At 41.6% G+C, this 288,358-nt stretch overlaps 6 protein-coding genes across 24 annotated transcripts; 2 read left to right on the top strand and 4 right to left on the bottom strand.

The window, feature by feature from the left end:
* The first annotated feature begins 100,708 nt into the window (after window positions 1-100,708).
* Window positions 100,709-121,173, top strand: Akirin2 (akirin 2). The gene is made up of 5 exons (XM_045138068.1): window positions 100,709-100,977; window positions 114,713-114,856; window positions 118,034-118,183; window positions 119,967-120,038; window positions 120,440-121,173. The coding sequence occupies exons 1-5, from the start codon at window positions 100,746-100,748 to the stop codon at window positions 120,448-120,450; spliced, it is 609 nt and encodes a 202-aa protein (XP_044994003.1). The 5' UTR covers window positions 100,709-100,745; the 3' UTR covers window positions 120,451-121,173.
* Orc3 (origin recognition complex subunit 3) lies at window positions 118,529-175,119 on the bottom strand. Of its 6 annotated transcripts, none has more exons than XM_045138067.1 (20): window positions 175,019-175,119; window positions 173,033-173,087; window positions 168,120-168,217; window positions 164,354-164,498; window positions 163,040-163,144; window positions 159,420-159,571; window positions 157,303-157,433; window positions 154,508-154,667; window positions 151,525-151,638; window positions 149,759-149,892; window positions 149,080-149,143; window positions 142,259-142,375; window positions 141,346-141,425; window positions 138,906-139,039; window positions 136,041-136,120; window positions 134,830-134,927; window positions 132,228-132,369; window positions 128,886-129,002; window positions 127,778-127,857; window positions 118,529-118,553 (listed from the first exon to the last, which is right to left on the bottom strand). In XM_045138067.1, the coding sequence occupies exons 1-20, from the start codon at window positions 175,040-175,042 to the stop codon at window positions 118,544-118,546; spliced, it is 2,040 nt and encodes a 679-aa protein (XP_044994002.1). In that variant the 5' UTR covers window positions 175,043-175,119; the 3' UTR covers window positions 118,529-118,543. The 6 variants fall into 6 exon arrangements, with proteins under 6 accessions (XP_044994002.1, XP_044993999.1, XP_044994000.1 ...); XM_045138064.1 differs by lacking the exon at window positions 118,529-118,553 and adding an exon at window positions 124,424-124,741; XM_045138065.1 differs by lacking the exon at window positions 118,529-118,553 and adding an exon at window positions 124,424-124,741 and having other exon boundaries at window positions 136,041-136,117.
* An 80-nt stretch (window positions 175,120-175,199) lies between these two features.
* On the top strand, window positions 175,200-211,274 carry Rars2 (arginyl-tRNA synthetase 2, mitochondrial). 7 transcript variants are annotated; one of them, XM_045138861.1, is made up of 20 exons: window positions 175,213-175,277; window positions 176,467-176,540; window positions 178,638-178,740; window positions 180,933-181,016; window positions 183,167-183,264; window positions 187,162-187,217; window positions 190,356-190,439; window positions 192,998-193,074; window positions 196,949-197,107; window positions 198,373-198,479; window positions 201,921-202,016; window positions 205,228-205,288; window positions 206,212-206,288; window positions 207,075-207,199; window positions 207,621-207,688; window positions 207,771-207,880; window positions 208,305-208,400; window positions 209,431-209,505; window positions 210,567-210,630; window positions 211,160-211,274. In XM_045138861.1, exons 1-20 carry the CDS (start codon window positions 175,242-175,244, stop codon window positions 211,244-211,246), a joined length of 1,737 nt encoding a protein of 578 aa, XP_044994796.1. In that variant the 5' UTR covers window positions 175,213-175,241; the 3' UTR covers window positions 211,247-211,274. The 7 variants fall into 7 exon arrangements, with proteins under 7 accessions (XP_044994799.1, XP_044994796.1, XP_044994795.1 ...); XM_045138860.1 differs by having other exon boundaries at window positions 210,567-210,640; XM_045138859.1 differs by having other exon boundaries at window positions 198,373-198,506.
* A 2,712-nt stretch (window positions 211,275-213,986) lies between these two features.
* On the bottom strand, window positions 213,987-241,173 carry Slc35a1 (solute carrier family 35 member A1). Of its 4 annotated transcripts, XM_045138601.1 has the most exons (9): window positions 241,057-241,173; window positions 239,981-240,142; window positions 235,723-235,900; window positions 226,382-226,541; window positions 226,065-226,217; window positions 224,445-224,511; window positions 218,126-218,302; window positions 217,569-217,703; window positions 213,987-214,905 (listed from the first exon to the last, which is right to left on the bottom strand). In XM_045138601.1, the coding sequence occupies exons 3-9, from the start codon at window positions 235,857-235,859 to the stop codon at window positions 214,778-214,780; spliced, it is 957 nt and encodes a 318-aa protein (XP_044994536.1). In that variant the 5' UTR covers window positions 235,860-235,900; window positions 239,981-240,142; window positions 241,057-241,173; the 3' UTR covers window positions 213,987-214,777. The 4 variants fall into 4 exon arrangements, with proteins under 4 accessions (XP_044994536.1, XP_004667355.1, XP_004667356.1 ...); XM_004667298.2 differs by lacking the exon at window positions 239,981-240,142 and having other exon boundaries at window positions 241,057-241,167; XM_004667299.2 differs by lacking the exons at window positions 218,126-218,302; window positions 239,981-240,142 and having other exon boundaries at window positions 241,057-241,167.
* A 4,624-nt stretch (window positions 241,174-245,797) lies between these two features.
* Cfap206 (cilia and flagella associated protein 206) lies at window positions 245,798-281,493 on the bottom strand. 5 transcript variants are annotated; one of them, XM_004667297.2, is made up of 13 exons: window positions 281,361-281,493; window positions 280,562-280,674; window positions 279,904-279,987; window positions 277,332-277,422; window positions 275,135-275,323; window positions 272,603-272,761; window positions 270,500-270,708; window positions 266,730-266,849; window positions 264,027-264,225; window positions 260,660-260,800; window positions 257,461-257,654; window positions 247,969-248,112; window positions 245,798-246,170 (listed from the first exon to the last, which is right to left on the bottom strand). In XM_004667297.2, exons 2-13 carry the CDS (start codon window positions 280,667-280,669, stop codon window positions 245,940-245,942), a joined length of 1,869 nt encoding a protein of 622 aa, XP_004667354.1. In that variant the 5' UTR covers window positions 280,670-280,674; window positions 281,361-281,493; the 3' UTR covers window positions 245,798-245,939. The 5 variants fall into 5 exon arrangements, with proteins under 5 accessions (XP_004667354.1, XP_044994569.1, XP_044994570.1 ...); XM_045138634.1 differs by having other exon boundaries at window positions 281,390-281,486; XM_045138635.1 differs by lacking the exon at window positions 275,135-275,323.
* Window positions 262,157-262,438, bottom strand: LOC123456046 (anaphase-promoting complex subunit CDC26-like). Its single transcript, XM_045138638.1, has one exon. It carries the CDS (start codon window positions 262,412-262,414, stop codon window positions 262,157-262,159), a length of 258 nt encoding a protein of 85 aa, XP_044994573.1. The 5' UTR covers window positions 262,415-262,438.
* Window positions 281,494-288,358: the final 6,865 nt, after the last annotated feature.

The raw sequence follows: 288,358 nt of genomic DNA, 5'->3' as shown, positions 1-288,358 counted from the left end.
CAAAATGGCCTGGATATTCATGACCTCACAGTGCCTGACACTACCTACACAAGACCATCATAATAGGAGGAAAAGATGATGACATCAAAATAAAAGAGAGACTGATTGAGAGGTGGAAGGGATATGATGGACAGTGGAGTTTCAAAGGGCAAAGTGGGGGGAGGGAGGGAATTACCATGGGATATTGTTTACAATCATGGAAGTTGTCAATAAAAAATAAAATAAATAAATAAATAAATAAATAACAAAAAAAGAGTATATACCCAGCCTCTACAAAAATTTTAGCTTTATGGCAATTGTGTGTCTTGTTTAACAACCTTATAATAGAAATCAATTTGATCTAGCTGGACCGAAAGGGTAAAATGATATTAATCAAATTACAAGGGTAATTCACAAAACCCATGATCATGAAGGCAGCCAAACTTCATAAAACTCTAGAACTGGGCTGGGGAGGGCTCAGCAGTTAAAGGCTCTTGCTGGCAAAGCCTGTAGCCTGGGTTCAATTCCCCCATGCCCACGTAAAGCTGGCACATGTGTCTGGAGTCTCACAAATAAATAATATTTTTGGAAGAAAAGAGAGAGAAAGAAAAAAATAACTAGAACCATTACCAGAAAAGCTGTTGGGAATGCAGAAAGTATTTCTTCTCCACTCCACTTGGTTCTCTCAGTTTGCTTCTTTCTTTCTCCCCTTCAAAACATACTTGAGTTCTTGTCACCTCACTTCCACAGAGTTACCACTCTGTGACATTGCACCCAGCACTAAATTCCTAAGAGTAGAATGAAATTGGTTCACCTGTGTTTGTCCTGCCCCAGTGAATCAGCAGCAGGGAGTTGGTGTCCATTATACAGCCATGGCAGCAGAAGCTTGCTGCTTTGAGCAACAGGAAAAGCTGACAAGATCATTCATAATCAGGTAAATAATTCAGGAAAATGTGTGTGGCAGTGCACACAACTGGTGCTAATGAACAGATCCATCAAGGCACTAGAAATTATGGGCTCCTCTGCTAGGAAGCAATAGAAAGAAAGGGAAGAATAATACATTTAACAGTCATGCCCCAAGGTCTGAGAAAACTAGAGCATCAACTCTCAGACAGTTTTGGTCTCAAGGCTTCTTTGCACTGAAAGAAAAATTTCACCCCAGGGAGCTTTTGTTTATATGAGTTACATGGATTGATTTTTACAATAAACATTAAAACTGAGAAATTTTTTTCCAAAAAAAACAATCTTTTTTAAAATTTTATTTATGTATTTGAAAGCAGAGAGAGAGAGAATATGAATGGGTATACCAGGGCCTTCAGCCACTGCAAATGAACTCCTGATACATGGGCCACCTTGTGCATCTGGCTTACATGGGGCCTGGTGAATTGACTTGGGTCCTTTGGCTTCACAGGCAAGCACCTTAACTGCTAAGCCATATCTCCAGCCCAAAACTGAGAAATATTTTAAGTGTTTACTAATTGGTCTTAAACTAAATGTAACAAACCCATTGAATAATATTTTTTAAATCAATACATGTTCCAAAACAAAATATTTTGTGGAAGAAATGACATTATTTTAGATTTTTATAAATCTATTTTACTATCTGTTTATAGGCTTTACATATAGTTTCTTTTGCTCCCAAGCTCAAAATGAGGGGAAAGGAGCAAATAATGTCTTGGTCTTTTTCTGATCACAGGGCCCTTGAACAAGCCCCTCCTGCAACTCCACTGTGAGGGGCTTACTGTACTGAAGATACCTGCCACCTTGAGGCAAGTAGATAACAAGTGAGTTACATAAAGCAGCTCAGCTTAGCTATGGGAGTCTCTTATACATGAGTTCATGAAGATGAAAACTGACTTAACGAGGGTGGCTTGTTGTGTTAACTACATTTTGATAAATTTTGTTAATCTAGTAATCTTGATTTTAATAACTTTAATGGATACATAGGATATGGCCGTTACTAAAATAAAATAAAGAATTAAAAAATCTCAAGTTGGAGAGATGGCTTAGTGGTTAAGGTGTTTGCCTGCAAAGCCAAAGGACCCCAGTTTGATTCCCCAGGACCCACGTAAGGCAGGTGCAAAAGGGGCACATGTGTCTGGAGTTCGTTTGCAATGGCTAGAGGCCCTGGCGTGCCCGTTCTTTCTCTGTCTCTCTTCTATCTCTATCTCTCTCTCTGCTTGCAAATTTAAAAAAAAAAAAAAAAAGTCTCAGAAAGGCAGATCTGGAATTAAGACCTGGTTTCCCTGCAAATGAACTTTGCGATCTCAGACAAGGCCAGAACCATAATAATGAAGATTACTTGTGTGTGTTATAAGCACTGAATGAGAATGTAATAAAACGCCTAGTGTAATGCCAGGCATGTGGCGGATGCCCAGTTTTAGCTGCTTTGGTTATTGGTCCTTACTTGGCATGTCCGTGCTCACAGCCATTAAGGGGGCAATCTTTAAGCCTGGAAAGTTACCCTGCCAAGTGGAGAGGGTGGCGTGTATGTGTCCTAAGTGTCCCCACCCCACAGGTAAACATGTCAAGGAACTTCACCAACAAGACACCTGTTGGGCACACAGCGTCCTGAGGTCTGCTCAGGAGAAAATATGAGGTCCCCTTCTGTTAGAGTGTTGGGAGAACAGGGACATAGAGAGGGCTGCAGGGGTTAATATATAAGAGGAGGCTGTGGCCACTGGAGACCTAGAGCCCTCCTAATGTTGGCCTCACCTTACAACTGAGCATGGGCAGAAAAACCCATGATACACAAATGTGAGAGCAGCTGTTGCTATGTAAATGACCAATAAAGGGCCATGTAGCTCGTGTCCCAGTGCTTTTGGATATAAATCTTCTCTAGCTCACTAGTCCACTCTATTCTTGGTAGCGCCTTTCCCTCTCTCTCTCTCTCTCTCTCTCTCTCTCTCTCTCTCTCTTTCTCCCTCTAACATATTTTATTTATTTATTTGAGAGAGAGAAAGAATGGGTGCACCAGACCTCCAGCCACCACAAGCGAACTCCAGATGCATGCGCCCCCTTGTGCATCTGGCTTATATAGGTCCTGAAAAGTTGAACCAGGATCCTTCTGCTTTGCAGGCAAACGCCTTAACCACTAAACCAACTCTCCAGCCCTCTTTTTTTTTTTATTTTTAACAGTCTTTCTTTTAAAAAAAATTAAATAAATTTTATTTATTTATTTGCAAGCAGAGAGAAAAGAGAGACAGACAAAGAATGGGCATGCCAGGGCCTCTAGCCACTGCAGACAAACACCAGACAAAACTGCCCTTTGTGTATATGGTTTTCATGGGTTCTGGGGAATTGTACCTGGGTCCTTTGGTTCATAGACAAATGTTTTAACCACTAAGCCATCTCTCCAGCTTGCCTTTCTCTTTCTTAATAAGCTGGCTGTATTTCTATTGCCTTATTATGTATCTCTGTTCCAATTCCTTCTTGGGACAAAAATAAACCTAGAACTCTGGCAGGCAGTGAGTGGAGGCCTCCAAACCTGGCCCCAGTCTGACACAATGGCCTATTCAGCAGGTGAGTCACCCTCCTGAGATGTTCTTACGGACACCTTCAAGGAGGCTGTCTGGAAAAAGTAGCATGTACTTGAATTTGGTAATAGCAGTGTCTTGATCAAAAGATTTGTATCTTGGAAACTTGAGTAGCATTTTCCTTCTAACTTAGCACACAAAACAAACAATAAAACCTTTCCAAGTTTTTACTAATAAATCCAATTTTCTGCTATCTAAATTCATCATTTTTTTCACTCAGCTCCAAATCAACAGGAAAAGAGAAAAAGGAAGCTGAGATTTCTTGTGTAGTATGTGAGTTTCCCATCAAATGTCACATAGAATAAGAAGAAATGGTTAAAGATGCTTGTTGCAAAGCCCGAGTCCCTGGTTTGATTTTGTAGCACCCACATAAAGCCAAATGCACAAAGTGGTACATGTGTGTGCTCATCCTCTCTCTCTTTTAAATGATTAAATAAATAAAACATTAAAATAAAAAATATGAAGCAATTACCAGTTCTTGGCCATACCTACAGACTTTTTTTTGAGTGAATATATAAATTCTTTAATTTTCATTATCCAATGCCAATATTTTCTTGCAAAATGAAACAGAAAAGTATTTCCTTGAAGTACATGCTGGATGGCCACAGGCAACAAAAGCAGTAGGTTTGCCTGAGAAAAGAAGCAGATGTGTAACCCTCTAAACTCACTAATGAAGTCCGCCTAGGACCCACACCCACCATAGCCCACCAAACCTCAGCCCAGGTCCAGGAGCTCACAGACATGGCAAAAAGCCAGAAAATAATTCAGTAACTGAACAACCTATGATCAGTCAATTTGAATATCCTTTCCTTCAGTTGTTTGCTGTTCTAAAATTCCTTTCTATAAATTTTATCAGAAAATGCTGCTCTCATTCTTAGGGTGTCTTTTTCTTTTTCTTTCTATTACCCCTTGATTTCTTGATCCTGGTCCAATGTATTGCTCTGGGACACAAGAACCTGGATTTTCCCATGCACTCCAGGTTCTGATCCCCTCCTAGAACAAAAGACACACTGATAAATCACATAAAGAATCATATTGAGGGCTGGAGGGATGGCTTAGCGGTTAAGGTGTTTGCTTGCAAAGCCAAAGGACCCAGGTTTAATTCCCCAGGACCCACGTTAGCATGCATCCAGAGATCATTTGCAGTGGCTGGAGGCCCTTATGTGCCCATTTTCTCTCTCCCTCTTTCTCTGTCAAATAAGTGAAATTAAAAAACAAAAAAGAGCACAGATAATTAGAAGTGTATTTATAATTTTATATCCTTCAAAATGCCAAAAGACTGACACTGTTGTTAGGTATCTCAGCAGTTTGGCAGATAGGATAAAATAAGATCTTTCTTTCTTTTTTTTTAATTTTTTTTATTAGTTTTCTATTCAGCAAATACAGGCAGTTTGGTACCCCCTCCCCAATAGCCCCTCCTTGTTGTTGTATATGGTTCGTGCATTGTGGAGTTAGCCCACAGTTATTGGTACGATAAATGTCTCTACATATCAGGACCCAACATGTGGCTCTGACATACTTTCCGCCCCCTCTTCCGCAAAATTTCCCTGAGCTATGTTGGGTTCAGTTTTGGTCTGCTTCAGTGATGAGGTGTTGGGGGCCTCTGAGGCTCTGGCTCTCTGATTTGGTAGGAGTTGATTTTTCTCTGTGTTGGTCTCCTTCCCCCTTGTGCTGGTATCTGGTTCATCAGGAAAACAGCACCTTTGCTTGTTTTGCCAATTTTCCTTAGTTTCAGTCGGAACCTTTTTGAGGTATGATGGAGTGGCTCTCTCCTTAGAATCTGCATCTATCTGAAAAAGAGAAGCAGACTCTCCAACAGAGAGTAAGTTAGCAACAGGACAAATGAGATAACCCTTACTCTTTTAATACAGAGTTTAATAGGTGTAGGCCCTCTTGTACCCCATGATTGATAGTAGCTTGATATTGGAGATTATTGGGCTTATGTTTGGGTATGGTTCTGACTTGTTTCCCAGCTCCAGCTATGGGTCCTGCACCACTGAGGGGATCAGTTAGCCAAATCAAGAGCAGTTGGTTCCCCACCATGGCTGTGTGCCAGATCTTTCTTTTTTAAACAAATGTTCTGCCTCTTGTAAAAGGCATTTGTGGTCTTTGGTCACCCAGAATCTACTTCAAGGAAGACATTGTCATTTCATTTTGATTTTTTTTATTGTTTTTATTTATCTATTTGAGAGAAAAAGGGAGACAGAAAGATAGAGAGAATGGGTGTATCAGGGCCTCCAGATGCATGCACCACTTTGTGCATCAGGCTTTACATGAGCACTGGGGAATTGAACCTGGACCTTCAGGCTTTGCAAGCAAGAGCCTTTAGCCACTGAGCCATCGTCCCAGCCCCTGTTTCATTTTAATTTCAAGAAAAAAAAGCTGTTATTGGTGAATAAAATTAAGTAACATAAGCTTGAGTCCTCAAAGACATATTATACATTTTTAATTCATAACTTTTTATTTATTGTATATTACATGTGATAATATTTATTGGGTTACATTTATTGCTAATCATCCAAAAAGGTTTTGGAATTAATATTCAAGCTTTTACAAAATGGAATATGACTAGGTCTCATATTCATAGAGAATATGTTGGAAGGGAAGGTTATCATAAAGTGGAAACCCTACCGCAAGGCATCTAAGAACTGCCCACAAATCTTTGTCGCAAGGGCAAGTTTAACCACAGTTAAATTACTAGGCTATTTTATGTCTTAAAAAAACTAGAGCCGGGCGTGGTGGCGCACGCCTTTAATCCCAGCACTCGGGAGGCAGAGGTAGGAGGATCACCAAGAGTTCGAGGCCACCCTGAGATTACATAGTAAATTCCAGGTCAGCCTGAGCCAGAGTGAGACCCTACCTCGAAAAACCAAAAAAAAAAAAAAAAAAATCTAGAAAGGCCAGGTGTAGTGGTGCATGACTTTAATCCCAGCACTTGGGAGTCAGAGGTAGGAGGATCACCATGAGTTCGAGCCCACCCTGAGACTCAATAGTGAATTCCAGGTCAACCTGGCTAGAGTGAGACCCTACTTCAAAAACCTAAAACCAAAATCAAAAACAAAACAAAAAATCCAGAAAGAAGCCAGACATGGTGGCACACGCCTTTAATCCTAGCACTTGGGACGCAGAGATAGGAGGATTGTCATGAGTTGGAGGCCACCCTGAGACTACATAGTGAATTCCAGGTCAGCCTGGGCCAGAGTGAGACCCTACCACGAAAAACAAAAAACAAAAAAAAAAATCCAGAAAGATGGACTGGAGAGATGGCTTATCGGTTAAGGCACTTGCCAGCAAAGCCAAAGGACCCAGGTTCAACTCCCTAGAACCCACATAAGCCAGATGCACATGGCACATGTGTCTGGATTTCATTTACAGTGGCTAGAGGCTCTGGCATGCCCATTCTCTCCCTCCCTCTCTCTTTCTCTTTCTCTCTCTAATAAATAAAATAAAATACATTTTAAAAATAAAAATAGAGAAAGAGTTAGAGAGCTTTATACTTCAGGATTCAGTACTGAGCTGGGTCATGAGGCATTCTGGCATATTTTCTCCCCATGAACTAATAATAGTTCTTATCCTAGTGACCCACAAAAACCCCAGTGCTCATCAGGCCAAAGTAACAACAAACTGACCAAAGGAGATTTTGCAGGCTTTAAAGGATGATGTTAGATAATGGGAAGAAAGCTATGGATTTTCAAAAAATCCATAAACACTTATTTCTAGTCTGTACCAAAAATAGAGACATGGAGAATCCTTCCAAGATCGTGTCATGAAGTAATGAAAATTCTCTATTTTTTTCCACCCAGCTCTACTCTTTTGCCACAGTTTTCTACACACTTTAAAATCTATTTCAATCCCACACTTTGGACAATTAATATAAAAATATTCTAGAGGATGAAGTTTAGAAGTGAGCAAAACGATAACTATAAAAAGGAAGAAATTTCCACTTTCTGTAGAAATGGAAAAAAGTCTAGGTACTTTTCAGTGATTCTAAGCACATCTGTAGGAACTCTCCAATGTCCTAAAATATTTGTAACTAGACTACACTTATTTAATCTGGATTTTCTTTTCTTTTTTTTTCTATTAGTTATGGATATACTCAGAAGTAGGCAAACAGCACTTATTGGCACCATCCTTACCCTCATCCCTGCCTCCCCCCTCCAAAGGGACCTCCTCGTTGACGCCAGTTATCCCCATGGGGATTGTGCATTATGGGGGCTGTCATCAGCTGTGTGGAAGAGGCAGTGTCTCTGCATAATATACCAACCTGAATCTCTAACAATCTCTCCACCCCCTCTTCCGCGAAATTAATCTGGATTGTTTTTAATTTCTGTGCTTTTATTGTTCCTGTTAACTATTTTTTTGAACATATAGTTACATTTCTGATGTATTTTGTTTTTCCCCAGTCCTGGAAACTGAATGTAGAACCTCATACATGGTAGGCAAGTGCTCTAACACTGAGCTATATTCCCAGCCCAAAGATGTAGCCCAGGCTGTCTTCAGAGTCACAATCCTCCTGCCTCATCCTCTTCAACATTTGCCTACCTGTATGGGTTACCAACATGACAAGCTTTTATCTTTTTTTGCTTGTTTGTTTGTTTTTGGTTTTTCTAGGTAGAGTCTCACTCTAGCTCAGACTGACCTGGGATCCACTATGTAGTCTCAGGGTGGCCTCAAACTCATGGTAATCCTCCTACCTCTGCCACTTGGGGGCTGGGATTATGCCCCATCAAGCTTTTATCTTTTTGAACAGGGTTTCTTATAGCTCCTGGCCTTAAACTCATTTTATACACAAGGATGACCTTGAACTCCTGATCCTCTTATCTCTCCCTCCCTACTGCTGGAATTACAGATGCACATCACCACACCCAGTCTAGCATTTCTGCTGTTGAATTAATTATTTCTTACCCATCAGTGCAACATATTATACTAACAAAACAATAAAAGAAGTCAAGACATAGTCTCATTAAATAAGATTAGATGACAAGTGTTTATTTCTAATAATGGCAGAGTAGTACATACTAGGGCTGTCCTACTCAAAGTAAATATATAAATTCGAGACAAAACACACATAAACATAGAAATAAGACAATGGTTAGCCAGGTGTGGTGGTGCACACCTTTAATCCCAGCACTTGGGAGGCAAAGGTAGGAGGATCGCTGTGAGTTCAAGGCCATCCTGAGAATACAGAGTGAACTCCAGGTCAGCCTAGACTAGAGTGAAACCCTACCTGGAAAAACCAAAAATAAATAAATATATAAGACAATGGTGAGCAGCACACAAACCTGGAAGTGGCCAAGTGTTTAGGGAGGTCACGCACCCAGGGGCATCACACCAGATGGCATCCACCTTACTGAATGCATTATGCCCACAAAACTGACCTCTGAGTACTTTTTCATGTTTATACCTACATATTGATGCTACTATCACTTTTGGCTCTAGAAGCTTCTCTTTTAAAATGCAGAGACCACTGGAGTGACTCACAAGTCACCAGAGTGCAGAGAAGTGAGTAGATTTTTCAGCACTGAGACATCTCTATCATACCTTCCAAGATTCAGGGTCCATTGTAGAAGAGGTGGCAGAAAAAAAAATGTAAGAGCCAAAGAAAGGGTAGAACTGCTTACAATGTTCTGTCATCCAGACACAAAATGGCCTTGATATTCATGACCTTGCAGTGCCTGACACTATCTACATAAGACCTTAATAATAGGAGGAAAAGATAATGACATCAATGTAGAAGAGACTAACTGGAAAGAAAAAGGGACTCAAGAGCCAGGCATGGTGGTGCATGCCTTTAATCTCAGCACTCAGGAGGCAAAGGTAGGAGGATCACTGTGAGTTTGAAGCCACCCTGAGATTACATAGTGAATTCCAGGTGAGCCTGAGCTAGAGTGAGACCCTACCTCAAAAAACCAAAAACAGAAAAACAGGGATTCAATGGAGGGTGGGTTTGAGAGGGGGAGAATGGAGGTGGGGGTGGGAATTATCACAGATTGTTGTCTATACTTATGGAAGCTGTCAATAAAAAAATTGGGGGGGCCGGGCGTGGTGGCGCACACCTTTAATCCCAGCACTCGGGAGGCAGAGGTAGGAGGATCTCCGAGAGTTCGAGGCCACCCTGAGACTACATAGTGAATTCCAGGTCAGCCTGAGCCAGAGTGAGACCCTACCTCGAAAAACCAAAAAAAAAAAAAAAAAAAAAAAAAAAAATTGGGGGCTGGAGAGATGGCTTAGCAGTTAAGCACTTGCCTGTGAAGCCTAAGGACCCTGTCTCAAAAAACAAACTGGGGGCTGGAAAGATAACTTAGGGGTTAAGGCACTTGCCTACAAAGCCTGAGGACCCATGTTCAATTCTCCAGATCCCAGATAAGACAGATGCATAAAGGTGGGGCAAGTGCAAGGTCGCACATGTCCACTAGGTAGCGCAAGCATCTGTCATTTGACTGCATGGCAAGCCAATTTTCTCTTTCTCTCTCTCCCTCTCTCTCTCTCTCCAAAATTAAAACAACAAACTGGAACCAGCCATGGTAGCACATGCCTTGAATCCCAGTACTTGGGAGGCAGAGGTAGGAGGACTGCCATGAGTTTGAGGCCACCCTGAGACTACACAGAAAATTTCAGGTCAGCTTGAGCTAGAGTAAAACCCTACCTTGAAAAAACAAGAAAAAAAAAAAAAAAAAAACGGAAAGTGATTGAAGACACTCAAAGTTGACTTCTGCCTTCCACATGCACACACATATGAATACATACACACACATGACACACACATACACTAGTAAGAGAGACAGAAAGAAACTGTGCCTAAGTCTTTGGCTAGCCTCTAAACTAAGCATATGTTTTATAGATAACAAGAAGTTTAATTAAAAGAACTAGGGGGCTGGAGAGATGGCTTAGCGGTTAAGCGCTTGCCTGTGAAGCCTAAGGACCCCGGTTCGAGGCTCGGTTCTCCAGGTCCCACGTTAGCCAGATGCACAAGGGGGTGCACGCGTCTGGAGGTCATTTGCAGAGGCTGGAAGCCCTGGCGCGCCCATTCTCTCTCTCTCCCTCTATCTGTCTTTCTCTCTGTGTCTGTCGCTCTCAAATAAATAAATAAATAAATTAAATTTAAAAAAAAAAAGAACTAGGGACCTTTCAGAGCACAAAGAACGCAGACTCTACAGTGTATTGTTTACATCTGCATGGCATAATCAAAATTACGGGCCGTAAGAAAATTCAGGACAATCACATGCAAAGAACATGCATTGCTTACCAACTAGTTTTCATGGAATGAAGCCTGTATCACTTACTTTCCACTACAATTCATTTTCAGGGCTGCAGCAGTGGCTCAGTCACCTGTACAAGCATGAAGCCCTAACTTTAGAAAACGCCAGGCATGGTGGGGCCGGCCTGTAATCACAGTGCTTGGGAAACAAAGAACGTGTAGCCCTGGGACAAGCTACCTCTCCAGCCAAGTTTGTGAGATCTGGGCTCGGTGAGTGAGCATGACACAACAACACAGTGGAAAGCAATCAGAGACATTTCCCTCTGTCTTCCACATGCGCGCACACGCACATGCGCCTATGCACATACAAACACACACACACACCAAAAGAAATCCACTTTCTGCAACAAGCCTATAGGCAAACCCAGAGACCACAGATGGTGTCTCAGAGGGCGTCCAGTTCTAACTTTCTCTAGCTTTATAGGCTTGTATGTGGGCTTCAAAGCCCTTCCCCAGGGCTTTCCCAGCAGCTGAAAAACCCCTCACTGGGCCCCAGAGCTTGTGAGCTTGTCAATGATGGTGGTGTTGGCTTGTGTGAAGCGTTACTGATTAGAGGTGGTGGGTGGGGAGACGGGCACGACGTGGAGCCGGTTAATGAATCGCTGCAGGCTCGTGGTTACCGACTATCAAAGCCAAGAGCAGGAAGGACGCTTTGATCCCCAGGGTAGTGCCCTTTCAAGTTGTTCCCTTTGGCCTGCCCAGAAAGTTCTTGCTTCCTTTCCACCTTTATTCTCAGGGAGAGTTCGAATATGAGTGGCCTCAGGGGGCCCCCACCCCTGATGCAGCGATGAGCAGAAAGCCACCCGAGGTCACCCTCAGTGAATTAGCTCCTGCATCTGAGCATCAAAGGCTCAATGATCCAGCTACGATACGTGCACCACAGCTCCTTTTAGAAAGGCTGCTATGCTACAGAATCTGTACAGGAATGTTCTCGCAGCACTGTGAGCAAAAGTCAAACCTAGAAACAGCTCGTGTGTTCTACAACAATGGAATAACAGACTGCCACATTGCTGGGTGTCAGGACCATGGAATACTATGTCCACCAAATGAGCAATCTACAGCCCCATGTAACAGCATAACGCATCTACAGGCATAATGGAAAAACAGTAGCAACGTAATATTTGATTATGATACCACTTATTTACATGTTCCTAGGCAGGTATGTGGAAAAATAAAACCATAAAGACAAGGCAGGAAATGATCACTGTGAATGAAGGGAAAGAGACCCTCGACCAGGACCTGCAGAGGTGCCTGCGAGGTGTCTGCGGGAGGCCCCTGCCCCTCTCTGGCAATGGTGACTAGTCTGTTCTCGTGGCCTTGGGCATTGCCCCTGAGGTTTTCACTGTACCATAGTTATCATCTTAAAAAAAAAAAAAATACAGTGCTGAAGAAAAGCCCAAAGATTTTTTTAACACTAGGTAGGGAAGGCTGGAGTTTCCAAAAATAATAAAGAAAAAGGAAACGAAGAGAGTGCTCAGTGGTGGCAATGCCTGGTAAAGCTGCAAACCCACCCCAGCCCACAGCTGTCAGACTGACAAGTGTGAACGCGACGTGGGCAGCAGGGATGACATGCTTCACAGAAAAAGAAGCCTGTCTCCTGTCCTGGCAGCCCACCTTTCCCTACCCAGCACCCTACAGAGGCTTGTGTGCTGTCACCAGGAGATGCCACAACACATGAGGGACATGTGGCTGCTCTCACCCCTTTTCACCTCCGAGACTGCTGGAAATCCTGGCAGGAACAACCATGTCCCTGGTGCCAGCAGAGGACAGCCTGCACACAAGTCTGCACTGGATATGTGGGTCACGCCAGGAGGAGGCTTGCCGTCAGGGCAGAAGGGCCAGCGAGGGCAGGGTGCCTGCCCGAAGTCCCTGATTGCGACAGCAGGCTGGGGCTGTGGTTTACACTTTCTCTCACAACCTCCAGCTGAGCTCAGTCGCCCTGCAAAGGAAGCAAATTAGATTAACATCATTAATCCAAAAAGCTGGGCTCTGTTAGTAGCTACAGAAGCCTGAGGTCTCTGGAGACAGAGCCATTTTAACACCCCTTCGAAAGTGCCCTTTTCTTTTGGCCACAATAAAAGCCTGAAAACTGTTGTGTGGGGGATTCAGGCAGGCTGGAAGTAAACAGAACAGCTCCTCCTATCTGATGTTTATACTGAGGCAAGGCCGGTCATGAGGAACCAAGGAAGCTAGGGGAGGAGTCTGGGGAGAAGGGGTTAGCCTGGACTGGCCTCCTAGTGGGGAAAGGATTTTCTTGCCCTCTCCTAGCCCTCTGGCTGTCCTGTCTGTCTGTGCTGTGCTGTGCTTTCTCTCCTGGCCACTAGCACAGACTGATGATGATGTAGGCAAGAAGTGACCAGTGAGTTCTGCCCCAACATGGGACATGGCTATGGGCCAGGTGCACTAGAGACTCTTCCATCACTTTTACAACACAGACAAACATTTTTAAAGGATTCCTTCCCACCACCTCTTCTTTTTGATCTATGACCTTCAGTGAGTGTGTTCAGTGGTATCTTTCCTGAATTGAGCATGCTCAGGGATGTGTCTGCCTGCCCTGCAATATGCTCCCTTATTTGAATATGTGTATCTCACAAGTCAAGTTCTCTCCCTTCTTTGCTCAGGAAGAGCATACCTTCCTTGGAATTCTGCTTACAAGCAGTATTCAAAGTCATCCTGCGCATGCTGCCCGTCCCTGGCATGGTTACTGGAGAAGTGTGTGGTTACACTGTGTCCAGTCACAGTCGTTCCTTTTGGTGCTACTGTTCTTCCGTCTTCAGCAAGAGAGGCGACAGACACAAAAGGGCCAAGAAGGTAAGGGGGCACCTTACTGGGGATTTGATTCATGGCTCCTGTATGGTCACTATGGTCGTGAAACTTAACACGTATGTGTTCGGAGACTTTTTTCAGAAGTTTCCTCAATTGGTGACCAGTGTTGGATCCTGAAGTTAATTAAGTTTGATAGCAGAGTAGAGCAGGACCAGTAGATGGGGAAATACACAGAGGGTCAGTCGTAGGCTTGAAGTTCTATCTCAGTTTTGGAGGTTTGGAGGTTGGGTGACAGCTGAGGTCTGGGAGACTAACAGGGGCTCATTTCTGGTTGGAGGCTGGTGGCTTGTCTTAGCTGCTGGCAGGTTATACTTGGGAGATTAAGGACACATTCATCTATCAAATCTGCATTAACACAGAGGAGCTCCAGAGGGAGGTGTCATCATGTGGCTGTGTCTATGAATTTTTTCATTTGTTTTTAATCTTCCAGGAAATCCAGATGTGTGATTTCATGGCTCCAAAATTCTAAATATCTATTTGAAATTTATACCTATGTAGAGAATTGCATAACTTATACCTTGCTTAATACCTCCTCTACCTAGCCCTTCTCTCCCTTCTTCCTTCTCTCCCTCCTTCTCTCAACTTTTCTATTTTACAACCATTAGATCACTAAAATGGACAATAAAAAATAAGATGTCCACACAGGAGGCTAGGAAGATGTCTGAGAGGTTAAGGTGCTTGCTTGCAAAGAATAAATGCCAGGTTTTGATTCTCTATTATTCATGTAAAGCCAGATGCACAAAGTGGTGCATACATCTGGAGTTTGCAGTGGCTGGAGGCCCTAGCATGCCAATTCTCTCTATCTGTCTCTCCTCTCTCTATCTCTCTCTCTGCTTGAAAATAAATAATTGTTTTAAATTCAAGGATAACAGTATTATTGATTGTATTCATGGTTTATATCATAATCACATGTTCCGTAAAGTGTTGCAGAGAAACTATTACCAAAGGAACTTGAGCTATGATATTACAGACTGCCTCCAGCAGTCCCAGGAATTATTTTACTCTGGCTTCAAGAGAATTTTACTTACCTAACCGTGGAGACACAGTGCTGCTCCCCCCCACCCCACAGCCCACACACAGCTTTGACCTCCACCCATAAGTCCCCTCAAGAATGAGGAGTGAGGACTCCAAGTAAGATGGTAGTATAAGCCATGGCTGATGAGTTTGTGGAACATAAATGCTGAAACACATGGTCCAGGGCCACTCCACCACCTAGCAAAACTACCAGCCCAACTAGCCAATGCACAACTGGCTTATGTGGGTACTGGGGAATTGAACCTGGTCAGGCAGACTTTGCAAGCAAGTGTCTTAACTACTCAGCCATCTCCCCAGAGTTCTAACTTTCTAACTTTGTTTTTGAATTTGTCCTTTTTGTTTCTTTGTTGTTTCATATTTTGGGGTTTTTTGTTTGTTGGTTGGTTGGTTTGTTGGTTTGTTTGTTTATATTAATTTCTTAGTACTTTGGGCTCTCTAATTGATTATTTTTATTAATAGTTAAAACTTCATATATTAGTTGTTAAGCTACTTTACTTAAAATATCTACTTCAAGCCAGGCATGGTAGAACACGCCTTTAATCCCAGCACTCAGGAGGCAGAGGTAGGAGGATCTCCAAGAGTTCAAGGCTAACCTGAGACTACATAGTGAAATCCAGGTCAGCCTGAGTTCAAGTGAGACCCTACCTCAAAAAAAAAAAAAAAAAAAAAAAAACCTAGCTCAATATGGAGAGATGGCTTAGCAATAAGGCACTTGCCAGCAAAGCCAAAGGACCCAGGTTCAATTCCCCAGTACCCACATAAGCCAGATGCACAAAATGGTGCATGCATGCATCTGGAGTTCATTTGCAATGGCTGGAGGCCCTGGTGCACCCATTCTCTCTCTCTCTCTCTCTCATAAATAAATAATAAATATTTTTTAAAAAATCTAGTTCACCAGTAGAACTTAATGATTGTCCTTCATGTTTCTGTACCCACAAAATCTACTTGACATTCTGATATCTACAGGAGTCTCCATCCCCCCCGTACATTCCTCCAACCCATGTACTTACTTCCTCATCCAAATTTTACCTCTCTATTCCTACTCCCTCCATGCCTTCCTCACTTCTCACTTTACCACTCAAATACTGACATCCTTTGCTTTAAAATATATATATATACATACATATATATATGAAATGGACCTTCTCCAGCCAGCACTGAAACACGGCAGTCTCCACAGCCTAAAGGGAACACACCTGTAATGCAAAGGTATCTGCCACAGCTTGGCCAAAGAAGAACTGCTAACAAATCAGTGGATCAGCAGCGGATCTCAATTCCCCACTACCCATCCTTGTGCATCTGGCCTTACATGGGTGTGGGGAATCGAACCTGGGTCTGTAGGTTTTGCAAGTAAGGACCTTAACCGCTGAGCCATCTCTCCAGCCTTGCTGTCTATAATTATGGAAGTTGTCAATACATCACTCTGAGTTCGAGGCCACCCTGAGACTACATAGTGAATTCCAGGTCAGCCTGGGCTACAGTGAGACCCTACCAAAAAAAAAATAATAAAAATAAAAATAAACCAGGCATGGTGATGCATGCCTTTAATTCCAGCACTTGGGTGGCAGAGATAGGAGGATCATTGTGAGTTTGAGACCACCCTAAGACTACATAGTGAATTCCAGGTCAGCCTGAGCTATAATGAGACCCTACCTCAAAAAAAAACAAAGATTTTAAAAAAAATAGAAGAGAGGCTAGTTGGAAACCAGAAGGGACTCAGTGGAGAGGAAGGTTTAAGAGTGTGGTAGGAGGGGATTATTACTTCATGTACAGAGGTTGTCAATAAAAAGCTAACATATTAAATTATTACAACAGACCCCAAGGAAATCTATAAGATCATTAAAGAATATAAAGTGGGTAAATTTTTGAATGCACATAGCCTACCAAATTTAAAACTGGAAAATATAAATAGCTTAACCAGACCCATTACCAGTAATGAGATTAAAATTCTACCCATAAAATCAGGTGTGGTGGCACATGCCTTTAATCCCAGCACTCAGGAGGCTGAGACAAGAGGATCACTGTGAGTTTGAGGCCAGCCTGGAACTACAGATGAGTTCCAGGACAGCCTGAGCTACAATGAGATCCTACCTTGAAAAAGAAAAAGGCTGCACACAGTAAGAAGCCCAGGGCCAGATAGACTTACTGATGATTCCTATCAAACGTTCAAGGAGAATCTAATATTAATTCTTCTCAAACTGTTCCACAAAATAGAATGGGAAGAAACACTACTAACTTCATTCTATGAAGGCTTATTATCTAGATCCCAAAACTGAATGAAGACACAAAAACAAAAAATTAAAACTACAGGCCAATTTCCCTGAGGAACACAGATTGAAAAATTCTCAACAAAATATTTGCAAATGGACTTCAAAAATATATTAGGGGGCTGGAGAGGGCTCAGCAGTTAAGGCGTTTGCCTTCAGATCCTAATGACCCAAATTCAATTCCCTAATACCCACATAAAGACAGATGCACAAGTGTCAAATGCATCTGGAGTCCATTTGCAGTGGCTGGAGGCCCTGGTATGTCCATCCATTTTCTCTGTCTGTCCTTCTTCTATCTTTCTCTGCTTGCCTATAAATAAATGGATAAATAATTCTTTTAAAAATATATGTGTAGCTGGGTGTGGTGGCACACGCCTTTAATCCCAGCACTCGGGAGACAGTGATAGGTGGGATCACCATGAGTTCTAGGCCACCCTGAGACTACACAGTGAATTCCAGGTCAGCCTGAGCTAGAGTGAGACCCTATCTCAAAAAACGGAAAACAAAAACAAAGAAAATATATATATGTATATATTAAGAAGATCATCCATCATCACTGTGTGGGCTTCATTGAGACAGAAGGCTGGCTCAACATGCACACATCAATAAATGTAATGTACCATATAAATAAACTCAAGGACAGAAAACACATGATCATCTCAATGGATCTGGAAAAGGCATTTGACAAACATTCAATACGCCTCATGACAAAAGTCACTGAGAGGGCCTGGAGAGATGGCTTAGCAGTTAAGCGCTTGCCTGTGAAGCCTGAGGACCTCAGTTCAAGGCTCGATTCCCAGGACCCACATAAGCCAGATGCACAAGGTGGGGCATGCATCTGGAGTTCGTTTGCAGTGGCTGGAGGCCCTGGTGCGCCCATTCTCTCTCTCTCTCTGCCTCTTTCTCTGTCTGTCACTCTCAAATAAATAAAAATAAACAAAAAAATTAAAAAATAAATAAATAAAAAGTCACTGAGAAATCAGAAACAGTCAAAACATAACCTCAAACAAGGTAGGCCAGATATGAAAAATATATACTAACATTATACAAAACAGAAAAACTAAAAAAAGTCCTCTAAAATTAGGAATGATACAAGGAAGCCCACACTCACCACTTCTGTTCAATCTAGACCAGAAAGTGAAGAAAGAAAGAGAAAAAAAAAACATAAAAGAGATAAAAATAGAAAAGGAAGAAGACAAACTATCCGTATTTACAAATGACATAATTCTATGCTTAAGAGATAATATAGAATCTACTAGAAAACTCCTTGATCTCAAGAAAAAAAAAGGAGGAAAGGAATGGAGGCATAACAAGACAAGAGTAGTCTAAAACCAGACTGAAACCCAGCAGTGCAAACACCAAATCCTGCAGCTTCATATCTGGTATCTGGGACTTGTAATGAGATTTTCTGGACTCCAAAAGAATAGGATACCTTTGCCCTCTTGGTGTTTCCTATAACCTCTCTCCTGAGCCAGATCCATCAAGAGCCTGAAGCTTTCCTTGGTGGATATCCCATGTTCCTGGTATCTCCAAAATTCTAGGGTCTCCACTGTAACCTATGATTCACCTTCACAGCTCATGCAGTGACAGCTCAGGGTTTCCATGCAGGGACTCTGACCTGCCCCCAGTTGCTTAGCATCAGCAGATTTCTGGGCTATGGTGAAATACTCCATTCCCACCCCCACCACCATCTTACATTTTTCATGCCTCAAAAGCCAGTACCACATGTGAAATGCTGTCAGGATTTGCTGTCAGATTTGGTGGAAGTCTAGTCCCTCCCTTCAGGTCTTTGCCTCTCAAAAGAATTTGCATTCTTACAATCTTGAACCTTCAATGGATTGGAACTGTTCCTATAGTCCCAGTGCAGACCAATAGATTTCCCCTTAATTGTGGTAATCAACTTAGCAATGGCAGCAACAGTGGCTGCATTCTCTATGCCTGGGACTTTAAACTTGCTCATGTTTCTTTCTGTGCCAAATTTCACATTTTTCATATCTTTCTGCTCTACATTTTGCTCTTTTTCACTATAGTTACAAATAAAAGCAGTGAAGAAAAACCGTGGAATGTCACTGAGGTAGAATCAATGGAAGTGAGGCTCCAGAAACAAAACAGCTGAAATGACTACTTCAATAAATACATGTGGTGATGGATTAAGGGGGAAACATTTGCTTCTTTTAAATTGAAACTATAGGGCTGGGGAGATGGCTCAGCAGTTAAAGGCTCTTGCTTACAAAGCCAGCTGGCCCAGGTTCAATTCTCCAGCACCCACATAAAGCCAGATGACAAAGTGATGCATGCATCTGCACTTTGTAGTGTCAGAAGGTCCTGGCATTATCATGGCCATTCTCTCTCTGTCTCTCTCTCTCTCTCTGTCTCTCTCTCTCTCTCTCTCACACACACACACACACACACACAAATAAAAAGTGTTTTAATGTAACTATAGAAGTGACGTAGAGGGAACTGTTATAAGTAGATTTTTGTTTGTTTGTTTGTTTTTCGAGGTAGAGCTTCACTCTAGCCCAGGCTGACCTGGAATTCACTATGTAGTCTCAGGGTGGCCTTGAACTCACAGTGATCCTCCTACCTCTGCCTCCCAAATGCTGGGATTAAAGGAGTGCACCACCACACCTGGCATAAATAGATATTTTGAGAACAATTAAAGAAAAACAAACATGAACCAGATATCACAGGACATTAGAGAATTACTGTTAATTTTGTTAAGTATAATAATACTTTTGCAGTTTTAAAAAATATGTTATTCACCGGTGTGAGTGAGACTACCTTGAAAAGCATATATATAGTTTGTTTGTAAGCAGAGACAGGGGCAGGGAGAGAGAATGAATATGGGCACACCAGGGATCTCTCACCACTGCAAGCAAACTTCAGATGCATCTGGCTTTACATGGGTATTAGGGAACCAACCCAGGTCATTAGGCTTTGCAGGCATGTGCCTTAACTACTGAGTCATCTCTCTAGTCCAGTTTTATAGGTTTTTAAAAGACCCTTACTTGTTATAGAGCCTAAAGTATTAATGAACAAAATGACCTGGAAATTACCTTAAACTTCCCCTCTAGGAAAAACTGGGGGGATAGATAAAACCAGAATGGCAAAATGTTGATCATGATTAAACTGATGGGGGATCTTATGTTGGAAATTCTCCATGATAATGTATTAAATTAAAAATGCAGATTGAATGCAAAGTATTCAAATGGAAAAAACAGAGGGGACTTGGGGACAGGAAGGATGTTTTTAACTAGCCTAAGTTTCAGGACACTGAACAGGAGAGAGAGACGGTCCTTCAATCATGAGGTATCCCATACTTTCCGTGCAGCACTATGATCAGCACGTAAGGGGGAAGCTGATTTGTCTTAAGGACCCTCCCTGCTGCACACACACATACACACACCCAGCAAATATTAGGCAACATAGGTGCTAGGGAAGGTTGCTGACTAAATTGTAAGAATTTCAGAATTCCTTCCTCCCATCTCTCATTCTTCCCCTCCCAACCAGCCAGGTTCTATCTAGGCCTGAGGCTCTGAAAATAGCTCCTGTGATGGTAATTGGGACCTCAAAAGAGCTGACTTTTTCCTCTCACAGTCTGCTCAGACTAGGTCTAAAGATGTTAGAATCTCTGTCCACTATTATGGTAATTTCACTAGGCTTCTCTACACCTGAGCTGAGAGGAAAAAGCAGCTTCACCCCTGCCTGAGGCTGGGCCTCTCACTTTCCCATGCTCCACAGAAGGTCCAACCAGCTTGGCTATTGCAGTCTCTAGTATGTGCCTCCCTCCCTCCCCCCCCACCCCCCACCTCATGCACCACTCTCCCCTCTTGTACCTTTTTCCCCAAAGGGCTTAAACACCACCCCACCCCCCACTCATGGTGCTCTCTTCCCTCTCTCTCCTCAGCTCTATGGTGTATGCAATCCAATACCTCCTCTCCCCTCCCCTCCTTTCCCTTTAGGTTCAGAGTTTCCTCTTCCATCTTCCTTCCCCTTCCCTTCCCTTCCCTTCCCTCCAACTGCAAACCATGCCACTCTCTCAATAGCATTGTAAGGGTCCGAGAAGCACTGAATTAAGACCCTGGGCCTCAAATAGTATGTAAAAACAAGGAGTGTTTATTCTGCAGAATCAGGCAGCATGCAGGGGTCAAGCATCCATACAAAATAGGTTAGGTAATCTTCTGACATGATTGGCTAGGCAAGCAGCAGTTACAGTTGTACATCTCTGATTGGTTGGGGCAAAAGCGTGAAAGGGGCATGTTTGGGCATGTTTAGACTTGTCTCCAGGAACTGACTCAGCCCCAGAGCACAAAATAGCAGCTATCTTTCAAGGGCTCAGCCCCCAGGGCACAAAATGGTGGCTGCTTTCCCTGGCCACTTGTCATGGTCACTGTCAATTAACAGCCTGCCCTTTGTTCATGGTTTTTCCCAGAAGTCTTGCCTACCTCTCCTGGAAACTGAAACTTTGGCCTAGTTAGTACGGCACCTTACTGAAGCCTGTCATGGCGTCAGTTTGTTCCCTTCATTGTGTAAATAAAGCCTCAAGCCCAAGAAAACTGGGGTCTCCTATTCTGAACCTGACATAAAATCGCCTGTCACCACTCAAAAAAGGTTTTCGGTGCTCCCATTAAAGTAGCAGCAGCAAGCTGGGCATGGTGGCTCATGCCTTTCATCCCAGCACTTGGGAGGCAGAGGTAGGAGGATTGCCATGAGTTCGAGGCTACCCTGAGACTCCATAGTAAAATCCAGGTCAGCCTGGGCCACAGTGAGACCCTACCTCAAAAAAACAAAAACAAACAAACAAACAAAAAAAAAAAAACAAAGATAAAGTAGCAGCATCAGCAAACACTGTGTCTTGCTGGATGTGGAATAGAAAAAGTCTCTCAAGAAAAAAAAGAAAAAGAAAAACACTATTTGCATAGATTGTTTTTGAAAAGAATAAAATGTGCTATTTACTGAATGGAATGCATGATGAACATGGTGTCTCTGGAAGAGCTCCTGAGGATTTGTGCAAAGAAGCACACATGAGGTAAGCAGACCAGCTGGACCCAGGTATGTAGAGATGAGAAAAGGCCTTGGGAAATGTTATGAACATGTAAGGACTAGCATATGGTCCAGGGCCAGTTTAGGATAAACAAGTTTTTTTTTTGTGAGAGTAAAAAATGCAAAGTCAAAGCTTGTAAGCTAAACTCTGTGTGCAGTGACATAGTAGAGATTAGCAGATGTGTGTGTGAGACTATTAGATAAGCATTGAAAGGTATAAAAACCCCAGCTGCTCAGCAACCATTGTCTCAGTCTTCCCGACACTATGACTGACTGAAAGGCTACTCAGCAGTCCTGACTGAGACCCCCGCGAGTACATCACCGATCCGAATTCATCAGCCCGACACTCTGTCCGAACACTGTCCGAACTCTGTCCCAACGCTGTCCGAATGATCATCCGTAAGCTAAAGCACTAGCTTACGCCAGCGGACCAAGACTTGGCTGGAAGCGCAGCGAACCGAAAAACGTCGCAGCTCGAACCTCACGTTGTCAGGCCATAAAACGTCGTAAAGCGTCGCAGCTCAAATCTCGCGTTGTAAGGTCGTATACATGTTAGACTCGTTAGAAATATTCTTGTGTTAGTAATGTAGCAATGAATATTATATTAGCTATAATCTTATTTGTGATAGTTTGGACGTGCTTGTGTGTGACTTTCATCCCAGTAAACTCCTTTGCAAGTATACCAGTGTCTGAGTATCATTGACCTTCGCCAGCGGAATCCTCTCAACCAATCATCTTTGAGAGTGCTCGCAACAGGAAATAAGGGTGACTATGGAAATACAAAGGAAGGGGGGATTGGTCATGTTAGGATGCATCACAACATAAGTGTGTCAGACAAAACAGTACCCTCAACCTTCCTTGAGGCATCAAAACTCAGCTGAATTCTTTGTTGCCACTCTGGGAAGAATGGAATATGGAGTGGGGCACATGTTCACAGGAAGCCCTGCAAAAACATTTGATGTTGCAAATGAAAGAACAGAATTGGAGGAGTTCAAACACATCACTGTCCACTCTAGCTACTATAGGGTCAGAATCCTAAAATTCCCAGCCCATCTATCAATGTCTCCAGAGTCCCAAATGGAAAGCTTTGATCAGAGTATGCAGTAATCCTCCCTCACACCCAATGCAGTGTAATAAGATCTGCCTCCCTGTTTTCCTGTCGCTCAAAGGACTTAAAATCCTCTTTCCTACTAGGTGGTTTGGAGTCCCCTTTCACCTTGCCCTGCCAACTTCTTCTTTGAACCTACATCGGAGCTTCCTTCCCTCTCACTCTGAACCCCACCACTCTCTCACTAGCATTAAGTAAAACCCTGGGCCCATGAGACTGTCTCGGAATCCTCCGTCATGAACCCCAAACCTTACATAAATGGTGCCATGACTTGGATGGATATAGAGTACTTCTGAGGCTGACTGCCTTCTTGGGCCTTCTTCATCCCCTCATCTCCCCTTTTCCTCCTTTTGCCTTTACTGATGAATCATCACATACAACACAAGCCTCCATTTGTGGAGACTCACCAGGCCACCTGCCATACCACTGATCTTCCCCTTCCAATGAGCCATGCTCTACTTAGTCCTGGTATTCTGAAGCTACTCCTGTTATGGAGATTGAGAATTCAAAGAGAGCTGTCTTCCCTCCCTCCTTGTGTTCTCAGACTAGCTCTAAGGTCTTAGAACCTGAGAGAAAAGACAATGTCTTCCCAGACATCACTTATTGACTCAAAATTTCACTTCCCCAGGAGTTCAGTTGTGGGGGGGGGGTGTAGGGAAGATTAAAGGGTGTTCACCCAGCCTGGCTCTAGTAAATCCTCCTCCCCCACACCTCATGCAGTGTAATACAGCTCTTCCCCTTTTCTTCCTTTCCCACGGGCTTAAAAATCAATCTCTATCTCTCCTCTCTCTCTCCTTCAGATGTCAGATGCAGTTTGGCGTCCCCATCTACCTTGCTCTGCTCCTGTTCTTTGCTCCACATTCAGGTCAGAGACATCTTCCACCTTCCCCTTTGCATCTGCTTTGGAGTTCCCTCTCCATCTGAAACTCGCCACTCTCCTGGTGATAAGAAATAACATTGTGGGTCCAAGAAGCTGTCTTAGAATCCTCCGTTGTGAGCTCAGCACTGACAGTGTGGTGCTGTCCACCATCTTCTCAGTGCTTGTCTCCCCGGGAAAGTGCTCTGACAAGTTCTTTCCGGGGAATAAGTTTCCTTCTGATTAACACAAGGCTTTGGCCTTTCCTGTTCCACAGCACAAGGTTCCTGGGAGAAATTCTAATTTCTTGAGGTTCATTGTTTCAACAGTCTATAACCAAAAGAAAGTATTCTTTTAGACAGTCTTCCTCCTTCCCAGGCTAGTTACACTGCTAACCCTGCCACATGCAGTGATTCCTCATCTTTGGAATTAATTTAATTATTTCGTGTGTGCATATATGTTAGGGTGGGCACACACATTCCACAATGCCAAGTGTGGAAGTCAAAGGACAACTTCCAGGTAGATTCTCTCCTTCATTAATTTTGAGGCAAAGTCTCTTGTTCTCTTGTTCATCACTACAATTGTGAGCTTCCAAGAAATCCTCCTGTCTCCACCTTGCTTCTCACCATAGGCACACAGAGACTACAGGATTTCTTTTTTAATATTTATTTTTGTTCATTTTTTTAAATTTTATTTATTTCAGAGTGACAGACAGAGAGAGAAAGACAGATAGAGGCAGAGAGAGAGAATGGGCGCGCCAGGGCTTCCAGCCACTGTAAATGAACTCCAGATGCGTGCGCCCCTTGTGTATCTGGCTAACGTGGGACCTGGGGAACCGAGCCTCGAACTGGGGTCCTTAGGCTTCATAGGCAAGCGCTTAACTGCTAAGCCATCTCTCCAGCCCCAGGATTTTTTTTTTTTAACATGGAGACTAGGTATCCAAACTCTGGTACTTAGATCTGTACAGCAGGCACTTTCCCACTAAGCCATCTCCCCAGCCTTCATTAACTCTTCATTTACATTCTACATGGCATCACTATCCCTTAGTTCTTTCTGTGTTCTAATGATTAATTTTTTTTTTTTTTTTTGCAAGGCAATTCAAGCCAGGAGTGGTGGCACATGCTTTTAATCCCAACATTTGGGAGGCAGAAGTTGGAGGATCGTGGTGAGTTCGAGGTCATCCTGAGACTACATAGTGAATTCCAGGTCAACCTGGACTACAGTGAGACCCTACCTCAAACAACCAAAAGAAAAAGAAGAAAGAAAGAAAGAGAGGGAGAGGGAGAGGGAGAGGGAGAGAGAGAGTGAGAGAGAGAGAGAGAGAGAGAGAGAGAGAGAGAGAGAGAGAGAGAGAAAGAAGAAAAGAAAGAAGAAAAGAAAGAAGAAAAGAAAGAAAGAAAGAAAGAAAGAAAGAAAGAAAGAAAGAAAGAAAGAAAGAAAGAAAGAAAGAAAGAAAGAAAGAAGAAGGGAGGGAGGAAGGAAGGGAAGGAGGGAGGCAATTCACTCAATTTTATTGGGCAAGTTGTGAGGATAGAAAATGTAAGAAGGGAATGTGACCAAAGCTTGTGCTAGAGATGGATGCACAGTATTATGGGGTGCTAGGTGGGGCAGACAGCAGTCAGAATGAAAGTGACCTTAGAGTAGCCCTTGGAGGACACAATGGGGAATCCACTCATTGTTGATATCCTATACACACATTCACAAGGACCTAACCTGAGCTGCTATGGTACCTTGTCAGATGAACCTGTTGCTGTTTTATCTGTCCTAGCCCAGCAAGCAGCTAGGTTAACCTCTGATGCCACTGACATTCCTGGGGTATGTCTAGACTCAGATAATGGGAACACTGTGTTCCACAAACATGATAGGTTTAGTCTAGCTCAGGCTGACCTGGAATTGACCATGTAGTCTCGGGATGGCCTTGAGCTCATGGTGATCCTCCTACCTCTGCCTCTAGAGTGCTGATATTAAAGGCGTGTGTCACACGTCTGGCTAAAAACGGGCTCTTAACATCTGATGTCAGTTCTCCAGCAACCTGTCACAGGGACTCAATCCTGCCTATGCTAAGTATCTTGTAAAACTATTGAAGTTCTAGAAGTGAGGCCATTTGTTACACGTGCAGTGTGCACTTCATTTAGATGATGATCAACTTATCAAGACATTAATAAGAAAGGGTCATAGTTTTGAGGCAGTTTAGGGTTGACAAGACCTCAAAGTGAATAGCTTTCTCTTAGCTAAATGCAAAAATGGTCTTTGGGCCTATATGGGAAAATGTAAGTCATTACACTTTACTACTGGTGAGAAACACCAGAAGGGCCTGGCCTTTCCTTATCTCTCCCCCTTGAGGAGTCCTTCCACTCCCTTATGAGAAGGACCTTCCTAAATAATTATAATTTCTGGGAAGATTGCCCTCTTCCAGAAATCTTGACCCCAGATGTCAGGACTAGACTGGCTAAACCAGCAACTCATCCATCGCTCATAAAAATACCCAACCTGAGTCTTGAGGTGTGCTTTTCAAACCTCTTATTACTTCCCTAGACATGTGTTCTACCTTGCTTATTTCTCTAAAGTTCAGGGCTTTTCAAACCCCACCTTGCCTGCTAGGGTAAGAGCTATGTGTTCCTTCTTTCCCTTAAGCCTCCCTTCTCCTAAGGCCCTCACTCCTTAAAGCTCCAAGCTATAATAAAATCTTTATGACCCTTATCCTCTAGTCTGTGGATTTCATTCTTAAAATTCATAAGACAAGAAATACAAAAATTTCTGTATCAGTTTTGTCATTTGTTTGGACTTTATTAAAATAAGGAGTAGTTTATTATTGGCTCTGAACAGAACAGCAGGATTAAGAGGTGTAAGGAGGAAAAGAAAGGTTGTTCTGCTTTTTTGAGACAGTTTCACTGTGCCATACAGCATTGCCTGGAACTTATTTTACAGTCCAGGCTGATCTCAGATGTTGGACCTCCAGCCTCAACGTCATGAATTCTGGAATTTCATAGCCAAGCCTGGCTGAAAAATTATTTTGAAGTACCTGGTTGAGATCACAGTATATTTGAGTTTTATTATGTCCAACAAATCTGTTTGGAGGGGGTGAAAATAAGAAAGTAGAAAAAGATGACTATTAAGACTTAAATAAAAATGACTGTAGAAAAATTATTATTGAGACTATAAACAAAAAAAGAAAACCAAAAACCTGCTCATCTATCTCTCTGTCTTGATAGAGTGATAGATGGACTTATATATCAAATTGAAAGACACTCCTAGAGAAAAATAAAGAATATAATAGTGACAGATTAATTTCTGCTTGACATTCACTTAAAAAATAGTCTGTAAGCCGGGCATGGTGGCGCACACTTTTAATTCCAGCACTTGGGAGGCAGAGGTAGGAGAATTGCCGTGAGTTCAAGGCCACCCTGAGACTCCATAGTGAATTCCAGGTCAGCCTGGACTAGAGTGAGACCCTACCTTGAAAAACAAAACAAGAAAAAAGTCTCCCATCATATACTAGCAGGTGATCAAAATGGAATAAAAGAGGTGTAGGGAAGGTTGATGGTAGGGAATGTAATAAAGGTAGTGGAAGTGTCAGGTATTTGGGTCTGAGATACAGGCTTTGAGACCACTGTGGATTAAAATAAGTTGACTGTGAGCGGAGTAGCAGGTCTAAGAGGTCGAGGGAGGAAGGTGTCTGTGGCTGGAAGGAACTGCCAGTATGGATGGAGAGAGAGGTGGAAGAAGGGCATGCATCCAGGGGAAGAAAGAAGCTACAGGCTGAGGGAGAGTTGGAGGAGAGAGTGGGAGAGAGAGAGAGAGAGAGAGAGAGAAAGAAAGCCTGGGTAGGCCCAGCCAGGCTAAGCCAGGGGAGAGCCCTTATGCCTTACTTTCTACATGGGGTCTTTATCCCCTCTGGCTCCCCACAGTGCAGGACCACTTTGAACTTTCTTTTCTCTCTTTTCTTTCCACAGTTTTCCCAGGCCCTCCATGTGAGATTTCTAGCCATGTGGGTATCTTTTCTTGGCTTTGTATGTCTCTAAATAAATATAATAATTATCCTTCTCAGTCTTTTTTTTTGTACCCAATTCTTTGATTAAAATTAGAAACGAACCTAGAGTTGGGGGTTCAAGGACTTTCCTAAACCCGGGACACCCTGTTACAAAGTCCTGAAACTTGACCAGTTACCCCTTGTATTTTGTCTGTGTTAAGGATCAAGCCCAGGGCCTCACATATGCTAGACAACACTCTGCTAGTTAGTTACATCCCCAGTTCATTCTTTGCCTCTTCTGATAAACCTTCAACTCAACCAGCTACACAGCAGATTTGAAAATTAGAAGATAAGCTAATATTTTGGTGACATTAACTAGAAATCACAGCAAGACAACAGAAAAACACAACAGGAAACAAAGGCTTGGGGTGGGTGAGGTGAACTTGCTGAGATTCTCAGCAGGATGAGGATATTGCATTTCCCATGTTCCCCACTGTCACAAAGATGACTTGCCACAGCTCCCAGGAGTGATTCATTGCCTTCCACTCAGCCTTGCTACACTAATCAAAGGCTTGTTAAACAAGTCATAAGGAAGCCTGCAGGTAGCCCATCAAACCCAGCAGCCAGGTGTGACTTCTCCCACCTCCACTTCTCTTCCTATTGATTTGTGCTCCTAGCTCAATTATTGAAATACTTATGTCATTGACTAAGCAGTACCTGGGTGGCAAAACAGTAACCCAGGCAGGGATACAAATGTTTACCGACTACCCCTCCCAGCCTTGCCTCGCCCCTCCCATGTCTGCTGTCCTCTCATCCTTTGTCCTGTGCTGGAGGGGCACTTCCTCTGTCATTCTTTCCCTTGCCTGCTGGATTTGCTCAAGCCTTGTGAATGGCTGTGCTGTTTTCCCACTCCACCTATCTTTGGTAGCCGCCAGTTGTCATTGCCCAGTGCCATGGCCTTTCTTGGCCTGTGTCTGCATTACCCTCCCAGATGCCTGAGAATGACCTCACTTTACAAGTTACCACATATGAATGAGCTGTAGTTCTGCTGGGAAGTTCTGAGATGATGAAAGTCTCCCAAGGAGACTGACTCAATGGAGATCATTTACAAATGTCCCACATTTTACACTTCTTGGAAAGTGAAATTAGGGTTGAGATTATTTTCAAGATACCACTTTTCAATATTATGCAACTGGTTCTGAAATATTTTGGAGAGGCCATGAAAAATAAAAATAAAAAATACTCTTTCAACTGAAATATGCACATGGTACAGAAATACTAAAATCTGTGTTTAGCACCTTCAATGTATGCTAGAAAATGTATATAATTAATTTAAACCCATGCACAGACAAGGAAGTCAATATTAACAATCCTCCTACATTTTTAAATAGAGAAATTTTGTCACAGTGAAGTTTTACAAATTATTCAAAGACACAGAGAAGCAACATGTATTACCTCATATTACTTACCAAGGACTGACATCACTGTAAGAATTTAGGAAGTCTCTTCTTCCACTTCTCTCTCCCCTCTTCCCACTTGGCACTACTCCAACTTGGCCAAGAAGCTATCTTCTGTTATAGAAATTGAGATTTCAAAGAGGGGTTCTATCTCTCTCCTTCTTAATAGGCAGCATCAGCATAGGTCTGAGATCTTAGAATCCATGCCTTCTGTTCTGATCATTCCTGGGCCCTTCTGTATTTGAGCTAAGAGGAAAAACAACCCTTCCCACCCAGTCACCACCCACTGACTCAGAGCTAGGATGAAAGCACCCCTTCCCCAGGGTAATGCAACAAGAGCTCCAGGTCTCCCCCTAGAATAAACCTGAGAGGGAGAGAGCTTTGTTAGGTAGTGTAGGGTGACTGGGTCCCTGAAAGTACAAAGCAGGAATGTCTTTGGGCCTATCCTTGCTGTCTCTACTTTGCTAGAGATCAAAGTATGCTCTGACATCTTACCTCTTCCCTAGATCTGTTTTTCCACAAACAACCTGATCCCCTCCTGGGAGGGAGGTCCCCTTTCCTAGAATTTAAATCTAATTCTGACATTGTGGTTGGTCAAGTTCAACCCTCAGAACTTAGTGTCATGGCTAGCCTCTTCTTGAGCCAGTCTCTAGCTCAGACCAATCAGCTGTCTCTTTGACTCACCTGAGCCAGAAGGTAGAGCCCACCATCATAAGGTCACCAGGAGAGGGCAAACTTTCTTGGCCAGCTCCTGAACTTCAAGGTTCTGGTAAGCTTTCCTTGTCTTGACTCAGTGAGGTGAGGCCACCCTTACTCCAACATGGGCTCTTTACCCCCACCTATCCTCCACATGGCAGGAGCTCTTTGTGCTTTCTTTCTCAGGGTGGCCTTGAATTCACAGTGATCCTCCTACTTCAGCCGCCCAAGTGTTGGGATTAAAGGCGTGCACTACCATCCCTGGCTCTCTAACTCTTTTTCTATATCTCTTCCAGGCCCACTACATGAGCTCTCAGACCACATGGGCCTATCTATTTTTCTTCTCTTGACTTTATACATTCCTAAATAAATATAATAATTTAATAACTATCCTAAGTTCATTTTATCCAATTCTTTGGTTAAAAGCAGACATGGAAAGGAAGGGAGGAGGATACTTAATAGGTTGATATTGTATATATGTAATTATAATGATTGTAATGGGGAGGTAATATGATGGAGAATGGAATTTCAAATGGGAAAGTGTGGGGGTGGGGAGGGAGAGAATTACCATGGGATATATTTTATAATCATGGAAAATGTTAATAAAAATTTAAAAAAAAAAAAGCAGACATGAACTAAGAGTTTGGGGTTTGCCAGGCATGGTGACGCACGCCTTTAATCCCAGCATTTGGGAGGTAGAGGTAGGAGGATTGCCATGAGTTCGAGGCAACCCTGAGACTACATAGTGAATTCCAGGTCAGCCTGGACTAGATAGAGTAAAACCCTACCTCAAAAAAACAAAAGAGTTTGGGATTCAAGAACTTTCTTGAACTCCCCACAAATCCTGAGTCAAGCCAGCCACCTCATAATCTCAGTGTGAAATCCTCCCCTTCCTCCTTCTCCCTAAGAAAGACTTCAAACAGCTTCTTTTTCTGGTCAAGTGGTTCAGAGCGTCCTTTCCTTCTCTTCACTCTGAACCCAGCCAGGCTCTGGCTGGCCTTAAAAAAACTTGGGACCTGAGCACTTTAACCACTGCTTCATCTCTGCAGCCCTTAAATACTTCTTAACATGAATGTTCCCAGCAAAGAGTAGTGATGACTATGATTCTATTTTGAAACAAGAAATTTCAATGTTACGGTCTGGGTGTGCTTAATAATGTCCGTCTAAAGGTTCATGTGTTCACAGTTTGGAACTTCTAATGGTTAGGTTGAGAGGTGGTAAAATCTTTTTTTTTTTTTGGTTTTTTGAGGTAGGGTCACACTCTAGCTCAAGCTGACCTGGAATTCACTATGTAGTCTCAGGGTGGCCTTGAACTCTTTGCTATCCTACTACCTCTGCCTCCCAAGTGCTGGGATTAAAAGCGTGAGCCACCATACCCGGCTACTTGTTTGGTTTTTGTTTTTCTGCTTTTTTTTTTTTTTTTTTTGTAAAAACTTTAAAAAATGGGGCTAGCAGAAAGCCAAGCGCCACATGTTCTCTCTCATATGTGGATCCTAGCTACAGATAATTGGGCTTCTGCATGAGAAGGAAAATACTTTGCTAAGTTAAAAAGGAGATATAAAGAGAAGAGAAAGGAAGGGAGGAAGGTACTTAATAGGTTGATATTGTATATATGTAAGTACAATGATTGAGATGGGGAGGTAATATGATGGAGAATGGAATTTCAAAGGGGAAAGTGTGGGGGGGGGGAATTACCATGGGATATTTTTTTATAATCATGGAAAATGTTAATAAAAATTAAAAAAAAAAACGAAAAAAAGTGGGGCTAGGTGGGCATGGTGGCACACGCCTTTAATCTCAGCACTCAGGAAGGAGGCAAGGATTGGATTTCTGTGAGTTCAAGGAGGCCATACTGAGACTATATAGTGAATTCCAGGTCAGCCTGGGCTAGAGTAAGACCCTACTTTGAAAAACTAAAAAAATAAAATAAAAAAGTGGGGCTAGGTAATTAGGTTATTGAAGATACTGCTCTTAGTGTAGATGAATCCAATCCTCATAGCTTACAGTTTCCATGGGAAGCTTCATGGTGGAAGAAGTTGGCTGACTTCATCATATATCCACAGCAGAAAGAACAACCCAGGCTGGCTCTGAACACACAGTAGGCTGGACTCAAGATCGACCCACATGATCCACCTCCTCCAGCAGGGCTGTTCCTGGTGAATACTAAGTAAAAAGCTTAATCAAAAATATCTGACGTGTCAGGTGTGTTGATGCGCACCTGTAATTCCTGCACCTGGGAGGCAGAGGCAGGAAACTTGCCATGAGTTCAAGGCCAGCCTGAGACTACATAGTGCAATTCTAGGTCAGCCTGGGCTACAGTGAGACTCTATCTCTAAAAACCAAAACCAAAACAAAACAAAAAAAACCTGAGGTGGGATAGAGAGATGCCTCAGCAGTTAAGGTCCCAGTGCCCATATAAAGCCAGATGCACAAAGTGGTATGTGTCTGGGGTTTGTTAGCACTGCAGGAAACCCTGGTGCACCCACCCCCTCCAAATAAATAAATACATACTTTAAAATATTTTATTTTTATTTATTTATTTGAGAGAGAGAGATAGATACAGAAATAAGCAGGTAGAGAGAGAGAATGGGCACACTAGGGCCTCCAGCCACTGCAAACAAACTCCAGGTGCATGTGCCCCCTTGTGCATTCAGCTTACATTGGTCCTGGGGAGTCGAACCTAGGTCCTTTGGCTTTGCAGGCAGGTGCCTTAACCACTAAGCCATCTCTCCAGCCCTAAATAACTAAAAAAAAAAAAAACTAAAATTAGGGGCCAGAGAGATGGCATAGCGGTTAAGGGCTTGTCTGTGAAGCCTAAGGACCCCAGTTTGAGGCTCGGTTCCCCAGGACCCACATTAGCCAGATGCACAAGGGGGCACATGTGTCTGGAGTTCGTTTGCAATGGCTGGAGGCCCTAGTGCGCCCATCTTCTCTCTCTATCTGCCTCTTTCTCTCTCTGTCTGTCACTCTCAAATAAATAAATAAAAATGAAAAAAAAACCCACTAAAATTAGAAATGTTTAGTGCTTTAAAGAATAAAATCGTTTATTTTGGATACTTAATCTATATTTCTTTGTATGCAATTTATCGAGTAAATATGCAACTGATTTCTTTCCTGGCATTTGCAAATGCAAATGGTGCAGAGGTTGACAAGTAATAAACATATAAAATAGCCTAACTTAACACTCAACAAATATTTAAACTATAAACTGTTGTAGCCAAGCATGGTGGTACACGTATTTAATCCTAGCACTCAGGAGGCAGAGGTAGGAGGATCACCATGAGTTTGAGGCCAGTCTGGGACTACATAGTGAGTTGCAGGTCAGCCTGGGCTAGTGTGAGACTCTACCTCATAAAAGCTTAAACAGACAAACAAAAAAGCCTGTTTTTAAATTGCATAAGTCAAAGTTGTGACCCTCATCTTAGCCAGTGTTTAGTGGGAAAAAAGATCCCCTCTGAACTCAATAGTGAGCTAACCCTATGGTTTGACATAGCAAGTATCAGTGCATAATGGATGAGATGAACTGCAATGGCCTGTCACTGGCTTGCAAATGCATGGCTGAGGAGGGTCTCTAGTTGTAGTCAGGTTACTTCAGGGAAAGTATCATGCATACAGGACTGATTAGAGTGAAGAAAACAGGAAGAGTCATTGCTGGGTTACCTTTCCAACAGCGCTTCCATCCTCTTCCTCACTGTTGTCAGAACCTACCTGTGGACAGACCAAACACTGCCTTGTCCAGCTTCTCTCACAGCTAAGAGAAAAGATGACACCGTTCTGGCAAGAAGACTTAACAGCATATCTGCTAAGAGACTTCTGGAAAAATGCTTCTCTGTGATACTATTAGTAATGCGATGCTGGCCAGAAGAATGAAGTTTCTTCGTCCCCCAAACACAGACACTGAAGGAGAAAATAAAGGCGCTCTAAAACAAGTGCAGGCACAGGCCAGTGCAATTTCAACTTCAAAAAAGTTAACGGCCCAGGTCTGTTTTCACTCTTCAGAAAATGCCTGCATTTTCTGCATTTTCTAAGGTTGTGTCTAACACTACAGAGACTATCCAAATCAAATCAAATATCACAGGAAATAAGAAATCATGAGACCATGTTTGTGAAACAAAAATTTGGAGAGAAAACTGCCACATTCGCTCGGAAAAGAGTTGGCCATGAACTTTGCTCTGAGATACTGAAGTTCCTGAGGAGACAGAGTTAGATAGTCTATTTACAGCAAGTAGCATGATGGATGTCACAATTGCAGTATGTGATCTCTGTCAAAGAAATGATTAGAGAAAAACAAAATATAATAAGATCTAACCACATCTTTGCTTCCTCCACATAAAAAGGAACACCATGAGGCCATGCTGACCATCAGCCACTTAATGCCCCACTTCAGACTCCCTCGGGACTGCTCTTCCTGTGGTCTCTGGCCAATGTGGCAGCCAGCTTCACTTAAGCATGCATACCAATAATACCTCACTGCATGAGCTCACCTCACCTGCTGCCCAGTGGATCTCCTGTGGATGCCGAGGAGCAAGACCCCCACCCAAGACACATAGGAGGTTCAGGGAATTAACACCCAAAGGGAAGAACCTTCGACAAAAGCTACAATTCATTATCCCTTTTTCAGAAGAGCTGTCCCTAGAAGCCACCATTATATGTCTCTCAAAAAACAGTACTCCAAAAAAACTGTTGTCCTTAATAAACTCCCTCACTTACATTACATCCCACCCTGTATGCCTCACTCCACTTTTCCTTTATTCTGTTCCACTACAACATCACCACATCCTAATAAAGATCACAAGCTTTGGTGCCAGGCTCTGCTTTTTAAGCAACACAAGCTCAGAATGTATTTTCTATTGCTATGCTATAAATTACAACAAACTTCTCAGCTTAAAACAATATTAGGGGCTGGAGGGCTGGCTTAGCAGTTAAGGCACTTGCTGCAAAGCCAAAGGATCCAGGTTTGATTCCCCAGGACCCACATAAGCCAGATACACAGGTGGCGCATGCATCTGTAGTCTGTTTGCCCAGGAAGCGCAGGCGCTCCAATTCTCACAGTCTCGCTCGCTCGCTTGCTTGCTCTCTCTCTCTCTTTCTCTCTCTCTCTCTCTGTGACTCTGTCTCTCTCAAATAAATAAATAAATATAAAAATAATTTTAAGGGCTGGCGGGATGGCTTAGCTGTTAAGTTGTTTGCCTGCAAATTCAAAGGACCCAGGTTCAATTCCCCAGGACCCAGGTTAGTCAGATGCACAAGAGGGCACATGTCAGAGACCATGACCTGACCGCCCTAGGACAAAAGAAGAACTAACAGCCTTCATATGGCCCCTCACTGCCCTGAGGACAAAAGAGAACTAGCAGCCCTCATGCAGCCCCTCCCCCGAGAACAAACAGCTGCTCTGGGAGCCGTCACAAGAGAGATTTCGAGAAGATGCTCCAGAAGATTACGGCCAGGTGGCCCTACTTCCTTGTACCCCCTCCCCCTTTCCCCCCTTATTGCCCTACCTGCTGGTTGATTATAAAAGAGCTAAAAAATCCAACATTAAAGGGGACCTTGACAAAACCTCCACTTGGTCTCCTTCTTCTTTCCCGCCCGTTCTTTCAGGTTGCAGCCCTCCTCGACCACCCCGCATAACATTGGCCCCGCAGGTCAGGGGCAGGCACACACATCTGGAGTTCCTTTGCAGTGGCTGGAGGCCCTGGCACACCCTCTCTCTCCCCCACCTTCTCTGTCAAATAAATAAATAAAGTAAAGTAAAATATTTTTTAAAAAATAATAATTTTAAGCCGGGAATGGTGGCACACGCCTTTAATCCCATCATTCAGGAGGCAGAGGTAGGAGGAGCTCTGTGAGTTCAAGGCTACAGAGACTACAGAGGGAATTCCAGGTCAACCTGAACTAGAGTGAGACACTGCCTCCAACCGCCCCTCCCACCGCCGGAAGAAAAAAAAATTTAAAAAAAAAACACAGTATTAGGGCTGGAGAGATAACTCAGCAATTAAAGAAGCTTGCTTACTAAGCCTAGTGGTTCTAGTTCTATTCCCTGGTACCCACATAAAGCCAGATGCACAAAGTGGTGCATGTATCTAGAGTTTGTTTCCAATGGCAAGAGGCCCTGGTATGGCTGTACTCACTCTCTGTCAGCTTCTTTCTCTCATTCTCTCTCCCTCAAATAAATAAATATTTTTTAAAAAACAATGTCTTAGCAGTTAAGATGCTTGCCTGAAAAGCCTAAGAACCCACATAAGCCAGATACACATGATGGCACATACATCTGGAGTTTATTTGCAGTGGCTAGAGGCCCTGACGTGCCCATTCTCTCTCTCTCTCTCTCTCTCTCTCTCTCTCTCTCTCTCTCTCTCATATATTAATAATAAAAATTAGTAATAAAAAACAATATTACTTTCTCAATTCCTAATTTTGTAGCTCAGAAATCTACCCTGCCATGGTTAGATTTTCTGCTCAGGTTTTCACAAGACTTAAATCAAGGAACAGGCTGAGTTGTGTTATCAGGAGATTGGAATTCTCTGACAAGCCCACTTGATCATGTCAGTACTCTGTTCCTTGTAAAGATGGGCCATGTCCTGGCTGGATACCAGCTATGGCCTATATCCAGTCCTGGACTCCAGCTGCAGGATTCCCCACTTAGCCTACTCCATCTTCACCACCAGCAACAGCTCATGGATCATCGTTTGTATTGCAAGCCCTTCTGACCTCTCTGTTTGTGACCTCTTGGAACCAGCTTCAAAAGACTTACAGAATTAGCAAAGTCTACCTAGGTAATCCTAAAGGTTGACTGATGTAAAATCTTAATTTGACTTGGAAAAACATTTAGGCTTTTTTAAAAAACATTTTATTTATTTATTTGAGAGAGAGAGAGAGAGAGAGGCAAGCAGATAGAGAGAGAGAGAATGGGTGCACCAGGACCTTTAGCCACTGCAAACGAACTCCAGATAACTGGGGTGCCCCATTCCCTTGTGCATCTGGCTTACATGGGTCCTGGGGAATTGAACCAGGGTCCTTAGGCTTCGTAGGCAAACACCTTAACCACTAAGCCATTCCACCAGCCCCATTAAGGCTTTTTTAAGTAACCTATTCTCAAAGTCATACCTGCTCTTAAATAGAGGTGCCTCATAGAGAGGCAAGAGACATTGCAGTTTGTAATTCACTGAAGAATTCCACCTGTTACTCAGCCAGTTGGCACCAATGGTGGCCCTGGAGAGCAGATCCTTCAGATAAGATTTTCAGTTCACTGAAGAATTCCGCCTGTTACTCAGACAGTTGGTACCAACGGTGGCCCTGGGGAACAGACCCTTCAGATAAGATTTTCAATTCATTAAAGAATTCTGCCTGTTACTCAGACAGTTGGCACCAATGGTGACCCTGGAGAGCAGACCCTTCAGATAAGATTTTCAGTTCACTGAAGAATTCCGCCTGCTACTCAGACAGTTGGCACCAATGGTGACCCTGGAGAGCAGACCCTTCAGATAAGATTTTCAGCTCACTGAAGAATTCCTCCTGTTACTCAGACAGTTGGTACCAACGGTGGCCCTGGAGAGCAGACCCTTCAGATAAGATTTTCAGTTCACTGAAGAATTCCTCCTGTTACTTAGACAGTTGGCACCAATGGCGGCCCTGGAGAGCAGACCCTTCAGATAAGATTTTCAGTTCACTGAAGAATTCCTCCTGTTACTCAGACAGTTGGTACCAACGGTGGCCCTGGAGAGCAGACCCTTCAGATAAGATTTTCAGCTCACTGAAGAATTCCGCCTGTTACTCAGACAGTTGGTACCAACGGTGGCCCTGGAGAGCAGACCCTTCAGATAAGATTTTGGTGCTAGGTTATTTCTTACTTAGGTGAAAACAGTGCGTTCCTTCATATTGATGTAAGTGTAGTAGAAATTCTTTGCATGCAATGGTATCACGCCTACAAACCTTTCACCTGATTTTAGTATTCTATGGACCTAGAGTGTGAGGCAATAGGATAGCTCAAAGAGAGAGAAATTATGACTAAAACTTGTGAGTGTGATGGTTAACCTCAGTTGTCAACATGACAGGAGTTAGAATCACCATGGAAACTAATCTTTAGGTTTGACTGAGAGGGATTTTTCTAGATTAGATTAACTGAGGAGGAAAGACCTATCCTAACTGGGGTGCCCCATTTCACTGGCTGGAGTCCTGGTGTATGAAAAGGAGAGAGCTTACTGAGCATCCGCACTTCACCTCTTGCCTTCCAGAATGTGGGTGCGATGTCACTGAGCTGTTCCAAGTTTCTGCCACCATGGCTCCCCTCATGATGGGCTGTACCCTCAAACTGTCAGCCAAAGTAAATCCCTCCCTCTACCCCTCCCTCCCTCCCTCCTTTCCTTCCTTCCAAGTTGCTTTTGTCAGGTATTTTGTCACAGTAATGAGAAAAATACACAATACACAGTCTTTCTGCTATAAATGGAATTGTAAGTCTTAAAAAAGAAAAGTTCAGACTCAGGACAACCAATGTCCAATTCAAAGTCTACTTTGAAAGCCCTCTTCTAATTGTAGACCTTAACCCTATTTCTTTTCTTTATTTTTTTAAATGTTTTTATTTATTCACATGCAAGAAGAGTGATACAGAAGAGACATAGAGAGAATGGACACACCAGGGCTTCTAGCCTCTGCAAATGAACTCTAGATGTATGCACTTTGTGCATCTGGCTTTACATGGTTTCTGAGGAATTGAACCCAGGTCATTAGGCTTTGCAGGTACCATAACCACAGATCCATTTCCCTAGCCCCACTTTTTTTTTTTTTTGAAGCAAGGTCTCACTCTAACCCAGGATGATCTGGAACTCATTCTGTAGCCCAGATTGGCCTTGAACTCACAGTAATCCTTCTACCTCAGCCTCCTGAGTGTGGGATTAAAGGTGTGTACCCTACATTCAGCATTCTTAATCATTTTTCTATATTAATAAATTGAACAGAATACTGACCTACATAAAAGGTGGGTATAGATGTGTATGCCTATTTATGCTGGGTGTGGTGGCATATACCTTTAATCCCAACACTAAGGCTGAGGTAGGAAGATCACTATGAGTTTGAGAACAGCCTGGACTACAGAGTTCCAGGTTAGCCTGGGCTACAGTGAGACAGTGCTTAAAAAAAAAAAAAAAGCCAGGTGTGGTGGTACACGCCTTTAAGCCCAGAACTTGGGAGGTATAGGTAAGAGGATCACTGTGAATTTGAATTCAGGAACACCCTGAAACTACATAGTGAAGTTCATGTCTACCTGGACTAGAATAAGACTACCTTGAAAAGAACAAAAGAAAGAAAGAATAGCAGAACTGTCTAACTCTAACCCCAGTGCTGGGGAGGTAGGAATTAGAGAGCTTACTGGCTAGTCTAGCCTGACTGGTGGGCTTCAGGTTCAGTGAGAGATCTTGCCACAAAAATGAAGGCAGAGAGCAATTGAGGAAGATACCAGACATTGACCTTTGGTCTTCACATGCACACACATGCTCACATACATACAAGCATGCCTAAACACATACATGTACACCACACACGTATACATGCACATACAACTATTTTTTCTTTTTTTAACAGTGCTTTTATTTATTTATTTGAGAGAGAGAAATAAAGATGCAGAGAGAAAGAGAAAAAAATGGGTGCACCAGGGCCCTGAGATGCTGCAAAAAGAACTCCAGACGTGTGAGAAGTGTGCCTATATGACATTACACACTTATGTCACAATGTGTCTGGCTTATGTGGAACCTGGAGATTCAAACATGAGTTGTTAGGCTTTGCAGGCAAGTGCCTTAACCACTAAGTCACCTCTCCAGCCCACACACAACTTTTTGAAAAACTATGTACATGTTAGTTACTTTTTTAAAATATATATTTATTGTTTTTTATTTGCAAGGAGAGAGGAGGAAGAGTGAATGGGTGCTCCAGTACCTCTTACTGCTGCAAACAAACTCTAGACACATCTGGCTTTACATGGGTACTAGGAAATCAAACCCAGGCAGTCAGCCTTTGCAAGCAAGTAACAGCCACTGAACAATCTCTCCAGCCCCTTTTTGGGGCTTTTCTTTCTTTCTTTTTTTTTTTTTTTTTTTTTCTTGAGGTAGGGCCTCACTCTGGCCCAGGCTGACATGGAATTCACTATGTAGTCCAGGGTGGCCTCAAACTCATGGCGGTCCTCCTACCTCTGCCTCACAAGTGCTGGGATTAAAGACATGCACCACCATGCCCAGCTGTATTTTTTTTAATATATTTTATTTATTTGAGAGAGGGAAAGAGGGAGAGAGAGAATGGGCATGCCAGGGCCTCCAGCCACTGCAAACGCACTCCAGATGCATGTGCCCCTTGTGCATCTGGCTTACATGGGTCTTGGAGAGCGAACCAGGATCCTTTGGCTTTGCAAATGCCTTAAGAGCTAAACCATCTCTCCAGCCCTGTTTTTTTGTTTTTATTAATGCTTTGTGTTACTGACTTTTTAAAAATATTTATTCATTTGCAAGCAAATAGAGAAGAGAGAGAGAATGAAAAAGAAAGAGAAAGAATGGATGCTCCAGGGTCTCCTGCCATTGCAAATGAACTCCAGGTGCATATTCTGTATTGGTATACCTGTAGGTACTGGGGAATTGAACAACCTGGGTCATCAGGCTTTCCAAGCAAGTGCCTTTAACTGTAGGCCATCTTTCCAGCCTTATTATTTACTTTAAAAATAAAATAAAATAAAAGTTTCATTGTAAATGGGTTCTGAGTAGCCAAAATGGAAAAAGAGAGAGAGAGAGAGAGAGAGAGAGAGAGAGAGAGAGAGAGAGAGAGAGAGAAAGGAAGGAAGGAAGGAAGGAAGGAAGGAAGGAAGGAAGGAAAGGAAGGAAGGAAAAGAAAGAAGAGGAAGAAAGGAAGGGAAGAAAGAAAGGGAGAGAAAAAGAAAAGGAAGAAGAAAGAGAGAAGAAAAGAAAGAAAAGTGGAAGAAAGGAAGGAAAGGAATGTCAATAGTCAATACTGAATTCCCTGTTTTGATCAAAAGAAGCAAGCAAACTGCCTAGATAACTCTAGCCTACTGAGACTTGGAAATAGGGCCCACCTGTCATGGCTCCCACTCCAGGATTAGGCACACAACCTTACCAACTGTGCTGGGCTAGCTGAGCTCAGCATGGAATTCCAGTCAGCTCCAAATGTGTGCTCCTGTCTGAGAGATCCTGGCACATGTGAAAAGAAATCCACAAGGAAATCTCTTTCCTCAAATATAAAGTACTATATAAAAAGAATATTTTAAACTGCCACATTGCAATTTAGCTTAGGGCAATTATCCCCATGTTTAAAGAAAAGTAAATAGTAATTTAACCTAATGACTGAAGCTATTAAGGAAAAATTAGCCCATAAATATAAAGCTGCTCTCAGTTATTTCAAGACAATATGTCTGTATAGCTGCTCTCTAGGTAGTCAGTCAAACTTTTGAACATAAAGTTTTATCTTATCTTAGATTACAGTCAAATGGTGGAACATACAAAGAAAAGTACACAAGAAAACCACTTGTGATGATCCCTTAGGAACAACTCATGTTAGAGTCCATTATTCATTGTCCATAAATTCTGCAGAGATGGGTTTAGCCCCATTGTTGGAACAGATTATTGTCTCTTGAGTTGAGAACCAAATAGAGTAACAGGCATTCACTTAGGGTTGTAAAAATTGAGTGCTATATGATACAAAAACACTATCAAGAGGCTGGAGAAGTGGCTTAGCAGTTAAGGTACTTGCCTGTGAGCCTAAGAACTCATGTTCGAATCTCTAAGTCCCACATAGCCAGACACAGTGACATGAATGTGCAATGTTGCACATGTGCACAAGAGGGTGTATATATCTGGAGTTTATTTGCAGCAGCTGAAGGCCCTGACAAACACATTTTTTCTCTCTTTCTAAAAAAAAATAATAATAATAATAACACTAACAAGGTAGAGGGATGGGACAAGGACAGGAGCCAGGGAGTAACAGAGGTAAATGCAGGCAGGTGATTATGATCAAAGTATATTATATGCAGGAAAACATCACACCAAAACCCATTATTTTTAACAACACATGCAAATAAAAGATGGATAAAATTAGATGTCTTCAACAACAGAAGTGTGGTGGTTTGAATGTAAAATTTCCCCCACAGCCTCATGTGTTTGTGATTAAACTTTCTACTTGGTCCCCAGTTGGCGGAACTTTGGGGAGGTGGACACGTGCTGGAAGAGGTGTGTTGCCAAAGGCAGATCTACAGTGTGCTCAGAGCCACCTTGCTCTTGCTGTTCTCTCTGCTGCAGATGTGTGGCCTTGTGAACTGGCTGCCATGCTTTTCTCCACCATGATGAAGCTTCCCCTTGCAACTCTAAGCCTCCCTACTGCATCATAGCCACTACTGAGTTTTCCCAGAAGCAAAAAGGAAAAAAAGCACCTTTGAAATCAAAGTCCTTCCACTAGTCACATTAGGTTCTGTCTCCTCATGTAGTCTGTCCGAAAGCTTCATAACAAAATCTAAGGCCATTAAAAGTGCTTATTTTAGAATGTGCACATGTACATGAATATGAAATTGCTAAGAATGCTTTGGCAATGTATTTAAAACAATAACTCATCTCTGTGCTTTGGGCTTTAAAGAGAAAGATGCTTTTCCATGCTTACTGCATTGGTAGGCAGGTGTTGCAAGGGTTAACATAAATGGTAACCCTTAATCCTGCCTTTTAAATTACTTTACACACTCAAATGAGAAGTATATTTTTAAAAGACATTCATGCTTATTATAAGACTTAAACACTTAATAGGTAATTTGAGTTTGTTAAACACCAAAATTATTGAAAAACAGGGCTATTGATATGCTTTGTCTTTATTCATAACTGTTAAGGTACAATATGCATGCATTCTGGCTTTCAGATACAGCTTCCTAGGTTTTCATTTAAAAGTGTCTTCTATGCAGAAAAATGGGTGGACCTGGAAAGGATTAAGTGAGGTAACCCAGGCCCAGAAAACCAAGCGCCACATGTTCTCTCTCATATGTGGATCCTAGTTACAGATGATTGGGCTTCTGCGTGGGAATGAAAATACTTAGTAGCAGAGGCCAGTAAGTTAAAAAGGAGACATAAAGGGAAGAGAAAGGAAGGGAGGAGGGTACTTAATAGGTTGATATTGTATATATGTAAGTACAATGATTGAGATGGGGAGGTAATATGATAGAGAATGGAATTTCAAAGGGGAAAGTGTGGGGGGGAGAGGGAGGGAATTTCCGTGGGATTTTTTTTATAATCATGGAAAATGCTAATAAAAATAAAAAATAAAAGTGTCTTCTAGCCAGGCATGGTAGCTCATGCTTTTTTTTTTTTTTTTTTTTTTTGGTTTTTCGAGGTAGGGTCTCACTCTGGTCCAGGCTGACCTGGAATTAACTCTGTAGTCTCAGGGTGGCCTTGAACTCATGGCAATCCTCCTACCTCTGCCTCCCGAGTGCTGGGATTAAAGGCCGGCTACCTCATGCTTTTAATTCCAGCATTTGGGAAGCAGAGGTAGGAGGATCACCCTAAGTTCAAGGCCACCCTGATAATATGCAGTGAATTTAAGGTCAGCCTGGGCTAAAGCAAGACCTTACCTCAAAAAAAAAGTAAATAGAAAAGTGTCTTCTAATTTTTGCAGTAATAAGAAGAGGAAGAATGGGCTGAGGATATATCTAGATTTTGACTTAAAGTATTTTTATTAACATACAAAGAATTTGGGGCTAGGAAGATGGTTTAGCCATTGAAAGCTCCTGGTGACAAAGAATTAGGTTTAATTATGGCATTTTCCAAACAAAATTTGTTTGTGTTTCCATTCCTCTGCTTCTCCACATCCCCTTCTCCCTTTTGCCCTCCCCCCACGACAGCCCCCATTCTACTTTCATGTCCTTTTGCCTCATTTTCTCAGAATCTCTTACTCCCCTCTCATCTATCTAGTTTCCTAGCCTATATCTACTCCCATATCCCCTTATTTGCATATAAATGTATGTACCCATTAAAAATTACGATCTGCATATGAGAAAGAACATATGATTTTTGTCTTTCTGGGCATGGCTTACTTTACTTTGTATATTTTCCAGTTCTGTCAGTTTTCCTGCAAATTCAGTCATATTTTCCTTTGTAGTTGAATAAAATTCCATTGTGCATGTGTACCACATTTTCTTTATCCACTCATCAGTTGATTGACATCTAGGTTGATTTAATTTCCTAGTTATTGTGAGTAGAGCATCAATAAACATGGATGTGCAAGTATCTTTGTCATAGAATACAGAGCCCTTTGTGCTTATGCTCAGGAGTGATAGATCTGAGTCATATGGCAATTCCATAATTCAGCTTTTTGAGAAATTTACATACTGATTTCCATAGTGGCTCTATCAGTTTACACTCTTACTAACAGTAAAAAAAGGCTTTCCTTTCCCCCAAATCCTCTTCATCATTTTTTCGTTTGTTGTCATTTGTTTTCTCTCTCCATATATATATGTGTATATATATATATTCAACTAGCATACAGAGTTTTAAGTATTAATTTATTTTAGTTTATTCTCCTCTGCATCTTCCCCACCCAATTCCCCTTGTACCCTTATCCCCTCCTCCATCCCATTCCCTATCATCCCTTTTAACCCTCTCAGTCATGTTTCTAAAGTGAACAAATTAAATGAATTGACTACATGACTTCAGCAAATAGAGAGAGGGAGAAAATGGGTGTGCCAGGGCCTCCAGACGCATGTACCACCTTGCGCATCTGGCTTATGTGGGTCCTGGAGAGTCAAACCTGAGTCCTTTGGCTTTGCAGGCTAAAGCCATCTCTCCAGCCCGAGACTAATAATCTTAAACACCAAAAGAATTTATCTCAGTTCCTCTATCTTGACCCTCAAATTTTAACATCTTCCCTTCCTTTTCCTCCTCTTTCCCTTCCTCCTTCTCTTACTCCTACCATACATAAGACAACTGATTCTGGGTGCTAGAGGCAGCCAAAGCTGAAGTGATATTAGAAATTTCACATGGCCTGTTATAGCTGTCAGAAATAGTCCAGAAGTTTTTCTCCAGCATCCAGCCAGAAGGCCTACCCTAAGCCAAAGCCTGAGGGACAATTGGAAACAAATATGTCAAGCCCCTGTTACCTCACTCTATGCTATGTTATTTTGTGTTTTTAATTTTTCCAGTGACTTTTTTCTATTTAAAAATATATTTTTTAGGGAGGGAATTACCATGGGATTTTTTTTTATAATCATGGAAAATGTTAATAAAAATTTAAAAATTAAAAAAAATACCTAAGATTAAAAAAAAACAAAAGTAAATAAATAAATGAATGAATAAACAAAAAAATAAAATAAAAATAAAAATATATTTTTTATTGACAACTTCCATAATCGTAAACAATATCCCATGGTAATTCCCTCCCTCCCCCCACTTTTCCCTTTGAAACTCCACTCTCCATCATATCCCCTCCCCCTCTCAATCAGTCTCTCTTTTATGTTGAGGTCATGATCTTTTCGTATTATGATGAGCTTATGTAGGTAGTGTCAGGCTCCAGTGGCATTTTTAATTTCAATTTTATTTGTTTATTTATTTGCAAGCAGAGAGAGGGAGAGAGGGGGTGGGGGAGATAGACAGAGAGAGAATGGGTGCACCAGGGCCTCTAGCCACTGCAAACAAACTCCAGATGCATGTACTGGGGAATTGAACATGGGTCCTTTGGCTTTGCAGCAAGTGCCTTAACTGCTAAGCCATCTCTCCAGCCCCCTCCAGTGGCATTTTTTACTTGTGTCTGGTTGACAAAAACATGTCTTCCTGCTGTTCCAGGTTCAAAGATAAGGGCACTGAAGGGAGCCACCATCTGCAGGGGTCAGGTGATACTGTGCAAAACATCTCTTTTCCATGTGTGTGTAATGAGGATTTTTTATTTTAATTTTTTGTTTTGATGATTTCATACATGTAGATAGCACATCTTTTTCTGTTTATTTTTCGATATAGGGTCTCACTCTAGCCCGAACTGACCTGGAACTCATTCTGCAGTCCCAGGCTGGCCTCAAACTCACAGCAATCCTCCTACCCTTGCCTCACAAGTGTTGGAATTAAAAGTGTGCACCACAACACTCAGCTACTAATACATTTTTGTTATATTCTTTCCTCATTGCCATCTCATTTCGCTACTTTCATTGTTTGCTTGTTCTCTTTCTTCTTTCCTGTCTTTCTTTCTCTTTCCCTTTTATTTTCTTTTCCTCACTCTTTTTGTGGCCCAGTGAGTTAAATGAGGTTGTTCTTGAGCATATGGAAGTTATTTACCAGCATATGGGCAACTTACCAGTGGCAATACCACTGAAGAAAATCTCTCCCTTTTCCTCTGCAGTCATTAACTGCCAATAGCTCCTCAGGGAAGGGTGGGGTCCCATGAACACCTCCCCATCCATGATTGAAAGTTGACCTGTCCAGTCTTGTGCAGGTAGCCACGACTGCTGTGAGTTTACAAGTGCAATATCAGTGTCATGTTGGGAAGACAGTATCCCACAATGCTCCTGCCTTTCCTCCAGCTCTGACATGGTTTCTGCCCCAATTCTGTGATTTTTCTTGAACCTGGGAAGGGGTGATATTGATGTCCCATTTACAAATGAGGATTTTTCAGGTACATGGAATAATCTTTTTATTTATTTATTTATTGTTTTGAGAGTGACAGATAGAGAGAGAAAATGGCAGGTAGAGAGAAAGAGAGAGGGAGAATGGGTGTGCCAGGGCCTCCAGCCACTGCAAACGAACTCCAGACGCGTGAGCCCCCCCTGTGCATCTGGCTAACGTGGGTACTGGGGAATGGAGCCTCGAACCGGGGTCCTTAGGTTTCACAGGCAAGCGCTTAACGGCCAAGCCATCTCTCCAGCCCAGAATAATCATTTTTAGTGAGCAATCTAGCTTGATATGTTCTGCTAATGCTCACTTTACTATGCTCACTTTACTATGCTCTTGGCAGTACAAAGAGGCTAGCCTTTGTAGCAAGGAATCCCATGTCTTTAACTGGACTTCTACTCTTCCTCTTAAAAGCTAAAACATATCTATATCTTTCACACCTAGAAACTACTCATCTTCTCTCAGATAACGTTTATGATGAAAATAACTCTTCAAACAAATTAATCATTAGACTTAGCAGTTGGACAATAACAATGTTGGCTCATAAACATTTCACATTGTCTGATCTTCCCATCATTTGATTTTTGAATCATTTTTCCATTTCAATACAAACTGCCAGGCACATAGGAACCACACACACATACACAGGCACCATAGTGGGTAGTTTCACATTATTCTGTGTGAAATTCATGGCATGAGTTGAATGAAGACAAACCGAAATGGCTAACATCAGCACCGTGGGCTTATAGTCATCCCTGGACTCCTGGGAGCACTTGCACGTTCCTTGTTGATAAACATTCCTTGGCTACCTCCACTGGTTAATCAGCCTCTACAACCTCCCTCCGTGAATGAGGATTATTAACCCAAGGGCAGACCAAAGATGGAGCTTCCGTGCCGCACCGAAGTCACCAGGAAACCAATAAAGGGTCTGAGGCTGGGGTTCATGGGCTTTTGTTTTTGCATGGCTGTACAGGGAAGCTATGCCCAGTCCCCCGAGCAGTCCTACATGCCAGGCCACATCGTCGCCCTGGGTGCTGGGTCAGGACTGAAGACACCCAAACCAAGTTTCCCATCCCCTCAGAAGGGAAAAAAACTTCAGACATGGCTAACTTTCAGCTTCTTATTTCTAAGGTGTCCTTCTCAGAAGGTACATTAATGATAAGCAATTTAAGGAGCCTGAATCTAAAGAGAAAAGGGGGGGACTAGAGAGATTTCTTAGCTGTTAAAGCACTTACCTGCAAAGCCTACGGATCCAGGTTCAAGTCCCAGTACCCACGTAAAGCCAGATGCACAAAGTGGTGAATACATCTAGAGTTTGTTCGCAGTGGCTGGATGTTCTGCCATGACCATCCATCTCTCTCTCTCTCTCTCTCTCTCTCTCTGCTTGTAAGTAAATATATTTGAAAAGAAAACTTTTTTTTTAATTGGAGACTTTCTTTCTAAATTGAGTATGGGCCGGGCGTGGTGGCGCACGCCTTTAATCCCAGCACTCGGGAGGCAGAGGTAGGAGGATCGCCATGAGTACAAGGCCACCCTGAGACTACAGAGTTAATTCCAGGTCAGCCTGGACCAGAGTGAGACCCTACCTCTATAAAACCAAAAAAAAAATAAATAAATAAATAAATTGAGTATGGGGCTGGAGAGATGGCTTAGTGGTTAAGCGCTTGCCTGTGAAGCCTAAGGACTGAGATTCGGGGCTCGATTCCCCAGGACCCCCATTAGCCAGATGCACAAGGGGGTGCAGGTGACTGGAATTCGTTTGCAGTGGCTGGAGGCCCTGGTGCACCCTTTCTCTCTGTCTGCCTCTTTCTCTCTCTGTCTGTCACTCTCAAATTAATAAATAAAAATAAACAAAAAAAATCTAAATTGAGTATGTAGCATTTTCCCCCCAAATCCTTCTTTTTTTCTTTTTTCTTTTTTTTTTTTCATTTCATTTATTTATTTAATTTTCTTGTTGGTTTTGTTGCTATTGTTTTTAGTTTTTCTTTTTTTTTCTTTCTTTTTTTTTAATTTTTATTAACATTTTCCATGATTATAAAATATATCCCATGGTAATTCCCTCCCTCCCCACCCCCACACTTTCCCATTTGAAATTCCATAAGTCTTGTCCATTTGGCTTTCTCATTTTCTGAGGAGTCGAATAATCTTCTGGCACCTTAGTGCGTTTCCAGGCACCTTGGACCCTGCCCTGCGGTGTGGAGTCTGGGGGAGGGGGCGGGGTGGAAGAGCAATTGCTGACTGAATCCCCAGCGGTGTAGAATGGTAAGAAGTGTGAGAAAAGGATTTTGAAAAGCATTCAAAATATTCTTGTTTCACTTTTGTTCCCCATTTTCTAACATCTAATTAAAATACCCATGTCCACTTGTGAAGTGTCAAGAAAAGTTGAGTGTCATCTATTAGCATCTTTATTTTATGATCAATTTAATCTCTCAAAGGCTCTCTGTTACATAAAGCAGAGCCACTTTTTTGAGATAACTCTGCCTAAAAAATAAGGTTCTCGGACCATGATTTTTTTGTTTTGTTTTGGTTTTGTTTGTTTGTTTGTTTGTTTTTCAAGGTAGGCTCTCAGTGGACCCCAGGTTGAACTGGAACTCATTCTGTAGTCCCAAACTGGTCTCAAACTCACAGTGATCCTCCTACCCCTGCCTCCCAAATGCTGGGATTAAAGATGTGTGCCACCACGTTAAAGGTTTAGCTCTGCCTTGCCTTTCTCTAGCCTTCCTCAGCAGATCAATCCCATTTCACATGTGTATTTCTGGGCACTTACACCAGCCAAAGTGCTATTTCAGGCTTCAGATCAATCTGATGCAAAATGCAACATGAAGTAGGAATCAGACCTGTCCCTGTCCAAGAAGTCCAGCAAGACTGCATCACCCTTTAATAACACAGAACTGCCTGGTCAAAAAAAAAAAAAAAAAATCTCTAAAACATAACTTGGAAACAACCAAGAAAAGAAATATAAATATGTACCCAGTATTACTAGTTAGGAAATAATTGTTCATTGTGTTAGGAGTAATATTGATGTTTGGTTATACAAGAGAAGGTCTTTAATTTTTACAAACAAGCACTTTTAATAGCTGAGCCATCTCTCCAGTACAGTCTTTAAATTTTACACATGTGTACAGAACTATTTCAGTATAAAATATGACATCTATAACTTTCTTTAAGGTGATTTTAGATAGCTATACACATATACTTAGATTAAATCACATGTATGATACAACAGAAATGTGTTACTAATTTTCAAATATAAATGGCAGGTATATGTATTAGTCAGCTTTCATGGACAAATATTGGAGATAATCAACTTGCAAAGAGAAAGGGTAATTTTGGCTCAAAACTGTGGAAGTTCTAGTCCAAAATTTCTTGTCCCTGTTGTTTTGGGTTTGTGGTAAGGTAGCTCTCTTGGTGGGGAGGCATAGAAGAACAACATGGCTCACCTCATGGCGGAGGAGCAACCAGATGTGCTAGGATCACACCACCTCCTTCAGGGGCACCCCAGTGACCTAAAGACCTCCGTCTTTCAAGGTTCTGTCACCTCTCAATGGCACCATCTTGGGAACATAGCTTTTAACACATGGGCCTTCAGGAGCATTCAACATTGAAACTATAGCAATCTGAGTGTTCCTCTTGGGATGGTTGGTCTTTTGTATTGTGGCATTGAATCCCCTTACCTTCTTTCTCATCAGCCTACTTTTAGAAAAGACTTGGAAACCAAGCATGGTGTCCCATGTCTATAACCCCAACACTTGAGGAGATGAGATCAGAGAATCTCTAGGAATTCAGAGCCTGCTCATGAAAGACCCCACCCCTCCAGTGAATTTACTGGTTGCTGGGAGAGGGGAAGTCCTGTTCCCCAGTGTTCTTTGATGGTAAGTTGCTCATGTCAACAACCAGATGAAACTACATGTGTTAGACACATCAAAATGACATGAGAAGAGGAGGGGCTGCTTGGGAAGAAAGAGATCAGCAGCAGTGGTGGAGGACAAGGGAGGGTAATTGCAGTGAATAGGATCACAGACATCATCTCTTTGTACAAAACTATCAAAAATAAAATAAAACAGCCGGGTGTGGTGGCGCACGCCTTTAATCCCAGCACTCGGGAGGCAGTGGTAGGAGGATCGCTGAGAGTTCGAGCCCACTCTGAGACTACAGAGTGAATTCCAGGTCAGCCTGGGCTAGAGTGAGACCCTACCTTGAAAAACCAAAAAAAAAATAAAAATAAAAATAAAATAAAACAAGATGATGGGGAAAGTGCTCAGTGGTTTAAAAGCACTGATATGCAAAGTCTGCTGAACTGAGCTCAATTCCCCAGTCACCTACGTAAAGCCAGATGCACGAAGTAGTGGTGCATGCATCTTGTTTGTTTTTAGCAGCAAGATGCCCTAGTGTGCCCATTCTCTCCTTTAAAGTAAATAAATAAAATACTTTTTGAGAAGCTAACATAAGGAATACTTTATTAGCCGGGCATGGTGGCACACACCTTTAATCCCAGCACTTGGGAGGCAGAGGTAGGAGGATTGCTGTGGGTTCGAGGCCAACCTAAGACTACATCGTGAATTCCAGGTCAGCCTGGGCCAGAGTGAGAGTTTACCTCAAAAAAAAAAAAAAAAAAGAGAGAGAGAATACTTTATTAAAATGTTTTTAAAAGACCTTGGCATGATCTTGGCAAGATCATGGCTCCCCAAGACCCATGTTAGCCAGGTGCACAAGGGGGCACATGCGTCTGGAGTTTGTTTGCAGTGGCTAGAGGCCTTGGTACGCCCATTCTCTCTCTCTCCCTCCTTCTCTGTCAAATATATATATATATATATATATATATTTTTTTTTTTTTAAAGATCTTGGTGTAGTGGTGCATGCCTTTAATCCCAGCACTTAAGAGGCAGAGGTAGGAAGACTGCCATGAGTTCAAGGCCACCCTAAGGCTACATAGTGAATTCTAGGTCAGCCTAGGCTAGAATGAAACCCTACCTCAAAACACCAATAAATAAATAAAATATTTTTTAAATAAAATGGCATTTTTTTTTTTAAATCTGAGCTAGGAATGGAAGGAAATAACAAGACTTGATTCCTAAAAGGTGTGTGGTTATCAAAATAGCCTGAGGAGGGTGAGCAAGACAGTTCAAGGCCAGCCTGAGCTACACAGTGAGGTCCAGCCTAAACTGAGTGAAACTCTGTCTCAAGAAAAAAAAAAAAAAAAAAAACAGATATTTTGGAAGATAACCAGTATCTTTCTAATTTTTTATTTTTTCTCAATTTTTATTAACATCTTCCATGATTATAAAAAATATCCCATGGTAATATCCTCCCTCCCCCCACTTTCCCCTTTGAAATTCCATTCTCCATCATATTCCTTCCCCCTCTCAGTCAGTCTCTCTTTTATTTTGATGTCATCATCTTTTCCTCCTCTTATGATGGTCTTGTGTAGGTAGTGTCAGGCACTGTGAGGTCATGGATAGCCAGGCCATTTTGTGTCTGGAGGGAGCACACTGTAAGGAGTACTACCCTTCCTTTGGCTCTTACATTGTTTCCGCCACCTCTTCCACATTAGACCCTGAGCCTTGGAAGGTGTGATCAAGATATTACTCAGAGCCAGGCGTGGTGGTGCACGCCTTTAATCCCAGCACTCGGGAGGCAGAGGTAGGAGGATCGCAGTGAGTTCAAGGCCACCCTGAGACTACAGAGTTAATTCCAGGTCAGCCTGGGCTAGAGTGAGACCCTACCTCGAAAATCAAAAAAAAAGATATTACTCAGTACTCCAATCACTTCTTTTTAGCACCATGATACCTCCTGAGTCATCCCAAAGTCACTGCCATCTGAAAAGAGAAGATTCTTTACCAAAAGTGAGAGTAGCATTTATTTTTATTTATGAGAGAGAGAGGAGAAAAGGGGAAAGAATGGGCACACCAAGGCCTCTAGCTTGTGCATCTGGCTTATATGGGTTCTGGAGAGTCAAATCTAGGTCCTTAGGCTTCACAGGCAAATGCCTTAACTGCTAAGCCATCTCCCCAGCTCCCTGCACCTGCTTTAAAAACTGAGCAGTAAGCATCCTCCAGAGACACCTCTATAACCAGTGTATGTAATGCATGTTCCTTCCTTCCTTCTTTTTCCCAGCAGACAGAGGGCATGTCCAGCAGAGCTCACCCACCACGTTGGCTTTTGTTCTTCCCCTGTAATGCCCAGGCACACACAACCACACACAAAGATCCTTCTTGCCACTCAGACCTACTCCACTTGTCACCTGCTGACTCCGCCAGGTGGTTAACTGATTCTCTGAGCTCCTGTATTTTGTTTATGCTCACGTAAGGACAATGACCGCTTTGGTAACTTACATATCTACCCATTTGTCTTCCTCAGAGACTCTGGGCTTCAAAAGAAGGAGGGTCCGTGTCTTCTTCATCATCTACTGTGACTAATGCATGCAAAGGTCAAGAAAATCCTGTGTGTGAAGAAAGAACTAATGTATGAATAAATCACTTTGGCCTGGGGTTTAAGCAAGACTAAGTCATTTTCAGTGTTTCTAATACCTTCAGATCCTGATAGTTAAGTCCCAGTTTCTGGTACCTAATGCCACATAGAGGCATTAAACAACTACTACACATGATAGTCAACCCAAGGACATTAGGGGTATTTAATGCTTAGGGCTTTTTTTTTCCTAACAAATTTCACTTTTTTACAGCTTGAAAATTAGAGTTCTAATAGCTTTGCAGGATATCTTATCATCCACTTGTTAGGACTTTAATTAAAGGCACATGATGAAACACCATTCAGTTGATTCAACAGAAGAGAAGTAAGTACTTCCAGGGGATGATAAAAAATCCCAATATAGTCACAGGATGTATAAGGACACTCTAGACAATATAGCCACAGGCTGTATAAGGACTCTCTAGGTTTGTTTTTGGTTTTTCGAGGTAGGGTCTTACTCTAGCCCAGGCTGACCTGGATTCACTATGGAGTCTCAGGGTGGCCTCGAACTCACAGGGATCCTCCTACCTCTGCCTCCCGAGTGCTGGGATTAAAGGCGTGCGCCACCACACCTGGCCACACTCCTGGTTTTTGCTTCTTGGGCCTTGTTGGTAAGTTTCCTTCCTTCCCAGATTCTGGGAAGGGGGAGGATGTCTTATTTGCCTGGGCATCTTCCTGCTTTTTTTCTACATGCGTTTTTGCTCTTTTTAAATATTTTATTTGTTTACTTATTTGAGAGAGAGAGAAAAGAGAAAATAGAGAGTTTTAAAAAACAAAGGACGGGCATGGTGGTGCACGCCTTTAATCCTAGCACTCAGAAGAAAGCAGAGGTAGGAGGATCACCATGAGTTCAAGGCCACCCTGAAACTACATAGTGTACATAGTAAATTCAAGTTCAGCCTGAGCTACAGTGAGACCCTACCTTGAAAAACCAAAAACCAAAAAACAACAACAACAACAAAAAAAAAAGCTGGGCTCCCAGGGACTCTAGCCCTTGCAAGCAAATTCCAGACTCCTGGAGTTAAGCATCTACTTATATTGGACATCCTGCTTGAAGTCATGTGTCTCCTCCTCCAAAATGTCAATCTGATGATGTCATCTACTTGAGCTCCAGTGCTTTCCAGTTGCCCTGAGCTGGGCATTCCAGATGGCTGGCAAGACCCTGCAGAAATCAACCCCAACACCTCTACTGGATTTAGTATCCAAAAACCATCTGCAGAGACCTCAGGGGATATTCCCCCTGAGACCTGGCTAACTCCTTGTACATGCCTCATCCTTGACTGGCATCTTCCAATAAAATACTCTACAAGATTGCAAATTGACCTTTCACAGCGTGGATCCCACATCTGAGGATTCTTTTGATGATGGATATTTGAATAAAGAATATTTGAGTGAAAAATATTTGAACAAAGGCTGGAGTTAAGGGGCTTGCCTGCAAAGCCAAAGGACCAAGGTTGGATTCCCCAGGACTCCCATAAGCCAGATGCACAAGGTGTAGAATGTGTCTGGAATTTGTTTGCTGGAGGCCCTGGCATGCCCATTCTTTCTCTCTCTTAAATAAATAAAGAAACAAATAAAAATAAAATATTAAAAATACTCTTAAAAAGGTGGAAAAAATGGGTGCTGGGCATGGTGGTGCACACCTCTAATCCCAGCACTTGGGAGGCAAAGGTAGGAGGATCACTGTGAATTCAAGGCCACCCCGAGAGCACATAGTGAATTCCAGATCAGCCTGGACTACAGTGAAACCCTACCTTGAAAAAAAAAAAAAAAGAATTGAAATTTTAAGAATAGTATCACCGAGGGAATACATCCCTGATACTGAAAAATTAAAACAGGGGTAGTCATGAACCCTAGGGGTGTAACATCTGCTGCTCTCTGGCTAAATGTATATACTATGCTTATCAAACTGCCCAGTAAGCGCTTCTCTTAATGTTCATACCCTTATATTAATGCTACTCTCACTTTTGGTAGAGAATCTTCTCTTTTCAGATGGCAATGACCTTGGGATGACTCAGAAGGTATCATGGTGCTGGAAAGAAGTGACTGGAGTGCTCGGCACTGCAATATCTCTGTCACACCTTCCAAGGCTCAGGGTCTAATGCGGAAGAGGTGGTGGAAAGAATGTAAGAGCCAAAGGAAGGGTAGGACTCCTTACAACGTGCTCCCTCCAGACACAAAATGGCCTGGATATCCATGACCTCACAGTGCCTGACACTACCTACACAAGACCTTCATAACAGGAGGAAAAGATCATGACATCAAAATAAAAGAGACTGAGAAGGGGAGGGGATATAGAGGAGAATGGAGTTTCAAAGGGGAAAGTGGGGAGAGGGAGGGTATTAGCATGGGATTTTTTTATAATCATGGAAGATGTTAACAAAAATTGGAAAAAAGGAAAAGAATTGTTCAAGAAATAAAGACAAATCCACAGTTCAAGGTCAAAAAAAAAAGGACGCTCTAGACAATATAGCCACAGGCTGTATAAGGACACTCTAGACAATAGGTGGTGAGCAGGACAAAATGTTAAACTCAGAAAAATCCATCTGGAAGAAAAATACTCTTTTTAAATCAAATGCCAGTCCACATTTATGCCAGGATCCATTTTAAGGGCCTTAGTTATACTAACTAACATAGACCTCACAGAAGCCCTATAATGTACATTCTATGTATCCCCACTTTATTGACATGATGGCTGAGAAATGAGGCAATGAACTAGCTTGTTCACCTTAGCATTGCTGTGACCTGAGACGGCCTTGCTCTTGCCTGCGTCCTCATCACGCTGAACAACTGCAAACCCAGTCAACTCTCTGACGTACGTTGTGAGCCATGCACACCAAGTAAAAAGAGAAGCAAGTCCCAAAGACAAGGGTAGCCACATCTACATGTACAGATCACTCTCAGCTGATCCTGGCCAGAACTGAAAGCCTTGGTAGCCAGCCCTGCAGCCTGCCTCCCCTCAATGAGAGCCTCTCCTGTCCTTGGCTCATGATGCACCATCTGAGAAAGCACACCATGCTCATCATATGCTGTGTCCAGGCACAGAATGTAGCCAGTGCCAGGCGTGGAGATGCATGCCTGGAATCTCCCACTTGGAAGGCAGAGATTGGAGGATCATGAGGTTAGGTTTAGAGTGGACTACATAGTGAGACTCTCTCAAAAATAAACAAACAAACAAACAAACAAACAAGGGCTGGAGAGATGGCTTAGCAGTTAATGCACTTGCCTACAAAGCCTAAGGACTCTAGTTCAGTTCCCCAGTACCCACGTAAGCCAGATGCACAAGGTAGTGCATGAATCTGGAGTTCGTTTGCAGTGGCTGAAGGCCCTGGTGTGCCCATTCTCATTCTCTCTCCCTGTACCTCCCTCTTTCTCTCTCTCAAAAATAAATAAACAAGAAATTGGTCAATGTTTAGCAAGGGGATGTATTTGTCCCTCCTAGTCAATTACATTTAAATTTTTTTATTTTTTTTTATTTACTTGAGAGAGAGAGAGACAGAGAGAATGGGTGTTCCAGGGTCTCCAGCCAATGCAAACAAACTCTAGGCACATGGGCCACCTTGTGCACCTGGCTTATATGTGGGTCCTAAGGAATCAAACCTGGGTTCTTTGGCTTTGCAGGCAAGCACCTCAACTGCTAAGCCATCCCTCCAGCCCTCTTGTCAGTTACTTTTAATATGCTCCAGTTAGGATATTGTACCAGTAAAAATTACAGTGAATGAGATGAAAACTGAAAAAGGAGAAACAAAAACAAATAGGAGAAATGTTTATGGCTATTTCCAACTCATCTTGGTTCAGTTCTTTCTCAATCTGAAACAAAATGGGTGTTTCTATGGAAATGTGTTACTGGATGTCCACTTTGCAGCAATAGAAGTACTGGATGTTCTTGCCTATGAAACAAATTGTGCCTTCTTATCCTCCACTTGTCAGGGCTTTAATTAAAGGCACATGATAAAATATCAGTTTATTTAAGAAGAGAACCACAGAAAAGGGAATAGGTTAACTGAAATGATTTTCTTTTTAACCTCTTGATCTTTCTCAGTTTATTTTCAATTTCACTTATCATTTACACCTTTGTCACTGTATCTCAGACTTTATAGATTCAGGATTAAATTTGAAATTAAAATTAACTAGAGCATCGGCATGAATTCCAAATGTGTCAAGCCAGGCAGAGCTGGTGACCAGCAAGTTTCTGCTCCATGACCCATGACCTGCCTTCCTCTCTTCCAGGCACCTGACAGGCAGGGCACTGGCATGCTGCAGAAATATGTTTAGCCAAAAAAGCTGATGTGCTCTGCCAACTTCTCTGGGACAAAATCCTTTGTTTCCCACTCTTTCCTGCAGAGGTGGACCTAACATCCATCCTGCCCTAGAGCCTGATGCATGCTCTCCATGGATAAGCAGTTTCCCAGGATGCAGTACTTTCAAGGATACTTTTAAAATAATTTTTAAATTTTTGTTTATTTTTATTTAGTTATTTGAGAGAAAGAGAGAGAGAGAATGGGTGCACCTGGGCCTCCAGCCACTGCAAACGAACTCCAAATGCATGTGCCACCTTGTGCATCTGGTTCACATGGGTCCTGGGGAATCAAGCCTCAAACTGGGGTCCTTAGGCTTCACAGGCAAGCACTTAACTGCTAAGCCATCTCTCCAGCCCCAAAATAATTTTTATTATTTATTTATTAGAAAGAGAAAGAGAATGGGCACTCCAGGACCTCTAGCCACTGAAAATGAGCTCCAGATGCATGTGCCACCTTTTGCATCTGGTTTACATGGGTACTGGGGAATCGAACCTGGGTCCTTAGGCTTCACAGGCAAATGTCTTAACTGCCAAGCTATCTCTCCAGCCTCCAAGGATCTTTAAAAGCCCAGTTTTTCAAGTTTTTGGGGCTATTAAATGAGACATGAAAAAATTGAATGTGTTCAAGCCAAATAAGGGCCCCCTGGTATGATCCAAATTCTTTGTCTCTTCTTTCTGAATCCATTTGCTCTTCTGCAGGAAACACCAACCAACAAGGATTTATCACTGTTTGGTTGTTGTGGTACCAGATACCTCCAAAATTAGTATTGTGACCATCAGAGCAGCAACAACCATCATCCTTGGAGGGGATCTGGGCTGACCATGTCACCTGATTTAGCATGAATAGATTGCCCACTTAGGAACAGGATTGGCCAGCCCAATCGGGCATTTTTGTCTGATCAAGATGTTCCAGTGGCAGGGGTGTGCTGGAGAGATGGCTTACTGGTTAAGGCGCTTGTCTGTAAAGCCTGAGCACCCAGGTTCAATTCCCCAATACCCACGTAAGCCAGATGCACATGGTGGTGCTTGTGTCTGGAGTTCATGTACAGTGGCTACAGACACTGGCACACCCATTTCCTCTCTCACTCTCGAATAAATAAATAAAAATAAGGGCTCGAGAGATGGTTTAGTGGTTAAGCACTTGCCTGTGAAGCCTAAGGACCCAGGTTCAATTCCCCAGTACCCAAGTAAAGATGCTCAAGGTGGCACATGCATCTGGAATTTGTTTGCTGTGGTTGAAGGCCCTGATGTGCCCTGTCTCTCTCTCTCTCTGCATCTTTCTCACTCTCTGTCTGTCTGTCACTCTCAAATAAATATAAATAAACAAAAACAATTTTTTTAACTTTAATAAAAAATATTTTTAAAAAGAGGCTTCTCGGGGTGGGGGGGGGCGCTGAAGAGATGGCTTAGCAGTTAAGGTGTTTGCCTGTGAAGCCTAAGGACCCAGGTTTGATTCTCCAGGTCCCACGTAAGCCAGATGCACATGGTTAGCTGCGTGTGGTGGTTCACACCTTCAATCCCAGCATTTGGGAGGCAGAGTGAATTCCAGGTCAGCCTGGGCCAGAGAAAAACTACCTCAAAAAACTAAAAAAAAGAAGATGTACATGGTGACACATGCACCTGGAGTTCGTTTGCAGTGGCTAGAGGCCCTGGAGAGCCCTTTCTCACTGACTTTCTATCTTTCCCTCCCTCTCTCTGTCTCTAATAAATAAATAAATAAAGATGCTTCTAGGGGCTGGAGAGATTGCTCAGTGGTTTAGGCACTTGCTTGCAAAGCCTAAAGGCCTAGGTTTGATTGCCTAGTACCCACATAAAGCCAGATGAACAGAATGGCATATGTGTCTGGAGTTCATTTGCAGTGGCAGGAGGCTCTGGTGCACCCCTTTTCTTTTCCTCTCTCCTTTGCAAAGAAGCAAATAAAGAATTTTTTTTTAAAAGATGTCTCAAGAAGTGACAGAGGAGTGCTCAGTACTGCAATGTCTCTATCATACTTTCCAAGGCTCAGGGTCCATTATGGAAGAGGTGGCGGAAAGAATGTAAGAGCCAAAGGAAGGGTAGGACTCCTTACAATGTGCTCCTCCAGACAAAAAATGGCCTGGATGTCCATGACCTCACAGTGCCTGACACTACCTACACCATTGTAATAGGAGGAAAAGATCATGACATCAAAATATAAGAGAGACTGATTGAGAGGGGGAGGGGATTCATATATGGAGAATGGAGTTTCAAAGGGGAAAGCGGGGGAAGGGAGGGCATTACCATGGGATATTGTTTACAATCATGGGAGTTGTTAATAAAATAAATAAATAAATATATTTAAAAAACAAAATTAATTTTTTAAAGATGTTTCTTTATGCAAATACTTTTCCTTCAGGAAGAGAATGGACCACTTACATGCTACATAGGCTATTTTGTGTTTGTTTGTTTGTTTTTGAGGAAGGGTCCCTCTCTATTCCAGGCTGACCAATAATTTACTATGTAGTCTCAGGCTGGCCTCAAACTCAGTGGTCCTCTTGCCTCTGCCTCCCGTGTGCTGGAATTAAAGGCATGTGCCACTACAAATGGTTATTTTGTTTGAAATCTTTTTGTTTTATTATTGTAATATTGTAGTTTGAATTCTTTATGAGAGGTCATCAGTAACAAGTTCCTTAGAAAGGCGAAGGGTGCAGAAAGGAAGGTTACGTTCCAGCTTCCATTCACTCCCATATGGGGAATTTGGGGTCTTTGAGAGTGGTAAATCTTTCTTGGTTCTTGGTTGGGCTGAAACTCAGGAGTTAGAGCGCCTGGTGCCACCACACTTCTATTGAGATAGAGACCTCCAGGTTCTTGTCTTATTCTTCCTATTTGAGGAGTGAAGACCCACGTCATAGGGGTGACATTTAGAAAGATTTTATTATAAAGCTAAAGAGGAGGAAAAGCTGAGCTCCTGCTATAAGGCAGGAGGGGTTCTAACAATGGGGAAGCCCACCTGGTAGCTCTGATTGGGGTCTTTTATGGGAATTTTCTGGGTGAGGCCGAGCTAGTCAGTCCAGCCCCCAATGCCAGGTGTCCAGGGGCATCTTGGAAGGGGATGATCTTCTAGAAATCTCCCAGGATCAAAAGTAAACCCATCTTGGAAGCAGGTAATCTCCTCTGATATTTCTGGCCTCCAGCAAGGTGAGAGTACATGGACTCCTCTAGAGAGGAAGAGATCAGAAAAAACCACATTCCTCTTACAGGCTCAGGGGCATTGCTCTCAGTTTCTTTTGAGGGGCTCTGTTAACCTGCCTCACTGTCAAAGGTCAGGGCTGGCCAAACCATTTATCTCCAACCCATACAAATCTGCACACTTCTCAGACTATCCCAAGATTCCTGAGTCAGCAGAACAAAGACTTCCTAATGTCTGCACTGCGTCTGGATAAATCTACCTGAAATGAGAGCACATAGAAAGGAAGAACCGGCTGGAGAGATGGCTTAGTGGTTAAGTGCTTGCTTGTGAAGCCTAAGGACCCCTGTTCGAGGCTCAATTCCCCAGGACCCATGTAAGCCAGATGCACAAGGGGGCACACACATCTGGAGTTCATTTGCAGTGGCTGGAAGCTCTGGCACACCCATTCTCTCTCTCTCTCTCTCTCTCTCTCTCTCTCTCTCTCTCTCTCTCTCTCTCCCTCCCTCCCTCTCTCCCTCCCTCCCTCCCTCCTGTCACTCTCAAATAAATAAATAAAAATAAACAAACAAAAAAAGAAACTAAGACCTAGAAGAGGGCAGTTCCATTGAGAGAGAACACGCTTCTTTCTTTTTTTATTTAATTATTTATTTATTTGAGAGCGACAGACAGAGAGGCAAAGAGGCAGAGAGAGAGAATGGGCACAGCAGGGCCTCCAGCCACTGCAAACGAGCTCCAGATGCATGTGCTCCCTTGTGCATCTGGCTAACGTGGGTCCTGGGGAATCGAGCCTTGAATCGGGGTCCTTAGGCAAGCGTTTAACCACTAAGCCATCTCTCCAGCCCATGCTTCTCTTTTTTTAAAGGAAAAATAAGGTGCTAGGGATGTAGGTCAGTTGATAGAGCACCTGTCTAGCATGTATGAAGCCTTGGGTTCTGAAATGGGAATTGTGGGGTTCCTCGCCAGCACACTAATAAATTTGAGGTATCCCTGGATTCTTGTCTTAAAACTTAAAGAATTGACATTCACAGTCCAGAGAGTAAGATTTAAAGAGACTTCATTAGATTAAGAGAAGGAAAGAGGAGGAAGTACAGAGAGCTCCTGTTATGTGGAAACTAGGAAGGGTGAAGCCCAGACTGTGACCCAGATTGGGCTCATTTATAGATCTGAATGTGGGCTGAGCTAAGCTAACCAGTCATGAGTTGGGGCTGAGTTTAACCAACCAGGATGCCAGGATCAGATTTAAACCTTCCAGGAATGCTCTTTCCCAGGGAGGGGCTCAGGTTGTTTATGGAAAAACAGATTTAGGGAGAGGTCAGTCCTGCTTTATATGTAGCAAATTAGAAACTGCAGGGGCAGGTTCAAGGACATTCCTGCTCTTCTAAAAAAATGTTTTGTTTATTATTTCATTTTTTGGTGGGGGGGAGAAAGAAGATAGAGAGAAAACGGGCATGCCAGGGCCTCTAGCCACTGCAAACAAAACTCCAGATGGGTGTGCCACCTTGTGCATCAGGTTTATGTGGGTACTGGGGAATGGAACCTGGGTCCATAGGGTTTGCAAGCAATTACCTTAACTGCTAAGACATCTTTCCAGCCTCCTGCTTTTTACTCTTAGGGCCCAGTCTGCATGATGACAGAATGGCTTCTCTGATCCCTCCCTAGCTCAGTGTCTCGGGTGCATGGGGTGTGGAGGGGAGAGGAGGCCATCACTCATGGAGGGCATACCCTGCTGTCCCAGCTTCCTCTTAGGTGAACCCAGCAGAAGGATGCCCCTTCCTCCACCTCCCCAACACCCAGATGCCCTACCTTGCAGCCCTCCACCTGCATGCGGCCCAAGCCTGCCTAGGTCCTGCTGGGTGGCCCTCCAACTCCAGGCCCCAGGGCCACAGCAGGGTGCCAGGGCTGAGCTCGTGCATGCCAGCTGACTCTTCATGGTCTGAGGGTGGCTGGATGCGGATCTCCTGATGCAGACTGGGCAGAAACACAGCCAGACAAAGGGAAAAAGCTCTGACAGAAAGAACTGGATCCTTCATTAGCATAAGGGGTGGGAAGAGGGAGAGTGGGTGACCCTAAAATCATGAAACCATCCCAGAGCCTGCTCAGCTCTGGGACTCCTCCCATCCCGATGGAACCAGTCACCTTCATTTTGTCCACAGCTCTTGAGTTTCTGTCTGTCCTGGGGCCTTCAATCCTTAATTCCCTTAAGGAATGAACTTGAGCCCCTAGACAACACCAGAGAGCACCGACATCACTTTGACCTACATCACATGCCCTGGCATCACGTACACACACACACACACACACACACACACACACACACACATCATACATACACACCAAAGAATTACCGACAGATAAGAGACATGGTCTTGGCCTGAAGGAGCTATGGCCGGACACAAACCGAGGACAGCCGACAACAACGGAGCTGCAGGAGAGGAAGTGAAATGCTGCCAAAGCCGAGGAGAGGATGACGGCCCTTGCTCGGAAATCAAAGAAGCCTGCACTTGAGCTGGGCTACAAAAGTGTCAGCTTCCTCCAGCCACCTTGTGCTACAGCCCTCCTCGGAGGACACTTCACCCAAGTCCAACTACTTTTCCTCAGTCCCTTCTTCTCCCCTTAGGTTTCAGAGTAGTTTCATTGGCGTGGGCGCTCTTCTCTTTGCCCTTCCTCCAGCCAACTCCTTCACTCCCAGGAGGTCCTCTACTGACCACAGCACCTGGGTTTTGACTTTAGGCTGTTGTTTTGTTTTTTCAGCTCTTTTTTGTTTCCAAAGCTATTTGTCTGAATGTTTGTCTGTCTTCCCTTCCAGAGAGAACATTCTGTTGTGCCAGGAGTCAGGTTGGCTGTAGTAACTTCAAGTCTTGCCCTGATGCTAGGCATACAGTAGGTGTCCAATAAATACTTGTTATGGCTCTCTGCTCTTTCCTCTGGAGTAGTCAATATGTTTATCAGGTATTACCATTCTAAGATTAGCTGGATTTATCATCATCTCAGAGAAGTAAATGATGAAAATTTTAAAAATATTTTATTTTTACTTATTTATCTATTTGACAGAGAGAGAGAGAGAGAGAGAATGGGTGTGCCAGGGCCTCCAGCCACTGCAAATGAACTCCAGACACGTGTGCCCCTTGTGCATTTGGCTAACATGGGTCCTGGGGAATTGAACCTGGGTCCTTTGGCTTTGCAGGCAAATGCCTTAACTGCTAAGCCATCCCTCCAGCCCAAATGATGAAATTTTATGACAAGCATTGAAAATAGAATCTGCTCAGGATTCTGAAAATTTATTTTTATTTATTTTTATTTTTTTTAATTTTTATTAACATTTTCCATGATTATAAAATATATCCCATGGTAATTCCCTCCCTCCCCACCCCCACACTTTCCCATTTGTGAAAATTTATTTTTATATTATTTGATTATCTCATCTTTCATGTCTTGAACACTAAATTTATTTTATTTTATTTTATTTGGTTTTTCGAGGAAGGGTTTCACTCTAGCCCAGGCTGACCTGAAATTCACTATGTAGTCTCAGGGTGGCCTCGAGGTCACAGCGATCCTCCTACCTCTGCCTCCCAAGTGCTGGGATTAAAGGCATGAAGCCCACCACACCCAGCTTAGTAAATTTATTTATTATGGTAGTGAAAATAAAGCACCCCATTCTGTTCCTGTGAAAATATCTTCCTACTCTTCCTCCACTGTCTTCCCAAAAAACTTTTAAAATGACGAAATATTTTAAATATAGTGATTGGGCACACCCAAGAGACAGAAGTCTGTATAGTCAGGAGTGCAGAGAAACAGGCTGCTTGCATGACGTTTCCTGGCAAGACTCTCAGAAGTGCCTACTCATCCCAGACAGGGCATCAGTAACAGACCAAAGGCAGGATTCCATCCAAGACCAGCTTGGAGAACCAGTGAATTTAGTAGGGCTGCTTATAGGAACATTGGTGACTCACAGGCATCTGCAATACCAAAAAGTCACACATGCCAACATATGAGACAACTGGTGTAAGCTGGATCACCGGAAGTCCCTGCAGAACTTGGAGGTAGCCATTCCCCTTACAAGTCCACTCTTCCCCAACAGTCCTCAGCTGCTTACATAACCAGGGAGGGGCCTGGTGAGTCTTGTAACTTTTGCTTAAAATACATTGTATTTATTTATTTGAGAGAGAGGAAAGAGGCACAGAGAGAGCAAGAGAGAGAGCAAGAGAGAGAATGGGCGCGCCAGGGCCTCCAGCCACTGCAAATGAGCTCCAGATGCTTGTGCCCCTTGTGCACCTAGCTAACGTGGGTCCTGGAGAGTCGAACCAGGATCTTTTGGCTTTGCAGGCATGTGCCTTAATTGCTAAGCCATCTCTCCAGCCCCACTTTATTTTTTTGAGGCAAGTCCAACAGACTGCCCCCCCCTTTTTTGTACATGACAGAGAGAAAAAAAAAAAAACAGAAAATTAACATGCCAGGGTCTCTAGCCACTGTAATCAGATTCCAGAAGCATGCACCACCTTGTGCACATGTGTGACCTTGTGCTTCATATCATGCATCTGGCTTATGTGGGATCTGGTGAGTCAAACATGGGTCCTTGGGCTTCGCAGGCAAGCACATTAATGGATAAGCCATCTCTTCAGAACATCTTGTAACTTTTCTGTATTTGGTGAGACCCCTCTTTCCCTCCACAAGGGAATGCTTCAACCCAGAGGAAATAATCGTACAACACAGGCACTGATCATTTTGATCAGGTGCTGGCCTTTTTCCAGACTGTAATGTAATAATATGTGTTTGTCATTTGAATTTTGAAAGTGCAGAAAACCCACAAAATGCAAATATAAATTACCCTTTTTCTTATTATCCTCTCCTGGCGATAACCACCATTGTCACTTGTACTTATCTTAATGAACTTCTTGTCACACACTCGCTGCCCAGCTGTCACATGGAATCTCCCTGTGGCTAAAGATGGAAACAAAATTTGACTCAAACCTATTTCCTGGCTGTGAAAAGTCCTATAACCTCCTAAACTTCTCAGCAATTTCCTCCCGACTTGATGGCAAGTGGGAGGGAGGGGAATTTGGAGAGGACGGTCATATGGCACTTCTCTCTGTTTTTACCTCTAACTAATTCTTCCCTCTAAGGCAGCCCCTTGTGACCATGTTAAACACACATGAAATGAGGGGTCAGACTTGGCTGAGGGGTTACAAAGACAGAGAATGATAAACTATGAAAGAAGTCTCTGCCAGAGCAATATAAAGGATTTGCAATTAGATGCTTACCATCCTGGTTCTTAAACTGGACTCGTGTTGGTGTAGCTGTGTTTTGTTTTGACAGTTTGTCACATAGCCAGCTGTAGCCTCCTCCTGTTTTTCTGGATACTTTTGGGGTCTCCATTAATCTATCCCAAACCCATTCTATAGCTCCATCCCCTTCACACCCCCCACAAATAAACACAATTGTTTCCATTTTACAAGATGAAGTCAATTCAGCTTTGTATAACTTCTAAGAGGCCTAGGGCAGAGGACCTAGATTTAACCCAAAGACGTGCTCTAGGGCAAATAGACTCTAATCTCAGCTTTCTCCTGTGTAATGATGCTGATAGGAATCGCTTTGATAGGCAAAGTCCTTAGCTTATTACCAGGCACATTTAGCAAACATGAGCTGCTGCTACAACTCCTTGAGCTGATTTCATCCAAGCTGTGTGCAGACCTGTGTTGAGTGTTGTGGTTTTGTAAGGGCTGTGCTCAGGAAACTGACGTAGTGGGAGAATGAGACTTCAGATCCTGTGCTGGAATGGCCATTATCAGAAATGTTGTCACAGGCCTTGAGGTGGGAAGATGGGTCTCTGATATTTCAATACCTTTGAGGGATTTTTCTTTTTCTTTTTTCTTTCTTTTTAAAAAAATACTTTATTTATCCAGGCATGATGGCACATGCCTTTAATCCCAGCACTCGGGAGCCAGAGGTAGGAGGATTGCTGTGAGTTCGAGGCCACCTTGAAACCACATAGTGAATTCCAGGTCAGCCAGGACTAAAGTGAGACCTTACCTCGAAAAATTTTTAAAAAAAAATTTTTTTTTAATTTTTATTATTTATTTATTTATTTGAGAGTGAGAAAGAGAATGAGCATGACAGTGTCTGTAGCCACTGCAAACAAAATCCAGATGCATTTACCACCTTGTACATCTGGCTTACCTGGGTACTGGGGAATCTAACCTGGGTCCTTAGGCTTCACAGGCAAGCACTTTAGCCACTAAACCATCTTCCCAGCCCAGCTTTTATTTCTTCATTTGTGTTTGTGTGTATGTGTGTGTACAGCTGTGCTTGCAAATGGACATCCAGCTTTACATTGTTGCTGGGAAATTGAACCTGGCCAGGCTGGCTTTACAGTTAAGTGCCTTTAACTGCTCACCCACCTCTCTAGCCCTCTTTTGTCCCCCTATTCTATTGTTTATTATGCACAAACTCTACAGAATGAGAGGTACAGACACGTGTGGGTAAGAAGGGTCCCGGAGAGAAGTTCATGGGACAGATAGTGTACTGGGGCCAAGAGAGGCACAGACTTGGATCTATGGAGGGGGCAGGACAAAGAGGGGTTAAAAACAAGCTCCAAGCCAGCCAGATCCAAGACGGTGCAAGGGGTGTCTTCCCCATTTTCATCTGCCCCTAAGGTCACATTGTATGCAATAATACATAATACATGAGCTGGGTCCTTCCTCCGTGGGAGCCCGAGGGCCCAGAGCATCCTTCAACTTGGAACGGAGCCAGTGGCGCCCCCTGGCGGCCAGCCAGGAGCGGCGCCTGGGCTGCGGGTCTGTGGCCGCCGTCTGCTCTCGGTCCAGCCTGAGGAGGGAAGGAAGCCCGCTAGGGCTGAAACCAGTCGTTTGCGGCTGTTTCGTACGGTTCAAAAAGATTTTACTATACTATAGACACAGAAGTCGGAGAAGGAAGGAAGACAGAGCTCAAGTGGGGAACTGAGCTGGGTTTGCGGGAATGGGGAAGCCCAGAACATGCGGAAGAGAAGCCGAGCTCTTGCCCAAAGAGGCAAGGGGGGTGTGGAGAGCCCCACGAACGAGTCATCTTACAAAGGAGGGTTTCCTGTGGCAGGAAATGTTCAGTGCTAAAATCCGTAGTCCTGGATTAATAAATTGGTACAGTGCTCAGCCCAGCTGGGGCATGGGTGACATGTGAGGCAGGCTCATTACACCTTCCGCTCACCAGGCAGGGAGCCTGCGTGTGACTCCTCAAAAACTGTCTCACATTGGGCAGAGGTGACTGGGGTATTATACTTTGCTGTTGTCACTGTCATTCATAGGAAGACAGAGGCTCCAGGCCAAAAAGGTGAGGCAAAGCCTAAAGGACCTAACAGGTGAAGGGGTGGACGGGTGGAGGCAGCTGGACAGAAAGTCCCTTGTAGAAAAGCCTGGAAAGTGCGCCTTATGGGTCTATTACGAGCTTGTTTGCTCATCTGAAAAATGAGGATAATATTGGTATATTGGTGTATGGCTAGTAGCATTGTTTTGCCTCTTAAATGGGTTAACTTGTGTAAGATTAGAGCAATAGGCACACCGTGAGCTCCTCTTAGCTCTCTCACCATTCAAACATCACACCTTTTAGTGTTTACTGACAGGTCATGAAATTGCTGATCACTATCTCCATCTGGTTGTATTTAGAGCTCAGGCCCCATCTACCGCCCTCCTTGTTTAATTTGACTGAACTTGGCCACATGTTGGCTTGCTTTCTTTTTCTTTTTGTGGTGCTAGGACGGCGCCTAGAGCCCCGCACATGCTAGGAAAGTGCTCAGCCACTGAGTCCCACACGTTGGTTTCTCCAAGAGGGTAGAGGGTCTTTTCCATTTCTTTTCTTACTATCTGGTTTTTCACAGAATGAGAGTATCCTTGTCTTCTTCTGCCCTTGTTTGTACTAATAGACAATGAGAAGGATTAAGGGAAAAGTGACACAAAAGAGTCGAAGGAAGAAGTTTTAAGTTAAAAATAGCTTACACACACACACACACACACACACACACACACACACACACACACACAGAATTCAAGCATGAGAATTTGGAAGCAGAGAAGCTTCCAAATGGCAGCGTGACTAAGGACCATTTTTAGCCTGAGTAACTGCAGTGCTTAGGGAGCTGATGAAGTAAATGACCCTCACCCTGACTTCCCCTTCCTCCAAAATAAACTATGACGTGTGGTTCCACCGGGTGACAACTGGCTGGCTTGTTCCTCCATTCCAATGAAGCAAAATTGACTGGCATCACATGTCTTGTTATTAACAAGAACAGGAAAGAGCACTAAGTAAAAATCTGAAGTTTGACTCACTCAGTACAGAAATATTTCCCTGCCTAAAGAGATGAACACACTTTCTTTTTCTTTTTCTTTTCTTTTTTTTTTAAGTAGCTCTTGGCTTTCATTTGCCCAGGAGGGAAGTATGAGGTAGCAATTTCCACACCCACTTTACCTGGATGATGTTCCTCTGTGTCATTTAAACAGATGCCCCTACAACGCACAGGTGGCTTGCTTGCTCCCTTATCTCATCACCAGAGCAAAAGCAAGCACGCAATGTCAGTCAAAAGACAACCAGAGATGCCATGTTAGAATGCCTAATCTTTTCCAGCTTGTTATTCTGTTGAATTCTAGGCATTATCTGTCTAGGCTTCCTTGCTCAAATGGTTGGCACAAAAGGTGCAATTTTTCTCCTGAAAGCAGGGTGTTCCTCAGGCATGGAGCCAATGCAGTTGGCTCATTCACTTCCTTCATTGCTGTGTCTCTTCAAGCTCTTGTGCGTGTCAGAAGCCAATTACACAACCATTCAGGAGGTAGATGTAAGTATAGTCCTGCTTTGATGTGGCTGCTCACTTCTTTCTGACCAAAACTGGTTTACTTCACCAAGGAAGCCAGAGTTGCCTTCATTTCAGTACATTTCTAATTTTGTAATTATCATGGTGGAAGTTTAAACTAAAAGAAAGAAGGATTTCCTAGTCCCTAGCCATGCCTCTGTGGGAGTGACTGGGATCTTTTTGTTGGCATTATTCATTTTTTGGGGGGGGTGCAAGGCAGGGTCTCTCCCTAGCCCAGGTTGGCCTGGAATTCACTATGTAGTCTCACAGTGGCCTCGAACTCAGAGAGATCCTCCTACCTCAGCCTCTTCAGTGCTAGGATTAAAGGTGTATGCCACATGCTCGGCTGTTGTCATTATTTTGAAATAGGGTTTCATGAAACTCAGGCTAGCCTTAAACTCGCCATGTAGACAAGGATCACCTTCCCTCCTACCCCACATCCAAAGTCCTGGGATTACAAGTATAAACTATACCTGGTTTACACGATTTGGGGATCAAATCCAAGGCTTGATGTGTGTCAGACAAGTATTCTGCGAACAGGCCCACATATCCAGCCCAGGGCCTCATGCGTGTCAGACACATGCCAATTGAGTGGCATACCCAGCCCAGGGCCTCATGCATGTCAGACACATGCCAATTGAGTGGCATATCCAGCCCAGGGCCTCATGCATGTCAGACATATGCCAATTGAGTGGCATACCCAGCCCAGGGTGCTTCTGCCTCCCCAGGAGAATTTGGCTGGCCCACCTCGCTGCACCCCCATGTCCAAGCTCGGCTTTCCAGGTCAGCTGAGTGTTTCCTCCTGGAAGTGCCAGTGTGCATCAGTCACTGTACCTTTGTCACCTGCCCCATGCTTCTCAAGAACCACAGGACACATTTCCTGTTCTAAAAAGTTATTAACTGAGGACATCATCTAGGCTAAAGAAGCCCACTCTGTATCTTCTTCCAGGAATCATGTAGGTGACTTTGATCTTGGGTCCCAAGCAACAGTATAAACCACTGCTAGGCCTCCTAAAGGCCACCTTCCTTTATGCCATAAGAAGACACTGTTAGGGCCTGGAGAGATGGCTCAGGGATCAAAATTTTTTTCTTGTAAAGCCTAATGGTTCTGGCTTGATTTCCCATTACCCACATAAAGCCAGGTACACAAAGTGGCATGTGCATCTGGAGTTTGTTTGCAATAGCAATAAGCCTTGCTATTCCCATTCCACCCTCATCCTTCTCTCCCCTTAAAAATAAATAAATAAAATATTTTATTTTTAAAATATGGGGCTGGAGTGATGGCTTAGCATTTAAGGCACTTGCTTGTGAAGCCTAAGGACCCAGGTTCGACTCCCTAGAATCCACATAAGCCACAAGGTGGCAAATGCAACTGGAGTTTGTTTACAGTAGCTAAAGACCCATGGTGTGCCCATCTCCCGTCTCATAAATAAATGAAAATAATTTTTTAAAAAGACAGTTAGCCAGGCATGGTGGCGTACACCTTTAATCCCAGCACTCAGGAGGCAGAGGTAGGAGGATCTCATGAGTTCAAGGCCACCCTGAGATGACATAGTGAAATTCAGGTCAGCCTGGGCTAGAGCGAGACCCTGACTCAAAAAAAAAATTTAAAAATAAAATAAAAAAGACACTTAGACTGACATGTCTCTCCTTACAAACATCTCCACAGGGGCTCAGGGTTCTGAGTCAATAGTAATGGACCATATTGGGTCACAGAGCACTTGGAAACATCCTGTCTTTATCTCTTCCTCTTCAGATTTGGCAGAGAACCAACAGGCGGCTACAAGCAGGGCTCCCAACCCTCTCCCCTCCCATGAGCACAGTGGGAGAACAGCCTTCTAGCCTTGAAGACCAGAGACTTTCTTTCTCTCTCTCTCTTTCCCTCGCTCTCTGTTATTTCTCTCCTAGCCTATGCCCCAACACACCTCTTCCCCCCACTAAGATACCTCTAAGGTTTCCTTGGGACTGAAGGCTCTCTTTCCCCTCCCCTCTTTCCTTCTCTCTCCCCACCCTTCTCTCCTTTCAGAATCCCATCATGCTGCCTGTAGCATAATGCTAATAACCCTCCTAATAAAGTTCCCACCTGAAGGAAAAGTGGTCTCAGCACCTTCCATTTGAACCTACTACCTACCAAATATTGTGAAAATTTCTTACAGACCAAAGGATGACAGTAATGGTACATTATGTGGTAGAAAAGAAGCTAAAAGTTGAACTGGTTCACTGAGTTAGTGTAAGAATTAATTGCTGAGGAGCTAAAATGTCTTTGTTAGCAGATGGAAAAGTCCCAAAGAAGGAACTTTCCAGAAAGGGCACAAAGGGATGATAAGAAGGGAAGACAGTTTAGGCTAAAACAAAGTAAAATGGAGTTCATTGTTAGGGTGGCCTGACTACAGAAATGACTGATAAGCAAGTTGCCACATCTTGTTTGTTCACTTACCCCTCCCCTTGGCTATGAAAAACTATAAAATGGAAATAAAATCTCAGCTTGGGGTCAGACCTTCTCTGGAGGACGACCTCAAGCTCTTTGGCCCCCAGGTAATAAGCTCCTCTACTTTCACTCATACTGGCTTTGGAGTGATCTTTCCAGAGAATTTCTACAATAATTACATGAAGAATTATGATACAGAGTGGTCTTCTTGCAGAAAGTTTGTCAGAAACTTGAACGAAGAGAATCAGAGGGCCACTGGTACCGTCCTCCCCTTCCCATCATGAAAAGTGAGCGAAGAGAATCAGAGGGCCACTGGTACCGTCCTCCCCTTCCCATCATGAAAAGTGAGCGAAGAGAATCAGAGGGCCACTGGTACCGTCCTCCCCTTCCCATCATGAAAAGTGAGAGAAGAGAATCAGAGGGCCACTGGTACTGTCCTCCCCTTCCCATCATGAGACTTAGAGATCTTTTTACCAACTGGAGGGCGGCATGGGACAAACTTCTTGTTCAAGGATGCAGGAGATAAAATTACTGAGCTGGTATTTAAGCAAATGATTCACTTGCCTTTTTATAGTCAGAAGGACTCAAAAAACTGTTGGTCTTGGGCACGGGGCCTAGCAGCAGGCATCAGTGTTCTCGGGGGTAGGTCCAACCATGCCTGGTGCCAGGGAGGCTGGCAGCAACCATATTTTTAAAAAAAGAAAGGAAGAAATAGGTCTTCCCATACATTCTGAACTCTAACCTTCTACTCTGCTGATAAAAATATGAAAATAAAATTGAAAGAAAACACAAGATTAGAGAAAATGCTTCTATGTACCTAGATTCAAATTGTATTTTGTACATTTTACCCCAAATCATATATTATCTCAGCACTACTTGAACTTTGTAATTAATGCATGTTTAAAGTTTCAGGTTGATCATACTTGTGCTGTGAGACTTTTCATATTCCATAAATTAATTGGAAAGCTTTAGTCTTCTCCCCTCAGTATCTTACATTTATTACTTTCTATTTTCAGTTACAGTGGTCTGATAATCTATTCCATGTGCATGATGGGTTGCTCCACTCATGCATAGGCATTTTAAATTGGAATCTGTATATATCCTTCATGATGCTTTGTGATCTTTTATGAATCATAAGATAGAATTCTTAAAAATATAGGTGGACTGAATCCAAATGGCAAAGCAGATGGGAAAGCAATGGTAAAGGAGGATATTTTTTAAACATTTTACTGACCACTTCTACAAATATAGACAACATACCATGTCCATAATTCTCTTCCACCATCCTCTTTTCCCCCCATCCTTCCTTTACCGAATCTCTTCTTATTTCCAACTAGTCTCTCTTCTATTTTGATGACACCATTTTTCCCTCCTATTATGAGGGTCTTGTGTAGGTAGCGTCAGACACTGAAAGGTCATGAATGTCAAGAGCATTTGTGTCTGCAAAAGTATTATTAGCACACCTCCCCTTCCTTTGGTTCCTACATTCTTTCTGCCGCCTCTTCCACAATGGTCTCTGGCACTGAAGAGTGTGATAAGATGTCTCACTTAGTGCCGAACACTCCACAGTTACCTCTCAGTACTTTGGTGGATTTTGAGTCATCATATTGATCAACACCATCTCAAAAGAGAAGCTTCTCTAGCCAAAACTGAGAGTAAAACTAATATATGGGCATAAACATAAGTATTTAGAGGGCAGTTTGGTGGGCATAATGTATCCATTTAGCTAGACAACAGGAGTAGTTTCCCCTGGGACACATGACCTCCCAAGTCATGTTTTTGATTTGGTTTTCAGTGCTAAGCAGGAATTTCCTCCCATGGAGCAGGCCTTAAATCCAATCAAACAGCAGCTTCTTTCCCCCATAACAGACATGCCACCCTTGCACCAGTTGGCACATTTGGCCTGGCTGGCCAGCCATAAAGCTTGTAGGATCCACTGCTGGTTAAGACCATTGATGATTTTTCTCTCCCAACATTCTACATTACTCTTTCCAGCATCCCAATAGCTAGACAACAGAGAGGAGGCTTCCAGCTCAGCTCCAGCTTGATTTCTTAGTGTCCTGCAGCCCAAGCATGTGAAGTCTTTAGCAATAGGTCCTACCATCTAGTTCTGGTGGGCAACCAAGAGCGTTGGCCTGTAATATTTTGGCATCAGGGGCTTCCCTGGCCAACAACTCACCGGTCTCTTAACCCTGGCACTGAGAAATTTCCCAATGATTCTATTTTCCTAAGATTCAGTGCCTGTGCTGATATTTTGAATCTACTTGCCAAAGAAGCTGCCTGTACTGTGTTAACAGGCAAACACTCTTGGGTATTTGGGGGGAAAAGTAATTTTTAAGGAGATATTCCTGCCAGAATTGACTGCATCAGCATAAGTTTCACAGGAAAAACTAACCGTTTCAGGCCATGCTTTTCTACTTGTGGGAAAATAGCATTATAACAACAGTGAAATGGTGAATAAAAATAATGTTTCAGGGGCTGGAGAGATGGTTCAGTGGTTAAGGAGCTTGTCTGCAAAGCCTAAGGCCCTGGGACTGATTCCCCAGGACCCACTTAAAGCCATGTGGCAGATGTGTTGGAGCTCATCTATAGTGGTCTGGTGTGCCCATTCTGTCTGTATGTCTCTCTCTCCCTTTCTCTTCACTTGCAAATAAAAATTAAATAAATCTTCAAGTAGAAAAGTGTTGAGCATCTTTAGCCATTAAAACTTCTTTGGGGGGGGGATGGAGAGATGGTTTAGCGGTTAAGCGCTTGCCTGTGAAGCCTAAGGACCCCGGTTCAAGGCTCAGTTCCCCAGGTCCCACGTTAGCCAGATGCACAAGGGGGCGCACGTGTCTGGAGTTCGTTTGCAGAGGCTGGAAGCCCTGGCGCGCCCATTCTCTCTCTCTCCCTCTCTCTGTCTTTCTCTCTGTGTCTGTCGCTCATAAAAATAAAAAATAAAAAACTTCTTTGGGGGACTGGGAGCTGGGAGACAGCTCAGTGATTAAAGGTTCTTGCTCACAAAGCCTGCTGGCCTGAGTTCAAGTTCCCAGCCACCATGTAAAGTCAGACACAAAAAAAATGGTGGAAGTCTGGTATTTATTGTCAGTGACAAGAGACCTAGGCATGCCCATATAGCCACACACATATGTGCAAATAAAGAAAAGTTTTGAAAACAATTACTATGAGATCCCATCTCACTTTGGTCCAAATGGCTATCATCAAGAAATCAAATGACAACAAATGCTGGTGAGGATGTACAGAAAGCGGAGCATTTATTTGTTCTTGGTGGGAGTACAAAGTAGGACAGCCATTATTGAAACCATGGGGACATTTCTCAAACAGGTAAAAATGGAACTGTCCTATGACCTAGCTATACCACCCCGGGTATATAATGTAGAAATACTAGCTTATCCATGTTTATGTCCACTCTATTCACAATAGCTAGGAAATGGGATCAACCCAGATGACTATCAACTGGTGAATGGATAATGAAGATGTGGTACATATACAAAATGAAGTTTTAGGGAGCTGTGAAGAAAAATGAAATTATGACATTCACAGGAAAATGGATATATCTGGAAAATATTATACCAAGTGAATTAACCCAGGCTCAGAAAGGCAAACTCCACATGCTCTTTCTGATATGCAGATTTTAGCTTAGAATATTTAGATGTGTGTGTAAGTTTGTATAAGAGTAGTTAGGAGAGAAGTCATGGGGCTCAGGGGCAGGGCTTTAGGGGAGGGGATAGTATATATATAAGTAGAGGATAAGAATTGTGGGGGTAGGAAGATTTAAGTGGGGTCAGGGAAGGGGGATGGAGGAGAGGAGGGAGATGAAGGAAAAAGTAAACAAATCTAAAGATGTATGAAGCCAGATGTGGTGGCATACACCTTTAATTCCAGCACTTGGGATACAGAAGTACAAGGATCACCATGAGTTCAAGGCCACCTGAAACTACATAGTGAATTCCAGGTCAGCCTGGGCTAGAGTGAGATTCTACCTTGGAAAATTAAAAAAAAAAAAAAAGAAAGAAACAAAGAAAGAAAGAAAAAAACTAAAGATACATGAAATGTCCATATGGAAACCCACTTCTTTGTTAGTTAACTAAAAAATTATAAAGCCAGGCCTGGTGGCACGTGCCTTTAATCCCAGCACTCGGGAAGCAGAGAAAGGAGGATGGCTGTGAGTTCAAGGCCACCCTGAGACTACATAGTTAATTCCAGGTCAGCCTGGGCCAGAGTGAGACCCTACCTCGAAAAACAGCAACAATAAAAAAAAAAAAATCGTAGATCCATGTGTGGTGGCGCACACCTTTAATCCCAGCACATAGGAAGCAGAGGTGGTAGGATCACCATGAGTTCGAGGCCACTCTGAGACTACATAGTGAATTTTAGGTCAGCCTGGGCTAGAGTGAAACCTTACCTCAAAAAAAAAAAAAAAAAATTGTAAAGACAGAGTGTTTGGGCAGAAGTACATTGTGGGGTTGGTGAATGCTATTCCCAGAAGCTACAGTTTGTTGCAGAAAAATCTCAGCGTCAGAGGTGGGAAACCTGCCAATGAGTCATTAGTATGAGGTGCCAAGGTCCCCAAAACAATACAGGCTACTGACAAGGCTCTTGGCTGCACACTGGAAGTAGATGATAAGACCCTATTGCTGAAGACTCCACATGCTTCAGTTGCAGGACACTGAGATCACACTGCAACTGGCCTGGGAGCCTCCTCCTTGCTAGCTAGCTGTTGAAGTTCTAGAAAGTGCTAAACACACTGTGCCCTATGAACTACACAACCAACCAGCCAGGCAAGGGGTGCTCACCGATGCAATAGTGGCATGACTGTTATGGGGATAACCAACTGCTCTCTGCCTATATTTGATGTCTGTTCCCCAGGAGAGAATCCGTGCCTGGCATTGTAACCTAGCCAAAAGCCTATGACGGGGAAGGTCAGCCATGCTAGAGCAAAGCCCTACTATTCTCTCCGACTCACTGCTCCAGCCCCTGCTACCTTATTCCGTCCCTCCTCTCTCAGCTCCCTTCCACTAGTGTGGTTTGGCTAAGTGGATATGTTGTGCCCCTCCAAATATTTATGTGTATGCCAACAGATTATGCTGCTCTCACTTTTGGTCAGAGAAGCTTCTTTTTGCTTCTTTGGTGACTACTGGAGAGACTCAAAAGTCATCTACAAGCTGAGAATAAGTGACTGTTGAGAACTTAGTGCTAAATGAAATATCTCTACCATGCCCTCCAAGACTGGGGGAATGTTGTGGAAGAGGGGTCAGAAATAATGGACGAGCCAGAGGGTGGGGAGGCACGCTGTGGAACGCTGTCCTTCAGACGCGAAGCGGCAGCTGCATTCTTGTCCTGACAGCAGCTGCCATTACCTGCACAAGTCGGACACAATATCTGGCCCATCAATATTTTGTCATGGATGATGAAGGAGAAGAAAACAAAGACATCAAACTAGAAGAGGGTCTACTTGGAAAGAAGAAGGGGTTCAGTGGAAGGGGAATAGATTAGTGGAGACAAAAGAAGGTATGGGAGGGGATTTTGATCAAAATTTATTATGCACATATATGAAAATATAAATAAAGTGTCATTGAAATGTTTACAGTGATTATAAAGGTACTGATAATGCACCATTGCTCTCATTGTAAAGTTAGTGTTTTAAATGATTGTGATATAAAACTTGCCAACACACTAGGGTTAGAATTGTTCATTCCTCACATTATAAGATGCTTAAGAGAAAAATGGCAAGTATAGGCCCTATGAGCTGGGAGATTATTTCTTTTCCTTTTTCTCATATCATATGACGAAACGTATCCTTGAAAGATTAAGTATAGTATTTATAGCTTTACAACTAAGAAATAGGACTTTTTTCCTCTAAAACCTGTGCTTTTTTTTTTTTTTTTTTCAATTATACCTTGCCAAGCCTCTTTCAACCCTTTATCTTTCACAGCGATGCCAGTTTCTCCTTCCTAGCCATATTCTGCCCTGGAGACCCTACCCTACTCAGCCGGGAGAGTGGCAGTACTTCATACCATGTGACTGTGCCTCACCAATCTCAGTGTCCGCCTGTCAACACAAAAAGCATAGCTCAAATAAAAATGAACAAAAAAAATTAATTAAAAGGGCTGGAGAGATGGCTTAGCAGTTAAACGCTTGCCTGTGAAGCCTAAGGACCCCGGTTCAAGGCTCGATTCCCCAGGACCCACGTAGCCAGATGCACAAGGGGGCGCAAGCATCTGGAGTTCATTTGCAGTGGCTGGAGGCCCTGGCGTGCCCATTCTCTCTCTCTCTCTCTCTCTCTCTCTCTCTCTCTCTCTCTCTCTCTCTCTCTCTCTCTGTCACTCTCAAATAAATAAATAAAAATGAACAACAACAAAAAAAAAAAAAAAAAAAAAAAAGCATAGCTCTTCCCTTAAAGGAAGTAAAAGATGGTTTGGAGCTGGGCATGTGGCGCACGCCTTTAATCCCAGAACTTGGGAGGCAGAGGCAAGAGGATCACTGTGAGTATGAGGTCACCCTGAGACAACATAGTGAATAGGTCAGCCTGGGCTTGAGCGAGACCCTACCTCCAAAAAGAGAGAGAGAGAGAAAGAGTGCGACGGTTTGTTTTGGAGCCAAACTTGAGTGACTATGTTCTGGTGACACAGACTCAGGTGGCCTCTAATTCCATGTTCCATTGTGATAACAATTTCAAGAAGGTTATATAGTAATAGAACAAAGAAAGTAATAAATCAAGACACTTTTCAGGTATATTGGTGGGAATGCCAGGTAGGCAGGTTACAGCAAGGTGATGAGAACTGTTTTCAGGTAGGTTTTTGATACTGACTACATTCATGGAATTCACAGAATTGGTGGAAGCTAGTAGTTTGCTAAGAACATATTTTATTTTATTTATTTATTTATTGGTATTTTTGAGGTAGGGTCTCACTCTAGCTCAGTCTGACCTGGAATTCATTATGTAGCCTCAGGGTGACCACAAACTCAAGGTGATCCTCCTACCTCTGCATCCTGAGTGTTGGGATTAAAGGTGTGCACCACCACACCCAGTTCAAAATTTTTTCCAAATGCATTTTAGGGAGATGGAGAGATTCTCAGTGATTAAGGTGCTTTCCTGCAAAGCCTAAGGGCCCAGGTTCAATTCCCCAATACCCACATAAGGCCAGATGCACAAAATGGTACATGCATCCAGAGTTCATTTGTAGTGGCTAGAGGCCATAGTGTGCTCATTCTCAAATAAATAAAGGAAAACAAAAATTTTTTTTTTTTGGTTTTTCGAGGTAGGGTCTCACTCTAGCTCAGGCTGACCTGGAGTTCACTAGGTAGTCTCAGGGTGGCCTTGAACTCATTGAGATCCTCTTTCCTCTGCCTCCCAAGTGCTGGCATTAAAGGTGTGCGCCACTACGTCCCGCTAAAGGAAATATTTTTAAAATGCATTTTAGGGCTGCAGAGATGGCCCAGCATTTAAAGCACTTGTCTGCAAAGCCTAACAACCTGGGCTCGATTTTCCAGTACCCACAAAAAGCCAGATGCGCAAAGAGGCACATAAATCTGGAGTTTGTTTGCAGTGGCTGGCAGCCCTGGAGTACCCATTCTCTCTGTGTGTCTCTTCTCCCTTTCCTCTCTCTCTCTTTATTTGTAAATAAATAAATACATTTAAAAGTACATTTTGAAGGTTTGGAGAGACACAAAGATGTTAAGTAAAACATAGAGGGGGGTGATGAATGACTTTTAAGGGGACTGAAAGTAGCCCAAGATAATCTGGCTCTAATATGTACATGTTAACTATAATGAAGAAATCCAGTCATTTGGCATTGAAGATTTTTTTTTTAATTTTTTTATTAACAACTTCCATGATTATAAAAAATACCCCATGGTTGAAGATTCTTTTGTTGTTGTTGTTGCCCTTTCTATTTTATTTTTCTTCTGGAAACGTCAATTAGCAATTCCCCCTTTGGCCAAGTATCATGTTTTGTGCATGTAGAAGTCAAATATTGTTTAGTGTCCAATATTTTCAGAAAGGCTCATTTCTAAGACCTAATATAGATGAGGCTGACTAATCAGAGAGCAGTCTTCAGGAGAAAAAAAATAGTTGATAAAGTCATTTAGAAGAAATCCTGAGTCATAACAAATCTATTAGCCATCATGATCTGAGTCAGTTTTTCTTATTTTCTCCACCTGTATCTGACATGACATTGCATGTTCATAATAAGAGTGTTATATAGCTAATGTTAAATTAATCAAGCAACAGTATGTCCTAAATAAGTAAAGGCAGAGATGAGGAAACCGGGAAGTTTAACCAAACAAAAAAGTCACATGTTTTAAAAACTAGATTAATTATGTTTCCTTCTTTATTTGCAGTTAGCTATACTCTACAAAATATTTTACTTTATGTTTGGAGCATTTTTTAAAAATTTTATTTATTTGAGAGAAAGAGGCAGAGAGAGGAGGGGGGAGAGAGAGAGAATGGGTACACCAGGGCATCCTACCACTGCAAACAAACTCCAGACACATGTGCCACCTCGTGTAGCTGGCTTACATGGGTCCTGGGGAGTTGAACCTAGGTCCTTTGGCATTGCAGGAAGGCACCTTAACCATTATGCCATCTCTCCAGTCCATGTTTGAAGCACTTAAACTAAGTTTTTATCTTTGTTGTTTGCAGTTAGGTATATTCTATAAAATATTTTACTTTATGTTTGGAGCATTTAAATTAAGTTTTTATCTTTGTTGTTTTGTTGTAGTTGTTGAGAAAGAGTCTTAACTATAGCCCTTGATGGCTTTGAATTTATGGTAGTCTTCCTACTTCAGCCTCCTGAGTACTGGGATTACAGGTGTGAACCACTATACTCAGCTTTAAGTTTGTAATCTTTTTTTTTTTAATTTTTTATTTACTTATTTGAGAGTGACAGACACAGAGAGAAAGACAGATAGAGGGAGAGAGAGAGAATGGGCGCGCCAGGGTTTCCAGCCTCTGCAAACGAACTCCAGATGCGTGCGCCCCCTTGTGCATCTGGCTAACGTGGGACCTGGGGAACCGAGCCTCGAACCGGGGTCCTTAGGCATCACAGGCAAGCGCTTAACAGCTACGCCATCTCTCCAGCCCTGTAATCTTTTTTTAAATTTATTATTTATTTGTAAGGAAAGAATGAATGAGTGTGCCAGGGCCTCTTTCCACTGCAAATGAACTCTAGAAACATGCACCACTTTGTGCATCTGGCTTTACATGGGTACTGGAGAATTGAACTGGGGCTGTCAGAATTTGTAAGCAAGTGTCTTTAACCACTGAGCAATCTCTCTAGCCCAGTTTGTAATATTTTAATTCTAGTTTCTTTTGGGTAGTTTGATTTTATAGCCATAATTTCATATGGAATGAATGCTTCTAATTCTAGCAAACATTGGCCTTTAAATATATAAATATATTTAAATATATATTATTAAACATATTAAATATGTTAAATAAATATATTATACATTAAGTATATAATACATTTAAATATATTAAATACATATATTAAACATATATTGAAAGAATGAGTATTGGCACACCAGGACCTTCTGTTACTACGAATGAACTCCAGACATATGAGCCACAAGTCATTAGACTTGAAAAAAAACACTTTTAACCACTGAGCCAGCTATCCAGCCCCAAGATTGGCCTCTTAATATATAAATTATTTTGACTCTTTTTTTTGTTTTTCGAGGTAAGGTCTCACTCTAGCTCAGGCTGACCTGGAATTCACTATGTAGTCTCAGTGTGGCCTCAAACTCTCAGCAATCCTCCTACCTCTGCCTCCCAAGTGCTGGGATTAAAGGCATGTGCCATATTTTGACTCTTATTTGTGTATAATAATTTGACTTGTTCTATTATCTTATTATTGTGCCAGACTTTAGTTTGAGAAAGTAAATGGAAAGACATATTATTGAAAAATTAGATGAGCGGGCATGGTGGCGCATGCCTTTAATCCCGGCACTTGGCAGGCAGAGGTAGGAGGATTGCTGAGAGTTGGAGGCCACCCTGAGACTACATAGTGAATTCCAGGTCAGCTTGGACTAGAGCAAGACCCTACTTTGAAAAACCAAAAAAAAAAAAAAAAAAGAAGAAGAAAGAAAAGTTAGATGACAATAGTGTATTACTTTAAATTCTCTCTCTCTCTTTTTGTTTTTTGTTTTGTTTTGTTTTGTTTTGTTTTGTTTTGTTTTTTTGAGGTAGGGTCTTACTCTGGCTCAGGCTGACCTGGAATTCACTATGTAGTCTCAGGATGGCTTCGAACTCTTGGGGTTCCTCCTACCTCTGCCTTCCTACTGCTAGGATTAAAGGCACACCACACCCGTCTTAAATTCTCTTTTAATAAATTGTCTTTTCTAATGCACCAAGTTATTTTTAGTGGCAGGAACAGAAATAAGAGACCAGACTTTTTACAAATCAGTATTTCTAGGTTTGTCTGAGTGTAACCAAATAGTATTGACTTCATGATCAGAAAAAGAAATGGAACGCCAATAGCAGTCACTTTGTAATATTGTACATTTATTTTTATTGACAAAACCTTAATATTGTTAACCTAACTGTGCTATAGGATTACAGGATACCTTAAATACTTATTGAATCAAGAAATATTAGCTCCTAATATATAAAAAAAACTATAAATGTTATTATTGGAAAGTAACTTTTTGTTTTAATTTGGATAAAAAGAGTTAAATCTTTTGGTATCTTTTAAATTTAATTTTTATCTATTTATTTGCATATGTGTGTGTTTGTCGGGGGTGGGGGGTAAGCATGTCAGGGACTCTTGCTGCCGCAAACAAACCAGGATGCTTGCACCACTTTTTGCATCCAGTTTATGTGGATGGCTTGGGAAATAAACCTGGGTTGGTCTTGAACGCACAGTGATCCCCCTACCTCTGCCTCCCAAGTACTGTGATTAAAGGTGTGCACCACCGTGCCCGGCTGGTGTCTGCCCTAAGTAAAAATAGTTCATATATTTTAACTTAGTTTTTATAGAACTTCAGGCATTTATTTTATAAGGAGATAGCAGATATTTTCCAAAAGAGTGGAATTTCAGATGAATTAAGAGGAGTGTCTTGGACTAGAAGCAAAAACTTTAGTTGATTTTGATAATTAGCAAGTGTAAAGTTCTCCAGATGCTTAGACAAAAGAATTGTGGGGAGTTCAAGGTCAGCCTGAAGCTACTGAGTGAGTTCTAGAGTGAGACTGCCTCCCTCAAAGAAAAAGAAAAGAACAGAGGGGCATGGTGGTGCATATCTTTAATCCCCGCATTTGGGGGGCAGTGGCAGAATTCACGGCCAGCTTGGAACTACAGAGTGAGTTCCATGCTGGCCTGCGCTAGAGTGAGACCCTACCTTGAAAAACAGAAAAGAAAAAATTAACAATTAGTAACATTTGTTTACTTAAGTACCAATCAAGAAGAGGGAAGACCACAGGTCCCATGAAATTTTTGTATAATAGGCCAGATTTTATGAGTAGATTTAAATATTTGTCCACTATGTAATTTAGTAGGAATGTCCCAAATGGGAATATTTTTTTGAGTGTCCATAGAAGCTTTATTTATAATATCATGCACTGGAAATAGCTAAAATTCTCTAAATTGTGAACAGTTAAACAAATTGTAGTATATCCACTTCATAAACCTCCACTCATCAACTGAAATGAATGAAAAGGAATAATTTTTTAAAGATTTTTCCCAACTACTAAGGTGGTGGCTGTCCAGTAAGTAAAGGCTTTCCTCAATGAGAAAGCATATAAATTTAGCATTTGAATAAAATTTAATGACCATGACTTACAGGGCTCATTCAGTAAAAGGACAAGACATAAAATCCTCTTTTCTAAGCCAGTTTTTTGTTTTTTGTTTTTTGTTTTTTTTTGAAATAAATGTTCCTTAGGCACCAGTTCTATCTCAGGATACTGAATCTTGATCTTAGCAATTTTTTGTAATATATAGATTTTTTCTTGACAACTTCTATACTTACAGACAACAAACCATGATGGTTATCTCCCCTCCCCCAGTTTCTCCATAATTCCATGAGCATGGGACATCTTTCCATTTCCTAATGTCTTCTTCAATTTCTATGCTAAGTATTTTAAAGTTTTCATTGTAGAGGTCTTTCACATCTTTGATTACGCTTATTCCAAGTATTTTTTTTTTCTTTCTTTTTTTTTTGAGGTAGGGTTTCACTCTAGCTCAGGCTGACCTGGAATTCACTATGCAGTCTCAGGGTGGCCTCAAACTCATGGCGATCCTCCTACCTCTGCCTACCGAGTGCTGGGATTAGAGACATGCGCCACCACACCAGGCCAAGTATTTTATCTTACTTGAGCATTGTAAATGAGATTATTTCCCTGATTTCATCCTCAGCAATTTTGTTATTGGTATATAGGAAATCTACGGGTTTCTCTATTAATTTTGTATCCTTCTACTTTGCTGAAAAGTGTTTATCAGCTTTAAAAGTTTCCTTGTGGTATCTTTAGGGTCTCTTATGTATAGAATCATATCTACAAATAAAGATAATTTGACTTCTTTTTATATTTGTATCCATCTTTTAAAAATTTTTTTGTTTATTTTTATTTATTTATTTGAGAGAGAGAGAGAAAGGCAGGCAAGCAGAGAGAGAGAGAGAGAGAATGGGCGCTCCAGGGCTTCCAGCCACTGCAAACGAATTCCAGACGCATGCGCCCCCTTGTGCATCTGGTTAATGTGGGTCCTGGGGAATCGAGCCTCGAACTGGGGTCCACAGGCTTCACCGGCAAGCACTTAACTGCTAAGCCATCTCTCCAGCCCTATTTGTATCCCTTTTTAAAATATTTGTTATTTATTTGCAAGGAGAAAGAGGGAAAACAGACAAGAAGGGGGGGGGCAAGAGAGAGAGAGAGAAAGAGAGAGCATATAAGTACACCAGAGCCTCTTACTGCTACAGACAAACTCCAAATGCATGTACCACTTTATACATCTAACTACAGTTGGATATAGATTTGTCATATGTAGCTTTTTTTGTTTTTTGTTTATCGAGGTAGGGTCTCACTCTAGCCCACGCTGACCTGGAATTTAGTATGTAGTCTCAGGGTGGCCTCGAACTCATGGCGATCCTTCTAGCTCTGCCTCCTGAGTACTGGGATTAAAGGCATGCACCACCATAGAAGGCTATATGTAGCCTTTTTTATGCTGAGATATGTTTCTTCTATTCTCAGATTCTTCAGGATTTTTATCATGAAGGCATATTGGAGTTTGTCAGATGTCTCTTCTACATCTATTGCGATAATTGTATAATTTTTGTCCTTGAGTCCATTTATATGGTTTATGACATTTATCAGTTTGCATGTGTTGGACCATACCTGAATCTATATATATATTAAAAAAAAACAGGATGACATGTATGATCTTTTTGATGTGTTCCTACATTGTTTGAAATTTGTTAAAAATCTTTGAATCTATGTTTAGGAGGGATACTGGTCTGTAATTTTCATCTTCTGTTGTTTCTCTGGGTTTGGTATAGGGTGATACTGGTTTCATAAAAGGAATTTGGTAGTGTTCTTTCCTACCTTAAGGTGTAATTGAGAATCATTGCTGTTATTCTCTGAAGGTCTGGTAAAATTCACCAATGAATCTACCTGTGCCTGTATTTATTTTTATTTTTATTTTTTAGCTGTCCCAATTCCTCCTCCTTGTGTTCCAGCTTAGATATTCTGTCCTCTCCTCAGTCCATTTCATTGATGAGGCTTTCTACAGAGATTTTCATTTGATTTATTTTGTTTTTCATTTCCATATGTCAGACTACTTTTTCTTCCATATTTATTTTTCCTTATTCATATCATCTATTGATCTCTTTATTTTGTTCAGCTAATTTTCTATATCTCTTATGACTTCTTCTGGAGTTTGTTTTCTCCTTTGACATTTTGTACTATGCTTACAATCATTTTTTTTTTAATTCCCCATCTTATATTTCATCTAATTCCCTCTTCACTGGAGGCCATTATTGTGGGACTCATAATTTTTGGAAGAGTTATTTTGCCTTAATATTTTTCTTATATTAATGAACTGTAATTTCCACATCTTGGATAATTTCATTCCTAGGATTTTTTTTTAATTTTATCAGCTGTATTCTTAGGTTGTAGCTAAGAAGTTGTATCCTCAGTCTAGGTGCTCATGGTAGGTGGATGTGGCCTCTACCTTACTCCAAGATTAGAACACTAACAGTAGGACAAAAGCTGCAAGATGTGCCTGTTCTGCAAAGGACATAGCAGCAAATTGATAATTTTTCCTTTTTTTGTTTTTGTTTTGTTTTGTTTTGTTTGTTTCTTTGAGGTGGTATCTTTCTCTAGCCTGGGCTGACCTGGAATTCACTATGTAGTTTCAGGGTGGCCTTGAACTCACAGTAATCCTCCTACTTCTGCTTCCCAAGTGCTGGGATTAAAGGCATGTGCCACCATGCCTGGCTAACAATTGTTACTTTGACTTCAATAATTGATGGTGGATAAATAAGTAAAGCTTATATGGAATCTGTTAAGATTTTAATTACTTAGAATGGGAGGAATTTAGGGTAAGTTAGGATGAAAACTAGTGTTAACTTTGAAAATGATGGCGGTAGCAAATATATCTGGGAAAGGAATGTTGAGATACTGGTAGGTTCTATAGGTTTTAGAGATTGATAGAGTTATTGAAAGTTGTTTACTAAAAAAATATGGGGAGGGCTGGAGAGATGGCTTAGCTGTTAAGTGCTTGCCTGTGAAGCCTAAGGACCCTGGTTCAAGGCTCGAGTCCCCAGGACCCATGTTAGCCAGATGCACAAGGTGGTACACATGTCTGGAGTTCATTTGCAGTGGCTGGAAGCCCTGGTATGCCCATTCTCTCTCTCTCTCTCTCTCTCTCTGTCTATCTGTCTTCCTCTTTATTTGTCGCTCTCAAATAAATAAAATAAAATAAAGGCCAGTCTGTTGGGCTTGTCTCAAAAAAAATAATAAGGGGAATTGGTAAGGAGGAGAGAATATGCAAAAGAGGTTAGAAAGACAGGGAAATTATATGAGGTGTGTGTGTGTATGTGTGTGTGTGTGTGTGTGTGTGTGTAGAATAGTAGAGGGTTACAACAGTAGACTTAGTGGAAAAAAGCACAGAACAATCTTAAACTCTAACTGAGCAATGTGTAAGCACGAATATTACCATCATGTAATACAAACGCATGAATGGAGGCTTCAGTAAAAGGCAGTAACTTTTTTTTAAAAATTATCAAAAATGACAAAAGTAAACCATACAAATAATTTAAAAAGGAAATTCATGCTAAGTGTACATCCAATATAAAAGATCAACATTTCTACCTTTCTGGGATGGGTTTTGAATTTTTTCCTTCCCTGTGATTTTTTTTTTTAAGCAATCTGTCCAATTGTGGGAGATGTAATTAGCACTTTCAATTAAAACCTACATAACCACATATTTGAAGTCTGTACTGCCCCAGTTACTTTTTGAGATGAGTTCCTATCCCACCTATGCTGGCTGAGTTGTGAAGATGATTCAGTCCTTGGTCCACTCTGGGCCTGTTGGGCAGGGCTGGTCTCAGTAATGTGGGAGTAAGTACCAGACCCTCTACAGTAAACATTTTTGGAAGGTTGATACATGAGCTATCAATGCTGAATGCCAGACATTCAGTAAATCCTTCAAGCTTAGGAGAGGAATTCCAAAAGAGGAAAACAGACCTTGCACTCAGAGTTTGCCTATCCTGGTATTAGAGTTATGAAAAAGTAGTGTGGTCAATAAATGCTCCCTTTCGAACAGAAAATCCCTCAATTCTTATACTTATGTGAGTCTTATGGTGAGCAATGCTTTTCCTTATTGTTGAACTGCCTGTTGCAAGGGAAGACAAAAGACTGTTTATTGAAATGGAGCTATCCTGCAGTGTGTGAAAGTGAGGCATTCCTATAACACTGCCTAAACAGCAAAACTAATTTCCCCTCTTTGAAATCCACATCCCTATTAAGAAAGGAAGGACTCAGGGCTGGAGAGATGGCTTAGTGGTTAAGCACTTGCCTGTGAAGCCTAAGGACCCCGGTTCGAGGCTCAATTCCCCAGGACCCACATTAGCCAGATGCACAAGGGGGCGCACTCGTCTGGAGTTCGTTTGCAGTGGCTGGAGGCCCTGGTGCGCCCATTCTCTCCCTCTCTCTCTCTCTATCTGCCTCTTTCTCTGTCTGTTACTCTCAAATAAATAATAAATAAATAAATGAATAAAAAATTTTAAAAAAAAAAGAAAGGAAGGACTCAAAGGGAAACATTTAAAAAATAATAATTTTAGTGAGAATTTTGGTTTGTTACACTACTCAAGTTCATTCTAAAAAGTCTCCAAGCATTTACTCAGACCTATGATTAATAGAAAATGAGTGGGTTTCTAAAAGTAAGGCCATCTCCAACTTTAAGTTACCTTCCAGGTCTTCTCAGAACCAAAATTTCATTTTATTGAGAACCTAAATACATGAACATATGATAATTCGATGGCATTACCTCCTTCCTGCTGCTCTCTCTTTTTTTGTAATTTTTTTTGAGGGTCTCACTCTAGGGCTGACCTGGAATTCACTATGTAGTCTCAGGGTGGCCTTGAACTCACGGCAATCCTCCCACCTCTGCCTCCTGAGTGCTGGGATTGAAGGCGTGCGTCACCACGCCCAGCTTACTGCTCTCTCTTGTCTCCTCCTTCTCTATTCCACTGAGCCCCCTCTTTCCAAGTAGTCCTCTTTTGATGTCTCATTCTTTTTTTTTTTCTAAATTATTTTTATTTATTTATTTGAGAGCGACAGACAGAGAGAGAAAGAGGGAGATAGAGAGAATAGGCGCGCCAGGGCTTCCAGCCACTGCAAACGAACTCCAGACGCGTGCACTCCCTTGTGCATCTGGCTTACATGGGTCCTGGGGAATCGAACCTTGAACCAGGGTCCTTAGGCTTCATAGGCAAGCACTTAACCACTAAGCCATCTCTCCAACCCTGACGTCTTATTCTTTTTGTCCTCCTCTGTCCTATACATCCAATTGACAGGTTCAATATTGTGCAGATCTGGAAAATCTGGGGCTGGAGAGACGGCTCAGTGGTTAAGGTACTTGCCTACAAAACCTAAGTCCTGGGTTCAATTTCTTAGTTCAATTCCCTGGGACACATATAAGCCAGGTGCACAAGGTGGCGCATGTGTCTGGAGTTCGTTTGCAGTGGCTAGAGGCCCTGATATGCTCATTCTCTCTCTCAAATGAATTAACTAATTAAATATTGTGCAAATCTGGGGGTAGTGACTTCTAGGATGGATCATGAATGTACTGGTCAGTTCATGTCTGGAGGACAGTGCCTCAAAGCACTCCTTCCAATCCTGTGAATCTTACATTCTTTCCACTCCCTCTTCCAGAATGTTCCCTGAGTCTTGGAGGGCATGAAGGAGATGTCTCATTTAGAGCTGAGCTTTCAACAGCCTCTTTTTGATGAGTTTTATACTTTTTTTGTTTGTTTTGATTTTCAAGGTAGGGTCTCATTGTAGCTAAGGCTGACCTGGAATTCACTATGTAATCTCAGGGTGGCCTTGAACTCACAACAGTCCTCCTACCTCTGCCTCCCAAGTGCTGGGATTAGAGGTGTGCACCATGCCCGGCTTTGCACTAGTATTCTCCTGCAACTACTTCCCCGTGTTCCCTGAGCCCTGGGGGGTGCGACAGCCTCTTCTTCTTATCACTTCATGTGTCTTAGGTCTCCCTGGGTTTCACCAGCATCTGTGAAAAGAAATTTTTCTAACTAAAAGTGAGAAGCTCTGATCTATGATATACACGTAACCATACAGAGGGCAATTTGATGGGCACACTATATCCATTTGGTCAAAGAACAGTGGCAGTTTCCTCATTATGGCCTATGACCTTCCAAGCCATGAGCTTTTGTCTCATAGGCCAATGCACAGGGAGATGCATGCATATGGAGTTTGTTTGCAGCGGCTAAAGGTCCTGGCACACCCATTCTCTCTCTATGTGCCTCTTTCTTCTGTCAAACAAATAAGAATAAAATACATTTTTTAATAAATGTTGATAATAAATAATGCCCAGTAACACACCATAAAAACCATATCATTTTCCACACTCTTGTTTCATACAATACCTTTACTTTTTATTTCCAGTTTGATGATCCAAAAAGTGTTAGATCTTGAAATGTTACACCAACTTGCAGTTATTTGAACCTTAGTGAAGATGAGTATCTTTTTTGTTGTTGTTGTGTTGTTTTCAAGGTAGAGTCTTGCTCTAGCCCAGACTGACCTGGAATTCACTATGTAGTCTCAGGGTAGTGTGGTGATCCTCCTACCTCCTGAGTGATGGGATTGAAGGCATGTACCACCATGCCTAGCAAGATGAGTATATTTGTAGGCATTCAATGGACATTTCATTCCCTGCTTTAACTGTCTGAACCTATGTATCTGTACCACACTACTCTGTTTCATGTCCCTACCCCACATATATACACCTTTAGTCGAGACCACCAGAGCATGTGGCAGGAAGTGGGGCAATCAACTCACTTTCCTGGGCACCTCTATTCTACTTTGTTTTTGGAAATAGTGATGCAGTAGGTTGGCCTCAAACTCACTATGTTGTCCAAGCCTGCCTTGAGAGCCTCCTGTCATAGCCTTCTAAGTGCTGGTGCTACAAGTGCATACCACCACCTCCTGTTAGTTTTGTGTATTTAGATAAGATTTCCTTCTTGCTTTCTCTGTTTGTTTCTTTCTCTCCTCTTTAAAAAAAAATTACATTCAGGTGTTTGGAGATCATACTTCTGCCCTAAGACCAATGTTGCCTTAGTTCTGGACTCTAGCGGCCAACTAGGATCACCCAGAGAACAGGAGGTATGGTCAAGACAGTTGCTGAGTTTACAGATGAGGACACCAAAGAAGGTTTAGTGGCATGCTCAAGGTGGCACAGCTAGTGGGCAGCAACCCAGAGCCCAGTTCAGGTGTCAATGACCCTTCGAGTGGCTAATGACTTACCTGTCCCAACAATGTTTATGCTCATGATTTGTTATATTTTCTGGGTTTCATCCTAGGTTGCCCTGCAATACAGGCACTTTTATAGAAGGGTTCAGAAATCTTGGGTGTTTTCTGAGGGGGAAGGGAACAGACTAGAGGCAGGGAAAAGGGAGAAAAGGAAGGGTATGGAGATAATACAGTCAAAATACATGAGATAATTGAAAGAAAGTGTCTTTATGAAACCCAACACTGTACAAGGAATATACATCAATGAAAATTAAAAATTTGGGATGAGAGAGATGGCTCAGCAGTTAAGGCACTTGCTCATAAAGCCTAATGACTGCAGTTTGGTTCCCCAGTACCCATGTAAAGCCAGATGCACAAAGTGGTACATGCACCTGAAGTTCATTTGCAGCAGGTGGAGGCCCTGATGTGCCTATTCTGCTGTCTGTCTGTCTGTCTGTCTCTCTCTCCAAGGCACAGTGGTGGTGGCACACACCTTTAGTTCCAGTACTCAGGATACTCAGGTAGGAGGGTCACCATGAGTTCGAGGTTAGCCTAAGAGTACATAGTGAATTCCAGGTCAGCTAAGCGTGCATTATTTGTGACAAAGTATGAATAAATTTTTCCTTGTTTACCTGAAGTTCAAAATTTTTTTATAGTTTATTTTTTATTTTTTATTTTTAAGGTAGAGTCCCACACTAGCCCAGGCTGACCTGGAATTCACTATGTAGTCTCAGGGTGGCCTAGAACTCATGGTGATCCTTCTACCTCTGCCTCCCAAGTGCTAGGATTAAAGGCGTGTGCCACCATGCCAGTCTAAAGTTCAACTTTGTGTGTGTGTGTGTGTGTGTGTGTGTGTGTGTGTGTGTGTGTTTGAGTCAGGGTCTCAGCTCAGGCTGACCTGTAATTCATTATGTAGCCTCAGGGTGGCCTTGGACTCATGGGGACCTTCCTACCTTAGCTTCCAAAGTGCTGGGATTAAAGGCATGCACCACCATACCCTGCTTGAAGTTCAAATTTAACTGGACATCCCATTTTTGTTAAATATAGCAACTTGGGGCCAGTATATATGTGTGTGTGTGTGTGTGTGTGCGCGCACACACACACACACACACACACACACACACACACACACATATATATATATATATATATATATATATATATATATATACTCAACTGTTGTACAGCACTAAGCAAGAACACCATGATTCCTCAGTTACAACTGCATTATGGTAGGCAGGGAGAAGTCTCAAGGATGATGGGCTTTTTGAATTCTGGTTTTTAATTTTTTTGCTGGGCATGGTGATACACACCTTTATAAGAGAGAGAGAGAATGAAGAGAAAGAGAGAGACTTGGTACGCCAGGGTCTGCAGCCACTGAAATCAAACTCCAGACGTATTTGCCATCTTGGTTGCATGTACGACCTTGCTTGCTTGTGTCACCTTCTGCATCTGGCTTATGTGGCTTTGTGGGACCTGGAGAGTCAAACGTGGATCCCTAGCCTTTGCAGGCAAGCGCTTTAACTGCTAAGCCATCTCTCCATCCCTGTTTGTTGTTGTTTTAACAGTTTCTTCCTTTGGTATTCAATGATTGTATTGCTTAGTGTAGCCAGAGTATTGCATTTCCAACTCTCATTTTTCTCTCCTATTTGATTCTGCAAATTGGTTTGGGCCTGCAAACAAAGATCCCCAAACACTTTTAGTGTTTTATCAAGTCAGAGTAAATAGTTTCTGAGCACAAGCATAGTTGCTAGAGAATACATACTTGACCAAATTATGCAAAGTTTAAAAATGTGACTTCGTAAGATCCTACTTTTACTGTCCAGACGTCAAACAGTGGCTTAGAGTCCCTTAGGCTAAGTGAATTAGGATGATTTCCTGGAGTGTGTCTGTCGTTTTAGGATGCTGTGCCAAAGGAAATCAGCCTCTGATGGAGAAGAGATTAAAGCTAGATGTAGAGGTTGCAGTTGTGTTTTAACACTAGATTCTGGATGTTGTTACTGGAAACTTTTAGGAAAACTCAAGCAGATACTGATCTGGCTGGATTATAGGTCATTGTACTTCAAGACTTGATACTACAATATTGAAATTATTGGCAGAAACAGATGCTTCAAGTTGTGAGTTTTCAACTCTTTTCAAAGTGTTATGTATTCACCTGAAACTGTCTTGAGCACTCCCAGTCAGCCCCACAGTCAGGAGGGGACACATGACTAGTGCACTGTGCTGCTAGCCTAATAAGCTAGGTGTATTCAGTACATCCTTGACTTACAGTTTCAATTTATAAGCTTACTGGGATACAGTCCTAGTGTAAGTAAAGGAATAGTTCACTTGGTTCTAGTGTCTTTATGATCTATCCAATCAACTCAAAATAATGACTACATTCAGAAGGATGAAAATATTAATTAGCCAGCATGTCTACATCACAAAAATCTATGCATTCCAAATACAAAATTTAAGAGGGGTTTGGGGCAGCCTGCAAAATCTAAAGAAAAAAATAATGACGCTGGTCATCCCCAACTGCTTCACTTACATGATGATTAGGCAATTTAATGGTTGTCCCATGTCAGGTACTGCTTGCTCTGATGTATATCTGAACAGGATCCTGGATGGGTGCTGTGGTCCCAACCGCTGAGCCTAAAATTACTCAAGCTCAGCAAGAAAAGTCAGCAAGCACTTCTCCACACCTTATATGTTGGCAGGTTTTGTTTTCTTAATTTGATGCCAGAAAATTGTTTGTTTGGAAATGACTTATGATATGAAGAGGATCTGGAGGCCAGGATGGTTGGGTTCGGGCCTGTTTACCTATCTATGTTTGTTTTTACTGGCTTTAGTCAAAGAATGACTCATCAAAATCTGAATGTTTCAGGAGGTGTTAGAAAACTTGAATACCCACTGTGATGGTTAATTTCTGGTTGTCAGCTGGACAGGATTTACAATCACCATGGAAACAAATCTTTGAAACCTTATGGAAGATTAACCTACATTAGGTTAATTGAGATGGGAGGACCCAGAATAATCATGGACAGGACCATTTCATGGGCTGGGGCCCAGCAGTGAATAAAACTCAAAAAAGTCAATTTAGCAGCAGTCTTTATCTCTCTCTCCCTCCCTCCCTCCCGCTCTCTCCCTCCTTGCTTCCTGTCAATGCCATGTGACTGAGCAGCAGACCTTCTGATCCGCAGTCAGGCCTTCCCCACCATGATGGATTGTATCCCTGGATCTGTAAACTGAAATAAACCTTTTCCTTCCTGAAGCTGTGACTTGTCAGGTATTTGATTACAGCAATGAGTAAGGTAACCATTACATCAGGAGAAGAGCAGAATCTTGGAAAAGACTTTGTTCTGGGAGTTCTGAGATTGTGCATACCATATACTCACTAGATGGTGAGCAAACAGTCCTAAAAGCCTCATGCTTTTTACATGAACAATTCTGGCCTATATAGCTCATAGGAATAATTGACTCCCGCATATTTAGAATCATGTGACCTGATTTAACTTATTAATGTGTAAAATATATTTTTTCTTTTTTTTGTTAATGCACAAACTAAAAATTCACTTCTAAAAGCTATGTTAAAACTTAATGGGGGGGGGGCTAGAGAGATGGCTTAGTAGTTAAGGCGCATGCCTGTGAAGCCTAAGGACCTAGGTTCGATTCTCCAGGTCCCGTGTAAGCCAGATGTATAAGGCAGTGCATCCATCTGGAGTTTGTTTGCAGTGGTTAGAGGCCCTGATGTGTCCATTCTCATTATTTCTGTCTCTTTCCCTCCCTCTCTCTGTAGTTAATAAACAAATAAAAATAAACCTTCAAAACAAATGGGGCCCTGCAGAGGCAGGTGAGTAGTAAAGGCATTTGGTTACAAACCCTGACAGCCTGGGTTCAGTTTCTCAGCACTCACACACAGCCGCCAGATGCACAAGGTGGAGCATGCATCTGGAGTTCATTTGTAGTGGCAGGAGCCATGGCACACCTATACAAACACACATACACACACTCTCTCTCTGCCTCAAATAAATAAAAATATTGAAAAAAGTCAGGTGTGGTGGTGCACACTTTTAATCCCAGCACTCGGAAAGCAGAGGTAGGAGGTTCACTGTGACTTCGAGGTCACCCTGAGACTTCATAGTGAATTCTAGTTCAGCCTGGGCTAGAGTGAAACCCTACCTTGAAAAACCAAAAAAAGGGGGAAAAAAACTTAATGAGGGGGTGGAGAGATGGCTCAGCAGCTGGGGTATTTGACTGCAGGGCCTAATGACCTGAGTTCAATTCCCCAGAGCCCCATAAAACCAGATGCACAGTGGTGCATACATCTAGAGTTTGATTGCAGCAGCTAGAAACACTGGCATGCCCATTCTCTCTATCTCTGTCTCTTTTATCTCTCTCTGCTTGCAAATGAACAAAACTGTTTTTTAAAAAAACTTAATGGGCGGGGTGGAAAGATAGTTCAGTGGTTAAAGGTGTTTCCTTGCAAACCCTGATGACCTGAGTTCAATTCCCTAGTATCCATGTAAAGCCAGGTGCACAAAATGGTATATACATCTGCAGTTAGTTTGCAGTGGCAAGAGACCTTAGCATGCCCATTCTCTCCCTTCACATCTCTCTCTCTCTCTCAAATCAATCAATCAATAAATATCTTAAAGAAAATTGAAAAATACTAAATGGTCTCCAAAAGTTGGATTTAACTTCAATTTTAAGCTTAAGAATTATTTTTGTAGGTTTTTCTTTAACAGTTTTCTTCTACCATGAAAGGGTTGTTGTAGCATTTTAGAAGACATATCTATCTTAAAGGGATGATGTGGGATATGGATAGGACAGAGTGGTAAAATGTGAAGAAATAAACAATGGGCATCTATTGGAGGATGTGAGGATAATAATAATGTCTTATGGCCGTTCTGGAAGTACTTGGAAAGGGCTCATAGGGAAGCTAATGCCCAGATGTAGTCTTAAAGGATAAGCAATCAGGGTAAAAGTGCTGAGCAGAGTTTGAGCAAGGACACTGGGGTAAAGGAAGTACCTTCTTGTCCTTTTAGGTTTTTGTTGTTGGTGGTGTTGGTTTTTTTGGTTGTTGTTGTTTTTTTTTTTTTTTGATAATAGGGTATTGCACTATCCCAGCATGACCTGGAATTCACTCTGTAATCTCAGGGTGGCCTTGAACTCACAGTGATCCTCCTACTTCTGCCTCCCCAGTGCTGGGAATAAAGGTATCCACCACCATACCCAGCTCTTCCCTTTTTTATAAGGATAGCAGTCTTACTGGATTAGGAGGCTGGCCAGCTTCCAGGATACTCTCATCTTTTTTTATTTTAGTTATTTAGATTTCATATAGTCTAGGCAGGTCTTGAGCTTGCTATGGAGCAGAGAATGAACTTGAGCTCCTGATTCTCCTACCTCTACCTTATAAGTTCTGGGATGACAAGCATGAGCCAGCAGGCCTGGCTGAATTACACTTATAATGTAACCTTACAGAAGCAGACATATAGAAAGATTCAATGGCCTATTGAAAAAAGAACTGTAGTTACTGCCAAAATTCCCAACTGAAACCCCTTCAGGTATATTTCAATTTAAAGTCAGGGAGAACAAAGAATTAAGGGAAGCCCATGCTCTTGCTTAAATACACCACTAAGAAATATATAAAAGGGTCGGACATGATGGTGCCCTTTAATCCCAGCAGAGGTAGGAGGTTAAGGTGTGTCTGAGGCCAGCCTGAGACTATATAGTGAATTGTAGGTTTCCAGGTCAGCCTACCTTGAAAACTAGAAAAATAGCTGGGCTAGAGTAAGACCCTACATCGGGGAAAAAAAAAAAAAAAAAAAAAAAAGGAAACAGAAAAACCTAATGTGTTATCTTATAAGATGCATGTCAAAAATGAAATATATCCCTGTAGCAAATCCTGGTACCAGGAGACAGAAATTCCAACTGGAGAACAGGACATAGGAGAACATCACAATTAAAAATTCAATCAAAAGGAGACATAAAGGGAAGAGAAAGGAAGGGAGGAGGGTCCTTAATAGGTTGATATTGTATATATGTAAGTACAATGATTGTGATGGGGAGGTAATATGATGGAGGGTGGAATTTCAAAGGGGAAAGTGTGGGGGGGAGGGAGGGAATTAACATGGGATTTTTTTTATAATCATGGAGAATGCTAATAAAAATTTAAAAAAATTCAATCAATCAATCAGCAATCTCAACCCACATACCTAGGAGCACAATGAGCTACCCCATCTTGGTCCTATGGACATTCACACTGCAGGGTAACAGCGGTGGCAATGTCAAACCTGCACAGAACCCCACAGAAAGGCTAACTCCTGCACTTTTTTGTATTTTTCTTTCCTTTCCTTTCCTTTTAATTTTATTTATTTGCAAGTACAGAGAGATAGAGAGAAGAGAGACAGACAGGTAGAATGAGCATGCCAGGGCCTCCAGCGAACTCTATATGCATGCACCACTTTGTACGTCTGGTTTTATGTGGGTAGTAAGGAATTGAAGCTGGGTTGTTAGGCATTGCAGGCAAGTGCCTTAACCACTGAACCATCTCTCCAGCTCTGTATTTTTCTTGTTTAAAGATTTCTATATTATTATTATTATTACTATTGGTTTTTCGAGGTATGGTCTCACTTGAGTCCAGCCTGACCTGGAATTCACTATGTAGTCTCAGGGTGGCTTCGAACTCACTGTGATCCTCCTACCTCTGCCTCCCAGGCGCTGGGATTAAAGGCATGCACCACCCCTCCTGGCTTCTATGCAATTATTTTTATCCTGTTGAATTATTTTGTTTTTTAAAATAGCATACAAAATCATAGGCTTTATTAGGACATTTTCATACATAATTTGTTTTTGTAGTCCTCCTCTCTTCTCATTTCCATCTTCCTGTCCCACCTTGTACCCATCCATTCTCAGTAGTCTCCTTTTAATTTTCATGTCATATTTGTTCTATTGCCTTCTCCCTTTCTTCAAAACCTGTTTCCCCTCTCACATTCAGTCCTCTTTTTAGTTTAATAACACTTAAAGTCAAATCTTAATTTCAAAAATATTTGTCAAAGGTGGGGTGTGGTAGCTCATGCCTTTAATCCCAGTACTGGGGAGGCTGAGGTAGGAGGGTCAGTATAAGTTTGAGGCTAGCCTAAGACTACATAGTAAATTCCAAGTCAGCCTGGGCTACGGTGAGATCCTATCTCAGAAAAAAAAAATGTTGAGTCATTAATGTAAAATGTGAATTTTTGGTTAATTTCATAGTAATTATGGATTTCAAGAAATGTTTAGAATTTAGTAAATGTCTTAGTTAAGCTGTTGTTTCATTAAATACTGGTCTTTTAAAAAAAATCTTTTTTGGTTTATTTTTACTTATTTATTTGAGAGTGACAGACAGAGAAAGAGGCAGAGAGAGAGAATGGGCGTGCCAGGGCTTCCAGCCACTGCAGATGATTTCCAGATGCATGCGCCCCCTTGTGCATCTGGCTAACGTGGGTCTTGGGGAATTGAGCCTCGAACCGGGGTCCTTAGGCTTCACAGTCAAGCACTTAACCACTAAGCCATCTCTTCAGCCTAATACTGGTCTTTTTGAAGAAGACATTTTCCAAGAAGTATTATATTCTCAATTAAAACAAGCACTAAGGCTGGAGAGATGGCTTGCTGGTTAAGGCCTGCGAAGCCTAAGGACTCAGGTTAAATTCCCAATACCCACATAAGCCTGATCCACAAGGTGTTACATGCATCTGGAGTTTGTTTGCAGTGGCTGGAGGCCCTGGCATGCCCATTCTCTCTCTCTCTCTTTAAAATAAACAAATAAAATAAAAATTAAAAAATATTTAATAAAAAAAAGTGGGGGCTGAAGAGATGGCTTAGCTGTTAAGGCACATGCCTACGAAACTTAAGGACCCAGGTCTGATTCTCCAGGTCCCACATAAGCCAGATGCCATAGTGGCACATGTGTCTGGAGTTCATTTGCATTGGCTAGAAGCCCTGGCACGCCCATTCTCTCTCTCTCTCTGACTGTAATAAATAAATAAAAAATAAAAATAAATAAATAAAGCACACTTAGTTATTGACAGAGTGATCAAGTCTGCTGATCTTTGAGGTGTTGAACAATTCTATAAAACAAGTATATATTGAATTACTAACCAAAACAGTATACAGAATAATAATTGGGGATTGTGCACATGTGGCAAGGCAGTGAGAACTGAGAAAATACTCCCATCCCCAACCCGCAGCACATCAGCCAGGGCCCAGGTGAAACCGCAGAAGAATTGGCAAGATGAGCAAGAGTGCTTCCCTGGTGGGCCTGACGACCATCCCCAGGGTAATGGAGATAGACACTGAGGATACTCAAAACATATACCAAAGCAGAAATCCAAAAGCTGCTGAGTGGACAATACTAACAGCCAAAGTGGAAAGGAACGTCCAGAGGCATTGCCTCCCACCTGCCCTAAGAATGACTGATGGCTGCTCTCATGTCTTATAACCTACAACCCCACGGTAAATACCAGCAATCCCAGTGGAATAGGGGCAGGAAGGAGGGAAATGATGATACCAACACATGATGTGTCCATACAAAGTTTCTACTTAATAAAATGAACAAATAAAGAATAATAAAGAGTCTATATCTGTTGATTTCTGAATAAACATAAATAAATGAGTACTGGAAGTCAGCATTTGATATTTATCATGTGATAACATAGTATTCACATAGATGTTTTACAGATAGCACATAGGCAGGTATAAATGGCGTCTACATAAATGACTTTATTAATGCCACATTTAAACCTTGTGATACTTGATTAGAAATGTAACATACATACATGTTCCCCTTTGCTTATAAAATGGGACTGATATCTGCTACCCAGACTCTTCCTTGTTTCTCGCCTCTCCTTCTCCACCCCCACTCCTCCCAACTCAATAGAGATAATCCAGTTTCTGGTGCCACTCTTTTTTTTTTTTGTCCAGAGTAAGACAGTCGGCTATATGCAAAGCTCTACCAAGGGCATGCAAGCAGCTACCTAGGAGACGAAGTTCAATCAGGGACCCTGTAATTTGATATCTCTGTTGTTCTGCATGGCAGTGCCCAATTGGTGTCTTTTCACTATTTTCTATCCCCTCGATGTGACAGATTTTTGTCTTTGGCCTTCTGGATCCCGAAATTCATCTTTGTCGGGTTATTAGATAGGCCGTTTGCTACTTCCTGGTCATGAAATCACTGTAAGGACAAATATGCCCTGGGTCTTAACAGGTCCTCTCAGCTGCTAAACTCGCTTTTCCTACGAGTTGCCTGGTTTTCCCTCGGCTCAGTTCCTTCAGTTTTGCTGTGTGGGGGGATTTAAATTCCAGCCTGAGACGCAAGAGGTCAGCCGTGGCTGACGGGAGTCGTAGTTTTGTCGACCCTTGCCTAACCGCCTTCCAGGCCCATTCCTGCTTGGGGAGAAAAACCACAACCCCCAGAATGCACTTCGAGCGAGCCCGCCCCTGTGCGCAGGCGTCTCGAGGCCCCGGGATTTGAATCGGCGGCGTTGTTATTGACGCCGCCATATTGGGGCCGGCGGCTGGCCGAAGAATAGTACGGCGGCGGCGGCGGCGGCTGCAAGGCGAGGCGAGGCGAGGCGAGAGGAAGGACCGGCCTCGTTTTTCCGAGCTCCTGCGGCCTCAGTTAGCCGGCCCATGCTGACGCGGCGTCCGCCGCCCGCCAACTTCTGACCGCGTCACCCCCGGCTCCACTTCGAAGGCGGCGGGTCACGGCTTCGGAGCGCCTCGGGCGCGGCGCAAGCTCGAGCGGACGGCGGGGGCAGCCGGAGCGGAGCCTCTCCCGGGAGCCGCGCCTGCGGAGGCGGAAGAGCCCCCTCCCCTCCGCTCCACCACCCGCCGGACGAGGCCTCGGCGCCGGCTCCCTCGGGCGCACGTCCGAGACGCGCCCGGCTCGCCCCGCGGCGGACGGTTGGGCGGCCCCGTTCCCGACCGCGCCCCGGGCCCGCCGCCATGGCGTGCGGAGCCACTCTGAAAAGGACTCTGGATTTCGACCCGCTGCTGAGCCCGGCGTCCCCGAAGCGCAGGCGATGTACGCCATTGTCGGCGCCCGCCTCGGCCGCCGCCTCCCCGTCCGCCGCCGCCGCGGCCACCGCCTCCGCCGCGGCCGCCGCCGCCTCGCCGCAGAAGTACCTCCGCATGGAGCCGTCCCCCTTCGGAGACGTGTCCTCCCGCCTTAGCGCAGGTGTGCGGGGGCCCGGGGGTCGGGGACGCCCGGCGCCTCGGACACAATGGAAGGCCGGGGGCCCTTGGCACCCGGGTGGGGCGGGCGTGGAGTCTCCCAGGTCTCGGGGGAAGGGGAAGGCCAGCCTCGGGCACTGCCCCGGAGGATTGTTGTCCTGAGGAGTGAAGATCCAGAACGGGGCAGAAAAGACAGCCGTGTTCCTAACTCGGGCGGGGAGCCGGGGTCACACTGCGCCGAGCCCCTGCGTCGCTCGGCCCAGGAGCGGTGGCTGAGGCTGTTAACTCGGCGACCGAGCGTGCGGTGGGGTGCGGCGAAGAGCAGCCCCTCCTCCACCCCAGGCTTGGCCTTCGTATCTGAGCGGGTGAGGGGTGGCGAGAGATGTCACCGGGGCGAGCTCTAGGCCTGTCATTAATCACCCACGAGAACGCCACTTGGGCTGAGTCGAGACCTGTTTCCCTGGCAGGGTCAACAACAAAGAAAATGCTCTCTCCCCGAGTGCTGTAACCCGATCTCCTGCCTGTAGACCTTGGGAAATCTTGAACTTTTATAGAAAAGGAATTTGTACTTCAAATTGGGACCAAGTACCTTCATTTTTAAATGCGTTAGTCATGCCAATATGTTGGGGGAAAATAACCCATCCTTGAAAATAATGAAATGAACCAGACATCCTAAGGAACTTCAGACTTGTCTTGGAACATTTCCCCGAAGTGACCGGGAAATGCCTTTTGGCTGCTTCATACTGCTTGTGTATGCCTAGGTGTCATGCCCTCCACTTCGACGGCCTTGCGTACTGCCCCTGGCACCGGCAAGGGCATGCGTTTGTGAACTTGAGTGTGAGTCCTTTTTCTTTGTGCATAGCATGCAGAGGTTTTTGTGTGAGCTTTTGGTGTCATCACACCTTTGATTAGCTTGATTTTAAATGTATTTTTTCTCATTAACTTTTTTTTTAAGATAGGAACTATGTACTACTACATTTACTAACGTCCATGTGAAATGTGAATTGTCAAGTGGTTTTTTTTCATTAATGTTTATTTAAAAACGTCCTTTCCCAAATCCATGGGGAGACCCTCAGTTATCCATTCTTGATCTTAAATAATGTCTCTAACTTAAGGAGCTACTGTGTTAAATTCGTAGCCAGTATTCATAAGAATTTTCAGAATTTTAGTACTTAGACTCATCATCTACATAAAAGCATTCATGATTCGTTGTTAGACACTACGTAAAAACGAGATGTGTCAAGAATATATTCCTTGTAGTAGGCATTTTAATCTCACCTTGTAAGTGAAGTGACATCTTTGCAAATATAAATGTTGTCTTGGACTCTACTAACTAATGAGGCCACATCATAATAGCTGTAACCAATGCATTTAATTGGAAGCAATGAATAGAGTTAAGTTTGTGAGTTAAAGTATATCTCTGAGGTATTAATAGTTTTTAACATACGTAGAACAGGGAGTTATTGTATGTCCCTTCATTTGAACTTGTTCCTTCTGGAAACATATCTGAAAGTGAGTGGGAATGTGTTCTGGCTACTGCTACAGCTTGTGTGTGCCTGGGTTTTCTGAAACAGATTCTTTTGTGACTTTCTAGTGTCCCTGATAAATTTGTAGCATTAGTTAATAGAGTTGGCTTTTCATCTCAGATTTCAATTAGGTGGACTACAGTTATAATAGTAAAACGATGAAATTAATTGCCATTCATTGAGACAGCTGATTCAAATTCATATTTATTTTCCACAATAGTGCTGTTCTGTTTTTCAGAGTGGATTTTTGATTTTTTTTGCGCGGTAGCATCTCACTCTAGCCTAGGGAGATCTGGAATTCACTAGTCTTGGTCTGGCCTTGAACTCAGCATTCTGCCTACCTCAGCCTTCCAAGTGCTGGCACTAAAGGTGTTGGAAACACCCAGCTCCTCAGGGTGTTTTTGGAAATTTGATCATATCTTGAAACCTAAAGTCACATCTGCTAAAAATTATGTTGCTTTTTTTTACCCAATTTAAATACTAATGTAAAAGTTGACTTGAGAAACCAGTAGATTGTTAAGTTTAAATTTGCTGATATGTACATTTTTCATTGCAACTTTGACTGGTTGGTGACTCTGTTTGTGACAGTTGGTATGCTCCTGTGAGGTTTTGTAATGATGATGTCATAATGGCAGCTGCAGTGTAGTGAAGACACAGAACTTCCTAGTTTTCTTCTTACTAGACTTGGACATAACTTTTCCAGGCACCTTTACAATTCCTGTATTAATCATTGTAATTCTTAAACCTTGCAGGAAAGAACTTCTATCTGTAGCTGAAATAAATCACTAGGGTTGGAAGTGGACAGTGGCTTACTACACTGGGATTGTCTGGAATTCTGTGAGTTCAAATAAAAGTTGAGTATTAGGAATTAGAACTAGGGAACTGTCTAGTTGGTCCTTCTCTGCTGGCCCCTTTCTGGTTTCTTCTGGTAGTGTGGCTGAAGTTTTAATGAGGCTCATTTGTGGCTACGGGAACTTGGACATCTGTTTTAAACACCAACTTTTTCTTTAGACATTCCAGGAAGGTGATTCTAAAATTTGACTTAATGACTGCTCAATACTTTTTAAAATATTTTATTTTTATTTATCAGAAAGAGAGAGGGAGGGAGGGCCAGAGAATGGGCACACTAGGGCCTCTAGCCACTGCAAATAAATCAGATGCATGCACCACCATGTGCTTGTGGCTTACATGGGATCTGGGGAATTGAACCTGGGTCCTTAGGCTTCATGGGCAAGTGCCTTAACTGCTAAGCCATCTCTCCATCCTTCAGTACTTTTTAAACTGGCAATTTAGTTCTGGGGAAAAGGGCTAGTTGAGTTGAAGGAAGTCTAGTTTGCTTTCTCACTCTTGAACCTGGACCTTTTATCATGCTAGCTCACATTGGCTGGTTTAGCGTCTGTCCCATTTCAACATCATGCCCCAAATGTGGTTTTTGGGGGTACCCAAGTTACTATTCAGAAGTGTAGTCCAGGGCAGGGCTGTCAGATCCAGCCCATTATTCTCATACTTACAATGTGACTTAATTGTCTGGAGAAGATGTCAGCCTTCTGTGGATGTCAGTCTGTCAGTTTGCTGGTCAACACTGATATACATTGTGGTGGCTTGGTACCATTGTCCTAGTTTGCCTTGGAAACTGAGTTGGATGAAGAGTTAAATTCCTTTGTAAGAACTCTTTGTACTGCCTGGAAACTTGCCATTAAAAATGGAAACTACAGCTTGTGAATGAGGAAGAGTTACATAGATTGTTCAGTAGACATTGGCACATGCCTGCAAACATGACACCAGCTGGTGTAAATGAAATAGACATGGTTCTAGGCAAACAAATGTGATGGCTATTAGAGCAGGTACTGTTTCTTTTCCGATGTCACTTTATTGAGCCAGATGTATTTTTAAATGTTTTTGTGGTTATTTAAGCAGCTGTTAAGTTACTTTAGTTTCTGAATGGATTTGGCAAATTAAAAGCTTCTTCTGGTCTTTGTACTGTGGATTTAAAATCCAACATTTAGGATGTATATGTCCTGTAGTTTTAGTGCTATGCATCCTGTAAGCTGGGATGTTGGGTGTTTGTTGGTTCAGTGGTGTAGTGCTTGCCTAGTGTGAATGTGCCCTGAGTTCAAAAAAAAGAAAAAAAAAAAAACAGCAAGTTTATGGCCATTGAAGAACAGCGCAGTGTAGTTGTATTCAGTGTTTGAGTTCTTGGGTTTGTTTTGGAAACGTAGGAAATTAGTACAGAAGTGAGCTTATCATAGCTAGCCAGCCCCTTCTCTTCTGGGATGGATGTAACTAGCAGCCATGGTTACTGTGAAGACATAATGTGAGATGTAAAGGTGAATAAATTTCTTCTGTTTCTGGAGATCTTTATAGGAAAAAAAAAAAACAATTATACCATATGCTACTTGATAAGTTTTTTTCCTACCTAAGTGTTGATAGACCCAAGAAGACAGAAGTAGAAATAACCTTTAAAAGATTGGAAATAAGATTCATTAGTTTTGGTTTTTGTTTTCCCCCAAGGTAGGGTCTCACTCTAGCCCAGGCTAACCTGAAATTCACTACGTAGTCTCAGGGTGGCCTCAAACTAACAGGAATCCTCCTACCTCTGCCTCCAATAGCTGGATTAAAGACATGAGCTACCATGCCTGGCATTTTTTTTTTTTTTTGATAACGTGCCTAGTTTTAATAAAAACTATGTATTTTCATGGAAGGAGGGAATGAATATGAGTGCCACACATGAACTCCAGATGCGTGGACCACTTTGTGCATCTGGCTTTTATGTGGATACTGAGGAATCAAAACTGGGTTGTTAGGCAAGTGCCTTAACCACTGAACCATCTATTCAGCCCCAAAGTGCCTAGTTTTGAGGTGTTTGTTTTTTGTTTGTTCTTTTACCATTTGAAAGTAAACTTAAAGAAGACTGAAAAGTGATGATGAAGAGTATTGAATTTGGACCACTTGAATAGTTGGTCCATGAAACTAGATAATGGCATTGTGGGGTGGATATCATCAAGTACCTGCAACTGAGTGAATCAGCATTTTGTGATCCTGTGTTTAAACAGTGCTCAGTCTGTTGACCCTAACTAACACTGTCCAGTACTGTGGATCTACAACATGTTCTCTGTGTATATGTGAAACCTGCCTTTAGTAAGACTACCAATTTCAGAGAGTTATAAATTAAGATCTGGCACCTGCTATATATGTGACTTGTAGACTTCCGCAAACTCAGCATAGTTCAACTTTGCATACACTTGAGAGCTGATGCTTGACGTCTTGCAGCAGTGACTGTTACGCTGGAGACCCCTGGATTTTGAGGGCAGATCACAGGAGACAGGTAAAGCTTGAAAGTAGCCTCAGTCAGACTTACTTTATTTGCCATACTTCTTACTCATGTAAAGGTTTCAAAATGTTGAATTTATTTGTTATTCAAGTCTTGGCATTTCCCAAGTTTGTTAGAGGTGCTGAAGGTGGAAAAATGTAATTTCAGTTTTCTCCCTTAGTTCTGTAACAGTTTTCCTTCTTAGAGAACATAGTTATAAAAACATTTTATGGGCTGGAGAGATGACTTAGTGACAAAGGTGCTTGCCAGCAAAGCGAAAGAACCCAGGTTCAATTCCCCAGTATTCACATAAAGCCAGATAGATGCACAATATGGCACATGCATGTGTAGTTTGCTGTGGTTGGAGGCCCTAGCACACACACCCATTCTCTCTCTGAAATAAATACTAATTTAAAAAACATTATTAATATAATTTAGGACTATAATCAGTTAAAAAGATGGTGAACAATGTAACCTCTTGATGATAAATGTGGATTACCTGTACTTTAAGTTTTGATTATAAAGTGTTTGAAAAACATCTCTGATCTATTGTCATCTGCCTAATCTGTCTGAGAGAGTATAGGTGTGCCAGGGCCTCTTGTTGCTGTTACTGCTTCGGAGGAACTTCATATGCGTACTGCCACTTTGTGTACCGCTGTACATGGGTGCTAGGAAATTGAACCTTAGGTAGGCAGGCTTTGCAAGCAAGCACCTTTAACCGCTGAGCCATCTTCCCAGCCCCCACCTTAATATTTTTATTTATTTTTGGTTTTTCGAGGCAGGGTCTCTAGCTTAGGCTGACCTGGAATTCACTGTAGTCTCAGGGTGGCCTTGAACTCATAGTGATCCTCCTACCTCTGCCTCTGAGTGCTGGGATTAATGGCGTGTGCCACCATGCCTGGCTTTTAATATTTTAAATAGTCTCATTACCTGTGATTTGCTCATTTGAAGAAACACTCATGTTAAAGAATTTGGAGATGTATTTTGTAATATGAAGTTCTGATCTTTAATTTCTAAAAGGACTGAAAGATTCAGCCTGTAGCACTTTCTTGTGCAAAGTGATACTACAGCTGCACTGGGTAGGGAATCTTTGCAGATAATTTGGAACTCTGACGTATGTTCCCTTGTCAGCTTTGATTAGAATTTTACAGTGAGATTCTGTAATCTTTTGTGAAGACTTTCTTTCACTATGTAGTCTCAGGGTAACCTTGAACTCATGGTGATCCTCCTACTTCTGCCTGGGATTAAAGGCATGCGCCAAACAGAGTAATTAGGGTATTTAACCAAGCACTAGAAAAGTAGCACACAGGGCTGGAGAGATGGCTCAGCGGTTAAAGAGCTTGCTTGCAAAGCCTGAAGGCCTGGGTTTAATTCCCCAGGACCAAGTGGCACATGTGTCTGGAGTTCATTTGCAGTGGCAGAAGGTCCTGGCCTGTGTGTTCCTGCTATATTTCCTTGCAAATAAATAAATAAATAAAAATAGCTCACAACGGACTTTGTTTTGGCATATGTATCTTTTTTCCCTTTAAAATTAAGACATTAGTTTTTGTCAGAAATGGATAGACTGATCATCTCAAGATGAATTAATCACTTGCTAATTAAATCACACTTTCACTACCTTAGAGAACCCTTAGAGAAAAAGTGATTTTTTTTAAAAAGGTGTTAATTTAAGAAGCTTGTTTACTGGCTAAGATGATGAAATTACCTTGGTATATGTGTGCGTATTGACTTGACCATCCATTTTATTTTTGTTTCCATATAAGAGCTCTCAAAATTAAACTGAAGAGAAAGGTTTTAATCTATGAAGAGTAGACACAGCATTATCTGTGTGTGGTTGAGTAACATACTGGTGTGTTCTTCATCCAGAACAGTGTTTTAATTTTCAGTCTTACTTGCTGGTAAAAATAATTTATTTTATTATGTACAGGTTTCCATATCATCTGTGTTTATATCTAGAAATGGTGAACTTTCAAGATTTCTTTTTTGTTACTGTGTTTTGGTATTTTTGTTGTTGTTTTTCAATGTAGGGTCTCGCTCTGGCCCAGGCTGACCTGGAATTCACTATGTAGTCTCAGGCTGGCCTCAAACTCACAGCAATCCTCCTACCTCTGCCTCCCAAGTGCTGGGATTAAAGGTGTGCGCCACCACAACCGGCTGTCAAGATTTCTTTTTTAATCTCAAATTTATCTAGGTATATGTCTATGTGTTCAGAGCCTCTAGAGAAATAAATGGAATATAATACGACTTTAAACATTTGTGCTTTACAATCTACGCACAGACCACAGTATTTGATCTTACAGGAAAATTAAAACTTCAGTGAAGATTATTTCACAAATTAGACCCTAGGAAGTATTTTGACATTTCTTTTATCCAGTGTGGGGTTCTTTTCCTTGCTCAGTCCTGCCTTGGTGCTGTGACACTTTCTCTCAATTGTCCTTTTTAAAAAAATTTTTTTAATTGTTATTTATTTGCAGGGGAGATACGAAGGGGCGCACTAGGGTGTCTAGCCACTGCAAACCAACTCCATTTGCATGCACCACTTTGTGCATCTGGCTGGATGAATCAAATCCTTTTTAAAATCCTGTAACTGTTCTCCATTTATGACCCATTTATTGTGCCCAGAATTTATCATGGAAACTAAAAAAATGAGGTCTTTTCACATTTACCTAATCTAGCTTTAGAATGGGTGTAAGTTGATTGATAATTTCTCACCTGGTCAGATAAGATTATCAAATCTTATCATTTGAGAGTGAACATGCTGAGAGTCAAATTTTGATACATTCACTTAGCAGTATTTTATGGTAAGACTAATCAGTTTTTAGGATTTACAAATAGCAGTCATTGTGAAACAGCTTGTTAGGAAGATAATATTTTGTTCTGAAACTTTCAAAGTCAGTCTAAGTTTCATGACAGCTGCACAGTTAAATCTGAAATATGCCAGGGATAATGCAAATGAAGCTTTGTGTTTTTTAAATGCTCTGTAAATTATGTTGGCATCAATGTGGATAATACATATTTTGAAAAAAAAAACTTGAAATACGTAACTGTACATTGACTTGCTACTTTGAAGAAAGGTGCCCAGATAGAAGTAGCCTCTCTGTCGAGATGGACCGCTGCCCTGGAGGCCTCTGTGGTTGAGGGGTTTCAGTCAGTCAGCTCACCTGGGTTTGATTTACCAGTGTGCACCGCCAGAACTTGGGGATAATGTTGGGTTATCTGCTTCTCAACTGAAGTCTGTTGAACTTTATGGCTTGTTAGGTTAGTGGTTGGTTTGTGACCTGTGCTGCTGAGACTTCCTAATTTAGGCTATTCACTGATCACGTGTTAACAGTATTGAGCAGTTGAGGACACAGTGTGGCTAGATGACATAGTTGCATCATATTAGATTTGGAAAGCATTAAATGTTCCTGAGCTCTTTAACTGACAGTATCAAGTGTTGTTGGCAAAGGTCTGGAGTAGGTGGAACTGTAATACAGTTGTGTCTATGGGAATGTAAAGGAGGAAAATCACTCTTGGGTTTTTACAGAGTGAAATTGTTCACTGGCTATGTGATCAGGCAGTCTGATCACACACCTAGGTATTACTCAAGACAGGTGAAACTATGTCCTCCCAAACACTAGTACCTGGATATCAGTAATAGTCCCAAACTGGAACCAGCCCAAATGTCTGTTCACAGGAGAATGGATGATGGATTGTGTATTACTAGTCACTAACAGGATGGAAGGGCTGCTGTTTGCAGCACACATGGATCTTGAGCACGTTTTGTACAGCATGTTGTAACAAACATACCTGCAGAGTACAGGTACAGTGTGTAAAATAAATTCTTGCTCTGTGTGGTTGGTTGAATCCATAGTGTTCAGAGGGCCAAATAGAGTAACAACATGAATTGGTTAATGGAGGGTGATTGTGTGTGTATAAACGTATAAGCAACGGAAAAGAACACAAGAACTTGTTGAAATGATGTTGTGATTCCAAGATTGTCCTTGTTTGAATTCACAGAATTTATACATTTTTTTTTTATTTTTTTGTTCGTTTTTATTTATTATTGGAGAGTGACAGAGAGAGAAGGAGGCAGATAGATAGATAGAAAGAGACAGAGAGAGAGAGAAAGAGGCAGATAGAGAGAATGGGCACGCCAGGGCTTCCAGCCACTGTAAATGAACTCCAGATGCGTGTGCCCCCTTGTGCATCTGGCTAACGTGGGTGCTGGAGAATTGAGCCTCGAACCGGGGTCCTTAGGCTTCACAGGCAAGCGCTTAACCGCTAAGCCATCTCTCCAGCCCCACAGAATTTATACATTTATAAATTATACCTTAAAATTCTTTAGCTTGTTAATGATGTCTGTTACCAGTTATCAGGGTTTAGCCAAACTAAGTTGAAGAAAAAAGTATTGCTTCATTTAAACCATTCATTCATTACAAGCATTCTTTAAACTTAAAAAAAAAAATACTATCTACATGCAAAAGAGAATGTGCACATTTGAGCCTGTTGCCCCTGCAAATTAACTTCAGACAAATGTGCCACTTTGTGCATCTGCCTAGAACTGGGTCTGTCAGGCAAGCAAGTGCCTTTAACTGCTGAGCCATTTCTCCAAACCCCATTCTGAAGTTTCTGATTGTGAGTAAATTTTTCCATGCTTGGAATGACACTTTTAAAATATATTGGTAGTTTTGAACACAATATCATGACACTGAGATCAGAATACTATTAACTTGAAACTTAAAATATTGTTATTGGGCTAGAGAGATGGCTTAGCGGTTAAGGAACATGCTTGTGAAGCCTAAGGACCCTGGTTCAGTTATCCAGGTCCCAAGTAAGACATGGTGGCGCATGCATCTGGAGTTCATTTGCAGTGACTAGAGGCCCTGGCATGCCAATCTATCTCTCTCTCTCTTTTTTCCTCTCTGTCTCTAGTAAATAAAAATTTTAAAAAAATAAAATACTGTTATTGAAAATAACTATTTAAAAGATGTAGATTATTGTGCTTTTTCTGGTTACAGAATATTGCATAGTTTCTTTGAATATCTCTGGCAAATACTAGGAAACCCATTTATATCAAGCAGTATTAATCAGGGTTCTCTAAAGGAATAGAATCATAGAATGAACACACAAAAATACATATTATTTATATATACATATACATATGTATATTTTAATTTGGGTTTTTCGAGGTAGGGTCTCTAGCTCACCTCACTATGCTGACCTGGAATTCACTATGTAGTCTCAGGGTGGTCTCAACTCTTGGAGATTGTCCTCCCTCTGCCTCCCAAGTACTGGATTAAAGGCATGCGCCACCACACCTGGCAGAATGAACATATATTAAATATATATTACAAGGGGATTTATTACATTAGCTTTCATGATGTGAGCTGTCTTAACAATGTCTGCTGCAGAAGCTTGAATCTGGTAGCTTCTCAGTTCGCAAGGCTTTAATAGTCCCAATCTGACATTGAAGGCCTGTTTCCTGGAGAGTCACTGGTCTTAATCCATGGAAGGCCAAAGAAACTGGATTCCAGGCAAACAGGGAGTAGACAGGGCAGCCAGGCAAAAAGGACTGTTTTTTCCTGGAACCTCTTTAGATATATAGGCTACCTTTGGAAGGACTACCCACTCTGGGGGAGGGTGGTCCCCTTCTCCCCCCAGATAATCCTCCACAGAAATACCTTTGCAGACCCTAAATTCTTGATCCAGTTAGTTGACCAGTAGAGATGAGCCATCACATAGGTAAACTTGCTATGGCTGTAATTTTATTCTGTACTGGTGACACATTTTAAAATAATGAACTAGCCAGGCATGATGGTTTATGCTTGTAATCCCAGCACTCAGGAGACTGTTAGCAGGATTGCAATAAATTTGAGGCTAGGCTGGGTTAGAGTGAGACCCTACTTCAATAAACAAAAACATAGTGAAATATTTCAAATTAATAGATTTGAAATTGGCTATAATCTGTAATAAAGACATGTTACCTTTCTTTAAAAAAAGTTAAAGCTAGATGGCATGGTGGCACCTTAAAATAAGGCCAGGTGACCTTTAATCCCAACACTCCGGAGGCTGAGGTAGAAGGACTGTCCTACCTCAAAAAACCATTAAAAAAAAAAAGAACCAGTTACAACTAAAGCTGATATGGCAGTCCTGTTAATCATTCCAATATGGGATTTTGTATTTAAACCTTTACCCACATGTATGTATTTGTGTGTTTAAACAACAAAATAAAATTAATGGTATTGTGACCAGGTTTATTGCTTTGAACTTTTTCCAGTTAAAATGATGGAAGTATCTACATTTGAGGGAGCCTAATTTTGTCCCCTCAGAGTCTCAGTGTTTTCCCAGGGAAGTGAGAAAGGAGACAAGTGAAGATAAAGTGTGGAAGCTACCAGAATTAACTTTGCAAAAAGGTTGTTTTATGAAAGTCTTGATGTGATTGTCCCACTACAGTGTGTGAACTGTAGATATGTTTTTTATTGCCTGTTTCCTTTTCATTTTTGCTTTATTTTGTTTTTGATTAGGATTAGTAAACTTGAGGCGTTTCACATGGATAACCTAATTTTGGAACTAAAGACGTAATGAGAAAGTTTGGAGGGGTGAATAGAAACCTCACACAGGCAATTTCTTTTTTTTTTTTTATATATATATTTTATTTATTTATTTGAGAGTGACAGACACAGAGAGAAAGACAGATAGAGGGAGAGAGAGAATGGGCGCGCCAGGGCTTCCAGCCTCTGCAAACGAACTCCAGACGCATGCGCCCCCTTGTGCATCTGGCTAACGTGGGACCTGGGGAACCGAGCCTCGAACCGGGGTCCTTAGGCTTCACAGGCAAGCGCTTAACCGCTAAGCCATCTCTCCAGCCCTTTTTTTTTTTAATTTAATTTTTATTAACATTTTCCATGATTATAAAAAAAATCCCACGGTAATACCCTCCCGCCCCCCCACACTTTCCCCTTTGAAATTCCATTCTCCATCATATTACCTCCCCATCACAATCATTGTACTTACATATATACAATACCAACCTATTAAATACCCTCCTCCCTTCCTTTCTCTTCCCTTTATATCTCCTTTTTAACTTACTGGCCTCTGCTACTAAGTATTTTCCTTCTCAAGCAGAAGCCCGATCATCTGTAGCTAGGATCCACATATGAGGGAGAACATGTGGTGCTTGGCTTTCTGGGCCTGGGTTACCTCACTTAGTATAATCCTTTCCAGATCCATCCATTTTTCTGCAAATTTCGTAACTTCATTTTTCTTTACCGCTGAGTAGAACTCCATAAATGTGCCACATCTTCATTATCCACTCATCAGTTGAGGGACATCTAGGCTGGTTCCATTTCCCAGCTATTATAAATTGAGCAGCAATAAACATGGTTGAGCACGTACTTCTAAGGAAATGAGATGATTCCTTCTAATATATGCCTAGGAGTGCTATAGCTGGGTCATATGATAGATCAATCTTTAGTTGTTTTAGGAACCTCCACACTGATTTCCACAATGGCTGTACCAGATTGCATTCCCACCAGCAGTGTAGAAGGGTTCCTCTTTTTCCACATCCCCGCCAACATTTATGATCATTTGTTTTTATGATGGTGGCCAATCTGACAGGAGTGAGATGGAATCTCAATGTACTTTTAATCTGCATTTCCCTGATAACTAGTGACATAGAACATTTTTTAGATGCTTATATGCCATTCGTATTTCTTCCTTTGAGAATGCTCTATTTAGCTCCATAGCCCTTTTTTTTTAATTTTTATTTATTTGAGAGCGACAGACACAGAGAGAAAGACAGAGGGAGAGAGAGGGAATGTGCGCGCCAGGGCTTCCAGCCTCTGCAAACGAACTCCAGATGTGTGCGCCCCCTTGTGCATCTGGCTAACGTGGGACCTGGGGAACCGAGCCTCGAACTGGGGTCCTTAGGCTTCACAGGCAAGCGCTTAACCGCTAAGCCATCTCTCCAGCCCATAGCCCATTTTTTGATTGGTTTGTTTGATTCCTTATTATTTAACTTTGTGAGTTCTTTGTATATCCTAGATATTAATCCTCTATCAGATACATAGATGGCAAAGATTTTTTCCCATTCTGTAGGTTGCCTCTTTGCTTTTTTCACTGTGTCCTTTACAGTGCAAAATCTTTGTAATTTCATGAGGTCCCAGTGATTAATCTTACACAGGCAATTTCTGATGAGAGATCAAATGTTTCCTATTTAAAGTTGGAAGTCTTTTCTACAGAGAATTGTATTGGCTTAAGAGATAATGCTAGATACTAGTTTCATGCTTGTTTCAGTGGCCGTGGTTACAGGGCAGTGTGCACTATGGTCTAGTAGTTCTTATTTATTGAGAAGACTTGTTACTGTACCAATCACTTCTCATGGGTTTTCTCCCTGAGATTCAGAATGCATTACTGTTACTCTTGGAATATTCTCAGGTTCTGTTAGTTCCCTGACCATTTAATGACATTTAGTTCTTACCTTTGTCATTGTAGACCTGTGAGAAATTTTCACTGACATGTGCTTGAATCTCTATAATTCTCTTCAAGAGTTTGAAATATCTGTTAGTTAATAGTTCTCTATGAACTAGTTTGATGCAAGATAGTTCACTGTTCCCTGAACATTATTTTGAGTAGGAAACTTAAGATTTCTGTGAGTTAATGATCAACAAGAAGTGTTGAACAGCCGAATTCCAGGGGGTCTGTATATGCTCTTTCTAGGTCAGGTCCAGGCAGTCCAGGTGAGTTCACCTATTTGTGCTGATGGGAGTTTCTCACAGACATCAGTTTGGTTTGTTACTTAAAAGGAGTATTTTGAATAAATAGGCCCTTCTAAATAATGTTGGAAGGCCAACTTGTTTTTTTTTTTTTTCTTTTTAACTTGAAAGATTCTATCTTACCATACTTGAACTTTTTTCTTTTAGAACAAATTCTGTACAACATAAAGCAGGAGTATAAACGCATACAGAAGAGAAGACATTTAGAAGCTACTTTTCAGCAGACAGATCCAGGTTGTAGTTCTGACGCACAGCCACCTGCATTTCTCCTCGGTGGACCAGTGTCACCAGGTAATGATGAATGATAAGTGAAAAGAACTGTTACAGTGAGAAAGATGTTATCCTAATGCCTTCAGTCACTTAAGATCTTCTTAACCAAGATTTTCAAAATACTCATGGAAAAGCCTGACTCGGGAGGCAGAAGTAGGAGGATCACTGAGAGTTCAAGGCTACCCTGAGACTACATTGTTAATTCCAAGTCAGCCTGAGACCCTACCTCAAAAAACAAAACAAAACCTCATGGTAAGTAATGCATAGTGTCTTACTTGTGTGAGAGGAGAGAGCAGGTGAGCATGAGCATACTAGGCAGGGCCTCCTGTTGCTGCAAACAAACTCTAGACACATGTACCACTTTGTGCATTGGGCTTTATGTGAGTGCTGGGGAACCAAACCCAGGCTATCCGGCTTTACAAGCAAGCTCCTTTAACTGCTGAGCCGTCTCTCCAGCTCACCTTATATGATTCTTGAAGAGAAATGCATTTCTAAGCAAATCTTTATAAATACGTGAAGTATTTCATTGCTGATAATACCAGGGGGCTGTAATCTTTTTTTTTTTTTTTTTATTTTCGGTTTTTTGAGGTAGGGTCTCACTCTATACCAGGCTGACCTGGAATTCACTATGTAGTCTCAGGGTGGCCTCGAACTTACGGTGATCCTCCTACTTCTGCCTCCCAAGTGCTGGGATTAAAGGCGTGCGCCACCACGCCCGGCTTGCGTTTCTGTAATCTTTAAGGATTTGGAACCATGTAAGCTAAGCCAGGTCCTCTAGTCAATGAAATCCAACTCCAGATGCATGTGCCATCTTGTGCATGTGCTTCAGTTTTACATCTGGCTTATGTGGGATCTGGGAAGTTGAACATGGGTCCTTAGGCTTCATAGGCAAGTGCCTTAACCGCTAAGCCATCTCTTCAGCCCTACATTTACTGTTTTTGTAATTATAACTTTGCTATTCTTTCTCCTCACCCCCCACCCCCACCCCAGGTAGGGTTTCACTCTAGCCCAGGCTGACCTGGAATTAACTGTAGTCTCGGGATGGCCTTGAACACACAGTGATCCTCCTTCCTCTGCCTCCCATGTGCTGGGATTAAAGGTATATGCTCCCTCACCCAGCTTATCATTTTTTAAAAAAATGCTTTTTTATTTGGGCTGGAGAAATGGCTTAGAGTTAATTAAGGCTCTTGCCTGCAAAGCCAAAGGACCCACATAAGCCAGATGCACAAGGTGGTGCATCTGTCTGGAGTTCATCTGCAGTGGCTGGAGTCCCTGGTGCATCCATTCTGTCCTCTCAAAAAACAAACAAAAATATATACATATATGTAATTTATATGTATGTGTATATATAGTTATATTTATTTTGAGGTAGGGTCTTACTCAAGCCCAGGCTGACCTGGAATTTACTATGTAGTGTCAGAGTGGCCTTCAACTCACAGTAATCCTTCTACTTTTGCTTCCCAAGTACTGGGATTAAAAGCGTCTGTACCAGTCCTAGTTTACTAATTTATTTGAGAGAGAGAAAGAGGCAGATAAGGAAAAAGAAAGGGCTTACCACTGCAAAGGAACTCCACGTGAATGCACTACTTTGTGCATCTGGCTTTACATGGGTTCTGGGGTATTGAACCTGGGTCTTTTGGCTTTGCTGGAAAGAGCCTTAACCACTGTTTTGTGTGTGTGTTTTTTTCAATTTTTGTTTATATTTATTTGAAAGCAACAGAGAGATAAAGAGGCAGTGAGAGAGAATGGTCACACCAGGGCCCCCAGCCATTGCAAACGAACTCCAGATGCATGTGCCCACTTGTGCATCTGGCTTACGTGGGTCCTGGGGAATTGAGCCTCGAACTGGAGTCCTTAGGCTTCACAGGCAAGCGCTTAACTGCTAAGCCGTCTCTCCAGCCCTTAACCACTGTTTTTGTTTTGGTGAGATAAGAGTCTCCCTGTAGCCAAGGCTGACCTCGAACTCACAACGATCCTCCTACCTCTGCTTCCTGAGTGTTGGAATTGCACGCCCAGTGTATTTATTTATTTGGAGACAGGTTTCATGTATGCCTGGCTGGCTCTGAACTTACTTTGTATGAGCTTGAGCTCCTGATCCTCTATTCTCCTTTTAAAAATACCTATATACTTAGCCAGGCATTGGTGGGGACTGAAGAGATTGCTTAGCAGTTAAGGTGCTTGCCTATGAAGCCTAAGAATTCCAAGTTCAAATCTCCAGGTCCCCTGTAGCCAGAAGCAAGCATGCAATGTTGCACATGCGCCACAAGGAGCATGTACATCTGGAGTTGGTTGGCAGTGGCTGTAGGCCCTGGGCTCAAGAGAGCCTCCTAATGTTTCCGCCACTTCGTGCATCTGGCTTGATGTGAGTACTGGGGAATTGAACTTGGGCCTTCAGGCTTTGCAAGCAAGCACCTAACTGCTGAGCCATCATCTCTCAACAGTTGTATATTCTCTCACACACTCTCTTGGTTTTTCCAGGTTGGGTCTCACTCTAGCCCAGGTTGACCTGGAATTCCCTATGTAGTCTCAGACTGGCCTTGAACTCAGTGATCCTCCTACCTCTAGGTGTTAGGATTAAAGGTGTGTGTTGCCGTGCCTAGCTGTTTTTCTCTTCTAATGAGAGAACCAACTTAAACTTGGAGTAGAAAATGAGTATTAAAGTGAAATGCTAGAACAATCTGATTTGCTGTCAAGCAAGAGAATTACCATATAGCTTTGAAAGTGTAACAGTGTCTTTATATCATAATCATGTTACTCTGGAGCTAAATGAAGCTCTTCACTACACACTTTATGGCTAGGCATTTGCTAGACTTTGACATCAAGTTTTGTAATGGGAGCCGTAACTTTTTTTTTTTTTTTTTTTTTTGAGGTAGGTAGAGTCTGACCTGGAACTCACTCTAGTCCCAGGCTGGTCTCAAACTCAAAGCAATCTGGAATGCTGGGATTAAAGGTGTGCACCACCATGCCCAGGCTTTTATTTAAATCATGGTTTTGTTATTGAAGATTTCTTCATTCATCTTTAGTCTATCTGTCTTCCTTACACTTGGTAATAGTTTTTTTGTCAGGCTGATAGACTTATTACTTGTTTGTTTTAATATTGTTGGAAAAATCCCATGTTAATTTTGTTTTTAAAATGATTTTTACATTGAGAAGTTGCTTTCTACTGTTCTAAGTTGGGTGCTTTGTTCATGTAACCAGGGACTCCATCTGTGGCCTCTTCACCATTGAAAAAAGAACAGCCCTTATTTACTCTACGGCAGGTTGGGATGATCTGTGAACGCTTGCTCAAAGAACGCGAAGAGAAAGTTCGAGAAGAATACGAAGAAATCCTGAACACAAAACTTGCAGGTAAAAAAGCTTGCTTTAGAATCTCCCAGGGACCCATTGTAAGAAATGCAGCCTGTAGGCACTTCATGCCAGTGAAGTTGTTCTGTTACTGATATGTTTTCTAAGAGCCAGAGGATTTCAGCTTAATAACAGAAATTTTCTTGAAGCCCATGGCCAGGAGAGAGCTAGCCATATAAATCAGCAGCAGTATTAGCGCATCCCAGCTTTGGTGCTGTGTCTGGTGCTAAAAACCCATTTCAGAAGCACTTACTTCAACGAGGTTGTGGAGTTTTGCACTTTACTTTTTATGATTATCATCACTGAAGACATTTGAAATCTCTTCATTGTGTGTGCAACATTCTAGAGTATGAAGCTGTGGGCTTAAAAACAACTGTGAAAATAGGTCAAAGTATGATAACTTTAAGTTCACTAAGTAAAAATTGTGATGTGTGATAGTTAATTTTGTTTCTAATTTTATTACATTATTTTAAGGTGTTTTTTTTTTTTTTTTTTTTTTTTTTTTTTTTTTTTTGAGGTAGGGTCTTGCACTTGCCTAGGCTGACCTGGAATTCACTATGTAGTCTCAGGTTGGCTTCAAACTCATAGCATTCTTCCTACCTTGGCTCTTAAGTGCTGGGATTAAAGGCATGCACCACCACACCTGGCCCTTTAAAAAATACGCTTAATTTATATATTTGTAAGCAGAGAGAATGGGTGCATTAGGGCCTCCAGATGTTGCAAACGAACTCCAGATGTGGCAGCTTTTTGTGGGTATTAGGGAACCAAACCTGGGTCATTAACCCCCCTCCCTTTTGTTTTTCATTCATTTGTTGGTTTAGGCAAGATGTCTCATTTTATAGCCCAGGCTAGCCCAGAACTCAGAGCAGTTCTTAAAAAATTACTTTTGAGGCAGGGTCTTATCTAGCCCAGGGTGACTTCTGGAACTCACTCTAGCCCAGGCTATCCTTCCTAACTCACTGATCCTCCCTACCTCAGCATCCTGGGTTTTGGGATTAAATGTGTGCATCAGCATACCTGGCTTCATTGTAAGTTTTTTGTTTTGTTTTATAACTGCTTTTATTTGGGAGCAGAGAGACAGTATGCCACTGCAAGTAAACTCCAGACACATAAGCCACTTTGTACATGTGGTTTTATGTGGGTGCTGGGGAACTGAACCCCAAACCAGCAGACCTCACATGCAAGCACCTCTGACCAATGAACCATCTCTCCAACCCTTTTCTAGTGTTTTTAATTTTTTTTTAAATTTTAATTTATTTATTTGAGAGCGACAGACACAGAGAGAAAGACAGATGGAGAGAGAGAGAGAATGGACACGCCAGGGCATCCAGCCTCTGCAAACGAACTCCAGATGCATGCACCCCCTTGTGCATCTGGCTAACGTGGGACCTGGGGAACCGAGCCTCAAACCGGGGTCCTTAGGCTTCACAGGCAAGCGCTTAACCGCTAAGCCATCTCTCCAGCCCTCTAGTGTTTTTAATTAATAAGTTAAAGTGTTAACATAGGCAAGAGTTTTTGCTTATGTCATTCAATCGGGACATAGCTGGTTTTTGTTAAGCTTTTGTTGGACTGTTCATAATCCATAGCCAGCCTATGTATGAGGTCTTGTCAGGTGGAGTAAACCCTGGGCTGTGTCTCACAAAGTACCGAGCTTCTTCTATTTGATTACTGTTGAGGTGATGTGAATATGAACAGTGTGGCTAATGTACATCTGTTTCACTGTACAATGGCTATATTAGATGGGATATTCTTTAGTCATTTAACTGGTTTGTTTCTTTACTTGTAGAACAGTATGATGCATTTGTGAAGTTTACGCATGATCAAATAATGCGGCGATATGGAGAACAGCCTGCTAGCTGTAAGTATTTGACCTTTAAGTTACAAGCCCAAAAGACCATCTTTTAAGGAAAAAACAATGTTTTCATATTCAAGAGGATAGTTCAACAGAAATTTACGGAGAAAAGGCCAGTTTTTAAGAAATCAGCAAAACATGACAAGGTTGTTTTGGTTAATTCAAGATCTAGGGAAAATACTGGGAATGGTCAGGCATGGTGATGCATGCCTTTAATCCCAGCAGTCAGGTGGCAGAGGTATGAGGATTGCCATGAGTGAGGCCACCCTGAGACTCCATAGTGAATTCCAGGTTAGCCTGGGCCAGAGCAAAGCCTTACCTCAAGACAAACATACTAGGAATGAGCCTTTTCATAAGCATTTGGATTTTGACCTAGGACCTGCATTAACACTCTTCTCTTCCTTCAGATGTCTCCTGAGTCACTCTTTGCGTCTGTGGGCTGCCTGTCCTTGTCGAGCTGTACCAGAGGTCCTAGCTATGACTGCAGTGATGCCAGCTCCTTCTTGAACACAGGTTATCTAAGCTGTCACCAGTGGCAACCACTTAGGCAGCAGCAGTTGGTTTTGGAAATTTCCCAGATTGTTATTACCACCTGGATGTGGACCTTTGCTACCTGTATTAATACCAGTGGCTTCACATTGCTATGTCATTACAATTTGGCTTCTTATGTTATGTTTGGAAAGAATTAAAGCTGGTATTCTAGAACATGCCCTTCACTGGTTATGTAAATAAAACTGTAGATTGAATGACACTTCAGGTGAAGTTAGTGTGATTTTAATTGTGCACTACAACCAAGCTGTAACCAGTTAATAATTTAGAGTGTAATCCCAGGCAATTAGTCTACCATTCTTCCTGTGAAATAGTGAGGGAGGAGGGCATTTCTGTATTCCAGGACTTCTTGGGGCTTCAGAATGGGTTTATATGATTTCCTTTTTTTGGTAGTTTTATTTATTCTATCAGTCTTTTTAACAAATGTTTTATTGCTGCATTCCCTTCCCCCTTCCTGTGTATCTTTTTTTTTTTTTTTACTGCCCTTGTAGTACTGGAGTTTAGTTGGAATAATAAATATTTACTTCTGTTCTGCTTGTTTTTTAAATGTACACATGGGTAGTATTTGAATAAAGCAATGTTTCAAACACAAGCATTTCCTAGAAATCAATGGAGTTAATTTCAAAAATTAAGTTCTGCCAGGCATGGCAGTGCTTCCTTTAATCAGGAGGCAGAGGTAGGATGATTGCAGGGAGTTCAAGGCCACTCTGAGACTACATAGTGAATTCCAGGTCAACCTTGGGCTAGAGTAAGACCCTATCAAGAAACCAAGAAAGTTGTGATTTCAAATTGCTTCATCTGTAACTTCCTGCACGATAGCATGTTACATAGTAAGATTTAACAGCTGTATAAGCTTTATCTCAGGGCATCAGTCCAGTTTAAAACATATGAAACCATGATTTAGCAAATGTACAATTCTCCATATTGGTTTCTGTCTATGCTTTACTACAAGGAAGTTAAACTGGCATGGCAAATACCTGTAATCACAGTACTTGGGAAGCAGAGGCAAGAGTTTGAGATGAGCCTGGACTACTTGAGACCCTGCCTCAAAAAAATTGACTTAAGAAATGGCTCTGCAATTAAAGGCACTTTCTTTTTTATAAATTTTATTTTATTTTTTTTATTAAATATTTTTTTTAATTTTTTTTTATTTGTTTATTTGAGAGCGACAGACACAGAGAGAAAGACAGAGGAAGAGAGAGAGAATGGGTGTGCCAGGGCTTCCAGCCTCTGCAAACGAACTCCAGACGCGTGCGCCCCCTTGTGCATCTGGCTAACATGGGACCTGGGGAACCGAGCCTCGAACCGGGGTCCTTAGGCTTCACAGGCAAGCGCTTAACCGCTAAGCCATCTCTCCAGCCCTAAAGGCACTTTCTTGCAAAGCCTGGCAGCTAGGTAGCATTCAGTTTCTCAGCCACCAGCATAAAACCAGATGGACATTCATTTACAGTGGCAAGAGAACCTAGCATGCAGGTGTGCACACACACATAAATTAATTCTTCGGAGATGTGAATGAACATACAATGGCCCTCGCGATGGATCACCCTCAAAGAATGGGTTAGTAACTTTTGTTGGGAATATAGTCACACCACAGCTGAAAGAACAGTACAGTGATCTACTTGATATTTTTTCACAGGAAGTTATACCAGCCCTAAGAATAATGTGCTTACTATAACCTTAACAGTACTGCCTCATTTAAGATACTTACATAATATAACATCAGACCCACATTCAGATTTTCCCATTTGTTGTCAAGTGTTTTTAGCCTCCCCACCCATCCTTCCAGAATGCAACCAAGATTTTAACTTTGTAACTGTTGCTTGACTTACGTGTGTTATCATTAATGTATTGAGTTATTAATGTAACCCCTCCTATCCTTTTGAACTTGTACACTAGGATGTTTTCATTGGTAGGTGAAACTTGAGTTTGAGTGCAATGTGATGATATGGTTACATGCAGCTGGGGCAATGTCTTCAGTAATCCATGAGATACCCAAGACTTCTACATTGTTAAATCCATTTGACCTTCAAATTCCTTATTGGGCAATCTTGTCTTTATTGCTGGCCCATCTTCATTTCCTTAGCATTGATTATGTGTAGGCATACCCCAAAACCTGCCCTTGAGCCTCTTACCACTTTTTATATTCATTTGGTGATCTCCTATTTGTTGTAACATGTGTGGTATCTAATAAGGCTACGATCTCATCACCTAAGAACCTCACTAACACCCCCAGGTTGCATTACTACCCTGGGGATCAAGCTTTCACAATGGGCCTGTGGGGGAAACTTAAACCACAGCAAGCCCCAGTAAGAAAAATGTCTTAGGCATCTCATGTCCTAATAATATTGGTCCACCCTATATTGAGATACTGATCATGTGGATTATTTATCTGCAGGCGGAGGGAAGGAAGGTAGTCACTCCAGGGCCTCCTGCCACTGCAAAGGAACTTCAGATGCAGGTGCCACTTTGTGCATCTGGCACATTTCGGATTACTTCAGTGGTCACACCTAAGTGTTTTGCTTCACCTGTACTGTATCTTCCTGTATTGCCACAGTAGCCAGTGCCACTTAAGGGTCCGAGATTTTTTCGGAACTGACCTGCACACCTCATTCACTTCCTATTGCTGCCTAACCTCTGGCATTGCTCTGTGGCTAGCATATTCCTGCCCTGAAGGCTTCTGTTGGCAGCTGTTACCTCCCTAGTGTGTCACTGTACACTTTTGTGGGTAATTCTTTCACCACTTCTGAGGTTTGGCCTGAGTCATTTCAGTGAGCTTATTATGACCACTGTGTACAATTGCAATGCAACATACTTTTTACCCTATAATTTAACTGTTCTACTTTACACATGTGCACATATCTAAGAAGTACCTAAAACATGGTATATATTCACCATTTGAATAAACAGCAAATTCAGTTCAGGTTTCAGATTGGTATTTCATTAAACGAAGGAAAAAATGAAACTGAAGACCCCAAAAATAGGCAATTCTGGTTGAAACTTTGCAACTGGATTAAGAGCATTGAATTGGCATTTTATAGGGTCCACTAGTAGTTACCACTAACTTCATGCCTTGAATATCCCAGGCTTTTGGCTATTTAGTATGACTAGTTCTGGCACCTTGGGGCTTCACCATCTGCTTTATCTCTGGTGGCACTTTTGACAATGTCTTTTTGGGATATTTCATTTCCATTGTGCCACGTTTACCTGATCTTCAGAAATTGAGGAGATCACTGTAGTTTTGAGCATATGCACTGAGACTGCATGAATACAGCTAGGTGCCAGGAAAATGAAGAAATGGGAAGCCAGTGCTGAACACAAATGAATATTTGCCCTTCTTCAGAACACGAGGACCACTGTACTTTATGTGCCTGAGGTGCTATGCTGTCAATGAAGCATCTAATCTGGGCCTGGTAATACATGCATATAATCCCAACACTTGGGGAGCACAGACAGGAGTATCATGAGCTTGAGGTCAGCCTGGGCTACATGGCAAGTACAATGCCAACCTGGGGAGAAGAGTTTTATTTGGTGTTTATATCATCTCAAAGCTTTAGGAAAGCCTATACATAGTGGTGATGTCCTTATGAACTCAACATTCGAACACTAACAACAAAGTAGTGGAAAATTTTCCCACTGGTCAACTGCCTGAAAGATGAAAACGGGCTGGAAAGATCCCCAGCACTGGAGGCAAAGTGAATTCTAAGCTCACCAGTGAACTAGGATATATTAAGCTAGAAAGCCTGTCTGAATAAGGTAGAATGCCCCTGAGGAACACATGCCTCCACATGCTCTCACACACAGACACATGAAAACACCCCAACAAACAAGGCAACAGGTTGAAATCCTTAAAACGTCTACACATTGTTAACCAAGACTTAATAACCATTGTGAAACATGGGTGAAGACATTATTCAACGGGAGAACAGCTAGAAGGCCGAAGAATATGGTGGTAATCTGCTGTGAAACTCAAGGAATCGCACTGTGTTGTCTTGCCAGATGGCCTTTCAGGGATCCCTGGAATTGGCTGTGCTTTGACAAAGAGATCTGAGCTTGTACTTGTCCAGCTACCTGTCGTCATCAGTTCCTTAGCTTTCAAGCTGAGTGTTCTATGTGCATATGTACAGGTATTCACTTCTGTTGAGTCAGATGTTTTGGCATCTCTTAGATGAAGATGTTAAGATTTAAATCATTAATGCTACTGTGGCCGTTTTTTAAAAGAGCTGATCCGGCACCTTGGAGTTTCCCCTTCTTGTAGCCATGGCAACATTTTTGATGCTTTGCTTTTGTGATACGTCTCATTTAGTGTTTTTATGTATTTAAAGTTAAGATTATGCCACCTAAGCCTGTCATGTTGCCAGAGCTTTAAGCCGTGTTAAATCTTACTCGATCTCCTTTCCTGTTTCAGAGGGAGGTGCATACACACGTGCGAGTGCCCCCTGCAATCTCCACTCACTAAGCTGTGCTGACAAGGTTTTCTGTTTAGCTCTTTCTCTCATCCACATCTGTATGGCAACTGTGGTGAGTTAGAAATCCTACACTTCTTGTTGGCATGCAACATAAAATAATGAGCTTTCAGTGTCCTGCGAAGTTCTTGTCATGAAGAGATCTTGATGTCATTTCACCCACAAGCCTTTCTTTTGAGTTTTTAAAGCTTGGGGTATGACTTATAAAGGCCTTCTTAGCTTTAAGTCTCCATTACTCATCTAGAAGTTGGGTATTTACTGCCATTAAGTGTAATGCAAGCTTGTGGCCTTGTAAGTTGCAAGACTAAAGAAAATGGGGAAGAACAGAGTGTGGCGGTGCACACCTTTAATCTCGGCACTAGAGGCAGAGGTAGGAGGATCGCTGTGAGTTTGAGGCCAGCATGGGACTACATACAGAAGGGAGTTCCAAATCAGCCTGGGCTACCATGAGACCCTACGTAAAAAAAAAAAAAAAAGTTCATGAGGGCTGTAGAGATGACTCAGCAAGTTGGTGCATTTGCCTGTAGAGTCTGACAACCAGGGTTCAATTCCCCAGTCTCCATGTGTAACTGGATGCACAAGAGTGATGCATACTTCTGGACTTGGTCTGCAGCAGCTAGAGGCCCTGGTGCACCCATTTCTCTCACTCTGCTTGCACATAAATAAAATAATTTATTTGAAAAAGAAAATGAGGGCTGGAGAGATGGTTAATGGTTAAGGCACTTGCCTATGAAGCCTTAGGACCCAGGCTGGATTCTCCAGAACCCATATAAGACATGCTCACAGTGGCACATGCATCTGGAGTTCATTTGCAGTGGCTAGGGGACCTGGCACACTTGCTCGCTCTCTCGCTCATAAATAAAATAAGCAAATGAGGCAGAGAAAGTTTAGAACCTTTACAGCAGTGGAAAGAAACAAATCTGCAAGCATTCATGTTACATTAAGACACTAAGGTGAAGTATGTTAGTGCAAGAAATTGGGAAAAGAGAAATAAATGTTGCTATAGCAATGACAGGTCACTCTGAATAAAGAAATTTAATTCAGTTATATACTAATACATGTACTTTTTCAAGAATTAATTACTCATAACTTAGTAATGACATTGTGAAAACCACAATGATAATGTGTAAAAGGATTTAGTCACTCAAGGTGCCTGTTTGGGGTCAGCGGCGAACTTGTGGTTAAGCATTCAAGAGGATCACATGCTCACCACAGGTCTCCTGTGGCAGAAGCTAGATGCAGTTCTACTTTCATTCACTGGCTCTTTAGCAGCCTCCCCAAGTCAGCCTTGCCACATGGTCAGTCTTCTGTTTGGTGGGTTTTATAAAGCCCAGGAGTTCTAGTTCAGAAACAGCTCGGATAAAGCGAGCACTGGAAACGCTAGCTAAAGAAAATTTTGACAGAAAGGCTAAAACTTCAGTGTTGAAATAACAGCTGGTAAACTGAAGAGTGGCTGGAATACATAGTATTCAATTAGATGTAATAATATACTGTTAATATGACACAAATGGAGGGTGGAAAGATGGCTCAGCAGTTAAAGGTACTTGCCTGCAAAGCATGATGGCCCAAGTTTGATTCCCCAGTAAAAAAGCCAAGTGCAAAGTGGTGCATGTGTCTAGAGTTTGCCTGTAGTGGCAGGAGACGCTGGTACACCCATACTCTGTCTCTGCCTGTTTCTCTCTCTCCCTCTCTCTTAAATAGATAAAATATTTTTATTTATTTATTTATTTTGGTTTTTTGAGGCAGGGTCCCGCTCTAGCTCAGACTGACCTTGAACTCACAGTGATCCTTCTACCTCTGCCTCCCCCCCCCCCCAGTGCTGGGATTAAAGGTATGCGCCACCACGCCTGGTTTAAAATTTTTTTTTTAGAGACACAAAAGTAGTTGAGCTTATATACCATATGCTTACAATCTCAGAACTGGGAGGCAGAGGTAGGACACTAGGTGTTCAAAGCTATCTTCAGCTACACACAGAGTTTGAGGCTAACCCATGTTACATGAGATCCTGTCCCAAAAATGAAAAATAAGGAGGGCATGGTGACACACATCTTTTTTTCCAGCACTGATGGTGGAAGTAAAAGGATCATTGAGTTCAAGGGCAGCCTGAGCTACAGTGAGACCCTACTTTGAAAAACCAGGAAAAAAACAAAGTACAGAACACTTGACTACATCTTCATTTTCATATAGTGAAACAACTCTGCCCCTCTCTAGCTTCTCAAAGTACATTAGAAGAGTTCAGAATCCAATAATAACAACTTCATTATTGGATAACTTTGGAATACAAATTTGTAACAAATTAGGTTTGATTTCATTTTAGATTAAATTCAGAATATCTTTAGGTTGCTCTGGAATGATACAGGTAATATTAGTATGTAACACAACTTTAACTCTCTAAATGTAGATTTAGATAGATAAAATATTTTTTAAAATTCACTTATTTGGAGTAGAGATAGAAGAGAGAGAGAATGTGCACGCCAGGGCCTCAGCCGTTGCAAATGTACTCCAGATGCATGGGCCACTGTGCTACTGGCCTTATGTGGGTACTTGGGAATTGAACTCAGGCCGTTAGGCTTGGCATGTAAGCACCTTAGCCACTAAGCAATCTCTCCAGCCCATAGATTAAGTATTGTTTGGTACTAAGGACTGAACACAAAGGTTCACATGCTACACTCCAGCTCAAACTGTGAACTTGTATTCTCTACTTAGACAATGTACAACTGGGTTAAAGGATACTGGATGATTTCATTCATCTCTTCTGAGGTGGCAGAGTTTACATCTGTTTTTTCTGCAGCTGTCACAACTGTTGCGAATGCCTTTTGTGCACAGAAGACAGGAAAATAAGCATTTTTAGTTGCAAATACCTTTTGTTATCCTTGGGATTCTGAAATTAAGCAGGGTTTAAACCTGCTGCTACAGGAAGCTGACACAATTCAAATTCTCAAAATTACAGATTGTTTTAATCAGTCACCCATTAAAAGACGATGCAATTGCTCCTGAGTATGTTGCTTCAGAGAAGTAAGAAACAAACAAACATACAAAAAAAATCACAAGGTCAAAATTGAAATAGCACGGGCTGGAGGGATGGCTTAAGAACCGCAGTTCGAGGCTTGATTCCCCAGGGCCCATGTAAGCCAGATGCACAAGGTGCATGCATCTGGAGTTCATTTGGAATGGCTGGAGGCCCTGGCACTCCGCTCCCATTCTGTATCTATCTATCCCCCCACCCCGTTGCTCTTAAATAAAAAAATATATATATATTAAAAAACCATTGAAACAGCAAAGAAAGTCCTGCCTCCTTTACTGTCAAGTCTTTCTCCCTCCAAGAAAAAGCAGACTTTTCTTGGAAGCAGCCAATTAGATATGTTTTGAGTGGGCCTATCAGTCAAATTCGGCCTTCAACAGAGTTAATGGAAGTCTCTGTAGCCTTTTCAATGACTTTGTTTAGGACTAGCACTGGGTTATCCACTGCCTTGCCATTCCTTGTTCTTGACTGATAAATGTGCCGTTACTCCAGTTTGTGCTTTCCTGCAAGGAAGGAAGTGTCAGTGAGCACTGTGTTCATTTTGCAGCATGCCATGAGAACTGGCCTTCAATGGCTTAGTGCTAGTAGGTCAGCTCACAGGCCCCGTTGACGTCACGGACACAGGGCTGACTGGCCGAGCAGTGCACGAGTAGAGCAAAGGTGGGAGTGAAGACCGCTGAGCTGCTGCTTCCCGAGGAACATCTGAAGTACAAGCAGCTTCTGCTTTCCAAACAAAACTCTGTTCAGAAGTGCCAGATCTATTAAGGCCACTACAGGTAGTTAAACAATGCCCCGCTTGCTGTTCTGTCCCTGACCTACCTCTGACCAGTCCACCAGGTTGATCAGCCGGCCACACTCCAGGTGCAGCTTATAGGCAATGCAGATGTCAGGAGCAGTGTGCGGGATGCAGCCTTCCTCACCTTCCAGTGCTTCATTCTGAAAGGGCAGCAAGCCAAGTGCTTAGGGCCCTCCTCACCAGGTTTAGTAAGCAGACTCTTAGCTTCCTTCATTTAGTCACACACAGCTCTTATTTAGGCTTAGGACTTGGTCATAATCCTAACCACTAGAAAACTGTTTCCAGAAGAGAACACAAGTATTTTCACTTAAATTATAAATTACTTCCTGAGATCACAATAGACTTCTTTTTTTCCCCTGGCAGGGTTTTTATGAAGCTCAGGCTACCCTTGAACTCATTATGCAGCCAAGGATGGCTTAGAACTTCTGATCATTCTCTCACTACCCAAGTATGGTAATTACAGGCAAGCACCAACCACCACACCTGCTTTTTATGCAGTACTGGGGATCAAACTTGGCCTTTTGTATGCTAGGCAGGCACTCTGACAATAAGTTACATTTCCAGGCCCACCATAATGCATTTCTAATTACATAACAAGTTTATAGAATTCTTAGGGAATATTTGATTGCAAAAAAACCTACTTCCAACATTTGTCACTAGCAGCTACGATAATGTATTATTAACTATGCACATACCACCACTAGGAGTGTAAGTTCTCTTTTGGAGAAAAAACTTTGTTGCCAATATTGCAGGTCTCATATATTAGCCCATGATGGCTTCAAATTCCCTATATAGTCCACATCTGCCTAGCGTTACAGATCTTTTTTTTTCTCCCTAAATATGGCACAGAAGGGCTTCCAGTTGCTGCAAATGAACTCAGGATGCATGCGCCACTTTGTGCATCTGGCTTTATGTGGGGTATTGAACCCTGGTTGTTAGGTTTTGCATGCAAGCACTTACCCACTGAGCATCTCTCCAGTTCACACTACGGATTTAAAAACCTATAGCAGCTACAGTATTTTTTCAACCTATTTGAAACCCATGGTTCCTATTAAATGCAAAATCACATAAACAAAATGCACAGTACTTTCCCCCAATGACTAAAAAAAAAAAATCACACCTAAGATGTTAGAATCTATATGAGTTTTAATTTGCAGTTTGTATATTAAAACTATTTTTCAATCTCTGAACATGAAATTATCAAGTTCCTAATCACCACTATTATGACCAATGACTGACTTTTAACTTCCTACCCAGCATTCTTTTGCCTTCACTACTTTCCAACAGAAAACTAGTACTTCAGGATACTTCTCATGGGTTTATAATGAAGTCATTGTGAGCTCTGTATGGTTTTTCTTTTTCTTTTGTTTTTCAAGGTAAGGTTTCATTCTAACCCAAGCTGACCTGAAATTCATTATGTAGTCTCAGGGTGGCCTTGAACTCACAGTGATCCTCCTACCTCTACCTCCCAAGTGCTGGGATTAAACATGTGCACCATCATGCCTGGCTTTAAAAAATTGTTTTTAAATTTTATTTCTTTTTATTTTTCCTTTTCCTTTTTTTTTTTTTTTTTTTTGAGGTAGGGTCTCACTCTAGCTCAGGCTGACCTGGAATTCACTATGTAATCTCAGGGTGGCCTCAAACTCACAGTGATCCTTTTACCTCTGCCTCCCATGTGATGGGATTAAAGGCATGCACCACCACACTGGCCTTAAAAAGATTTTTATTATAGAAAGAATGGGCACGACAGGTCCTCTTGCCACTGCATACAAACTCCAGATGCATGTGCTACCTTTCATGGGTACTAGGAAATTGAACCTAGGCAGTCAGGCTTTGCATACAATTACCTACAACCTCACTGAGCATTCTCCCCACCCTTAGCACTGTGCTTTTGCTTCTTTTTTCAAAACAGGTCTAACAAGTTCATGGTGGCCTTGAACTCAGTGATCTTTTTGCCTCAGGCCCATTAGGGCTGGAATTATATGCATGTGCCACACCATTCTCAGCTTGGAATCTCTTCCAGTGTGTCTTGTGAAAGGTTTTCTCTAATTTAAGTGAGTTGATAATTCACAACTCTTCCAAATTATTTCACATATGTTTGGGTAAAGAAGTTCTGCCTGCCTGTCTGCCTACTTCCATACCTACCTTCAGCTTCCTGAATGCTCAATGTACTCACCCTACTGTCTCAAGGGTGTTTAAGAGGCTGGGGAGATGGCTCAGTGGATAGAGCACTTGATGTGAACTTTGGGCATCTAAGTTCAGATCCCCAGACTCACACACAAGTCAGTAATCCCAGGGCACCCACAGAAAGAAAGGGATGCAGATAATATTGAGAGACCCTGGAAAATGAGAAGCACCCAAGAAAGTTGCCTTCTGACCTCCACATGCACAAAGCAACAGGGGTATGCCTGTGCCCCACATAAGCATGACCCAAATAAATCAAATTTGAAAGGACTGACTGGGAAGAAGGGTACTGATGGGAGGGGCAGGAAGACAAGAGGGTAAGTGGAGGAGAGTAAGATCAACATATATTATACACATGTATAAAAAAAAATTTTTAAAAGGGCATTTTAAAGATTCTAAATTGTCTTCACCTTGTAGAAATTAGTGACAGCAGGTCCAGGTAGGTGGCTCTGCCTAGTGCACTGCCTCAGAAGTTATGTAGCAGACTGCTAGATAACCAACCCCACACTTAGCTCTGCAGGCACTTTGAGGATAAATTATTTTGTTACTTAAAATGCAGGATGAAATCTCAAATCACTTTTTTTTTCCCATGAGAAACCACCATTTGGATCAGTAAGTACTTTCATTAGGACACATCACCTGACCATTGACCATCTTATTATATCTGTAGGAAACACTGATTTTCCTTGAGTTAGTAGCATTATATTCTCAAGTTTGTGCTCATGATGTTTTTTTAAAATTTAATTTAATTTTTTTTTTTCTCTTTTGAGAGAGAGAAAGAATGGGTGTGCCAGGGTTTTTAGTTGCTGCAAACTGACTCCAGATGCATGTGCCACCTTATACATATATCTTATGTGGGTCCTCAGGAATCAAACCTGGGTTCTTTGACTTTTGCAGGCAAGCACCTTAACCACTAAGCAATGTCTCCAGCCCATCATGATCTATTTATCCCATGAAAAGTAAGCAGTTTTATATATGTGAAAATATGTACCCTCAGTTGACTACTGATTGGTATTTTCACTGCAGCAGAATATTCCTGTATAATCTAAATTGTTCTTCCGGTGCTGCCAACTTTCTGCTCAAAAAAAAAAAAAAAGCCAAAAAACATGAAAATAGAACTTTAAGTAACAGTGAAGTCCAGGCCAGAGTTTAGCCATCAGAGGGCTGGGTCTGCTTCTCACCTTCAGATAGTAATGAGGGTTGTGGAGAGCAGCGTGGAGGGCCATGCGTGGGGCAGCATTTAAATGCTCACGAAGCATGCGGGCACCGCAGAAGTACACTACCTCATGCAGGGGCTGCGTCTCAGGAGGCAGGAGATGGTCTCTGGAACGAACAGCCAAAGCCCACTGTCAACTCGCACATGTGTGCAGGCTTATACTCAACACAGAATTTTGTCCATCCTTTATAGACAACTCAACAATGCTTACTTGAAACAACCAATACACTGGTTCTTACAGTTCATTTCATCCATGTAATCTGTTAAATACTTCATCTGTACAAGAAACATTTCAGTTCTCAGTTAACCCTTTAGAAACAAGTGTATGCATATTACATCTATACACAACATCTCTGCAGCAGAACTTGGGAAAGTGCTGCTGGGCGCCTAACTCAGAAAGCAGAGCTCTCTGCATTCCCTACTACAACAAACACTGTGCTCTGAAACAGAGCTTATAAAATTTTTTTGTGGCCGGGCATGGTGCCGCACATCTTTAATCCCAGCACTCTGGAGGCAGAGGTAGAATTGCCATGAGTTCAAGGCCACTCTGAGACTAAATAGTTAATTCCAGGTCAGCCGGGACCAGAGTGAGACCTTACCTTGAAAAAAAGAAAATTTCTGTGGATCACAAAAATGTGTCTTAGTTCGTATCTTTCATGGAAGTTCTTTATACACCAGAATTGTTATTTACTTCAGAGAAAAACACAAGCTAGCCCAATAGATAGGTGCTTAGTAGACACAGTGTTGTGTGCATGCATGAGGACCTGCGTTTGGACCAACAAGGGTGTGGCAAGGCCTACCTGTAATCTGATACTAGGATGGAAGAGACAGGAGGATTCATAGGACTCTTGGCTAATTACTCTAGACAAATTAATGAGCTCTAGGTTCAGTGTGAGAACCTGTCCTCCGCTCCCCCCAAAAAATGGTGTAGGCTGGGTGTGGTGGTGTACACCTTTAATCCCAGCACTCAGGAGGCAGAGGCAGGAGGATTCCTGTGAGTTCGAGGCCAGCCTGGGAGTACAGAATGAATTCTAGGTCAGCCTGGGCTAGAGTGAGACCCTACCTTGGGGGGAAAAAAAAAAAAAGGTGAGGCTAGAGAGATGGCTCAGTGGTTAAGGCGCTTGAAGCCTAAGAACTCGTTTAAATCTCTATGTCTCACATAAGCCAGGCACATAGTGACACAAGTGCACGTTGTCACACATGTGCAAAAGGGGGCGCACACATCTGGAGTTCGAATGCAGTGGTTAGAGGCCCTGGCATGCCAATTCTCTCCCTCTGAACCCCCCAACCTTGCATTAAAAAAAAATAAGGTGGAAGCCAGGCATGATGGCATATGCCTTTAATCCCAGCACTTAGGAGGCAGAGGCAGGAGGATCACTATGAGTTTGAGGCCAGCCTGGGCTACAGTGAGACCCTACTTCAAAAAACAAAAGCCAACTGAGGAAAACCTGATAACACATTTGACAGAGTGTCAATCAAAAAATTCAGATTATTGCCTCACATTTGCAATCCTGTCCTATCCTTTTCTTTAATGTCTTTACATTTAATATTTAGAATTCCAGGCACATCCAAAGGCAAAGACACTTCAGATATCTTCATAGAATATCCCTCAGAGACAAAACACATCCTAATGGAGGCCTGTACTTACATTCCACTGACATATATCAGCTGACCAACAAAAAAGTATCATAAATCACAAATTCTGTCCAAATGCAGGCCTCAACCTCCCAAGTGCCAAAAGTATAGGCATGATCCACCATACTCTTGACTCTTAATTATAAATTATAATTTTCTTTTGCATACTTTCCATTTTTATCTGTAGCACAGGTCCATGTTCCTGAAAGGTAGCTTAGATAGGTGATTTTATATAGTCACATGAAGCTGGCTTTTGGGAAGTCCACAGAATGATCTTAGCTTCCTCAAAATGAGATCATCCAAAACTGCAGGCTGGAGGTTATGCTTATTGAACAGACACCTCACCATGGATTGATGCTGGTAATTAGTTACACTGAAATCTTCAGAAGCTGAGCAGCACAGCTAGAGCACCATGTGCTTCTAGGCTTCCCTCCTCACAAGGCAGGGCAGTCAGAGTGTGACCAAACACCTCGTCATCATGAACGGGAAAAATACTTTCTAACTCCCTACATTTCTTTACCTGGCCAAGTGAACTAAGGTAACATTTGCAAGCAAGTGCCTTTAGCCACTAAACCATCTCTCCAGCCCTGAACCAAGATAAAATTTAAATATGAATTCTTGTGCAAGGGCCATGATTATCTTTTATGTCATTCCAATTTGAGTATATGTGCTGCCCAAGCAAGCACTAAACATGCATTCTTGAACTGACAGTAAAAGAATGAACTAAGTCATTTATTTAGACACCTTAATTAGAACAGAAAATGAATAAAAACTTTAACATGTACAGAAGAATATGAATGGCCCCGTGTGATCTGGCGATGTGGACTAGCTGTGGACAGCAGTTACAGCCATATAATTTGAAAAAACAGAATTACATTGACCTCTTAAAAACAAAAGCCTCAAATATGAAACTGTTCAACCACAAGACTCACCTCACCAGACAGTCAATGAAGTTCACCACCGCTTCTCGAAGTACTTCAAACCTGCTCTGCTTCTTGGTTCTCCTTAACTCCTTTGTTTCCATTAACGACTAGAGATGAAAGAACATGTGTTTTGGTGATTTCAAGTTAGAAAGACTTTCAAAGTGATATGTTATTCAGGTTGAGAGACAGCTGATGTTTTCCGTACACAGAAAACATATATAGAACTATACCAAAATGAGTTTTGTTTTAAACCTAAGTGAATTTTCAGGGAGGACAAGGACAGTTACATTACTGCTCATTCTGTGCAGAACCCACCAATTCATTCATGACAGAGGACACAAAAAGGAAGGAGGAGCAACAATGATGAGAACACCGACATGCTTTGTCACACTGACAGAACATACTTCATGTGCTTCATTCAAACTAAAATCTCAAATCTCAAAAACTAAAATAATTTGCTACTATGAAACAAAGAAGGTTCTTTATTTTGACAAAGGCCTAAAGTAAGAACTGTCTGGAAAAGAACCCTGGATATCCTGTGGCTCAACTCTGCTCTGCTATGCAGAAAAGGTTAGGTAGGGTGCTAAGGTAATGTAGGAGAAACCCCAGGTCTGGTCCTCTGCCCAAGACAAACAAAAATCCAAGAAAGTGTTTAAAAGCAATGATTGAAGCACTTCTGAATCTGAGTCTGACAAACTGAGGAACTAGGACATGACACACATCATCAGACTCTTCTGCAATCACATTTACACTTCCCTCCATGCCAGTTAAATAATAGCATATTTAGGTGTAAGCAGAGAGTGACAGACAGACAGATACTCTTGAGAATGGGCACACCGAGGCCTCCTGCTACAGCAAAAGAACTCCATATGCATGTGCCAATTTGTGCATCTGGCTTTAACTGAACCCAGAGTTGTTAGGCTTTGCAGGCAAACATCTTAACAGTTAAAGCCACCTCTCCTATTCCTTCCATACTAGTTATTTTTGTCTTGCTCTTTGAAGGTATAGAAACAGTTTCTACACAAATATCTAGTAAACTGCACATTGTATGTGTACAACTGAGGATGACAGTGGGATAAACAATTCATAATGTGAAATGTGAGTTAAATCTGCTGCTGTTCTTGGCTGAAAACAGAAACCTCAGGGCAAAGCTCATCTAGAGTACTGACTGAACAAAAGGAAGCACCATTCAAGGCAGTGGGGAGCAAAGGAGACCTGACCTTCTGGAGGTGGTAGAGGTCAGTCCTCGGCAGCACCCTCGGCTGGGATCCAGAGGCATCCTCTTCCTCTTTGGCATCTGCTTTAACACAAACCCAACACACATTGATGGGGTCACGCAGGCCCACAGAACACACAGGAATGGGGTAAATCAGGTCCACAGAACACACAAAACAAATATTTGCATTAGTCCAAAGAAAGTCAGTTTCACTTTTTTTTTTAAAAAAATGTGGCAAGGGATCCAGGGTCCATCAGACAGACGTTGTGTCTTCCAGAAGCTGAGGGTCAGCAGATGTTACAATTTACTGTAGTGGGTCTTTAAAGACCAGCTACTAAACTTGAGTGTTACCACCATAGAAGCAAAACATAATCAAACAAAATTCACTTAAACCAACAGCAAAAAAAAACAGGGCTGGAGAGATGGCTTAGCAGTTAAGGCACATGCCTCTGAAGCCTAAGGACCTCGGTTTCATTCTCCAGGTCCCAAGTAAGACAGATGCACATGGTGGCGCATGCGTCTGGAGTTCATTTGCAGTGGTTGGAGGTCCTGGCATGTCATTCTCACTCTTTCTCTTCCCTCTTCTCTCAGTCTCTAATAAATAAAAATAAAATCTTATAAAAAAAATTAAAACAAAACAAAAATCCTCAAATATCTGTGCTACTATAAGTAGCTAGAAAATAAAAAAATAATCATACTAACTTGAAAGTATTTTCCTTTGACCATGCCAAGACTGTGCAAAGTTTCATGGCAAAAATGGTCTCGGCCTTCTAATTGGCTATTTTTGACACAAAGCATTTTAGTATGAAGAGGGTAGCATGTAACAGCTGTAAAGCAAAACAGGGAAGAGAAAACTGATAAAATAGACAGCTGTGCTTCTGGGCAGCACAGTGCTACAATACATTCTTTGATGTTCAGACTGCAGTTCAGAAACCAGACATTCACTGGCATGTTTGGCCCAAGTCTAAAACAGAAATATGTAGCTGGAGAATATGTATTATTCTCAAATAATATTTTTTTCTTCTTTTAGCTATAGAGAATTAATAGCTCAAGAAAGATATAACCTAAGGTTAGTCTCAGTGCTAGCTAAATGACTTATTCCATTTCATTAACCTGTAGCCAAGCCTTAAAAAAATAATTCTGATACTATTGTACTTAATCCTCCCCAACTAGAACTTTAAGCCCAAACTGTGATATGCAATGTTACTTGATATCTGCTTCCATATGCAATAGTGTAATAGAAAAAAGGTATCAAATAGCAAATATTTCTACAGTGAGAAGTATTAATTATACTTTGATATTAATAATTTTTAAAAACTTGAAAAAATGCAGACATTTTGAGTGTTTTGCTTGAATTCATATACTTCCTTATGCTGCTAATAATTTTCAACTTTAAATTTCCCATGTGAAAAACTGGACTCCTTTATTTAGTGCTAGTATACCAAAAAACTTATTCACTAGCTCACATTATATGATCTCTAATTATTACATCTGTACTTTCTTTTTACAGAAATTCAAAAGATTGAAATTTACCCAATTTACCTTATTTTAAAATTGGACCCTATTTATGTCCTTGAGGGTGGCCCCTCACTGGTCAACTGTAAAGCAAAACCAAAATCAATGAACTGTTAGCCAACAGAGATGGGCTACAGTCTGGGTGCTACCACTAGCTAATAGCATTCCCAAACAAGTTACTCTTACTGGGCTTCAGTTTCTGGTTGTAGCTGGAATGATAGCAACTTCCAGTCCTTTAACAATTCTACTTTTCTGAAAAGTGATTTAGGTCATGCTTTGAAAAACTCCTCCACATACTCCACACTGCACTTCTCCACCTGGCCCATTCATGTCACTCCTGTCAGGCCAATGTTAACTTTCATCTTCCGTAACTGAGCCCTCACATGATAGATATCTTGCACTGACTAACATGAGAAATAAGAAGCAATTTCTACAAAAGCCGTTACCCAAAACCAAAGAAATTTTAAGATAAAGGAACACTTACCAAACACGAAAAGATTCAAATGAACATTCTAAATAAGGTATTTTTACCATGCCATGTCTAATCTGTTTGCTTATGTACCAAGCTTACTTGTTCCCAAACCCAACTCAACGATTCCTTAAATAAGTAGAGGATGAGTCCAGAAGTCACTGTTAGTACCAGTGTGACCTGTGTGCTTACCAAACAGAACTCAACTATCTACAAACAGCTGGGTATCCTAAGCACACTCACAGGGAGTCATGCAACACAAAGGAAATTATAACCTCCCACACTGAGGAATGTCAGGCTCCTTAGTCTGTACACTACTGAAAGATTCAAGCTCTTGTAAATCTGATTAAAGCAAGCGTCTTGCATATTTTGGCAGTCAGTTTACAAGGATCATAGCTACTAATTTTTCATGTTTACAAATGATTTATGCAGTGTTCTTGAAATCTATAAAGAACTTGTTACAATGCTTAAGAAAATATCTAAAGAGGAATCCTTAATTATACTGCCTCCCTGTTTTCCCAAATCTTTGATTTTTATTGCCTGTTTTCTTAGGTAAATCCTCCAAACTGTAAAATTTGGTTTTCATCATTTAAACCAAATCTAGAAGAGAAGATCTGCCAACTGGTAATTAGGATGTAATGTTAGGACATATTAGGATGTTTAGAATGTTAGGATGTGATATAAGAATGTCAGGATATGGCCAGGCATGGTAGCATGCGCCTTTAATCACAGCACTTGGGACTGGGACTGAAGGACTGATGTAAGTTCAAGGCCACCCCTACTTTGAAAAACCAAAAAAAAAAGTTAGGATGTGATTTTTTGAGTCAGCATACCAAGAGTTTTCTATTTTGGTTAACAGAATGTCACAGCCAGTAGAACACTCACCATCAAGGCTCTGAAACTGGGCCAGGAAGTCCTCTATTTTCTTTGCTGAACTGCCAAGCTGCTTTCCAGAAGACGAATTAAAAACCTCAGAACATTTTTGAAGTATAGTCATCAGTTCATCCTTTGCCAACATCCTAAAGAAGAAGCAGTGACAAGAGATGTAATGGAAAGATCAATATACCTAAAAGCAAATTTTTTGTTGTTGTTGGTTTTTGTTTTTGTTTTTTTTTCCCAAGATAGAGTCTCCCTCTAGCCCAGGCTAACCTGAAATCACTATGTAGTCTCAGGGTGGCCTCAAACTCAGTGATCCTCCTACCTCTACTTCCTGAGTGCTGGGATTAAAGGCACACACCACCACACCCGGCCTCACTTTTCTGTTTTTAAAAATTATTTTATGGGGCTGGAGAGATGGCTTAGCGGTTAAGGCACTTGCGTGAAAAGCCAGGTTCAACTCCCCAGGATCCACATAAGCCAGATGCACAAGAGGACACACACGTCTGGAGTTCATTTGCAGTGGCTGGAAGCTCTGGCATGTTCATTCTCTTTCTCCCTCTCAAATAAATAAATGAAAATAAAATAAATTATTTTATTTATTTATTCATTTGAGAGAGAGGCAGATAAAGAGAGAGAAGGGATGCACCAGGGCCTCTAGCCATTGCAAACTCCAGATGCATGTGCCACTTTGTGCATTTGGCTTTATGTAGGTGCTGAGGAGTTGAACCTGGGTCCTTAGGCCTTGGCAGACAAGTTCTTAACCACCAAGCCATTTATTCAGCCCAAGTATCATTTCACTTTTACAATTATTACCACTTAAATTCTACCTCACATCACCCAAGGTCTTTAGAAACACTGCTGAGTAAAGCTGAACTTCAAACAAGGTAAGAAGTTATGCATGCTATTTATAAGTACAGGCAGAGCTTGAGTGACTAATTCAAGGCCACAGAGAAAAATCACTGATAAGAATGTGTCAAGTATAAAAATAGACACATCCTATTCTCAGAATAATTACCTACAAGATCTCTTCACTGAAATCTTATTCAATAACAGCATCAAATGACATCAGAGTCAACTGATATGATTAAGTTTATACAGATGTATACATTATTTAAGACTAATAAGGATATTAGTCATTTGTATATGATGCGACTATAAAATCAGAAAACCAAAGAACTTTAGTAATGTTGAAGAGGTATGGGAATATGATATGTGAGTTGAACACTTCCATATATACGTGCTCAATACCTTATTAAGGTATATAATTAAAAAAAAAAAGGTCTGGAGAGATGGCTCAATGGTTAACGTGCTTGCCTGCAAAGCCTAACAACCTGGGTTCTTATGCATAAAGTGGTGCATGTATCTAGAATTTGTTTGCAATAGCCCTGGTACGTCCATTCTCTCCCTTTGCAAACAAATTAATCAAAATAATTTAAAAATAAGAACATGTTCAAAGCCAGGCATGGTGGTACATGCCTTTAATCCTAACACATGGGAGGCAGAGGTAGGAGAATCACAGTAAGTTCAAGGCCACCCTGAGACTAACAGACTGAATTCCAGGTCAGCCTGAGCTAGAGTGAGACCCTACCCTAAAAAAACAAAACAAACTAAAAAAAAAAAAGAACGTGTTCAAAACCATACCCACAGGCTGGAGAGATGGCTTAGAGGTTAAGCACTTGCCTGTGAAGCCTAAGGATTCCGGTTCGAGGTTCAATTCCCCAGGACCCACGTTAGACAGACACACAGGGGGCGCACGTGTCTGGAGTTCGTTTGCAGTGGCTGGAGGCCCTGGCGCGCCCATTCTCTCTCTCTCTATCTGCCTCTTTGTCTATCTGTCGCTCTCAAATAAATAAATAAATAAATAAATAAATAAATAAATAAATAAAAAGCCATAACCACATAAAACCAGATGCACAAAGTGGTACATGCATCTGTAGCTTGTTTGTAGTGGCAGGACGCCCGGGCATGCCCATTCTCTCTCCCCTCCATCCTCTCAAACACTGATAGCAGATTAAAGGAAATAAAAAGACAGAATTAACCATTAGGTTTAGGTAACTTGATACAACTAGTTTTGATGATTAGGTTAAAAACCTTATTTTTACTAATTTCAGAGCGTGTGAGGAGGGAAACCATAGACAGACATTTTCCAATTCTGGTGTTTTCCAATTAGCATTTTGTTTTCTCCCTTTCTTTCTCTCTCTCTCTCTCTCTCTCTCAAAAAAAAAAAAGGTTCAAAACTGAAGAAGTCCAACGCAGAAATGGATGGTTACCACATTTGTAATGCTTTAATACCATAAACTAGAAGCATAAATTCAGGATGTATTCACGTATTCTCAGACACAACAGGCTACTTTAAGAACCTATTTGGCAGACACAGTTCTGGAAGAAGGTGGTGCTGGCAGACTTGGAGCACACACAGAAGAAAGAACAAAGACTAAACAGTTACCTTAGCAGCTGCAACGCCGACGCATACTCCTCTGAATCCCACACGTTCTTCTCTAAACACATGCAGTATAGCTCCCGGATCTTTACATGAACAATGTAATAAGGAACCAACTCGTTAAGTCACGTATTTGGCAAAATCATACATAGCTAACACACATGAAAAACTGCTGTTATTAAAGAACATTTCTGTTTAGGTAGCAGCAGACATATGTTCTCAGCACGTGTTACATAAGACAGTGATAACAATGAGGAGAAAAGGCTCATGGAAAGTTCAATAGCAGAATCACCTCTCACATAAGTTGTTCTTTAGAAGTCTGAGTTAAAGATATTAAAATCAGGAATTCTTCCATGAACATCTATTCTACAAATGTTTCTTAGATTCAGGGTATGATGAAAAGGATAGGTGAGCATGATCTTAAAAGGAGCAGAAATACTTTCTTTTAATTTTGACACAATATGCATTAACAAGCATTCTCAAGTAGACTTCATTTTCCAGGTCCTTAAAGAGTAGAGAACTAAGCCGGGTGTGGTGGCGCACGCTTTTAATCCCAGCACTTGGGAGGCAGAGGTAGGAGGATTGCTGTGAGTTCAAGGCCACCCTGAGACTACATGGTGAATTCCAGGTCAGCCTGAGCTAGAGTGAGGCCCTACTTCCAAACAAAAAAAAAGTAGGGAACTAGCTTTCTTTGTATAGGTGAAGAAAAAAGTGTTGACCAGGAAGGTTTACATGCTGTAACACAAATATACTGTAGAGGAAATCTCATGGGATTCACTAGTGTTTTAGCTATGTGTCAGTAATGTGAACAGCTGGAACAGACTGTTGTGAAGAATTGTATCCATTTCAAATGCGGATGCCTGAGAAAGCACTAGTATTTCCTACCCTAGTCAATTACAAATGAGGAAGCCCTATTTACCTGTCGCCCGAGTGGGTACTTGGGAAGAGAAGCGGTAAAATGATGAAGACATCTCAAAGCCAGGAAGTAATTCACGTGATAAACATGCAAGCTTTCTAATAACGATTGAGCTTCCTCCTGAAAATCACAGAATACAATCCGTAAGGCAGGAAAATAACACACAGTGTTACTGCGGAGGACCATGGGAAGGTTAGGTTACAGTTCTCACAGCTGCTGTGTCAGGGTGGACACTAAGTGTCTGCTCAGTGCTGATGAGGACCATGGGAAGGTTAGGTTACAGTTCACACAGCTGCTGTGTCAGGGATGGACATTAGGTATCTGCTCAGAGCTGATGAGGACCATGGGAAGGTTAGATAGACTACAGTTCACACTGTGGAGCAGCCTCAGTAGGTCATCTGCAGAGAATACATACAGGTGAATGGAAATAGCAGCCATATTTGCTAGTGCTGGTGAATTCATGGGAAAACTTTTTTTTAAGACACTCAACAGTGAGCCCAAGCTGCCTCACTTGTAGGAGTGACTGAAAATATATTACGTTCCAATATTATATTTTCTAAGTATTATTCGGTCACAAGAGTATACTAGGAATAAAAAAGCTCTACATTATGATGGGAGTATGTACAGACTGAAGATTTTAACTTCAATGATTTATTTCATTTTACTGGTGTGTGCTGTGATGTGTGTAGTGTGTCTGTCTACAGGGTGTGCACTGTATACATGTGTGGGGAAGACAGAGGAAAAGGATGGGTTTCTTCTTTGTGCTCATCTGCCAGTTTCCTTGAGTTGAAGTCTCTCACTCAACTAGAGCTGCCATTTTTGTCTTACTTATTTGGAGATTCTCCAATTTCCACCTCCCATAGGACTACGGTTACACCCAGGTATTTAAGAGGAACTGAACTCCCCAGAAGTCTCAGATACTCCCTAATGAGCCATTTCACCAGCTCAACTACCCTTTTTTTTTTTTTTTTTTTTGAGGTAGGGTCTTGCTGTAACCCAGGCTGATGTGGAATTCACTATGTAGTCTCAGGCAGACCTCAAATTCACAGTAATTCTCCTACCTCTGCCTCCCGAGTTCTAGGATTAAAGGTGTATGCCACTATGCCTGGCTTCCAAAGATTTTTATTAATGAAAAAATGCTTCTGCAAACCAGGTGTGATGGCTCATGCCTATCAATCACAGCACTCAAGACTCTTGAGCTAGATGAATCACCATGAATTCAAGACCAGCCTGCACTACAGAGTGAGTTTCATGCCAGCCTGGGCTAGAGTGAGACCCTGCCTCAAGAAACTGGGGGTAAAAGAGAGAAAAAAAAATTCCCCTGCAGAGATAAAATTTTATTCTTCTTAATCTCAAATTTCTCCTTTGAAGCAGCAATATAATTCCTTTTCATGTAATTGCATTTATTCATTTGCAAGGAGAAAGAGATGGAGAAAAGAGAGAGAATGGGCACATCAGGGCCTCTAACCACTGCAAATGAACTCCAAATGTATGTGCCACCTTGTACATCTGCTTTTTGAGGGTACTGGGGAACTGAACTTGGGTTATTAGATGTTACAGGTTAAGTACCTTACTGCTAAGCCATCTCTCCAGCCCCCTTGCTCCTTATTTATTTATTTATTTTAATGTAATGTCTCACTCTAGCCCAGGCTGACCTGGAATTCACTATGTAGTCTCAGGGTACCTTTGAACTCACAGTGATCCTCTTACCTCTGCCTCCTGAATGCTGGGATTAAAGGTATGCATCACCACACCTGGCTTGGTTACATTTTCATTAAGTTTTTATTTATTTTTGATGGAGGGTCTCACTATAGCCCAGGCTGACCTGCATCTCACTCTGTAATCTAGTCTGGCTTTGAGCTCAGTGACACTCATACCCCAGTATCAACCACTACATCCACTTGTTTTTTTAAATTATTTATTTATTTATTTGAGAGTGACAGACACAAAGAGGAAGACAGATAGAGGCAGAGAGAGAGAATGGGCGCGCCAGGGCTTCCAGCCTCTGCAAACGAACTCCAGACACGTGCGCCCCTTGTGCATCTGGCTAACGTGGGACCTGAGGAACCGAGCCTTGAACCGGGGTCCTTAGGCTTCACAGGCAAGCGCTTAACCGCTACGCCATCTCTCCAGCCCTACATCCACTTCTTTATCATAGGGTTTGAAAGCTATAGTTAATAGCAGTTTGAATTAACAGGAGCTTGTCAAACTAAACAAATATGATTACCCCCGGCAGAGTATATTCTGTTTGACTCTTGAATTCACATACAGTGTGCACCTTTGAGGGGGTAGACTAATCAGAAATGCAAAACTGCACAGAACCTTTAGCATTTCATCATCTATATAGTCCCATGTCCCATTCTCATGTGGAATTTCTAGTGATTACAGATGTGCTTGGATTAGTCAGCATAATCTTTTAATATAAAGATATACTTTAAAAAGTCTTATTTAAACAGTGGCACAGGCCTGCAATCCCAGCATTGAGGAGGCTGAGATAGAAGGATTTAGAGTTCAAAATCAGCCCAGGCTATAAAGTTGGGTGCAAATGAGCCTGTGCTACACTGTCTCAATAACAGATCAGTTCTACACATAAGAATATGTGGCACATACTTGGGCTGCAAGGCCACTGAGAAATCCTGCCGGAACAGGGCTGATAACCTCCTCCATGTAGACCAGCTAATAGAAAGCTGGAAAAAGCTATGCTGCATGCAGTTCAAAGGGAGAGAGAGAAATCACCAGTGAAGATACTAAAAACTGGACACTGTAAGCCTTATAAATTTGGCCAACCAGGCCAAATGAGCCAATGGGTGCAATAGTGGCATGTCTATTATAGGGGAATCAACTGCCCTCTAATTGGACTAGAGGCCCACTCCATGGAAAGGAATACATCCCTGATACTGAAAACTTAAAACAGAAGTAGTCATGAGCCCTAGGGGTGTAACATCTGTGGCTGTCTGGCTAAATGTATATACTATGCTTATCAAATTTCCCAGTAAGCGCTTCTCTTAATGTTCATAGCTTTATATTAACACTACTCTCACTTTTGGTAGATAATCTTCTCTTTTCAGATGGCAGTGAGCTTGGGATGACACAGAAGGCATCATGGTGCTGGAAAAAAGGGACTCAGTACTGCAGTATCTCTATCACACCTTCCAAGGCTTAGGGTCTATTGCAAGAGGTGGCAGAAAGAATGTAAAAGCCAAAGTAAGGGGCTGGAGAGATGGCTTAGCGGTTAAGCGCTTGCCTGTGAAGCCTAAGGACCCCGGTTCAAGGCTCGGTTCCCCAGGTCCCACGTTAGCCAGATGCACAAGGGGGCGCACGCGTCTGGAGTTCGTTTGCAGAGGCTGGAAGCCCTGGCGCGCCCATTCTCTGTCTCTCTCTCTCTCTCTCCCTCTACCTCCTTCTCTGTCTGTCACTCTCAAATAAAGAAAAAAAATTTTTTAAAAAGGCATGAGGAATATGAAAATGAGACATTACATGTTTCTAACTGTCTATGAGCAAGAGACTTAATAAAATGAAGCTATATTCACACACCAGAATACTACGCCACTCTTCTGTATCAATATGGAATGGTTTCCAGAATAGTGTCTTTTATACTTAGCTTTCCCCCCATAATATTTTATTTATTTCCAAGCAGAGGGGGAGAAAATGGGTATGCCAGCGCCTCTTGCCACTGCAAACAAACTACAGATTTATGTGCCACTTTGTGCATCTGGCTTACATGAGTACTAAGGAATCAAACCCAGGCCATCAGGTTTTGCAAACAATTGCCTTTAACCACTGAATCATTTCTCTAGCCCTATACTTAGCTTTTATAACAATTAAAAGTGGCTGGGCGTGGGGGTATACACCTTTAATCCCAGCACATGAGAGGCAGAGGTAGGAGGATCACACTACCTCAAACATACAAACAAAAAAATCTAAGAATTAGAAGTGCCCAGCGTAGCATTACTGTTACGGAGCCTACTGTAGAGTGTGTAGCCAGAAGATAAATGGAGAAGGTTCACCTATCTTTTGGAAGAATGAGTAATGCCCAGCACTCCATTACTGTTATATATGGAGCCTACTCTACGGTGATGGGTAAGCACAAGAAACCAGACTTTTCCCTAAATATTACAGTCTTTTAAATTATGTAATATGTCTAAATATTATTTATTTAAAGGAAATTTCCTTTTGTTAGTTCCTATGTTGTATGGCTAGCAATTAACTTTGTTTCTTTATTAATAAATATTAACTGAAACAAAATCATGGGTTTTATGATATTTTCATACATATGTGTCATGCACTTTAATTGTAGAACTGTCCCTACTCCACCCCTGTCATCTTCCTCATCCTAAACTCTTCAGCATACATGCACATTTTAAAAACAATTTTATTTATTTGAAAGAGAGAGAGAAAGAGAATGGGCACACCAGGGCCTTCGGCCACTGCGAATGAACACCAAATGCATTTGTCCCCTTGTGGTACATGTGTGCCATTGTATGCTTGTGTCTGTGCAACCATGGGATCTGGAGATCTGAACATGAGTTCTTAGGCTTCATAGGCAAGTGCCTTAACTGCTAAGCCATCTCTCCAACCCATGTACTTTTTTTTATTTATTGGGGGGGGGTGGGTGCCAGGGCCTTCAGCTACTGCAAAGAAACTCCACATGTACTCCCTTGTGCACCTGGCTTATGTGGGTTCTGGGGAATCAAACCTGGATCCTTAGGCTTTATAGGCAAGTTCCTTAAACATTAAGCCATCCCTCTAGCCCTGTACATGCACTTTAATCATAGTCCTCACCACCTCCCACCCGGTTCTCTTCCTCTTCCCAAACAGACTCTTCACTCGTGCTTCTTTCAAGTCTTTTTTGTTTTGTTTGTTTTTTTTTGTTTTTCGAGGTAGGGTTTCACTCTAGCCCAAGCTGACCTGGAATTCACTATGGAGTCTCAGGGTGGCCTCAAACTCATAGAAATCCTCTTACCTCTGCCTCCCAAGTGCTGGGATTAAAGGCATGCACTACCACGCCCAGCTTTCATCAAGTCTTGATTCTGCACATGACAAAGATGTCACATACATCTTCCGGTGACTCATAATTTTCTAAGCTCATTATATCTTTACTAGCATTTCATGATCAATATCCATGTAGCAGTAAGTCCTAAGCTGTCTGCGTTTACATGTTTTCATTTACAACAATCTTCAAAATAACATTAGAATAAATGGCCATGAAATATCCTCTAAATATTTATATTATATTTAACTCCATAGGTTAGTGATGACTGCACCTTTGATTAGAGAACCTTCTTTCAGCACCTAGTGGTAACAATTGGGGAACTCAAAACTCATCCACATGCTGCAAGTAAGTGAAGGTGAACTCTTCAGTGCTATATGAGGCATCTCTATCCAGTTCTTCAAGGTTCAGGGAACACTTACAGTACACAGGGAGGACAGAATGTAAGAGCCAGAGACAGAATGAAGGACTTTGGTACACTATCTTCTGGACACAAAGCCATCACTACATCATGACCTTGTTGCGGCTGTCCATACCTACACAAGACCTCCACATAATTGAGTTCATCAACATTTTAAAGTGGATGACAGAGGAGGACCAAAAAAAAGTAGCTGGGTGTGGTGATGCATGCCTTTAATCCCAGCACTCGGGTGGCAGAGGTAGGACTGCCGTGAGTTCAAGGCCACCCTCAAATACATAGTGAATTCCAGGTCAACCTAGGCTAGAGTGAGACCCTTCCTCAAAAAAACAAAAACAAACAAACAAACAAAAAAAAAGTTATCAAACTAGAAGTGTAGGGTTTAGTTGGAAGGGAGAGGTGATGACAAAATTCATTGGGAGGGGATTACAATCAAATTATATGTATATATGTGATTATCAATTAAAAAAAATAGGCCTGCAAGGTGCAATGACGCATGGCTTTAATCCCAGCACTTGGGAGGCAGAGGTAGGAGGAACACCATGAGTCTGAGGTCATCCTGAGATTACATAGTGAATTCCAAGTCTGCCTAGGCTAGAGAGAGACCCTACCTTGAAACACCAAAAACAATAATATAAAATAAAAGTAACAATAATAACAAAGACCAGGCGTGGTTGTGCACACCTTTCTTTAAATCTCAGCACTAGGGAAGCAGAGGTAGAAGGATCACTGTGAGTTTGAGGCCACCCTGAGACTAGAGTGGATTCCAGATCAGCCTGGGCTATAGTGAGGCTCTACCTTAGACAACAAACAACAACAAAAAGTTACAGTAAGATAATCTACAGATTCCAAAACTACTATGTGAAAAAAAAAAAAATCTATGAACAGATTTCTATAGACCTAAAAGTGTTTTCAAATAGACTTTAAGAAAAATGCAGTGTCCTTTCTATTTTTTTCTTGATAAGAAAAGCTTTATCTAGGGCTGGAGAGATGGCTTGGAGGTTAAGCACTTGCCTGTGAAGCCTAAGGACCCCAGTTCGAGGCTCGATTCTCCAGGACACACGTAAGCCAGATGCACAAGGGGGCGCACACATCTGGAGTTTGTTTGCAGTGGCTGGAAGCCCTGGCATTCCCATTCTCTCTCTCTCTCTCTCTATCTTTCTGTCTGTTGCTCGCAAATAAATAAATAAAAATAAAAACAAAAATTTTTTTTTAAAAAAGAAAAGCTTTCTCTTTTTGACTTAAGCTTTTGTTTTATCTTTAAGAGTCACATTCTGGTTGGCTGAGTACTTCACCATGTAAGCATGACAGCACACAAGTACATTTTTTAAGTTCATCAGCGTGTCTGTAGATAACCTTTTTCTTCATGGAGAGCTAGGAAAACAAAACATTAAACATGTATGCTCACAGTCCTACCTTGAGCAATTTCTCACAGGTCAGGAGTGCAACTTGCTTTTCTGAAGCTTGCTTTTCCACATACCTAAAATTTTTACCATTTCATGTAGAAAAAGGAAAAAGTCAATATTTTACAGGCTTGAATTATATGTTGGGAAGAATAACTACCGGAAACCACATCTTTCTCATTTCTATTCAAAATGACAGTTCTTGATTAGTGTAATAATAACTCCTGACTTTAAATGAGCTACCCACAAACAAAGGCCATACACTACAGAAATATGAAATGCCATTTCTAGAAAATAACTGGGGCCAGAGATGGCTCCATGGTTGAAAGCACTTGCTTGGAAAGCCTGTTTGGCCCAGGTTTGATTCCCTAGTATGCATGTAAAGCCAGGTATACAAACTGGTGCATGCATCTGATGTTCATCTGCAGTTATGTGCAAAAGGCCCTGGCATGCCCATTCTCTCTAGTAAATAAAATAAAAAAAATTTAATAACTCTGGAAAACTTGCAAATTATATTCCTTGGCAAAAATATTTTTATGGCAAATTTTCACACAGAACAAAGAAACCCCAATCATTAACACCAATGGCTTCGTGCTACAAAGGGCAAAGTTTTCTCTATTCCCTACTTCACAATTAATACAGTCTGTCTCAGGCTCTGGTCCAAGATGTTTCACACACACACTTCTTTTTACCTCCGAAATGATGGCAGGCGTCGAATGTTTTCACACTGACTAGCTGAGAAACAACTGATTCTTCTCTTGGCTTCGGGGAGACTGCAGCACAGAACACTCAGGGGCTGGGAATGAAAATGCTCCAACAGAGAAAGCTGAAAGAAATGAAGCTATTATGTTTTGGCATCAAATCTTTCACCCTATATTTAAGATGTTTTTTATTTTTTGGTTTTTCAAGGTAGGGTCTCACTCTACCTCAGACTGACCTGGAATTCACTATGTAGTCTGAGGGTAGCCTCGAACTCATGGTGATCCTCCTACCTCTGACTCCCCAGTGCTGGGTTTAACGGCGTGTGCCACCATGTCCGGCTTATATTTAAGATTTTTTTAAGATTGGGCTTCTGCATGAGAATGAAAATACTTAGTAGCAGAGGCCAGTAAGTTAAAAAGGAGACATAAAGAAAAGAGAAAGGAAGGGAGGAAGGTACTGAATAGATTGATATTGTATATATGTAAGTACAATGATTGTGATGGGGAGGTAATATGATGGAGAATGGAATTTCAAAGGGGAAAGTGTGGGGGGGGGAAATTACCATGGGATATTTTTTTATAATCAGTGAAAATGCTAATAAAAATTTTTAAGAGCAAAAGTATTTATATACTTGAATACAGGCTAATATATTTAATAATTCCATGGTAACAGTGTAAACATCTAAGTGGCTATATACTTCTTTTAGTTTTAAGGCTATAATTCTGTGGACAAGATAAAAACTAATATACATGGATAGATTAACAGCTTGCAAAAACAACTTGAGATGAATGTACAAGTAGTATGGATGGACTAAGGTGTGATCTAAAGGACTAACAGACTCCCCATTACTCATAACAAGTTGCCAGTTTATGAGCTGGGTATGCGTGGTGGTGCACACTTTTAATCTCACCACTCAGGAGGCAGAGGTAGGAAGATCACCATGAGTTCAAGGCCACCCTCAGACTACATAGTGAATTCCAGGTCAGCATGGGCAAGAATAAGATTCTACCTTAAAAAGCAATTAACACTCCCCTACAAAAAAAGAAGTTACCACACTATAGTGAGCAGGAACTCCTATTTGTTACAATAAATAAAAACACTGCAATGGTAGGAGCTGTGTATACTGATAAAAAAAGACCCAGCCTCAAACAAGGCAGAGGGCAAGGACTGACACTGGGTAGCCTCCATGTGCGCCATGGTACCATTGTTCCATTGGCATGCACACATCTGCACTCATATATACATATACACATGGCATGTAAAGTTGAAAATGTTTGTTGTTGACTCATTAAAGAAATTTACAGACCCAAATTATGCAACATTTCTTAGGTTAAGTTCTCAAGTCCTAAACAAACAAATCCTTTCTTACCCAACCCTTACTGGTTAAGAGTAAATGGAATAGAGTGAGCTCTTTTTCCATTAGTTAATTATTTGTATTATCAAAAGAATGGTAGGCACGCCCTTAATCCCAGCATTGGGGAGGCAGAGGTAGGAAGATCACCATGAGTTCTAGGCCACCCTGAGACTACATAGTGAATTCCAGGTCAGCCTGAGCTAGAGTGAGACCTTACCTCAAAAATTAAAAAAAAAAAAAAAAAAAAAGAATGTTAGAATATAGGCAAAAAAAATAACTTGAATTTACTTATTTTAGACCTTGTCACTTAAAATGCCTTATATACCATACTAGACACTCTGAAATAACCTGCAAATTATTAGAATCATATTGTGAATTTTCAAACAATTGGGATTTTCTTACCTTAAGTCCTTTTATAAAATTTTGAATTGAGAAATCATGATACAAAAATATGTTGGTCAGAACCTGTAACACTTTTTCACTTATTTTAAAGGGAAACTGAGTTGTAAGAAGCAGCTGAAAAACACAGGTGAGAAAAACTCTTTAGTGTTCGCTCTTCATAAGTAGAATAAACAATGAGACAATGACATTATAAGAGTCAATATGAAAACTATATGCCTTTAGGGTCAAATACCAATGAAACTATAAACTGAATTTATACAAAAGTGATAACAAAAAGAAGCAATTCATACCACACCCTCTATCTCCTGATCTATAAAGAAGTGCCTATAAACTACAATGCTCTTTCTCCCATCAGGAGCCATTGAAGCAATAGCATCAGGCTTCTCATGTTACCTAACATGACTGCTTTTGCCTCCCCACTGGATCAAGTTAGTGAAGAGTAACAAGACTGTACATGACTAAATAAGAAATGCAAAATTAAGTTTTCATTTTGAAATATAGAACTTGTAATTTATTTATTATCACTATTAGTTTTTATATTTACTTATTTAGTTATGAGAGAGAGAATACATGTCAAAAACCACTGCAAATTAAATCCAGACACATGAGTCACTCTGTGCATCTGGCTTTACATGGCAACTGAGGAATTAAAACAAGACTTACAGGCTTTGCAATCAAGTGTGTTTAACCACTGACCCACCACCCCAGGCCAGCGTTTTGATTTTTAGAAGCTGGGTCTTACTCTAGCCCAGACTCACAGTGATTCTCCTATTTCTCTGCCTCCTTGAGAGCAGGGATTAAAGGTATATGCCATAACACCTGGCTATTTTTATAATTTTATGGCCTACAGTAGACATTTAACATGTGAAAATGAAAAGTTACAGTAGGATTTTTTTTTTTTTTTTTTTGAGGTAGGGTCTTGCTCTAGCCCAGGCTGACCTGGAACTCACTATGTAGTCTCAGAGCAGCCTTGAGCTCATGGCAGTCCTCCTGCCTCTGCCTCCCAAGTGCTGGGATTAAAGGCATAAGCTGCCAAGCCCAGCTGTGTATAAAGTAGGATTTCTAGGAGTCCAATACACTATCCACCGTGTCACAAAGCCAGAATCAAATAGGATTCTTAAATAAACAACATCAAAAAAAGCATAGCTAAGCCGGGTGTGGTGGCACATGCCTTTAATCCCAGTGCTGAGGAGGCAGAGGCAGGAGGAGCACTGTGAGTTCAAGGCCACCCTGAGACTACGTAGTAAGTTCCAGGTCAGCCTGGGCTAGAGTGATATCTACCTCGAAAAACCAAATAAATAAATAAATAAAAATTAAAAAGAATAGCTGTACAAGACCAACTGAATTTTGTTACAGCCAATCAATTTCAATTATTTTAGTTGAATAAAAAATGTCCCTACTGTGTTACTAGAGCGGATGGGTATCTGGTGTGGAAAGGAGTCTGGCAGTGGTCAGTAGACAGATGGGCAAACAGGCTGTCACTGTTTACCTTACACAAGAAGTGTGAAACACATTTTTCCTAAGGGGGTGTAGGAAAAACCCAAGGAACGACAGGATTAAAGAATTATTATTCTTTTTTTTTTAAGTATTTTTTTAATTAATTAATTTATTTATTTGAGAGCAACAGACACAGAGAGAATGACAGATAGAGGGAGAGAGAGAGAATGGGCGCGCCAGGGCTTCCAGCCTCTGCAAACGAACTCCAGACGCGTGCGCCCCCTTGTGCATCTGGCTAACGTGGGACCTGGGGAACCAAGCCTCGAACCGGGGTCCTTAGGCTTCACAGGCAAGCGCTTAACCGCTAAGCCATCTCTCCACCCCAAGAATTATTATTCTTATTTACACAGAAACATTATAGCAAAGTCTAAGAACTTTTTAGTATTTGTTATGAAGAACAGCATGATAGCTATCAGAGTCCACTAAAAATTTCACATCACTTTTATATAAAATATGCTAAACACTTTGGTAAAGCTTCTAAGAAGTTTATAAATTCTGTAACCTTTATTTATTTGCTTGCAGTGCTAAGGATTGAGATCAGGGTCTTGTATACATTAAACACATGTTCTAACTACTGAGTTATATCCCCAGACCCAAAAAGTTCATTTTTAAATCTTAGAATTTTCCACTGAGTAGTGATTTATACACAGATACAGAAATATAATCACTCTTTACATAAAGCTTATCTTTTGTCAATTCTATACAAAATTACTATAAACTGTAAGTATCATTAAATAAAACACTAAATGCGTTTTCTCAAGGTGTATGTGTAGTAGTTGTTGCACCTGACAATGTACACATCCTGCGTGGCTCCTGTGAGGCCAGAGGAGGATGTTGGGTGTCCTCCTTTTTTTTTCTTTCTTTTTTTTTTTTTTTTTGGTTTTAGAGATAGGGTCTCACTCTTAGCTCTGGCTGACCTGGAATTCACTGTGTAGTATCTAAGTGGCCTTGATCCTCCTACCTCTGCCTCCTGAGTGCTGGGATTAAAAGCATGTGTCACCACACCTGGCACCTTTTCTTTTTTTTTAAGGCAGGGTATTATTCTAGCCTAGACCTGGAACTCACAGTCCTTCTCCCATCTCAGCCTACAGAGCGCTGGGATTAAGGGCACGTGCCACCACACCCGGCCTCTGGGGGTCCTCCCCTTACTCATCCACTGTATTTTCCTGAGACAGAGTCTCTAACTAAGACTGAGCTGACTTTCTTCTGGTTCGAGTAGCTGCCCCAACGGCCCTCCTGTCCCCGCTCCTCTCAGTGCCAGGTGACAATAACGTGTGTCCACACCTGGCATTCTACGTGTGTGCTGGGGTCAAACTTCAGTCCTCATGTTTCTGCAGCAAGTGCTTTTACCCACTAAGCCATCTTCTTAGCTGAATTTTTTTTAAAGTGGTCTGAGAGGTATAGAGATTTATCAGTAATCTGTGAGGATAATCTATGCCTAACAGTTTTCCTTTCACTCTACCACTGCAAAACATTTTATTTTTACCTTATCAAGTATGGTAGTCAGGTGGTTCTTGCAAGACAAAGATTGGAACAGTTCTATACACAGTAGAGAGGACACTGCATGAGGAAGCAATCGATGGATGATAATAGGAGATGTGGCGATTCCAAAAATGAGAATTAGTGGAAATTCATGCAGATGTTGACTAGTTTTTGAAAGATACAAAAGTGAAGTTTCTTTAGCAAATATATTTCAATACATCACATTTCAAAATGATTAGCTTTGCTTTAATGGCTATAAGATACTGCTGACAGGTATCATTCCATGTATTTTGTAGGTCATTCATTTTCTTGGCAAGGTAATAAAAAGTAGCTATTCCTCTCTTTTAAAAATATCAATTCATTACTGGAGTTTTTCATTTTATAAATAAGAACACAGAAGCCTAGAAAGATCAAGTTCCTTTCCTTTAGGTTGGACAAGCTCAACTGTTCACAAGTTGTTAAGACAGCATTCAGTTCAACATACAGTTTGAGCCTAAGCCAGTCTTCCTTGTGGTTGGTCATCTAGTTCAGTGTTCAAAAAAAAAAAAAGTTACACAGTGTTCATGACTTATCCTTATTACCAGGGCAAAAATAAATGACTTCTTCAGAGAAAACAGCACTATTTTTGAGGGCTTCTATAAGTTAAGAGTCCTCTGTATTTTGGCTAATGATTCTGTCTGCTCTCTCCATCACATTTTCTGTCCTGCCTTCACTGGAATAGTGTTCTACTCATCTCACTACATGTTAAGTTGTACATAAACAGGGGGCAAACATGGGGAAAACCAAAAAGGATAGAAAGGCGACCAACAGAGGATAATAAGAAATGACAGGAAGAGGGGTAGGGAAATGTCAAAGGAACACATGTGACATGTAAACAGAAAGAAGGGGAGACGATTTAAGGGGTGGATAAGGCAACAGAGGAGGGGAGAGGCAAATTACAGCCTAACAAATATATAGCCAGGTTTGGTGGCACATGCCTTTAATTCCAGCACTCAAGACACAGAGGTTGGAGGATCGCCATGAGTTTGAGGCCACCCTGGGATTACACAGTGAATTCCAGCCCAGCCTGAGCTACAGTGAGATCCCATCTCAAAAAAACCATACACATATACACACATGTATATATCACATACACATAATGGGAAGTGCATGCCACGAGATTTCAAAATAGTGTTATTTCCATTCTGACTCTTATAGAATTGCTAAGGAATTCATGACAACCCAAACGTAGTTTCTACCTAGAAATATAAACCAATATAATATCATTTAGAAAATATTATTGGCTAATAAAGCTATATGTAATTCAGAGCCTCTAAAGCATCAGAAAATGAGGCTTCATTCATTTCTCAGAAGCTGCTAGCAGTTACAGGTTGCTGGGGAGGGGAGTACTGTTCTTCAGTGCTATAGCCAATGTTAAGCTGCCCATGCGCCAATCAAAGCAACCCTAATTAAAGTCAGAGGGTCAATCAACAAGACATGAAAACGGGGCTGGAGAGATGGCTTAGTGGTTAAGGCGATTGCCTGCAAGACCAAAGGACTCAGGTTCAATTGCCCAGAACCCACATAGTGAGATGCACAAGGTAGTGCACGCATCTGGAGTTTGTAGTGGTTGCAGGCCCTCGTGCGCCCATTCTTTCTCTCTATCTGTCTCTTTCTGTCTCTCTAATAAATAAATAAATAAAAAATTTTTAAAAGACATGACGCTGGGCATGGGGACACACCTTTAATCCTAGCACTCGGGAGGCAGAGGTAGGAAGACCGACACAGGTTCGAGGCCACCCTGAGACTAAATAGTACATAGTGAAATCCAGGTCAGCTTGAGCTAGAGTGAGACCCTACCTCAAAAAAACCAAAAAAAGAAGAAAAAGACATGAAAATAGAAAGGTGACTAGCTGGAAAGAAGGGTTTACCAGGAGTGGAAAGGCAACAGAGGGTTGTGGGGAGAGATGAATTTGATCAGAACACATTACATACATATATGAAGTTGTCAAAAAATAAAATAAAAAAGTTTGATACAAATATCTCAACCTAGAATAATCTATTTAACTAGTAAGGAAGAGACAGACAATCCCAGTCAGATATGATATTTCATGCTTCCTTACCTAAAAACAGGCTGTATGTCTTGGATTCTCATTCTTAGATTAACAAGCAAGAAAAAAATTTGAGGTCCATAAACATGCAATTATAAAAGACCAGAAATCATTCTGAATTCTATTAAGTTGGTCTTAAAATGAAGATTATGCCTCGTAAGTTAAAAGTAATATTTTGGGTGGCAAGACTGAAGAGATGGCTCAGTAGTTAAAGGTACTTGTTTCACAATCCTGATGACCAAAGTTTGAATCCTAGCAACCATTTGTAAAGCTGGACTGAAGTGGGATATATGGGTAATCCCAACTGTGCCTACGGTAATGGTAGGCAGAATCAAGAGCATCCCAAAGCCTGTGGGCCACCTATTCTGGCCTTCCCAGCAGCAAAACAAGAGACCCTATCTCAATAAAAGGTGGAAGGAAAGCCAGACATGGAGGCACAGCCTTTACTCTCAGCACTCAGGAGGCAGAGGTAGGAGGATCACCATTAGTTCAAAGCCACCCTGATGTTACATAGTGAATTCCAGGTCAGCCTGGGCAAGAGTGAGACAGAACCTTAAAAACCTAAAAACAAAACAAAACAAAAAAGGTGGAAGGAGAAGACCAACACCCTAAGGATGTCCTCTGATCTCCATACACGGGCATCTCTATACATACACACACAGTATTTTCTAGAAGCAATGGTTTTCTCAACAGAGAGAACACCATCTACCTGCTGCTGGTTATGAAGTCTTGTAGGACTTTTGTGTTGAAGCTCTCCATGTCCTTCAGGATGAGCACAACAGCAGGAGGATGCCATCGGCCAGGGGTCCTCTTTTTGCTTGGCATTCTGGGGCCTGTCTTCTTTAAGTCATCGAGGAAAGAAGATTTAAAATGAGCCTTTCCACCAACAATGCTCTAATGCCACACATTACTGTGTTCCTTCACATCTCACAGAGACAATGCTCTTCCACTTTCCCAGGTCATCAACAGAAACTCATCCCAACAGTGACTAGCAGAATCACTTTGTGTCTGACACGGGAATAATAATAACCACTAAGGAGCTTCAGTAAAATCTTCTACTTATACAAAATGTATTTTCTGCTCAAAAATACTAGAAGAAAATTTTTCTATACAATTTATTTTTTTGTTGATACAAAGTTCTAATTTTCTTACCTGTACTATATAAAATATATATATATAATATATAAAAGAGTATTTTAAATGAAAAGTGTAATGAATGCACTATTACTGTTATGCTATGTTAACATTTCAGCCTAAAAAGGGCCTTAAATATTTTCTGGTAGAATCCCAATTTTAAGGATACTAAACATAAATTGCAATAGTGCAGGGCTTCAAAAATAAACCTAAAATTGCAGAACAAATTAAGTATGGTAAGCATTAGATCTAGGTTAGTCAAACCTCCTATAAACCAAAACTGAAACTTCATGTATGGTGACTTCAGCAAAAACTTTGATTGGAAGGCTTAAGAGATGGCTTAGCAGTTAAGTGCTTGCCTGCTAACCCCAAGGGCCCAGGCTCAGTTCCCCAGTACCCACAAGCCCTATGCACACGGTGGCACATGCGCTGGGGGTTGTCTGTGACAGCTGGAGGCCCTCACATGCCCAATGTCTTTCTCTTTGTATCTGCCTTTTTCTCTAACAAATAAATTAAAATAAAATATTTTGAAAAATGTTGGAAAACGTCAGAGTTTTTTTGAGTTTTTCTTTTCTTTTTTTTTTTAACCCATACCATCTGGTTATTTAGCATTATCAACTGGTGTTATGGTTATACCATAGGTATCAAAGAATTACCAGACACTAATAGTAAAACGGAATTTACTTCGAGGTTTTTTTTTTTTTTTTGGTACAAATATGCTTTATAGAGTAATGACTGATTGGCCCCAGAATTCTGAGCATGGGACAAATTAAATTTGTTTGTCTGCCTTTCCATGAGAAAGGGCCTCTCACTGACTTGTGAGCCTTCTTTTTATTGGCTAGATTGGCTTACCAGGGAGTTTGAGCAATTTTATCTCTGCCCATTTCAACAATGGAGTTAAAACCTTTTATTTTTGAGGCAAGCCCAGCAGAATGGACTTTTTCTTTATGCAAGAAAATTAATACACCAGGGTCTCCAGCCACCACAATCAAACTCCAGATTCATGTACCACCTTACATGCGTGCGACCGAACATGCCCTCCTTAGGCTTTGCAGGCAAGTGCCTTAACTGCTAAGCCATCTCTCCAGCCCACACATTGCTTTTTAATTGGGTGCAGGAGATCGAAAGCAAAAACTGAGGACACTAAGATACAAGTTACTGAAGTTACAGCCATTGTTACAGAAATCTGCAACAGAACCAACTTTTTTGTTGTTGTTGTTTTATTTATTTATTTGAGTGCAACAGAGAGAGAGAGGCAGAGAGAGAGAGAGAGAATGGGCACACCAGGGCTTCCAGCTACTGCAAACGAACTCCAGACACGAGCACCCCCTTGTGCATCTGGCTAACATGGGTCCTGGGGAATTGAGCCTTGAACTGGGGTCCTTAGGCTTCACAGGCAAGCACTTAACTGCTAAGCTCTCTCTCCAGCCCAGAATCAACTTCTTATTGATGCTGTCTGATATTAGATGACACTGTCCCCCAAGTACAGTATCTTTGAAAGAACTTATGTATTTACTAGGAGCTAGGTTTCATACTAATAAAATATTTTAACTTTAGACAAAAGAGCTACCACTGAAGTGACACCTAGTACTACATAAAACACATTTATTAGAAAAAGATTAATATGCCTAATATAATTCCAAGTCCCATCAATCTTATAACAATATTCTGGAACAGCCTGTTTATGTTTACCTGTGTTATAGTCATATACCAGCTAGAAAGTGAGTCCACTGAATAATGAGTCTTTTTCTGGGTGACATTAACACTTTCCTCCTTTTGGGGTTTTGTATTTACACAGCAGCTCATCAACTGTGAAATGACCTTCTGCAAAAAATGTTTCATATCTGCAATATGAAAAGAAAATTAATTTCCTCTGAAAACAAAATTAGAGCCTTTGAAACTTATTCATCATAATATTACTTGAGTAAAATGCTTCTATCCTATGCTTACAATCAATATAAATTAAAATACCTTTAATAATCAATTAATACTCGTAAGTACGTTATGCTTAATGTTTAAATTTCATTACCTGCCCGTCCCCCTTTTTTTGTTTCTTCAAGGTAAGGTGTCACTCGAGCTCAGGCTGATCTGAAATTCACTGTGGTCTCAGGGTGGTTTTGAATTCACAGCAATCCTCATTCCTCTGTCTCCTAAGTGCTAGGATTTTTTTTTTTTTTTTTTGTAGATAGGATCTCACTCTAGCGCAGGCTGACCTGGAATTCACTATGTAGTACCAGACTGGCCTCAAACTCATAGCGACCTTCCTATGTCAGCCTCCTCAGTGCTGGGGTTAAAGGCATGCGTCACCACACCCAGGTGATTTTTTAAATTTTACATTTCTCATGAGAATGCGGCCTGCGTGGAAGAGTGCTTAATTAACACACAAGGAGCCCAGAGTTCAATTCCTAGTACCATGTAAAAAAGGGTGTGGTAGCACATACCTAGAATCCCAGGAATCAAATAGGAAAGATAGGAAGATCAGAAATTCAAGGTCATTATTGGCTACATAGTTAATTTTGAGGCCAGCCTGGGCTACAAGAAAACTTCTCTCGGGCTGGAGAGATGGCTTAGCGGTTAAGCGCTTGCTTGTGAAGCCTAAGGACCCCGGTTCGAGGCTCGGTTCACCAGGTCCTACGTTAGCCAGATGCACAAAGGGGCGCACGCGTCTGGAGTTTGTTTGCAGAGGCTGGAAGCCCTGGCGCGCCCATTCTCTCTCTCTCCCTCTATCTGTCTTTCTCTCTGTGTCTGTCACTCTCAAATAAATAAACAAAAAAAAATTTAAAAAAAAAAAAAAGAAAACTTCTCTCAAAAAGTTGATTAACGGGCTGGAGAGATGGCTTAGCGGTTAAGCGCTTGCCTGTGAAGCCTAAGGATCCCGGTTCAAGGCTCGGTTCCCCAGGTCCCACGTTAGCCAGATGCACAAGGGGGCGCACACGTCTGGAGTTCGTTTGCAGAGGCTGGAAGCCCTGGCGCACCCATTCTCTCTCTCTCCCTCTATCTGTCTTTATCTCTGTGTCTGTCGCTCTCAAATTAAAAAAAAAAAAAAAAAAAGTTGATTAACTAATTTCGTTAGTCCATACTAAAACCAGATCAAAATGTATACGTACCACGTATGCTGCCAAAGCAAGTGTATAATTGTATGTATGAACTATAGATGATTTTAGGAATAATATTTATATTATAGCAAACAAGGAAAATATTTTAAGGTTCTTAACAAAATTAAAATCAGAAAGCCAAGCGCCACATGTTTTCTCTCATATGTGGATCCTAGCTACAGATGATTGGGCTTCTGCGTGAGAAGGAAAATACTTAGTAGCAGAGGCCAGTAAGTTAAAAAGGAGACATAAAGGGAAGAGAAAGGAAGGGAGGAGGATACTTAATCGGTTGATATTATATATATGTAAGTATAATGATTGAGATGGGGAGGTAATATGATGGAGAATGGAATTTCAAAGGGGAAAGTGTCGGCGGGGAGGGAGGGAATTTCCGTGGGATTTTTTTTTTTTTTTTTTTTTTTTGGTTTTTCGAGGTAGGGTCTCACCCTGGTCCAGGCTGACCTGGAATTAACTATGTAGTCTCAGGGTGGCCTCGAACTCACGGTGATCCTCCTACCTCTGCCTCCCAAGTGCTGGGATTAAAGACGTGCGCCACCACGCCCGGCTTTTTTTTTTTTTTTTGGGGGGGGGGGATTTTTTTTATAATCATGGAAAATGTTAATAAAAATTAAAAAAAAAAGAAAAAGACGATACACAGAAAATAAAAAATAAAATAAAATAAAATAAAATCACAAGTGTAGCTGGAAGGATGGTTCAACAGTTAAGGTGCTTGCCCGTAATGTCTAACAACCCAGATTCTGTTCCCCAGTGCCCTCCTAAAGGCAGATGCACAAGGTGGCACATGCATATAGACTTCTGAAGTGGCTAGAGGCTCTGGCACACCCATTATCTCTCTCTCTCCTTACAAATAAATAATTTAAAAACCACAAGTATTATTTAAATGAATTATCTTACTGATTAAAAATCTTCCTTTATAATCATTTAAAAATATTTTATTTGTTTGTTTATTTATTTGAGGGGGGAAGAAAAAAGAGGCAGAAGGAGAGAGAATGGGCATGCCAGGACCTCTAGCCACTGCAAACAAATTCCAGATGCATGCCCCACCTTGTGCATTTGGCTTTATGTAGGTACTAAGGAATCAAACCTGTGTCCTTTGGCTTTGCAAGCAAGTACCTTAACCACTAAGCCATCTCGCCAGCCCATATAATCATTAATTTTTTTTTGCCAGGCATGGTGGCACTTGCCTTTAATCCCAGCACCTGGAAGGCAGAGGTAAGAGGATCATCCTGGGTTTGAGGCCAGCCTGAGACTACATATTGAATTCCAGGTCATCCTTGGCTAAGTGAGACTCTCCCTCAAAAACCTAAAAAAAAATAAAATAAAAACAGATTTATTTTATTTTATTTTAAAGGAATCATAGACAGAGAGAGAGAGAGGGAGGGAGGGAGAGAAGGAGGGAGGGCTCTTGCTGCTATAAACAATGTCCAGATGTATGTGTCACTTTCTGCATCTGGCTTTATGTGAGTACTGAGGAACTGAACCCAGGGTATTAGGCAAGCAAGTTTCTTTAACTGCTGAGTCATTTCTCTAGGCCCTTTTATAATCATTTTAAAAGAAATTTCTTACTGGGGTGGTGGTGCATGCCTTTAATCCCAGCCCTTGAGAGGCAGAAGTAGAAAGATCACTGTGAGTTCAAGGCCACCCTGAGACTAGAGTGAATTCCAGGTCAGCCTGAGCTAGAGTGAGACACTACCTCGGAAAACCAAAATAAAATTCTTGAGGCTTTATGATGATACAAGTACTACCAGAACATGAAGTGTTTTATTAGTTCAAATACCAGCAAATTTCAGCATATTTATTGACACACCCTTTATGATTTGATAACTTTAAACACTCTAGTCTAGCCAATGGACTATCATCTACAGTGTTTTAAAATGTGAAAATAAGATGATTTATGATTGTAAATATGTGTGTATGTGTGTGTGTGAAAGAGAAAAACACTAAGAAAAAGAAGCAATAAGCTGGGTGTGGTGGCACACACCTTTAATCCCAGCACCAGGGAGGCAAGGGTAGGAAGATCACAGTGAATTCAAGTCCGCCCTGGGACTACAGAGTGAGTTCCAGGTCAGCATGGGCTACAATGAAACCCCACCTTGAAAACAAACAAACAAAAAACAACACAAGAATGAAGCAAGAAGAACAGAACAGAAAACTTCTGAAATATCTCATTAAGAAGCTATGGTATTTATGTTTTACCTGGACAATCCTTGGCTTGCAATGAAACTACATATGGTGTGACATTATTCTGTATGGCCTCTGTTAGGCTTCTGAATATTAAATCATGATCTGTGACATTTACACCTGTGAGATAATACATCAACATTATATCATTTGTATTAATAATTTAACAAGAGGTATTTTAAAAGCTCAAAGCACCAAGTGAAAACATTTTAAAAACATTATTTGAAGCAGAAATGAAGAAAATTTACCACATGATGAAGAGACATCCATTAATAGGTGGTTTAAAGGAACATGGGATATTGAGGCTACCGTTTTGATTCCTGAATGTACATGAGAGGCTCATGCATTGAAGGCTCAGTTCTCAACCTGTGGTGCTTACTGGGAGGTGGAGCGAAAAGCAAGTTAGATTGTTGTGTGTCCTTGAAAGTGAGATGGAGGTTCCAGCCCTTCCTGTCTATTTTGCTGACTGGCTGCTGCGTCATGCTGTACCATGATGCGCAGCCCTGGCCCAGGCCCAGAAGTAAGGAGCCAGCTGGACATAGACTGAAACCTTTGAAACCATGAGACAAGGTAAACCTTTTTTTCTATAAACTAACTATCTTGAGTATTTTGTCATACTGTCAGAAAGCAAATTAACACAAATGATTTGTCCACAAAGAACCTGAGCACAATTGCCCTCTTGAAAAAAAAAAAAAAATACTGAGCATATATAACTAGTCTTTGAAAATAGCTTAAGAATAAATTCATTACTTTATCAAATTCATAAAGAGCTCATTATCAAATCTCCTGAGACACTAATGGTTTCTTTATCACTGAGTCCAAACTTCATATACCCTAATAAACCTAATACCCTAACAAGGTAGAAAACATGAAACAAATATACGTCCTCTTCTGATAAAAAATTAAGAAGAGTATTAGCTGGGGGCTGGTGAGATGGCTTAGCGGTTAAGGCGCTTGGCTGCAAAGCCAAGGGACCCTCAGTTAGATTCCCCAGGACCCATGTAAAGCCAGATGGACAAGGTGGCACATGTATCTAGAGTTTGTGTGCAGTGGCTGGAAGTCCTGGCACACCCATTCTCTCTCTCTCTCTCTGACTCATTTCCTCTCTCAAATAAATAAATAAAAATAAAATATTAAAAAAAGAGTACTAGCTGCATCAATTTTGTTTAATGTGCATATGTATGAACAGTATGAGGAACAAAGCAAAGCTGGTTTAATTCTGTAAGAGGTTTATCAGAATAAGTTATATGTCACTATTCTCAACGATGCATGAGCCCATTCATAGACATGCACAAACACAAGCAGGACTGAACACAAACACAGACTCACCAAGAACCAGAGCAGCAGTTGGAATTTCTCTGAGTTTTATTTGAAAGCCCCAGTTTCTTGAATTGTTCTGGAATTCAGAATGAGACTTTTGCAAAAATTCAATTAGACTGTCAAACAGATTTTTATTTAATTCTTCCTGGAATCGCTATAAAGAAAACATAAACTTAATTACTACTATTAGTAACAGTAATCGTATGTATAATTCCTAATATACAAAAATTTCAAATTCTCTTTTCCCCTTGAATATTAGTAATTTTAGTCTATAAAACAAATTGACTGTTTATTAATGGAGAAAAGCATACAAACGTATCAACACAAAACTGTAGCACACAAAGCACTGAGACAATACAAGGCACGACGGCTGAAGCGAGAAGCTGCACCGGGAGCTACTGAAAGAAACAAGAGACGACATGGCTAGAGTTCAGAAGGCAGGTTTGAGGTTAGGAGGGATGGAAAGTATGAGAGGAAAATGTACCAAATGAAGGCTGTTTCATTATACAAATGAAGTCTGACAGGTACCAGTCATCAGAAGGCCAACTGTGGGGACACCTGCCTGGTCCAGTGTTAAGACTCTCAACCTCTTCTTCCTAAGAAATGATCTTTCTGCAGATGGGATTATGATCTTAAGAAGCCTCCACCTGCATCTACTGCTTAGTAATGTAGATGAATATCAACAGTTCATTTCACACAATGATAGCCTCTCAAAGCCATTCCTGTGTGTACAACCTCTTGAAACAGCCATCTGGAAATCTTTAAAGAAGTACATTTTGGAGTGTTCCTTTTTTCATTTCCCTCACTGGTTTTAGAAAGAAAAGTCTCATGGATTCAGTACAAAGTTTATATTTAAAGTGACTAAAAGATGGGCTAAATGAAAGGTTTTTTTTAAATATCTACACATAGAGTGCTTTGGATCCCCCAATTTAAAAATCACTCATTTCTGGGGTATGGTGGCACACCCCTTTAAATCCTAACACTTGGAAGGCTGAGGTAGCAGGATCACTGTGATTCTGAGGCCAGCCTGGAACTACATAGTGAGTTGCAGGTTAGCCTGGGCTACAGTGAGATCCTATCTCAAAAATAAATAAATAAATAAATAAAAGGGCTGGAGAAATGGCTTAGCGGTTTAACACTTGCCTATGAAGCCTAAGGACCTCGGTTCAAGGCTTGATTCCCCAGTACCCACAGAAGCCAGATGCACAAGGTGGCACATGCATCTGGAATTTGTCTGCAGTGGCTGGAGGCCCTGGTACACCTGTTCTCCCTCTCCCTCTTTCTGTCTGTCGCTCTCAAATAAATAAATAAATAAAAATAAACAACAAATAAAAAAACAACAAAAAAATAAGAAGTAAAAAGGCTGGAGAGATGGCTTAACGGTTAAGGCACTTGCTTGCAAAGTATGATGGCCTGGGTTTGATTCCCAAGTACCCACATTAAGCCAGATGAACAATGTGGCACATGCTTCTGGACTTTGTCTGCAGTAGCAAGAGGCTCTGGTGTGCCCATTCTCTCTCTTGTACTTTCTCTCTCCTTACAAACAAATAAACAAACAAACAAACAAAGACCCAGGTATTGGAGAATATGCCTTTGATCCCAACACTTGGGAGGCAGAGGTAGGATTGCTGTGAGTACCCAGCCAGCTTGGGACTACAGTCCAGGTCAGCCTGGACTAGAGTAAGAATCTACCAGGGAAAAACAAAAACAAAAAAGATCACTCATTTACTCACTCAAAATCCATTTATTAACCATTTTATGAATGTGAATCATAATCTTTCCCCTAAAAAGTGAAAAAAATCGACCAGAAAACTTATAATTAGGGGTTGGAAAGATGGCCCAGCAATTAAGGTGCTTGCCTGCAAAGCCTAGCAAACTATGTTTAACTCCCCAGTATCCTATAAAGCCAGATACATAAGGAGGCTCATACATCTGGAGTTCATTTGAAGCAGCCAGAGGCCCTGTCACACTCATTCTCTCTCTCCTATCTCTCCCTGTATACTAATAAATAAATACAAATATATTTTAAAAAACTGTAATTAAAATAATAATATAGCCAGCTGTGGTGGCATAGTTGGGAGGCTGAGGTAGGAAGACTGCTGTGAGTTTAAGGCCAAGCTGAAACTAGACAGTGAATTCTAGGTCAGCCTAGGCTAGAGTGAGACACCCCCACCTCAAAAAACAAAAATACATAAAGTTTATATGACATAAGCAGAACAATCTAAGCTAAGGTGATAATATATCTGAACCACAGCATGAGTAGGTCGTGATGGAGGTGAAAGATAGCAAAGGTAAATTAGAAGGAATGACAAGATGCAAAGACACTGAGAAGAAAACATCAAACATTTACAGAACCACTGTTAGAGCAAAACAAGAAAACACGACATGATAGGAAATAAGACTGTCCAAACAGGCAGAAGTCTGGAACATGGTGGGGTTAGGAAATCTACCATGTGAATGGGTTTGGACTTGATACTGTGGGAAGATCCCTAAAGGGATATAAAGGAGACAGGATGAAATCAGGGTCAAGACAAGCTAATCTGGCAGTAGTGGGAAGAACACCAGAGGAAAAGGGAGCTGACACTGGTAAGGAGGTTGGACACCATTACCTCTGCCAGCCTGTGACAGAGCTGATACTGCTAAACTGTACGACCCACCCCTCATCCCGATCGCCAGGGATGGAGCTGACACCGGTAAGGAGGCTATACAGCCCCTACCCTCCTGTCTGGACAGGCTGCATTTGCCAGAAAGGGAGAGTCTTTTCTAATGACTAGGGCACCAGCAGAGCTAGTAGAGATCCAAAGAGTTTGCAGGAACATGGGCTGGGAAGATAATACGATAATCCAAGTTAAGAAATGAAGGCCCACCAGGCATGGTGGCATACACCTTTAATCCTAGCACTTGGGAGTCAGAGGTGGGAAGATCATTATGAGTTTGAGGACACATTGGAACTACAGCATGAGTGCCAGATCAGCATGGCCTGGAGTGACACCCTAACCTTCAAAAACAAAAGAAAACAAAATACCAATGCTATCCAAAAAGAAAAAACGTGGTAACTAGGCATGCAGACATAGGACTTGAAGCTCAGAAACAGCTTGACCTTATACTTCTGTGATTTTTTTTTCTCCTGGTTCTGAGGACCAAACCCAGAGCCCTGTGCTTGCTAGGCAAGCCCTCATCTATTTAGCTAAATCCTCAACCCCAACCTCATACTTTAATAACTTGCTAACTGAATGGATAATTTGAGTGCCACCATGCTTCTTGCCTCAGAAACCATCATGGTTAGTACCTGAAGTTATGCTTAATACTTGGACCATGAGGCTTCCCCTTCAGGACTGTGCTGGTTTCAATGTAAAATGTGCCCTATGGCCCCTGTGTCTAAACCTCCTGCTTAATCCCTGGCTGAGAACTGAAGCCTTGCTGGAGGAAGTGTATTACTGGGGGTGGACTTTCATGGTCTAGCCCCAATGGGTGTTCAGAGCTCACTCTTGCTACATCACCTACAAATGTGATCCCCACCTGTCTGGCTTCCTATGTTTAACCCCACCATGATGAAATTTCCCCTTGAAACTGCAACCAGGAATAAACTCTTGTCTCCCAAAAGCTCTTTCCTGTGGTCAGGTGGTTGTCTCAGCGATGATAAGGTCACTGCTAAAGGGACATACAGATTATGCTTCCTACTTTCCAGGAATATTCTCATTAATTACGGGACAGGAAGCAACAAATATAACAGTTACAGTACTACTATTAGAGAAAGGTTAAAGACAGTATTCACCTCAGTTTCAGACTTCATCTGCTGCCACATCAAGTGATATGTTTCAAATCGAAGCTTACTGTCCTCAGATTCATTTTTCCCATTATTAAAATAGTCCTCTAAAAAAAGAAAGTGAGTCATTTTCCTTTTTGCACACCGAAAGAAACCATGTGCAAAGCTGTGTGGGGGGGTGTCTGACATTTTTTCTATACATTAAAAAAAAAAGCCAAATAACCATGTGGGTATACATACAAATGCTTGGAGATAATATATTATATCCTTTGTACTTACTTTCTCTTATTTTTATACTGTGTCTTTAAGATAAAAGTATTTAAAGTTTAGATTTTTTTCATTTAACTTTTTATCTTGATTGATTTAATATTAATATTTTCATTATTTATTCATAGCCTATGTACTCATCTACTTTATATATTTGCATCTGAATAATTTTTTTTTCCTTTGGTTTTTCGAGGTAGGGTCTTATTCTAGCTCAGGCTGACCTGGAAGTCACTATGTAGTTGCAGGATGGCCTTGAACTTACGGTGATCCTCCTCTCTCTGCTACCCAAGTGCTGGGATTAAAGGTGTGTGCCACCATGCCTGGCTTTGCATTTAAATAATTTTTACTGTATTTCTGTTTGATTGATACAATTTTTTTTAAATGGATGTGCCAGGGCCTCTAACAACTAACCAGCTTCAATTCTATTACCATTCAATCCACCTCCATTTGCATCAGTGTTAACTTTTACAAATAGGCATTTTGGGCTGGAGAGATGGCTTAGCAGTTAAGCACTTGCCTGTGAAGCCTAAGGACCCCAGTACAAGGCTCAATTCCCCAGGACCCACGCAAGCAAGATGCACAGGGGGTGCACGCATCTGGAGTTTGTTTGCAGTCACTGGAGGCCCTGGCACATCCATTCTCTCTCTCGCTCTCTCTGTTGCTCTCAAACAATAAAACTTAAAAAAAAAAAAAAGACTCGAAGCCTAACCAGGCAGCATGGTGGCGCATATCTTTAATCCCAGCATTCAGGAGGCAGAGGTAGGAGGATCACCATGAGTTCAATGCCACCTTGAAACTCTACATAGTGAATTCCAGGTAGGCCTGGGCTAGACTAGAGTAAAACCTTGCCTCATTAAAAAAAAAAAAAAAAAAAAAAAAAAGAATTGATGCCAGTAAAGGCAACTGCTCAAAAGTAGATCTATAGTCCTCAACTTATCAGTCTTATAGTTAAGGTCAATTCCTTGAAAATTTTCCTCTAACCAATGCAAATGAATTCCAGATGCATGTGCCATATGTGCATCTGGCTAACATGGGTTCTGGGAAATTAAACCTGGGTCCTTAGGCTTCACAGGCAAGTGCCTTAACCTTTAAGCCATCTCTCCAGCCCAAATTTTCTTATTTTAACAGTTATAAACAAATACTTGCCTCATATTATAAAATGGTATTAAGCAATAGTTAGACCATGGGCCCTGGAATCAATTAAAATTGGGTTCAAAGTCCAGCTCTACCACTTGTTTTAGCATTGTAACAATGACAAAGTTCTATTTCCTCATATATTTTAATGAAGGTAATTATTTCCCAGAGTTTGCTGAGGAGATTAAACTAAAATGCTTAGAATAGTTCAGCACATAACAAATGTTTAAAAATGCTAGCAAATGTATTTGCTACAGTTACATTATTGGTGAAACCACGTTACTGCAGAGTATGTATCCCTCTTATATCATAAACCATGTTCGTGCATAGCGTATATCCCTCATATATATTAGGGATAACTCTTGAAGCTTCTTGCCACTATTTCTAGTAATTTAGACTCACTATTTCCCACTGAGGAAATAAATTCCAAGTCAATCACATGAAATTAAGTCTGGGAGTTACTCTGCCAGTTATTCTCTGTCCACTATTTCCAAATCGATCACTGTAATCTTACACTTTTTCAGGAAGGACTTAGAATTCAATACCAGGTCGGGCTACATAGGGAGTATAGGCCAAAAGAGCACAGCGTGAGGCTCTAGATCAGGATTACTCTTTCTGAGAAACTCGTAGGCTGGGGTGTAGCTCTCACGTGGCTCATATACAAAAAGCTTTGAGTCTATCCCCAGTGCAGGATAGAGGGGAACGAATTATTCTTACTATGCCCATTCTACCCTCTACTTCCCGAAATTATACTACTGCTTCATCATTTTCTCCTTAAGACAGGCCTTTTGTCTACTAATCACAGAGTAAAGGATTAAAATAACATATGAGGACTTACAATTTCTACTCCTAGTATTTAGTTTATTTTCTCAGTGGTATTTACACCTACATTTTGGGTACGCTTACTTGCATATAATTTTCCACAGGAATTGCCACAGTGATTACTAGTAAGTGTAAACACTAAGTATGCAAGAAGGAACTTTTGAAAAACTCTTAACACCTGGGTCCTACTCCTAGAAATCCTAATTGAGGTGGGCTGGGTTAGGGCCTAGCATTCATATTTGTAAAAATGCCTCAAACTGGAATGTGAATACGGTTGGGGGATCAAATTCATGTCCATTTTCTGGTTGCTGAGGTACACTGATACATGATATTCCCACTAGGGTTAACTGGGAAAAGGGTAGAGAGTTCTCTAAATCACTTCTTACAACTGCATGGGAATCTATAATTATATCAAAGTACCTTCTTTTTTTGCGGGGGGGGGGGGAGTGAGGTAGAGTCTCAGTCTAGCCCCAGTTGACCTAGAATTCACTCTATAGTCCCAAGCTAGCCCTGAACTCACAGCAATATACTACCTTGGCCTCCGGAATGCTAGGATTAAAGGGGTGCACTACCGTGACCAGAAGTGGGGGGAGAGAGAATGGGCATACCAGGGCCTCCAGCTGCTGCAAACAAACTAGACACATCACCGCCTTGTGCAGCTGGCTTTACATGGGTACTGGGCAGTCAAATTCAGGTTGTTAGGCTTTGTAAAGCATGCACCTTAACTCCTGAGCCATCTCTCCAGCACCCAAAGTACTAAAGAAGTTTTAAAAGAACCTTGTTTAATCATGGAAAATGCTAATAAAAATTAAAATTAAAAAAAGAATCTTGTGGATGTGAGGGCGATCTGGCTGTGACAACTGTCCCCATTGAGTGCCAGGGTTGATTCAGCTGATCTGGACGGCTAGGTGGGTGCTCCCTTTCTCCCTCACCGCTCCATGTATGTCCCTCCCAAGCTGCATGCTCAAAGATGACAACCTTCCCCAAAGAGAGAAGGACTAGTCTTCAGTCAAGGGTATACAAGTTGCTGTGCTCCCCTGCTAGAACCTCCAAACAAGTTTGCAACTCTGGTAACTAGAGCTGCAACTGACAAGTGCAATCTACACTTTCTAGTAGTAATACTGTGATTTGTATGAAGAAGAGTCAACTTGCTTGTTAAACAGATGGCTAGAGATAAATAAAAAAGTGAAGGTATCTGCTAATAATTAAATTTTACTGTGGTAAAATTTGCATATAAACTTGCATAAAAGACTCCACTTTAGTAGCTTTAACTGTCCTGACACAATATATACTCATATAACCTCATGTTAGAGATGAGACAAAGGACAAGTCCATCATTTCAAAGTTTCCTTTTGTCTTTGTGCCTCTACTAAGAATTTTAAGAAAATCCAAGATTTTTCTCAAACAGCCAAAGCAATTCTGAGCAACAAAAAACAAGGGTACCAGTATCACCATACCTGATTTTAAGACATATTACAGAGCCTCAGTAACAAAAACAACATGGTACTGGCACAAAGACAGACATGTAGCAGCTAGAAACCCTGGCATACCCATATTCACCCTCTCTCTGACTGCAAATAAATAAAAACATTTTTAAAAACCACTCTACAAAGATGATTTAGAGGAGGAAAGAGTTCATTTCAGTTTCTGAGCTTTCAGACACAGGCCACTGGGCCAGCTACTTTGGGCCTACAATGGGTGCAAAAGCACACCTGAGGAAGCAGACAGTCTCAGTTAAAGTGGCAAAAGCAAGATACAGCCTTCACATCTCCTTTACAGGCACATCAGCAATGCACTTCCTTCAGCTAGGCCCCACTTTCCAGTTTCTACCACTAAATAGTCCATTCAAATTCTGAATGCATCACCTGATTGAATCATTGATTAGACCTGAGTCTGAAACATCTAAAAACCTCTAGAAATGCCCTATGTGCACACTCAGAAATGCGCCTCACTAACTAACTCACTAACATCTTGTCCTGCAATCATGTTTAACCATCAGAGTTGATTCATAAACTGAAATGCCACATGAAGACTTTTAACATGTCCCAACCACCCCATAATTACACCTACTTTACTCAGGAATAATTTTTACTCAATTTTCACTAGAAAATAGAAGCAAATTTGAAAGCTGAATTTTTTTTGTCTGTCTGTTTTTCTTACGGCAGGGTCTCACTCTAGCCTAGGCTAACCTGAAACTCACTGTTGCCCACTGACCTGGAACTCATGGTAATCCTCCTGCCACAGCCTCCCCAGTTTTGGGACTAAAGACATGAGCCATCATATGCAGCTCTAGATGTAAATCTGTGATCTTTTCCTTTGGAGTTTCTCCATGTGTTATGAAATATTGCTAGGTATCTGTTCCTACTCAGTGTTTATAAATTGTTGTGACTATTTGATCAAAGCCATTTCCTAACACAAAATACATTCATTTTCATTTCTAAAGTTGTAAATAATGGCAGGAAAATCAAATAATGTGTTCATAACCTCGCATTTTGAAGAAACATTTATATTTCCCTTTTAGATTACAAGCCTGGGATATACCTTTAGCTCTTTGACTAATGTCTGATACAACCTGTACAGCAACATGAAGAGTAATCCAAGCTTAGAAAAAAAGATTAAATTTAATAAGTGTTGGTCTTAAAGGCTAAGAAGACATGAGGAAAAAGAAACCAAAACATTGGATGTTAAGACAACCTTACCTATTGCCACAGAGATCTTTCTTTTCTTGAAGCTTGGCTTAAATACAAAGCAGCCCTATTTTTAAAAACAGGAAGAAAGAAACAAGCATAAAGTCAAAGTACACACAGACCTGACAAATCTGATTTCCCCAATGTTTCATGGATAAGCAAGTTTTTTTTTTTTGGGGGGGGTTGGTTTTTCAAGGTAGGGTTTCACTCTAGCCCAGGCTGGCCTGGAATTCATTACAGAGTCTCAGGGTGGCCTCGAACTCACTGCAATCCTCCTACCTCTACCACCCGAGTGCTGGGATTAAAGGCGTGTGCCACCACGCCTGGCTATGGATAAGCAAGTTTTTGAAAAAGAAAGTAGAGGGGGAAATGAATAATAGAAGGAAATTTTTTTAAAAGAAAGTATCCATTTCTTTACAGCAAACCACTGAGTTGCTCTCATAGATCTTTTAACTCTTTGTACACTTTTCTAGAAGGAAGACAATAACTTTTTAACGGGTTCTTTTTGCTTTGTTTTTGAGATAGGTTCTCATTCTAGCCCAGGCTGACCTGGAATTCAATCTGTAGGCTAGGCTGGCCTTAACTGTGTAATCCTTCTAGCTCATCCTCTGGAGTGCTGGAATTAAAGGTATGTGCCCCTCAATCTGGTATGATACCATTCCATATTATACAACTTAGAAGGGGTCGAAAGAGATGGCTCAGCAGTTAAAGTGCTTACCTGCAAACTTTCCCAGCCTCAGTTTAATTCCCCAGTACCCACGTAAAGCCAGATACACAAAGTGGAGCATGTGCCTGGAGTGATTTGCAGAGGCAAGAGGTCTCTACCCACCCATACTCTTTTTCTCTCAGCTCACAAATAAATTTAAAAAAAAAATTTAAAAATATAACAACATTTTAACTCAAATTTTAAGGTTCTGTTTTCATTTTTATTTGTTTATGGGTGTGCCAGGAGCCTCTTGCCACTGCTACAAACACCAGACACCTGCTAGCCACTTTCTGCATCCAGCTCATGTGGATGGCTTGAACACAGAACCCCTGCTGACAGACTTCCAAGCTAGCAAAGCCTTTAACCACTGAGCCATCTTAACAGACCCAATAATTCAAATTTAAACACAGAAATAAACACACACCAGCTTGTAGATACTACAATAAGTAACTCAACTCTGTGATTTCATTTCTTACCAACTATATTCTGATTTCCAATCCATTGCCATCGAGGCAGCCCCAATTAAGATGTGATTACCAGGCTGAGGAGATGGCTCAGCAGAACAAGGGGCCTGCTTGCAAAGCCTGATGGTCTGGGTTCGATTCCCTAGTACACATGTAAAGCCAGATGCCAAAAGTGGTGCTTGTTTCTGATGTTCGTTTGTAGTGGCTAGAGGACCTGGGGCACCCATTCTATGTCTGTCTCTCTCTCTGCTTGCAAATATATAATTTTTTTTTAAAACATGTGATTCCCCAGTGCAAACATGGCTGCATTATTTTTTCATTCTTTTTCTTAATGCTCCTAAGCCTCCAATCTCTGCTATTGATTTTTCTATTTATTATGCAACTGCATTTACTTATTTATTTATTTAGTATTATGCCACTTTACTTCTATAGTGTAAGACAGAGAACCTGTTATTTTCTTGCCCATCCCCAAATGCTAAGACGCCCTCTACCCCAAGCGTCTCATTTTTCCGGTCTCAGCCCGTCTGTCTGTCTCTCCAAAAACTCTTCGCCGAACCCCTCGCTATCTATCTCTGGTCCTTATCTTTTTTCTCACTCAGAACTTTCTCCCTTGCAAACAGTCTCCACAAGGTATGATCACTGGCCTACGAATGATACCCTTGAAGGCCAGAAGGATGTTTACCGTCACATCTCGGCGTCTAGCGGAGTGCCCGGCACCCGCCAGTGTATCCGAGAGGAACGGCAGGAGAAGGCGGGACGCCCCGGGCGGCCAGCCTCCTACCGAGGCATCCTCTCCCCCGGCGGGCCCACAGCGCCGCCCCCACCTACCTTGGATACCGAAGAGGTGGCCATGGTGCAGCGCTCCGCCGCGCCACGGGCCGGGAGGGCTTCCCGAGTAACCTCGCGGTCGCGGGGCAAAGGTCAGCGGCGGGCCCAAGGAAGCTCTGATTGGCTGACAACCCGAAGCGGCTTCCGGCGCGCGGGGGCGGGGCTTGGCGCAGGGGCGGGGCTTGGCGCGGACGCTCGCCCCGGAGCGCCGCCGTAAGCAGACATGGCTTGCGCCTTCCGCCGCTCCATCGCCTGTCAGGTACTAATCCCCGCGCGGCGGCGAAGCCCCGCGGCCCGACCCCGGGTCCTCTGCGGGCAGTCCTCGGTCGGCTGGCGGAGGGCCTGCGGGCTGGTCCCGGGTGGCGGGAGCTGCGCGGGCGAACGTCGGGGAGAACTTCCCGTCAACCTGCGAGAGCGTCTGCGGCTTCCTTTGCTTCTCTGCCTTGGTTCGCTTGCTCTCACTCCACTTGAAGGTCCTCGGACCATGATTAGACCTCTTAGAGGTCAGGAATCCTCACTCTTGTACTCCTTTAAAAATGTTTTTATTATTTATTTGCAAGCAAAGAGAGAGCATGGATACGCCAAGCACCTCTTGCCATTGCAAATGAACTCCAGGTGCATATGCCACTTTGTGAATGTGGCATTACGTGGGTACTGGGCAATCAAACCGGCTGTCAGGCTTTGCAAGCAAGCTCCTTTAGCCGCTAAGCCGTCTCTCCGCCCTCCCTAACCCCGTAGTCCTTTTAAATTTAATTTCACTAAATAACTTCTGAGCCTAGTAATCAGGTTTTCTCTAGTAATTTTTTGTCTACTATTAAATGTCATTAGACTTTTTTTTTCTGGTTTTTCTACGTAGGATCTCACTCTAGCTCAGGCTGACCCGGAACTCACTATGTAGTCCCAGGGTGGCCTTGAACTCAACCGTGATCCTCCCCTCCGCTTCCCCCCGAGTGCTGGGATTAAAGGCGTGGTGGTTTAGATGCCCTAAGGCTTTTGTCTGCTGTGTTTTGTGGTACATCCTCAACACAGAGAATAGCACCTAGAATATAGTAGCCACTCAAAATTTTTTTCATCTTTCCATCCATTTTTAAGAAATTCGTTTACAAGTTTATAGAGATAAGATTCATTCTTTTTCTGTTGTGGTTTTTCCCAGATTCATTCTTAAAGGCAGGTAGTCCTGTTTCCTGCTTCATAGGCAAACCTTCCCCTCACCCTCAACCCCTGGCAACCAGAGATGTTTTCTTCATTCTTACAGCTTTGGCTTTTCCCAGATGTCAATCAAGCTGAATCGTATACCTTAATGTTCTTTTCCGTCTGGCTTCTTTGTCTTAACATGCTGGGCTTCTTTGTCTTAACATGCTGGAGGTTCATGTATATTCAGTATTCATTCTTGCAGTGGTCTGTGGAACAGTCAACAGCTTTAGCCTGTTTTGTTCTTTTTGACTTAGCTTTCCAAAGTTTTGGACCTTCCACCAGAAAGCTTGATCAAGTCCATATCTGCAGTTCCAGTTTCCAAAAAACAGTTAAGTAAATTTGTAACAACTTGTAATGTTGTGGAATTTGATGATAGTTAAAAAGAAATTGTGGCCGGGCATGGTGTGCATGCCTTTAATCCCAGCACTTAGAAGGCAGAGGTAGGAGGATGGCTGTGAGTTTGAGGCTACCCTGAGAGTACAGAGTGAATTCCAGGTCAGCCTGTGCTAGAATGAAACCTTACCTGGGGGGGTGGCATTGTGTAACCATTAGAGAATACTCTTAGACAATAACTTCCTTTTTCTTTCTTTTTTTTTTTTTTTTTTTTTTTGTGCTGTAGGGTCTTGCTGTAGCCCATGCTGACCTGGAATTCACTATGTAGTCTCAGGCAGGCCTCGAACTCACAGCTATCCTCAGCTATCCTCTTATCTCTGCTGGGATTAAAGGCATGTGCCACCACACCCTGCTAGAAAACAGTATTCTTTCTTTTCTTTTTTTTTTTATTTATTTGACAGAGAAAGAGGGGGAGAGAGAGAGAATGGGTGCACCAGGGCCTCCAGCCACTGCAAATGAACTCCAGACACATGCGCCCCCTTGTGCATCTGGCTTACATGGGTCCCAGGGAATCAAACTTGGGTCCTTTGGCTTTGCAGGCAGATGCCTTAACCACTTAACTATCCCTCCAACCCTAGAAAACAGTATTCTTAGTGGTCATTGTAGACTTAATTTTTTTTTTTAACGTGATGTTAGCTAGAAGTGACACAAGGATGTTTAAGCCTCTGAATTTTACAAATGTTATGAAAGATGTGCCACTGCAGAATGTGTCCTTCTCTGAGACATACAGGTTAGATAGAAGATGTACAACCCAGTGCTGTTTTCTTTTTTATGTCTTTTGTTTTTGTTTGTTTGTTTTGAGGTAGGGTCTCTCTCTAGCCCAAGCTAACCTGGAATTCACTATGTATTCTTAGGGTGGCCTCGATCCTACTTCTACTGTCTAAGTGCTGGGATTAAAGGCATGAGCCGCCACACCCAACTTTGTTTTCTTCCTTGTTGATCATCTGGAGTTAGTGTGGATAGCTCTGTCAATATTTGTATGTTGATTGGACATATTTAGTACATCTTGAGTTACCTTACACCTAGAGAAAAACATAGCGACAATATAGTGAACACTCAAAGTGGTTACCTTCTAAATTGTCAAATGTTTTTTCCAAATTTGTGGGTTTTTTTTTAAATTTGTGCAAGTGAATAACTTGATTTGTTAATTTTAGTAATCAAATAGTGCAAATACTATTGTAGTAGCTGGTATATACTTTGATTCCATTTCCTACCTTTTCCTTATAGATAACTTCTCTCATAAGGAAAATGATTATTTTGGGGTTGGGGAAATGACTTAGTGGTTAAGGTGTTTGCCTGTGAAGCCTAAGGACCATGGTTTGATTCCCCAGGACCCACATAAGCCAGATATACAAGGGAGTGCATGCATATGGAGTTCATTTGCAATGGCTGGATGCTCTGGCATGCCTATGCTCTATTTCTCTCTATCTATCTCTCTCTCTCTCTCTCTCTCAAATAAATAAATAATACATTTTAAAAAAGAAAATGATTATTTTCACTCGTCAATGACATTTTGTTTTTACATTGTTTCATCATTGGCTCAATGAATGTAAAAATAGCAATGTTTCTGTAATGAACAATTGAGTTTTATGAATAACCCTGTTATTCTCTCATGTTGACACTCAATTTGTAGCATTCAAAAATATTTTTGCTTCTGTTATTTGGACAGTTAAAAGCAGTCATTTAGAGTAGGAGAAGAAAAACTGTAGAAGAGGTCAAGAGACCTTGATGCTTCTTAATCTGTGTATCAGTTGCATTGGAATTGAAGGGGAAGTATTTAACTCATCCAAAATCTCTGCCTACTTCAGAGATACCATAGAGCTGCTCTCAGAGAATAGACAAAGAAGAACATTACAAAATGACAAAAGAAAAGAGTCCCAAGTGAATATAGGGTGATCTCTCAATGCCTGTAATTTTGAAGGCATGGCACTTTGATGAAGCAAAGTTGATGTGGAGAACGCACAGTGATTGGTCTTTGTCACAGGTGTCATTTTTGTAACAACTGCTCTTCCATTTCAATGCCTATCTTCAGAGAAGGAGCAGATTTTCAGCTTTCTGTGGATTCTTTACTGGAAGATAACAGTGGCCGCTCAAGACCGGATAGCCAAGCTAAAGCCGATAGACTAGCAGAGAAGGTATTCTATCTCTGATGTTACTACTATAAAGTTAGTATCTTATTTTTGTTTTTTTAAGGGAGGGAACTACCTGAAACTAGCCTTGGCTGGCCTTGAACTCATGGCAGTCCTACCTCAGTCTCCCAAGTGCTTGGGTTAATGGTGTGAGTCACTGTGCCCAGCTTTATTGTCTTGTTTTACTTATTTTAATTTTATGCATGTGTGTTTCTATGTGTGTGTGCATATATATACATGTGGATGTTGTGGAGGCCAAAGGACAACCTTGGGTGGTATTCCATAAAGGCATCATCAGTTTACTTTTTTTTTTTTTTTTTTTTTGAGGCAGGGTCTCTCATTGGCATGGAGTTCATCAATTTGTCTAGACTGGCTGGCCAGCAAGATCTAGGGATCTGCCTGCCTCCAACTCCCCAGTGCTGGGATTACAAGTATACTTTACCATGCTAGAATTTTTACATGAGTTCTAGGGATCTTATTTAGGTCCTCATGCTTGTGAGGCAAGCATTTTACTGACTTGAGTTTTCTCCTCAGACCTCAACTTTACTTTGTTAAAGGGCAAAAAGCTCTGCCAGATAGCTTAGTTGTAATAATGAGCTGAGCAGTGTTACTTTGTTCAAGGCATCTTGGAAAATACTTAATTCATTTTAGCTGCATGCTATAAAGCACTGTGGAATACTTAATTCACTTTAACTGCATACTGTAAAGCATCATGGTTATTCACATTTGTTCTACAGCATTCCTCTTGAGCAGATATTAGTTCAGTTTGTTGATCAAATACAGAAGAACTGAAGGATTATTTAAATTTATATGGAAGCTAAGTCAACTTTTGAACCTCATAGAACAGACAAGCTTGATGAGTTAAATTTATTTATTTGAAAGAGAGAGAGAGAGAGAGAGGCAGATAGAGAAAATGAGTGTGCCAGGGCCTCCAGCCACTGCAAACGAACTCCAGATACATGTGCCACTTTGTGCATTTGTCTTACGTGGGTCCTGGGGAATCAATCCTGAGTCCTTTGGCTTTGCAGGCAGTTGCCTTAACCGCTAAGCCATCTCTTTTAAGAAAGAGTTTCTAAAGCCAGGTATGGTGGTGCATGCCTTTAACTCCAGCACTCAGGTAGGAGGATTGCCATGAGTTCAATGCCACCCTGAGACTACATAGTAAATTCCAGGTCAGTCTAGGCTAGGGCAAGACCCTACCTCAAAAAAAAAAAAAAAAAAAAAAAGTTTCTGAGAAGAACATTAAAATATAAGAACTAATTAGATATGAGTGGAATGATTATATAGAAGTATTGGTTAGATGATTTATTAAGCCTTCTACATTCTAAGTTCTCTTACAAGTTTGGTATCAAAAACAGCAATTAAAAGGATTTTAATTAGTGTAAAAGTTAGAAAAAAGTAGGTGTTAAACAAGATTTTTTAATCAATAGGGTTATTATATATGGCACAAAGGAAGTATCCATGAACTCTGGAAAATTAACACAGTGAAAGTCACTATCATAGAAAAAGGTGTGTAATTAAAGGATGACTGTGGTAAGCCTAGCGTTGTGGCACATACCTTTAATCTTGACACTCAGGAGGAGGTTGATGTAGAAAGAGTTCAAGGTCAGCCTGGGCTATTGTGAGACCCTGTCTTGGAAAAAAAATCAAAATAATGACTGATAAAGTTTACAAGATTTTGTCAGGAAGTATACCAGAAGTAGAATCAGTCTAACTATAGTATTTATCTCTCCATTTCCTTCAAGTTCCCAAAATTCAAGACTAGTGGCTCATCATTGAAGGCCGTATTTCTAGTTCCATAAGCCTATGAGAGAGGGGAGCTGGAAGTGACAAGCGGGATACAGACTGGAAATTATTTCATCTTATTTTTGATGCAGATGCTTTAGCAAAGGTCATGTCCTGTGTTTCTTATTGTAGTGGGTTAGATCACGGACTCATTGCATAATAGCTAGGGAATTTGATGAAGAAAAGAAGGACGGTAGAGACCTACTATAAAATAGCATTCTAGTTTGGAAAAGAAGAAAATGTGTTTTCCTAAATAGAATGACTGAACTGCATGAAGACACTGGCTGAGCTCCAGCTAATGACCAAGAGGCGACTCACTTGCTATCTCTGAGCCAATTTCATGGTATGAAAACTGCTTCTTTAGGCCCATTCTCTCTGTCTGCCCTGTTTTACATGATTTGTTGTCTTTTCAGCTTAAATGTGGTTCAGTGGTGAGTGAAATCAGCACCGGTCCAGGGACTGTATGTTTCAAAATAAACCGAGAGCTGTTGACAAAGGTAAGAATGGGTCGTTGTCTAGAATTCATGCTTTCATGCTGTTTTAGCCATACTGATCTTCCTCCAGCTTGACAACTCAGTGACTTCTCTTGGCTCAAAGTCTTTGTATGTATCGATCCCTCTGTCTGGATTTAAAAGAGCTTACTCCTCCTTCTCCTTCCTTTCTTTTCCTTTTTCTCAGTAGTATTAGGACTCAAAGCTAGAGCCCTGCATGCATTTAGGCAAACATTCTATCTTTAAACCACATCCCAAGCCCTTGACAGTTTTCTGACCACCTGGCATCTCTATAGAACCCAGTTTTCTGTTTCATATTCCTTTTATTTACTTGAAGCCACTTTTCACTTAACATTAAAATCATGTTGGGGTTTATAGCATCTGCCTTTCTCACTGTTGAGTCTTCAGGTTTTAGTGCAGTACCTGGTACTTAGCATATGCTAGATAATTGTTGTTGAATAAATAAATTGGCTGTGTATTGAAGATGAGAAGGGTGTGTTAGTTTTACTCCCTAGTTACCTATAATCTGTTGGAAGCATAAACCTTAAAGAGACTATGAAATAGCTGGCTCTTTCATTAAAACAATAACTATTAAAACAAGAGATAGTTCATAAATAAGCATAAAAACATTCAGAGGGGCTAGAGAGATTGCTTAGTTGTTAAGGCACTTGCCTACAAAACCAAAGAACTCAGGTTTGATTCCCCAGGACCCATGTAAGCCAGATGTAAAGGTGACACATGCGTCTGGAGTTCATTTGCAGTGGCCAGAGGCCCTGGTGCACCCATTCTCCATCTGCCTCTTTTTCTTTCCCTTTCTTTCAAATTAATTAATTAATTAATTAAATTCGCAGAGATATAGAAATCAGGATGGCCTGGAAGGTTTAGAAAAATCTTACAAAAGAATTGAGTCTTACACAGCTAAGACCTTCCAGAATAGGTAAACTTGTGTAAACATACTGATAAACAGACGAGCTTGTAGCTTATTTAACTGTTGAATTCTGAGGGAATTTTAGTAGCTCACTGATACTCTGTAATTAAAAGCTTTCATCTGTGTGCCCACTAATTTAGTGAATGTTTTATTTTCCAGGGACTGTTACTGAGGTTTAAAGATAAAATGTCTTAGATCCTAACCTCAAGAAATTTCTTACAGAAAGTGTAAAAGTAAAGGAATAGCATGTGATGGGTACACTGACATGATATAGTGGAGGTGTGTGTAAGATTCAGTCATATGTAAAGATGTCACATATAAATCTGTGTTGAAAGCAGGCACAACCTTGGATTGGGATACCTGAGAGTCATGAGGTCAGGTATTATAGCCAGAGGCTCAGGTGAAGAACTTGCCACCCTCAGGTGGTAAGCACACACGTGTATGTTTTCTGTGTAAGAGCTTTTGCTTTTTCTAGTGTCATTATCTCTGTGTTACGTACATCACAGTAGCACATGTTATTATATTTATTGTTTGTTTGGTTTTTTCAAGGTAGGGTCTCGTACTAGCCCAAACTGACTTGGAATTCACTATGTAATCTCAGGGTGGCCTCAAACTCACAGCAGTCCTCCCTCTGCCTCCCAAGTGCTGGGATTAAAGGGGTGCACTACCACGCCTAGCTCTAACAATATTTAAGTATATTTCATTTGAATAGATATTTACTTTAAATAAATAAAATAAATAAATAAAAAAGCAATGCCAGAGACATTTCTTAAAGGTTTTTTTAAGAGGTGGTTTGCATATGAAGCAAAAATCAGGCCACAAATTGGTAAAATCTTTTTTTCATTTAGTATTTATTTATTTGAGAGAGAGAGAGGTTGAGAGAGAGAATGAATGCACCAGAGCATCTAGCAACTGCAAACAAACTAGAGACATGTACCACCTTGTGGATCTGGCTTTACTTGGGTACTGGGGAATTGAACCCAGATCCTTAGGCTTTGTAGGCAAGCACCTTAACTGCTGAGTGATCTCTCCATCCCAGTAAAATATTATATTATTTTATTTGCATGCAGAGAGAGAGGGAAAGAAGAGAGAGAGAGAATGACTGAATGAATGGGCATGCCAGGGCTCCTAGCCACTGCAAACGGACAAATTAATAACATTTAGATTCCAGTAGCAAAGCACTTAACTATTGAAATTTTTTTCAATCACTAAACCAGCCATTTTTCAGGCAGTACTGCACCAAGTAATGGAAGATGGCTCAGAATACGGACTGAAAAGTGAACTATTCTCTGGTCTTCCTCAGAGGAGGATTGTGGTTGACTTCAGGTGAGTGCCTGCTCATCTTATGTGCTCATTTATCCAGCTGATTAGGCAGGGAGTGTTTATTAGGTTTCATTAAATTACATGAGGAAAGTTGAAAACCAGTGACATACTGTTTTAAGATCACAGTGCATTCATCATTAAAGTAGAAGTAAAATGAATAAAAATATTTGGATCTCTAGTCCAAAAGAATGCATAGGTCATTATGGTTTTTGTTGTTATTGTTTTGTTTTAAATTTCAAACAAGGGGGGTGGGAGGGAATTACCATGGGATTTTTTTTTATAGTCATATAATAAGAAATTTTTGTAATTGAGGCTTCAATCAGGACCAATTTATGGTACAAATACTGATATTTAATATTTTATTTATTTATTTTTTTATTTGTCAGAGAAAGAAGGAGAGAGAGAGAAAGGGCGTGCCAGGGCTTCCAGCCCCCTTGTGCATCTGGCTAACATGGCTCCTGGGGAGTAGAACCTGCGTCCTTTGGCTTTGCAGGCAAATGCCCTAACCACGAAGCCATCCCTCCAGCCCCAAATACTAATATTTAGAAGATAGTTTAACATGCTGTCTGTTTACCACAGTAGTAGGTTTCACCTCCCATTCTCCCACACCAGGGCCTATGTCCCTAGCCGTAGGCTTTGAGCCAGGTTTACAGTGGCAGACATGAAACCCCTCCAGTAGAGGGACCTCAAATCCAATCAGAAAGCAGTGGGTTACTGCATAACATTCATGGCAGTATTGGGACAGTTTGCCTATCTTGCCTAGCAGGTCAGTATGGAATACACAAGGAACACAGCTGATTGCCTAGAACCTTCTGGTTACAAAGAAACCTAGCCAGCAAGGAAGAAGCTTCCAGCTCCATTCCAGCTTAGTTTCTGTGTCCTGTAACCAACATGTATTGTGTCTTGAGCAATAGGAATATGCCATGTAGGTGGCTGGTTTGTTTCTTTGTTTGTTTTTTGCAACTAAAAGCAATGGAAATGGCTTATATTGTTTTAGGGGTCTCTGTAGCCTCACTAACAGCTCATTAGGAGATACCTCATTTCTGGTGCTGGAATTGGCCATATCTTCTGAGAAAGCTTCATACATTCACATAGGAAATCTTAATTCATACCCTTTAGTAATATGTTTAAATTGTCTTAACAAGTAGGAAGTTTTCGTATGACACACACACACACACACACACACACACACACACACACACACACACACACGGTCTTGATTCATCTTTCCACCACCCCTCTCTCATCTTCAGTCTTGATGCCTCTTCCCACCACATCTTCCTCATCTTTAGTCTTGATTCATCTTCCCACCATTTTGTCTCTCATCCCCATTCTCTTCCCTCCCCTACTATTCTCCCCCTTGTTTGCATGTCCCATATATTCTACTTCTGTACCCCCCCCAATAAAAGATCCCACCATAGCCTCTTTCTAGTTTCTGTACACTATGATTTTTAGCCAATAATCTCAAAATTTGAAAATAGGATCCATATAGGAGAAAGACCATGTGGTGTTTGTTTCTGAACCTGGGGTACTTCACTCAGTCCAACTTTTTCCACTTTTATCCATTTTCCTGCAAATTGCGCAATTTCATTTTTACTTTACAGTTGAAAAGACCTGCATCATGTATATATACCACATCTTTATAATCCATCAGTTGATGGGCATCTGGACTGATTCCATTTGCTACCTGTTGTGAATAGAACTGCAGTAACATGGCTGAGCAAGCATCTCTAAAATAGAGTGTAGTGCCTTTAGGGTCTATGCCTGTAGTAGTATAGCTGGATCATAACATATCTCTGTGTTTAGTGTTTTGAGAAACCTCCACACTAATTTCCATAATGGCTGCACCAGCTTGCATTCCCACCAACAGGGAATAAAAGTCCTTCTTTTCTCTTGTCCTTACTGCACTTACTGTCATCTGTTTACTTAATGCAGCGCCATTCTGACCAGAGTTGCATTCCGTTGAATTTGTAGATGGCTTCTGTTAAGGTAGATATAACACAGTTCATTGTATTGAACAGTGTAAGTTGATGAATTCTGGTAAAATTAAGTTATGTAACCACCACATTTATAATATAGAAATATTTCTGTCAGCTTTTTTTTCCTTATACAGACTTTTGTTTTTATCTATATTCCTTTTATTCTGCTTTGGATTCGGTTCTGCTTTTTCTAGTTCATTAATGAAGCCTTTTCTTTTTTCTAATAAAAACATTTTATGATGATCTAGTGGCTCACCAAGTTTTCTCTCTGCCTCCCACATACTGCCACCCTTCACTGCCTGCTGTCCAGTTTCTTGTACTTCTCTAGGTTTCTGGCTGTAGCGGCAGAAGTGTTTTTGTCACTGTCTTTGAGTGGAAATGGAAAGTCCTTGTTTTTTGTCCTATATAAGGATGTTTACTTTCTTTCTAAATAACACTTGAACAAATGTGTGTGGTTTTGTGATTCCATAATCATGTACATATATCCGTAGGAGCAAGTTCTTAAACTGTGATGCTCTTACAAAGGGTAATAATGCTTTTGAGGCAAGGTAGATTTTAAGCTCTAATTTTCCACTTTTAACTTACCATTTATTTTTAAAACTTAATAAAATTTCCAACATATGCAAAATAGAATGGAATATTAAATGACTCATTGCAAGAAAAGTACATATGAATGTATGATGAAAAGCACTCTAGGCCCATCTGATAGACTGTAACTGCTCACGCAAGCATAGGAGGGATCAAAATGTTGATGAAAAAGAAAGCTTTATACATAAGAATTATTACTAAATTTTAATTCTTTAAATTTCAGATGCAGCATTTGCATATGTTACTCAGAACAAAAATTCTTGGTGTTACTCAATTTTTTTAAATTGATCATTTATTTATGTGTATGCATGAACACACTCCAGGGCTTCTTGTTGCTACAAGTCAACACCAGACACTTACTTGCACCATGTTTTATGCTTTTATGCCTATCTTACGTGGGTGAAAGTTGAACATGGGCTGGAAGATTTTGCAAAGAAGTACCTCTAACTGTTGGCATCTTAAGAACCCTATGCTCATTGCCTTTAAGAAGATAGTTTAAGAACGAATACACTGTTTCATTGCCAGTAACCTTGTGTGATTTGTATCAAAATCCTATTTGTGAACTTATTCATCTTTTTAAACCTTCAAAATATTTGCTTCATAAGTATGCCACATTTGTGATTCTTTTTTTGTTTGTTTGTTTTCTTTTAAAAATTTTTTTTTTGGTTTATTTTATTTATTTGAGAGTGACAGAGAGAGAGAAAAAGAGGCAGAGAGAGAGAGAGAGAGAGAGAGAGAGGGAGGGAGGGGGAGGGAGAGAATGGGCGCGCCAGAACCTCCAGCCACTGCAAACGAACTCCAGATGCATGTGCCCCTTTGTGCATCTGGCTAACATGGGTCCTGGGGAGTTGAGCCTCGAACCAAGGTCCTTAGGCCTCACAGCCAAGCGCTTAACCACTAAGCCATCTCTCCAGCCCACATTTGTGATTCTTTTTTTTTTTTTTAATATATTTTTTATTTATTTGAGAACGATAGACACAGAGAGAAAGACAGATAGAGGGAGAGAGAGAGAGAATGGGCAAGCCAGGGTTTCCAGCCACTGCAAATGAACTCCAGACACGTGCGTCCCCTTGTGCATCTGGCTAACGTGGGACCTGGGGAACCGAGCCTCGAACTGGGGTCCATAGGCTTCACAGGCAAGTGCTTAACCACTAAGCCATCTCTCCAGCCCACATTTGTGATTCTTGATCAGTGATGAAATGATTCTTTCAACTTACATTTGCCTTGAATTGCCAAAGACCCCACACCCTAATTATGTCAACCTATGTAGGCATGACCTATTTATCCTCAGATCTCTTTGTTAAAACAAGAAAATACTCTCAATTTCTTGCAGTTCACCTAATGTTGCCAAGAAATTTCATGTTGGACATTTGCGTTCCACTCTCATAGGTAAGAGTTTACTTTCTTATAAAGTATGAAACATACCTTTGGGAAGCATATGATAATGGAGTGTCATGGCTCATTGTTTAAATGAAAAGGACAGAAAAAGCTGGGTGTGGTGGCACATGCCTTTAATCCCAACACTTGGGAGGCAGAAGTAGAACCGCCATGAGTTCGAGGCCACCCTGAGACTACATAGTGAATTCCAGGTCAGCCTGAGCTAGAGTGAGACCCTACCTCAAAAAACCAAAAAAAAAAAAAAATAAGCCACAAAAGTTATAAATTGATATATGTGTCTAATCTAACTCATAAAAATGTTAAAATTGATTTATAATTAAAAAATGAAATTCATTTCAAAAGCAAAAGATTAACTAGACATCAGCTTTAGGTGGTATATGTGTTATAATTTTAACTTCTAAAAGTACATGTGAATATGCAGAACTGGAAGGAAAAAATAAAATCATTGCAAAAAAACAAGCATGGTAGCACATGACTTTGATCCCAGCACTGAGAAAGAGAATCATCATGCGTTCAAGGCCAGCCTGGGGCTACAGAGTGTGTTCTAGATCAGCCTGTGCTAGACTGAGAACATCCCTCTAAGAAAAAAAAAGCCAGGCATTGTGGTAGAAGCCTTTGATACCAGCACTCAAGAGGCAAGAGGAAGGGGGATCTCTGAGTTTGAGGCCAGCCTGGAACTACAGAATGAGTTCTACACCAGCCTAGGCTAGAGTGAGGCCTTACCTCAAAAAAAAAAAAAGTGTTTCCTATAACACTTTATAGCTGTAATACTTCCATGTATAATATAGTAGTAATTTCCACTGATTTAAAGCAATACATTTTATAGTACTCCAACTCAAAATTCAACTTAGAATTGTACAATGTCACAGTTGGAAGGAATTTTGGAATTTGTCTCAATATGCCTTCCAATGTAGAAATGTGTGCTCAAGAGGAAGTCATTAAACCTTTATTTGAATATGTGGAAAAATGACTGACAAATTATCATTGAAACAGGGTCAGTTTTTATTGTTACCAAGTTCTTGAGCTGTATATGAGGAAGTGACAAGACTTGACAAAAAAAAGAAATAGATAACAAAAGCAACATTGTGTAAGTCAAAAATATAGAAATAAATGAATCATAGGGCATGATAAAGTGATTCTGAGCCTTATTAAGAAAAATATTTTAGCCGGGCGTGGTGGCACACACCTTTAATCCCAGCACTTGGGAGGCAGAGGTAGGAGGATCGATGTGAGTTCAAGGCCACCCTGGGACTGCATAGTGAATTCCAAGTCAGCCTGGGCATAGGATGAGATCCTGTCTGGGAGTGAGGGGGGACAGGAAGAGAAAGTATTGAGAACAGCATGCTAAGTGTTTTGTATGTTGCTTCACTTAATGTCCCAAAAGCCCTATTTGGTAAGTACTGTTAAAGCTGATTTTTGGATAAAAACATTTAGGTATTAGAAGTAATTTTTCCAAGAGCACATGGATTATAAGTACTGTGATCAGGATTTGAACGTAGCCTGTTTCTTCAAGCTGAGGATAAATGTTCAGCTGCATTTGTGAAATAACTAAGAAGGTTTACAGTTCAAGTCGTATTTGGGGGAGGTAGTTCCTGTTGCTGGGACTGGATTAGAGAGGCTCATAAGTCAGCAAGCTGGTGAAGAAGACTGCAGTAAGTCAAAGGAGGGCTCACATGCTAAAGATTAAAGTGACATCTTACGTGTTTGTCATTGTTGTTTTGAAATAGGGTTTCATTCTGTTGGTCTAAAATTACTGTGCAACCCAAGTTAGACTTAAACTTGCAGAAATCATTTTCCTTAGTGTGTCAAGTGGTAGGGTTACATGTGTGAACCGCCTCAACCCAGCAAGCCCTGCCTAAAATCAGAAAAGACTCTTATTACAGGATATTGAGTAGTTTAAAAGGCTTTTGGGAGAGGTGAGGATATTTGGACTAACCTGACATTATGACTCCTGAAAGTGCTTGTTATCAAGGGAACCTCTGCTCATCTGCCATCCTTGCCTCTGCTTGGGCTGGATGTAATGTATGTATGTATGCATGCATGCCCATTGCCATGTCTAGAAACTGTTCCTACTCATGGCATGCTCCACACAGACCAAATAGGTCACCCCACAGCCTGCCTTCCAGTTCCTGTGGAGGTCTGTTAGTGGTAGGTACCACCAGAGAGGGAAGGAAAAGCAAAACAACCCAAAGCGTCATAACTGAGAAGTAGCTCTGTTATGATATGTAATGACTGTCAACTTGAGGGAACCTAGAACGTCTGGCATGCCTATGAGGAATTACCTTTATTAGGTCAGTTGAGGTGGGTGGGGAGCACCATTCCAGGGGTTGGGCCCTGGACACTGTCCAAAGGAGAGCTGGCTAAGCGCCAGCTTTTGTAGCACTCTGCTTCCTCCCTGTGGCCTGAATGTGACATGTTACCTCAAGTTCCTGCTGCCATGATGGGTGGTGACCTAAAACTATAAGCCTGATGTTTCTCAGGTATTTTGTCCAGAAAACTATTACAAGCTCCCTTTGTAAATCTTATATAATGAATTCCTGTTTATCCAAATCTGTAGGATTTCTGGAACCCTAACTGTAAGACACTGGTGAGCAGGGAAGTAGACTTTTAAGGTTTCCAGTCTTGACAGTGTATGAAAGCCAACTAGAAGGCAGATGGAACAGGCATTGGCCGTTACACTTGCATCAGCAGGTCAGGAAGGAGGCAGTAGGTAAATGAGCGACACAGGCTTGCACAGGATGCACTTGGTGTGAGCCAGTGAGAAAAGTAGAACACAGTGGCTTGGGCTCTTTGTGCACAGTGAGTTGTGTATTTCTTAATTATCAAGATTCTGTTGTTTTCTCTGCTAAGAATGGTAATTAACATATATCTCCAACTCTCATTTGTAATGCTGATGAAAATTCTGCACTTGTGCAAACTGTGGAAGCCTTTGGAATAATGTCTCCTCCATAAGTAATTCCGTATTCATTTTCCATAGCACATATAAACACAAAAATGTTCTGGTAGAAAAGATTGAGTTGGTAACTTATTGCAGATAATTTTATGTTATTCCCTGGTAATAGAGAAGCACAGTGTTCTTAATTCAAAGTAGACAATAAAAATAAGAAACTATATTTTGTTTATTACTAGGGAATTTTATAGCAAATCTCAAAGAAGCTTTAGGACATAAAGTAACAAGAATAAATTACCTTGGAGATTGGGGCCTGCAGTTTGGTAAGTATGTTTGGGGTGCCTTTTTTATTTTATTATTTTTCAGCTTTAGTTTTTTAGTACTGTGTCACTTGGTCATCTGAAGGGAATGTAGACGAGATCCTAGCTGATGAAGCAGTATGCCCTGCCTATTTTATTTGTGTTGCTAGGGCTAGAACCCTGGGCCTCAGGTGTACTTGGCACACACTCTACTTTGAGCTGTATCCCTGGCCTGTAGATGCAGTCATTGTGTCATTCTCACCACACAATTCAGCTCACATGCTCAGAGACGTAACAGCAGAATATGTATTTGCAGTAACATATATCCACAAATAGACTTTTATGTTTTTAATACAGGATAGTAGCTTACCTTTACTGGTTAAATGCAATAGTAGTACATGGACAAGAGTCTAATACCCTTCTCTTCCATAGCCCTGTCATTTAAATATAGTGATGTCTAGCCTTGCTGGGCCACCTAACATGAAATGACATCTGCTACTTTGCCTTCCCATTAGCTGTTCTGTGGCAGTAAATGGTGGTTAGAGGGAAAGAGAGGAAGAGAAGAGTAGGATGCAAGCCATGTTCCCAGATTATAATTTTCACGAGTTTATTCAGAATCATTCTAGTTCATGTACCCAGTAATGTGGCGTGGGAAGGCCAAGGTAGGGTTAAAGTTAGTGTTTTTATTTTGCATGTGTGTAGTGTGTGTACATGCACGTGCCCTTGCAGCACCCTGGGCACTCTCTGCAGCTGAACATTGTGTCGGGCTCCATGGCTCCTCCCTCTGTTGCTATTTGAGCAGTCGATTACTGATGCTAGGGCTTGCCATGTTTTCATGACTTTCAGCAATTCTCATGTGTCTGCTCCCCTGCAGGACTGGAGTTACAGACACACAAGCACCTGTAGCCATGCTCAGCTATTATGTGGGTTCTGGAGATAGAATTTGAGGGATCTTTCATGCTTCCTGAGGCCCTCATGCTTACAAAGGAAGTACATTTAACCATTGAGCCATCTCTCTCACCCCTTTATTTAATTTTGTTTGTTGGTTTTTGAGGTAGGGTCTCACTCTAGCACAGGCGAACCTGGAATTCACTCTGTATTCTCAGGGTTGTCTCAAACTCACAGTGATCCTTCTACCTCTGCCTCCCGAGTACTAGGATTAAAGGCATGTGCCACCACACCTAGCTATTATTTTATTTTTATTATTATTATTATTATTACTGGTTTTTTGAGGTAGAGTCTCACTCTAGTGCAGGCTGACTTAGAATTCACTATGTAGTCTCGGGGTGGCCTCAAGTTTATGGCAATCCTCCTACCTCTGCTCCCAAGTGCTGGGATTAAAAGCATGCGCCTCCATGCCCAGCTATTTTATTATTTTTTTTAAGACAGGTTCTCACCATAACCCTGGGTAAGCTGGAGCTCACTATAACCCTGGATGGCCTTGACCTCAGGGTGGTCTCCTATCTCAGTCTCCCAAGTGCTGGGATTACTTGAGTGAGTCACCATATCTGACTTTGAAGAATTAAAATTTTACTGTTTAGTATCCCCATTTGATAGTTGACAGATGACCCCTAAGCACAGCATTAGTCTTGGGCATGTATGGAGTGAATATACTAGCACCCCAAAATCCTTGAGGTATTGTTGAGGAAGGGGTTAAGGCCACCACCACTCCCTTCTGTTTTAAGTATGTTCCATGCCCTGCTCCCAAGACGGAATCCTTACCACTTGTTTTAGCTTTAAAGTGAACAGAACTCTTATTCACCTTTCTCACTGCTGCCTAAGCTCCAGAGCACTGCATGTCCTCCTTTGGCAAAATTCTACTTTCTGCTGAGCCCTGTGTAAGAAAATGAGCATCAGCAAGTCCTTTTAGAGCCAAAGCATGGGAGTGGACATAGCTGCATAAACACTAATTTTCAAAACAACAAAACTACTCACTCTTGGCCCAGGTTACATATATCCTTTCAAACTAAAATTATGATCATCTTAGCAATGTCTCTTAATACAAATCTTTGTAGTCCTTTTTCCATTGTTGATTTATAAGCTTCACTTAGTATTTATTGAAATTTCATACTAACTCTGCCCTTGAACCTTAGTCATTTAGCTACTATATTAGTTGTTTTTTTTTTTTTCATTGCTGTGACCTCTGACAAAAGCAATGTAAAAAGTGACGGGAGTGTGTGAGGCACTGGTCACATTGCTTCTGCCATTAAGTTACAGAAAGCCAGTAGGAAGAGGAGTCAGGCTGTAAAGCCTCTAGCCTGCCCATAGTGACCTGCTTCTTGTAGTGAGACACGCACCTCCCATGGTTCCACACTGCTGCTTCTAGCGAAGCTCTCACCTCCTACAATTCCATAGTGACCTGCTTCTTCTTGTGAGGCTTCTCACCTCTAATGCTTCCATAGCCTTTTAAGACATCACACCAGAGGGGGGCCAAGGGTTCAGATGTATACCCCTAAGGAAGTCATTCCTCATTTAAACCACAACAGCTACCTTGATCTGTTTATAGAACTATACCTGTTCCCTGCCATGACTATTCTTTACTATTGCACTTGACAACTTTCCATTATTCATTATCGTGATAGGTCTTCTGGGAGCTGGTTTCCAACTGTTTGGCTATGAAGAAAAACTCCAGTCTAATCCTTTACAGCATCTCTTTGAAGTAAGCTGATAAGAAAGAGCATTAGAAAATGCTTCAACACTTTTTTTCAGAATACTATACAATTTGGTAATGATTTTTAATTGTCATTTAAAAATATGTTCCTTAAAACGAGCAAACAAAACTTGTTTGAAACTTCTGCTTATATATAGAAAGTTCTTTTTATAGGATTTGGGTTCAAGAATACAGACATACTCTTTCCTGGGGTCCCAAGATTTGTCGAATGCCAGGAGAGAGAGTGGTGTGATCTGAAATTAAAGGGTAGAGTCTTTGAAACCACCAGTAAGGAAAAGGTGGTGGTGGGGCTGGGTTGATGGCTCAGTGGTTAAAGGGAAGGGTTTTCAGGCAGGGGCGGGGAATCTTGATGTGTTAGGTGGGGGCCTTGCAAGGGTTGAAGTCCTGGTATTGCAAAGGCCTTTTTTTCTTCCCACTCATTAGTTTCCATTGGGTGTAAATATTACAGTCAGAATTTCCTGCACTTCATCCTCCAGTGCTCTCTTGGGGTACCAGTGATGGTTAAGTCTTGGTAGTTTCAACCTGTGGCACATTTATTTGACTCTGGGATGCTTCTAAATTGCATCATGATCTGACTCCCAGTTTCAGTTTCTTACCTAGGTTAGACATAATATAATAGAGTTTTAACATTTTTTTTTCAGTGAAAATATTTTAATAACTCAGTCACTTTGCTACTGCCTTTCCATTTTTGTAACAGTGCTGTACTTATGAGGCTTGTTGCTTTTGTGTGTTTCTCCTATACCCACGGCCTCATAACATCAGGCTGTAAAATACAGGGAATTGGGATTTCGTGGTGTTTTTGTTTGTTTGTTTGTTTGTTTGTTTGTTTGTTTGTTTGTTTTTTGAGGTAGGGTCTCACGCTAGCTCCATCTGAACTGTAATTCAATATGTAGTCTCAGAGTGGTCTCGAACTCATGGTGATCCTCCTACCTCTGCCTCCCCAGTGCTGGGATTAAAGGCATGTGCCAGCATGCCCATCCGGGAGTTGGGATTTTTTTAAGCCAGAATTTGAAATCTTTCCTTTAATTGTTCTAATTTGTTTCTCTCATGCTTGGGGAAAATGGCTTTATAACATTTCCTCCATTTCCCTTGAATCAACTGACATTGTGAGTAACTAGCAAAAAGCCTTTTTACATGTATTGAAAAGTAATTTCTTGGGATAAAAAGTTAACAAGGGTCAAATCTAAATCATAATATTTGGGTATCTTTATTATCTGCTTTAATAATACTTCTTATAATTCAAGTTCCTCTAGATTTAAACTTTTACAGTAGAAATTGGTAACATTCTGCCAGGGTACCTTTCAAGATAGGCAGTTGCTTTTAATAACTTTTTTGTTGCATATTTTATGACTTGATTCATTGAATGTTGCTTAATAAAATAGATTTGCTAACTATAGAAAATTCCACTGAAAAACCTCTTACAGATGCTATCCTATTATTCTAATGCTGGCATTTGTAGAACTAATAAATGTTCAAAATGACCCATGTAGAGTATTTCATTATATGAACCCAAAACATTCTGAAAATATCTAAGGTTATTGCAATGGATAGTTAAGTAAAGAGAAATAGGACGTTGAGATATAATGCATTCATCATTGGGTAATAGTAAACAACAGATTGGACTCAGTCCCCTATATCGGTAGTAAAGAAAAAGTAGTAAGTAGAACAATAGGGCAAGATCAAAACACTAATTTGATGAGTGCTAATGTTTACTTATTTCTCAATAGTGTTTTTCCTACTGTTAAGATTTTCAAAATAATTTCTCACACTTAAAATAGTCCTAGTCAAATGTAATGATATAAATACAGCTATAAAGTCATACTGTTTTGAAAATGAGCTTAACAGTTATCAGGCCAGGGCTGGAGAGATGGCTCAGTGGTTAAGGTGCTTGTCTGCAAAGCCTAACAACCTGAGTTCAAATCTCCAGTACCCAGGTTTACAGTGGCTGGAAGTCCTGATGCACCCAATTCTCAATCTCTTTCCCTTTCTCAAAAATAAACTTTTAAAAAGTTACCAGGTCATAATTCTTTTTTTAGGGAGCATTGTTACAGTTAGAATGAATTTTGCTCTCATAGATCTGAGCTTTGACATCACTATTGAGTGGCGAGAGGAGTCATTGTCAAGGATTTCCAACCTCCCAAATCATGCAGAATTCTCCAAACTCTTGTGCATCACCCAGCAGTCTTAGAGGATAGCTCTCTGATGTGCCTTGGAGGCAGGCAGCACTGCATCTCATCCAGAAGCTTCCTGAGCAGGATACTAGAGACTGTTTCCCACCAAGGGCTTCGCTCACCCTTCACAATGAGGCTGGGCAGCTGCTACTGCTGTTCCCACTCCTGAGTGCTCTCATCCCTCCCCAGTCAACTTTTCCTTTCCTTTAGCTTGACTTGCTTTCAGAAGTAGCTTGCTTTTCTGCCTTACTTAAGCTTTCTGGTAGTGCATCGTCTAGAGTGAGAGTAGAAATTTTCCTGTCTGTGCCTCCTGTTTCACTAGTAGCACACTGACATTACAGAAGCCGGTCATGTCTTCCAGCTTTTTCTTCATGAGTTCTGGAGATAGAATCTGGGAACTAAGGCTTTAGTGGCAAGTGTATCCATTGTGCCATCTCCTTAGGTAATAATTTTTTTAATTTTTTAATTAGCATACAAAACAGTAGATTTCATTGGCATTTTATGCATATATTACTGAACTTTGTTCATACTCGCTCTATTATACTTTTTTGTTTGAACCCCTCCTGCTGTGTTCCTTCCTTTCTCTAAATGGTCCCCTTTATGGTTTGAGATATACTTTTTTTTTGTTGTTTTTTTGAGGTAGGGTCTTATTCTAGCCCTTCACTATGTAGTCTCAGGGTGGCCTCACACTCATGGCAATCCTCCAACATCTGCCTCCCAAGTGCTGGGATTAAAAGTGTGTGCCACCACACTTAGCTATATGTTGTTGTTGTTATTGGTGGTAGTCTTTTAAATCCATACTTTGCATGAGAGAAACCATGCAATATTTGTCTTTTTGTTCTCCTTCTTTTTTTTTTTTTTTTTTTTGAGGTAGGGTCTTGCTCTAGCCTGGGCTGACCTGGAATTCACAAGTCTTAGGGTGGCCTTGAACTCACAATGATCCTCCTACCTCTGCCTTCTGAATACTGGTACTAAAGGTATGTACCACTAGCTGGCTACCCTTGCCTTTTTTGGTGGGGGGGGGGGGGTCTCCCTGCTACCCTTTCTTGTCCTTCCATTAGTCTCATTTCTTTCATGGAATCAGATTTAAAATATATGTGGAGGACTGGAGAGATGGCTTTGTGGTCAAGGCACTTGCCTACAAAGCCTAAAAGGACACATGTTTGACTCTGCAGATCCCATGTAAGCCAGATGCACAAAGGTGAGACAACTGCAAGGTTGCACATGCCCACTAGGTGGCACAAGTGCCTAGAGTTTAACTTCAGTGGCTGAGACCCTGGCACACCAGTTCTGTCTCTCTTGCATTCTTTCAAATAAAAAAATAAATTAAAAGTAAAATATATGTGGAATCAAGCTAAAGAAATGGCTCAGCAGTTAAGTACACTTTCTGTGAATTTACTGAGAAGAAAACACTGGACTTTATATTCAATAACCTGTATCATAAAATTGCATTTTCTTCTTCATAGGTTAATTTTATTTTGTGCATGTAGAAATATTTTCAGACAAGTCTATAGGCTTGACTAAAGACCCATGGGGAAGGTGGGGCGATAGGTGGATAGGTGGGTGAATGGATCCTCTGTGGTGAGAACATCTGACTAACTTGCAACTGAGCATCTTACAGCTGTGCTTCGTCTAGTTGGGAGGTGACAGTGTGACCGCGTGCATCACTTCATGTCCTGCGGTGCTTGCAGGTTTACGTACAAGTCAATAAAGAAGCAGAAGAGGACAAGAACATAGCACAGCTGGCGCATGACTTCTTCCGGCAGCTGGAGCTGGGAGACGTGCAAGCACTCTCGCTGTGGCAGAGGTTCCGGGACCTAAGTGTTACCGAGTATGTTCGGATTTACAAGGTGACTGAGGAATCATTCCCTGTGGGGCTTTGTAGCTCTTGGCTGACACCACTTCGTATGTAGTAAAGCTGCTGCTTAGGTTCATGTTCAAGAATAGATTTCTGGTTGAGTTGAAAATTGGGAGTCAAATATTGTTTGGACTGTCACTTAATCTTGAAGCAATGTCAGATGATAATCTAATGTTTCCTGTACTTCCATTTTCCTTTACTCTTACTCCTTTGATTTTTTTTCTTTTTTGTATTTTCCTTCCCACTTCTTAAGCCCATAAACAAGGAATATATGTTTGTTTGTTTGTTTTTAATAAATATTTGTGAGAGAAGGATCACAACAATGAATAAAAGAAAAATCCTGTGTTGTCCTAGGCCTTGAGTGCTAGCCTGGGGAAAGAAAGCAAATGAGACAAGTTTAAGAGTTCAGAGGGTGCTCCATAGTGAGACCGGCCAGATGTGTTCTGAGTGCACAAGAGAGTTTGCTAAGAAGCTGTCACAGTCAGCTTCATGCTGCTGGGATGAACTTCTAGACCAGACACAGTGGATGAGAGGAAGGGATTTATTGAAGATTACAGATAGAAGGGAAGCTCCATAATGGCAGAACAAGCTGGCCCACTTCTATAGGTTCATGCAACAGAAGAACCACCACCATTACCATAAGCAAGAACACTCTAGGAACTCCAGGCAGAACTCACATCCTGTACATATCTTTAGCTGGAAACATCAGGTTCACCCCAGTAATAAACATCTTAGGGCTGGACACCAGGATCTGCCCAGTGACACCTCCTCCAGGCAGGTAGCTAGAAATCCAACAAACTTTACTAAAACTCTTGAATCTGTGGGGTACATTGATTCAAATTACCACAGAAGCCATGCCATGGCAGTAAGGAAACAAGATGAAGAGCAGCAGGTCTTAGATTGGGCATGAAGTATATCATTTTCCAGGGCTGACCACTGATCAGTGTACCCTGCGTCTCTGCTGTCCTCTCACTACATGTGCCTGTTGAGCACTTGACCTATGAGTAGTGAGACTGAGGAACCAAATTCCATTTATTTCATTCTGACTTAAGTAGCCACAAATTCCTCTGACTGCCATATTGAACAACAGGTGCCATTGTGAAAACTGGTGTTGTGTGAGCCATTAGGTTTAAGCAAAGAGATAGCTCCCCGCCCACCCCATGTGTGACAGATGGTAAGACATCCTGTATTTTGTCCTGTTGAAAAATAATTAAGAATTTTACTAACATACATTCCTTTGTTTCTGAACCCTTTTAGCGTCTGGGAATATACTTTGATGAATATTCAGGAGAATCATTTTACCGTGAAAAAGCTCAAGCTATCTTACAGTTGCTGGAGAGAAGAGGACTTCTACAGAAAACCGCGTATGACTACTACTGTTCTTTAACAAGGTGACATGTTCTGGTGTTAGTGTCCTCTAGGAAGGCAACAGTGCTCTCCTGAGCCTCTCCACCATTTTTTTTATTTTATTTTTATTTATTTATTTATTTATTTTGGTAGCACTGTTGCATTGTTTTGGAGTTCTTTCCCAAGCCAAGTGTGTTGGCTGTGCTCATGATCTCTATATACAGGAGGCTGAGGTAGGAAATTCATGAGTTCAAGGTCAGCCTGAGAATATAGCTAATTTTAAGCTGTCTCAAACAAAACAGAAATAAAACTCAAAAGCAGAAGGGGTTTTCCCACATGTTCTCTATTATTTCTAGAGTCAAAGCCTCCTAAGAGTAAAAAAAGAATAGTGTGGGGTGGAGAGATGACTCAGCTGTTAAAGGTGCTTGCTGGCAAAGCCTACTGGCTCGGGTTCAATTCCCCAGCACTCATGTAAGCTGTACATAGAAAGTGTCACAAACATCTGATGTTGGTTTGGAGCACCAAGAAGTCCTGGTGTCCAACTTCCCACACAGAAATAAATAATTAAAATCATTTCTGGAGCTGCACATGGTAGCATATGCCTTTAATTCCAATACTTGGGAATCTAAAGTGGGAGTATCATCATGAGCTTAAGGCCTGCCTGGAACTACAGAGTGAGTTCCAGATCAGCCTGGGCTAGAGTGAAACCCTGCCTCAAAAAAGCCCCCCCCCAAAAAATAATACTGTCTTTTCTTAAATGACAGTGAACGTGCATTGTTATTAATGTCACCATCCTGTCCAGCAGATCTAGAACCTACTCTTTCTATCTAACTGCAACTTTTTGCCCTTTAGCTCACATCTCCCCCCGCCCCGCCCCTGGAAACTACCATTTATCTTGCTTATGAGTTCAGTAAATGTAGCCATGCAGTGGTTGTTGTGTCTAGCTTCTTTCTCTGAGCACAGTTCTTTTTCTCTGCATCCTTGTTAATACTTGGTGCATGCATGTATTTAACTGTTATTGTGGTATTAATTTGCAAAGTCTTCTAATAGTTTTTTTTAAATAATTTTGTGTCTTTAGGTTTTTATTCCATTTTGAGTTGAGATATAGATACATATTATTTTCAAGGTAGGGTCTCATTTAGCTCAGGCTGATCTGGAATTCACTATATATGCAGTCTCAGGGTGGCCTCAAACTCTTTGCAGTCCTCCTACCTCTGCCTCCCAAGTGCTGGGATTAAAGGCCTGTGCCACCACGCCTGGCTTTTTTGTGCTTGTTTGTTTGGGTTTTTTTGTTTGTTTGTTTGTTTGTTTTTGTTATGGTAGGGTTTCAGTCTAGCCCAGGCTGATCTGGAATTCACTATTCAGTCTCAGGGTGGCCTTGAGCTCATGGTGATCCTCCTACCTCTGCCTTCCAAGTGCTGGGATTAAAGGTGTGCGCCAGCATGCCCAGCTAAGGCTATCATTTTTAAAAGTTGTTAAATGCAGCTTTTTTTTTTTTAAAGATTTTATTTTTATTTCTTTATTTATAGAGACAGAGAGGGGGACAGAGAGAAAGAGCGCCAGGGCCTCTAGCAACTGCAAACGAACTCCAGATGCATGAACCACCACATGCATCTGGCTTATGTAGGACCTGGAGAATTGAACCGGGGTCCTTACACTTAGCAGGCATGCACCTTAACCACTAAGCCATCTCTCCAGCCCTTGAGTTGATTTTTTAAAATACATGTATTTATTTATTTATTTATTTATTTATTTATTTGCAAGCAGAGAGAGAAGAGAGACAGAGAGAATGGCACACCAGAGCCTACAGCCACTGCAAACAGACTCCAGGTGCATGTGCCACTTGTACATTTGGCTTTATGTGGGTCCTGGGAATCTAATTCGGCTCCTTAGGCTTTGCAGGCTGTAACCACTAGGCCATCTCTCCAGCTCTGTATTGATTTTTGTATGTAGGGTAAAGGTCCAATTTCTTTTTTCCTTTTTTTCATCATTTTTTTTTACTTTATTATTTATTTATTTATTTATTTGAGAGAGAAAGAGGGAGAGAGAATGGGCATGCCAGGGCCTCCAGCCACTGCAAACAAATTCTAGATGTGTGTGCCCCCTTATGCATGTGGCTTGTGTGGGTCTTGGGGAATTGAACCAAGGTCCCTTGGCTTTGCAGGCAAATGCCTTAACAGCTAAGCCATCTCTCCCGCTCCCCCCCACCACCCACTTTCTTTTTTCTGCAGTTAGATACTCAGTTTTCCAGATTGCATTTCTTTTTTTTGTTTTTGTTTGTTTGTTTGTTTTTGAGGTAGGGTCTCATTCTAGCCCAGGCTGACCTGGAATTCACTATGTAGCTCTATGCTACCCTTGATCTCACAATGGTCTGCTTTCCTACCTCTGCCTCCTGAGTGCTGGGATTAAAAGCATGTGCCCCCACACCTGGCCAAGGTTACATTTCTGGAGTGTCCTCTTACTATGTAATGCTGGCACCTTGCATGAAGGTCAGCTGACATTGTGCAGGTTTTGATCTTGGCTCTGTTGTCTCGGACTGGTCTATGTCTGTTCTTCTGTACATTACTGTTCTGGTTACCATGGCTTCATAGTAGATTTGAAGAAGGCAGTGTGATGTCTCTAGCTTTGTTCTCTCTGCTCAAGATTGCTTTGGCTAGCCAGGTACAGGGCCACACACCTTTAATCCCAGCACTCGGGAGGCAGAGGTAGGAGGATTGCCGTGAGTTCTTGACTTTTCACAGGGACTGTATTGAATCTGTATATTTGATGGTATACCCATTTAAAATTTTTTTCTTCCAGTCCATGAACACAGGAGTAATCTTTCTAATTACTTGTGTCTCCATTTCTTTCATCAATGCTTTATAGTGTTCAGTGTACAGATGGTTCATCTCCATGGCTAAATGATTCCTAAGTATTTTTAAAAATTGATATTAGTAAAATAGAGGTTGTTGTCTTGATTTTACTCACATTATTAATGTGTTAATGTGTACTGCTATTTGATGACTTTGTATCCTGCAAGGTTATAAAGTTTATTCTGACAGTTTTGTTTATTTTCCTTTGGTGAGGTATTCAATGTCTCCATATATAATATTGTGTTGCTTGGAAACAATCACAATTTAACTTCTTTTCCAGTTTGGATATGTTACTTTTTGGGTTTTTTTGTTTTGTTTTGTTTTTTTGGGGGGGGGGTTGTAGTAGGGCTTCACTCTAACCCAGGCTGACCTAGAATTCACTATGTAGTCTCAGAGTGACCTTGAACTCACAGTGATTCTCTTACCTCTGCCTCCCAAGTGCTGGGATTAACTGCGTGCACCTCCATGTCCTAGCCTAACTTGACGCTGCTGATTACAACTCCGGGGCAGTAGAGTACCTCTGGCCCTGTGAGGACGTCAGAAATACTGTATCTCCCAAAGCCTTGTTTATGATGCTGCTTCACAGTTTCCTTTCTGTGTTTCTAGAAAAGGAAGTGCTGTTGTAGATCTTTCTGGGAACGGTGACCCCTCTGCTGCGTGCACTGTGATGCGAGCTGATGGGACTTCTCTCTATGTGACCAGGTTCGTCTGAGGGCAGACACCTCGTGTATATTGACTCCATGGTCTGTGTCCCAAAATTAACATAAAATAGTCATTTTATCCTCCAAACTGATACCCTATCCTATGGCAGGTTATAAATAACTTCTATATTTTAAAAATATTAGGTTTCTATTTACTGTCAGTTACAATTTAAGTATAAGAAAATAGTATACATGGTAACTTGGATTGGTTTTTCTTATCACTCTGGAAATGTAAATTAGGCATCCAGTTGGAATGAGCTTTTTTTAAAATTTTATTTATTTATTTACTTGAAAGAGAGAAGCATATAGAAAGAATGGATGTGCACAGGATGTCTGTCCACTGTAAACAAAATCCAGACACATGCACAACATTGTGCATCTGGCTTACATGGGTCCTGGGGAATCAATCCTGGGTCCTTAAGGCATCATAGGCAAGCATCTTAACTGCTAAGCCATCTCTCCAGCCTGGAATGGGCTTTTTAATTAAGCCTAGATATATATGGAGGACCTTGATTGGTTGATATGTCAGGAATTGTGTTACTGGTAACCATTTGGTGGGCAGAAGGGGAGGGGAGATGTAGTGGTGTCTTCCTCCAGTTTTTTATCTGATCTTGGTGTTGGAGACCCTTTTGTATTGGCATATGGTTTAGGGAAGGTTTATAGATTATTTAGAATAAAGTGCATTAGCATTTAAGTAGTGAAATGAAGAAGCAGTTGGGATGTCAGTAAAGTATGGTTAGGACATTAGATAGGTTGGAGTTATGATGGGCTGTAGGGAAACTATTGCGCATGCTGAAATGCAGAAGATTTTTGTAGGTGAAGGAAAGTGACGGACAATCTAAAGGTCTTTTCTAGTGAGGTACATGTTGAAACACAGTGGCTTGACAATTAATATACAAAATTACAACTTGATATATAAAAAAAATTGATTTAGGTAAACTAAACTACAAAACAAGTCAAAAACAAAGACAAAATTGGTCAAAATTAAAAACTCACATAGTGGGCTGGAGAGGTGGCTTTGTGGTTAAGGCATTTGCCTGCAAAGCCAAAGGACCCAGGTTCAGCTCCCCAGGACCCACATAAGCCAGAAGCACAAGAGGCACATGCATCTGGAGTTCATTTGCAGTGGCTATAGGCCCTGGCATGCCCATTCTCTCTCTGTCTATCTCTCTTCTTTCTCTCTCTGCTTGCAAATAAATCAAAATAAAAATTATTTTTTAAAAAAAAAGTCTCACATAGGGCTGGGGAGATGGCTCCTTGTACTAAGTTCCTGCTGTAACCCATGATACTTGAATTCAGATCCTGAGATTCCATGTAAAAATCCAGAAACTTAGCCAGGCATGGTGGCACATATCCCAGCACTCAGAGGCAGAGGTAGGAGGATCACCGTGAGTTCAATGCCACCTTGAGACTACATAATGAAATCCAGGTCAGCCTGAGCTAGAGTGAGACCTTTTTCTGATAAACCAAAAAAAAAGCCAGAAACTTTGGTGGGCTATATAATCCCATGCCTGTGTTGAAATGGGAGGTAGAGACAGGAGAATTTCCCAGCAGCTTGGGCCAAAACCAAATGGAGTGAAGACTGAAAGTTGTTTTGTTAACCTGCACATTTGCAGTGGCATATGCACGCCCACACTTACACACACATATGCAATAAACATTAAACCAAATATCCAAAATATGCATACAAACCAACACCTGTAATAATGAAATAGAAGCTAGTGGTCCAAGTTTTTCTCTCAGTGGGAAGCTGTGATTTCTCCTTCCCTAGGAGTCTGATCTGTGTCCGAGTTCACAGGTAGAGAGAAGACTGGTAAGCGAACACTCCAAGCAACCCTCTGTGACCTTTCAGATGAGCAGCTTCTGAAGGTTTAGACTTCACCTGCTAGTTTCCTAGTCTAGGTCCCCTTGCCTCCTAGCAGGTTGAAACCAGCCCCTCTGTAAGGGAGTGAACTTTCCACAAGAGGGCTGAGAAGGGATGTGGTAGACCTGCTCACTTATTATTGTGGTGGCAGAGAGCCAGGTTTCATGGCACTGCATGTCCTTGTACCTTGACTTAGCAGGTATAGGGAGAGTAGCTTGCTCTGGCTGGCAGGTTCGCTGTCAGTTTTGTAGTTCCACGCTCGCGCTTTCCTGTCCAGTGTGCACTCATGTCTGTTTTGCAGCAGTCAGTCAGGATTCTTTCCAGTACTCACAGCCACATCTGAGTGACACTGGTTGGGAGGTTAAGGTGACCCTAGTTGGGCTCAGGTGATGGCTTCTGCAATAAGGAGGTATACAGAAGGCAAAGCACCAGCTTTAGTGGCTGCATTACGCAGTCTTCAACTCAGTGTTCACAAAGAGCATCCCTTAAAGGTAGAGACCCACTCGTGAGGCAGCATGTGCCTTGCTGTTAGATAGAGGAGGCCAGAGAGCTGTCCTACTAGTGACCTCCCAGGCATTTCCCAGTCAGCTATGGCAGGTGCTGCATTAGTCTGGGGAAAGCTCCCTGGCTTGAAGGAAAGTGTTTGTCTGTGGTAGGATCAGTCTGGCTGGGCAGTACAGAAACCATGCCCCTCTGCCTCAGTAACTCTAGTCCTCTCATCTTCTGTTCTGCTCTGTTACCCCAAGTTCCCATAGTTGGTATGACACAAGACCTCCTAGTGTCGTGTTATCAACCAAAATACTTTCAACTTTCAGTCTCAATATTGTGATAATCTTTGACTTAAAATTTAATAACTTATCAGTTTTCATTATTTCATACATGTACAAACTAAGAATTTTTTCTTCAATCAGAATTTAAAAGCCAAGTAGAATTTTTATCTAAGATCATACGGGTTTTCAGTGCACCGAGTAACACAGTTTTAAAGATGCCTTTTGTAGCTGCTTCATTGCCTGCATTGTAATGATGCAGGAACGTGATCAGATATCTGCAGAGGCTTAGATATTGTAAACCATTCATCCATGCGGAATTTGCCCAAAGCTATTTTACTGTTTTGATACTTGTTCTAGAGCTTTTGCTTATTTATTTTTGGTGTTTTTTTTAACTACACTTCATAGATGATTTGTTAACTGCCTTTTCTAAAACTAGTGTTGCTGATACTGTCTGTGCTGGTGTACTAGAACAATACAGGCATGGTTCATACATTCCAGGCTGTGTGGGAAGACAGGAATTCTTAGAAAAGTCTCACCACTGCTAAGAAGATAAAAGTAATTACAACCCATTTTTTCAGAGATATTGCAGCTGCTCTAGATCGAATGGACAAGTATAATTTTGATGCGATGATTTATGTGGTAAGTAATCATCACCCCTACCTCATGAAAACTACAGAGACATTCATTGGAAACCACATTAAAAGAGTATGAAAAAAATTTTTTTTCAAAATACAGAGAAAATTCTTAAGTGTCCTTAGGTGCAACATCTGTTTAAAATTTTTGAGAAGACTAAAAAATGAAAAGTTCATATAAGTAATACTTGGTCAAAATCAGGAAAATGACATTTATAGAAACCTTACTCAAATCTCACCATTTTCTTATATGCACTCATGTGTGTTTGAGGCCAGTCTGGGGTACAGAGTGAGTAACAGGTCAGTCTGAGCTTGAGTGAGACCCTGTCTCAAAAACAAACCAAAACAAAATAAAACTAAATACATAAGGGCAGGAAAGATGGCTCAACAGTTAAGGTGCTTGCCTGCAAAGCCAAAGGACCCAGGCTCAATTCCCCAGGACCCACATAAGCCAGTTATACATGGTGGTGCATGTACCTGGAGTTCATTTGCAGTGGCTAGAAGTCCTGGCTTGCCCATATTTTCTCTCTCTTTTTCTCTGCCTCTTTCTCTCAAATAAATAAAAATATTTTTAAAGATTTTTGAGAGCGACAGACATAGAGAGAAAGACAGATAGAGGGAGAGAGAGAGAATGGGTGCGCCAGGGCCTCCAGCCTCTGCAAATGAACTCCAGACGCGTGCGCCCCCTTGTGCATCTGGCTAACGTGGGACCTGGGAAACCGAGCCTCGAACCGGGGTCCTTAGGCTTCACAGGCAAGCGCTTAACCGCTAAGCCATCTCTCCAGCCCTTTTTAAAGATTTTTAAATGAATATATATCAGTGACTTTAGTCTGTCAAAACTCTAATATGTTGATTTAATTATATGTTGATTTAAGTCTAGCTTATTTTTATTAATTTGTCAGTTTTAAGTTTTAAATGTTTTCTTCCAAGACAGATAAAGGACAACAAAAGCATTTCCAGCAAGTGTTCCAGATACTGAAGATCATGGGCTGTGACTGGGCAGAAAGGTAACATCCATGTGGTTCCTGGCCACTCCTCAGTCAGGTACTTCAAGTAAGCCTCACCTCAAATTGTAACCAAAGAGGCTGCATTCAGGTCTTTGAGGTCTGACCACCAAGTAGCAGACTTGATTTTGTATTAATGCATGTCCTGATAAGCATGCTTCAGTTTTCAAGGTTATCTCCATATCCTCTTCCTTAATTACATTCTAGTAGTAATCTCAGTAAAATGAAACTGCCTGATATGTGTAGTGGACTGCAACAAATCACATCTCATTTTTTGTTTTTCTGGGTTTCTGTTATTTGTTGTGTTGTTATTCTTGTTTTTGAGATAGGTTGCCATAGCCCAGGGTGGCCTGAAATTTTCTTTTTTTTTTTTTAACATTTTTTTGTGAGAGAGAGAATTGGTATACCAGGGCCTCCAGCCACTGCAGTCGAACTCTAGGTGCCTGTACCATTTTGTGCACATGTGCAGCCTTCCACTTGCATCACCTTGTGCATCTAGTCTATCTGGAGAGTCAAACCCTTAGGCTTTACTGGCAAGTGCCTTAACCACTAAGCCATCTCTCTGGCCCTGCCTGGAATTTTCTACAGAGTTGAGGATGACCTTGACCTCCTGATCTTCCTCTGACTCCCAGGTGCTGAGATTATGGCCATGTGCCACCATACCTGACTTACTGATTTCTTAAAACTTTATCACAAGGTTTAAAGTCCAAACTAATCTCTGAAAGGGTATTAGGATATACTCCTATCACTACCTCCTTAACTGTTGGTTGACAAATACCTCTGCTTCAGGTGCCAGCATGTACCGTTTGGAATAGTGCAGGGAATGAGAACACGGAGAGGAGACGTCACTTTTCTGGAAGATGTTTTAAATGAGATTCAAACGAGGATGCTTCAGAACATGGCTTCCATCAAGAGTAAATCTATTTTCTTACTGAGAAAGTGTCTTAAATGATGTCACTGAGCTTTCACAGTGTGCCTTACTACTGATGTGAGGGCTAGAGTCTCTGGACTTGCTCCTCAGTTTTTGATTTAACAGTCTGAACGATGTGAACTTAGTCCTTCTCTGTGCCAGTCTCTGTCCCTATCACCCTGTGAACTCCTTATAAGTCATATGATTATTTAACCTTCATCCTTGGAAAAATAAGTATCAACTATATCTAACATCTTACCAAGGGTATTTGCAAAAATAAATTCATACTTCTTCCCTTACAGGTGGGCAGGGGAAATGTAACTGTCGTATAAAGTCCCCACTGTGAGTGTAGGTGTTTGGCAGGTTGTCCTCCCCTGTGACCCACAACGGGGCTGAAGGTAGCCACCTTCCTTGGTTTCTTTCAGCAACTAAAGCTCTGGAGTGTCCAGAGGAGACTGCAGAGAAGCTCGGGCTTGCAGCGCTCATCATTCAGGTCTGTTACAACTGCTTCCTCTGAGACCTTTGTGTCTGGTGCTGGAGCCAATCGCAGGGCTAACAGTTTGCTCCCATTTTAGGACTTCAGAGGCTTACTCTTATCTGACTATCAGTTCTGCTGGGATCGTGTTTTCCAAAGTCGTGGGGACACAGGAGTCTTCCTTCAGTACACACATGCACGTCTCCATAGGTGAGAAGAGGCTGCCGGGAAGCTTGCCACTGTCCCATCATGCTGGGACATGCGTTGCATTTTGAGAGCAGTAGTAGACCCTCTTTTCTGGGTATTTGTAACATGTACCAAACACTAGTTAAAAATAAAGTACAGCAGACCTCCAGTTGTTCTTTTTTTATCCCCCCAGTTGATCTTAAACACTTATTAAGCATCCATGTAAGGAGTGCTTTTATGTAAGTTGCGTTATACCCTCAGAGAATTTTCTGAGACAAAGGAAAAACTTATGGGAAATTGAGGATGAGAGTCAGTTTTGGCATCAAAATCTGGGAGCTGTATTAAAGAGACCAAGTATTTATAATCTGAGATAATGTCCATCACATGTAGCTGTTTCCCTTTGAAGCACTGATACTTTGATGTTTTTAACTTTAACTTTTGGTAACAGTTTGGAAGAGACTTTTGGATGTGGCTACCTGAATGACTTCAATACTACTTGTTTACAAGAGCCACAGTCTGTTTCCATTCTTCAGCATCTGCTCAGGTAGGAGTTCTGGTATCCACGTCTGGTTCTGCAGTACAAGTTAGGAGTTGGTGTTTATGTTGACCGACCTCTAGTCAGTAGGCCAGTGGTTGCCTTCTGCCTCTGTATCTTCCCCCCAGTTATGCCCAGAAAGTGGCTGCTTTTTGAGATTAAGTCTGTGGGTCTGTGGTGGTTTCAATGTAAAAGGACCCTCACCGATTCATGTGCCAGTTAGTCAACCTTTGCGTCTTAAAAATGACTGCTAAAATAGCAGACATACCTAGCATCTCTAGTCTATTGTCTCAGACTTTGAGGCCTGATAAGAGCATGATCCTGTGGTTCTGAAAAGCACATTGTTTCTTTCTCTGTAATAAAGAAATAAAGATCCCTACCTTTATGCGGTGCCTCATAGTGGGTGTATGCACTCTCACAGACACCTTACAGACTTGTCAGCAGAAACTGGTCTCTAGTTGTTCTTAAACATTTATTAAACATCCGTGTAAGGGATACTTTTATGTGTGTTGTTTTACTTCACCCTCAGAACAGCCCTGCCAGAGATCCTGAGACAAAGTAAAAACTTTGGGGAAAGTGAGGACTTGAGTCAGTTTACGCATCCAAAGCTGGGGCTGTATTGGACTTTAGCAGGGTTGGTGGACAAGGAAGCAGCTGTAAAGAAGACAGTCTTCCTTAACTGCCACACAGTGGTTAGTGCATTCCTGTGATGATAAAATTTACTCGCATTGCTAATTTGTGAGAGAAAAGAAACCATCCTGATTTCCTTAGCCTTGAGAGTGCATTTAACTAGTTTAGATTATGTTCTTCAACATGGCTGAAGGCTGACTGTAGTCATTTTAACAGCCAAGATTTAAAACTTTGCTCTTGATGAGGCCTGAGAGATCAGGACGGCTTAGACAATTCATGCTATCAAGGAGTTTGTATGGAAGAATGGGCATTTGCTGTGTGTTTCCACATCTGCTGCTCCTCTCAGTGCCTCCCCGGTGTTCAGCATCTTAACATTATTAGCTCTGCCACCTATTCATCCTCCCTTTAGGTTTGACGAGGTGCTTTACAGATCATCTCAGGACCTTCAGCCCAAGCATATCGTTCGTTACCTTTTAACTCTAAGGTAACTAAGTAATCTAGCTGCTTTCTTTCATTGAAGTTTCTTGTCCTAAAAATTAATGTGCTTTTGCTGTAAGTTCTAGCTGTTCTTCATTTTTGCCACTTAACAAGCCATGTTCATCCACTTATTGACTCAGTGACACAAGGTACATTCGCTTTAGTCAAATGAATAGATAACCAACATAGGTAGTTAGTTACAGCACCGTCCCATTTGTGTTGTGAAAGATGTCAGTGCAGCCAGCTTTAAGAGATCAGAGTGGGCTTCTCAGGGGAAAGCAATAGATACTAAGCAGAGAAGCAGGTAGCTGGGAGAGAGGAAAAAGTATGAGAACATTATAGATGGAGGGATGAGAAATGATACGTGTTTAGGCCTTTTGGCCATCAAGACTTAGGACAGTAAGGTTCATAAAATAGTTCTAGGCAGGAAAAAAAATCACTCAGCTCTTAGCTCTGGGCTAATGAATGGTCAATGACCCTTTGATAGAAGGTTATTTTTAAAGCTTTCACTAGACATTGATTGAATCTACTCTTGTATAGCACCAGCTGTATCATCTTAAGTTTTATTATTTTGATTCAAGCTTTACTACAGCCAGGCTTACTGAGATGTTGTGATTATATTTTTTACCTTGTCTCCCATTTTTTGTTGTTGTTGAGGAGACAGGATTTGCTAGCGTAGAACTCACAGTCCTGCACATTCTCATTATACAAAGAGAAGTGAAGCAGCAGTCTAGTGAAATATCACTTAATTCAACAAATGTCCTGAGCATTTTTGTGGCACTTGCTGCCACATCACAGGAAAGTTGATTTCAAGAAGCAGCAGTGTGTACATGTCTGTTTAAACCCAGAAATCATACATTGAAATCATAATCTTAGGAATTTACCACTTAGTAGAACCAAGTCTAAACTCTTAAAATTCATGTTTACTGTGTTTTACTTTACACAATAAATTTATCTCAGCTTTATAACTTTAGATTCCTCCTTTGATTCTAGTCATTATTGAAGCTAAGTTAGTAGAATTAGGTATCAAACTCATGGTCTTTACCATGATTTCTTTTCCGGTTTCAGTCATCTTGCAGCTGCAGCACACAGAAAACTCCAGATAAAAGACAGTCCTCCTGATGTGGCTGGGGTATGGCATGGTGAATGTCCTTTATCCCATAGTCTCAGATAAAAGACAGTCCTCCTAATGTGCCTGGGGTATGGCATGGTGAATGTCTGTTATCCTGTAGTCTCAGGTAAAAGACAGGCCTCCTGACGTGGCTGGGGTATGGCATGGTGAACATCTGTTGTCCTTTTAGCTCAGACCAATAGTACAGAATATTCATAGTAACACTCTTGTAAGGCTTTCTGAAATAGCATTCTGTTAACCACAGCAATACACATTCTAACTCTAATAATAAATAGTACCAGGCTAGAAAAATCAATGTTTATATGCTTTCAAATGTAGGGAAATACATTTTCCTAGAGTGGGTGTTAAAACAATTTCTTTCACTTATAGTCCACAACTTTTCAGAACCACTCTTTTTGTAAGGTATACTAGAGTGGATTTCCTCTTGCCTAGAGTTTCCAGGTATATTTAGACCATGTTTTAAAAACCATTCTTTTCTGATTAGTGTGTGTTATTGAACATTCAGTAATTCTGGTTTTTTATTTTTTAGGCCAGACTTCATCTGTTCAAAGCTGTACGTTCTGTCCTAGCCAATGGAATGAAACTTCTTGGAATAACACCTGTATGTAAGATGTAATTTTTAATTAAAGTGTTTTTTAACAATACTAAATGAATTCTGGGTGTTTTCAGATGCCTGTTAGAGTTTAAACATTATTCTTTACTGAAATACGTAACATCAAACGTAACTGTTATCCTTTCAAAAAAGGAATTTAAGTATTTGAAAACCTAAGTTGAGTCTTCTAAAATTAAAATAATAATAAGCCTAAGAGAGCCAATGCACTAGAGTTTTGTTGCTATTGTTCTGCAATGTAGGGTCTCACTTTAACCCAGGCTGACCTGGAATTCACAATGTAGTCTCAGGGTGGCCTTGAACTCGTGGTGATTTGCCTGCCTCTACCTCCCGAGTGCTGGGATTAAAGGCATGCGCCAAAGGACTAGAATTTAAACAGGTTTTTGTTGTTTGTGGGCTGAACTTAGGGTCTTATGCATCCTAGTCAAGGACTCTACCTCGAAGCCACATCCCTACCCAGCATTTTACTTTTTATTTACGTAAGAATTATACAGGCTGACCTTGAACTTGTGATCCTCATAGCTCAACTGGGATTATATAGTCATGTAGGCCTAGCTAAAAACTAATCTTATAACTGGGGTTATCCAATATTTTTATCATATAACTGGTCATGGGGAAGAAGGAATTCTGATTTACTTACAGCTAGTTCTGAACAAAGGTAAGATCAAAAATATGCATCATTTTGGCAACACAGTTGACTACTGCTCCCAAAAAGTACCTACCTCACACTCCCTTCCAGTTGATATACTTCTGTTTGAACATGGGAATTAAATACATTTGAATAGTGAAGGAATTACTTGTACAGAAGGTATATTGGGATGTTTTTGTCTAATGTAGGCCAGTAGTTGAACCATAATTGGAGATGGTATTTTAAGCTTCCATGTGTCTGCATTTTGGCAAGGTATATTTTGTCATAGTTGATGTGACAGGCTTGATTCAGGTCCCATGAATGGCCATCTTCTGCCAGGATTTCAACTTGGGAACTTGGGTCTACCACCTTCATTCTTTTTTTTTTTTTTTTTTTTGGGGGGGGGTGTTTTGAGGTAGGGTCTCACTCTAGCTCAGGCTGACCTGGAATTCACTATGGAGTCTCAGGGTGCCCTTGAACTCATGGCAATCCTCCTACCTCTGCCTCCCGAGTGCTGGGATCAAAGGCGTGCGCCACCACGCTCGGCTTGCTACCTTCATTCTAACAGTTGGTGATACAAATCTTCTGAGAACCAGTGACCATTGATGTTTACAAAGAAAAGTAAAGTAACCCAAACCAAAGCTTCTCCATTGTCTTACACTGGAAAGTGTGTTCTACCTTCTCAATCCTAGAAAATACTCATCCACAATTTCAAGTGCTTTGTTAATTTTCTACTTAAAGTAGCATTAAACTCCCCTTAGCATAGAACAGCCATAGAATGAAAGTTTTACATGTCCACTATCCCTCTCCACTTTGGAAAGATTTTATCCTTCCAAGATTAGATTTGCAGTTTTTTGAGAAAATGATACAAGGACAGTGGTGTGTTGAGCCAAGACTTCACGGAAGCGGCTCTCTAAAAAAGACTTAAGTAATTCCTACAGCCCTAGTGCCCTACATCCTGATTGTAGTCCTTGTAGATTCCTTTTTTTTTTTTTTTTAATTCATGTCTTGGGCTGGAGAGATGGCTTAGTGGTTAAGCGCTTGCCTGTGAGGCCTAAGGATGCCAGTTCGAGGCTCAAATCCCCAGGACCCACATTAGCCAGATGCACAAAGGGGCGTACACGTCTGAAGTTCATTTGCAGTGGCTGGAGGCCCTGGCGTGCCCATTCCCCCCCCCCCCCCGCCTCTTTCTCTCTCTGTTGCTCCCAAGTAAATAAATAAACAATATATACATATATATTTTTAAATTCGTGTCTTGCCCAAATAAGATCATTCCTATTATTTGCAAAGAGAAGGTCTTTTGACAAAAATCCAAACACAGGAAAACAAGAATTTGAGCTTTTAATATTTCTGCATTAGCTTTAGTGTATGTGGGGAGTGCGGTGTATGCATATGGGTATGCCTGCATGTAGGTGCATTTGGCAGCCAGAGGACAGCCTCAGGTGTTAATCCTCTAGCACCTCCTCACTGGTCTGGAGCTTGTCAGATAGGATAGACTGACCATCCAGCAAACCCTGGGTATCTACCTTTCTCTGCCTCTCTCCCCACTGTTGGGATTAAAGTGCACACCACCATGCCTGGTTTTTATTGTGTGGGTTCTGGGAATCAAACTCAGGTCTTCATGCTTACAAAGCAACCACTTTACTGAGCTATCTCCCCAGCCCCATTTTTGTATTATCTTTTTTTCTTTTCGAATTTTTTTTAACATATTTTTGTTTATTATTTTTATTTATTTATTTGAGAGTGACAGACAGAGAAACAGGCAGATAGAGAGAGAATGGGCACGCCAGGGCCTCCAGCCACTGCGACGAACTCCAGATGCGTGAGCCCCCTTGTGCATCTGGCTAACGTGGGTCCTGGGGAATTGAGCCTCGAACCAGGGTCCTTAGGCTTCACAGGCAAGTGCTTAACCGCTAAGCCATCTCTCCAGCCCTCTTTTCAAATTTTTATTAACAACTTCCATGATCATAAAAAATATCCCATGTTAATACCCTCCTTCCCTCCACTTTCCCCTTTGAAACTCCATTCTCCCTTATATCTCCTCCCCACCTCAATCAGTCTTTTTTGTTTTGCATTATCTTAATAGTCATATTCATAAAACAAAGTGATTAAACAAAATTCATATAAATAAGTTTATTGCTTGATTTCCCCATTAGGATTATAGAAATTTTATTTAAAAGACACACTGAAATTCACAAATAGAGAGCCCAACAGTTAATCATACTTTATAAAAAAAAGTATAAAAGTGATTTGGAAATTTTTTTGATGTGTATCAGCTAACAGCAAGGAAATATGAACCAAACAATAAATGGCACAAACACAGCACTGAGTTCTTAGTCATCACCCAGAAGTTGCTAAGTTATGAAATAGGTTCTGTTTAAGAAGTTACACATTCAGTTTGTTTTTTAACTAGTCTTGTATCTGCCTTGCTTTTATAAAAAAAAAAAAAAAAAAAAGGGAGCTAGGTCTGTACTACTCCTGGGACAAAATACTGTACATGAACTGGAGAACAAAGAAGGACCATCCTTCTCCCCTGGTACTTACACAAGAGAACAGTTAATACAGAAATGGCTTTGGCACTTTAATCCTCAAACACTGCCCTCAGCCTTGTTTCTTGAATATTGTTGCTTCACATGATTGTTCTACTATCATATCACTCTCATTACTTTCATTGTACATTGTGTGTGTGTGTGTGTGTGCACAACAGTAAAATTCCTTCATTCTGAAATAATCGAGCTTGGCCTCAAACAGGTCCACACTGAATCTCTGTATTCGCATTGCACCACATGCTTCCTCCTTAATTCTTTGGCCACAGTTAGCTTGTTGATGTTCAGCTACCTCCTAGGATTGACTTAAGGCTCCAGTTCAAGGTCTGCAGTTTAGTCACATAGGAATCCCTAGGACTCAAATCACACACCAATGAGTCTCTCTTTTGAAGTTGTTTCTCCTTGTTGGATAGATGTAGTTTCCTGTCTGGGTAGTCCATAGAGGTAAATGGACACACATACAAGAAGGGCTCCCAGTGCAAACGTAGATGCTAAACAGGAAAAAGAAAATTTAAAGTCACTCTGTATTTGTGCCCTTAAATAAAAATGATCAGTTTAACAACATTTTAATTATAGGGTAGTTGTATGTTTGCAATTCTAGGTCATATGAGAAATAAAGCTGGTGACAGTAGGCTTAGAAAAGTCATTCTTTTTAAGAAAGAAAAAAACGGCAAGCTCAAGGGAGTGACAATAGCAATTGCTGACTTCACACTTTCCAGGAACAAACAACATAATGGCCTCTCTATAAAATATGTAATGAAAGGAAATATCTAAGTATAATAAATATGAATGAAAAAGAAAGTACCCTGGGATATGGCTTTTCCATGACCCTACAAGCCTGTAAAACTTTAGAGTGAAAACTAAATGTGAACGTGTTAGGCACTAGTGATTCAGACCACTAAAAATTCTAGCTAAGGAGACAGGATGACTGAATAGATCACTTTCCCTACTTCACGTCCCCTTTTCTTTTAACTCCTGAAATTAGTATGTAATCAGCTTGTCATGAAGGCATATAAATAAATGCTAATATCAAAGCCACACCGTACTAAAAATGGGACTATTTAGTTCAGTACAATGGCAGTCTTTAATTTTTTATGTTATTTTGTTATTTATTTGAAAGAGGCAGACAGAGAGAATGGGTGTGCCATGGCCTCTCGCCACTGTAGACGAACTCTAGATGCATGCACCACCTTGTGTATTTTGCTTATGTGGGTCCTGGGGAATTGGACCTAGGTCCTTTGGCTTTGCAGGCAAGTGCCTTAACTACTAAGCCATCTCTCCAGACCTAATGACAGTTTGAATATCTTTGAAAATGACATATTGAAAGCCACGTGTGGTGGTGTATACATGTGATTCCAGCATTTGGGAGATAGAGAAAGGGGGATCAAGAGTTCAAAGTCTGCTTAGACTACATGACATCCTGTTCCACATCCAAAAAGGCAGAGAGAAATTGCACCAAACTATAATTGTAATTAACCTACTTACTACTAGGAAAAAAATCAGTTTTGAATTCAGGGGTAGGGACAGTTACATCTAGTAGTTAACTGAAAGGCTGCTAACACAACGTTGAACAAAAACATTTTACAGTGAACAGGTTTTTCTTAGGAGCAAAGACAAAACATATAAATGGATGGAAACCGCAATGAAAAGTTCCCCATGTCATAGGCTGGAGAGATGGCACAGTGCTTGAGGTGCTTGCCCTTGAAGGCTGACAACCTAGGCTCAGTTTCCCAGTACCCACATAAAGCCAGACGAACAGAGTGGCCCATGCATCTGACGTTTGCTTGCAGTGGCTGGAGGCCCTGACATGCCCATACTTTCTTTTTCTTCATCTGTCTGTCTCTATATATCTATCTGCTTGCAAATAATATATATATATTTTGTTAAAGGTCCCTAAATTAGCTAAGAAACCGTCTAGGGGAAGGCCAGAAGTTACCATATCCAACAATGCCATGTCACGAGGTTGGCCTTGTAAAGCCTCCTTAGTTACTACATGCTGTTCTAAGGAAGTCACCCTGACAGTCTCAGGAGACAGGTGACATTATTCAGTTTACAAGTGAGGACTGAGATATACATTACATAACTTCCCCAAGGCTGCATAGGGAACTAAACAAATAGGACAACCAGGAATTGAACCATACTATATAGTGGTTCTCTAAGTTTTCTGTGTCTATAGCTAGATTCCATTCTAAAAGTCAGTGTTACACAGGCCAGGCTCCTTGTAGCCACTTAAGACATTTAACAACTGGATTCCATTCTAAAAGTCAGTGTTAAACAGGCCAGGCTCCTTTCAGTCACTGTGAACACTTAACAGTTTTTCCTTGGTATGATAACTGGTTAGCAAAGAAATTAATTATCTTAAAAGCACCCTGAAACATAAAGACATTACTGCTTTACAAGTAATTCAAAGCCAACTGAATCCTGGGCATCAGAGCAGGGGAAAAGCACCAGAAGAACCAGCACAGCAGAGGTGTTCCAACCAGCAGTGACTAGCTTGGGCCCAACCACATCTAAAGAAAGATACAAACCTCAAGGGGACAGAGGTCATCATTTCTTCAGGTCCATGTTTCTCCTTCCTTAAGTACCTAATCAGACTATAGTTGTCCCTAAGTAGCCATGAGAAATTGGTTCCAACACTCAGATACCAAACTGTAGATACTAAGGTCCCATATATAAAAAGGGCGTAGCATTTGTATGACATTCACACATCTTCTTTACTAATTATTCACAGGTTACTTATACTGTCTAATAAAATATATCTCATAATTACTACTTTAAGAAATAATGGCAAGAAAAATCTGCACATTCCAACAAACGCATTTTTTCCTGGTATTTGTAGTCCTGACTGAGTCCACAGATGGAGAACCTGTAGTTTCCGAGGGCTGCCGCTCACCTCACTCACCCGGGCCACCCTGTATCTAATCTTTCAGGCTGTGCCCAAACCCTTTCACCTAGAGCCACCACTCAGCTCTGGGACATCTTAGGCACTGCCTGTTCACATCCACACACCTGCAAACTGTTGCACTTACAGAAAAAGCTGTAACACAGTTAGGAATTTCTATCACTACTTGGGCTAACTGCCCCTTTGATGAGAGATTCAGTTAATATGAAGGGATAACTTTCCATACTGACATGTCAGTCACACAGGACGTACTTATCTGTAATCCAAACAGCACCACGGAGGCGATGGTAGAGAGTACAATGGCTGCCGCTGCAGAAAAGCCCTTCATAATGTTGTCTGTGTACTTCACCACGATGGAGGTATACAGACCACCAACACTTGCAAGAACTTGGGGCACAGAAAAATAAAAATAAGTGAAACATTCCATATTGGCAAGGTAATTTTCATCCCCAAAAGTGCCACACTAATTTGCCTGAAAAAGGAAAATACTACTTTCTTGGGAAGTGGTCAAGTGACAGTTTGCACTAACAAGCTCATTCCTACACAGCACTGTTTCTCAGAGCAGCTATGTGGTTGCTACTAAATTGAACACATATATTGCTACATATTAGATTCTTTTGATGATGATGGCAAAGTTGCTTTGGGAAAACTATGCCACAAAATCAAGTCAATAAGACCAAAATTAATTTTTCAAACTAGTGTTCACAGAATCAAAAGAATAATTTCAAAATGCTGTAAAAGCTTAAACAGACATTTAACTTTAAAAGTAAAAAGGAGCTACTTAGAAACTTTAATTCCTCGATACTTACAGATGACAAACCAGACATAATATGTGTAACCATAGAAAAATCCTTTTTCTTTAATTTCAGCTCCATCTGATAAGTAGGCGCCAACTAATGTCACAACAATCCCTGACAGATACATCTGAATGTTTCTCACCCAAAGGGAAGTGTCTGAACTCTTTAAAACTTTTTCAAAGTAAACTCCTAGAAGAAACAGATTAGACATGGAGATAGTAAAGACTGTAATTTAGAATGCCTTTCATTTAGAACATACCCTAGATTATATTATTTGGGAAACAAGCATACATCACATTAGCCAAACATGCATGTCTTGTGTAGGTTATGACACAGGAACATTACCAATCTACATTTTCACAAAGCATATAGATTAACAACTAAGAGGGAACATCACAAGCTACACTGGACAGTATGTCATTCAGAAAAGTCTCTTCCTTAGATCACCAAAGCTTTATACTTCTTAATGCCAGTAGAAAGAGTCTTGTTGGCCATCTGAAAAGCTATACTACTATATGAGTTATTCTAATCATATCCCTGTAATATATGCCTAGCACTGAATGTGCTTAACTTTAGAAAATAACTATGTAATTATCAGTTGGACTCTTTCAGTGATACAACCAAAATAAAATTGGAATAGAATTTGCTGAGTAAGGCCATTTTTCTTTGGAGGAAGTCTATATACAATGTCAAAAGGACCATGAAGTCACTAGATAACAACTCTTGTGTGTCTCTGTGTGTTTTTATAGAGGATCCAAAGAAGTAAATGTCTGTCATTCCTGAAAGCCACATACTACAAGTTTTATATGTAAATGATTGTATGATTAACAAGGATATTAAGATTTTAGTTATAAAACATGTTACTAGAGACTTAGTAATTGGTACTTGTCAACTAAAAACAACTAATTAAAAATAATATTGAGGGCTGGAGAGATGGCTTAGCGGTTAAGCGCTTGCCTGTGAAGCCTAAGGACCCCGGTTCGAGGCTCGGTTCCCCAAGTCCCACGTTAGCCAGATGCACAAGAGGGCGCACGCGTCTGGAGTTCGTTTGCAGAGGCTGGAAGCCCTGGCGCGCCCATTCTCTCTCTCTTCCTCTATCTGTCTTTCTCTCTGTGTCTGTCGCTCTCAAATAAATAAATAATAATATTGGGAGCTTGTGGTGGTTTGATTCAGAGGTTCCCCCATAAACTTAGGTGTTCTGAATGCTATCCCAGTTGATGGAAATTTGTGAATTAACACCTCCAGGAGGCAGTGTTATTTTGGGGGACAGTCTAATGGGTGTAAGAGCCAGTGTCCCCTTGCCAGTTTTTGGCACACTCTCCTGTTGCTATTGTCTACCTGATGTTGGCCGAGGATGATGTCCACCCTCTGCTCATGCCATCATTTTCCCCTGCCATTGTGGAGCTTCCCCTTGAGCCTGTAAGCCAAAATAAACCTCTTTTTCCCAAAGCTGCTCTTGGTTGGGTGATTTCTACCAGCAATGTGAACCTAACTGCAACAGTAAAGTGGTACTGAGGAGTGGGGTTGCTGCTAGACACCTGACTGTGTGGTTTTGGCCTTTTGGAGCTGATTTTCAAGAGAAATGTGGGAGGATTTGAAACCTTTGCCTAAGAGATGCCTTGCAGTGCTGTAAGTACAGCTTGATGGACTATTTTGGTCTGAGCTGCAAGACCTGAATGCAGTAAGAACCGTGGACTGTGAGGTTTGGCTTATGAAGGTGAAAGAGAGCTTTGCTTGGACTTGGCTAGCAGTTTGCTTGAGAAGCTTGCTGTTATGCCCATGTCCTGAGAAGTTGTGCAGGGTTGCTTTGCATAGAAATGAACTGGTATGAGCAGAAGGATATGACACAAAAAGAAAAATCTTTGGGTGAACTGTTGCCCGTTCAGCTGCTATTGAGAGATGACAACCTGTGAGAATGGGCTAGCTGACCTGCATTGGGGCAACAGGAAGAATGTAGACTCCTTTGAAGGGGCCTGAGTGCTCAAGGAGTATCTTGTTCTTCAAAGTCTGCTTTATTCCCCCCTGGATTAACAAATTGGCACCCTACCTGGTATTGTGGAGTATAAGAAATGCAGGAAAGAGTGGGTCATTGAGTTTGCAACACGGTCTTGTGTTTTGGAAATTGCCATGGGCAGTGTGAAGCAGGTTTTCTGGATGCCTGCATGGAGACCCCATGGAGCCATGAGGATGAACCATGGGTTGCAGTGGAGACCCAGTGGAGATGCCAGGACCATGAGATGGCTGCTAAGGAGAGCTGCTGTCCCATGATGAAGTTTTCCAGGACAGTGAGTAGCCTAGCTGGAGGGTCAGAATTGGAACTCCAGAGACTTGTTGCTGTTTAGAATTAGAGACTTGTCACTGGCTAGAGTTGTTGGACTTGGAGCTGCAGAATTTGGTGTTTGCCTTCTTTAAATCATGTATTTCTTGAGTATTTCTTAATTATGCGCAATGCCATCTTTTGCAGTATGAATGTTTATTCTGTGCTGTTATGGGATTTTTGAGGTTATTTTTTGGTATTATAGCTCAGTTAAAAGATCTTAGACTATGGGGATGTTTGAACATCATTAGAATTGATAAAAACTATGGGGCTTTTCAAGTTGGACTGAATGCATTGTATTTTACATCATGTATGATTATCAGTTTATGGGAGCTAGGGGTGGAATGTAGTGGTTTGATTCAGAGGTTCCCCCATAAACTTAGGTGTTCTGAATGCTATCCCAGATGATGGAGATTTGGGAATTAACACCTCCAGGAGACAGTGTTATTGTTGGCGGTGGGCTTATGGGTGTTATAGCCAGTGTCCCCTTGCCAGTGTGTGACACGCTCTCCTGTTCCTATTGTCCACCTGATGTTGGCCAGGGGGTGATGTCCACCCTCTGCTCATGCCGTTTGCCCCTACCATCATGGAGCTTCCCCTCAAGCCTGTAAGCCAAAATAAACCTCTTTTTCCCACAAGCTGCTCTTCGTTAGGTGATTTCTACCACAATGAGAACCTGACTGCAACAGGGCTGGAGAGATGGCTTAGCAGTTAAGGCACTTGCCTGCAAAGCCAAAGGACCCAGGTTTGATTCCTCAGGACCCACATAATCCAGATGCAAAAGGTGCCACATGTGTCTGAAGTTCATTTGCAGTTACTCGAGACCCCTGGCACAGCCCTCCCAAATAAATAAATGAATAAAAATAAAATATTTTTTTAAAAGCCAGACAGTGGGAAACAAAAACAAAAATCAAACAACAACAAAAAAAAACCTGCTGTTCTTTCTACCCCAGAGTTCATGCTGTAAAAACATGTAACTATTCAGCATAGAGAACCACCCCCATTAGATCACCCTCTTTTCCTCTATTGTGTGAGGCTGAATTCAACACAATATTAGCTTCAAAAGCATTATTAAAAAGAGCACATTATTTTGGGGTAATTCCATTTTTGTTCCTAATATGTAGGCTCCTGAAAATAAAAGTTTAGCAAATGCTGAACATGGTTGTGCATGCCTTTAATCCCAGCACTCAGGAGGCAGAGGTAAGAGGATCACCATAAGTTGGAGGCCACCCTGAGACTACATAGTGAACTCCAGGTTAGCCTGGGCTAGAACGAGACCCTACCTTTTAAAACCAAAAAAATAGTTTATCATAGTGCTATGGATATTCATAAATTTTTCAATTCATAGACTTAACTTTCTCCTCTCATAAAACAACTTTTACATGCAACATTTTATTCTCATATCCTATATACTTTCCTAGTAAAAAAATAAGAACAGCTGTGAGTCTTGAAATAGGTACAAAGGAAGGTAAATAATAAAAATATATGATTAGTACAGTCTCTACTAAAAAGAGCTACAAGTTTCTTACCTCTTGGAACAAGCTCGTTTCATTTCTTACGATACTTAACATTCATTCTTCCTTTTCCCAATGCATTGGAGGAGTGATGTCCCTATACATGTAACCTATGATAGCAGAAGTGACGTCCTACACGTGTAACCCACAGTGCCAGAAGCAGGCTTGAAGACAGTGCCACTGCCTGGGAAGTGGGGAAAGGCACTTGTGACCTTCCTAAAGGCTATTTCCTCCATTTTTAGAGTTCTTCCTGTTGTTATTCTTGGATGGACTGAAGTAGTCTAGAATAACAGAAATTGATTCCCCCCTCCTCTTTTTTTTTTTGAGGTAGGGTCTCACTCTTGTCCAGGCTGACCTGAGATTCACTATGTAGTCTCAGGGTGGCTTCAAACTCACAGCGATCCTCCTACTTCTGCCTCCCAAGTGCTGGGATTAAAGGCATGTGCCACCATGCCATCCCCTTTTTGTGGTTTTTTGAAGTAGGGTCTCACTCTCGCCCAGGCTGACCTGAAACTCACCATGTAATCTCAGGGTGGCCTCAAACTCATGGTAGTCCTCCTACTTCTGTGTCCTGAGTGCTGAGATTAAAGGTGTGCACCACCATACCCAGCTCCTTTCTGTTGTTGTCGGTTCTGGTTTTGGTTTTGGGGTTTTCTTTTTTGATATGTGTATGTATAGGGGTAATGGGCCAGAGGTTGACACTGGATATTTTCCTCAATTGCTTTTTTTTTGACATGTATATGTGTAGGGGTGATGGGCTGGAGGTTGATACTGAGTGTCTTCCTCAATTGCTGTCCTTTATTTATTTTTATTTTACTATTATTATTATTTTGGTTTTTTGAGGTAGGGTCTCATTCTCGCTCAGGCTGACCTAGAATTCACTATGGAGTCTCAGGGTGGCCTTGAACTCACAGCAATCCTCCTACCTCTGCCTCCTGAGTGCTGGGATTAAGGGCGTGCGCCTATTTATTTTGACATGTGTATGTGTAGGGGTGATGGGCTAGAGGTTGACACTGAGTGTCTTCCTCAACTGCTGTCCTTTATTTATTTATTTTTGACATGTGTATGTGTAAGGTAATGGGCTGGAGGTTGACACTGGGTGTCTTCCTCAATTGCTGTCCCTTATTTATTTTTCAACATGTATATGTGTAGGGGTGATGACCTAGAGGTTGACACTGGGTGTCTTCCTCAACTGCTGTCCTTTATTTATTTATTTTTGACATGTATATATGTAAGGGTGATGAGCTAGAGGTTGACACTGGGTGTCTTCCTCAATTGCTGTCATTTTTTTTTTTTTTTTTTGACATGTATATGTGTAGGGGTGTTGGGCTGGAGGTTGACACTGGGTGTCTTCCTCAAGTGCTGTCCTTTATTTTTATGGAGGCAGTCTCTCACTTGAGTCCAGAACTCGCTGATTCAGCTAGTTTAGCTAGCCAGTTTGCCCTGGGGATCCCACCTCCCCCTCCCATGAACTGAGATTACAGGTAGCCACCACACTCACCTGGCATTTACATGTGTACTGAGGAGCTAAACTGCAGTCCTCACACTTGTCCACTGAGCCATCTGCCCAGCCAGCCCCCCAAAATATATTCTTAAATAAGTGCACTTCTGAATAAGGATGCGTTCTTAACTGAGTAAACTAAATAAAGCCATATATTTACTTAACAAAAAAAAAATGACACAAGGGCTGGAGAGATGGCTTAGTCAATAAGCCTCTCGCCTACAAAGCCAAAGGACCCAGGTTTGACTCCCCAGGACCCACATAAGCCAGATGCACAAGGGAGTGCACACATCTGGAGTTCGTTTGCAGTGGCTGGAGGCCCTGGTATGCCCATTTCTTTCTTTCTCCCTCTCTCCCTGCCTGCCTATTTCTGTATCTCTTGCTCTGAAATTAAGTGTGTGTGTGTGTGTGTGTGTGTGTGTGTGTGTGTGTGTATTTTCTAAAAGACACAAAACAAATAAGACAAATCCTTAATGGGAGTAAAATTGTTGGGATTGGGTTAGGGAGGTGACTTCGTGGTTAAAGGTGCTTGCTTGCAAGCCTGATGGCCTAGGTTCAGTTTCCTAGAGCCCAAACAAAGCCACATATGCAGAGTGAGTGGTTCATGCATTTGGAGTTGTAGTGGCAGGATGCCCTGGCACATCTGTACTCATTCTCTCTAATTAAATAAATTTTAAAAAGAAATTGTTGGGATAGACTTAAGACAAACTAGATCTACTGACAACTGGATAAAATAGTGCTTTCAGGCTGGAAAGATGGCTTAGTGGTCAAGTGCTTGCCTGTGAAGCCTAAGAACCCTGGTTCGAGGCTCAATTCCCCAGGACCCACATAAGCCAAATGCACAAGGTGGCGCATGCATCTGGAGTTCGTTTGCAGTGGCTAGAGACCCTGGAGCGGCCATTCTGTCTCTCTCCCCCTCTCCCTCTCTCTCTCTGTCACTCTCAAATAAATAAGTAAAAATAAACAAATATATATATATATAGTACTTTCATGACTTACCTGCAAATCCTGAGCACAGCACAGCAACAGCAATGGCACCAAAGCCTAACAATGGATTCTGTTCCACCTGCCAAGTGTAAGTTTTTTAAAGCTGCTTTTAGAGACCCAACAAATAGAATTTATTCAATAGTCTAAATGAGTACCAAAAATGTAGTTCTACTGAAAGCGTATTCCTATAGCTATTCTATAGATAGAACAAAACAAAATAAAAAGACCAAATTACAAGTTACCCAAAGCACTTTCATTGAAAATTTGTCACTAAAGTCAGACCTAGGATATGTCTAACATAACATACCTGCCTCCTTTTTCTGAGTACTAGAAAGGACTCTGGCATATACTTTTTCATGATTGGCGTGATTCTTAATTTTAATTGAATTTCTGCCTTCACTCTAACCCAAGACCCCACAACATCACTTCCGGTAATACAACATTGGAGTTTATGCCCCATCTCTGTTAAATAAAGTGCTGACTTGAGACTCCCCACCTGATTGGAGTTTTTATCCAATACTTATATACCTCCTATATGCCAGAATCCCTGCTGTGTCCTCAGCTGGAAAAGTGAAGACTGGCTCCACGCCGCAGAAAAAAACAAAGTGGTTGAACCAGGGATGGGGTACCTAGAGAGCAGCAGCTGACATTACTCTGTCCTAAGTCTTCACCAGCTCATTCTACCTGAGGAGGGGCTTGAATTGTTCTCTCCAGGACTAAATGCAACTGAGAGGTCATTAGAGGAATTCTGTTCAGAGGACCAAGCTTTCTAGAGGTTCACAGTGGGGCAGGCTGTTCTGTGTTCTTGTGTAGCTGGCAGCTTTTCACATACATACTTTTGTATGATGGTATGTGGTGTGAGGTGTTGCTTAAAACTCGGTTTTAAAAACCTCAGTGCATGGCTTATAAAGAAATTGTTTCTCTGAAGTTCTACAACTGAGTTAAATGTACAAAACGCATTATTTGATAAATACCTGGAAATATTACCAAAAATATGAACATACGTCCACATAGTCTGAAAGCAATAGTCTAAATACACTCATTTCTCCAAAGAAACCTTTTTCTAACAAGCTCAATAGGAACTGCTAAAACATACTTCCTAGGGCTGGAGAGATAGCTTAGTGGTTAAGGTACTAGCCTATGAAGCCAAGGGACCCATGCTTGACTCTCCAGGCCCCAGGTAAGCCATAAGCACAGTGACACAAGCACACAATGTCACACTTGTGCAGAGGGGGGCACACATGGCTAGTGTTTGACTGCAATGGCTAGAGGCCCTAGCATGCCAATTGTCTGTCTCTCTCCCTCTCTCTCTCCCTCTCGCATTAAAAAAAGACTTCATTCTTTTACAAACGCTTAATTATCAGCTCTTTTATTCCCAGGGGTTACCCACCCCTAGTCTGTTTGTACTTCAGTTGTGTCACCACAAAACAAAGGAGATGAAGTGCACCAAGTGTAGGTTATCATCACTGCTAATATATTTTAGCTTTCCTCTAGCAACGGTAATGCTATGAGGAAAGGCAAAGTCTATTGAGTCCAAAGCAATGCTGCGTCCATCCACATCCTGGCACGACAAGATGAGATGTGCTAAGACACCAGTTTCCTACTGGGGTCATGCTAGGCATTGTTTCTTACCACAACTTTTGTCGCTTGGGCTGGTTTCCACTGTACAAGTGTGACCCCACCACACAGCATGAAAACTGAAAACCACTGTAATTTGCTGAGTGTCCGATTTAACATTAAAACAGTACATAAGGCAGTACAAGGAATCTTGAGTTGGTAAGTCACCTAGAAACAAAACAAATTAATGAACTGAGCTAATGCCCACCTCTGATACAAAATAATTAAGAAATTATTGAGAAAGTATTTGACAGTGTCATTAAGAATTATTCTTTCCATCGTAAGAACATCTTTTTGTAATCCCAAACTCCACCGTCCTGAGCTTCACTTACCTGGTACACTGCTGCGTCCAGGTTACTGAGCGCCAGGAAAGCCATGTTGTTCTGAACAGCATAGACCAACGACGGCACACTTAGCTTCACCAGGTCCTTGGGGCTCCCCAAGACGTTCTCACTTACAGATGCCTTGAATCTACCCACACTACCAGTTTCCCTTGGAAAACACAAGGGGAAGATGAAAGGGTGGTGAGGCAGGACAGTAACCCCCCTTCCGCTAGACCCCACACTAGGGGTTAAAACCAGGGCCTTGCACATGCTAGGCAAGTGCTCTGCCACTGTGCATTCCTACCTAGCCCCTGTTTTTTTGATACAGGGTCTTCCTTTGTGGCTCAGGATGGCCTAGAACTCATAATCCTCCTGTATCTGCCTCCCAAATGCTGGAATTATAGGCATGTGCCACCACGCCCAGCTTCAAGTGCATCCTTCTAGATTCTTTCATGTACATGGTGCCTATATTAAGTCCAGTAATGTGGGGTTTTTTTCTTTTTTCTTTTTTTTTTTTTTTTTTTTTTTGAGATAGGGTCTTACTGTAGCCCAGGGTGACCTGGCACTCATTCTATGGTCCCAGGCTGGTCTCAAAACTCAGAGGGATCCTCCTACCTCTGCCTTCCAAGTGCTGGGATTAAAGACTTACACAACCAAGCCCAGCCCACTGGTATAATTTTTTATTTTGACATTATTTGTGATAAGTAGAAACATAACAATGAAGTAGTCATTTTTTCATTTTTTGTTTGTTTTGTTTCTTGAAGCAGGGCCTCACTCCAGCCCACACTGACCTGGAACTCATTTTGTTGCCAGGCTGGCCTTGGACTCATAGCAATCCTACTTCAGCCTCCTCAGTACTAGAATTAAAGGCAATGTGCTATCATGCCTGACTTGTATTACCATGTTAAAAATTAAAGATTTCTAGCCAGGCGTGGTGGTGCATGCCTTTAATCCCAGTACTCGGGAGGCAGAGGTAGGAGGATTGCTGTGAGTTCGAGGCCACCCTGAGACTCCATAGTGAATTCCAGGTCAGCCTGGGCTAGAGTGATACCCTACCTCGAAAAAACAAAAAAAATTAAAGATTTCTAGGGGCTGGGGAGATGGCTCAGTAGTTAAAGGTGCCTGTTGCAAAGCCTGCCTGTCTGGGTTCGATTCACCAGTCCCCACATATAGCCAGATGCACAAAGTGGCACATGCATCTGGAATTCATTTTCAGTGGTAAAAGGTCCTAGCATGCCCATTTTCATTCTCTTCCTACCTTCTTCCCTCCTCTGCCTAGCTTCTTGCAAATAAATATTTTAAAAAGAATTTTTAAGATTTAAGATTTCTACTTACAAAAAATACAAATAAATTTATCACCATCAAACTCAGGTCAAGAAGTTTTTGAGTATATTAAGTAATAAGTATCAGGAGAAAGAATTTCTACAAAAATTACCTTAAAAATATGAATCTTGAGCAGGGCATGGTAGTGCACATCTTTAATCCCAGCACTCGGGAGGCAGAGGTAGGAGGATCACCATGAGTTTGAGGCCACCCTGGGACTACATAGTGAATTCCAGGTCAGCCTGAGCTAGTGAGACCCTACCTTGAAATTATACACACACATACATATACATACATATATATGAATCTTCTACCACTTTATCTACATTGTATCAAGTTTAAGCTAATTATACTAACTGATCAGGCTGCATAGCTGTATTTTTAAGACTGTTTTCAAATTATAATACACTTAAGTTCAAACAAAAGGTTATGAAAGTTATTTGGATTAGAAATCAAATAATTCTTATTTGAAGTATTTTATAAATGTATCCAGTGCTAATGAAATATTATAAATCTTTACATAAAACTTAAGTCAGATATCTGTAATTCCCTAAAAGTAAATTATATCTGTAGTGTACAGTTTGCTATTTAGCCACATACTAGTTATGCATGTTCTTGACTTACTTTTGCTAAGGAGGACTGACTAATCTCTCATTTTTCCTACTGAAAACCACCTTACTTGTTTTCTGAAAATAAAAATAAGACAATTTTTAAGAATAAGTTTCAATATCTTATTGAAACGATCCTAAAGACACAAACAGTAACCTTATAAGGACTAAGATTTTGTTAAGACAGCTCAGAGTTACGGTAATCATGACTATGTGTCTTTTTTATTAACATTAAGATCAATAGTTCTAATTGAGTTTTTCATATTTAAATGATGTAAGAATAATAAACAAGGTTCTGAGGGGGGTCAAAAGTCCACTGTATGAAATGGAAAGATTTGCAGACCATGTGAACTACAGGCTAAGGCTTTCATGATGCCATTACCTTTCGTGCCCTTCTAAAACACTTATGTTACATGTGGACTCAGAGCCTCACTGACAAAACTGCTGAGCAGTGCCATCTGTACAGCCTATCCCACCCCCACTGTATGATGTACTCACTGCAGAACACTCGACCCCCAAGAAAAAGCTAAAGAGCAGAAATGTAGCTGGGGCCACACAAAAACAAGAGCCTTCTCAGTTACAGATCTTTCTCTTTTGCCAAGTTCATTACTCGTCACACTATGGTGCTAAGTCTATATGCCAAAAAGTAATGTACAGAGCCTGGTGGTGTGCTACTAACTCTGTAAGAGATGGTCAGTAACCAAAAAGGTCATTTTGCTGAAAAATACATGTAAGAGTTTTCCAGGTGTCTGAAGACTAGCCTTTTCCTTTTTGTGGGGAGGAGGTACAAGATTGTTTTCTGCTGCTAGAGACAGAACCTAGAGCCTTCCCTGGGCTACAAAGCAAAACTGTCTCAAAAACCCAAGGGATTAGGGGAAAACTCTAAGGTGAAACTAATTCTTTAACCAGCAGCAGGCCTGATCAGACAAGCATGCTTAGAAGGCATAAAATCCTTGGCTAGGTTATAAAGCACCGTGCAGAATGCAACACAGAAGTTACCTGTGAACTTAAGAAATCTAAACCATATTTTACAGACTCCTTATCTACAAAATTTAGTATAATTAGGCCACATAAAGCACTTTGAAGAACTGGGTGTGATGTCAATTTGAGGACAAACATACCATTATATGAGGCACATGACTGTTAACTTCCTTCTTCATAAATAAAGTGTAGAAAGAACCCAGCAGAAAAAAGACATAGGGTTGGAAACACCTACAGTCTAAGTTACTTACCAGATACATTATTCTAGATAATACATAGCAAAGGACGTCTGTGATCTTAATATGGGTTAGTAATTCAAAGATTCAGAGGATTATTATTAAACATATCCAAAGTATATGCCCATCATGCTAGGATTAGTCAGTCTTTCCGGACTGTTCAGACAAGCAAATAATGAAAACCTGACTTTGTTCTAGGATGGTGTAAAAGCATCTTTACTTCCTTCTCTGTGTCCTACCTGTGGCAGGCAAAGCCTGCACCAGTCTGCACTGTGAGTCTTGGGTCACAGGGCTGAGTGTAGCATACAGCTAATGAGCAGTTTTCCTATGAAAATACTAAGTGTTATGAGAAATATCCAAGTAGTTCATTTTAAATGTGTATTTTTAACTTTATTTTTATTTATTTATTTGAGAGAAAGAGGCAGAGAGAGGGAGAGAGAATGGGTACATTTGGGTCCCCTGCCACTGCAAACGAACTCCAGAGGCATGCATCCCCTTGTGCATCTGGCTCACGTGAGTCCTAGGGAATAGAACAGAGGTCCTTTGGCTTTGCAGGCAAACACCTTAACCGCTAAGCCATCTCTCCAGCCCTTAAATGTGTTTTACATTTTAAAAGATAACTTAGAAATTGGGAACTTAAAATCCAGTTGCCAAAAAATAGTCACCTTATTTAGATAGACCTTTTGCAACATCACTGCTAATCTGCCCCCTCTCTCCACTAAACAGAATTGACCAATTTCCTTTTCAGTTTAGAAGTGATCTGTGCTAGGGCATTTGCCTAGCATGTGTGAGGCTCTCAGTTGAAAGAAAGTGAGGAAGGAAGGGTGATTTGATACAATCAGTGCATGTACAAAGATAATTACTACATCTTTGTAGTAGTAAGCACTGGAAATAAACATCTGTGAACAGAGACTGGCATATGGTACATTCAGACAGAATATCATGCAGCTTGGAGGAAGCAGACTTCTATGTACTAACATGAAACATTGAAGTGGGAAAAATGATAATATAACCAGATGCATAAGATAGCGCATGCATCTGGAGTTCATTTGCAGGGGCTAGAGGCCCTGGCATGCCCATTCTCTCCCTCCCTCCCTCTCTCTCTCTGTGTGTCTTTCTCTGTCAAATAAATAAATAAAAATAAAATATTTTTTAAAGTGGAATATAGTGTATTCAAAGGTACTGTTTCATACACAGTGCCCAATAATCTTACACATAACTAAAATGAGGCCATATAACGCTTAGTGATTAAAGTACAAATCCATTAAAACCTCTACCTCTGCACAACCTTCCTTTCTTCTTGAAGTTCTAATTTCTGATTGGGGTAAGTATAAATTGCATATTCAAAACATCATGGGGGCTGGAGACGGCTTAGCAGTTAAGGCACTTGCCTACAAAGCCTGAGGACAAGCTGACTGTGGTGGCACATGCCTTTAATCCCAGCACTCAGGAGGCAGAGGTAGGAGGATCACCATGAGTTAGAGGCCATCCTGAGACACATAGTGAATTCCAGGTCAGCCTCAGCTACAGTGAGACCCTACTTTGGGAGTGGGGGAGCCTGAGGACTGAGGTTCCATTCCCCAGCACCCACATAAGCCAGATGTATAAGGTGGTGCATGCATCTGGAGTTTGCAGTGCTAGAGGCTGTGGCACACCCATTATCTGTCTCTCTCTCTCTCTCTCAAATATTTAAAAAAAAGAACCTTTAAAAAATCATGGAAAATTATAGGGCTGGAGAGATGGCTTAGCGGTTAAACGCTTGCCTGTGAAGCCTAAGGACCCCAGTTCGAGCCTCAATTCCCCAGGACCCACGTTAGCCAGATGCACAAGGGGCGCATGCGTCTGGAGTTCGTTTGCAGTGGCTGAAGGCCCTGGTGTACCCATTCTCTCCCTCCCTCTCTCCCTCTCTCTGTCACTCTCAAATAAATAAATAAAAATAAAAAAAATTTAAACCATGGAAAATTATAAGCAAAACCCATTGGAATAGGTGAATCATAAACACAGAAATCACTACTTCAAAACAAAAACCAAACTTAATCCAGGAGTGGTGGTACACACCTTTAATCCCAGCACTAGGGAGGCCAAGGTTTTAGAAGAATCACGAAGAGTTCAAGGTCAGCCTGAGACTACATAGTGAATTCCATGTCAATGAGACCCTACCTGGGAAAAACAAAAAGGAGAAATAGTTCTATGTTCTTACCTAATTTCTACTCAAAACTTTGGGTCCAGGTTTAAATGTTACCTTCCTTAGAGAGAAACTCCCCAGTCCAAATGGAACATACTCTACTTTTTTGACTAGTTTTAATTTTAAGTCTGCTTTTTGTTTTCTGAGGTAAGGTTGCATTCTAGCCCAGGCTAACCTGGAGTTCACTATGTAGTCTCAGGGTGCTTTGAACTCACAGCAATCCTCCTACTTCTGCCTCCCTAGTGCTGGGATTATTAAAGGCATGTGCCACCATGCCCACATGGCGGATTCATTCATATTTTAATTTTATTGATGCCTGGGACAGGGGCCTTGGAAGTGGCTGTAAAATTTTTTCTCTTGATTTCATTTGCTTGAAATACCTTTTTTCTACCAATTCTCCCTGAGATATATATATTTTTTGCAACCAGGTACAGAGAGAAGAAACAGGACCTCCAGCCACTGCCAGACACATGTACCACTTTGTGCATTTGGCTTTACATGGGTACTAACAAATAGAACTTGCATCATTAGGTTTTGTAGACAAGTGCCTTAACCTCTGAGTCATCTCTTCAGCTCTAGTGTTTATTTTTGATGATAAGGTGAGTTTCTTGACAACAGCAAAGAGCTGGATCCTGTTTTCTGATCCAGTCTGCTATTCTATGGTTTTTGATTGGTGAATTGAGACCATTAATATTCAGTTATTACTAAAGGTCAGTGTGAGTTAATTCCTGGCATATTAATGCTTTGGTGGTGTTTAGTATTTTCTTGGTCTCCATTTGCTTATCTACTTATCTAGCACTGATTACTATTTTCCAACCTCTTGCACATACTTGTCCTACTCTTCAGTCATTTGAACTCAAAGAGAGACAGACAGACCAAGAGAATGGGCACACTAGGGCTTCCAACCCCTGCCATCAAACTCCAGATACATGAACCACATTGTACATCCTTTAGCAAGCTTTTAACACAGAAAGTTTCTTTCTCCAGCAGAGATAACTTTGCTGGGTATAGTAGTCTGAGTTGGCACCTGTGTTTTTTCAGTAGTTCAAGTACATTGTTCCAAGCCCATCTGACTGTTTCAAATGAAAAATCCTGTTACCTGATGGTCCTGCCTTTATATGTGACTTGCTGTTTTTCTCTTTTAGTGCTCACTATACTTTCTTTGTTCTTTGTTTATTTGATATTTTGACTGTGATATGATGTGGAGAATTCCTTTTCTGGTTCTGTTTGTTGCTGTGTGCCTCTTTTACCTGGATAGCACCTGGTTTTTGTTTGTTTTTCTCTTGGAAAATTTTCTGTTTCTTTAACCTGAAGCTGTTCTCTGCTTTCTGTGTCCAGTATTCATAGATTTGTTTTTTATGGCATCCCAAATTATCTGTCATGTTCCACTTATACTTTACTTGAACTTGTCACTGATATGACTTTGTGAACTACTACCCTGTCCTTGGGCCCTGACACTCTGTTCTCCCCACAGTCTCTGATGCTGGTGAGGCTTCCCATGGAGCTTTTTATTTGACTTGTTGTGGTTTTCATTGAGTGTGGTTTTCTTCACTGAATTCCTCTTTCTTACCTTGGTTTGACTTCATTCCATTCACCTGCTTGTGTTCTTGTGGAGTTCCTTCAGGCATCACTGTGGGCTCTTTGAATTCATTCTGGTATTTGTGCTTTGTTGGGTATTATTCAGACGTTTATATATGTCCTCTTTAAGTTCTTTGTACATACTTAACATAATTGTGCTTTTGAACTGTGTCTAGAATTTCCTGTAATTTGTTCTCATGGGAAGCCTCTACTATGGGAATGGGTATTCTTGGAGGAGACATATTGCCTTGATTTCTCAGTGTATTCTTTTTGCAGTGGGGTTGGCCCATCTGCAGATAGTGTGATCAAATGTTCCTGGACTCACAAGGTCCTGGAAGAGAGGGGCAAGATTAGTGTAAGGGTACACATGGAGTCACAAGGTCCTGGAAACAGAGAGGTAAGTGTAGTGTGAGGGTGCACATGGAGTCACAAGGTCCTGGAACAGAAAGGCAAGTGTAGTGTGAGGGTGCACATGGGAGTCACAAGGTCCTGGAACAGAAAGGCAAGTGTAGTGTGAGGGTGCACATGGAGTCACATGGTCCTGGAACAGAGAGGTAAGTGTATTGTGAGGGTGCACATGGAGTCACAAGGTCCTGGAACAGAGTGGTAAGTGTATTGTGAGGGTGCACATGGAGTCACAAGGTCCTGGAACAGAGAGGCAAGTTTAGTGTGAGGGTGCACATGGAGTCAAATGGTCCTGGAACAGAGAGACAAGTGTAGTGTGAGGGTGCATATTGAGTCACATGGTCCTGGAACAGAGAGGCAAGTTTAGTGTGAGGGTGCACATGGAGTCCCATGGTCCTGGAACAGAGAGGTAAGTGTAGTGTGAGGGTGCACATGGAGTCACATGGTCCTGGAACAGAGAGGCAAGTGTAGTGTGAGGGTGCACATGGAGTCACATGGTCCTGCAACAGAGAGGTAAGTGTATTGTGAGGGTGCACATGGAGTCCCATGGTCCTGGAACAGAGAGGCAAGTGTAATGTGAGGGTGCACATGGAGTCACATGGTCCTGGAACAGAGAGGCAAGTGTAGTGTGAGGGTGCACATGGAGTCCCATGGTCCTGGAACAGAGAGGCAAGTGTAATGTGAGGGTGCACATGGAGTCACATGGTCCTGGAACAGAGAGGCAAGTGTAATGTGAGGGTACACATGGAGTCACAAGGTCCTGGAACAGAGAGGCAAGTTTAGTGTGAGGGTGCACATGGAGTCCCATGGTCCTGGAACAGAGAGGTAAGTGTATTGTGAGGGTGCATATTGAGTCACATGGTCCTGGAACAGAGAGGCAAGTGTAGTGTGAGGGTGCACATGGAGTCACGTGGTCCTGGAACAGAGAGGTAAGTGTAGTGTGAGGGTGCACATGGAGTCACGTGGTCCTGGAACAGAGAGGTAAGTGTAGTGTGAGGGTGCACATGGAGTCACGTGGTCCTGGAACAGAGAGGCAAGTGTAATGTGAGGGTGCACATGGAGTCACGTGGTCCTGGAACAGAGAGGTAAGTGTAGTGTGAGGGTGCACATGGAGTCACGTGGTCCTGGAACAGAGAGGCAAGTGTAGTGTGAGGGTGCACATGGAGTCACGTGGTCCTGGAACAGAGAGGTAAGTGTAGTGTGAGGGTGCACATGGAGTCACGTGGTCCTGGAACAGAGAGGCAAGTGTAATGTGAGGGTGCACATGGAGTCACGTGGTTCTGGAACAGAGAGGTAAGTGTAGTGTGAGGGTGCACATGGAGTCACATGGTCCTGGAACAGAGAGGTAAGTGTAGTGTGAGGGTGCACATGGAGTCACGTGGTCCTGGAACAGAGAGGCAAGTGTAATGTGAGGGTGCACATGGAGTCACGTGGTCCTGGAACAGAGAGGCAAGTGTAATGTGAGGGTGCACATGGAGTCACGTGGTCCTGGAACAGAGAGGTAAGTGTAGTGTGAGGGTGCACATGGCCTCACACAGGACAGTGTGGTGGCACAGACGAGGAGAGGCACATGGAGCAGCAGGGTGCAGGCTCACGTGCAGCGTGGTGTGTGGCACGGGGGTGAGGAAAAGGCACATGGGGACTGTTTCTACTATCAACCTCCCACATGCTGCTGCTGCTGCGACTCCTTCCTTTGTTCCCTTCTCACCAACACACGTGACCCCAACCTACATGAACTCACCTGCTGCTCTCAATTATTTACATAGGTTCCCATCTCAAATCTTCTCCTAGAATTTTATTTAATTCTCACCACCCTGTATTATTTTGCCAATGAAAAAGACAATAAAGTTTGGAGAGGTTAATAAATTACTTGGCAATCACAAATATCACCTTTGGGGGGGGGGGGAGCAAACCACTCTTAGCTAAGAAACGCCACTTGAGCAATCTAACACATAAAAGCTGCAGCTTGAATTTAATAAATACAATTATTACTATGAAGAAAAATAACAATGCTGTGGAATTATTTTTACTTACTTAGCTAAAAGTCCAGCACTTAATAATAACTTTATCACTTCTGTGATGCACACGGCTGTGGTGGAGAAGTAGAGGTCTTTGTCTGCTGTCCTCGTGTATCTTAACGCTACTGTGTATGCTGCGGCCACCAGGGTCATCACAGTCAGGCAGTACAGCTTGAAGAGTAAGCTCACATTCTCTGCAAAGTATGTGCGACAAAGTATTACTTGGTAGATATTACCAATATATACATAAGCTTATAGCCAAAATACTTCCCAATTTCCAGCACAAATTTTTCAAAATCCTGGCATCTGAAATACTATTTCAAAGCAACACTCTCCAATCACATAAACAAAACCTGCTGACTGTAAGCCTCAGTACCAGATAGAACAAATTGTGTTCAGTGCCCTAACTGCAAGATCATGTGGCAGAACAGCCCTGCTTTAAGATGCTGTAAATTATAGTTTAATTATCTTTGTGACTACAATCTTAGGAAAACAAGATGGAAGTGATTGCCATGTATATTCTAAACTTACAGACAAAAGAAAGAGGGTGTGCTGTTACCCCACTGACTACCTGGGCTGATGTGCTGGACATGGCTGGCTAGGAGGGTGTCCCCTTGTTCCTCACCACTGCATGTGGATCTCTCCTGAAGCCTGGTCAAAAAGAACAACCTTTCCCCAGAGAGGACTACTCTTTCATCACATACACAAGTGCATCCTTGCAGTCGGCTCCACACCACTGGGATGGACCTCCAAACCAGACACAGTTTATGGGAGGAAGGGATTTATTTGAAGCTTATAGATCCAGGGGACGTTCTACTGATGGCAGAAGAAGCTGTCACCCCCTTCACAGATCCAAGCAGAAAGACAACCAAACAGCCAGCAGCAGAGAACTGCAACAAGCAGCACGGACCCAAGCACAACTCTGCTACCGTAGGTTGGAATTCAGATCTGCCCCCAGTAGCACACCATCCCCCAAGAGCAAGGTCTTCCTAGGGTCAGAAGCTGCAAACTCAACTTTAATACAACCTGAGTCTATTGGGAGACATTCAAACTACCACATAGACTTTATGAACATCATAGTACAAAGTTTCTCAAAAATTAGGCCTAGCAAAAGCACTCCTGAACATGCATATACCCTAAGAACTCCACACTCTACTAGAGATACTTGTACATCCATATTCACTGCTGCTCTGTGTATGATACCTAAGAAATGTAACCAACCTAGATGCCCATCAGCTGATAAATGGATAATGGAAACATGTTACAGGTACACAATGTTATTTTACTCAGCAGTATGGAAAAATGAAATGATGCAATTTTCAGGAAAATGAATGGATCTGGAAGAGAATTAATTGAAGTGACCCAACTCAGAGGGACAACTCCATCTTCTCTCTTGTATGCAGCTCCTAGCTTGTAATATCTGTATATATTTAAAGGAGGGCAAACATGTTACAACCTACTAGGCTAGGCTAGAATCATAACCAAGATATAAATTAATGACTGCGGTGCAAGGGACAGACCAAAGGACATGTGACATGAAACTAGAAGTGGGGAAGATATAGGGGTAGGAAGGGAGATTACCAGAATACCTAAAATTCTGTATGCTAACTGAAAAGTAAAAATTTTTACAAGTATAATCATAGCTATACACCTTTGCTACACCTTTAAATAAGCTCTCAAAGACAGCAGAATGAGAGAAAAACAGACAATTTGATAATGTCTTTATGATTTAATGACCTTAATGATTTAAGGTCACTGGTGATACAATCATGCAATCCCAGCACTGGGGAGGTTGAGGCAGAAGGATCATATGGGCCAGACCAATGCTAGCTATATGATGGGACTCTTGTCTCTAAGAGTTCTGTACAGAACCTTATCACCGTGAGGTCAAGGCCACCCTGAGACTCCATAGTGAATTCCAGGTCAGCCTGGGCTAGCGTGAGACCCTACCTTGAAATACAAAACAAATATCTATATCAGACTGGAGAGATGGCTTAGTGGTTAAGGTGCTGGCCAGCGAAGCATAAGGACCCTGGTTTGATCTCCCAGGACCCACATAAGCCAGATGCACATGGTAGCACATGTGTCTGCAGTTCATTTGTAGTGGCTGGAGGCCCTGGCACATCCATCCATTCCCTCTTTCTCTCAAATAAGTAAATTTAAAAATTAAAATTAAAAAAAAAATAGCCAGGCGTGGTGGCACACACCTTTAATCTCAGCTTGGGAGGTAGAGGTAAGAGGATTGCCATAAGTTCAAGGCCATATGGTAGAGTGAAAGAAATACAGCCCAAGAACCTAAAAAGCCCAAAATGTCTTAGTTCTAAAAAGTTTTTATTTGTGTGTGTATATGTGTGCGCGTAAGCGTACACATGCGCACGCACATGCCAGGATATTCCCATGTGACTTCATGTGGCTGGGGAATTGAAACTGGGCTGACAGAATACAAGCAAGAGCCTTTAATGGCTGAGTCATCTCCCCAACTCCTCTCAAAAGCATTGTTTATGTGAAAGGAAGTATGTCCACTACAATACTTCTTTTGTTCAACTTTCCTACCCAAGTGTTCATACAACTTCAGAAGCAAGCAGCAATAATGTTTAATCAGTCAATAAAGGAGAAAGCGAACTTACTCTGCCACATTTTTATATGGGCTCAGAATGGCTTCACACATTGAAATGGCTGAAAAAATTAAACAGCCCTTTATGATACATGGAAATTATATTAAATTCAAAATTCAACATCCATAAGTGAGGTTCTATTGGACCACATCCATAACTCATCTGTCTCCAAATTATTTTGGCTGTTTTGCCCTACAATGCAGTGTTCAGTAGTTATGACAAAGACCATCTGCTCTCTATAGACTGTCTCCATCCATGTCCTAAACTATCAGTACTATCAAAAAAGAAGTTAAGAGCCGGGACTGGTGGCCATGTCTTTAAACCCAGCACTCAGGAGGTAGAGGTAGGAGGATCACCATGAGTTGGAGGCCACCCTGAAACTACATAGTGAGTTCCAGGTCAGCCTGAGTTACAGCGAGGCCCTATCTCGGAAATCCCCCCCAAAAAAGTTAGGGCTGTAAATCCAAATCTCCTGTATTTTGTGTATTACATAGGTTCCCAATTCCAAAAACAATATATTGAATATTTAGACACTAAGCCTAGTATTTACTGACCTATTTTGTCATCACTTTAAAAAAAATTACCCATCTGCATTATTGAGAATATACTATGTTCTTGAAAGTGATTACTACTCTAAGCAGAAAAGCAATGTTTAGATACTTTTAAAACATAAAGGACTTGGTTTTGCAATACCACTTTAGAAACATATTTCACCTTTATAAAAACAATTTAGATAAAAATGTTCTTTTCACTGGGCATGGTGGCACACACCTTTAATCCCAGCACTTAGGAGACAGAGGGAGTGTGAGGCCACCCTGACACTACATAGTGAATTCTGAGTCAGGCTGGGCTAGAGTGAAACCCTACCTCAAAAAGACCAAACACACACACACACCAAAAAAAAAAACCTTTCTTCTTCATTGCATTCAGATTTTCCAGTATGAAATTTCATTTCTTTCTTTCAATTTTTTACTATAAAAATCATGGCATGTGACTATTTTAGCCTTTCCTGAAGATTCAGATCCTGCCCAAGCAAGTAACCAGAACCCTTACCAACAACTCACCAGGCAGGCACATGTGTACCCTGCTGTTACCCCTCACCCAGGTTCTATTAGCTCCCTCACAGTATCTGTTTCTAGGTGGGAAATAGCCCCCAGTGACACTTATCTGGAATTCCTATTTCTCAGTTACATTGTAAGTGGGATATTGTTACGGAAGATTCCTGAGAGCTTGGACATTTAAAAAGACCAGGTAAATTCGTTGTGACTCTGAAGTGTTGGGTTCAGAATCCAGAAGACTAAGGAGGCAGTTTCTTTGGGCCCAAAGTTTTGTTAACACCAGAGGGAGAGAGTTGCAGGGTTTCGAGAGAGAAGAAAGGTTCTGAACCGCCCAGCACAAGAAAGAAGTGATTTTAATTCTCTTTTTAAAAAAATATTTTATTTATTTGCAAGCAGAGAGAAGAGAGAATGGGCACAAAAGGGCCTCTTGCCACTGCACACAAACTCCAGAGGCATGTCCCACTTTGTGCATCTGGCTTTGCCTGGGTAGTATGGAACCGAACCCTGGCAGCAGGCTTTGCAAGCAATCGCCTTTAACAGCTCAGCAACATTCCAGCCCTTTAAAGTCTTCTGTGGAGAAGGAGGAAGTTGAGGGTCTTACACTGCCTGTATGGGGTGTCCGGTTCACTCGAGATGGGAATTTCACCGGAGCCACATTGTCCAGATGTTGGGAAGCTGGGTTTTCAGCAGTTTTGGGTCAGTCAGCAGGTGCTAGCTGGGAGGGTCGAGTTGTGTGTGTCCTCCCAGCTCAGGACAGAAGGGCCTAGGAATTACCATAATAGAAGACGTTGGTTCTAAGATCCCAGATCTAGTCAGCTTGCTTACAGCGAGGGGGAGGAACCACTGACATAACATGATGGCCCTGGGTTAGCGAGGCTAGGGGAAATGGAGGAGAGTGGGAGTGAAGGAGGCAGTTTGGGTTAGGCTTACGGAATTCTACAGCAATGTGTGACACAACCACAAGGAGCAAACTATTCACCAGCAATAAGCCCAAATCTTTAAACTGGTACATTTTGGTAGTAATTTTGCCTTCTGTTCGCTCATCATTAACCTTACTATGCCCGTTTTATGTAAGTTAACAAAACCAAAACAACTCTTCTATTCGTTCCTGTGTTGTTTAAAAACACAACCTCTTAAGGTAGGACTTACTTGAAATGGACTCTGGGCAAGAGAAGCCTCGGTAACCTCCGCCTAATGAGAAATGCAAACTCCCTAACAACATTAACATTTGACTGACACGCAAAAGCACTGTTCTTTAAATACGTGCTCAGCGTTTACTTAGGGGTGAGGCCAAGTGCTCCAAGCATAAAGGATTGAAGGGACGCTGACGTCGCCAGGAACGGCAGCTCAGGCCACCCCTGCACTTGGGAGGCTGAGGCGAGTTCGAGGGAGGCCCAGAGTGAGATCCCGTGTCTCCCCTCCAAACACGAGGGCGTCTCCCACCGTCTCCAGGCCTGGCGGCCACAGTGCACGACTCCAGCTCCCGGCCAGCCAACGTAAGCCGCGGCGGGCGCCCACCGGCCCAGCGGCTCCGTGCCCGGCCTGCGAACACCGGGGAGGCCGGGCCAGCGCGCAGGCCGGACAAAGGCGCGAGCCCGAGAACAGCAAGTCCGGCGCCAGCCCCGGGCAGCCCGCAAACGCCCGTCATCGCACCTCACCCCGCAACCCGGGACTCACCTCTGGGGGAAGCCATGGCGCTGCGACAGCCCGGCGCAGGCCAGACAGCCGCGATCAACGCGCCCCAAGCGGCGCACCGCCCCCGCGGTCATCGAGACGGCCGCCCGGGCCTAGAGCGTCCCCGCGGTCATCGAGATGACAGTCACGGCCTAGAGCGCCCCCACGGTCATCGAGTTGCCAAGTCACGACCTAGAGCGTCCCCACAATCATCGAGACAAACGCGTCGGCCTAGAGCGTCCGCATGGTCTCCAGACGGGCGCCTCGGCTTAAGCACCCTCAGAGTCATAGAGATGCTCTCCTCGGCCTAGAGCGCCCCGCGCGGCGGCGCCCGCCGCCCAGCACTAAAGGCGGGTCCAGTTGCTTCGCATCAGGGAAGGCTTGGCTGGAGCGGGAGCCTTTGCGGCCGAGCTCTGAGACAAGTCAGAAGAACGCGGACCAAAGCGAGGGTCTGTAAAATACAGCTTCCGGCCAGCTAGGAAGCGGCGTGCTTCTGGGAATTGTAGTCCATACAAAAGTGATTAGGCGTCAAGCAAGAATCTGGAATTCGATTTGGTGTGAAAAGTGTTAGAGAAGCCGGAGAACTTTAAAGTCAGAGAAATCCCTTGGCAACTTCCACCTTGGTAATTGACTTCCATTGTTATCAATGATTAAATTAGTCTCTATTACATATTGCTCTTATACCTGCGTCTTTATTGCCATCATCATCCACTGTCTGGCCAGACATACTATGTATGATGTTTGCACAATGGGGTCTTAGAGATATTGGATGTGTCCACAGGCACTTCGAACGCCATAATTGCTTCTGTCATTAGAGGATGTTAACCAACATAAACAATATTAGAAAACAATTCCGTGGTGAAATGAGTCATGTCTAAGACGCTGGTATTGACAAAGGATGCTGACGCTAGCCTGTACATCCCAGAATTTGAGAGGCAGAGGAAAGACGTTCCAGGCTGGGCTACATAGTAAGATCGTGTCTCAAAAACAACAAAAAGAGTCAGGTGTGGTGGCACAGTCTTTAATCCCAGCACTCTGGAGGCAGAGGTAGGAGGATTGCCATGAGTTCGAGGTCACCCTGTGACTATATAGTGAGTTCCAGGTCAGCCTGAGCTACAGCGAGATCCTACCTCGAAAGAAAAAAGAACATAGCATCAAACAAAAAAAATAGTTTAAAATACTACAGAAATACAGCATAAACAGGACTAGGTGATTCTGAGATACTCTATAGCTTCTGCCTTCTGTGGCACCATCCTTCCTCAAAATTGTCCTTTAGTTAATAGAAATGTGGATATTACATGTCATTGTGTTGGGATTACATGTACAACCAGATATGTATCATCATAGTATCACTGGAAAACTTTTACTCCTTATCATCGTCATACATTAATGTGATGTAGAAAAGTTGCTGCCAAAAGGCAAGACTTTTGTTTCCATTTATTCATTCATTTATATATTTGCTGTGTTGGGACTTGTACATGATCTCTGTCTTACTGCAAAACCAAGTTGAGAGAGGAGGACACAGGAGTCCAGGGACATTATGGGCTGAAGATGACAGTTGAGGACCCAGGAATCCAGGGACATTATGGGCTGAAGATGACAGTTGAGGACCCAGGAGTCCAGGGACATCATCAGCTGAAGATGACAGTTGAGGATACAGTAGTCCATGGACATCATGGGCTGACGATGATAGTTGAGGACCCAGGAGTTCAGAGACATCATGGGCTGAAGATTCTGAAGACAGGTCTTCAGTATAGCAAGTGGACAGCATGAAGCTCCTCATTAACTACTTCCCCTGAGCTCCAATTGTTGTTAACTCTGAGGATGGGGCAGAATGGCAACCTGGGTCCATCACTTCAGACTACATATGTTGAAGATAATGCCTAACAGGTTTGCATCATCTGGCCTGGGTTGTCTGAGCCAGGTTACATCAGCACTTTGTTGGCCCTCCATGCTTCCAACAAGAAGGGTGTTTTGTGTTTTTTTTGTTTGTTTGTTTGTTTATTTTTCAAGGTAGGGTCTCACTCTAGCCCAGACTGACCTAAAATTCACTATGTATTCTCAGGGTGACCTCAAACTCATGGCTATCCTCCTACCTCTGCCTCCTAGAGTGCTGGCATTAAAGGTGTGTGGCCCCACGCCTGGCTTGTTTGATCTGTCCCAGGCTGACCTGGAACTGGCCTTCCTATCTCGGTCTCCTAAATGCTTGGATTACAGTCATGAGACATTATGCCTGGCTAAGAAGTTTTAATATATACTAATGAATAGCTAATAATACATTTGACCCCAGAAGTTAATTATAGGTAAAAACAAGTTTGGCCAAGAAAATTCTTTCAGTCTTGCTAAAAATAAGTGTGGGCATAAGGCATCGTTCAACATATGACCAGAAATCCTTTTATTTTTCTTTCAATGTTTTTTTTAGACAGGGTCTCATGTATCTCAGCTATATAGCTTAGGACGACCTTGAACTTCAGATTTCACCAAGTGCTGGGGTTACAGGTATATACCACCATGCCCAATATATGCAGTACTAGGAACTGAACTCAGGGATTCATGGATGATAAGCAGGTACTCTACCTCTACCCACTGAGCAATATCCCTAACCCCATGGCTGGAGATGTTGAGACTAATTAAGCTTGAACAAACAGTAAAGATCCTGGGGAAGATGTGTCTGCCACATCACTCCCTGTATTTTGATTCTGTTGTACTCATCAAATGACTTTGACACTTAAAAGTTTGGTTTTCAAATTGGATCTGATACTTTTATTCATTAGCCCTTTCTACCTTCAACCCTATGATAGTTCTAAAATAATTACTTATGGCTCTTCTTCTCATTATTTATGAATTTTATAAAATTAAATGAGGATTAACTGGGAAGAGAAAATCACCACCCCGAAATCATAACACTTATTAAGCTCTACAGTGACCCCACCCTGTTCTACTTTCCAGGCCTTGTCTTAATAGCCAGATGTGAAATGATCTTTGACATCATTTACTAATAGCTACATTTACTACAGGGATAAAAATGATGATAATTTACAAGATTTTAAGTTCACCTTTATGTAATACACACAGAATTGGATTTCAAGTCATATTAATGTTATGACACATTTAACCTACACAGAAAAAAATTATACAAATATATCAGTAAACTGTCACTGTGCAGAAAATACACTAAATATAAGTGACTCCTCCTTTCTCCAGCTGCCAAGACAAGTGCAATCGATCTTCCATGTTGAACCTCTCTCATCCAAGAGCTAGTACTAGAAGTCTGTAAGACAGGAGTGAAACTATGCCTGTAAACCATAGCTATCAACTCCACAGGAGCCCTAAGCACATCTGCTTCTGGACCAGACAAAGAAAGGGAGGCAGCAGAGCAGAAGGCAGCCTTCAGAACACAGCTCAAAGGACTAAGCCACAGCATACCAGATGTTCTGATCCTTCTCAGGGAACTAAAGTCAGTTTTATAGAACATCTCCAGGTTTGGGTTTTTTGTTTTTGTTTTTGTTTTTTTAATTTTTATTTATTTATTTGAGAGCGACAGACACAGAGAGCAAGACAGATAGGGGGAGAGAGAGAGAATGGGCGCGCCAGGGCTTCCAGCCTCTGCAAACGAACTCCAGACACGTGCGCCCCCTTGTGCATCTGGCTGACGTGGGACCTGGGGAACCAAGCCTCAAACTGGGGTCCTTAGGCTTCACAGGCAAGCGCTTAACCGCTAAGCCATCTCTCCAGCCCTTGTTTTGTTTTTTGAGGTAGGGTCTCACTCTGGTCCAGGCTGACCTGGAATTCATATGTAGTCTCAGGGTGGCCTCGAACTCACAGCAATCCTCCTACCTCTGCCTCCCTAGTGCTGGGATTAAAGGCGTGCGCCACCACGCCCAGTCAGGTCTGTGTGTGTAGAGGCGCACTGCCAGCACTGTGGCATATGTGGAGGCCAGAGGACTTTTAGTTCAGTTCTCGCATTCCGCCTCTTTTGAGACAGGGTCTCTTGTTTTGGGCCACTTCATTCTAAAGCTTCTGGGAAATTCCCCGGACTCTGCCTCCCTTTTTTGTTGTTAAGTATTTTTGTTTATTTGAAAAGGGAGAGAATAAATGAGAATGAATATATCAGGACCTCCAGACACATATACCACTTTGTGCATCTGGCTTTATGTGGGCACTGGGGAATTGAACCTTGGCCATTAGGCTTTGCAGGAAAGTGCCTTTAACCACTAAGCCGTCTCCTCAGTCCCATCACCAGGTTTTAAAACAGAATAATTTTATGTTGACTCTAGTTATTCCAAATAGCGGGGACTGTGGAGATGGCTCAGCAGTTAAAACCAGTGACTTGCAAAGCCTGCCAGCCTGGATTCAGTTCCCAAGCCACCTCTGGCATTTGTTTGATTCATATGCACATGCACACACACACACAGACACACACACACACACAGAGACAAAAATAACATTTTTTAAAGTCTCAGTTTTTACAAACAGTAGTTTTTATATGTAGCAATTTAATTAAATAGCTATTGATCTGTTTTGGAATGTTAATGTTTAACATTAAGTGTGATTTCAGAAATAATTAACTCCTATTCCAACAATCATACTCTTATTATTGATCATACTTCCTATCTTAATTCTGCTAAACCTTTTCTAAAAGATAAAACAAAAGACAAATGGACGGACAGAACTTTAATTGTGAATTGTAATAGAAAGAGATCTTTATAACAAAATAACATTTAGATTTTTGTAGCACCTCAGCAGAATTGAACGTGGGAATCCAAAAACCATTCACACAACTAGGGACTCTGCCACCCCACAGAATTGATATTCACAGATGTAAAATAACTCCCAAGTATTTACTACTCCCCATATTTGGGGAACGTCTTTTAAAACCCCATCTTCTAGGTCTCATCAACTGCTCTAGTTAAGTTCACCTTGACTCCACAGGTAGTCGGGCATGGCCCCCCACGAAGACCAGCTATGTAAGTCTGGGGTCTGGGCACTTGGGTGCTACTTTCTCTAAGGGACTGTGTACCAGCATCTTTGGAAGGGTACACCTGGGAGCAATTTTCTCTTCTCATGTGACTAAGTTCCGTTTGTACTGAGTGAGTAATTTTCTGGCGCAAATTAGCCTGAATAGAAAGAGAAAACAGAAATTAACATCTCTTTAAAGAACAAAACATGTCAATTTTATCAAGCACTTGGTTAAGATCTGATGCTCATGATAAATGCTTTCAATAGAGCTGGAGATATTGCTTAGTAGTTAAGGCGCTTGCCAACAAAGCCAAAGGCCCCAGGTTCAATAAATGCTTTCAGCAAAGAAGCAGGATACAGACTCAACACACAGAAATCAAGAGCTTCCTATATACCAATAATAAACATGCTAAGGATGAAACACTCCCATTGAAAATTGCCTGGGAATAAACCTACTAAGGAAATGAAGGATCTCTACAATGAAAATGTTAAAACACTCAAGGGACAAATTGCAGAAGATGCTCAGAAATGAAAAGGTGTCCCATGCTCATGGATTGGAAGAATCAATACTGTGAAAATGTCAATTTTACCAAAATCAATTTATAGGTTTAATGTGATCCCCATTAACATTCCAGAGACATTCTTCAACAAAATAGAAAAAACAATCTTAAAATTCATCTGGAAACACACACACATACACACACACCTTGAATAGCCTGAGCAACAAAAATAAGGTCAGTGGTACCACCATGCTTGTTTTTAAGGTATATTACAGAGCTATGGTAATAAAAACAGCATGGTGCTGGCACAAAACAGACATGTTAATAATGTTACAGAATAGAAGACCCAGATGAAAACCCAGGCAGCTATAGCCATCTGACCTTTGGAAAAAAATGACAAAAATATTTATTGTAGAAAAGATAGCTTCTTTAACAAATGTGCTGCAAAACTGGGTATCTATATATAGAAGGATAAGAATCCTATCTCTCTCCATGCACAAGAATTAAGTCCAGTTGGATCAAAGACCTTAATATCAGACATGAAGATCTAAAACTTAGGGAAGAAGTAGGGTAAATACTTAAAATATAGGCATAGGCAAAGCTTTTCTTTTTTATTAATTAGTTGAAAGAGAAAGAGAGAGAGAGGCAATTAGAAAGAGAATGGGTGCATCTGGGCCTTTCGCCACTGCAAACAAACTCCAGACACGTGCATCACCTTCTGCATCTGGCTTACATGGGTACTGGGGAATTGAACCTGGGCTTAGGGTTTGCAGGCAAGTGCCTTAACTGCTAAATTATCTCTTTAGTCCTTGCATAGTCCTTGCATTTTTTTTCTTTTTTTTTTGGCAATGACATTCTGAATAGAACCCCAGTGGCTTAGGGAGTAAGATAACAAATCCATCATTGGGACCTCATGAAATTAAAAAGCTTTTGTATAGCAAAGAACACTGCAAATAGAGCAGAGAGGCAACCTACAGGGTGGGAGAAAATCTTTGCCAGCTATACATCTGACAGAATATTTAGGAAATACAAAGAACTTGGGCTGGAAAGATTGCTCGGTGGTTAAAGGCACTAGCTTGTAAAGCCTGACATCCCAGGTTCAGTTCCCCAGTACCTAAATAAAGCCAGATTCACAGAGTGGCACAGGCATCTGGAGTTCATTTACAGTCACAGGAGGCCCTAGAGTGCCCATATTCACTCTCATATTCCCTCTCTCTCTCTCTCTTTCTCTATCTAGCATAATTAGAGTATTTTCACTGCTCCATATTTCAATATATGCTTAAAGTTAGAAGATAATCTTACAAGATAAAGCTGGAAATTTACAGATTATGCTAATTATTTTTATGTTAGCAAAGAACTGTGTAGAACTATTTTACATAAATAATTTACTAACTCTACAGGCAGGAACCTTAAAAATACTCAACCTATAAATGATTTAGAAAATACTGTTACAAACCAATTTTATAGCTTTTCTTCTTAATTCCCATTCATTCCACTCATATGCTCTCTCAATGGATGGTGGCAAAATGTGTGTGTCTGTCTGTGTGCCATTTTCACACTTTGTAATTGGTTTTATATAATGTCTGTCAACATCTCTCATCTAAAGAAATGGAGGTTTGTAGTTAGTACTTGTAAAAATAAACATTCTATACAGATAACTAAAAATTATTTAGCTAAAACTGACAGAAAACTAGAAAAATAAGGCTTATGAGTATGGAATATACTTGTAAATACCAGCAAAGAAAACACACTTGTGATTAGTAACTAACTATAATTGTTTTTCTGCACAGTTTGGCTTTATAAATTATGTAGAAAGCATAATTTTGAGGGGAAAATGGCTCTCATTACCAAAAGTCAAATCTCTCTCTTTTTTAATTTCTTTTTTTTTAGATAGGGTCATACTTTAGCTCAGGCTGACCTATGTAACAACCTATGTAGTCTCAGGGTAGCCTCTGACTCATAGGGATCCTTGCTCCCTAGTGCTGGGATTTAAGGTGTGTACCACCACGGCCAGCTTCAAATGACTCTTCATACTTTATCTACCTGGCAGCATGGGTTTTCTGCTGGGCATCCAACATTATGTATTAGTAATTCCAGGTTAAACAACACAGGATTGTGCTCTAATTTGATATTATTAGAGGTGAGAGGGAAACTCAAGTCAGAGTAAAAAGTAGAGGACATCAACTTTTCCCAAACCAATCTCAGATCAGCTCTGTCCACCACTGGTTATACGTTAAAACTTCTACCTGAACATTTTTCTTGTTATCATAAAGCAGGGTAAATAAAAATACACTGTATGTGCCATCAATCCCAGCACTTGAGAGGCAGAATTAGGAAGAGTGCCATGAGTTCAAGGCCACCCTGAGACTACATAGAGAGTTCCAGGTCAGCCTGGGTTACAGTTAGACCCTACCTCTAAAGCAAAAAAAAAAAAAAAAAAAAAAAAAAAAAAACACCACTCTGTGATTGTGGTGCTTTGTCCCCCATAAATTTAGCTGGTCTGAATTCTAGGTCCCCAGCTGATGGCAGTTTGGGGACCTGAATCCTCCTGGAGGCAGTGTATTATTGGGGGCGATTTATGGGTGTTATAGCCAGCTTCCTCTTGCCAGTGTTTGGCACACTCTCCTGTTGCTGTTGTCCACCTGATGTTGACCAGGAGGTGATACCCACCCTCTGCCCATGCCATCGTTTCCCCTTGACATTATGGAGCTTCCCCTTGAGTTTGTAAGCCAAAAGAAACCTTTTTACCCACAAGCTGTTCTTGGTTGGGTGTTTTCTGCCAGCAATGAAAATCTGGCTGCAACAGCAGTTCACCCCAAAGCCATAGATTGTTACTAGAAAAAATTTAGTGCCAGGGATGGGATATCTTCCAGTGAGTTGTTGGCCAGGGAGGTTCCTGATGCCCCCAAAACATTACAGGCCATTACTGGGGCTCTTAGTTTCCCACCAGGAACAGATGGTAAGACTCTACTGTTGAAGACCCCACATGCTTGAGCTGCAAGTGCACTGAAAAATCTTGCTAGAGCTGAGCTGAAAACCACCTCCATGACCAGCTGACAGAAAGCTGGAAAAAGCTACACTGCATTCAGCTCCATAGGAGAGAGAAAAGTCATAGTCGATATAAACAGCAATGGACATTGACAGCCAGACCAAATAAGCCAATGCGTGCAATAGTGGCACATCTGTTATGGGGGAAAGCAACCACTCTCTAATTGGACTGGAGGCCTGCTCTACAGGACGGAATACATGCCTGATACTGAAAAACCTATAATGGGAGAAGTCATGAACCATAGGGGTGTGATGCCTGCTGGTGTCTAGCTAAATGTATATATTAGGCTCACAAAACTGCCTGGTAAGCACTTCTCTTAATGTTCATACCCATATATTAATGCTACTCTCACTTTTGGTTACAGAAGTTTCTCTTTTCAGATGGAAGTGACCTCTGGGATTTCTCAAAAGGCACCACAGTACTGAGAAGAAGTGACAGGAGTGTTCAGTACTGAAACATCTCTAACACACCTTCCCAGGCTCAGGGTCTATTGTGGAAGAAGTGGAAGAAAGAATGTAAGAGCCAAAGGAAGGGTAGGACTCCTTACAATGCACTCTTCCAGACACAAAATGGCCTGGATATCCATGACTTCACAGTGCCTGGTTCTACCTACACAAGAGCATAATAATAGGAGGAAAAGATGATGACATCAAAATAAAAGAGAGATTGAGAGGAGGAGGGGATATGGTGGAGAATGTAGTTGTGAAGGGGAATTGCATGGTTTATTGTTAATAATTATTCAAGTTGTCAAAAATAAAAAGACAAAATAAAAACACTGTGCAGCACTAGGGAGGCAGAGGTAGGAAGATTGACCTGAGTTTGAGGCCACCCTGAGACTACATAGTGAATTCCAGGTCAGCCTGGGCTAGAGCGAGACCCTACCTTGAAAATCCAAAAATAAATTAAATAAAACATACTGCATAGCCAGGTGTGGTGGTGCACACCTTTAATCCTAACATGTGGCAGGCAAAGGTAGGAGTATTGCCATGAGTTTGAGGCCACCCTGAGTGAATTTCAGGTCAGTCTGGGCTAGAGTGAGACTCTACTTTGAAAGTTTAAAAAAAAAAACCTGCAATGATAACTAACACTACTGTATAATAGAAATAAGTCATAAGTAAATAAGACAATAAGGGCTCTATGAAAGATGGAAGAAAACACACTTCCATACTGAAGGCATTGAATATTGAAATCTTCCAAAGACTACACTGTATGACTCACAATTGGGCCTGAGTTTGGACATTATAACATACTATTTCACTGAGTTCAAAACTATAGGCAACAAGACAGCAATATCTGTAACACTCACCAAAAATTCTGAAATTCATAAAATCTACAACTTGCACAAACTGTTGACTTGAGAAAACTAATGTGCACAGTGAACATGCCAGTTTCCAGCCAGAAACAGCTTTTTGCTTTTCTTTCTTTCTTTTTCTTTTTCTTTTCTTTTTTTTTTTTTTTCCTGAGGTAGGATCTCACTCTAGCTCAAACTGACTGGAATTCACTATGTAGTCCCAGGGTGGCCTCAAACTCACTGTGACCCTGCTACCTCTGCCTCCCAAGTGCTGAGATTGAAGGTGGGTGCCACCACATCTGACCAGAAATAGTTTGAGGCTTTTTGTGATGGCACCCATGTCATACTTGCAAAATTAAACATATAAAAATAAATTGTAGAACTGGGGTGGTGGCACAGTGAGGGAAGTACTTGCATCACAGGCATTAGGAGCTGAGTTTGGACGCCCAGCACCCACATAAAGTGCTAGGCATGGCAGCATGTGGCTGCCACCCCAGAACTGGGCAAGCAAGGACAGGATGGGCGATCCCTGGATCTCACTGGCTAAGTGGTCTAAATTAATTAGCAAGCTCCAGGCCAATGAGAAATCCTAGCTCAAAAAAATGGGGACAGCATTCCTGACTATTAACACCTAAGGTTCACATACAAGCATATACAGCCATGCATACTAAACATACACAGATAAGCAAAATATAAATAGTAAATTATTGCATAAATACACATATAATTGCATCTATTTTTTCCAAAGGAATATATAAGGCTCAGTGAATAAACTACCTGCTGCTCAAGCCTGAATACCTAAGTTTGATCTCCAGATCTTGCATAAAAACCAAAGCCACTGTAGGTTCTATAATCCCAACATGCTGAGGGCAAGAGTGGAGGAGGAGGCAGGATAGTCACCAAGAAGACCTGGGACCAGCCTGCCTACATTGCAGCAGTGAACAGCATGAGAATGAGATACCCTGGGCCAAACGACATAGAAGGCAAGGACCAGCTGACACCTGAAAGGTCTCCTCTGTCCTCCACACATATACTCTGCCATGCACATGCCTGCACCTACACATGGGAACATGCAAACATACATCATACATACACATGCACACAAAAAACTAAAAAGATTCTATCATGATGGAATAAAATTAGAATTTTTAAAATGTACTGAAAATGAAGTCATGCATAAACATGTAAGATTAAGAAGAAATCCCAAAGGGGAATTAGAAAATACTAGTACTAACTGTGGTAGAAAAAAAAAAACAACTCTGCCTAAAAGTGTGTGACAGAGCTGGAGGTGGTAGCACATGCCTTTAATCCCAGCAACCAGGAAGCAGAGGTATGAGGATCAGGCCACCCTGGGAATACATAGTGAGTTTCAGGTAAGCTTGAGCTACAGCAAGACTCTAATTTCAAAAGCCAAAGAGGAAAAAGTATGTGACAGAGACAAGTGACATAACTCATGAAAAATAGCTGATGTTGGGCTGGAGAGATGGCTTAGCAGTTAAGCGCTTGCCTGAGAAGCCTAAGGACCCTGGTTTGAGGCTCAAGTCCCCAGGACCCACGTTAGCCAGATGCACAAGGAGGCACACGCGTCTGGAGTTCGTTTGCAGTGGCTGGAGGCCCTGGCATTCCTATTTCTCTCTCTCTCTCTCTCTCTCTCTTTCTCTCTCTCTCTCTCTCTCTCTCTCTCTCTCTCTCTCTCTCTCTCTTTCTGTCTGTCTGTCACTCTCAAACAAATAAATAAACAAAAAATTTTAAAAATAGCTGATGTAGGGCTGGAGAAATGGTTTAGCAGTTAAACGCTTACCTGTGAAGCCTACGGACCCAGTTCGAGGCTCAATTCCCCAGGACCCACGTTAGCTAGGTGCACAAGGGGTGCACACATCTGGAGTTCGTTTGCAGTGGCTGGAGGTCCTGATGTGCCCATTCTCTCCCTCTCTCTCCCTCTCTCTCTCTCTCCCTCTTTCTCTCTCTCTCTGTCACTCTCAAATTAATAAAAATAAACAAAAAAAATTTTAAAAAAAGAAAAATAGTCGATGTAGTTAACATACAGCTGATACAATATGTGACAGAAAATTCAAGCAGTATATGAAAGAGAACTGGTGTAGCACATGACAGACATAGCACATGACAGACCGCTACATATACATGACAGACACCTGAAGTAGTATGAGATAGACAGCTGACATAGTACATGAAAGACAATTGATGTAGTGCATGACACAGTTCATGACAGAAAACTGAAGTACTAAGCAACAGGCATATTACGTGACAGACAACTGAAGTAGTGCATGACAGAAAGGTGATATAGTTCATGACAGAAACTGACATAGTACATAAAAGACAGACAACTGACGTAATACATGGCAGACAACTGACATAGGCGCTTTAAGGCTTGATGACCTGAGCTCACCTCCCCAGTGCCCATGTAAGCCAGATGCACAACATGGCACATGCATCTGGAGTTCATTTGCAGTGGCAAGAGGCCCTAGCACATCGTACACACACTCTCTATCTATCTATCTATCTATCTATCTATCTATCTATCTATCTATCTATCTAATCTATCTATCTAATCTATCTATCTATGCTTGCAAATAAATAATTTTTAAAGGGACTGGAGAGATGGCTTAGCATTTAACGCACTTGATTACCAAGCTTAAGGACCCAGGTTCCATTCCCCAGCACCAACGTAAGCCATATTGCACAGGTGGCACATGCAACTGGAGTCTTTTACAGTGCCTAGAGGCACTGGCATGCCCATTCTCTCTCATTCTCTCTCTCTCCTTCAAATACATTTAAAAAATTAAATTCAAATAAAACCCAGTAACACCTCCTCAGGGCGAAAGGTTGAAAAATGATATTCCAAGCAAATAGAAATAAAAAACAAGTGATTGTTGTTAGTATCTGATAAAATAGACTTCAAGCCAAAAGTAATCAAAAAGGATAAAGAAGGCCACTTATTATTCATCAAAGGAATGACCCAACATGAGCATATCACAATCATAAATATATATTTGCAAGCACAGGTGCACCACAGTTTATAAAACAAAATCTACTGAACAATAAAACAGAAATAAACACCAACACCATCATAGTCAGAAACTTCAATACTCCACTATCATCAATAGACAGATCATCCACAAAGAAAATCAACAGGGAATAGAGCACAGAAACATCATAGATCAACTAGACCTAACAGATATCTACAAAACTTTCCACCCCAACTCTACAGAATACACATTCTTCTCAGCAGCCCACGGAACCTTATCCAAAATTGACCGTATATATTGGGCCATAAAACGTGCCTTCATAAAGTCAGAAAAATTGAAGAAACTTCCTGCATGATGTCAGATCACAATGCTTTAAAGCTAGAAATTAACAAGAGACATATCAAGAATGCCACCAGCTCCTGGAGACTAAATAACACATTTTTAAACAATGAACTGGTTGTGGAAAAAATCAAGAAAAAAATTGTAAAATTCCTAGAATTGGATGCTAATAAAAACAACCTACCAAAACTTATGAGACAAAATGAAGGCAATCCTAAGGGGAAAATTCATATCCCTAAATGCCTTTGTTACAAAGCCAGAGAGATCCCAAATCAATCACCTGACTGTCTACCTAAAGGAGCTGGGAAAACAAGAAGAATCCAACCCAAAGAGCTCCAGATAGAAAGAAATAATCAAGATTAGAGTAGAAATTAATGAACTGGAAACTAGGAAAACAATCTTAAAAATTGATGAAATGAAGAGCTGGTTCTTTAAAAAAATACTGACAAACCCCTAGCCAAATTGATCAAGCAAAAAAAAGGAGAAGTCTCAAATTAACAAAATCAGAAATGAAAAAGGAGAGATCACAACAGACATCAATGAAATTAGAAGAATCATCAGGGCATACTTCCAAAACTTCTACTCCACAAAAATAAATAATCTTGAAGAAATAGATGAATTCCTAAACACATACCACCTACCAAAACTAAACTCAGAGCAGATTAATCTCCTAAACAAACCTATCACATCCATGGAAATTGAACAGGTAATCAAAAACTTTCCACAAAGGAAAGTCTGGGACTGGAGGGCTTCTCAGCTGAATTTTATCAAACCTTCATTGAAGAACTGAAACTGATTTTTCTCAAACTGTTCCACATAATCAGAGATCAGGGAGTCCTCCCCAACTCCTTTTATGAAGCTAGCTTCACCCTAATGCCATAACCCAACAGAGGTGCAACAAGGAAAGAAAACCATAGGTCTATATGTCTAATGAACTTACATGCAAAGATCCTGGACAAAATCCTTGCAAACAAAATTCAACAACACATCAAAAGCATTATCCACCCTCATCAAAAGCATTATCCACCCTGGTCAAGTAGGCTTCATCCAAGGGATGCAGGGATGATTTAGCATATGAAAATCAGTCAACATAATATACCACACAAATAATGATGCTCACACAAGTGCAATATTGGCACACAGTGATGGAGGGTAATCAACTGCTTTTGAAAATGGCTAAATCATATCCAGATGATTCTGCTTTCCATTGTCAAGATCCCACTAACCTTAGACTATAAGAGGGTTGGCATCCTTTTAATTATCTCTAAATTAATAATGGTTATCCCTTTTAACCAGTGCTGACTTCATTCTCTGTTGGAGAACCTGCTTCTCTTTTTCAAACGAGACCTGGACCTGAGTAGATAAACAACCTAGCGCACTCCACCTCAGCCCCAGCTGAAACCACAGGGAATTGGGATAAAGAGCAAGAGTGCTGCTTTCTTAGTGAATCTGATATCATCATAAGGGTGATGGAGATAGATACTGAGGACACTCAACACCTGTTAAAACTAGAGATCCAGAGGCTCTTAAGTGCCCATTACTGAAGTAGATTTAAAATGCTCCCAGCATAGCTCAGGGAATTTTGTGGAAGAGGGGTGTAAAAATTGTTAGAGCCACAAGTTGGGACATTTTGTACAGGGACATTGTATCTCCTCCCCCCATAATGCATGATGTACAGTCCCCATGGGGTTGATCTGCATCCCAAAGAGGAAGGCCTCTTCAGAAAAGGGGAAGGGAAAGGATGGTACCAAAATGTGTTGTTTACATACTAAATAAGTCCGTATCTAATATTTAAAAAGAGAGAAAAGTTCAAATAAAACCAAGTGACACATCAGCAACCGAGCTCAGAAGGGCCCTGGAGCTGTCCGAGGTTCTTACCGCAGGAGCTCTCCCCTCCCATTCCCAGTGACTCATCACAGCCAAACTCAACAGGGGATCTGTCCAAGGTCCTTACCGTGGGCGTTCTCTCCATCCCATTCCCACAAACCCCAATAACACTTCAACAGCCAAACTCAGGGGCCGGTGTAGCTGTCCAAGGTGCTTACCACCGCAGTTTGCCCAGTCCCGTTCCCAGAAACCCCTGGGACAAATCAACAACCAATCTCAGAAGGGCCAAAGGAGCTGTCCACGGTCCTTAGCATTGGAATTCTCCCCATCCTCTAGACACCAGTGACATATCAACAACCAGTCTCAACAGGGCCAGAGGAGCTGTCCACAGTCTTTAGCATCGGAGTTCTCCCCATTCCACTCCCAGGTCCTGGGCTTCTTTCTGACCGTCTCTACCCACTGTGTTTCTCTCACCAGCAAGAGAGTCCTCATGCCAATTGCTTCTTGAACCCTCCTGGCCAGATAAATGGCACTGAAACTCACTTAATTCGTATTCGAAATGTTGATAAAATTGCAAATAATAAAAAGCTTAAGCCATGTATTTTAAAATGTAACTTTAGTGTGTGTAAAAGAGAGGAGCTCAATGAAAGAGAAGGAAGACATAAAGATCAACTAAAAGATTAGTGACTGAGGGCTGAGGAGGTGGCTCACTGATGAAAGGGGCTTGCTTGCAAAGCCTGTTGGCCTGGGTTCAGTTCCCTAGTACACATGTAAAGCCAGATGCAGAAAGGTGGTGCAAGCACCTGGAATTTGTTTGCAGTAGTAAGAGACTCTGCAGCACCCATACACATGCAAATGTACATGTGCGTACACACAGAGAACTTTAATAAAGGATAACACTTAAATGATGGCCAAAGGAAGAAACCAGTAATGCACAACACTAGAATGTGAGCTTCACGCAGGGAAGAGTTTTTCTGTTTTCTCCACTCTGACTTCAGCAGGTTGTGAGTAACTCCTGGTGGCTGGTCAGGGCTAGCTGGATATCTGAGGAATAGAGTAAGGAACAAGCACAATGCAAGCAGGACACACCAGCTGGTTCTCCCCACAGCTCACTCCAACCTAAACCTGCTAGGTTGTTTTGCACCTCTCAGTAAAAGTATGTCACTGTCTTTGTGAACTATGAAAACATTATAATTCCAATTTTTAGTTAAATGCAGATTTATCATTCAGATTCTCCTGTTTTTAACTCATCAAGTTGACTTCACAACTTGCTTTCCTTCTTTTGGTAGATTTCTTTAGTTTCCATCTTCAGATGTGACTCCCTTTCAGACAACTGTATGGACCCTCATTTGTCCCTGTCTCTGCCTGGACTTGGGGATCATTCCATAGCAAAATCTAACTATTTACTAAATTATACTTTAAATGTAATAAATTGAAAACACTGAGCCTACTTGCCTGAGAATATGGGATGAGGGTTTCAAACTGCTGATGAAGTTGCAGTAGCTGAATTAACTCTGCATTCTTTTTGGCTTGTTCTTTAATCAAATTAATATAATGTTCAGGGTTTTCTGCAAATGAATACGCAGCATTTCTTGAATTGAAAGTGTAATACTTTTCTTTATATTTCAAAATTCCAATTGTGGGATTTCCTGAAAATGAAGAAAAAGAATTGAATTAGGTATGAAAAGTAATTCTATGTTTATACTAAGCCATGGAACCATTACCTCTATGGAACTATTCCTTCTACTTTGTAAACTTTTGTTCTTGTTTTTCTTTGAGGTTCTAGAGAACCTTTCAGAGCTTTCCCTGGTGCTAACTAAGCACTCAACCACTGAGCTACATACTAGACCCCAGATTCAACTTAAACACGCTAACTTACCAATCTTAACTAACATTTTATTAACATATATGTAGATACAATTCATATTAACTTATAGTTTTAGAAGTTCAGTTTTTAAAGTATAAGTTTAAAATGTATTTTATATAAAAATATTTTTTGCTGGGCTGGAGAGGTGGCTTAGCGGTTAAGCGCTTGCCTGTGAAGCCTAAGGACCCTGGTTCAAGGCTCGGTTCCCCAGGTCCCACGTTAGCCAGATGCACCACAAGGGGGCGCACGCGTCTGGAGTTCGTTTGCAGAGGCTGGAAGCCCTGGCGCGCCCATTCTCTCTCTCTCTCCCTCTATCTGTCTTTCTCTCTGTGTCTGTCGCTCTCAAATAAATAAATAAATAATTTAAAAAAAAAAAGCCCACAGTTCTTTAAAAAAAAATATTTTTTGCTAATCAGATGGAAGATGTATAAAAATCCTTTATGTAAAGCCAATTAAGCCTATTTGGTCAATTTTTCAAATCTACTTAAACTAAACTTATTACTAAAAAGTGAATTTTATACTAACAATAAGTGGGCTGGAGAGATGGCTTAGCAGTTAAGGTGCTTGCTGCAAAGCCTAAGGACCCATGTTTGACTCTCTAGATCCCAGCTAAGCCAGATGCACAAAGGTGAGGCAAGTGCAAGGTTGCACATGCCCACTAGGTGTCTCAAGTGTCTGAAGTTTGATTGCAATGGCTGAGGTCCTGACATGTCAATTCTCTCTGTGTGTCTTTCTCTCTCAAATAAAAAGAGTACCAATAAGTACTACAAAAATGGCATTTTTGTCAGGCATGGTGATGCACACCTTTAATCCCAGTACTCAGGAGGCTGAGGTGGGAGGACCACTGTGCATTCAAGGCCACCCTGATGGGCTAGAGTGAGACCCTACCTCAAAAAAAAATAATCCCCAAAGAAGAAGAGCAACAACAGGTAAGTAGATCAAGTGTAAACACATAGTAGGAGGATGAGGTCTGTATTTAAGTCAGGTGGTTGGGGGAGTAATAAAGTGAAGGCACAGGACCTGAGCATGTGGAAGAGGGAGTGAGCGGGAGGAGTCACAGCCAGAGGGTGAAGTGACTGGCGCAGCTCAAGCAGGCACAGTAAGATGACTGCGGAGGTGGCGTAGAGTAAGCGCAGGAAGGCGCGCAATGAAGTCACTGGAAAAGGACAGTGTGTCCCGGGCTGAAAGTCCTGCGGCCTGCCCGCCTCAGTGAAGAAGGGAAGGCCCACACAGTCCTTCAGGGCTGGTTTAGGTAGCCACGTCCAGACAATACTATAGTAAGTAGAAATCATTTAGCAACCTGAACCATATGATCTGAGAAATCATAGCCCAGGACGCCTTCTACTTTACTGTTTCTCCCTCACAGTGATGCTGTTGTTTGAAGCTGGACATTCACCTTTCTGTCTGTGTTTATCCCTCACGATTTCTTTACCTTATTTTGTTTACTTTTATTTATTATTTATTTGAGAGTGACAGACAGACAGAGAGGAAAAGAGGCCGGGGGGGGGGGGTAATTGGGTGTGCCAGGGCCTCCAGCCACTGCAAACGAACTCCAGATGTGTGTGCCCCTTGTGCAGGTGGCTTATGTGGGTTCTGGGGAGTCGAGCCTCTAACTGGGTTCCTTAGGCTTCACAGGCAAGTGCTTAACTGCTAAACCATTTCTCCAGCCCCTACCTTATTTTGATCAACATTAAAGACTGGGACTCCGAATATGATTATCTTGGTTCTCATGGTAAACGTTATGAAAATTTTAACAACATCATGGATGACCTGGGTTGGGGCAATGGCTCAGCAGTTAAAGGTGCTTGCTTGCAAAGCCTACTGACCTGAGTTCAGTCATTCTCAGTGCCCACATAAAACTTGATGCAAAGTGACACATATGTCAGTGATCCCAACATGCCTGGAGAATAGTAGGCAGAACCAGGAGAATCTGAAGTTTTTGAGCCAACCATACTGCAATTTGTTACAGAAGACCCTATCTCAAAGAAGGTGGAAGGGTACAGACACCTGGAGGTTGTCCTCCGACCTCCACACACATGCTGTGGCCTCTGTGCACTGGTATACACACACACACACATATACACACACCACACAAATACACCCCCCCACACAAATAAATATATAAATTAAATTTTAAATTTTAACTTATTTATTTGAGAGAGTGATAGAGGGAAAGAGGCAGACAGAGAGAGAGAGAGAGAGAGAGAGAGAGAGAGAATGGGCATGCCAGGGCCTCCAGCCACTGCAAACAACTCCACACACATGAGCCACCTTATGCATCTGGCTCACATGGATTCTGGGGAAATTGAGCCTGGGTCCTTGGGCTTCACAGGCAAGCATCTTAACTGCTAAGCCATCTCTCCAGCTCCATTTTGAATATTTTCATAGTGCCACAGGTAGAGACTTCCTCACCTGCCCTTCCTTATGTGATGAGTAGTAGCCAAAACTTAGGTGTAGTAAAAACACTGTATGCAATCAGAACAGACTTTAGACTTGGGCCCCATCCCCAACATATCTCTTCCCAAAACAAAACCCAAATCTAAACACTTCTGTTCATAAGCATTCCAGATAAGGGATACTCAACCTACATACACCTTCCATTACTTTTCATTTACAACCTCTTGTTCACGTGACAAAGACATTGTCTGGATCATCTCTCCACCTCCTTCCCTACTTCTCCTTTTGACCCCATAAAGCTTTAAAAAAGTGAATAAACGAGTGACAATGAGCACTCAGTGTGGAAAACGTCATCAGGCAGGAGGAGCTTTGCTGCTTCCCAAGACGTACCTGGGAGGAGAAGGCCATCCGCAGTCGCACACGTGTACCCACAAAACCCCCGGTACTGAATTGGCAGCTTGTCAACATTTGCTGTTGTTTCAGGGAAAAGCCATTCTAGTTTTCTGAAATCTGCCACATTGACTCTGTCTTCTAAAATAAAAAAAGAACAGGAAATGTTTGCCATTTCTTGAGAATGTAAAATTTCCCAAATAAGTCAGCAGTCCAGCATCTAAGTATTAGCTTTCTACTATCTGCACTTTCTGATTGACCAGGATGTCCTTGACACACAGATATCAAATTCATGAGGAGGCCATTTAGGTGAGGAAGTACAAATGACCTTAGGAAGCCCATGAGTGACAGTGCTGGAACAAACGTATTCCATGCTAGGGACACAGGGGAGAGAGGTCTTTCAGAAAATCCTGCTTTCTGGGACACTTGTAACCGCATGTGTGGTGTGGTGGTCTGTGCTGCTGCAGCCCAGTGATCAACGTACCAGGGGTACATGCAGGGAAGATCCACTGTACAAGAGCGAAGCTTCTCGGGAGGCCCTGCTCCTCTCAAGACGGGGGTACTCTGCAATGCTCACATCACACACTGGGATACCCGCATCCAAGAGTAAAGAATGTCTGAACTGGAGTCAAGCAAATGTCTTTTACTATGTGATTTTTCTAACAAGGGTTACAATTTCTGTACTTTATACTTCAAAAATACTTCCTCATGCCACTTGCTTTACCTAGGTTGACAGGCAGATTGAATATATTTTATATGAATAATAAGACATTTAATCTCCAAGATTTCTCACGTTTACAACCTCACCTACATTTCTATGCCCGATTCTAAACACCAATAGCAGAAGCACCAAGTAATCTTATGGTGACAACTGAAAGTAAATGCGTAACTTTAGGGGGAAAAAAAACCCTGTCATGTCCTGACATTCCTAAGGCCTCCAACAATGAAAAGCTGTGACGGAGATAAGTGAAACTTTTCAGAACACTGGCTCTCTCGGTTCACTGAAGGATGACTTGCTAAACACAGCTCTAGTGAGGAAAAAGGTTTTGCTATGATGGAAAGTGACACATCAAAATCTAAGAAGTCAAAACTAAACGGCTGAGCTTAATATCCACTGCTGAAGTTATTTTAACTTTTCAGTGCATGTTTCCTTAGACAGTGTTTCAATGAAGTAAAATAAGTACAAAGACTTGAACTGTAGGGATGCTATTGAGGATCTGAGGCTGTGTTTTTTTTTTCCAAAACTATATTTATTTTTAAAAACAGAAATCAGGTAAGCTTTCCACAGTCAAATTTTCAAGAGACAAATCAGAATTTGGATTCCAGCTTTGCATGAAAGTTGAAAAATCTTCAGCAATTTCATGCAGAAGTTATTTCTCCTTACAGGAGGGAAAATATTCTGCTTGGCTCCAAGCACTCAATTTTCTGAATTTGGTTGGTACTACTGCCATCATTTTATTCCATTCCAGGGCACCCATCGCACAAGAGAATCTATCTCTAAAACTCAAATCTTCCAAATTGAGATGAGCGGTTGTTGGGCTTAGGTTGGGGTTTATAACCAATTCGATCATTAATCATTTGTTCCCGGCTCTTAGGGTCACTGCTGAGCCCAATAGCTCCTTCTCCATCACTGCTTCCTACAACATCCACCTCTTCCTTCTGTTTCTTACAAGTCTCCAGGTCGTTCTGGATGCTCTCAAACTCTTCCATGTCATCCAGCTTTAGCTCCAGGCGTGTTGGTTTTCGTCGCAGCATGCTGAAGTTAGCACGAAGAGCCAGACCCAGGGAACTACTAGCAGGCCGAAACTCTGCTTCTTTTTCTACTTTGGTGCTAGAGGGCTCTTCCAGCTTCATGTCTCGTAGAGGACAAAATTCACTGCGAATTCAACCCAGTTCCATAGGATTTGAGTTTTTAGTTCAATGTGTGTGTGTGTGTGTGTGTGTGTGTGTGTGTGTGTGTGTGTGTTTGAGGTATGGTCTCCCTCTAGCCCCAGCTGATCTGGAATTTACTATGTAGTCTCCGGGTGGCCTCAAACTCATGGCAATCCTCCTACCTCTGCCTCCCAAGTGCTGGGATTAAAGACATGCGCCACCATGCCCAGCTTAATTTTTATATATTCTAATAATCCAAGTAAGGTCAGCACTGCTACATTTTTATTTTCTACTTTTACAGAAACAGAATTTTAAAAAATTAGTAAATTTTTAAATCTCATTCTTTTCTGGAAAAATGGCTGATTTCAGGTAATAAGTTCCAATGTCTACTTTAGCATTTCTTGTGAATTTTAAATTGCCTCTAAACCAATTTAGAAAAGACAAACATGATAAAAAGTTTATTGATAATGATAACCTTTCTGGATTATCAATGTATCTCTTAAAAAACTTAAAATCAGCTCAATTTGGTTTTACCTTATAAAACAATAAATAAATAAATAGAAACAAAGTCAAAGAATGACTTTTTCTAGAGACATCTGTGTGGGCACGCATGTGTGCGAGGGCATGGCCATATATGTGCTGCAGCGTGTGTGGAGGTCAGAGGACAACTTCATGTGTCCATCCTTCTTTTTCTTTTAAATATTTTTGTTTACTTAAAAGAGAGAGAAAGAAAGAGGATGGATACTGCTGCAAGCAAACTCCAGATGAATGTGCCACTTTGTGTATCTGGATTTACATGGGCACTGGCAAATTGAACCTGGGTTCTTAGGCTTTGCAAGCAAGTGCCTTTAGCTGCTGAGCCATCTCTCCAACTCTCACCTTTTTGAGACAGAGTTTTCCTGGATTTTTTTTTTTTTTTTTGAGGTAGGGTCTCACTCTAGCCCACGGTGACCTGGAATTCACTATGTAGTCTCAGGGTGGCCTCAAACTCACAGCAATCCTTCTACCACTGCCTCCCAAGTGCTGGGATTAAAGGCATGCACCACCACGCCTGGCTTTTCCTGTTGTTTTGTTGCTGTGGAAGTCAGACTCCCTGGTTCATTTCCAGATTCTTCTGGGACTTCCTCCTATTACCGTAGGCACATTGATACCACCAATGCATGCACCACTTTGCATCCAGCTTTATGTGAGTGCTGGAGAGGATCAAATTCATGCAAGCAGAATTGCAGACCTCAGAGCATCTCCCCAGCCCTCTAGAGGTAAAATTAAAAAGAGGAGGATATAAACCAGGCAAGGTGGCGCACACCTTTAATCCCAGCACTCAGGAGGCAGAGGTAGAAGGATCACCGTGAGTTTTATGCCACCCTGAGACTACATAGTGAATTCTAGGTCAGCCTGGGCCAGAGTGAGACCCTACCTCAGAAAACAAAACAAAACAAACAAAAAGAAAAACCCCTAAAAAGTAGAAGAGGAAACAATAGATGATTTTCATTACCCATGTGTTCTTTTATTCGATATAAGTCAGTTTTCACAGTCACGCCACTGAGAAGGCCTTGCATCACTTTCTCGGGGAAGAGAATTTCATGAGTGCCCAGGAAGGGCTCAAGGTGAGTTGTCAGATTGCTGAGGATGCTAATCAAAACAGTTTCGTCCTGAAAGCTAATCCACAGGCTGGCCACTGCAATGAAGACAGGCTGGGAGAGAGAGAGCAGGAAAGTGTGACTGAATGATAGAATTGATCATCATATTCTTAAAACAAATGGGGCTTTTCTTATGAAGAAATTCATTCCTCCTTAAGTGGAAGTCTTACGAAATTAGACCATAGACTTCCAGATAGAATTTTGACTCATAAATTATGAGAAAATAAACCCTGTATTTTCTTTCCAAGCATTTTATTTTGGTGTGATTGATATAAATTTAACTTACTAAACAGGAAACCAAACACATTTGGTCACCCAAGAATGATCTATGGGTACTTCATATGGCCAAGGGAAAAATATCTCTCAAATTTTTCTTTAAAAACTGAATGTGGTTTAATCTCAACACTCGGGAAGCACAGGTAGGAGGATCACCATGAGTTTGAGGCCACCCTGAGACTACAGAGTGAATTCCAGGTCAGCCTGAGCTAGAGTAAGACCCTACCTCGAAAAAAAACCAAAAACAAAAAACAAAAACAAACAACCTGAATGTGGGGCTAAAGAGATGGCTTAGCAGTTAAGGCATATGCCTGTGAAGCCTAAGGACCCAGGTTTGATTCTCCAGGTCCCATGTAAGCCAGATGGACACGGTGGCACATGCATCTGGAGTTCATTTGCAGTGGCTAGAGGCCCTGGCATGCCCATTCTCTCTCTCTCTCTGTCTCTGCCCCCTCCCTCTCTGTCTCCAATAAATAAATAAATAAAAATAAATCTTTAAAAAACAAACCTAAGCCAGGTGTGATGGCACATGCGAGGCAGAGGTAGGAAGACTGCCGAGAGTTCAAGGCCACCCTGAGACTACATAGTGAATTCCAGGCCAGCTGGGCTATAGTGAGACCCTACCTCGAAAACCAAAAAAAAAACCAAACAAACAAACAAACCCACAACCTAATTGCAGAGCCAGGATGGTGGTGCACACCTTCAATCTCAGCACTGGGGAGGAGAGGTAGGAGGATTGCCGTGAGTTCAAGGCTAGCCTGGAGCTACAGATTGAGTTCTAGGTCAGCCTGGGTTAGAGTGAGACCCTATCTTGACAAAAGAAAAACTAAATGTGACAATATAGCAAGTATACAAATATATCTAAGAGCATGTCATGTGAACTGCAAATTAAACATTTCAGATCAGTGAAAAAAGGGGTTTTCTTACTTACAATAAAAGTCAGTGAGTTATAGAACAAAAGAAATGCTGATCAGGTCTCAGATAAGTTAAACAACTGAGCCTTTGTTTCTTTTTTGGGGGGAATGCAATTCTTTATTGGAACATTTTGAATTTGTGCTTGCAAATACTAACACAGGAAAAAAAAATAAACAGCCTCCACAACTCTTTCAGTTTCTAGGGCAGAAGTAAGACCATAAAGGACTCTTCATTTGTTTCAAAACACCCAAATGAGCCAAGTATGGTGGCACACACTTTTAGTCCCAACACTTGGGAGGCAGAGGTAAGATGATCACTGAGTTCAAGGCCAGTCTGGAACTACAGAATGAGTACCTCGAGAATGTTTCTTGACTTTTAAAACCAAATACTGAGAATGACTGCAGGAAGGTGTTGGTACCTCCGAGGGTCTATACAGTTCTGTATGTACAAGTTTATGCCTGTTTGTCCATCTCAGGGCTACAAATTTTGTTTTGTTTGTCTTTGTGGCAGGGTCTCACTTTAGCCCAGGCTGACCTGGCATCAAACTCACACCACTCCAGGCCCAGGGCTACAAACTTACCTATAACATAGTACTGGTAACCAGAAAGTCAATGTAAGGCAAACAGTTTTTATCTGTCTTTTTAGACATCTATAAGTTGCATCACCTCTGTGCCAAAGGCAATTTCTGACTGACTACTATGAACACATTTTCACCACTCCTAGGAACTGCTTCTTGTGCCACATCCAATACTGATGTGGGCATGACTCTACTGTGCCTCATTTCCCACAGCAGCACTTGCCTTCATAAACGTAAAGCTGTTACTCCAACATAACATAAAGAACAGGATCAGCTTGTATAAAACTAATGTCACAATTTTAGTAACTGAATAAGGAATTCTTATCTAAGTTTATAAGACTCAAAGGGGGAATCACTCTTAAGAAGGTCATACTTGGTCAGGCATGTTGGCACATGCCTTTAATCCCAGCACTCGGGAGGCAGAGGTAGGAGGATCACAGTGAGTTCAAGGCCACCCTAAGACTACATAGTGAATTCCAGGTCAGCCTGAGCTAGAGTGAGACCCTACCTCAAAAAACAAAAAAAAGAAAGACAAGGAAAAAAAAGGAGGAGAAGGAGAAGGGAGAGGGGGAGGAGGAAGTCAAAGTTGTACCTATACCTGGCACGGTGGCACATACCTTTAATCTATGCAGGAGGTGGAGACAAGAGGATCATAAGCTCAAGGTGAGCCTGGGATACGCATGAATTCATACTGAGCTAGGGAACTAGTTCAAAGTTGCCCAGCATGTGCACTGCCTGGGCTGATTCCTGGTGCTTCAGGGCAGGGTCGAAGTTGATGACAAGTACTTACAAAGACTTGTGATGTTGGCACAGCTGTCTTCGACTTTACTGTTATTTTCAGTTGTTCGAGTTGAGCTTCTAACTGCTTTGTCATCATCTCTACTTCTTGAGCACAAGTAATTATGTCTGACTGTGATGACAACATAATTTGCATTGACATTTTGTAATTTCACTATAAAAAAAACATATCTTAAACCCTACCTGCTCCCACCTCTAAGTGACATAGTGAAACTGCAACTCTGAGCTCAGTGACCCGGGGCTCTGTTCCTCATGGACCTTCAACATCTGAAGTGATGCTGTATGGATGATGCTCCTGAAATGCCCATGAATCTCTGGTATATGAACACAATACCAAGGTGTTCTTAGATGGTAAATCTGGTTGCACCTCTGAGAAGCAGCTGCCCAGGAATCCACTCTGCATAGCTGTATACTTCCAGTTCCTTGATGACAAAATTAACCAAGTGTTGCTACGAACACTATTTTGATACTAGGATTTAATAATTATGGAAAATCTTAACATTAACATTGAAGGAAAATGGTGTTCAGAAAATAAATTGCTGAATGTAAAATTTGAAATGCTTAGAAACTTTGTTCTTACTAGATGCAAAGCTCCATTAGAAATATTTACAAGTATAAAAAGGTGTAAGTACAGATGAGAAAAGGGCAACAGGGTTGGAGACATGCCTTAGTGGTTAAGGTGCTTGCCTGCAAAGCCAAAGGACCCAGGTTCAATTCCCCAGGACCCACTTAAGCCATATGCACAAGGGGGTGCATGCACCTGGAGTTCCTTTGCAGTGGCTGGAGGCCCTGGTACACCCATTCTCTCTATATATGCCTATCTCTCTCTCTCTGTCAATCTCTCTCTCTCTCTCTCTCAAAGAAATAAATAAAATGTATTTTTTAAAAAGACAACAGAGAACAGAAATGCAAGCCAAATGCCCAAAGCTTGCAGCTAAAGGTGGTAGAAATACAGTTTTGCCCAGAACACTTTAAGCCTGGAACACAGCCTTCCCCAGTATTGTCTGAGATGAGACTAGACATGACAATCGTATCGATTTGTATCATGGGAAAGAAATGCTTAGCTTGTTGTCATCCCTTTTCTTCTTCCCTCCCTCCCCCTCTCTCTTTTCTTTATTTTATCTCTTCCTCCATTTCTTTTTTGTTGAGACAGGATCTCACTGTGGTACCTCAGGCTGTCCTGAAACTCACAGTCCTCTTCCTACTCGGAGAGCGGTGATCCCAGTGTGTGCCAGCAGAATGAAGCTTATTTGAAGAGGACAAAAGCACATTTGAATTCTGGGAATGTGTTTAATTAGATTGTGTACTTTTATTTTTTTGTAGTGCTGGAGGCTGAACCCAAGGCTCTACTACTGAGCTACACTCCAAGCCATTTTAGACAATTTTTAAGTAACAAAAATGAATGAATTATTATTTTAAAAACTATTACTCTAAAACTTACTCCAGCTGGGGGTGGTGGTACACACCTTTAATCTCAGCACTTGGGAGGCAGATGTAGGAGGATCACTGTGAGTTCGAGGTCAGCCTGAGACTACATAGTGAATTTCAAGTCAGCCTGTGCTAGAGTGAGACTCTACCTCAAAAACAACAACAACAACAAACCTATAAATTTCTCCACAGTAATATGAAACATCCTAGTACTAACAAAATACTTAACAAAATTCTTACTCATGGGCTGGAGAGATTGCTTAGTGGTTAAGACGCTTGCCTGAAAAGCCCAAAGACACATTTGACTCCCACAGCCCATGTTAGCCATAGGCACAAAGTGATGCATGCACACAAGGTCATGCATATGAACAAGACAGTAAATGTGCCTGGAGTTTGATTGTAGTGGCTGGAGGTCCTGGCACACCAATTCTCTCTCATTAAAAAACCCTTACTCACAAAAGGAACATGCATTCCACTGTATTTTCCTATAATGCAATTTTCTTTCTTCATTCTCCCTATACTATACTGTTACCTAGCATATCTAATAAGTCTCTTCTCTGTTCCATAGAGCTTTTCCCCACCTTTCTTGTTAGTTTTGTTTTAGAAAACAAAAATGAAAATGCCATATTTAAAGACTTTAGAGCTGGAAGATGGCTCAGCAGTTAAAGACACTAGTTTGCAAAGCTGTTGGTCCAGAGTCAATTCCCTAGTACCCATGTAAAGCCAGGCGCACAACATGGCACATGTTGGGTGCAACAGGAGGCCCTGGAATGCCCAAGCTCTCTCTTTCCTTCTCTATTCTCTTTTCTCATTCTCCCCTTCTCTCTACCTCTGAAGTGAATAAGTATTTTAATAAAGGCTTTTTAGAGGAAGTTGCACCTAACACCTGACTGACACTCATACAAACCTATAATGAAAGACATTCCAGAGTCCCCACCCCAAGCTAGGTTTGTAGAATCTCTTCACAGACTGGCTCATGAAACTTAACTTTCCCTAATTAACAACTTAGGGAATTTCTCTTTAAGCATTAACAAAAAGTGCATTCACACAGGCAGAATTGTGTTGATAGACAGCATCACTTCAGTATGTTCTCACACCATCAATGTTTCAGGAAAGCACACTATCTCAGCATATTTCTTCACTGCTTCTTGTTTTTCTGTTTCAGTCAAAAAAATTAAGTTCTTCATACTTTATAACATGGACAATTTTCAAAAAGTCTAGTCAAGCTCATAGAAGCAAAGAGTCAGGACTGGAGAGATGACTCAGTTTCAATTCCCTAGGACTCATGTAAGCCAGAAGCACAAGGTGGTGCATGTGTCTGGAGTTGGATTGCAGCAGCTGGAGGCCCTGTTGTGCCCATTCTCTCTATATATCTCTGCCTCTTTCTCTCTCTCAAATAAATAAATAAAAATAAAAAAAATATTTGTTAAAAAGTGTGGCCATACATGCATGAAACCCCAATGCTGAGTGGGGGAGACAGAGGAATTTTTGATAGAAGTGGACCTGATGTTTTATGGCCTCTGCATTTGTGACATGGACACACACACACACACACACACACACACACAATTAGAATTCCTTCATGCAGAAGACAGGTCCCCTGACCTGAGTTTCACAGTTACTGGCAAGTAGGGATTGTGTAAAGGTAGCAGTGAGAATACAACTACTGTCATGCAGTTGTAACACTCTTTTAAAAAAAATTGTATTTATTTATTTAAGAGAGAGAGAGAATGGACATGCCAGGGCCTCCAGACATAGTAAACAAACTCCAGACGCATGTACCACCTTGTGTATCTGGCTTACATGGGTCATGGGGAATCAAACCTGGGTCCTTTGACTTCGCAGGCAAGTGCCTTAAGCACTAAGCCATCTCCCCAGCTCCAGTTGTGACATTCTGATACATACTTTGGGGATTTCATCCTAGGTCCCTGACTCATAATTCCCTCCCCAATGTAGGCCATAGAACTGAGAATTTTTCTTCCCCAAAGTGAGTCATAGAAACTCTAATCTTCTCCTATCTTTCTGACTTGGAGTGGGCCCTAAAGAAATTCTGTGACCTTGTCTGACAGTAAGTCATAAAACCCTCCGCAGTTGCAGACACATGTGTCCTTATGCCCTGGGGGAAGGATGCTACAAGAATGAACACATGGAGGTTCTGGAGGGTGACACAGAAAGGGTGAGGGAGCTCCAACTTCTCCCATGCTTGGCCCTAGGCCTCTCCTTCATGTGTATTCCCAGCAATATCTTTCTATTGAGATTGTCCCTTTACTAGTGACCTAGTCTCAACAGACTGCATTAGACAGAAAGAGGCCAGATCCTGTTATCTTAACTCACCAAGATAACCTGAAGGAAGATCTCATACTGCCGCACATTGTACAGTGCTTCCTTCAGCATGCACGACTGCAGCTCTCTGCTCATGAGAGGGTTCTTGGCGGCCTTCTCCAGGATGGCTGTGTAGCGGAACACTTGGTCCTGGGCAATGTGAAGCTGGGAGTCAATGTGCTTTATGGTGGCTGGGACAGCCTCACGGAGAACAGATGGCACTGTTTGACAGAGTGAAACACGCATGAGGGGGTCAAAGGGGTTAAGGATAAAAAGCCCAGGAAGGAATCATATTTTAAGCACCAGGTTATATATTTCCCCTCAATTTAATAATGATGTGGCCTGAGTGTCATAGGTCAGGAGAAAAATAAGCTGTCCAAATGAAAGGGATTGTTCTGTGGATAACAAAAAGAACATAGGCTAAAAATAATAAATAAAAAAAATAAAAAGGGATGGAGAAATGGCATAGTAGTTAAGGCATTTGCCTGCAAAGCCAAAGGACCTTGGTTTGATTCCCCAGGTCCCACATAAGGCAGATGCATAAGGTGGCACATGCATCTGAAGTTCATCTGCAGTGGCTGGCGGCCCTGATGTGCCCATTCTCGCTCTCTTTCTCTCTTTTTTTCTCTCTCTCTCAAATAAAAAAAATAAGCAAACCAGGTGTGGTAGTGTATGCCTTTAACCACAGCACTTGGGGGGCAGAGGTAGGAGGATTGCCATGAGTTCGAGGCCACCCTGAGACTACATAGTGAATTCCAGGTCAGCCTGAGCTAGAGTAAAACTCTACCTCAAAAAATCAAATAATAATAATAATAAAAAAGAACAGAGGTGCTGCTGTCACGATGAACATAGAAGATTTAATTAAAGGTGAGCTGCTGACTATGTCCTTCAGAAAAGCCACTGACCGTTCCTTCTGCAAAAACGAACTTTAACAACATGCTTGAAAGACTCATCTGGGGCTGGGGAGAAGGCTTCCAGGTCAATGGTGCTTGCTTATGAAGCCTGCTGACCCTGGGCTTGATTCTCCAGTACCTACATAAAGCCAGACATGCAAACTGGTGCATGTATTTAGAGTTCCTTTGCAGTGCCTAGAGCACCCATTCTCTCTCTCTCTCTCTCTTTCTTTCTTTTAGAGTTTAACCATATTTTTAAATTTTTATTTATTTATTTATTTGAGAGAGAGAGAAAGAGTCAGAGAGAGAAAATGGGCACACCAGGGCCTCCAGCCACTGCAAATTCCAGACACATACACTCCATTGTGTTCACGTGGGTCCTGGGGAATTGAACTGGGGTCCTTAGGCTTCGCAGGCAAGCACCATAATTGCTCAGCCATCTCTCCAGCCCTAAAAATATTTCTTAAAAGAAAACATATCTGAATGCTTAAAACTCACATGACAGTCTAGTAAGGGGAGTAATCTATTAATGATCAGAATTTAATTATTTAAAATAGCTTTTATGATGAAAAAAACTGAAGCCAGGGATGTAGCTCAGTGGTCAAGTGCTTGTCTAGTATGCACGATCCCTGTGTTCAATTCCTAGCACCACAAAAGGAAGAAAGGAAGGTAGCAGGAAGGCTGGCTCCCCCATTGCTAGTTCTGATCAGTGATCTAAAAGACAGGGACACCTTCTCAAGGGTTTTTTGAGAGCATCAAATCCACCAGACTTTTCCTGGCAGGTTCTTTTTTAAATATTTTAAGTATTTTCAAGTGTACAGATAAAGAATGCATTGTGCATATAACAATATAGATGATGTTCCTGAACTTCAAGATTTACATCAACTGCACCAGCACCCGTGTTCTTTTCAGGGTGATTTTTTTAACTGTACAATTGGAGTTGTCCTTCCTCTGGCTGGCTTGGTGTAAATGCCACACTGCACTGAGTTAGGGGTAGCCTATGGTCTGCTCCTTCATTCCTTCTACTGACTTGGTGCCCCACACATTCATGGTAGAGGAAATTTAGTCTTCCCTCAGCAAAATTATGCCAAGTATAAGCAGCATTGTTACTAAAAACAGTCAGAATTGAAGATTTTAAATCTCGGGACACCAATGGCATGATGTGTAATACTCACTTCTTTAAACACACGTAACTTCACAACTGACCTAATAGCATACTTACAATCATCGATTCCTTCTCCTCCTTTCCCACAGTGTCTGTTAAATAATCGAATTCCAGTCACAATCATGGTAAGTTCCTTCAGCTGACGTTCTTTATCCTTCTTACCAAGATTCAGAAATGTTCCAAGCTCAGCCTGAGGAAAAACACTCTGCAGAGCAGCTGGGAGACACAAGGAGAACAAAATGGTGGAATAAAGCCAACAGAACTCCACGTTCCTTCCTTCTGCAGAAAGTGAGGGGGCTTGTCTTTCTAGTGTTACCTGTACAATTGTTTACATTTAGCCGGGTGTGGTGGTGCACGCCTTTAATCCCAGCACTCAGGAGGCAGAGGTAGGAGGATTGCCATGAGTTCAAGGCCACCCTGAGATAACAGAGTTAATTCCAGGTCAGCCTGGACCAGAGTGAGACCCTACCTTGAAAAACCAAAAAAAAAAAAAAAAAAATTGTTTACATTTCCTATGCCTTATTACAGAACACATAGCAAAACTATCATATTCCAAACTTGGACTACTGAAAATATTGCCTCTGCCTGACTATTTTTATTAAGTAAACAAGTGCAAAAACTTTCTAATTAAGGTTCTGAGCAGAAAATCTATTTTCCTTTTTTCTTTCTTTCTTGTTTTTTCAAGGTAAGGTCTCGCTCTAGTCCAGGCTGACCTGGAATTCACTATGTAGTTTCAGGGTGGCCTTGAACTCACAGCAATCCTCCTACCTCTGCCTCCCCAGTGCTGGGATTAAAGGCATGTGCTACCACGCCTAGCTGTCCCATGTTATTTTTTTAATTTTATATTTTGGTTTTTTTAAGACTCAGAGAGCCTAGGCTGGCCTCAAACTCAAATGTACCTGAGGCTGACTCATGGCCTTCATGCCTCCATCCTCCATCTTCCCTCATCCTCGTGCTGGGATTACAGCGCCTCACTCTGCTCTATCATTCTCAAGTACGGAAGAGGGCAAGTATTTCCTGAGTATACAAAGGTTTCTCAGACACTTCACTGCAGAGCCTGCCAGCCAAGGCTCAGTTACTGTTACCCATGAAAAGCCAAATGCACGAAGTGATGCTCCTCTTGGAGTTTGCAGTGTCAAGAGGCCTTGGCGCACCCACTCTCTCTCTGCTTGTATTTCCCCCAATCTTAAATAAATAAATAAATTCGATTAAAAAAAAAAGGTTTTCCCCAATATCCTTCCCAGATGACAAACTGTATGAATGCCTTCCATCTGTATGAAATGTCCATTTCCAGCTATCCCAGTTGCCCCCTCAGCCAGACCCTAAATGATGCTGCTAACATCCCTCTAGCGAGGTGTAATAGGTCCTTGGATCTGTCCACTTGGCTAAAGTGAATACTATGTCACCTTCTACAAGGCGCCTTAAGGGCCACAACTAATATGTGGTGTGAACAGAATCTAGGAGGAATTTTTAAAATATTTTATTTATTTTTATTTATTTATTTATTTGACAGAGAAAGAGGGAGAAAGAATGAATGGGCATGCCAGGGCCTCCAGCCACTGCACACGAACTCCAGATGCTTGCACCCCCTTGTACATCTGGCTAACATGGGTCCTGGGGAATCAAACCCGGGTACTTTGACTTGGCAGGCAAAAGCCTTAACCACTAATCCATCCCTCCAGACCCTGGGGAGGATTTTCTTAAGTTGGTTTTTAAAACAGTGTTTTTTAGTTGGGCTACATAATAATAGGTTTCACTAACATTTCATACACACACACACACACACACACACACACACACACACAGTTTGTTTGTTTGTTTGTATTTCCCCCTTTTTCTCTCTCCCACCCATACCTCGTCTCACCAACTTGTTTCCATTCTGACTCATTTCAGAGAGATAGATGATGCTAGGTGGTGCATGCCTTTAATCCCAGCACTTGGGAAGCAGAGGTAGGAGGATTGCCATGAGTTCAAGGTCACCCTGTAACTATGAGACTACATAGTGAATTCCAGGTCAGTACAGTGAGACCCTACCTTGAACAAGCAAATAAGTAATAACAAAAGAAAAATGGCTGAAAGGATAAATCTTGACTCTACACAGGATGGCTAGCATGTAGTATTTTCTCTGCCTCCATGACTCCCATGTGCCCCCCTCTGCTCAAGACTCCTTCCCTCTCCACAGTCCCCCTTATACTTGCATGCCATACATTCATGCTTACATATTTAAATCTAGGAATCTGTAAGGCACTTGCCTGCAAAGCCAAAAAACCCAGGTTCAATTCTCCAGGAACCATGTAATCCAGGTGCACAAGGTGGCACATGTGTCTGCAGTTCATTTCCAGTGGCTAGAGACCCTTCTCTCTAGTGTGCCCATTCTCTCTCTCTCTCTCTCTCTTTCTCTTTCTTTCAAGTAAGCAAATTAAATTAAAAAATAAATCTAGGAATCTGAGTAAGTTTTAACTTCTCATTTGTGCTAATTTTCTTCCAGGTTAAGAGGAAACTTCAATTTTTAATAATTAATAATTTTTAATTTTATAAAATGCAATGATCTTATAACATCCACTTATAAAACAGAAATCCAATTTTTACCTGTTGCCTCTCTGACAATCTTAATGTTCGTGGGGGATCCAAGCCCAGAGCGCAGTAACACATAGCTGACGATCTTTCGGTAGAGGCTTTCGAACTCTTCTCTAGCACATGCTCTGTTGTCTGTGATTTCTCTGCTGACAGAGCCTAACCTAGACTCTAGGACACGATGATGTTCTTCAAGAAAGTTCTCTAAAATGATCAGATAACACTACTTTATGTAATTGATATTTAGAATTCTCATACAAGGACCAGAGAAAAATAGCTTAGGTATAGCATTTTTTTTTTTTTTGTTTTTATGAGAGAGATTGAGAGAGGGAGGGAGAGAGAGAATTGGTGTGCCAGGGCCTCCAGCCACTGTAATCGAACTCCAGACACATGTGCCATCTTGTTCACATGTACGATCTTGTACAATTGAATCACCTTGTGCATCTGGCTTACGTGGGATCTGAAGAGTTGAACACGGATCCTTAGGCTTGGCAGGCAAGCACCTTAACCACTAAGCCATCTCTCTAGCCCTGGGCATAGCAATTCTACTGCATGAAACAAGTACTGATATATTAAAGGCATGCGCCACCACGTCTGGCTACAGAGCCAATCTAAAACAGCCATTTCTTTTTCAATTGCTTCCAACCTGCCTTTGATGTACACAGTAAGTAACTTATACAATGAACTGTTTTTTGACCTTAAATTTTCCATGATTCATTTCACTTTTAGGTAGTTACACAATTTATAATGAAATTATTTTTCATTGTTTTATTTATTTATTTACAAGCAGAGAGGAGAGAGAGAATGGATGCACCATGGCCTCTAACCACTGCAAATGAACTCCAGATGCATGTGCTGCTTTGTGAATCTGACTTTACATGGTATTGGGGAACTGAACTCTGGTTGCTAGGCTTTGCAGGCAAGCACATTAACCACTGAGCCATCTCTCCAGCCCTAGATTTAAATTATTAAATAATGAGCCAAGAATAAGAAAATCTAAAAATTAAAATAGTTTAACTTCAAAAGATTAATTTCTCATTGTTAGGTATTGATGCCAAAAAGTGAAAAATCTAACAATTTTTATGAGCATGAAAATTTAAATTGACTTTTGTTTTGTTTTGTTTTTACAGGTAGGGACTCATTCTAGCCCAGGCTGAGCTGGAATTCACTTAGTCTCAGGCTGGCCTCAGACTCACAGTGATCCACCCACCTCGGTTTCCCAAGGGCTGGGATTATAGATGTGTGCCACCACACCCACTTAAGTTGACTTTAAAAAAATATATATTAGAGACAGAGAAAGAGAGAGAGCAGACATGCCAGGGCCTCTAACCACTGCAAACGAACTCCAGACACATGTGTCACCATGTGCATCTGGCTTACGTGGATCCTGGAGAATCAAACCTGGGTCCTTAGGCTTTGCAGGCAAATGCCTTAACCGCTAAGCCATCTCTCCAGCCCCTCTAAATTGAATTTTAACATTGGAATTTTTCTCATTAGATATTCAATATTATTATATTCTTTTAATACTATGGTTTGGATAAATGTATCATAAAGGCCATGTGTTTCTGGCCCACAGTAGTTTTGGAAGCTAGAGGAACCTTGAGAAATGGAATCTTAGGGCCAAGTTTATATGTGCATGCCTTTAATCCCAGCACTCTGGAGGCAGAGGTAGGAGAATCGCTGTGATTTACAGGCCACTCTGAGACTACAGAGTAAATTCCAAGTCATCTTGGGCTAGAGTGAGACCCTACCTTGGAAAACCAAAAAAAGAAATAGAGCCTAAAAGGAGGTGTCTGATCCACAACAGTGTGCCATTGGAGCGATTCCTAGGACCCCTGTCTCTTCTTCTAGTTCACTTCCCAGCTATGAGGGGAAGTGACTTTGTTAGGACAAATGTCCCTGCCATTATGTGCTTCTGCAGGATCAAGGCAATAGTATCAACACAGCCTGAGCTAAAACCTCCAAAACTGAGTCAAAACAAATCTTTTCTTTTTATAAATTTGTTATTTCAGGTATGTTACAGTAACATGTGTTAAATGTTATTTGTTATAGTAACAAATGTGTTGATGCTCAAACACATCAAATTTGCAACATATTAAAAGGTTGACAAGATTTATTTTCATTTAACAATTAAATCTACTATCAGCCAAATGAAACCTTCTTAACCCAATTGCGATATTTTAAAAGCATGAAATAGGTAAGTATATATTACCTCGGCTTGTATAATTCATATCAAAGTAGACCTGCATCTTAATGGTGTCCAGGGAGGGGTTCTTATTATCCAATAGTCGAGCCAAACAAAGCTAGAAAAGAGCAGCCCATGAGTGCTTCAGCTACGTTTTCCTCTTTTTAACTTTCTTCAAATAACTTTATTATTTGTTGAGACAGAGGAAGAAGGAGAGAGAGAGAGAGAGAGAGAGAGAGTTAAGAGAGAGAGAGAGAAAGAGAGAGAGTTAAGGGCCTCCTGCCTCTGTAAACAAACTCCAAACACATGCACCACCTTGTGTAGCTGGCTTTACATGAGTACTGAGGAATCAAACTCAAGTCATCAGGTTTTGCAAAGAAGCACTTTAACCTCTAAGCCATCTCTCCAGACTAAGCTCCATTTTCTTTTATTATTATTATTTTTATTTTGAGAGAGAGAGACAGAGAGAGTGGACACACCAGAACCTTCAGCCTGCTGAGAACAAACTCCAGATGTGTGTACCCTCTTGTGTGCATATGCAACATTGCATCTTTGTGTCACGGTGTGCCTGGCTGAGTGGGACCTGGAGACTTGAACATGAGTTCTTAGGCTTCACGGGCAAGCTATCTCTCCAGCCCTAAGCTCCATTTTCTTTTTTTTTTTTTTTTTTTGTTTTTTGTTTTTCGAGGTAGGGTCTCACTCTGGTCCAGGCTGACCTGGAATTAACTCTGTCATCTCAGGGTGACCTTGAACTCATGGCGATCCACCTACCTCTGCCTCCCGAGTGCTGGGATTAAAGGCGTGCGCCACCACACCCGGCTCCATTTTCTTAATTGCTTAATTGTTCTAACTTACTTTCAAAAACAAAGTAAACACACCATCTGCGGTGGTCCACACCTGCCATCCCAGCACATGAGTGACAGGTACGATCTGTGTGGAGCAAGGAAAAGGAGACCACCTCAGCAGTAGGACCTGGTGTTTATCCACCAGCAGCTCCTTTCAATATTTTTCTCCTTGAGAGCTTCAGGGGTTATAGTTTTCTCCAACCTACATGCATTCAGTAATGAGTTACTGCCCTTGGGTTAACTTATATTACTACCTATTTCAACTGCCTCTCTTCAGGTCTGGAAGGAGTGTTCTCATATTAGACACTACAAATAAAAAGATTTCTTCATCTACATGACATTTAGTTGGAAAAAAAGAAACAATTATTGTTTGCTAAATTATGATGTACAGTGAGAGTTTATGTACACACCATATGATAAATATACTGAACTTGAGTCTTTCTGACTTAGATGACTTGAGAAGACAAAACAAAAGTTCTTCTTGGACTACATAAAGAAAAAAAAGTATTTTCTGCCCTTCCTTGAATCTCATTCATAGTAAAGTACCTACCTGGTCATCACATTCATTTCCCTGTTGCTAAAAGCAGGATTCCCACCACATTTAAAATTAACCACGAAAGCCCACCTCTAGGTTATCCTATGGCATCATGGAGTCGCTCCATTGCAGAACCATTATGACAATAGATTCCCCAGCTCTAGGCTTCTAAATCTCTTCCTGATTCCCTGCCACATGAGCAGATAGACCTGCTGGATGTGAGGGGAAGTGGGATGAGTGAAATGTTCCCCTACCATTTTCATAAGCCAAGAAAATGTCCATATATAAGTTTGGGGTTTTAGATCCTTTGTGTGAGGAAGGGAATTAAACTTCTTGTTTTGTTTTGCTTTGTTTTGTTTTGCTCCTGAGGTAGGGATGACCTGGAATTTACTATATAAACTCAGGCCAGCTTTGAACTCACAGTGATCCTCCTACCTCAGCCTCCTGAGTACTGGGATTAAAAGTGTGCACCACCATGACAGGCAGTGTTGAGCTTTTAGGAAATAACAGAGCAAAAAGCTAAATTTAAGAAATTTAACAATATTGTGAATGTCTAAACCTCAGCATTATTAGTTCTTGTAACTGATTTCCAGGTCTACCTACTGGCTTTATAAGATCATTTTGGTTTAGCAAAAGTGGAGTCAGTTATAAGGCTCTTAAATTAGAACAATTTAACTACACAGTGCAGGAAATGTGAGAGAACAGTTAATAATCTTAGTTTCAGTGTAACATTAATAATGAGAGACCACTAAAATATTGGGACAGACCCTTCAGTCTCCCAATACCCTTGCCCCACTTTTCTACCTTACATAAAGTCCCAAATTTGGATTAGAATAAAAATTTAAGAAAAAAAATCAATGTCCACATGTACTATTATTCTAGCAAATAAATATAAGCAAATGGGAGGGGTTCTAGGATTCTGAGAAAACTCATACTTGCTGAAAAGTGACAGCTCCAATTGCCACATATATTTTGCTCTTCTTTCCACCTAGAGGCAGAATAACTACCATGTAACATGGAGGAAAGCCACTCATGGGAGTCCAGGGAGCCTAAAACAATGGCCCCAGGGATCTCTTTCTTCTATGAGAAAATAAATCCCTCGTTTGTTTATACCACTGTGTTGCTGGGTGGGTGACTGAAGTCAATAATGAATAGCACAGGTGCTGCATTTAACACTGAAGATAAGTCATTCCGCACTTGAGGACTGCTGGGGGATTACCTTAACCAGTTTCTGTACGTCACTTTTCATGAGGGTCCTGTCCATGTTAAAGCCATTTCTGGGATCCAGGACAACGGCTTTTACCTGAGAGTGGAAAAAGAGTCCACTAAGTAATTTTACCTCATAGTAACGAGTTAGTTTAATTCATTTTCATTTTTAGAAATGAGGTACACTTGATTCCTTGGGGCTGACTTTTCAGCTATTTGTGGTTTTGCCCCTCACTAGCCCACTTCCATGGAGGTGGAAGACAGGAAGCGGTGCACATCAATCTTGAATATGGGCTGAGATGTCACACCGGGAAACGGACTGAAAGCAATGCTAGATTTTAAAGAGGAAAACTATGGTATGCTCATCTCCTTTCCAGTGGATATTAGACAAAACAAGGACAGAGAAACCAAAGCAAGGAGTGATTTTTGCATTGCTGAAAACCTATGTAAGACCTTCTCCACAGCAGGGCACTGCCGAGTGAGTCTTGTACCCAGCTAACACCCTTTATCGGCCTTTAAAGACTTCTTTTTCTCTAACTCCTCTGATGGGCTCAATGTATTTTCAGCCAAATAAACATCTAAGAGAGCTTCACAGATTTTTAAGAAACAAAATAAACACATTTTAAAAAATTTTTGATAAAGCAGTAATTCACAAAAATAGTCACTCTTACCATAAAAGCAACTAAGGTCTCAGAAACAATCTCTCCATGGGCGGCACACTCTTGTCCTATTTCCCGGATGATATTCTTTATCACGCTTTCTGCTTGAGTGGGCGGCATTGTGGCTAAATAAAGCAATGATTGTTTTCTCAGTAATTACATGTATATATTTTTTCTTTACATTTCTCCACTACTATATTTTGAAAAGCCATAATGTCTACTCACTTATTATTATATTTACATCTAGGTCCCTTCTGGTTTTTATTAGGTTTTTAAATAATTTTATTAATCACAGAAATGACTGAACTATTTTCTTTTTATTTAAATGATGGTGGTCATCTGAATTACATTTATATCATGTCTTTATTTGTTATTATTATTATTGTTTTGTTTTTTCAGGGTAGGGATTCACTCTAGCCCAGGCTGACCTGGAACTCACTATGTAGTCTCAGGAAGACCTTGAACTCATGGTGATCCTCCTACATGTGCCTCCCAAGTGCTGGGATTAAAGACGTGTGCCAACACACCCGGTTGATATTTTTAGTTTTTCAAAGGCAGAGCAGTATTGGGGAGGGGAAAAATTAATGAGAAACCCCAGCCCCTCTCTGTCACGATGCAATACAGCTTGAGAATACATTTCAATACATTATCTAGAGGACCTGTCATAACTGTAAGAAAATTTTGGGGGAGGGAATTCCTACTCAGATCCTGTAAATTGTCTTTTCTGCTCATCTAACTTGAGATATGGGTTCTAATTAAAGAAAACATAAAAGCAAAACAAAAAAAAAATCAAAACATGACAGTTATGCACCAGGGAAAATAGGATTTCCTGGCTTTTACTTTCTATAAATCAAGAACGAGGAGCTGGTTTAAATCAAACTTGATTTTCCCGAGTCCTGTACGCAGGCTTATAGAAGGGAAGCGAGGCGAAAGTGGGTCACATCGGCGTCGCCGTCGTGGGCCGGGATGGGTCACCAAGCGTCCGCCGCCGGGGCGGAGAACCTAACCGGAGGCCCGGACTCCGCAGGCCGCGCCGGGCGGGCCGAGCGGCTCCTCACACAAGCGGCCGACTTCCTTCTCCTTCTGAGGAAGCGAATGCGTCGTTACCGGGGCACGCGCCGGCGCCCGGTCAGGGCCGCGTCCCTCCGCGGACTGCGCCCCTGGGAGGCTGCGGCCGTGACCATGGAGACGGGACGCCGGGGAGGGGCGGGGCCGTGGTCATGGCGACGGGAGCGGGCGGAGGGCGGGGCCGTGGTCATGGCGACGGGAGCGGGCGGAGGGGCGGGGCCGTGGTCATGGCGACGGGAGCGGGCGGAGGGCGGGGCCGTGGTCATGGCGACGGGAGCGGGCGGAGGGGCGGGGCGGGGCGGGGCGGGGCGGCGGCGCGGAGATCGCGGGGGCAGCGCGCGGAGATCGCGGGGGCAGCGCGCGGTTCTGGCTCGGCGTGGGCTAAGATGGAGGGTCTCTCTCCCAGCATGGAGGGCCCACGAGCTGTTTGCGTTGACTTGCTAGCGTGGGTTTAAAAGAGGAAAATGAGTCTGCGGAAAATGGGAAAGCGGGGGAGAGAGGAGAGACTGGTGCAGCTTTGACCAAAGTGTGCGGTTTGTAAAAGGTAGTACGGCTTTATGTCATGCTCTGTCGCTCAAAGGAAGTCTGTCACAGGGTTTTCCAAGATGCCCACAGAAAACACGCGAGAAGCATGCGAGGTGAGGTGACACAGGCCCGGAGTCGGCCCTTGGATGTTGTACATAGGAAGGTCGATAATTTGGAGACACCTTGGGCTGCAGTGTGAGACCTCTCTATCTCGAACTGGGGTAACGATGTGGTTTTTGTCCCTTAATAATCACGTTCTTTAGGTTCACCCTCAGAACGTGGGACTGTGCAACAGGGAGTGCAGCAGACATTAGAAGCAGAGCATTAAACAGCAAAGGCCTGTTTATCTTCGTTTTTTCTGGTCTCCCTTCTTCTCCCCTCCCGAAATCTCACTGTGTTGCTCAGGCTGGCATCCAGTTTGCCACTGTGCTGCACCATGTCCAGTTGGAATTTGATTTTTAAGCAATAATTTTATCAAATTATAAATATATAAAATGTATTTTGCTTAAAGGTGATAGTAAGTCTATACAAAAACTCAAGAATGCACAAATTAGTTGGTCGTGGTGGCGCACGCCTTTAGTTAGTCCCAGCACTCGGGAGGCAGAGGTAGCAGGATCGCCATGAGTTCAAGGCCACCCTGAGACGACAGAGTTAATTCCAGGTCAGCCTGGACCAGAGTGAGACCCTACCTCGAAAAAAAAAAAAAAAAAAAAAAAAGAATGCACAAATTATAGTGCAGTGCCAAAGACTTTTATTTTCTCCTTCCAGAGTTTTCCTGGAACGCAGTTGAAGTTTGTGTTATAATACATCTTCAGATGACCCAAAGTCTAGCTAAGTGGTAGAGTGCTTGCTTAGCAGATGTAGGAATTCTGGGTTCGATCCCCAGGACTGCATGCATATAAGCAAGCAAACAAAACCTCTCAAAGTAGCAAGACTTATGTAGCACATTTATGCTTGTTGTTGAAGGAAGGTTGGCAAAATGAAATATTTGTCAGGTAGTAAAATGTTTACAATATCCTTGTGTTTGTCTTGCACTTATAAACTCCAAATGCAAAATTTACATACAGTGCGTATATTACCTTAGTAATATTCAAATGCAGCTAAGTGTGGTGGCACATGCCCTTAATCCCAGCACTTGGAAGGCAGAGGTAGGAGGATCACTGAGTTCAAGGCCTCCCTGAGACTACATAGTGAATGCCACATCAGCCTGGGTTAGAGTGAAACCCTATCTTGAAAAGCCAAAGTAATCATCATCATCATCATCATCAAATTCACCAAGTATATAAAAATCATGTCAGGGCTGGGAAGATGGCTTAGCAGTTAAAGGTGTTTGCTTGCAAAGCTTGCTAGCCTGGAGTTCAATTCTCAAGCCACCCACATAAGCCAGATGCAAAAAGTGATGGAAGCTTCTACTGTTTATATGCAGTGGCAAGGCACATGTGTGCACGTGCAAACACACATACAGACAGGCAAATAATTTTTTTCAAAAGTCTTTTTAAAAGTTTATGTTGGGTTGGGGAGATTGCTCAGTGGTTAAAGGCACTTGCTTGAAAAGCCTGCTGACCCTGGGGTTTAATTCCGCAATAGCCATATAAAGCCACATGCTGTACCAAAAGGGCCTGGCATATTGTGACTTTTATATATTTTCTATGATGGTAAGAACAATGCCATGCTAAGCATAATTTTAAATTCCTACAAACCCTACCACAAATATTTCCTTGCCATTTATGATAACCACTAGTTCTGTTCTTGATACCAATTTTCTTTTCTTTTTTTTTTTCTTTTTGGTTTTTCGAGGTAGGGTCTCACTCTAGCCCAGGCTGACCTGGAATTCACTATGGAGTCTCAGGGTGGCCTCGAACTCACGGCGATCCTCCTACCTCCGCCTCCTGAGTGCTGGGATTAAAGGCATGCGCCACCACGCCCGGCTTTGATACCAATTTTCTTCTTCTTCACTAGCTCTGGGTTGATAGCAATAATATCACACACATATATGCACACACACACACACACACACACACATATATATAATTTATTTATTTGTTTGTTTGTTTATTCATCTATTTGAGAGAGAGTGAGAATGAATGAGCATGCCAGGGTCTCTAGGCACTGCAAACAAACTCCAGATGCATGTGCCATTTTGTGCATCTGGTTTTACATGGTACTAGGGAATCAAACTCGGGCCCTTGGGCTTTGCAGGCAAGTGCCTTAGCCAAGCCACTGAGAGATCTCTCCAGCCTGCAATAGGATTTTCTTTTGAAAGGGGAAAGAAAAGGTCTTTCAACCCCCCTTTCAGCAAGGAGTGGTTTGGGACTTTGTCCAGGCCAGTGGCACATTAGAAGTGAAGATGTGTCAGGAAAAGCTCTGTCACTTTATGTCCAGTTCTTTTCCTGTCTAGCTACCTCCAGACTTCCCAAGTATCTGAAAATAAACCCTATCTTACTAAGCCATTGTCAATGTGGTTTTCTTCTATACTCAGACAAACTCAGTCTATAAATGCTACAATAGGTATGACATTAGAAATTCATTTAGCCTTTGGGGCTATGTTGGATTATTTTAATTCTTCATGTCTTCTTGCTTCTACATCCTTTTCATGGACTAAGATACATACATTTTTGCCCATTTACTTTAACTTAGCTGTATGACTTACTTAGCCAGTTGGTTCCATTAGCCAATGGTAGAAGCAAAGCCTTGCAGCTACATATCTGCTTCTTTGTTTGAGGCTGTTGCTGCCATTGGAAGTCCATTCCCTGTGGCTCCTTGGGCCTGAGAGGGTTCATGGGCTACAGATGTGATAAGAACTGCTTGAACTGATCTTTTGCTGGGGTTTGTTTTCATTTTTTTTTTCCTTGCCAGTGGTGGAGATCAAACCAAAGACTTCACAGATGTTAAATGAGTGCTGTACTCTTGAGCCTCAGAACCTACCACCAGCCCCAGACTGATCTTTCAGTCAGATGGAGATGCTTGGCTGGGCCCAGCCAGGACCAGCCAAACTTGATCCATTAAAAATATGTGATAGGGCTAGAGGATGGCTTAGTGGTTAAGGTGTTTGTCTGAAAAGCCAAAAGACCCAGGTTCGATTCACTAGGATCCACGTTAACCAGATTCACAAGAGGGCGCATGCCTCTGGAGTTCATTTGCAGTGGCTGGAGGCCCTGGCATGTGCCCATTCTCTCTATTCTCTATTTTTCTCCCTCTTTCTCTGTCAAATAAATAAAAATAAAATATTAAAAAATATATATGTGATAGCCTCTCTATCTGACTCTTTCTCAAATAAATAAAAATATAATATATTTTTAAAAAAGAAAACGGGGTTGGTAAAATGGCTTAGCAGTTAGTCATTGCATGTGAAGCCTAAAGACCCAGGTTCTATTCCCCAGTACCCACGTAAGCCAGATACACAAAATGGCACATGCATCTGGAGTTTGTTTTCAGTGGTTAAAGGCCCTGGCATGTGCTCTCTCTCTCTCCCTCAAATAAATAAAGATAAAATATTTCTTAAAAATATAACAAAAGAAAAATATATGATAGCCAGTATTGTTTAAACCACTGAGTTCTGGGGTGGGTTAGCCTACAGTATTATTGTGGTAATGGTTCTGTAATCCTTCCCATCATCCAGATTCCTCATGGGCATGGTAGCACATACCTGTCTGTAATCCCAGCATTCAGCAGACCATGGGTTGGAGGCCAGCCTGGGCTACATGGTGAGACACTATTTCAAACAAACAAAACAAAACAACTATCTCTACTATTGTTGTGGAAACAAAAATGAGATCAACTTCATGAAGCACTTACTATAATATCTGATGTAAATAAAAGAATTTCGGGACTATTATTGCCATTGGTATGAATTATTGGACTCTTAGTGTATTTATTTATTTATTTAGTTAGTTAGTTATGTGTATGAGGGGCACACTGTGCAACGTATGTGCCACTTTGCATCCAGCTTTACATGGGTGCTGGGGGATTAAATTGCTGAGCCATCTCTCCAGACCCTCCAGTCTTCATAGAACTAATTCATTGTTTTTTAAAAAAAAATTCTTTTTATTTATTTGAGAGAGAGAATCAGAGACAGAGAAAGAGAGAGAATGGGTATGCCAGGGCCTCCAGCCACTGCAAACAAACTCCAGATGTATGTGCCACCTTGTGCATCTGGCTTATGTGGGTCCTGGAGAATCAAACCTAGATCCTTTGGCTTTGCAGGCAAGTGCTTTAACCGCTAAACCATCTCCCCAGCCCTAACTAATTGTTTTAACATGGTGGCAATAACTTTTAAAAAGAAAGATAGGGGGACTAGAATACATCCTGAGATGTGCTGAAGGAAATGAGGGCAGTAAGATTCTCCATTTTGTTAGAAGAGAATCTGGACTATATGTTTGTTTAAAACACCAGATTAGAAATCTATACACAGTAGTGGGCTTCAGTGAAAATAATAAGTCTGGCCAACTGTAAGTGCTGTTTTATTATATTTTTTTCTATTTATAAATTTTTAAATTTTTTTTAAATTGTGTGTTTTTATTTATTTATTTGAGAAAGAGAGAGAGAGTGGGAGAGAGAAAGAGACTAGATGCTCCAGGGCTTCCAGACACTGCAAATGAATTCCAGATGCATGTGCCTTCTTGTGCATCTAACTTTACATGGGTTCTGGGGAATCGAACCTGGGTCCTTTGGCTTTGCAGGCAGGCGCTTTAACCGCTAAACCATCTCTCCAGCCCTAAAATTTATTTTTATTAGTTATGGACATACTCAGTATGTAAAGAACACATATTGGTACCATCCTTTCCCTCATCCCTGCCCCTTTTCCAAAAGGGCCCTCCTCATTGGGAATGCAAGTCATCCCCATGGGGATTGTGGGTCCTGCATTGTGGCGGCAGCAGTCAGTTATAGGAAAAAGGCAATCTCTCTATGTATAATGTCCCAACTTGGGGCTCTAAAAATCTCTCCACCCCCTCTTCCACAAAATCCCCTGAGCCATGTTGGGTTGGTATTAAGTCTACTTCAATGATGAGCTTATAAGGGGCCTCTGGATCTATGGTTTGGCAGGTGTTGAGTGTCCTCAGTGTCTATCTCCTTCATCCTGGTGCTGATATCAGGTTCACCAGGAAAGTAGCACTCTTGTTCATTTCCCCTATTCCTCTGCGGTTTCAGCTAGGGCTGGAGTGAAGTGCAATGGGTCGTTTATCTCCTCAGGTCCAGCTCCCATCTGAAGAAGAGAAGAAGATTCTCTGACAGAGTGAAGTCAGCACAGGTTAAATGGGATAAGCAGTAGTAATTTAGAGAGAATTTAATGGATATAGACACTCTTATTTTAGATAGGGATTCACTCTAGTCCAGGCTGACTTGGTTCACTATGTAATCTCAGGAGGACCTTGAACTCATTGCGATCCTCCTACCTCTTCCTCTCGAGTGCTGGGATTAAAGGTGCGTACCACCACGCCCCACTTTAAACGCATCACTTTTTATGCTCACTGAAGTTTTAAAAAATATTTTTATTTGTGAGACAGAAACAGACCGAGAGAGTATGGACACATCAGGTCCTCTTACCACTGCAAACTAACTCCAGACATGTGCCACTTTGTGCATCTGGTTTTACATAGATACTGGTTATTTGAGCCTGGGCCATCAGACTTTGCAAGCAAGTGACTTTAACTGCTGAGCAATCTCTCCCACCCCGCAATGAATATTTTTAAGAGTAATACTTTTTTGTTTTTTGTGTTTTTTTTGAGGTAGGGTCTCACTCTAGTCCAGTCTGACCTGGAATTCACTATGTAGTCTCATAGTGGCCTCAAACTCACAGCAATCCTTCTACCTCTGCCTCCCAGATGCTGGGATTAAAGGCATGCACCACCACACCCAGCAAGTGGTACTTCATAATTTATTGAAAGCTGCTTTCCCAAGTTTCTCTCTCTCTCTCTCTCTCTCTCTCTCTCTTTTTCTCTCTCTTTCACTCAATAGGGTCTCATGTATCATAGGCTGGCCTCAGTGTTTCTACCTGGTTCAAACTGGCTCTGAAGTCCTAGTTCTCCTGCCTCTACCTGTCCCCTCTTGCCCCCCAAATAGCCCCCTTTTCATGAATTATTTAATAATTATTAATTATTTAACATTTAAGTGCCCAAGTGTTATCTTACCAAATTTGAAGAAAAACTTTTTTGTTCACCCCTGCTTTTGAGAGCAATCTAAAAACATGGCCCTCCCTTATTTTCAACTACAACATAT

The sequence above is a fragment of the Jaculus jaculus genome, chromosome 19, assembly GCF_020740685.1.
Source record: "Jaculus jaculus isolate mJacJac1 chromosome 19, mJacJac1.mat.Y.cur, whole genome shotgun sequence".
Lineage (NCBI taxonomy): Eukaryota > Metazoa > Chordata > Mammalia > Rodentia > Dipodidae > Jaculus > Jaculus jaculus.
The sequence above is the reverse complement of the archived record's forward strand: the minus strand, read 5'-3'. Positions and strand labels throughout refer to the sequence as shown.

Bases quoted from the DNA above. Each gene is read 5' to 3' on its own strand.
- Akirin2 (XM_045138068.1), top strand. From the start codon at position 100,746: ATGGCGTGCGGAGCCACTCTGAAAAGGACTCTGGATTTCGACCCGCTG. The intron at 100,978-114,712 runs GTGTGCGGGGGC...TTTTTCTTTTAG, and splicing joins GTCCTCCCGCCTTAGCGCAG to AACAAATTCTGTACAACATA. The intron at 114,857-118,033 runs GTAATGATGAAT...TCATGTAACCAG, and splicing joins CGGTGGACCAGTGTCACCAG to GGACTCCATCTGTGGCCTCT.
- Orc3 (XM_045138064.1), bottom strand. From the start codon at position 175,042: ATGGCCACCTCTTCGGTATCCAAG. The intron at 163,145-164,353 runs GTGAGTCTGTGT...ATTATCTCACAG, and splicing joins AACTGCTGCTCTGGTTCTTG to GTGTAAATGTCACAGATCAT. The intron at 142,376-149,079 runs GTAGGACTGTGA...TGTGATTTTCAG, and splicing joins CCTGTGAGAAATTGCTCAAG to GAGGAAGCTCAATCGTTATT.
- Rars2 (XM_045138858.1), top strand. From the start codon at position 175,242: ATGGCTTGCGCCTTCCGCCGCTCCATCGCCTGTCAG. The intron at 178,741-180,932 runs GTATTCTATCTC...TTGTCTTTTCAG, and splicing joins CCGATAGACTAGCAGAGAAG to CTTAAATGTGGTTCAGTGGT. The intron at 210,641-211,159 runs GTGAATGTCCTT...TTTATTTTTTAG, and splicing joins TGTGGCTGGGGTATGGCATG to GCCAGACTTCATCTGTTCAA.
- Slc35a1 (XM_004667298.2), bottom strand. The intron at 226,218-226,381 runs GTAAGTGAAGCT...TTTTGTTTCTAG, and splicing joins TGGACGCAGCAGTGTACCAG to GTGACTTACCAACTCAAGAT. The intron at 218,303-224,444 runs GTAAGTCATGAA...TGTTTCTTCTAG, and splicing joins GCTGTGCTCAGGATTTGCAG to GAGTTTACTTTGAAAAAGTT.
- LOC123456046 (XM_045138638.1), bottom strand. From the start codon at position 262,414: ATGCTGCGACGAAAACCAACACGCCTGGAGCTAAAGCTGGATGACATG.
- Cfap206 (XM_004667297.2), bottom strand. From the start codon at position 280,669: ATGCCGCCCACTCAAGCAGAAAGCGTGATAAAGAATATCATCCGGGAA. The intron at 272,762-275,134 runs GTAAAAATTGGA...TGTGTCTCCCAG, and splicing joins GATTGTCAGAGAGGCAACAG to CTGCTCTGCAGAGTGTTTTT. The intron at 270,709-272,602 runs GTAAGTATGCTA...TCTGTCAAACAG, and splicing joins AGGAGAAGGAATCGATGATT to TGCCATCTGTTCTCCGTGAG.